The 278553-nt window shown below is 47.6% G+C and overlaps 63 protein-coding genes across 63 annotated transcripts; 39 read left to right on the top strand and 24 right to left on the bottom strand.

Annotated features, from left to right (window-relative positions):
* Positions 1-6054: 6054 nt before the first annotated feature.
* Positions 6055-7387, bottom strand: H6S33_008798 (uncharacterized protein; the record flags this gene model as incomplete). Its single annotated transcript, XM_044840259.1, has 6 exons — positions 6055-6116; positions 6196-6254; positions 6369-6392; positions 6447-6466; positions 7114-7303; positions 7377-7387. 6 exons carry the CDS (start codon positions 7385-7387, stop codon positions 6055-6057), a joined length of 366 nt encoding a protein of 121 aa, XP_044687654.1.
* Positions 7388-8647: 1260 nt separating this feature from the next.
* On the top strand, positions 8648-10613 carry H6S33_008797 (uncharacterized protein; the record flags this gene model as incomplete). The annotated part of the gene is made up of 3 exons (XM_044840258.1): positions 8648-8762; positions 8863-8900; positions 8988-10613. 3 exons carry the CDS (start codon positions 8648-8650, stop codon positions 10611-10613), a joined length of 1779 nt encoding a protein of 592 aa, XP_044687653.1.
* A 694-nt stretch (positions 10614-11307) lies between these two features.
* On the bottom strand, positions 11308-11672 carry H6S33_008796 (uncharacterized protein; the record flags this gene model as incomplete). The annotated part of the gene is made up of 2 exons (XM_044840257.1): positions 11308-11542; positions 11638-11672. 2 exons carry the CDS (start codon positions 11670-11672, stop codon positions 11308-11310), a joined length of 270 nt encoding a protein of 89 aa, XP_044687652.1.
* A 2256-nt stretch (positions 11673-13928) lies between these two features.
* Positions 13929-15691, top strand: H6S33_008795 (uncharacterized protein; the record flags this gene model as incomplete). Its single annotated transcript, XM_044840256.1, has 2 exons — positions 13929-14058; positions 14127-15691. The coding sequence occupies 2 exons, from the start codon at positions 13929-13931 to the stop codon at positions 15689-15691; spliced, it is 1695 nt and encodes a 564-aa protein (XP_044687651.1).
* A 2832-nt stretch (positions 15692-18523) lies between these two features.
* H6S33_008794 (uncharacterized protein) lies at positions 18524-20313 on the top strand (the record flags this gene model as incomplete). Its single annotated transcript, XM_044840255.1, has 6 exons — positions 18524-18526; positions 18596-18655; positions 18719-18997; positions 19068-19309; positions 19451-19967; positions 20023-20313. 6 exons carry the CDS (start codon positions 18524-18526, stop codon positions 20311-20313), a joined length of 1392 nt encoding a protein of 463 aa, XP_044687650.1.
* Positions 20314-21128: 815 nt separating this feature from the next.
* H6S33_008793 (uncharacterized protein) lies at positions 21129-23368 on the top strand (the record flags this gene model as incomplete). Its single annotated transcript, XM_044840254.1, has 7 exons — positions 21129-21371; positions 21661-21918; positions 21979-22284; positions 22338-22459; positions 22512-22643; positions 22705-22985; positions 23046-23368. The coding sequence occupies 7 exons, from the start codon at positions 21129-21131 to the stop codon at positions 23366-23368; spliced, it is 1665 nt and encodes a 554-aa protein (XP_044687649.1).
* A 2297-nt stretch (positions 23369-25665) lies between these two features.
* Positions 25666-26748, bottom strand: H6S33_008792 (uncharacterized protein; the record flags this gene model as incomplete). The annotated part of the gene is made up of 1 exon (XM_044840253.1): positions 25666-26748. The coding sequence occupies one exon, from the start codon at positions 26746-26748 to the stop codon at positions 25666-25668; it is 1083 nt and encodes a 360-aa protein (XP_044687648.1).
* Positions 26749-27397: 649 nt separating this feature from the next.
* H6S33_008791 (uncharacterized protein) lies at positions 27398-28321 on the top strand (the record flags this gene model as incomplete). The annotated part of the gene is made up of 1 exon (XM_044840252.1): positions 27398-28321. The coding sequence occupies one exon, from the start codon at positions 27398-27400 to the stop codon at positions 28319-28321; it is 924 nt and encodes a 307-aa protein (XP_044687647.1).
* Positions 28322-30350: 2029 nt separating this feature from the next.
* Positions 30351-31794, top strand: H6S33_008790 (uncharacterized protein; the record flags this gene model as incomplete). The annotated part of the gene is made up of 3 exons (XM_044840251.1): positions 30351-30479; positions 30561-30813; positions 30884-31794. The coding sequence occupies 3 exons, from the start codon at positions 30351-30353 to the stop codon at positions 31792-31794; spliced, it is 1293 nt and encodes a 430-aa protein (XP_044687646.1).
* A 1229-nt stretch (positions 31795-33023) lies between these two features.
* Positions 33024-34250, bottom strand: H6S33_008789 (uncharacterized protein; the record flags this gene model as incomplete). Its single annotated transcript, XM_044840249.1, has 3 exons — positions 33024-33792; positions 33870-34125; positions 34184-34250. 3 exons carry the CDS (start codon positions 34248-34250, stop codon positions 33024-33026), a joined length of 1092 nt encoding a protein of 363 aa, XP_044687645.1.
* A 951-nt stretch (positions 34251-35201) lies between these two features.
* On the bottom strand, positions 35202-36855 carry H6S33_008788 (uncharacterized protein; the record flags this gene model as incomplete). Its single annotated transcript, XM_044840248.1, has 5 exons — positions 35202-35845; positions 35901-35924; positions 35984-36043; positions 36105-36255; positions 36310-36855. The coding sequence occupies 5 exons, from the start codon at positions 36853-36855 to the stop codon at positions 35202-35204; spliced, it is 1425 nt and encodes a 474-aa protein (XP_044687644.1).
* An 884-nt stretch (positions 36856-37739) lies between these two features.
* On the top strand, positions 37740-39283 carry H6S33_008787 (uncharacterized protein; the record flags this gene model as incomplete). Its single annotated transcript, XM_044840247.1, has 4 exons — positions 37740-37816; positions 37924-37999; positions 38060-38858; positions 38919-39283. The coding sequence occupies 4 exons, from the start codon at positions 37740-37742 to the stop codon at positions 39281-39283; spliced, it is 1317 nt and encodes a 438-aa protein (XP_044687643.1).
* A 1066-nt stretch (positions 39284-40349) lies between these two features.
* On the top strand, positions 40350-41554 carry H6S33_008786 (uncharacterized protein; the record flags this gene model as incomplete). The annotated part of the gene is made up of 4 exons (XM_044840246.1): positions 40350-40436; positions 40503-41227; positions 41287-41392; positions 41450-41554. 4 exons carry the CDS (start codon positions 40350-40352, stop codon positions 41552-41554), a joined length of 1023 nt encoding a protein of 340 aa, XP_044687642.1.
* Positions 41555-43413: 1859 nt separating this feature from the next.
* On the top strand, positions 43414-45117 carry H6S33_008785 (uncharacterized protein; the record flags this gene model as incomplete). Its single annotated transcript, XM_044840245.1, has 8 exons — positions 43414-43440; positions 43517-43639; positions 43693-43777; positions 43829-44002; positions 44052-44225; positions 44281-44305; positions 44364-44937; positions 45010-45117. The coding sequence occupies 8 exons, from the start codon at positions 43414-43416 to the stop codon at positions 45115-45117; spliced, it is 1290 nt and encodes a 429-aa protein (XP_044687641.1).
* A 712-nt stretch (positions 45118-45829) lies between these two features.
* H6S33_008784 (uncharacterized protein) lies at positions 45830-47497 on the top strand (the record flags this gene model as incomplete). Its single annotated transcript, XM_044840244.1, has 1 exon — positions 45830-47497. The coding sequence occupies one exon, from the start codon at positions 45830-45832 to the stop codon at positions 47495-47497; it is 1668 nt and encodes a 555-aa protein (XP_044687640.1).
* Positions 47498-48555: 1058 nt separating this feature from the next.
* On the bottom strand, positions 48556-50056 carry H6S33_008783 (uncharacterized protein; the record flags this gene model as incomplete). Its single annotated transcript, XM_044840243.1, has 6 exons — positions 48556-48610; positions 48703-48836; positions 48910-49401; positions 49645-49758; positions 49845-49867; positions 50017-50056. The coding sequence occupies 6 exons, from the start codon at positions 50054-50056 to the stop codon at positions 48556-48558; spliced, it is 858 nt and encodes a 285-aa protein (XP_044687639.1).
* An 800-nt stretch (positions 50057-50856) lies between these two features.
* Positions 50857-51779, top strand: H6S33_008782 (uncharacterized protein; the record flags this gene model as incomplete). The annotated part of the gene is made up of 4 exons (XM_044840242.1): positions 50857-50868; positions 50924-51012; positions 51066-51085; positions 51157-51779. The coding sequence occupies 4 exons, from the start codon at positions 50857-50859 to the stop codon at positions 51777-51779; spliced, it is 744 nt and encodes a 247-aa protein (XP_044687638.1).
* Positions 51780-54197: 2418 nt separating this feature from the next.
* On the top strand, positions 54198-55917 carry H6S33_008781 (uncharacterized protein; the record flags this gene model as incomplete). The annotated part of the gene is made up of 2 exons (XM_044840241.1): positions 54198-54792; positions 54941-55917. 2 exons carry the CDS (start codon positions 54198-54200, stop codon positions 55915-55917), a joined length of 1572 nt encoding a protein of 523 aa, XP_044687637.1.
* Positions 55918-59181: 3264 nt separating this feature from the next.
* On the top strand, positions 59182-60204 carry H6S33_008780 (uncharacterized protein; the record flags this gene model as incomplete). Its single annotated transcript, XM_044840240.1, has 6 exons — positions 59182-59227; positions 59289-59585; positions 59718-59735; positions 59795-59905; positions 59976-60094; positions 60148-60204. 6 exons carry the CDS (start codon positions 59182-59184, stop codon positions 60202-60204), a joined length of 648 nt encoding a protein of 215 aa, XP_044687636.1.
* Positions 60205-69365: 9161 nt separating this feature from the next.
* H6S33_008779 (uncharacterized protein) lies at positions 69366-71013 on the top strand (the record flags this gene model as incomplete). Its single annotated transcript, XM_044840238.1, has 2 exons — positions 69366-69912; positions 69998-71013. 2 exons carry the CDS (start codon positions 69366-69368, stop codon positions 71011-71013), a joined length of 1563 nt encoding a protein of 520 aa, XP_044687635.1.
* Positions 71014-75216: 4203 nt separating this feature from the next.
* H6S33_008778 (uncharacterized protein) lies at positions 75217-77689 on the bottom strand (the record flags this gene model as incomplete). The annotated part of the gene is made up of 3 exons (XM_044840237.1): positions 75217-75679; positions 75735-77000; positions 77316-77689. The coding sequence occupies 3 exons, from the start codon at positions 77687-77689 to the stop codon at positions 75217-75219; spliced, it is 2103 nt and encodes a 700-aa protein (XP_044687634.1).
* Positions 77690-81663: 3974 nt separating this feature from the next.
* On the top strand, positions 81664-82547 carry H6S33_008777 (uncharacterized protein; the record flags this gene model as incomplete). The annotated part of the gene is made up of 4 exons (XM_044840236.1): positions 81664-81707; positions 81807-82028; positions 82105-82457; positions 82537-82547. The coding sequence occupies 4 exons, from the start codon at positions 81664-81666 to the stop codon at positions 82545-82547; spliced, it is 630 nt and encodes a 209-aa protein (XP_044687633.1).
* Positions 82548-91339: 8792 nt separating this feature from the next.
* H6S33_008776 (uncharacterized protein) lies at positions 91340-92352 on the bottom strand (the record flags this gene model as incomplete). Its single annotated transcript, XM_044840235.1, has 2 exons — positions 91340-92258; positions 92309-92352. The coding sequence occupies 2 exons, from the start codon at positions 92350-92352 to the stop codon at positions 91340-91342; spliced, it is 963 nt and encodes a 320-aa protein (XP_044687632.1).
* Positions 92353-95657: 3305 nt separating this feature from the next.
* On the bottom strand, positions 95658-97033 carry H6S33_008775 (uncharacterized protein; the record flags this gene model as incomplete). Its single annotated transcript, XM_044840234.1, has 3 exons — positions 95658-95934; positions 95999-96833; positions 96976-97033. 3 exons carry the CDS (start codon positions 97031-97033, stop codon positions 95658-95660), a joined length of 1170 nt encoding a protein of 389 aa, XP_044687631.1.
* A 3826-nt stretch (positions 97034-100859) lies between these two features.
* On the top strand, positions 100860-102580 carry H6S33_008774 (uncharacterized protein; the record flags this gene model as incomplete). The annotated part of the gene is made up of 4 exons (XM_044840233.1): positions 100860-101625; positions 101839-102039; positions 102434-102468; positions 102524-102580. 4 exons carry the CDS (start codon positions 100860-100862, stop codon positions 102578-102580), a joined length of 1059 nt encoding a protein of 352 aa, XP_044687630.1.
* Positions 102581-108848: 6268 nt separating this feature from the next.
* H6S33_008773 (uncharacterized protein) lies at positions 108849-110929 on the bottom strand (the record flags this gene model as incomplete). The annotated part of the gene is made up of 4 exons (XM_044840232.1): positions 108849-108981; positions 109057-110055; positions 110163-110646; positions 110722-110929. The coding sequence occupies 4 exons, from the start codon at positions 110927-110929 to the stop codon at positions 108849-108851; spliced, it is 1824 nt and encodes a 607-aa protein (XP_044687629.1).
* Positions 110930-112240: 1311 nt separating this feature from the next.
* On the bottom strand, positions 112241-113139 carry H6S33_008772 (uncharacterized protein; the record flags this gene model as incomplete). Its single annotated transcript, XM_044840231.1, has 3 exons — positions 112241-112891; positions 112956-113016; positions 113084-113139. 3 exons carry the CDS (start codon positions 113137-113139, stop codon positions 112241-112243), a joined length of 768 nt encoding a protein of 255 aa, XP_044687628.1.
* A 1224-nt stretch (positions 113140-114363) lies between these two features.
* On the top strand, positions 114364-116185 carry H6S33_008771 (uncharacterized protein; the record flags this gene model as incomplete). Its single annotated transcript, XM_044840230.1, has 3 exons — positions 114364-114397; positions 114488-115071; positions 115145-116185. 3 exons carry the CDS (start codon positions 114364-114366, stop codon positions 116183-116185), a joined length of 1659 nt encoding a protein of 552 aa, XP_044687627.1.
* A 5407-nt stretch (positions 116186-121592) lies between these two features.
* On the bottom strand, positions 121593-123701 carry H6S33_008770 (uncharacterized protein; the record flags this gene model as incomplete). Its single annotated transcript, XM_044840229.1, has 4 exons — positions 121593-121868; positions 121961-122343; positions 122431-122877; positions 123401-123701. 4 exons carry the CDS (start codon positions 123699-123701, stop codon positions 121593-121595), a joined length of 1407 nt encoding a protein of 468 aa, XP_044687626.1.
* Positions 123702-126589: 2888 nt separating this feature from the next.
* H6S33_008769 (uncharacterized protein) lies at positions 126590-128164 on the top strand (the record flags this gene model as incomplete). Its single annotated transcript, XM_044840227.1, has 1 exon — positions 126590-128164. The coding sequence occupies one exon, from the start codon at positions 126590-126592 to the stop codon at positions 128162-128164; it is 1575 nt and encodes a 524-aa protein (XP_044687625.1).
* Positions 128165-131554: 3390 nt separating this feature from the next.
* H6S33_008768 (uncharacterized protein) lies at positions 131555-133374 on the bottom strand (the record flags this gene model as incomplete). Its single annotated transcript, XM_044840226.1, has 3 exons — positions 131555-131650; positions 131725-133052; positions 133167-133374. The coding sequence occupies 3 exons, from the start codon at positions 133372-133374 to the stop codon at positions 131555-131557; spliced, it is 1632 nt and encodes a 543-aa protein (XP_044687624.1).
* Positions 133375-133678: 304 nt separating this feature from the next.
* H6S33_008767 (uncharacterized protein) lies at positions 133679-134395 on the top strand (the record flags this gene model as incomplete). The annotated part of the gene is made up of 4 exons (XM_044840225.1): positions 133679-133833; positions 133944-133999; positions 134080-134243; positions 134360-134395. 4 exons carry the CDS (start codon positions 133679-133681, stop codon positions 134393-134395), a joined length of 411 nt encoding a protein of 136 aa, XP_044687623.1.
* A 1191-nt stretch (positions 134396-135586) lies between these two features.
* Positions 135587-137291, bottom strand: H6S33_008766 (uncharacterized protein; the record flags this gene model as incomplete). Its single annotated transcript, XM_044840224.1, has 6 exons — positions 135587-135750; positions 135808-135942; positions 136005-136085; positions 136159-136206; positions 136272-136903; positions 137116-137291. 6 exons carry the CDS (start codon positions 137289-137291, stop codon positions 135587-135589), a joined length of 1236 nt encoding a protein of 411 aa, XP_044687622.1.
* A 1259-nt stretch (positions 137292-138550) lies between these two features.
* H6S33_008765 (uncharacterized protein) lies at positions 138551-139833 on the bottom strand (the record flags this gene model as incomplete). Its single annotated transcript, XM_044840223.1, has 4 exons — positions 138551-138835; positions 138981-139012; positions 139075-139700; positions 139766-139833. The coding sequence occupies 4 exons, from the start codon at positions 139831-139833 to the stop codon at positions 138551-138553; spliced, it is 1011 nt and encodes a 336-aa protein (XP_044687621.1).
* A 5392-nt stretch (positions 139834-145225) lies between these two features.
* H6S33_008764 (uncharacterized protein) lies at positions 145226-145645 on the bottom strand (the record flags this gene model as incomplete). Its single annotated transcript, XM_044840222.1, has 1 exon — positions 145226-145645. The coding sequence occupies one exon, from the start codon at positions 145643-145645 to the stop codon at positions 145226-145228; it is 420 nt and encodes a 139-aa protein (XP_044687620.1).
* Positions 145646-146560: 915 nt separating this feature from the next.
* H6S33_008763 (uncharacterized protein) lies at positions 146561-147947 on the bottom strand (the record flags this gene model as incomplete). Its single annotated transcript, XM_044840221.1, has 2 exons — positions 146561-147613; positions 147684-147947. The coding sequence occupies 2 exons, from the start codon at positions 147945-147947 to the stop codon at positions 146561-146563; spliced, it is 1317 nt and encodes a 438-aa protein (XP_044687619.1).
* An 8453-nt stretch (positions 147948-156400) lies between these two features.
* On the top strand, positions 156401-156803 carry H6S33_008762 (uncharacterized protein; the record flags this gene model as incomplete). The annotated part of the gene is made up of 2 exons (XM_044840220.1): positions 156401-156482; positions 156550-156803. The coding sequence occupies 2 exons, from the start codon at positions 156401-156403 to the stop codon at positions 156801-156803; spliced, it is 336 nt and encodes a 111-aa protein (XP_044687618.1).
* A 1574-nt stretch (positions 156804-158377) lies between these two features.
* Positions 158378-161947, top strand: H6S33_008761 (uncharacterized protein; the record flags this gene model as incomplete). The annotated part of the gene is made up of 9 exons (XM_044840219.1): positions 158378-158518; positions 158887-158978; positions 159464-159476; positions 159638-159701; positions 159773-159785; positions 159990-160039; positions 160250-160527; positions 160638-160679; positions 161054-161947. 9 exons carry the CDS (start codon positions 158378-158380, stop codon positions 161945-161947), a joined length of 1587 nt encoding a protein of 528 aa, XP_044687617.1.
* Positions 161948-166047: 4100 nt separating this feature from the next.
* Positions 166048-167154, top strand: H6S33_008760 (uncharacterized protein; the record flags this gene model as incomplete). The annotated part of the gene is made up of 1 exon (XM_044840218.1): positions 166048-167154. The coding sequence occupies one exon, from the start codon at positions 166048-166050 to the stop codon at positions 167152-167154; it is 1107 nt and encodes a 368-aa protein (XP_044687616.1).
* Positions 167155-173054: 5900 nt separating this feature from the next.
* On the bottom strand, positions 173055-173963 carry H6S33_008759 (uncharacterized protein; the record flags this gene model as incomplete). The annotated part of the gene is made up of 2 exons (XM_044840216.1): positions 173055-173470; positions 173585-173963. 2 exons carry the CDS (start codon positions 173961-173963, stop codon positions 173055-173057), a joined length of 795 nt encoding a protein of 264 aa, XP_044687615.1.
* A 3051-nt stretch (positions 173964-177014) lies between these two features.
* H6S33_008758 (uncharacterized protein) lies at positions 177015-178015 on the top strand (the record flags this gene model as incomplete). The annotated part of the gene is made up of 5 exons (XM_044840215.1): positions 177015-177021; positions 177083-177139; positions 177188-177288; positions 177353-177565; positions 177626-178015. 5 exons carry the CDS (start codon positions 177015-177017, stop codon positions 178013-178015), a joined length of 768 nt encoding a protein of 255 aa, XP_044687614.1.
* A 3114-nt stretch (positions 178016-181129) lies between these two features.
* Positions 181130-182876, bottom strand: H6S33_008757 (uncharacterized protein; the record flags this gene model as incomplete). Its single annotated transcript, XM_044840214.1, has 3 exons — positions 181130-182545; positions 182613-182798; positions 182850-182876. 3 exons carry the CDS (start codon positions 182874-182876, stop codon positions 181130-181132), a joined length of 1629 nt encoding a protein of 542 aa, XP_044687613.1.
* A 9556-nt stretch (positions 182877-192432) lies between these two features.
* H6S33_008756 (uncharacterized protein) lies at positions 192433-194486 on the bottom strand (the record flags this gene model as incomplete). Its single annotated transcript, XM_044840213.1, has 4 exons — positions 192433-193773; positions 193835-193903; positions 193955-194246; positions 194326-194486. 4 exons carry the CDS (start codon positions 194484-194486, stop codon positions 192433-192435), a joined length of 1863 nt encoding a protein of 620 aa, XP_044687612.1.
* A 1092-nt stretch (positions 194487-195578) lies between these two features.
* On the bottom strand, positions 195579-196253 carry H6S33_008755 (uncharacterized protein; the record flags this gene model as incomplete). Its single annotated transcript, XM_044840212.1, has 1 exon — positions 195579-196253. One exon carries the CDS (start codon positions 196251-196253, stop codon positions 195579-195581), a length of 675 nt encoding a protein of 224 aa, XP_044687611.1.
* Positions 196254-197709: 1456 nt separating this feature from the next.
* Positions 197710-198982, top strand: H6S33_008754 (uncharacterized protein; the record flags this gene model as incomplete). The annotated part of the gene is made up of 5 exons (XM_044840211.1): positions 197710-197993; positions 198056-198132; positions 198184-198204; positions 198255-198313; positions 198383-198982. 5 exons carry the CDS (start codon positions 197710-197712, stop codon positions 198980-198982), a joined length of 1041 nt encoding a protein of 346 aa, XP_044687610.1.
* Positions 198983-199799: 817 nt separating this feature from the next.
* On the top strand, positions 199800-201093 carry H6S33_008753 (uncharacterized protein; the record flags this gene model as incomplete). Its single annotated transcript, XM_044840210.1, has 2 exons — positions 199800-200040; positions 200507-201093. The coding sequence occupies 2 exons, from the start codon at positions 199800-199802 to the stop codon at positions 201091-201093; spliced, it is 828 nt and encodes a 275-aa protein (XP_044687609.1).
* Positions 201094-204117: 3024 nt separating this feature from the next.
* On the top strand, positions 204118-204672 carry H6S33_008752 (uncharacterized protein; the record flags this gene model as incomplete). Its single annotated transcript, XM_044840209.1, has 1 exon — positions 204118-204672. One exon carries the CDS (start codon positions 204118-204120, stop codon positions 204670-204672), a length of 555 nt encoding a protein of 184 aa, XP_044687608.1.
* Positions 204673-206243: 1571 nt separating this feature from the next.
* H6S33_008751 (uncharacterized protein) lies at positions 206244-206894 on the bottom strand (the record flags this gene model as incomplete). Its single annotated transcript, XM_044840208.1, has 2 exons — positions 206244-206706; positions 206821-206894. The coding sequence occupies 2 exons, from the start codon at positions 206892-206894 to the stop codon at positions 206244-206246; spliced, it is 537 nt and encodes a 178-aa protein (XP_044687607.1).
* Positions 206895-208308: 1414 nt separating this feature from the next.
* On the top strand, positions 208309-211168 carry H6S33_008750 (uncharacterized protein; the record flags this gene model as incomplete). The annotated part of the gene is made up of 2 exons (XM_044840207.1): positions 208309-209268; positions 209333-211168. The coding sequence occupies 2 exons, from the start codon at positions 208309-208311 to the stop codon at positions 211166-211168; spliced, it is 2796 nt and encodes a 931-aa protein (XP_044687606.1).
* Positions 211169-212418: 1250 nt separating this feature from the next.
* H6S33_008749 (uncharacterized protein) lies at positions 212419-214461 on the bottom strand (the record flags this gene model as incomplete). The annotated part of the gene is made up of 6 exons (XM_044840205.1): positions 212419-212486; positions 212557-213280; positions 213351-213626; positions 213682-214037; positions 214098-214372; positions 214439-214461. 6 exons carry the CDS (start codon positions 214459-214461, stop codon positions 212419-212421), a joined length of 1722 nt encoding a protein of 573 aa, XP_044687605.1.
* A 5866-nt stretch (positions 214462-220327) lies between these two features.
* On the top strand, positions 220328-221471 carry H6S33_008748 (uncharacterized protein; the record flags this gene model as incomplete). The annotated part of the gene is made up of 4 exons (XM_044840204.1): positions 220328-220362; positions 220487-220604; positions 220666-220992; positions 221043-221471. 4 exons carry the CDS (start codon positions 220328-220330, stop codon positions 221469-221471), a joined length of 909 nt encoding a protein of 302 aa, XP_044687604.1.
* Positions 221472-223353: 1882 nt separating this feature from the next.
* Positions 223354-223581, top strand: H6S33_008747 (uncharacterized protein; the record flags this gene model as incomplete). Its single annotated transcript, XM_044840203.1, has 1 exon — positions 223354-223581. One exon carries the CDS (start codon positions 223354-223356, stop codon positions 223579-223581), a length of 228 nt encoding a protein of 75 aa, XP_044687603.1.
* A 312-nt stretch (positions 223582-223893) lies between these two features.
* On the bottom strand, positions 223894-227151 carry H6S33_008746 (uncharacterized protein; the record flags this gene model as incomplete). Its single annotated transcript, XM_044840202.1, has 4 exons — positions 223894-225215; positions 225264-226035; positions 226119-226922; positions 226987-227151. The coding sequence occupies 4 exons, from the start codon at positions 227149-227151 to the stop codon at positions 223894-223896; spliced, it is 3063 nt and encodes a 1020-aa protein (XP_044687602.1).
* Positions 227152-236399: 9248 nt separating this feature from the next.
* On the top strand, positions 236400-237230 carry H6S33_008745 (uncharacterized protein; the record flags this gene model as incomplete). Its single annotated transcript, XM_044840201.1, has 1 exon — positions 236400-237230. One exon carries the CDS (start codon positions 236400-236402, stop codon positions 237228-237230), a length of 831 nt encoding a protein of 276 aa, XP_044687601.1.
* Positions 237231-238232: 1002 nt separating this feature from the next.
* Positions 238233-238394, top strand: H6S33_008744 (uncharacterized protein; the record flags this gene model as incomplete). Its single annotated transcript, XM_044840200.1, has 1 exon — positions 238233-238394. One exon carries the CDS (start codon positions 238233-238235, stop codon positions 238392-238394), a length of 162 nt encoding a protein of 53 aa, XP_044687600.1.
* Positions 238395-248058: 9664 nt separating this feature from the next.
* H6S33_008743 (uncharacterized protein) lies at positions 248059-249957 on the top strand (the record flags this gene model as incomplete). Its single annotated transcript, XM_044840199.1, has 8 exons — positions 248059-248248; positions 248349-248371; positions 248629-248854; positions 248936-249010; positions 249070-249121; positions 249484-249509; positions 249599-249800; positions 249897-249957. 8 exons carry the CDS (start codon positions 248059-248061, stop codon positions 249955-249957), a joined length of 855 nt encoding a protein of 284 aa, XP_044687599.1.
* Positions 249958-250052: 95 nt separating this feature from the next.
* On the top strand, positions 250053-253911 carry H6S33_008742 (uncharacterized protein; the record flags this gene model as incomplete). Its single annotated transcript, XM_044840198.1, has 3 exons — positions 250053-250652; positions 250778-253456; positions 253513-253911. 3 exons carry the CDS (start codon positions 250053-250055, stop codon positions 253909-253911), a joined length of 3678 nt encoding a protein of 1225 aa, XP_044687598.1.
* A 2057-nt stretch (positions 253912-255968) lies between these two features.
* Positions 255969-257087, top strand: H6S33_008741 (uncharacterized protein; the record flags this gene model as incomplete). The annotated part of the gene is made up of 5 exons (XM_044840197.1): positions 255969-256001; positions 256064-256453; positions 256546-256632; positions 256687-256963; positions 257062-257087. 5 exons carry the CDS (start codon positions 255969-255971, stop codon positions 257085-257087), a joined length of 813 nt encoding a protein of 270 aa, XP_044687597.1.
* Positions 257088-257415: 328 nt separating this feature from the next.
* On the top strand, positions 257416-257810 carry H6S33_008740 (uncharacterized protein; the record flags this gene model as incomplete). Its single annotated transcript, XM_044840196.1, has 2 exons — positions 257416-257669; positions 257750-257810. 2 exons carry the CDS (start codon positions 257416-257418, stop codon positions 257808-257810), a joined length of 315 nt encoding a protein of 104 aa, XP_044687596.1.
* A 1327-nt stretch (positions 257811-259137) lies between these two features.
* Positions 259138-262015, top strand: H6S33_008739 (uncharacterized protein; the record flags this gene model as incomplete). The annotated part of the gene is made up of 3 exons (XM_044840194.1): positions 259138-259899; positions 259981-260107; positions 260190-262015. 3 exons carry the CDS (start codon positions 259138-259140, stop codon positions 262013-262015), a joined length of 2715 nt encoding a protein of 904 aa, XP_044687595.1.
* Positions 262016-266834: 4819 nt separating this feature from the next.
* Positions 266835-268379, top strand: H6S33_008738 (uncharacterized protein; the record flags this gene model as incomplete). The annotated part of the gene is made up of 2 exons (XM_044840193.1): positions 266835-266957; positions 267051-268379. The coding sequence occupies 2 exons, from the start codon at positions 266835-266837 to the stop codon at positions 268377-268379; spliced, it is 1452 nt and encodes a 483-aa protein (XP_044687594.1).
* A 4686-nt stretch (positions 268380-273065) lies between these two features.
* H6S33_008737 (uncharacterized protein) lies at positions 273066-274567 on the top strand (the record flags this gene model as incomplete). The annotated part of the gene is made up of 3 exons (XM_044840192.1): positions 273066-273111; positions 273168-273443; positions 273513-274567. The coding sequence occupies 3 exons, from the start codon at positions 273066-273068 to the stop codon at positions 274565-274567; spliced, it is 1377 nt and encodes a 458-aa protein (XP_044687593.1).
* A 1970-nt stretch (positions 274568-276537) lies between these two features.
* On the top strand, positions 276538-277260 carry H6S33_008736 (uncharacterized protein; the record flags this gene model as incomplete). The annotated part of the gene is made up of 1 exon (XM_044840191.1): positions 276538-277260. The coding sequence occupies one exon, from the start codon at positions 276538-276540 to the stop codon at positions 277258-277260; it is 723 nt and encodes a 240-aa protein (XP_044687592.1).
* Between the last annotated feature and the right edge of the window lie 1293 nt (positions 277261-278553).

The raw sequence follows: 278553 nt of genomic DNA, 5'->3' as shown, positions 1-278553 counted from the left end.
ACAAAACTTTGTCGCTACTTATTTAGTCCCAACAGATCCAATATTGGTCCAAAGCTCTCATTTGATAGATCACATGAACATAAATCTGTCTAAATTCAAATATCCGTTCCCTTCTCTCCTTGTGAATCCATCTCAACCTTTGAGAGGTCTCTCATCTTCATCAGCCAGTGCCGCCAGCAATATCAACACGTGCTTATAAGTGATCGTGGATGCCGGCTCTATTACGCTGACGTCCCCTGGGGATCTTTATCGACATACAATGGCCAAGCTCTCACTTTTATCGTATAATCGATATATGTTCCTCGCTGTGAGTATGCTCCCACGGTGTGTGATCTACGTCCTCCTTGAGCTCTCCTCTCATGACTGTTCCCCCTGCCTCTTATGTGGCTTACCTCTAACCCAATACCCCGCTTACGCTCCATCCCTAGCAAGCCGTTTCTTAAAGCCAGAAAGAACAGCCACCATCGATCCTCAGGTGTTGTGAGAAACGGTTAGTGATCAGTTCCGGCCACGAATCCCATATCTTCATATCCGTCTTTTGCAACCGGCCTATCATAACCACTGTTCAGTCGACTAACAACATACTCTGCGGGTTATTCTCTCATCAGAAGTCACATCTTGCCGCATCCAGCCGCTCCAACTGAACCCTCGAAATATAACTACCCAGGCATGGATTCGCAACGAGAACCGCCTGTTCGACGTAACCCGAACCCTAATTGACGAATACGCATCCGCTAGACGCAATTAAAGCGTTTGACACATATCGCGAAACCGGCAATCCTATTGCAAAGGCTCAACTGTATCGCGATGTTGATCCAATTTTCCACACGATGAACAGAAGGTCCAGGCACTAAACTATGTCGTTTGGCACGACCCCTACCAGAAGCGATTCATTTCAGAAATGAGAGGCTGGGAATTCCTGTTGGTGGCTCTTCCATTATTCCTGACCTCTTTTTTTGTTGAGGTCTTCGTCTGTTACCCAGGGAATATCAACAAACCCAAAGCTGTAATTGCAATTACTGTGCTTTGCGAGACCCTGGAGTTCATTCTTCACCTTGTACTTTGTTGGATCCGTCTCCATAAAGGGCCAGCGTCTTACCGAAAGTGGAACCGGGCAATCAAGTCACTATCCGGAGTTGCTGTAGTTGGATTTAAGGTGGCAGAACTTATTCCAAACTCGGAACTAAGTAGTGCACTTGATCATTGGGGTATGCTTGGGCTAATCATACAGAAAATGATGAAATCGTTTCTTGTCATCATATTCTTGAATTCAGCCGAGTTGTTTTCCAAGGCAACGAGGATGAAATCTTCGAGAGGTATAATGGAAGAGAAACCGGCCCTCTCATCGATCTAACCGAGAGGAATCATGCCTTGAAGCTGGTCGCGCAAATGCGTAATTGAGCGGCCATGGGGAATAAGAATAACACCTATTGCGATACATTCGTACTTTACGAGGGAAAACGGTAGAAAAGGGGGAAATATCGAAGGTTAGACTCCTATTGGACGAGAAAAGAAGTCATGATGCAAAGTATTGAAGGCGCGTAACTGACCAGAGACAGATAAACCATTATTACACGATGTTAGGGCTTGGAAGACAAGATTAAAGGGAGAAATATGAGGATCCAGTCGCCGATGAGAGTTGAGGATGTCCCCTTCTTCCACACATTAGTCACTTCTCGAGGTAAGAATATTCAAGAGACCATAGCCTCATTATTCTTAGCTTAACAGAAAATTTAGGTTATACAAACACCTCAAAATAAACGCACTCCATCATATAAACCTGTATTAATCTCGGTGGTCCAACTAGAGACTGAATATTATTGTCTGAGTTTTACGTGGGTTTATCTATCGTGAACTATGCCTAACCTGAGTTTCGTGAAAATTAAATCAAAGGTGAGATATAATCTAGACACTAGTATAGTCAAATTTGGTGTTTTCTAATTTCGGTCCGTGCAGTGACGACCCCTAACCCTGATATTGTGAGTCATGATGAATCACTCGAGCCTCTTGCAGGGAGTGATCGACTGCGATTGCCAGATTGATAATTCACGAACTGCGATTCCCTGCGAGCTGTTGATTGATTGATTTGTATCTCATTGATTGTTTGCAGACCTGGGAGCTGTTGCTTTTAAAAATTTTGCCATCAAACTCTTCACGCCATTTCCTTCATATAACCACCGCTGTGTTTGAAAAACAGAAACAAAGGTCTTCCAGGACCCCTTTGAAGCCCCATCGCCTACGTAATTATGCCAATGCCTCAAGCCCCCAGCTCAGGAAATGCCAAGAATAAGTGTGCAAAAAAACTACACCCAGCCAGATCTGGAGAGAGAAGTACACGATTTGTGTGTGTATTAAGTTGCATGTCCCGGCCGATATAGTACGTACCCATGTCCGAGCTGCCTGCGTATGTATGTCGACCCTCAAGACTTTATGTCGGTAAATGTAAGTACAAAAATGATATAATGAATGTACTCTTCCTGCTCCTCTATCCAACTCCAACTACGTGTATGCGCACCGTAACACCGTACCGAATGTCTACGAGAGAGGTATATACATCATGAAAAGTGCAGAGAACGTCTGTGGTCTTCGCTAGCGCTTGTAATCATGGTTTGCTGCTGATCCCTGATCTTTAATTAAGCCTCTTGGTTCCTCCCGCCAGTTTATCTAGCCTCATGCCCGAGCGGACACCTCCCCACAGCCGAGTCTCCCCTTCTCGAGAGAGACCTGCTTCGTCTCTGAGTCCAGGCCCAGCTCTTCAACGGGTAGCGGGCTCTGGTATCAAGTGGTGATGGACACGTGCACGGGATGTATATGTAGGTCCATTGAGCTCAGTCAGGATCAATCCCCCCCCCCCCGGGGCTGCCTTTCGCTTCATTCTTTATTAACCTCCTGCTCTATCACCCCCACTGTTCTCATCGCTTATCTCTCCAAGTGGGAAGTCAGTGTTGCCCTTATCGTCAATGAATGAATACTGTCGAGACTTGTTCGGTATCGGTATCGAGACCCCGAAAGGCCACCCTGGACCGCGGTAATGGGCAAGGGCCACAAATAGCAGGGAGTACTGCTCATTAGTAAATGCAGAAAAGAACCTATAGCATATTACAGGAAGATAGTAGCCCAATGCTCGCCGATTATAGAACCAGCAGCCGGTTTCGAACACTTGATCTGACTCCCCTCCCCTCCTCCTCGTCCTCCTCCGGGAATGAAGATGTTCAGGAGATTCTGCAGTATGTGTACCTCCGCCTCATTCTCGCTCATGGGAAGTAATTCTTTCACCCACACTCACTATCTCTAGTAAAGCGTACCTTTCGGCAGCGGCTCCTTACTGCTTTTAACGGCGTGTGCAGTGGTGGCGATGGTGATGGTAGATCTTTGGTGTTGAGGCGAGATAACTTCTTCGCTACGCCCCTTATGGTCCTCCGGAGTCGCATTTTCCGCGCATGTGTATGATGTGGAATACTTTTCTCCCCTCCCCACTCACCAAAGATAGTCAGCCCTCGTTTTGGGATGTTCAGTTATTTCTCGCCACAGTGTATGATTTGCCGGGAGCTGAGGGACACGACATACAGTTCTATGTTCTCTGCTAAACTCCGAATGAAGGTTTTACAATCGCTACTCTCTGTATCGATACTGCCATTTCGGTGAGGCTTCATGTGAGGCACCTCTATTCCTCCTCCTCTGAACTGTTCGCTTCTCTCTGGTGATATCGACTGATCGGAGAGCCTGAATGCCTAGGACGCGGTATTTGTTAGTGAGGGCAGCTTGAACATTATAATAAAGAAGTAGTCTTCGAAGTACCTATAGATATACATCATCCTCGAGAAGCCCGAATGGTGCAAGATACGGTGATCATTATAAGTCTAAGATGGGATGAAATGTCAACTGGTGAGGTTGCCATAACTGGCCACTTATATGGGCTTCTACGATATTTATGCCTGGGAATATTTTTCAGGCCAAAAAGGGTTTCAAAATGATGGATATAGCTACACAACTTATGACTGAAAGGATTTCTCTTTTCTTTTTCCTTTTGGACTACCGGTACCGTTAATACCCCACAATCTTGAGTTATCTAATATCGTTGCTAGAACGCAACATATACTAGACTCTCTAGGACTTTAGGATTGATGATATAGCCGTCTCAATAGCGAATAACCTCCCGAAGCGATGAGAAACGGCTATCTTAAAGGTATTGTGAGTTTGCAAAATCAAGCGGACACAGTGCTGTAACCAAACCCCATATGGGATAGCGTCTCCTTACAACAGAACCACGCCAGAAAAACTCAGGATATAATCTCTCTGATTCCCAATACTTGCATTATCCCAGATTCTAATATGGACTCAAATAATTCCGGGTAGTTCAACTTTTGGTAATTGTGGCCAATTTGGTTTGGGTAGTTGTAGCAGGGCGCCCGGTCAATTGGTTTTGAAATGTTGCAATAGAACTGCTGTTTTGCAATCTCTCTTGGCCACTAATCCCATGTTCGCCGTTAATCTAAAGAGTACTGAACCATGATGATGGCACCCTCTTTCTCTTCTTTTGACGACTGGGTTTTGTCCCTAAGGTATGCTGAAACTACTCACATAAAGACCTGCTTTGATTAGTCGACTGTAGAAGAGATATATATATAGCCACGTGTCTCAGCTGGGTTGGGTGTGGAATACTCTACCATCTGGTTTTTACGCGTGAAACCTGCTGATTGCTCATCAAGTAGTGAGCGATTGATTTTTTTTCGGGAATACCAATTTGCAGAATCCAGCCTATAGACAAATTGTGATGATGGGTTCTACGGTCTGCTGTATTCGAGCAGATCTACCGTTTGGGGGTATCTTTGAGTTCCTAGAATGGACAAAGCATTAACTCTCGCATATTCTTACTTCGCTGTCGATCCCACTCTATCGCTGGGCGCGGACTGGTTCTCCCTACGAAGATGTGCCAAAGTCAACTACATCTGCCGGTACCCCAAGCAATGAAGGGTTGCCGCGAGCTATAGCTGGCCGTTCAAGCGGGCTGGCAGAGATGCTGTACATCCAGTGTGTTTCAGGGAGGTTTGACACACCATGTCTACAAGTGTCAATAAAGGAAAGAGATCGTACAGATGAAGCAGAAGGGATGATGGAGGGGGAGGAAAAGAAAGCAATTTACTGCTTGCTCTTGTCCATAATGCAAGTCACTCAATTTCCCGGAAAATAAGAAGGCCAATCTGAGATGCCATTGAACTTGAAGAGATTCAAGGTCGATTATACGAATCAGCCTGTGCACAAAGGATCATGTAGCAAGTCATGAAAAAGGTGACCCTTAGTTGGAGAGAATTATCTTTACAGATTTGTGTGGTAAAGGTTGGAAATGGAAAAAATCTCAAGTATGAGCGCTGTGATTATGATTTGTTTCTTCTTCCCACATTGGCCAGTAGTTATTATACCCTCTTCCCGCTCTCCCTCTCTAATTCGGTCTTATCAATGTGGCTCTGGCCTCAGACACGTAGAAGGGAGCGTAAATCTTCGCTGCCGCGGCCTTTCAGACCCATTTGTATTAAAAGGTTCTCGGTGGATGTACCTCAGCTGATCAGCATCGCCCACAAAGCTACCACAGCAATCTATCACAGTGTCAGACAGCGGCGGGGAAACGAAGTTCACCCGATTTCCTATTTTCAACCTCCTTACAATGCCCCTCGCCCCCCATCACCAGAAAGACAAAGTCACCGTGTTTTGTAACGGTCAGTTTAGGGGGTGAAAGCAAAGGCTCTGAGGCTTTCCGCATCGTAGAATGAGAGTGAATTCCTGAGATGTTAGTATAGCAAGGAAGAAGGATCAAGGCTGTATTTCTATTCATCCGTTTGAGTAAACTGGGAAGGAGGCATAGTATGTTACTCTGGCAAGCAGGCGGAGAGATCGAGTGTACTTCTATTCATCCCTTCCAGTGAACTGGAAATCGGGTATCCTATACACATAGCCCACAGATGCACCCAGGCAACAGCATTTGTAGAATTAGAAATAGACTTTCCGATTACGGTTTGGACGAGAGTATGGAAACTACATGTAGTAGGACTCAGTCGGTTATTCATCCGTTTGCTTGCCAGTGAGAATCGGGCTTAGTATTCGCATTGATCTTCGATTAGCTGTAGGAAGCAACTTGTGGAATCAGAAATTATTGTTCAACCAACTGGGAGCGACGTCAGCAGGACAACTCACACCTACCACTACGTTTCAAAGTTGGAGATGAAGCTGGCGGGAGGAAGAGGGTCTCTATTCTCCATCTATTTCTTAGATGTTCAATTAGTAGGACGCCAGTACTAGTGTATGGGGAACCTAGCCCCATGTACTTGTACATGTGTCGAGGAGCAAGCTACATGTTATTAGGAAAAACTTACTTGTAGACGGATTTGAACGTCAATCTGCGGCAGCTGGCCATCAACTACAAGAATGCGCAAAACATTTGGGGAGCATACCTTTGCTCAACACGTGAACACTTCAATACTCTTGCTGGTTGTCGTAAGTTGCCGGAAGGATATATTTGGCTCAATGTAATCGACCAGCTTTATCCTGTTGTGCGGATATCGGTGGTAGTTGGTTGCCGGACATGTGATGAGAGGACCTTGGGCGACAGTCACGATCGAAGAAGAAGGGAAAAATCGAACAGGAAGGCATAAGAACCGGCGACAAGAGAACGAAAAAACAAGAGCAACCATGGCGAGAAACGTTGAAAGAAGGAAAAATATAGGAAGAATGAATACATCATATTAACTCCAAGAAAAGACTACAAGAAGGGTTTACACCCCAAGCAATACCAGAGATCGAGAAGAAACATGACGAAGATGAAGAAAAAGTAAGAGCCAAAAACAAGAAGAAAGTAAAGTAAAGACTGGTTAGAATTCAGAAGTTTTTAACTCCCCCCAGATAATAAAACGGTACAAAAGAAGATAAAGACATGAAATGAAATAAAAATGAAAGCTAAAAAAGTTGATAAGATCCTCAACTCCTCTCTTTGGCCCCCCATCCCTATCCTTTATTCCCAGGTTTCGATCCTTCTATTTGCCTGTGACCTCGGACGATACCTACACCCTCGCAGGTAATAGGCGCATATCTTCTCAGGGATGATCAGGCAATTTAGGTAACCTTTTTCTTCTTATCTTTCTTCTCTTTCTTCGTTTGCTCCTTCGCCTCACGATCCTCCGCTTGACGAATAACCTTGCAGGTTGCGCATTCGTTGCCGGGGGCGCTATAAACTTCTGGATGTATAGGACACTGGACGGCATGACCCTTTTTCGGGCAGCGGGACCTATCGAAGGCTTTATGGCAGGTAGGACTAGTGAGAATGTGTAAGTAGTGGGACCATATATATGCCTAGACAAACATCAATATTAGAGAGAAATACTTACCAATGGTGCATTGTCAATGGCTAAAGCTATTTGTACTTTGAAGGTTGTTGGGGAAAAGTAAACTTTTTTAACTTGTTACTGCTGAAATCTTTTTGTTGTTGTGGATAGAGAGTGAGAGAAGTCATGCGTGTAGAACGCTTTTTATAAACGCGGTCTAAAATTAAAAGGCGTGAGTCCCATTGAATGATTTGGACAGGTGCAAAATGTTCGATGCCAGCCGTTTTTAATTTTGCGCTCAACACGTTAACGTCATGGGAGTAAATGTAAATACGAGTATCTATAGCTAGGCAGCATAGGCAACTCTGGGCGTTCCGAGACCAATAGTAACTATCACTAAAATTAAAATTGTACAATGCAGGACATATATTACATTAGACTATACACTTCACGCCTTTTGTAAAGCATAGTAAGTTCAAACTAAGATTTAAGTATTTCATCATCTATAAATATCCATAAACGGCCAGGAGCTTAATGTAATTCCCCAAGACACTCATGCGATTCCTGGTCAAAACCCATCCCCCAAGGAAAACAAACTTTTTTAGAGAAGCATCCTAGGGCCAGGGTTCTATAAGAGGACGTCCGGACAGTAGCATATCGTGGTGATTTTGCGGTATTTATCTTCTTGCGGCAGTAAGATTAGCTTTTGCACCTTCACGCACCTATACCAGCTACAGCAATTTTCTGGCAGTGATATTAGCTTTTGCACTCTCACTCTGCATGATTATATATACCACTGAGCTTGCAGCAGTGAGATTACCTTTCACTCACTTTCACACAACAATATCGGCCAAGGGCAAACCTACGGAAAATTAAAAACAACCAGCACTGCAGCCTACTCTTCGCCTTTACTTCCTTCTATATACTCCGATTCTACCTCAATCTTCACTCATATCTTTGAGACTCTTCTTCCTCCCTCCCCTATTCTCAATCAGGTTAGTTCTTTTCCAACTTTCGTTTTTATATATATTTTGCCAAGCCGCAGCGTGCAACAAAGTTTGCAGCTTATATGTGTGTGTACATACGTGCAGTACAAAGTACATGTACATGTACATGCTTAAATACCACACCACACCACACCCTCGCCCTACTGAACTTACTTCTCTTCTCTGTAACTACAAACACCACAAAAGCTAACTATCTACTCCCACGCACCTTAGCATTTATTTTTCTTAAAGAAGTTCACTACCGCCCCGCGAAGGAACGAAGAGATAAACTTAAATATAGACCTCGGTTCTACAGACATCAATTAAACAGAAAGATATCTCCTTCTAATGTGTTCCTCGTCCATAAACGAGAGCACCCCCCTCATGGCCGATATGTCACATGACGCGGCCATGTACACCTTGCCTCCCCCTTCCGCTCTCTCTCGTTCTATTCCACAAGAAAGTAGGTTATTCGTCTCTCGCTTGCCTGCCTTTGTTTGCTCTCCTTTCTATCTCTTCCCCTTGTATCGTTCTTATCTCAACTAATCAAATCACTCTTATAGACTTAGATGTTGAAGTAAATGCATTTACTGCTGCTCCGGTAATCTCGCGTGCTTCATCTTCCACCAGCACTGGTTCCTCCGAGTCTGAGGATCCTTTGGCTCATTTTGCGTCACTACTTGCTAAGATCAAACCTGAATCCATCATCTCCATGGGAGTTCGCATTTATCATGAACGTTCTGCATCACCTTCATACGACCGGGTTACTTGTGATCTTGTTTCTCCACCTCTCTGTGGATCCTTCAACTTGCTTCATGTCTTGAAGTTTTCGGACGGAACCAAATGGATCCTTCGAATTCCTATGGAAGGCCCGGAAGGATTCCCTACCGATGGGCGTCAACTGGAATCGGAGGTGAAGACGATGCGTTTCATCCGCCAAAACACCACTATTCCCATTCCTGACATTATTAGCTTTGATGGCACAACCGAAAATGAGATTGGATGGCCTTATTTCATGATGGAATTTGTTGAGGGCACTCCTGTTTCTAGAATATGGTTCGATGAGACTGGAAAAACTCCGCTCGAGGAGCGACGTCACAGGATCTTGGACACACTCGCTGGTGCCATGTCCCAGCTGAAGGATTTTAGCTTCAACAGAATTGGATCTCTTCAATTTGATGATGACCCACGATCAGATTTATTCCTCACCCCAAATACAGGCCCGATAAGCACAATCGACGAACAGAACGAAATGGCCCAGCGCAGAGAAGGAGTGGATACTGGCCCTCTATTCAAAATGATTGGCCCGTTTACCAATTCGCAAGAATACCTTACCGCTTTGTTGGACGGACAGGGTTCTCCAGAAAGTCCTTACTCAATTGGAATGCACAAATTACTTAGAATGATGATCAAATGTCTCCCGCTTTCACAGCCTGATAAAGGCGAAGAATCATTCGAGATCGCTCACCCAGACTTTGGTGGCCAGAATTTTCTTGTATCTGAGGACGGAACCCTGACCGCTGTTATTGATTGGGATAACGTCCACACTTCCCCTTTATGGATCGGATGTCGTTCGTATCCAGCATGGCTCACCCGAGACTGGGACCCCATAATGTACGGCTATGGCAATCCGAATTGCGTATCCGAAGATTCTCCAGAAAAGCTCGAAGCATATCGCAAATACTACGCGGAAAAGATGGCCTCTTTGGGTAGTGCCAGGTTTACTACCAAATCTCATCTCTACGAGTCTATCGCCATTGCTGCATCTAGTCCACTTTGTATCTATGAGATTGTAGACAAGTTCTTTCACCACATGTTTCCGGAGGAGGCTCAAGAATCTTCCGATGACGAAAGTGAGGATGATACCGATGAGGATGATAGTCAAGACGGCGATGATGCGAACGACGATGACGAAAACGATTCCAAAAAAGACAAGAACGAGGAGGTTGAGGATGATTCCGAGGAGGAGGACGACAACGAAGAAGAGGACGACGATGAGGTTCCAGGTTTGTGGAAGGTTACTCAAGCGCTGGCTGGCGACGGTCTGAGCAAAAAGGTCGAGCAAAAAATAATCTCTAAAATGCAAGATTTGCTCTCGCTTCCAGAAGACATCTCAACCATCTCGGTGATTCACACAATTTCCAAGGCTGCAAAGATCCGGCAGTTCATTGGAAAGTGGACCGGAGCCACACTACTCTTCTCTTACTGCGCATCTATTCTTCCTGCCGGTGTGTCCTCAGCAATCAAGAAATGGCCTGGCTTCTTCAACTTTCTGCGGGGGCCTCGTGTCAAAACAAACGTGTCTATGGTTTAATTGAGGTTTCAAAAAAAGAAGGCGGGTTATGGTCAGAATCATGCGGAAGGTTTTCTGTTATTTAAACTTCAAGATTACCAAGTAGTATAGATGTGATATGATATACACAATTAACCATTCATTTGTGTCTACTTTTTTCTTTTCTTCTTCGTTACATCCACATTTTCTGCAGCAATCTCATCCTGTAAATCTTCAGATGTCCGCAATAAAGTGAGATTTCGTATGTTTTCCTGACGGTTTGATCAACACTAAAAGTATGTTTCTTCATTAGGTCACTACGTGTATGTACCCCAAGCATTCATCCCACACAAACGTTACGTGGTAAAAACGATTCGTTACCCGATTCGTTACCCAGCGCTAGTAGGTTGATAACTCCAAGAAAGGACTACGAGAAGGGTTTGATTTATACCCCAAGAAATATCAGAGATCGAGAAGAAAGATGACGAACATGAAAAAGGTTTAAAAACTTAAAACAAGAATTTAAAGTAAAGACTGTACAGCTGTGTATAATTCTTAAAGTTATAATTATAGCCTCTATCTCGAATGGGAGGATGGTACAACAAAGATCAAGACATGAAATAAAACCAAAAAATGGCAGCTGGAAGGTTGATACGACTCATTGCCCTCGTTTTCGGCCTCCCTTTCTCCTCATCTATTTCCTTTCTCCCGTCCAATCGAACCTAAGGCATCGTCTCTACCATTTTCCGTACTTCCTGGCCGCTAGTTTTGCCTTCTTGACCTCCACTGTTACTCCATTTGCCTCGTCGATCCTTTGCTGCCTCTCCTTCCTTTCGGCGGTTTCGCGGATGACTTTGCATTTCGGGCATTCGGTGCCTGGTTTGAGGTATTTTGTAGGGTGAAATGGGCATCTGACGACATGGCCCTTCCTCTCACAAACTGTGAGATTTATTGTTTTGCTGCATCCAGGGCTAGATAAAGGAGAGTGATGTTAATAGTAATCCTAAATAATAATGCTAGAACTCCTATAATTATACTCTAAAAGATAGTGGGTGGATGTAGTTACCAGTGATGGAGCCTCTTGTTAGGGGAGCCCGGCATTGTAAATGAAGTGTTTGTGTATTTGTTTTAGTTGTATAATTGTTATTCGTCCAGTATATGTAGTGTGACGTTCGTAGGTTAATGTGGAACAGAAAGCGATTAGGAAGGTTAAGCTTAAATAGCTCCCAGTACCGATTTCGAAGTACAATTCATAGAATATTACTACAGGTCTAACTTCCAGGTTCAATAGGATACACGCCGTTTCATTACGCATCTATTCCACTTGCAGGACCTTGAGCTCGCCAGCTTTAGGTTTGCACCCAACTGACTAGCTAACCGGATTGAGATCCGTAATATTGGTTTTTGACGAAATAGAGCTTTCGAGTACGTGGAATCGCCACCTTTGATTTTGCACCCAGAATACCTCTTTGCGCAACTACGCTGGTCTATACCTTTTGATTTGTTCTGCTAGCAACATAGTTTGTTCTTTGGGCATACATGACCCTTAGAGCCCGAATCAATTGCTAAGACAGCTACTGCAGGTAATTTTTTCTCTAGCTTCATTACCTGCACTCAAGCTCTCTACGGAACGAGGATAAGATTTGAAGACAAAATATCTTTTTTTTTCTTCTCCCTCAGATATGGACCATAGAGGTAGAGTCACGCGGAAGCACGACAATAAAGTCAACTGCAGATAAATTCAAACCCAAGTACAATACCATAGATTTATATGTAATTGCTGTTCTCCAGCATACCATGTATATACATGTAATCTTGCTACCAATTCTAACGTCAATGAGCATACGTTTTGTTGACCCCGCGGGCCCGTAATACCCACAAGTGACTAACATGCATGTATATATAGTAATAATTTAACCCGACTAAAACCACTCTATATCCCGACCAAAACATATGAATACTGCACGCGACACAAAACTACATGTATGTACACCCGCAGGAAAAAAGTGAGGAAACAACGAGTGCAACCAATCCGAACCCCAATGAAAAAGTGAAAATGGAAATTAATAGAAGTAATATGACTACACAATGAGATACAGAATAGATACTATGGCCTCTGAACTATATTTACCACTTTTTATGACTTCCCTTGTTCTTTACTACTGCTGCAATTCTCTTTGGTATGCTGTCAATGATTTTATATACATTTTCCCAATCTAGCCTTTCCCACTCTTCCCTAGCTTGGGCTTCAATAACTTTTATGTTTTCATTCAGAGTAGCCTCCCTTCGCTTTCCGGACTTGTCAAAAGGCATGGCTAGGGAATACTCGCGGGGCTGTATTGCGGGTGCGGGGATGTCAAGTTAGACGCACTCATTGTCACGCTACTCGTTGTTTCCTCACTTTTTTCCTGCGGGTGTACATGTATGTACACGTATGAACCAAATTAAAAGCGCTTATAACTATAGCGACAGAAACGTGGATAATTAAGTAAGGTCTCCATTCCCGTCTTTAAAGCTTTGGCAATGCCGTAAGACTACGGTTACACTACATACAAATATATGTATTTCATACCTACATGTACTTTATTAAAATATGAGCATAAAGGGGCATAGTCTATAGATCTTACATGAGTACTGTACTACTGCGGTATCAGTTTTATCCTCATTTCCTGTACCGGTGTATGTACGTGTATTACGTGTATATACATACATACATGTAGTGCTCATTTATTCATGTGCCCTTTTCTCATTGGATTGTATGGGGAATACATGTACTCAAATGTAAACAAATCGTGCTAAATACAGTGCTGATATCCTTTTTCAAATACACGCAACTACATACACATAATTACATATGAGCTTAAGGTTGGGGTCTAGTCTGTTCGTACGTAGGTTTTGGTTTTGCATCCAACGCTAACATGTACCTACATGCACTGGTGTGTGTGCATTTGAATGCCTGGGGCGCCCTCCGCAAGAATCTTTGTATTTTGAATTTTATTGGCGTCTGCAGCTTTTAATTTGCACTCAACCCTACAGGATATAGCTACACACACACGTCTAACCATTTGGTGTATCCTCTTCCTGCTCTCGACTTCTGCTCTCTTGATTTTTGCCAAGCTTGCGTGCGAACATTGAAGTTGGCTTTATACATATACCACACCACACTACATCCCACCTCTCGTTCTCTTCTTCCTTTACCATCCTCATCAAAGCCATCACAACCACCACTAAGACTTTAAAATCCCACAACCATTTTTTCCACAACTACCTCTCCCAGTGTCCTTCTGCATAAAAAATACAATAAAAACCTATATACATCCCCGTTCTTCTTTAAGAGCAGGACCAATATATCCTTCAATGTCTTCCGCGTGCACGGCGACAGAGATCACCCCTCTCTTTGGTCATAGGAATGGGAAGGGTGATTTGGTCACTTATAATTCCTCTCTCATTCCCATTCGTCCTCCACCGGCTCCTGTCTCGCCCCCTTGTGAGTTTCCTTGTCTTATTTCCCCTCTTCATTCTTTCTCAAATGGGCTAACAAAGTCACAATTAAAGCTTCCGTCATTGAACTGAATGAAACCCCCCCATTGTCATCCCCGTCATCCTCATCCTCCTCTTCTTCTGGATCTAGCGAATCCGCCGGACCTGATTGTGCTCTCGCCAAGTTTGATTCTCTACTTACCAGAATCCAGCCAGAATCCATCATTGCCTTGGCCCTTCGTACTCATCGGGAATGGTCCACAGCACCTTCTGCCGGTACAGTCTGCACTCTAGTCTCTCCTCCCCTATGCGGATCTTACAATTTGATTCACGTTCTGGACTTTAACGATGGCATCAAGTGGGTTTTGCGGCTCCCCTTGAAAGACCCTGGGAGTCGTCGACTACAGTCTGAGATCATGACCATGCATTTCATTCGCAAATACACCACGATCCCCATCCCAGATATCATTAGCTTTGACTCCACAACCGAAAATGAGATCGCGTCCCCTTACACCATCATGCAGTTCAATGATGGAACCCCCGTGTGTCAGACCTGGTGGGATGAGAGTGGCCCAACCCCGCTGGAAGAGCGCAGGCATAGAATTTTGGACACCGTTGCCAGCGCAATGTCACAGCTCACACAGTTTAAATTCAACAAAATTGGATGCCTGGAATTTGAAGGAGATACTCGATCACATTTGGTTTCTTCGCCTAAAATCGGCCCACTCAATATCGAGCAAGAGGAAGAGATTAGGCAGCAAGAGGCAGATCACAATGGTGCTATCTTCAAAAGCGTTGGACCATTCGATAGCTCACGTGAATACTTAACCTCTTTACTTGACGCCCAAATCATTGAGGACGATTCATTCGCAATTGGTATGAACCGGTTGCTCAGAATGATGGTTGAAAGTCTTCCTCTTTCACGTTCAATGACGGAAAATGAATCCTTCGTGCTTACCCACCCCGACTTTGGCGGCCAAAATTTTCTCGTAGCTGAGGATGGGACTCTTACCGCAATAATCGACTGGGACAATGTTCAAACCGTCCCTCAATGGATCGGGTGTCGCTCATATCCTGCATGGCTTACACGCGATTGGGACCCCCTCATGTACGGCTACCCCGAGGCCGAGCGTGAAAACTCCCCAGAGGAACTTGATGCTTATCGCAAGTACTACGCTGGAAGAATGGCTTCCCTGGGCAGTGCCCAATTTACCACCAAGTCTCACATTTATGAGGCCATCTATAATGCCTCATCCAGTCCCGCCTGCGCCGACTCAATTATCGACAAAATCTTCCATCACCTATTCCCAGTGGAGGACAACGATGATAATTATAATCCAGATACACCTGATCTAGGAGAGGTCGTTGAAGCCCTTGCCGAAGAAAGTCTAGAGGAACATATGGAGAACAAAGTCTTGAGCAGCATCCAGGAACTGTTGTCACTTCCAGAAGAAACGCCAACCACCACCGTGACTCGTCATCTGTCCACAGGCAAGAAGCTTTGGAGGTTCCTTAGAAAGTGGACTGGAGCGACTTTGATATTTGCTCTCTCACTAATTCCAAAATGGTCCGGCATCCTTAACTTCTTCAGGAACGCTAGACCTCGTACGGACGTGTCCATAGCTCGACGGAGGGTTTAAATGTGTGAGGATATACTGTCAGAATTATACAGGGATTTTTCTTTTGTTTCAATTTTAGAATTAGATAATGGTTTGAATGTGATATGGTAGACTGGCTTGTTCTATCCGAGTTATTTTCTGCCTTAGGGCCGCATTATCTGGAGGAAATCATCCTGTGAATCTTAAGATAGTCGAAAATAAAAGCAAAGCTGTTTGTCGTCTTTACTAAAGCTGGGTCAATATCAAGGATGTTTATGCGTCAAAAAGTCAAAATGAATCTGAAACAGCCGTTTTATTATTTCTTTTAATATTCCGATATTGGTATAAATAAAATCTTGCTAGATATTCCGCAATTATATTCATAGATTGTCACTCGTCCAGTGTAGTGAATAAAGACCCGGTTGATTATTACAGCACCTGGTTCCATAAGAAACCCTATCTATGAGCTACCCTGTTTATTTAGGTACATGTACACACATGGTCTGCAGTCAATACTAACATTATTTTGTTGTAATACTCGAAACCAGAACTCAATACCTCTAGTCCAAATATGACACTCCTCCGGAGCCAATTGCATGTCCAAAGAGTAGATATTTTCTATCTTGCTAGAAACAAGTACTATGTATGTAGCCACAAAAAACCGACGCACATTTACATAATAAGATAAACCTTCAGGCATTTACTTATTAAATATACTACATTGCAAATGTCATACTTCGTTTCGATCAATCATGCAGGCTCTAACTACTAGCTTTACCAGTGATTACCGGGGGTTCCCAGGGGCTTGTGATTATTGACTCTTCCTCCAGCACGTCTACTTTCTCTAGCTCCGTCTCTTGACTCTGTTCTAATAGACCTACCTCTCTTTCTTGTGCTTTTAGGTTTACTATGCGCGCTAGCTCTAGCTAGCTCGCCCCAGAAGGAATTGACTCTACTCTACTTTTCTTTGATCTTTATTCCAGTCATTATATTACATGTATTTTAGGAAGTATCGCATCTACTTCAGCCCCTTCCAGCAACCAGTAATTTACATAAAAGTACATGTGTAATTAATAGTTTTTGCTTAATCCAAGCTACTTGTAACTCCTCGCAACAGCTACTCGACACACCCGACGTTGACCTTAGTATTTTGTCGTTGCTGTGCCAAGAGAAACCCACGTGACTGCCAAGAAGACTGGAGGTGAGAACTCAACCCATGGCCAACATCAACGTCTACAAGTCTACATGACATTGTTGTGTTTGAAAAACGTCTCTAGGTCTTAATAGACCTTTTGTCTCTTCAATCGAATTTACAGTGCTATTTCGATACGCAGGTATCTGTATCGGGGGCGCGAAATTAAAATCTCTTCACCTTGATGCGTTCATACATAGATCTATAGAATGGTCCATGATCCACAAACCCGCGCCGCATGACCGAAACCCCTCGGAAAAAAGTAGGACTGGATGCAATTCTTTCCAATCCGCTGGGTGTCATATTCAGAGAAATCGTCGGAGTAGTACATCACCCCATTATCCGTGCTCGCGTAGTAAAATATATATTTACTATTCAATACACAATTGTATTTGAGAGAAGCTTCTCCATGTCATTCAGCCTGTAAAAAAAAAATGGGAGAAATAAGAATAGAAGTGAAAACAGGATTAATCTCTTACACTTCCGGTTTCATGATTCAGTCTGTTTCGATAATCTAGATACCTACCCAGCGCCCCCCACCCCCACATGCAAACACTGGTTTCCCTTTTTTTTCCCGTAGCTCCAATGTCGCAGTGCACTGATCATACAGGCCTCTAGAAGCTCACCCAGCTTCTTGCCTTACACGCACAACTTGTGCGCTTGCTGGCAGAGAAACTATGAGTCGGGCTTCAGCCAGCGCCGGTGGCGGAAAATCGGCAGTGTCATTTTTCTGGAGGTAGCTCGCGCGCGCGTCTGTAGCCGTAGATTGAATACTGCTTCTAATCTCTATAGCGAGGGTACCGGTACGCAACTACATATAATCACATATACGATAGCCTAGATAGGGCTATTTAGCAGATCCTTACAAATACCGATAATAATATCTATATAGCTATAACCTCGCGCGCCGGGAACGATGGTGGTACGTTATTGAACGGCCCTATACTAGTTGCGTCTGCATGTATCCATCACTAACGTGTACGGCAACACCACCCCGCTTGGATTCCACCACCAAAATAAGGAAAAGATCACTACAGGGAAAGGTTAGCCTATTGGGATTATCTCTTTCCTACATCTCGAAAGGCGCAGGATGGTAAAAATTTCGTGCATCGCGAGTGATATCCTATGATGCTATGAGAAAGGACTTCTATCGACTAGACTACATGTAGTTCTGACGCCCGGAGTTATGTACCCTGGTATCCACAAAGCCTCATGAAATGCGGTTATCTATTGATATATGCGCACGTGGCTAAACCTTCAAGTAGTTGCCTGGCACCCACACGGACTTATAATTATCGTTTGCTGCTGACTCGAGCTCGAGGTCTAAATCATGTGCTCGGATGACTCTTGGCTTTGAAAGAATGTATGTGCAAACATACATGTATATGTATGCACACCATGAAGCAGAAGGCACACAAATCAAAGATCATGCAAACTATTTCTGGAATGATCTGTATACCCTATCCCCTCGTCCACGCCTGATGTATCCAGCTATCCGACTCGATTGTTTACTACCAAGGATCGTGTACGAGTGCATCTTCATGGGCAGCCAATCACGTCAACTAGACCATGTAGCTTAGAAGGTTGGAAATTCGCAGGATCTGCAGCGTAAAGCAACCCATACGGTGCTCGATTTTTCGCGAGGTTTGCTCGAAGAACTGGCGAAGGTTAGAGAATCGGAGATGGTATGTTTTTCTAACCGTATTGAGAGGTTCTTAGATATGGAGTTAATGTCAAGATCGCTATCAACGTAGGAGATGAAAAGACCTATTATCTTCATCGGGCATAGCTTTGGTGGAATTGTCATTGTCCAGGTACAACAGCATGAGCCATTAAATTCACGGCGACATGAAGGATGCTGACACGTCGTACTTCAGTCCCTTATTCGAGCTCGGGAGAGAAATAATGACCTATTTTCCAGTTCCCTTCTCCCAGAAACCTATGCCACCATATTCCTCGGTACCACTCATCGTGGCTTGATCATAGATGACATCAAATCTATGCTGGATGAAGACTCGCCACGGAGAGAGCTTCTTGACTCGATCGACAGGAATTCTGATGAACTCAAGGAGGAGCTTAGTAGGTTCATAGAGTACTGTAATAGGATCAAGATTGTGTCTTTCTATGACACTAAGCAGACAAGGAAGTTGAAAAAGGTAAGTTAGAAGACACTAGTCCTATAGGCTTAGCGTTAATTTCGGTTCCTAATGTAAATTGGGTATGTAGGAGGATGGGCGATGGTCGAGAAATGGCGAGTACTTTAAGGCGGTCAATGATGAATCAGCTATGCTGCAGCTTCCAGACCAGATGGAAAAACCATTACCTACAGAGGGAGATCATTCAGACATGGTGAAGCTGTGTCACCGTGGTCATTCCGTATACACCAGTATTGTGAGTCACTTGAAGAGGTTTAGCCGATCCGATAAAGACATGTCGAAAGGTGAACTTAAGATGAAAGGCCTGAGAACGTAACCTCCGCGGAACCCACTAATCGCACGTGATAGATGGCTCTACCGCAACATACTCGATTCCCTAGGCCTCTATGCCCCGACAAGACACATTTACCCTGCGCCAACTTCTTGAAAGTGGGTTACTAGGTGTAAATGAAGCGGCTCCATGTTTGCACCAGGCTATCGTTCAAGAGGATCAACAGTGTCAATCCTCCTTCAACACAAGGTCGATCCTGAGGCATGCTACACTAAAACTGGGCGGGCACTAGAAATTGCCGCTGCAACTGGAAATACGGTTATCTTCGAGCTCTTATTGAAGAATGGTGCGGTGGTCAATACTAAGGTTCTACACTCCGCAGTTGTCCAAGGCTACGCTCAACTAGTAGAGTTGCTGTTTCGAAACGGAGCAGAGCTGCTAGAGACAGATCCTGGTAAAGGAGCTTTGTTACACATTGCAGCAAGCGGTGGACACCACAACGTGATTGAATCTTTGTTGAGACACGGAGCTGATATCGATTACATCTCGCCTGATATGAGTTCAGTTTTGCATTGTGCCGCGGCCAACGGACACTATAAGGCCGTGCAAGTGCTACTCGAAAACGATGCAGACACGTTTGTTTTAGGTCCAGAGAAAAGAACTGCATTAGAGGCTGCCGCTGAGGCTGGACATGTTCAGGTTTTCCAGTTAGTTTTAGAGAAGACTCTGAGAACAAATAACACTCCTTTTTCAGGTCGGCCCTAAATATTGCCGCTGCGCTGCGAGTGGACATGTTCAAGCCGTCGAATGCTTGCTTGAGAGTTGGCCGGGGGTTTTACAACTACCGAGAATTGGCGGTATGACGGTTCTTCAGATTGCGGCCAAGCGGGGCCATGCAAAAGTGGTAAAATCGCTACTTGATGCAGGTGCGGATACTGAGGAGGAGATGTATGAAACAGGACAGACTGCGTTGTACCTCACACATACCCCCGGGATTGTCGAGCTCCTAATAGAAAGGGGGGCAATAATTCCAGCGGAAGATTGATCGAAGACAAACCGGCGTGGACCGAATGTAAAGGGCTATACAGCGATTCACAGGCATTTGGCGAATACACCCATTTGACGAACAGGGGTCACGGCCAATAAGAATCAGGATATCTTAGTCAAACTCGCAGTTTGACTGGTTGCTGGCTGGTTGCTACATACAAATTCGCCAAATGGGTGTATTCGCCAAATGCCTGTGAATCGCTGTACCAAATTGTATGAAGCGGCTTCCTGGGGGCAGATTGAGATGGTCAAGGTTTTATTGAAGTATGGAGGCGATATAATCAACATCAGGGATAGTGATGGCCATACCCCGGCCTACTACGCAAATGTTACCAGTCATTGGCACACACTCGATTATCTCCAGAGGCATGGTTGAGTAACCACTCTAGCAACCTCGGACTCGAGATGTACCGTTCATCGAGAAGCTTAAACGTTAAGCGTTCTATCAAGGAGCCTTGGATTATCATTGTTAATTGATGAAGTATATATATAGATTTCTTTGGAAGAACCTATTGTGGTGCGCAGTATGTAGATCGAGCTGAACTACCTACTGCGTTAATCGAGTTCTGAGAAATCTAAAGACACTTCTTATATAAATCTAGCTACATGTAATTTATGTTGTCGTTCATGAGGGTGCTTGAGAGTTTATGTTCAGAAGTGTCTTGGTCATGTGATCTGCTTCCAAGGTTGATGTCTTGGCATTATGTTCGCTTAGCAATCGCGCCCAGCCACCTCCATCGACCAACCTCACCTCAACACCAATCTCACCCATCACCACCCCTGCTGGCAGTGCATCGCATCATCCACAGCACAATGGCTACTCCACCATCACCGCCTCCTCCTTCCGAAAATATCAAATACTTCTCGCAGCATCCGCAAAACACCTGGGACCTGATCGAGTACCTCGAGTGGTGTCGAAAGCTAGGCGATTACGAGCACGACGTCGCGTTGTCCAGATGGGTACGGTCGCTGGAATCGATCGCCAACGACCCGGCCGAAAGCGAGGACCGCCGTGCCAAGGCACAGATCCTCCGCGAGAAATACAAGCGACGCAGCGTATGTATCATTCTCCCCACTATTCCCCCGCTGCCAGCTCTGGAGACACAGGCACGGTTACTAGCCGTGCTTAGTGCGCAAGTTGTTTGCTTGTGGATCCAACGGTGCAAGTTACTAGCTTGTGATTGAAAACCGACTGTGCGATTACAAGTTGAAACCGACGGACAGGCTACTAGCTTGAAAAACTCCAAACGCTGGTGGAACTGGGCTGCAGATCGGGCGGCTTTCTAGGTCGTCCATCTCGGCCCCGGCTTGGGGGTTGCTAACGTGACTTTGTTCTGTGCGATAGGAAAAGGATCGTGCCCGGCAATGGCTCGCTCCCGAAAACTCGGGCACCGGAGGGAAAGATGGGAAAAAACCGAAAATTACCATTTTCAAAAACAAAGGGTCGTTCATCAATGCCATCAATGCTGGCAATGATGTCCATATCGGTCATATTGAAACTAGTAAGACGCCGAAGAGGCCACTTGATAATGCCGTTGGAGATGGTAGATCTGGAGGCTCTGCTGACACTAAACGTCCAAAGAGCAAAAATTCCCCGGACGATGTAAGTTGTATCGATCAGCAGTCAATGTGTCAATCACTCTTTAGCTAACCGGTGGAACAGGTCATGGATGAAAGTTCACTCGATGGGGCATTTAAACTTTTTGAGTCTACCTACAAGCAGCATCCATCGTCCGATCAGGATGAGTTGGTAAAAACCATAATTCATAACGCCGTGACCGATCACTACCAGAATGGGTCTGCCTGGTTGACTAAAGACAGTCCTATTCTTTCGTGGATAATTGATCTTAACGATCCTGAGGTGACTGGGTGGTTTTTGGACAAAGAGTTTGCAGAGCTGCGGGACCGGATGAAAGCCTTACCATCACCTGATGGGCACTTTGCCTACTCAGTCAATCGGTTTGCCAAGGCAAGTGAACGAAATTCCAATCAAGCTTGACAGGACTGACCCCCCAAATGCAGGCAAAGACAGCTGAAGAGTACCAAACAATTCTCGAAATGGTTCCCTGCAGGCTACCGGACGTGGCGTATGACCGTACAAGACATTTCGATGCTACATGGGTTAACTTTGTTATCCAAGCAATGTATGTTAATTCCGCGCTCTGTTTTCCGCCCACTCTTACTAATTGAGCACAGGCTCGCGCTCTTTGGCTGCTACGGCAACTTGGATTCATGCTGCAACTTTCGGGAAGGCTGGTTCGACTCCAACATTTGGGCTCCTCTCATTGATCACTGCCTCCTTGGCCTCGATGGTGTGGTCGTGCAACGGTATGTAAACCGATCCAAATCGGCTTGCATGCCTAACTATGAAACTTATGCCGCCTTTTAGAAAGGAAATCAAATGCTTTGCCCTCAAACTCATTGGCAACAACAACTTGCGCTACGATGCCATCATTCACACGGCCAGAGACTTTGCCCCGATCGAGTACGCTGCGATAGAGGTGTCGAGGAGTATCGAGAACGAGGAGAGTCTGCCAGCGAAGAAATACGTGTCTGATAGCACTAAATTGGTCACTGGAATGCATTCCATGCTACGACGTCTCCACATGCTCGTTGATCGCGACGAGGAAGCGATCAAGGATTTGCAAGTTGTTGGAATGCTGAACGAAGGTAAACGCCAAGAAATCTTATCTATTGTATACATTCACTGACCCGTGTCTGCTCACACAGGCCTCAATATGCAAATCCTGCGCATGACTGGGCTCCCTGGCGGCTTATTTCTTTTATCACGGGGCGCAGTGCGAAGCGTCCCCACCAATATCGGGGATCTAGGGTCTATCTTCCCATTGATGAACAGTATCGGCATGTTCAAGGTTGGCGCTCTCCCCGGCTCTTGTCAATCCTTGCATAACCATCCTTCTCACACTATCCGTCTCCAGGCCATTATCCGGGAGTCCATCGCTGTTGTCCAGCAGTACAAGGCGAAGAAAGCAGCCAAGAAAGACGATGCTGGCGACCTATACCAGCAGCTGATGGGGCAGAATGAGCTCTAGTGCATCGGGGCGTTTTGACATGAAGCGGCGGCCGGCTGGCACGGCCATGAACTACTAATATGACTGATGTGATGTCTTTTAGGAACTACTATTCATATTGAATTGATTCTTTTCTACTGCGCTTTTGCTCCTGAGAGGCACTGTACAGTCCACTTTGGCTTTTGAAGTTATCGTTCATTGGTGGTGGGGATGTAGAGTTGCGGTTCCAAAATTTGTAATCCATATGAAGAATATTTCTCAAGCTCTGTACTTTTTTCAATTTAAACAAGCCCACGTATCTCGCATTGAAATTGTTAAATGTTTACCTCTATTGGTATATATTACTCGACTCAATCCTTACGGTCTATCCTTATGTCTATCCTCCCAACCCTTGAACTCGAAAATCCTACTCTCGCCCCCACCCAACCGACCCCCCAGAACTCGACCAAACCCATCCCACTACACACAACACCCCAGAAGAAAGACGCATCTTCATCCCCCACCCAACTCCACCCCCGGATACCCATGACGGATTCGCGCCCCACAACACTAGCCACCTCTGGAAGCAGAAATGATCACTCGGCAGGTTCGTGCGCATTAGTAGTGTTACGAAAGTGGTTAGCTCTGGTGCTCCGATCTAACAGACTACATGTATTCAATACGCTCAACCGTCCAGTCTCGGGCTAGACGGGACTGAATCGTGCAGTCTACTTACCTTGCACTAGTCCACAGTCTGCCTGCGGTCTGACTATGGATTGCATGATTGACCCTCAGGGCTGGATTGGGGCGTTACCTAAGTCGCGTTCTTGCTAGGTTGAGGCGGCCTCAACCTGGAGCTCATAGACAATATGTATCATCACAGTCAAAGAGAACTAAATTAATACCAGAATAGTTCTATATTATATTCTTTCACCTTCATGAGGATGGAAATCTATTTAATTACCATAAACATCATAATAAACAATACCACTAAACTATTTTGGGACATTATGCAGTCCATAGTCCGACAGTCCGTCCCCTGTTGGGACGGACTGGCTTGGCTGAAAAACTGCAGTCGACTGCAGTCCATGCAGTCCGTCCAAGTACAGACCAGACTGGCTTGGCACAGGCGGACTGTGGTTGACTGCAGGCGGATTGGACTATTGGCGGCGTTGCATGTATTTGGGCGCTACTATTTCGGTGTTGCCTGCTACAGCGGACCCCCCCCCCCAGTGTAGGTATTGCTCCTTACCACAAGTAGGCGAGCATGGAGAGAGTAACCATACAAACCGTCCAACAACAACACCAAAATTGCAAAGTCGGACTCTCGAAATGACATTTTAGCCGTAGATGCCATCACTACGACCGGGGAATCCATGTCTAAGATTCTCTTTTTGCTTTTATATCCTTGCACATATGTTGTTGTGGAGAAACAAATGTTCGAAGTTGCACCAGGTGCCATACAAACCTTGGTTGTTCGCTTACTTGTGGCAACCCGCAATACGTACCTGCAGAGTGAGTGCTCCGTTGAGTACGTGCGACGCCTATACATACAGCCACTCTGCAACAGTGTTTGTGATTCCGATTCCAGAGTGAGACATTTCTCTATATGTAACCGTCAAGAACCCCCCCCCCCCCCCAAGAGAAAACTTTCCCAGTGACCAGTGGAGCCCGGAATCAGTGAAGAATAAGATCAATGACATATCTTCTTTTGATATGTAGTCGCAAACTACATTGCATATTTTTTCGTTAGCTTGAAGCTCTCCATTAATAACATCAACGCCACGGGTGCGCCACACTGCGCACTGACATTACGAACACTTTTGCTGAGTGGCTGTACCTGTAAGTACCGACAGACATCTTTAACACGCGCAAGAGGTGTATCAGATATTAGGAGATCGAGGGTGGTGGAAATATAGGAGGAGGCCTACGTCCAGCTAGACAAACCCTGTTTTTAGATCCCTCTCGCTGTGCTGCTCGGCGTGCATCATTGGTGCTCACTCGCGCGGGCTATATGGGTGGGAGCGGACCAGGGGGGCTTTGTCCACTGTTGGGGGGGGCTGGATCGATAGAGAGGCTTGGGGGGTAATGATCACGGCGAGTTCGGGTTTATAGCACTTGCGAGTATCGAGTCATGAAAAGCGCATTCATACCACTGAAATAAATAACTAATAAATAAACAACTAAATAAATAAATAAAAGATGCCTAGCTACAAGCCTACTACATGATGCACGCCGAAATAATTAAATTACCACCCAACGGAAAAACACCCCCACCTACAGCCCAGTACCACATAAAAGAAAAGAAAAAGAAAAAAGAAAAACAAAAGAACGCCCATCTAGATGAGCCCCTCATGGTAATACTCATTCCCCCAACTATCCGTCCTCCACCCGCCCACACACGCCTCCTGCCCGCGCTGCTCAATCGCGGCCCTCGCCTGCGCCGCCGCCTCGGCCTCCACCTCCGCCTGCCTCCTCTTCAACTCCTTCACCGCCGGCGTCTCCCCCGCCTCCCTCTCCCTCTCCCCCTCCCGCTCCTCCCGCTCCCTCTCCAGCCGCTCAAACATGACCCTTGACCGCTCCACCAGCACCCCACTAATCCGATCCCCCCTCGCCCTCGCCCCCGCATCCTCCCTCTCCGGGAAGCACCCGCGCGGAATCGGCCCACTACCCACCCCCACCGCCGCCCCCACGGCAGCCAGCAGCGTGTTGAACCCCACCCACGCGTTCTCGGGCGCCTCCAGGATCTCGTCCAGCAGCATGCGCCGGAACCCCTCGAGCAGCAGCAGCGGCATGCCGTTCACGACACTGGACCCCGCCCGTGTCGCGGTCAGAAACGGGTACGCGTACTCCTGGAAGACGAACGCGATCTGCGTGTCGCTGGGGTCGAGCGTGGCCCCGTAGTGTGCCATGAGCGTGTGGAAGAGGGAGGGGAAGTTTGTGGAGCCGGAGCGCCCCATGGCCGTGTAGAACGTTGCGAGCTGCTCGGGGGTCAGTGTGCGTGTGGGGGCGGGGGTGGAGAAGTGCGTGAATGCTGCGTCGGCGAGGCGGAGCAGGTGCGTGGTGGGGGTGTGCTGGGGCGTTGTGAGGGGTCCCCAGGGGTGCGGGGAGTGCGGGGAGGAGGTCGCCGGCGAGTGCGGGGTGTGGTGGGACGAGGAGGTTGACGAGAGCTGGCGCGGGGGGAGGGGGGGCGGCTGCGGGGGCGCGATGGCGAGCGTTGTGAGTGCGGCGGTGGGCGGCGGGGAGGTTGTCGGGTCGTAGATCACGTGGAAGGGGTGGGCGCCTTCGTGCGGCGCGGTGAAGCGGGCGGAGAGGTGGCAGGCCTGGCAGGTGTCGTGGTCGGTGCAGACGAGGCAGTGGAAGCGCGCGCTGACGGGGAAGATGCGCTTGTGGCAGCTGTTGCAGATGTAGTGGATCGCCATCGGTCTGGTCTGCTGCTCTGCGCGTGGTGGTGGGTGGAGAGTCAGTTCAAGTTGCTCAAGCTGGGTTGGTGCGATGAGTGGAGAGCGAGGGAGGGAGGGAGGGAGGGAGGGAGGGAGGAGGGGCCGTGGGTGTAACATGCACCGTGCGCTATTATTTTCTTTTTTGCGCAGTCACGGGCGATCACTCGTGCCGATCACTGCCGGGCGCGGTAGTCGGGAGGGGCAGGGAGCATCGTGAGTGGATCCAAGGCGTGCAGAGCGGTGGGTTGGAGGGGGGCTGGTTGGGGGAGGGGGGGCTGGTTGGGGGACTCGGGGAGGAGGATGGACTGAGGGTGGACTGAGGGGAGATGATGGCCGTGTGTGCAAGTAAAGCGAGCCAAAACCTCACCCGTATCCTTTGTTCTGGATGCAGTATTAAGCTCTGCAAGGACCTGCTACTCCATGTTCACACACTGCATAGAGGATATGTGTAGGACTGCTGTTTACATGTATATGCGCCATCTATGGTCTATCCATCTACCCACTGCCCACGTACACGCCCACGTACACGCCCACGTACACGCCGCCACCAAGCACACAGACGCAAACACAAAACACAACCCCCAAAGTCACACTTCCCCCCCAGCACAGGTCCCGTCCCAATGCGGCCATGTCGGGTGTTGCGGGCTGGATGGAGCGACTTTACCCTGCGTCTCAAAGCAGCCCGGGCATCCATCCACACCTCCACCGGAATTGTCAGCATCGCACCACACCGCACCTCGTCTCAACATCACAATCACCGCAAATGGCACTCACCCTCCCGCCCCCGACCAGCATCTTCTGCGCCGCCCGCCTCCCCGCCCTCCAGAAGGCCGTCTCCCTCCTCCTTGCCGCCGGCGAAGTCTCACCCCCACCACCACCAACAGACTTCACCACCCTCGCCCCCCTCTCCACCCTCCCCGTTACCATCACGCTCCACACCCCCTCAACCTCAACCACAACAACCACCCCCACAACACTAACGGTCCACCGCCTCCTCGCCTCCCAAAGCTCGAGCCTGATCCTCCTCGCCTCCCTCCCACCCCCCCACCCCCCAACCCTCCTCATCGCAAAACTGCGCCCCACAACCACCGCCGCCGCTACCGCCGCCCACGCCCACGAGCTCTCCATGCTGCACCTCCTCACCGACCACGCCCTCTTCCCCACGCTCATGGCCCACGGCACAGCGGGCACACAGGCCGTGCCGCTGCTCCTGATGCAGTATCTCCCGCACCCGAGTCTCGCGGAGCTGCTGTGGGACGGGGGGAGCGCGCTGTGGGCGGGCGAGTGGCGGGTGGGGGATAAGCGGGCGCTGCAGCGGGACGGGGTGCTGTGGGGTGGCTTGGTGGCGGTGGTGGAGGTGCTGAAGGCGAGGGGGCTGAGGCAGGGCGATTTGCGGGGGGCGAACGTGTTGTATGATGTTGGGGGTGGGAGGGTGTGGGGGGTGGACTTGGAGGGGGTTGTGAGCGTGGAGGGGAAGGGGGTGGATGTGCAGGGGGTTGTGGAGGAGTTTTGGAGGTTTGAGCTGTGTGCGCCGGGGGGGAGGGTTTGGTAGTGGTGGTGGGGGAGGGCTTGAGAGCTGGGAGATCTTGGGGGATAGCTGTGGTCTTTAGCGGGCTCAGCGGTATGACATAGGCCATTGAGCTGTGGTTCCTGGGTAGCTAGAATAGTATTAATACCATTTCGCTTTCGCTTCACGTCCATGCTCATTTCGGTCACTGTCAAGTCATTAATTGTAGGAGCTTCCAGTGATTCCTCGTTGCGTGAGCTTTCGGTGATTGTTGTTGCTAATGATTGTATGAGCTCTCGGGATTATTGCAATTCGTTAACTGCACGATCGCATAAGCTGCAAGTCCCTAGAAACCAAACAAAGACAAACACCTCGGAGGAGCTCCAACCCAACCCGTAGTCAGTACGTCAACCCATCAAACACAAGTCTGCAGTAACCTTTCTTCTTAACCCGCGACCGCCTCCAAGACCCCGACGATCCTCGCCACCACCCGGAACTTGCCGCCAACGCCTTCTTATCGATAAGCAGGGCCCTGCCTTGAAGACCGACAACCAGCGCGACCGGGGTGGAGGCGGCGGAACAGTCTTTTCCCGTGCGCGTAAAGTGCGTGCCGCCGTGACGGGCGTGACGGTGCTAGTAGTAACACTCAGATCTGCGGTGGTAGGTAAGCTGGGTAAAGAAGACCCCTGGCGACGTCATCGGTCGCGTACCTGTGCCTACTCTGTAGGTATGTAAAGTATGTATCTACCCATCCACAGCCGTTCACGAACACTGGGTGAAGACGAACCAGGGTTCTTAATATGGCAAGCTACCAAAGCGATCTTTCCCGTCGTTTCCTATTTGTCCAAAAACCCCTGTTCGTCTACACCCGGTGTTTGTCCTCACCCTGTGAACGACTGTAAGGGCCTTCTATCTACCTGTCAGAATGTCTCTAGACGGCGAGATGGCAGGGCAATACTATAGGATAATCACTTACGCCGGCCGGAACAACGAACGGAACAAGCGAAGCGCCAGAATGTAGAATCAAATTCAGATCACTGAACAAGTCGTGCGTGGTGGGTGCATGGACGATGTGCCGTCTCTTGGTGTTGCGCTGGTGATGATGGGGGATAAAGAGAGAGGTGAACAAAAAAAAAAAAATATTCATCGACAGATGGGAAACTCGTTTCGAGGCGGGGTTTGGTAGCTGGGTTTTATTAGCATGTAGCGTGGTAGTGTCTGTAACAGTAGCTGTATGTAGCTCTCCAGCACGGAAGGAATGCCGTGCAGGGGTGGCAGTCCGGAGAAGAGCCTCTAGAGTACCTCCATGCTATACTCCCTACCAGTGTTTCGAGAAGCGTGTAAAAGACTCCCTCGACCCCAATTCTACCGAAGCAGCTACCGAGCCCTTCACCCGGTGCATGCCCTCTGTTCCGTGATCACGGGCCATGCAGCCTATTCGCTCGCTTGCATCTCCAGCGCCGGGGAAGGCACCCCTGCCGAATCCGGGGTTGTTCTTCAGTGGCGCACTGACTGCGGGGAGAAGGAGCCTCACCCCCCCACCCCTCTCAGCCTCAAGGGTAATGGCTCAGCCGCGGGTAAATGTTTAACCGCACACACATCTCTCTCTCTCTCTCTCTCTCCCCCACCTCCCACTCGCTCGCTGTTTACTCTGCCGATGGCTGGTGCCGGGGTTTCCGGGGGTGCATCGCTGCATTACACTCTCTGAATGGATGTGGATGTATGCAGGACATGCAGATGGATGATGATGGATGGATTAGTGTGCAGTGGCGATGGATGATGTCTCCAACAGTCTGGCTGTCTACAGGCTTGTATTCCAAGCCCCGCCATTGAGGACCAGCACCAGTGCTCTTCGATAGATATATATTGCCCTCCCGCCCTCCCCCCTCGACCGACCATGCTCTCACCATCACTCCGCTTCTCCACCAGACTCATCCTCCACTGCAAGAGATCCTCCAGTGTTTCTGTTCCCCTCTTTGCCAGAAGCCATCTCCACTACCAGGCAGCAGCAGCAGCAACAGTTACTACCTCTAGTACTATTATACCCCACAGATACTACTCAACACCCGCAACAATGCCCGCAAAAGTCCAGCTCAACGTCATCATCGTCGGCGCCGGCCTCGGTGGTCTCGCCGCCGCAATCGCCCTCCGCCGCGGCGGCCACAACGTCACCATCCTAGAGCAAGCCGTTGCCCTCGGCGAGGTAACTTCCCCCCCCCCCCCCCCCCCCCAAAACACACATAACCCTAACCCACAATACTAACACATCTCGAATCATGGATAGGTCGGCGCAGGCATCCAGATCCCGCCAAACTCGTCCAGGATCCTGATGAAGTGGGGCCTGAAGGAGAAGATGGAGAACCACGCCGTGATCCCCAAGGCGCTGATGCTGCGCGGCTACAAGGACGGCAAGATCCTGTCGACGCAGAACTTGGTGCCGTACACGCAGGAGGTGTATAACGGGCCCTACTGGCACGTGCACAGGGCGGACTTCCACAACACCATGGTGCAGGCGGCGCGCGATTTGGGGGTGAAGAGTGAGTTTCCCCTTTCAATTCTAAGGTGCAGTATTGGTGAAGTAGTGGCTAATGCGGATGCCTGTGACAGTCCAACTCAACTCCTGCGTCACCACAATCGACTTCTCCGCGCCCTCCGTCACGCTCAAGACCGGCGCCACCATCGCCGCAGACCTGATCGTCGGCGCCGACGGCCTCAAGTCGCGCTGCCGCGAAGAAATGATGGGGCGCGCCGACCCGCCCCACCTCACGGGCGACCTGGCCTACCGCATCATCGTCAAGGCCGACGAGATGCGCAAGGACCCCGATCTCCGCGAGCTCACCGAGGACCCCGCCATCAACTTCTGGCTGGGCCCCGACGCGCACGCCGCCTGCTACCTCCTCAAGGGCGGCGGGCTGTACAACATTGTGCTCCTCTGCCCGGACAACATGCCCGCCGACGTCAATGTCGTGACTACTGGCCCCGAGGAGGTGCGCGACTTCTTCAAGACGTGGGACCCGCGGCTGGGGAAGCTGCTCAACATGGTCCACGAGGTGAGCAAATGGCGGCTGCAGAACTCGCGCGAGATGGAGACGTGGTTGCACCCTGAGGGGAAGTTTGTGCTTCTTGGTGACGCTTGCCACGCCACGCTGCCGTATCTCGCGCAGGGCGCGGCGATGGCCGTGGAGGATGGCGCGGTGCTGGGTGGGCTGTTGGAGAGGCTCGAGGACCGCGCGCAGCTGAAGGGGTTGTTGGCCGCGTACGAGAGTCTGAGGAAGAAGAGGACCACCAGGATCGTGCTGGAGAGCACGCATCAGAGGGATGTGTTCCATCTTCCCGATGGGCCCGTGCAGGTGGCGAGGGACGAGGAGCTGTTGAGGGATGAGTTGAAGCCCGGGTTCCCGAACAAGTGGAGGGATCCGGAGTTTCAGAAGTTTTTGTTTGGGTATGATGCGTTTGCGGAGGTGGAGACGGCGTGGGCGAGGTTTAAGAATGAGGGGAATGTGAACAGTATGTTGTAGAAGGGTTGGTAATGGGTTGATGGCTTTTTTTTTTCTTTTTGGTTTCTGTTTTTTGAGGTGTTGGGTCTTTTATTTTGTGTTTTTGTTTATAGTCTGAAAAAAATATCATGTGGGCGTTTCTAGCAATATCTTTTGGAACGGTGAAAACGTGATTGTGATCATTGACCGCCGGGTTTGTCCTCACTTGGGAAAAAAAATGTCTCAACTAGATTGTGCTGAATGTCGGGTTGGACAAGATTATCCCAGCCAGCCCTAGCCCTACCGCTAAATGCAGCCTTAGCCAGACTCGACTCGCAATAAGAGGAACCATGTGCAGATCATATACTTGCATACTATTACCTCAGCCGATCGAGGACGACACTACCCAGATTTCGAAAGTACCAATCCATGTAGTGCTCACGCTCTTCTCCTGCTAGTGGTGTTGTTCCTGTTGTCCCCCACAACTCTGTTCGAGGCAAAGAAAAACAAATCCAGGCCCCCGTCTCGTGAAGGTGGCCAGTCTCGCCCGGGAATTGGGGGCCGAGTGAGTGGCTGTGAGCCAAGACCCCACGCAAGGTTTGTACAGCCCTGTTCCTTGCGATTGATACTGCTATGCAGATGTTGCTTGGTTAGAGTCTTTTTAGCTGCGCGAGTTGGACAGAAAGTCGAGCAGGTTGGACAGAAAGTCTAGCTGTTTTAGGAAGAGACTTGTAGCCGTTCAACCAATAAGATGTGCAAGACTTTTTGTCGAAGTGCTCGACTTTCTGTCCAACTCTTGCAGCTAAAAGACTCTATTCGGTATTTGAGTTGGAGCCGCTGACGGATGCATGGATGAGGATTAGGTTCTGGGGGTTGGTGGTGAAAATGTGTCTCTACTGCAGCTGGCTTTAATCTTGAGTTTGGTACGGGCTAACAATGTCACATATGGACAACACTCCCCGCGGGCTCTAGCGATATTGTTCTCACTCAAGGCAAGTGACAAAACACCAGAACTCAATCTATCTACCCTAAATTTCATAAAGAGAAGATTTATTGCATTATTACAGCTTAATCATACAATATCACTCGCCTCACACGACTGATGTAAAGAACCTACACCTCGTTTTACTCTTGCCGCTGACAGGGTTAGATATCGTAAGGACCACCGAATATTACAGTGGTTGTTCCCTGCTGGTACTGTTAGTAAGGGACGAAATACTCGAGAATCCTCAGCCACCCTCTAATCTTGGTTTATGGGTGGATTACCTCTACTACCCCTCATCTTCATACTCCTCATACTCCTCCTCATCCTCCTCATCTTCCTCATTCTCCTCATACCCCTCATCCTCTTCATTCTCAGAGTCCAACTCGGAGATATCACGGGACCACTCATAGCTCCTATACAACGCCGCCTCCACCATCAACTCCCTCCCCCCCGGCATCCGCAAAATCATCGCGATGCACCTCGTCAGGCTCGCATCATGCGACCCAGGCCCACGGCTCATAAAATCCCCTATAAGCAGGGCATTAAACCCCATGCGGTCCTGCATACACTCCGCAAGCCTACCACGCGGCGCAAAAACACCCCTGCACGGAGTCAGCCACAGGAGAAGGCCCTCCTCGACGGCGCGCCTGCGCCGAAGAAGTCGCATCCATTCGATGAGACTGTGGTAGATGGCGATCTCGGTTGCGTACTTGTAGTACTGCATCAGCACGGAGAGGAGGAAGAGCGTATGTCTGACTGCGATGGGGTCTTCTTGGCCCTCGTAGAGGGTGCTTAGGAGGGTGTTCACGAGGGACTTGACTACGGCCTCCAGAACGTAGGCGTCGCGGAGGGACTCGAGGACGAGAGGCGACCAGTACCGGTCGAAGCGGGCGACCCCACAACTAGGATCTATGGGAGGGGCGTGGGGGACAATCATAAATCGCAAGTCCATCAGGGACGTTATTCTGTCAAATCCGCGCCTGGATTCGATGCACCGGGCGAGATAGAACATATAGGAACGGCTGGCGACTTTCTGACGGACAATGACTGCCACCCTATTTGTTCCCCACCATTGTTAGCTGAAGCTCAATTGATCGAATTTTATGATGGATGGATTAAGGTGTCGGCTCACAGGTCTCTGATTACTGGATTGTTGCTTCGCGACAACGCTGTCAATACCTCGATGCTGACAGCTGCTTCCAGGCTGCGGCTTAATCTTTGCCTGGCTTCTGGTGAGTACATGATGGCTTTCAGAGTGATGAAATTGTTGCCGCTCGGCACATATGCCGCCTCATCCTGTGGAGCGTCCTTAGTTGCAGCGCGAGTGCGGGCTTTGAGAGCCTGGAATTGGCATTGTGTTTTGTAGGCTACACAGGAAGCTAAAATGCCTGGGTTGGTTTAGTAAGATGCTGGAAGATGATAAGAGTGGGAAACTTGGAAGCGCACCAATGGCAATCCAGAGGCATCTGTCAGGATTCAGGAGGTTGAGTATCTGGGAAGATGCGGATGGCATTGTGGGCTACTTTGATGCTCTTGAGGAGGGATTGATTTGGTGATGGAGAGAAAGATGGAGCGGCAGCATACTACGCATATTTATAGATGGGGGCGGCTCCACCGAATCACAATCCATATAGACGGGAGAGATCACACAGAATATTAGAGAATGGCACTAGCTCTGTTTAGAGTTGCAAGGACGCTACTAAGCTACAAACTTCGTGTAGTGTGCGCGCCTCTCCAGTGGCAATTAAGAAGAACAATTTTGAACGAATAAGTTGAGATGATGAAGAGAATATACGTTCTCTAATCATCGACTATGATGATATAAAGCAGATAAACAAGAGATTCCAGCTAATCTTGCATGAATGGAACCGACACATGTGTGGCGAATGACAGCGTCTTGTACTGTGCATACTTTATTGTTGGTGAGATTACCCCTAAACCTGGTGCGAGTCATAATCCATGAGCCAACAAGATTTGCGGAGCAATTTGATCCCCTAACCCTAACATCGGGGGCGCGTAAGCCATCCAAACTACATTTACATGTATGGTCGCTCTCGGGGCGTTACAGCTGTTTATTAACAAAGAATTGAGCATACGTACATGCAGTCCAAGCTAGCGTCATCCTAGAGAGACAATTACTGTCGTCTTCGCTCCAATAATGATCCACGGCTTCATCATCTCTATCCAGTCTCCTACATACAAGCGTTTAACAATCAGATGGAGGAATGGACCAGCTTTTTATCGGAAGTGATCAATCAATTCCACCTATATTTTTTTGTTTCTTCTGAGATTACTCACAAAGACTCCCGCACACAATGAGGCTAATATACCACAGCCATATATTGCATGGTCCTCAATTCACATCTTGATGATCAAACTGCATGTGTGTCCGAAGCTTTACCGCCCCCCCCATTTGAATGTATAATTTATGACCAAGCACTCTTAAAGACGCCCAGCCGCAGCCTTACCACACATTAATAAGAAAAGAGTCTACGTCCGCCGTGTTATTCACATTAACACTCTCCAACCCCTCAAACGTCAAGCTCTGCACACGGTCCGGGAACTTGAACCCATGAATGACTGAAATATTCACCGTCGGCGAATTCCACGGATCCTGGGGATGCGTTGGGTTGAAAGCCACCCGTACTGGCTTCTGGTTTCCGACCTTCAACTTCCCATATGCAGTTACGTTCTGGTCGTTCTTATACCTGATCAGGATACTAGTAAGACCCTTCTTTACGCTCTTGGTGATGCCCTCGATTGTCAACTTTCCATTCTCTGGGCCGCCAAGATCCACGACGCCGCTGCCTTTCTGGTAGAAGCCATCTGCTTGAACTGCAGTCGCGCCGTTCTCGAGTTCTGCTGTCTCGGCTTCATAAACCTTGTGACTTGGGAATGATAGGTCGCCTGTGCGTGGGTCGATGGACCAGGAGTCGTACCAGGTGAGGTTAAGGGTCCTGGTTTCGGTATTGAGTTCGAGTGGAAGCCAGATGTAGGTGGAGGCGCCTAGGCCAGCGCGGTTTCCAGGTGACCAGCGGTCCCCCATATACACAAATGTCTTTCCGACACGTTGTACGTAGGAGCTTTGTGACTGATAGGTCTTGGAGCCTGTGGATATGTCAGTCATGATCGCTATCGTGAATAGTCACTAGCCGAAACTTACCGGCTGGTGTAAAAAGAGTCAAATCTGGATAAAAGGTTAGTCAACTACTACTTCAACAAAGGGTACTGGAGAGTGGCACATACTTGACCAAGGACCAGCTATATTCTCTGCAGTAGAATAATAATTATCATTTGCAGCCCAACCTTTGATTGCGGTTCTGTTAGTTATCTCCGATACTCTTTTTGTCGAACTCAAAACGCATACCCGTCAATTGTGATCCCAGAACATAGTATACGCCATTATCATCCTTCAGAATTGCCGGACTTTCAATGTGTTCGTTGAAGTTATAAACCTCCGAATCAATTGTCAAAAAGTCATCCGACAACTTGAAGATAACCAGCCCCGTAGGGCGATCCTAAATCTAATCAACATCACCAATTTCCTCTGGATATGGATTATATTTACTCACCTCTCCAAATAGATAACCCGTCCCGTCGTCATCCACCCACGCTGTCAGATCTCTCGACACATATTTGTCCAGTGGTCTATAGCTAGCCACATATGTGTAATCTCCACATACTGAATCTGACCATGCTACACCCGCTCTCGCGTACCCGTACCCCGGCTTATCCACATGCATCCACATCACATACTTGTTTGTCTTTTCATTGTAGATGATCTTTGGTCGCTCAATTATACCCTCTGGAGATAGGTCCGAATTGCCCTCTGTTGTTGCTTTCAGAATATCATTTACGAATTCCCACTGCACAAGGTCTTTGGATTTGTAGCAGGCCACTGTTTGGAAGAGGTTGTCACCGGGTTTTGCGGTCTTGTTCTCGCCAACGATATAGAACGTGTCGTCGACCTTTAAGATCCCGCCGCCGTGCGCTTGAAGGTGATTTCCAGTGTTGGGGACGGTCCAGGTTGCGCCTGGTACGATTTCCAGGCCGTCGGCCTTCACGAGCACAAAGCTCACGAGAGAGACAAAGAGCAATACAAGAAAAGAAGCCTTCATCGTGTGCGAAAAATTGATCAATAATTGCACGATGTGTAGCTCTGCATGAAAGGCTTGTCTATTTTGCCATTATCTGCAGTTTCTGGATGTTTATATTACCGGATTGGACAACCCGGAGGGGCCCGAGAGATACGAAGACGCCCTGTATGCTCTCTAACTCTAAGAGAATTTGCCGTTTTCTGTTAAATTAATACGGCCAAAAAAGTTGTTCTGGATCTTTGAATAAGGCCGCAGATAATCCCGGCTGCGCCGCGCTGGGCAGGTATCACTCCCGGCGCTTCGACCGGGGATATCTTAGCAGAGCTCAGCACATAACCACATGTGAATTTCAACCCCTAGCTTAGGTACCAATACTAATTTGCAATTCATATATGTTCCAGATACGATTGCCGCTAAATTGTGAGTGTGATATACCTGGATTCACGTTATATCACTCGGGTTGCTTATGTAAGACAAACAGCATAACCAGGTTCACCTTTCGATGCAGCTTCAAGCTTTTTCTATCCCAAATCGCGGTTGGTATTTATGGTGAGACTAATCACTGGTATAACCTTTAGATTCCTTTTTGACCCGTGGAAAACCCGAAATGTTCCCCCCCCTCCTATTCATTACACCAATCGTCTCATAATTATAATTTTTTTTTTTTTGAATAGTTAGTTATATTTTATCAAAAGCTTGACTCTAGCTCATGTGGATATATAGAGAGCTTTCGAGGCCTCAGCTCTGAATGGATATTCTGTCATTCTCGTTAGGACCAGCTTCAATAGCCGTACTGCAGTACCGTATCCTTGTATTTTGTGTAAACAAGATTTTCCTACCCCTGGAAGTCAACGTCTTCGGGATGATCGACACCGAACAGCCTAGATTTGTTGCTCTCCCCCACAATGATCGACGAATATGAAATGCGGAGGATCTACCGGTGTTTCCCCGGGCTTAATATTGACCGCGTAGTTGTATCCCTGTAGGGCAAGACAAGAGTAAAGCGGTAGATGTTTTTTTTTTTTTTTTTTTTTTACGAAGTTGACCTCAATTCGCTATTGAGAGATGTTAGATATAAAAGCATTAAAGTCCAAAGAGATTTAATAAACCAACCGACGAATTCTTCCAAGTTGTTGGCCGAGCAGAAGTGATTTTGAGGATGAAGGCAAGTCTAGATTAGTGCGGCGAATGTCTTGCATAGGTACAATCAGCTAACACTTCACAGATCTCAGCGCTATCGGTAATCTTAGCGGCGGCCCTTGCCGGTCTTTCAACAGCACAAATCGGACCTCTCATCCCAATCACCGCCTCCGGAGCCGCCGCTGTGAAATTCACAAAGACCAACAACTACGATTTCCAGCACCCGGGGATCCTCCACTCCCATGACGACCTCGAGCGCATGCGTGAGAAGGTAGTTTCCAACACCGAGCCATGGAAATCCTACTTCACAATCTTCTCCAATCTGACCTCCGCGAGCTATAACTATGTCATGACCACGCCCCGACAAAACGTGTCCCGAAATAGCATCACGCAAGGAACCACAAACAGCGGGTTTGAGCGGGATGCGACTGCTGCGTACCATAATGCCCTTATGTGGTACATTACCCGTGACGAGCGACATGCGAATAAGTCTGCCGAGATCCTTAATCTTTGGGGTACCACCCTCAAGATATATGATGGCTTGGATGCAAATCTGGGCGTTGCGGAGGGCGGTATGAGGATGGTGAACGCGGCCGAGATCCTCCGTCATGAGTATGGCTGGGTTGAAACGGGGATGAAATGGCAGGGGACATCAGGCTTCTCTGGTATGGTTTATCGCGCCCTTGCACCAGCGGTGACGGCGCCCGGGCAGGCTAATTATGGAATGGCGAGCATTTTGGCGTTACTCGGTATTGCTGTATATCTTGAGGATGTGGTGATGTATAATTATGCCCTAAACGAGTACCAGAACGGTGTATGTGGTGGACTTGTTGGCACAGTCAACCCCAGCACTGGACAGAACTCGGAGAGTGGTCGTGATCAAGGTAGGTCATGCTACATCGATCTTCAGTAGAGGCGGATTATTACTGACATTTAAACTATAGGCCATGCATGGGGAGGTATTGGTAACCTTGCAATCGCTAGTCAGACTGTGCTCAATCAAGGCAGCGACCTTTATGGACTTCAGGACGACCTCATGCTCAAAGGTACAGAGTATCTTGCCAAATTCAACCTCAATGGAACGGTCCCGTACGACCCTAAGTATGCGCGATGCGAAAGCATTCTCGTTGGTGGCCCTTGGCCAGAAAATGCCCGTATTAACCAGAGGGTTGAGGCCTGGGTTTTGACAATGGTGTATAATCATTTTATAAAGCTCAAAAGAAGAACGGCGAGATGGACGGAAAAGGCCTTTAATTCCGTCAGCGTGAGCGCTGACACTGCTGTATACTATTTAGCGTTTACTAGGTAGAAGGGGTACTGGGATTAACCAAGTTAGAGCATATTAATTTCCATCTGGCCCTGACATTCTTCTGCTTGAATGGACTCTCGTGCTTTCAAATGGATCGAGTGATATTCAATGAAGGTTGAACAGGGAGACGCACGAACGCGTCGATAGTAGATACTGAAATTCCCTAGACCTGACCTCAAACCGTTGGGTTAACGCACATGTAGCCCCTTTAACGGGAGTAGAGAACTAAGAGTCGAAGGAGCCTCACCATTGCTGCCATGTCCATCCTTTCGTCTGTTTTCAGGACTTGTGGCAATCTGTGGCTCACCACACAAAATCCACAGACTAGCTGGAAGCGGCTGTCAGCGGTGCAGAATTGTCTCCACTCGTCACGTAAAAATCCTCAATCGAGTAGCGCTTTAAACAATCGTCGTTAGATTTGGGTTTATCACGACGCCGTTTGGGAACAGACGAAGGGATAGCCGCGGTTGCTTTCGCCAGGGGCGCTTGGCGACAGGGATTATGCGTATGTGCTTCCCAGGAATTCGGAATCTACTATTTCGCAACTTATTACATCACGAGAATAATGCGCCAAGGTTTTGGAGAAGAGAGAGCGATTTAGATGAAGCAAACTATCTGAAGTTTCTGAATACGCGTGACGATTATTATATTTCTTCCGATAGGGTTACCCGGTTAGTGACGGTAAATCCAGAATTACATAGACTCGAGCCTGCACCTGAGCTATGTTGATCCCTTATATTAGACGTCATTAGCACCCTCAATCTTAACTCTGATAAGAGAATTGGATATGAAAGCTTAAGCTTAAGAAACAGGCGATTAATGGGCAACTTGAATTTCTTCCCTCAGAAGGTTGGGTTGCAATTGAGGCCTCCGCAAGTCTCCGCGCGCCGTCTCCATCCATCCCGAAATATACACCATCACTGGCCAATTCTATGTTTCCGTCACGCTAGCTTAATTCACCCTACACTTAAAAAAACATTCCAACCCACCTTCAACGTCTAATTAACCTCGAAATCCATCTCTTACCCCATTTCAGAGAGCTTAGGTAATTATCATATTTTAAGTAATGGCAGCCCCAAGCACTACGCATTCTAGATTCCTTCCTTCGGAAAATCAACTCGGGGTCGTTGCTGTAGGCTTCTCTGGCGGTCAGGTAATTTTTTAGCTTTAAACCTTCTCTTTGAGTCTTATTGATGTCCCAGAGTACTAACGTTTGAAGCCCAAACCTGGTGTTGAAGCAGCACCTCTAGCTCTCATCAAATCTGGCCTCCTCGATTCATTGCGCAATGACCTCGAGTTTGTTGTACACCACGATAACCAAGTCCATGACTTTGCGGGGCATTTTCCTGCTTCAGACCCTCCTCTCACGATCTCCAATGCCCGTGTACCTATGCTCAATTCCCTCACGGTATCCAATGTGACACGTGCCATTTCTGCCCAGGTTTATGAACATGCTTCGAAGGGCCGCCTCGTACTCACCCTTGGAGGGGACCATTCCATCGCTGTTGGATCTATTGCAGGCACCGCAAAGGCTATTCGTGAGCGCCATGACGGAAGGGAAATTGCTGTAGTCTGGGTTGATGCTCACACTGATATCAATACGCCCGAGACTTCGGGGTCAGGAAATATCCACGGAATGCCTGTTGCGTTTATTTCAGGCCTTGCAAAACCTCCGAGGGAAAACCCTGACGTCTTTGGATGGATAAAGAAGCATCATATGATCAATATTTCAAGACTCGTATACATTGGTTTGAGGGATGTTGATCCGGGCGAGAAAGTCATCCTGCATGAGAATGGTATTCGTGCATTCAGTATGCATGATGTTGATAAGTACGGTATTGGTAAGGTTATGGACATGGCACTGGATTATCTGAACTGTGGTCCAGGGCAGGAAGGAATGCCGATACACCTGAGTTTCGATGTTGATGCTTTGGATCCTGTCTTGTGAGTTTATTTAGACCTCACAAACCCTATATCTGAATCAAAATGCTCATTTCATATAGCGCCCCGAGTACAGGGACACCCGTCCGTGGTGGCCTGACACTGAGAGAAGGCGATTTTATCTGCGAAAGTATCCATGAGACTGGTTGTCTTGTTGCAATGGATTTGGTAGGAATCCCGGGATTGCATAACCTCAAGGAGTGGAATACAACTAACAGTTTACAGGTTGAGGTCAATCCCCTATTGGGTGAGAGCGATCTCGCCAGAAAGGAGACTATCCGCTCAGGGTGTAGCTTAGTACGCTGTGCCTTGGGCGAAAGCTTACTTTGATTTCCTGTTTTCCTTGCAAGCATGCGGCATTCGCTCGGTTATCTAGATTCCCTTGGAGTTTTCGAGGAGATGTATACTCCTCCTCGAGGCCTCGCAGGGCTGTATGGGCTGTTCAAAGCTTATTAATGATTATTAAACCCCTTTCTCTAGGACCTTGAGATTGGTATTGTCCCAAAACCGTGAGCTTTTCGTCCAAGGATCTTTCGTGTTCTAACACCATTTACGCACTCCCGGGTTCCTTGATGCTCGATGCTTTACATGGTATTCAACTGTGAACTATTTCCTTCAATGTATACTCGCGCGTTAATTAAAAGGTCGGAATTTTGTGTGGGGATTTGGTTGCAAAGACTTCCGACCTTTTAATTAACGCGCGAGTATATATAGGGTTATTTTGATTCGATGTGATTTTGTTGCTCTCTCAATGCCAGTGATAGGATGGATAATCCTTTAGTGCTATATACTTGAAGTCCTCTCTGCCTTTCTTTTCTCAATCTGTCCATGAGCTTAACTGAAGTTCAAAATATCAAAGACAGAAAGCCACTATTCTAAAGGCCGTAAAATCTACTATATAGAGCATATTATAAATAGATATCCAGAATAATCTAAGCTTTTTTCCTTCTCTTTCTGTTAACTATACAGATAGGTACATGTACTTGTTACTAACGATACGGTGCTCTACTCTCTACTATCATGCTTCTAGCGCATGAGTACTCTACATCCTGGCAGAAAAAAGGATAATCAGAAGACGTCCAACATTCCATATCCGGGTTTAGCTGTGTTCTTGGCTGCATATCCTTATGTTGGTACCGGGGTTGCCGTTTCTCACATGTAGGTACTGTCGATCACAACGTGACCCATCGGATATCGACCATTGAACTCATCATCTACACATGACGTATATATATGACTCAAAATACGTATCGATACTGCCCCTTTTTAGCATATGATAGCCAAAGGCCATAGAATCTGTTATCATTAATTAGCTATCCATACCCATGCATGGCCACTGGGAGATCTTCGTAGGCAGTTCATGCAAGTGGTCAAGTGGTCAATTCAAACGCCGGTACTTTACCTTTCCGTTTAATTATTCCGATGAGGCCGGATTTCCGATGTGTGCATCTTCATACTACTGGAATTCTACGCACATCATATTGCCCGACCCTGCGCTGCGCACATGATCTCTTCCGGCCGCGGCCTAACCTTCGATAAGTAATGACCCTTCTCTCTCTCGATAGCTACATATCAATCTTAGTTCAAATTGAATCTCAGAGAAAATTTTTGGAAAAAAGGGGCACGTATAAGTAGGACAACATCTTCATTATCTTCCCGTGCGAGCGGCCATCCAAAGACCTCGACTCCGGACATCACCAAAAGAAAGGTATTTATAACTTGGTTTCATATATATATCGCGATGAAAGTCATATACTAATCCCATATACCACAGTCTACTATTTATCATCAGATACAAGTTCCCAACGGAAATCATTATCGACCTGTTCCAAAATCACAAGAATGTATATACTTCCTGTGAAAATTATTAGATCTAGTCCATTAGATTCCCAAACTAATATTATATATATAGGGTACCTCTTAGAGTCGTCCCGAACCCTACTTTCCAGCTAGCCTTAGATTATTATATTGAACAACTTTCTACGAAAGAGCATCGAGCATTCAATGATGCAAACAACATGTCAATGGATTTACTCATGCGTCAAGTCCGAGCATGCGATGAAGCCCACCAGCAGGCTAGTGTCTGTTGTACGGAAAAGATCGAAGGGTTTATGACTTCTTTATGTGGGTACCTCGAACATTTGTCGTCTTTGATTCTTCGCCAGGAACCTCAGATAAAATCGCTTATTATGGGAGGGATAAGCCTGGCCATCGATGTACGTACATAACTTTTATCTCTTTCACCTTAAATGTCGTTTTAGGCTTCTTTCCCCAACTGAATTACATTTACAGCTCGGGTTGAGGTTCACGGCCGTTTTTATAAAAGTTACCAATATGCTCAAAATTTTAGGTGGACATTTAGATTATTTATCTAAACACATCTTAGAGGTTACCGATTCTCCAGAAGTTCAAAAGGCTAGTATTACAAAAATAATATAAAATGTAATTTTAGCTAACTCCATGAAAAGATCTTGTCTCACGTTTACGGTGACCTACTTGAATTTTGTAGGGGTGTTCGGGGTGTCTTTACAGACAATGATGGAAATCCATACAGTAAACAATAATTTATCTACGATGTACTCCTTTTCAGCTAATCTTTTCAAGGCTGTACATCGTTCAGAGTGTTTCTTAGGACCAAATGGGAACCATTCGAGGCAATATTTGATTGTATAAATCATCGATTCCTGGAAAATCTCGAGATTGTTACTCCAGCAGACTGCATTATTGATCCTGAGAGGTTACATCTGAGGAAAACACTGGAAGCCCAAAAGAATGAAGGTTGTTACCCAAAGCTCTAAAGAAACTATTTTCTAAGATGTGTTTTTAGAGAAGAAGAAAGAGAAGTTGCAGCACTGGTTATCGAAGCTGGAATTTGAAAATGACCACGATATATTATATTCAAAGAGGCACGGAAACACTGGGGATTGGCTTGTTGAATCAGATTCTTTCAAAAATTGGCTTGAAAACCAAGGATCTTGTATTTTGTGGTGCTTCGGGAATCGTTAGTACCTCCCTCAACGGAATGTCGTGTTCAGAATGACTAATAATAAAAGTAGATGGTATAGGGAAATCTGTTCTAGCGTTAGCTCTACACTCTTACTGGCCGTTCTATGCGACTTCTTACTAATAAGAATATTAGGTCACTGGTTGTAGAGAAGCTTTCCGTCAAATATTCTCTAGACGACCGCATCGGTCTGGCATTTTTTTACTACAAACACCAAAACAGTGCCGGACAAAGTTCCAAAACGATTCTTGCGACACTTATTAAGCAACTTATTCAACGGAAGAAGATTTTGCCTGCTCCATTAAAGAAATTTCATGGTCGATATTCTTCGGAAGATGGATTACCAAGTAATGCAAAGCTTCAGGCTCAACTTGTCGAGGTCTCCAAAACTTTCGACAAAGTTATTATTGTTATAGATGCTCTCGACGAATTCCAAGATCAAGATCAAGATCCATTCATCCCACTTATTAAAAGCCTTTGCCTGAATCTAGGTCTTAATATCAAGGTTTTTGTCACCAGCACGAGGGAGAAGTCTATTGAAGAATCATTTCAGGCACTCATTTGTCCAGTAGTTAAAATTAACATCGAAAGAATAAGGCCTGATCTTGATATTGCGGATTTCGTTGCTTCGGAGGTAGACCGCCGAAGTGAAGGCTACGTCCACGGTGTGATCGATCAGAAGATTAAGGAAAGAATCAAGGCTTCCTTGGTATCTAGATCATGTGGAAGATTAGTTAGCTCTCATAAATAATATCTGAAATCAATCTCTAACATTTAATAGGTTTCTATGGGTCAATTTCCAGTTGATGTACCTATACAGTCAGCCGTCACTCAAAGACATCGAAAGTGCCTTGTGTTCACTCCCTTCCGATATGGGTCCAACCTATGATTGTTGTTTCAAGAAGATCGAGGCGGAGATTCCAGCCCTAAGTAAGCTGGCAAAGCGAGCTTTGACGTGGGTACTTTTTGCAGCAAGGCCCTTAAGCCTCGAGTTAGTCCATGTGATTACCATTGAGGAATCAATAAAAAGCAAAACTCAGACGGTACCGTATCGTTATGGTGGGTATACCATCCTTGAATCCTGTGCCAATCTTATTACAATCGAAGGCGGCGTCGTAAGGCCAGTTCACCACACTATTCAATATCTTACTTTACCCACAGCTTGTATTGAAGAAGTACGTAGCGAAGCCCTGCAAAGCTACAGAGTTCTCGGGCATAACGCACATGCTGAGCTAGCTCAAGCTTGTCTTCAATACTTACTCCTCGATGAGTTCCAACAACTCTTCAGGCCATTTACTTGGAAAAATGCCATATCTCCTCATCCGAACTGGTTTCGGGAAGATAAACTTCTCCAATACGCAGTTCACTATTGGGACTACCACATTCGTAAGGTTGTCGAGTGGCCTGAATTTCTCGTTCATAGTTTCAAACGCTTCCTCTCGACCCAGTCAATTATTGCGTTTGTCTATAAAATACGCACCGCCAAAAGCACTAGACTTAAACTAGGCCTTTTACATGACCTAGCCGGCCGTGATAGAATCGATGGGTTTACACTCTGTTTGTGGTTAGGACTCCTCAAAGTCTATGAGAAGTTTAATAAAATGAACGTTTCCATGGAGGAATATACATCTTTAATGCATCAAGCTGCACTTAGTGGCTCTTTGGATTCCATTGAGATGCTCTTGGGTATGGGTCTCTCCGCAAATTCACAAAACCCCAACGAGATACAGCCATTGTATTGTGCTTGCGAAATCGATGATGAGGCAGTAGTAAAGCTTCTGCTGGAAAGAGGCGCCGAGCCCGATGCCCGAGGTGGATTCCATGAAACCGCGCTACAAGCAGCATCCTACAACGGGAACATGGGCGCGGTGAAGGCCCTACTTGAGAAAGGCGCAGAGGTCAACATCCAGGGCGGGTACTATGGCAACTCTCTTCAGGCAGCAGCTTTTGATGGAGACGAGATGGTGGTAAAGACCCTCATAGAGAAAGGCGCTGAGGTCAACGCCCAAGGCGGTTTCTATGGCAATGCTCTCCAAGCAGCAGCCTACAACGGGGATGAAACTATTGTCAACATCCTCCTGGAAAGAGGTGCCGAGGTTAATGCCCAGGGTGGGCATTACGGCAATGCCTTACAGGCTGCGGCCAACCACGGGAGCGATATAGTGGTGAGAACTCTCCTCGATAGAGGTGCCGAGATCAACGTCCAGGGTGGATTGAGGGGTAACGCTCTCCAAGCAGCAAGCTTGAGTGGAAAAGAGGGGGTGGTAATGCTTCTACTAGACAGAGGCGCCGAGGTCAATGCTCACGGTGGAAACTTTGGGAGCGCTCTCCAAGCCGCGTCTTACAGCGGTAATAATGCATTAGTCAATATCCTCCTCAAGAAAGGTGCAAACATAAATGCTCAGGGTGGACTAAGAGGCAACGCTCTGCAGGCAGCAGCATTCGTCGGGCATGAAATGATTTTGAAGACACTTCTAGAGAAGGGCGCGGAGGTCAATACTCGAAGCGGAGAGTATGGCAATGCCCTGCAAGCAGCGGCCTATAATGGAAACAAGACGGTGGCGAATATCCTCCTTGAGAAAGGCGCCAAGGTTAATTTCCAGGGTGGAGATTATGGGAATGCTCTACAAGCAGCGGCCTGGGGCGGAAACGAGACATTGGTAGATTTTCTCCTCGAGAGAGGCGCCGATGTCAACGCCCAAGGTGGTCGTTATAGAAGCGCCCTTCAAGCAGCAGCATTTAGTGGGAACGAGACGATAGTAAAGACCCTCCTTGAGCGGGGAGCCGAGATCAATTCCTCAGGCGGAGAGTTTGGCGCCCCACTGCAAGCGGCAGTCTTCAGCAGAAACGAGTCCCTGGTAGACATGCTCTTAGAGAAAGGCGCCGATGTAAATATCACGGGTGGATTCGGTGGTAGCGCCCTTCAAGCAGCAGCAATTAACGGGAATGAGACGATGGTAAAGAAACTCCTGGAGAAAGGCGCCGATGTCAATGCCGAAGGGGGCACATTCGGCAGTGCCCTACAGGCCGCGGCCGCCTACGGGCACGAGATGGTAGTAAAAGCCCTAATCGATAAAGGAGCAAATATCAATGCGCAAGGTGGGTTAAGAGGAACCGCCCTCCAAGCAGCAGCCATCGCCGGGGACGAGATAGTGGTAAAGTTACTGCTCGAGAAGGGCGCCGATAGTTCTTTGGGTACAGAACAGGCCACCACGCAGAGTAAAAAGTTTATAGAATCGACCAAGAAGAGGATAGCGGCAGACTTATGACGAGGGCCGAAACATAGCGGAGGGGCGGGGTACTGTTGTAGACTTGCATGTTGTTGAAAGAGCACAGTCTTCGGCAATTCGAATCTATATCCGCGTAGTTATCTTGACTGTCATACTATTTTCTTACTTATATTTCCATCCAGCTCTTCTTATCGTATCAGATGAGGTTGTTCCCATTCCTTGTTGCTTATGTTTTACTTCCATCCCGCAGGTTGGGCTTTGAGGTTCATGCATGTTATGTATTCAGTTTTTATAGAATGCTGGGGAAATATACGAACCCAGAAAGTAGCGCTGAACACAAAGGCCCTCCTCCTTCCAAGCAGTCCAGACCGTACGAGGCTCCAGTTAGTTGAGAGGTTAGCCTGGAACAAGATGAAGCAGCAGCTGTGACATTAGAATTATTTGCCAAGACACGGCAGTGCTAAGTACCAAACGCTAGTGATCACATACTATCACTCGTGCACATATCCGCCTCACCGCACGCACCTCCATGAATGACCGTAACCAACCCGACCACCAAAACATCAACTCCGCTCCACATATTCCAAGTCCAAGCCCCAGGTTCCAAGTTTCACTCCATTCCATTCCATTTCGACTAACGCACAATCACACACACACAGAGAGAGAGACACACACGTACTACAGAGACTGATCTGCTCAACCATCGTACCGACCGACACACCGGCACACACAAATTTAAACGCACTAGACACAATTTACCTCCTCCTCCTCCTCCTCCTCCTCCACCACCACCCATCCACCACCCCGAGATACCCCAGGGCACCAACACCAACACCAACACCAAATGTAGCAACGAAAAACAAAACTACAAGTAGTCCACAAATTTGAAATTGTCCCCTTCAATCCCTGCCTTCTTCTTCCTACCGAAGGCCACGACCGGAAATAGAGTAATGAGGAAAAAAAAAAAAGGGAAACAAAGGAAAAAGCATTGGAGCGCCCTAATAACACACAGATAATAAAAAAAAAGAAAAAAGAAAAAAGTCGAAAATAAAAAAAAACACGGGGATCAAATTAACAGGGCGGAGCGGGGCGGGGGGTTAGAACTTTTCGCCGGGCTTGGACATGTATTGCGATAGAACTTTGTTCATCGTGCTACGCGCAACGCAGGTGCCAAGTCAGCTAGACAATTCAAAAGCAGAGAAAGAGTGGTACAAGGAGCGAAAGGGCGAGAGGGGGAAACGTACAACATGTGGATCTTGTCGCCGAATATGGGCTTCATCGAGTCGTCACATAGGATGTAGCGGCGGTCGTCGGGGTCTTGTAATCCGCGCTCCCTCACGTACTGCCATATCCTCTTAACCGTCTCGGGGCGCGACAACTACACAGACAACACACACATCAGCACCCCCAACCACAGGATCAACCGCCAGCGCGCGCATAAAGTCCCTTACCTGCGACTCCCCCAAAAAGCCCGCCAGAGGCTCCGACAGCACCATGGGCATATTGAACGGGCTGTTTGGGTTGACCTTCCTCTTCCTCTTCTTTGTCTTTCCCGCGGCATCGCCGCCCTCTTCTTCCCCATCCGAGTGCACCAGCTCCTCACTCTTCTTGCCCCTCTTCTTTGCAGCGGCCGTGCCGCCCGCCGCGCCCTTCTTGGTCGCGCGGCTGGGGCGCCCGCTGTTCCATTGCGCGTGGAGCTCCGCGGCGAGCCGGGCGTCCTCGTCGACAGAGGTTTTGAGCTTCTTGGGCTTGGGCGGGCGGACGGGGGCGTCGTCTTCGGCTTTGACGCTGTGCGCGATCGCGTCGGATGAGGAGGTGGGAGTCGGGGCTGCGTCGGAAGAGGAGGAGGGGGTGCGGCTGCCGGCTTCTTGTTCGGCGAGGACGGCGTTTTGTTCGGCGAGGACGGCGTCGAAGCGTTTGGCGATTGCGATGTCAATGGCTTTCTGATGGGGGGGTCAGTCCCTTGTTCATCACGGGCATGAGGTAAGGGGGCAGCGTCTGTGCAGAGGATAAAGAGACATAATAAGAAATCGAGGAGGGTGGAAGAATCGCGGCGCGCGCGCAATAGAGATAGAAGGAAGAAAGAAAGAAACCAATAACAATATGCATAGATGTATATGTTATATTCCTTATCCGTGGCATATATGTAGTAGCAGATAGTAGATATTCTGCAATCAGTTACTCACCTTCTGCGGGGTTATATCGTATCCCAGCCTTGCCTGCAGCGCATTCCGGGCCTGCTTGACCGACACTGTCGCCAAATCCGACGCCCTCAAGATCTCATCAATAACCGGGACAAACTACTTTCGTCAGCCCAAGCCCCAGCAGCAGTGACGACACTTGTCCTCCCTCCCCCTAGATACACACGGCGGTAATATTCTCCCACCTTTAACTTGATCTCATCGGACACTATCTTTCGTCAGCGTCGTCGCAGTACAACGGTAGGAGGAGTATGAGGATGAGGATGAGGAGGAGGAGGAGGAGGAGTAGGAGTAGGAGTAGGAGTAGGAGCAATTATGACGAATAGTAGGAGGAAGAGAGGAGGAAGAGAGAGGTACATGCGGCCGAAGGAGAAGAAGTAGTAGTAGAATTAGCCATTTCGTTGTTAGGTTGGCGGGTGGTTCCGGGAGGTTGGATTGGGAGTTGAGGGGTGGTTCGCGGGAGTATGGCGCATCAAGGAGCGGGTTGTTTCGCGGCGGGCCCTTGATGGAGCGTTGTTGACGTACGGTACGGGAACAGAAGATGGTCTGGCTGGCGGTGGTTGTGTCCGATCGATGGATGATGGATGGATGGGACAGGTGGAGTGGCTGGGGGGAGGCCAGGTAGAGGGCGGGGTTAGGGGTGTGTGTGTGTGTGTGTGGCTGAGGGGGTGAGCTGTGGCGCTTAGAGGGATAATATTGATATTGGGGGCGGTCTGGGCAGAGGTGGTGAGGGATCGCACGGGGAGAGGTTTGCGGGAGTGCCAACTGTTGGCTTGCTCTCTGTTTGCTCTCTGGGCTGTTTTGTCTCTCTTTAGTCGTGTCTGTCCTCAATGTCTGAGCACACGGCTCCTCTCATCTCATCAGCTAGCTGCATGATGCCGCCCAACAACACCAACATCAGATAAGATTAGATCAGAGACAACTTGATCATTGACCTCTGTCCAATCCAATATTACAGTGCTGTTGGAGTCGCGATTTTAATAACTGGAGGCAACAGCCGTAGTGATATGTTTAAAGAGAAAAACTAAATACCCTAGTGGGTACATCGTGGACAATTGGCATGCCCACAACCAACACCAGAGCCAGAGTTACACAGCACTATAAATATCTGGCCAGGAATGATGTCACCAAACCTCAACACTACAGAAAAGCATCACGACATTAGCATAACTCTCAATTCGAAAATCTACATCTACAATGGCTCTCAGGGTATTTCCCCTGCCTCGATTCAATACATAGACAGGGATATGGCTAACATCAGTAGACACTGACCGCAAAGCGTGCTGCTGCACTTGATAAAGAGCTCATGTCGACTGGCGGCTTCTCGCTCGACCAGCTTATGGAGCTCGCAGGGTAAGAACACTCACCTCTATAGAATATATCATCCCATAGCTAACACCTCGTAGCCTCGCCGTTGCCCAAGCCAGTAAATAAGCCCTTTCTACACCTATCAGTCGGATCCTACAATTATTAGCTCTACAACTAACCCAAACCCAGTCTACAAAACGCACCCCCCCAGCACCCACCCCCGCCTCCTCATCGCCTGCGGCCCCGGCAACAACGGCGGCGACGGCCTCGTCGCCGCCCGCCACCTCCACCTCTTCTCCTACAAGCCCACCGTCTACTACCCCAAGCCCTCCAAAGGCGAGCACTTCACCCGCCTCACCACGCAGCTCCACTCCCTCCACATCCCGTTCACCACCGACTTCCGCGCAGCGCTCAAAGACACGGACCACGTCGTCGACGCCCTCTTCGGCTTCTCGTTCGACCCCTCCGGCGGGATACGTGCGCCGTTCGACGATACGATTAAGGCAATGAGTGAGGCGGAGGTGGGGGTGACGAGCGTGGATGTGCCGAGTGGGTGGGGGGTTGATGAGGGGGAGGGGGAGCTGAGGCCGGATGTGTTGGTGAGTTTGACGGCGCCGAAGGGGGTGGTGAGGGGGTTTCGGGGGAGGCATTTTATTGGGGGGAGGTTTGTGGGGGAAGAGTTGGCGAGGAGGTGGGGGGTGGCTGTGCCACCGTATGAGGGGACGGATCAGGTTGTGGAGGTGCCGGTGGTGGAGGTGGTGGTTGTGGATGGATCGGAGGCGGGGGAGGGGAGAGAAGTTGTAGATATTTAGTTGTGGATGGGGTGCCCATTGGTTAGGAAATCGTGATATCAAATAAAAACGTCTCAATCATTCTAATACAGCAGCCTAATGGTAAAGGGATTCACTGAATTCATGAACGCAACTGGAAGACTTATCAGACTCATAAGTCACACTTAAATATACTTTACCGCCCGAGCGGGTATTTTTATAAACCCTCATATAAACCTTAGTACACCATAGGATTATAAGAGCCTTACTCACTATAATAAGTGTGATTTAAGCGTCTTTTAAGTATTAAGTAAGCCTTAAAAAAGAGCTTATATACCAAAGAGGTCCTTATAAACCTATGGTCTGTATAAGGGTTAAATAAGGTTTGATATGTGCTTATAAAAAACTCCAAACCGCTGCTAAGTATTGTTTAAGAAAAATCCATTGGAATCTAAATAATCTAAATACAAGAAATATAAAAATATATAAAAGCATTAATCTAGGAGTTTCAATCAGATCGACAATATAAAGTATCAACATCAACAATAAGTGTTATCTGTGCTTGACTCTATAAAAATTCTTCATCACCTTGAAACTCCCTTTTGCATGCTAAGGTCCAGCCCACACGACCGAGCATCTCACCCAAACCTCAAACCAACCAACCAACCAGCCCACCAGTCCCCAAAAAGAGGCCAGGCAGACCGATCAATCAATCAATGGTCAGTATTCACAGGGTGCGCTTTACCTTAAGCTACAGACCTTTCAAAAAAGAGGATTGTTGAACCCCCTCGCACCAAGAATGAGCCCCGTTGAGTTACAACCCTCAAAGAGGGAAGCAATCGCATGACTATATCAACGCGACGAAAAGTTTCTGCACCCTCCAGGCTCCACCTGGGATGGACTCATATCTTCGTCCCGCGCAAGGCGGATGGAGCCGGCGGTGGGTGAGAAGGAACTTCTATGTTCCTGTGCGTTTCCGCTGCCGTGCCAGAGAGGCAGGTTCGTCCGGGGACTTTCTCCCAAAGCATGAGGATGAGAAGGCGCAAGCGCCCGCTCCGTATGTGAGCTTCGATAAGCGATTCTTTGGGCGAGGGGGTTAGGGAGAAGGTCGGGTGTGGGTAGAAAATTTGTTTTATAGGCCCGGGGGGTTACCCGGCTGGGGCGGGAAATTTTTTTTTTCTTGGCCTGTCCTTGGCCTTGCGAGCGTTGCCGAGAATTGCATCATAGGAAGGAATATCGGTACTCATCAGCTCTTTTTTATTTATTTATTCAAACGCCCTCTAGACTTGCAGGAACCCCAATATGGACCTGGTGGGATTATTGAATCACCTCTCTAGATTGAGAGATCTAGATCTATAGAGCAGCCTTGGAACGGACAAAAAAGCATCACCATCTCTATCACGGGAGTCACTAACATCCCTTACCAGCTTTTACTATCCAGGCTTCGTCGCCAGCGCCTACCCCCTCAACTACGAACGGAGAGTTGCCCCTAGCAAGTTATGACTGCTGGCAAGAAGTTCCACCGCGCTGATACCGACCAGGATAATCAAATTTAGTGACACGAAGATCATCAAATAAGCTACAATCCCGCCAGTCCAAAGCTCTCATAATTGTCCTCTACTTCTCGTCAGACTCGTGGGGAATGGTAGGGCCAAATGAGCTTTGCTCCACATTAGTTTTATCGTCTATGATGATGTCTGTTCCGGCGTGTGGATAGAATTACACCTGTTTAAAACACTTAGACGTGGTGCATTCTTCCATCCAATGGGTAATCAGAGAGAGCGATGGTGTTGTCCAAACCAGCACTCTACAAGATGAAGTCGCTCCCAAAACTGCCCTTCGATGAGTCATCGCATCACGTGTACTGTACCACGATGTCAGATCTCTCAGGTCCGTCCGATAAGGCCACAGCATGATCATACCGGTGATGGCGATAGACTCATGTTTAGCTTACCTCGAGTCCCGGGGATCTAGCGGGGAACTCAAAACTGTGCATTTAGAGCTTCCTGATTGGTGGCATGTTATGTAAAGCGAAATCTGCATGGGGTGGCACTCTCCAACACTTCAGGCTGGTTGTAGAGTTGCCTAGGTAAAGTAATAGTTAGAGTGCAAAGCGCAACCCCCACATCAGTATTCGCAACATAGCTACATTACCTACATACAAGCACTCTAGAGCTCCGATAACGACTCACAAATCATAAAATATCTGCAATATACCTGTGAACCCACCCCAGAGAGTTATCCCGAGGCTATATCTGCACAGGGTTAGGGCTGGCACTGCATCGCGTCATCCGGCTATCACTTTCTGAAATCCCGTCGTCTCCCCGCGACACTTCCATCTGTCCAGACACGAATTGTACAAATTATACCAAACTTTCCTTCTCCCTCCTTCTCTGTCCTGATACCTCATCGTAGCTCTGCCTCTATCACACCTGTCAGCAGCATAATAATACCTCCAAAATGGTCCACCCCACAATCACCACCTCAGCAACTACGCTGTCCACCTCCTTCTGCCCGGCCTCGACAACACCAGCAGTCATAATCCCCGGACGCTCTCCACTAACCCTCTCCTTTGCGCAGCTATACCAGCAGACCAGTGCCTTCCAGCGCACCCTCGCGTCAATCGGTATCGCCCCACACTCTGCCGTCTCAATCGCGCTGCCAAATAACCTCGAATTCATCGTCTCCTTCCTTGCCATTGCGGCCCAGCGCGCCATCGCGGCGCCGTTGAACCCAAACTACAAACAGTCCGAGTTTGAGTTCTATATCGATGACCTCAAGAGCGCGCTGATCATTGTTCCTGCTGGCGCTGTGGCTACAGATGCGCCTGCTGTCAAAGCTGCTAGAAAGTTTGGCGCTGCGGTGGCGGAGGTTGCGTGGGACGCCGGGAAGGGCGAGGTTGTGTTGGTGGTGAAGGAGAAGGGTTCATTGAAGGGTGCAGTCCCGGTAGCCAAGGCGGAGGAGGAGGATGTGGCGTTGGTTTTGCATACCAGCGGTACTACGGGGAGACCCAAAGCTGTACCGTTGACGCACAGGAACTTGACAAGAACAATGAGTATGTTCGCCCCTCATTCTCCTAATAATTGGCTGGCCTTTTGCGGTTAGCATGTCTCGTAGCGCTACTTGAATCCCTACCAAATAATCATTTCCTCCTTAATTCCTACCACATGATCATTACCCCCCACTAACACAGCTCTCCACAGGCAACATCAAGGCCACCTACCAGCTGTCGCCCGCAGACCGCACCTACCTCGTGATGCCTCTCTTCCACGTTCACGGTCTCCTCGCTGGCTTCCTCGCCCCCCTCCTCTCCGGGGGAACCGTCATCGTCCCACCAAAGTTCTCTGCCAAAGAGTTCTGGCACGACTTCATCACGCACGGCGCAACATGGTACACTGCCGTGCCAACAATTCACCAAATTCTCCTCAAGTCCCCGCTTCCAAACCCAATCCCCAAAATCCGCTTCATCCGCTCCTGCTCCTCCCCACTCTCTCCTACTACATTCCACGCGCTCGAGGCAGCCCTCAAGGCTCCCGTGCTCGAGGCCTACGCAATGACTGAAGCAGCCCACCAAATGACTTCGAACCCTCTTCCTCCAGCCGCGCGCAAGCCTGGCACTGTTGGTCTCGGCCAGGGCGTCGACGTTGCTATCCTCGACGACAACGGTAACAAGGTCCCGCAGGGTAAGGAGGGCGAGATCTCTATCCGCGGTGTCAACGTCACAAAGGGGTACATCAACAACCCGAAGGCCAACGCTGAATCCTTCACGGCATCAGGCTACTTCCGTACCGGTGACCAAGGTCGCAAGGACGAGGATGGCTATGTACAGATCACAGGGCGCATTAAGGAGCTCATCAACCGCGGAGGTGAGAAGATCTCGCCGATTGAGGTCGATAACGCGCTTGCGGCACATTCTTCTGTCGGCGAAGCGGTCTCCTTCGCCATGGAGAGTGAGATGTATGGGCAGGAGGTTGGTGCGGCGATTGTGTTGAAGGAGGGCAAGAAGGTTACCGAGGAGGAGTTGAAGAAGTTCGTGGGTGAGAAGTTGAGTAAATTCAAGGTCCCGGTGAAGATATGGTTTGTGGATAACATGCCCAAGACGGCGACGGGGAAGATCCAGAGGAGAGTGGTGGCAGCGGAGATGGCCAAGAAGGAGGCACCAGTAAAAGCGAAGTTGTAGATAGGTAGTAAGTATACTTTGTGCGTTTTGTTTTTCTGGTTGTTTTGCCGTTCTTTTTCTCTCTTTTGTAGGATACATAGGTTGCTTGAAAATTCGAAGTTTTCCTTTTATCGTTAACGTAGACAATAACTCTTCAGTGGGCGTTATGCGCTGTTGAAGTAATAGTTCCCTTATACAAATTCTAAATACACGCTACGTAGCCCAAGATGCTATGCTCGCTAGGGTCAAATTGGTCCATAGTACTAATTGAGAAGAAATAAAGAGGTAAAACTCGCGGTCCTCGTTGCTAATCGTAATAAATGTTCTTCTGTGCCTACACACTCCTCAACCTTCTTCGATCCCCAGAGCCAAGAGATACGTATTTTTCTTGCTCTCAGCGTCATTAGAGGGGAGAAATTCCGTATCCACACCCGCCTATACGTCCATTAACTAACCTATATTTCTAATTCCCATTCCCGCAATCCAATACCTCTGTCGACCATGAGCATGAGAGTACTGAAAATAACGCCGAAAGCCAATTGCACAAGTCGGTACTGCAAGTTATTCCGTTGGTATACATAGTTTAGAATACAAAAGCGAAGAAAGGAGGTAGTAAGGTAATTCAAAAATGTCTCAAGCCGTCCTTATATAGACAGAAGCAGTATACGTATCCACATCGTAAACCGAGCTAATTGAGCCACCTTCCTGGGGCCGGCAGATATACATACAGCTTCGACGAGGACGGGCAGAGACAACAATAAACGGAAAATACCGTCTATCGATACACAAAGCTTGATATATCCACGCCACATCAATACTGTCGGCTGACACGGAAAGGGCCGAAGGGTTCGAACCGTTGTTTCCATATGCCGAGATATCTTTCTGAAGTTTGGAAACAGATAGTGAGTGATAACTTGTGCTTAAGCATTGGTGGATGATTTTTTCTGTACCCAGAGGGCTAGGCCAGGTTATTTGATGGTGTGTATGGGATAATAGGCACATCGTATGCTAAACGTGATTCCCTCCGATGTAGTACAGACTATTATCGAGTAGTCTATGTCAGATTTAACATTGTCTACATGTACACAAATGCAGACGAAGCCTTGACTGGTTCATTCATGGATTCTCACTCGGTTCACAAATGCTATACCTAGGTTGATTTGATTGATTTGATTGATTGATTCGACAGTAGCAACATAAGTACATGTAGCTTCACATATAAATTTACATATGAAATAATAGAAATCATGGCTGTAAGTATAAGTCTAGAGATTCACGCGTTGTTTGGTTTTGTATAAACTGAGAAGATCGCAGGTTAGATTTGTGAACAAATCAATGTTTCTTGTAGCAATATCACATCAACTCTCCTTCAACTTAATTCACACTACTATGGCTTGTTTTACCCTTACGTCCATCGGCTTCTGGTTATGTGGCTCGTTCCTGAACCATTAACCTGGCCGGTCGATACCGCTAACCTTTATTTGCTCTACTTGGTGTATTCGATCTGAATTTGAGAAAAAATTAATATACATATATATATTACACACTATATTCACAATCTCATAGATACAATTGAACGGAGAGCTGGGGCTTTGAAGATTTCCTATTAGTTCTGTAGTATTGCATTTTCTCATTCCTAGTATTACTATCGGAGAGATTCTTCTGATTTCATGAATACCATAAATCATCTTTCCATCAAAAAAAGATCTTTTGGTGGGTTCTCGGGGTATTAGGAGCCGAGTGATATATTATGATTCTCGTGACCTCCATGACATAGACCCAACATCACTATGACCTGACTCTCATACGAGCTTAAGGGTCTACGGAAATATCTCAAGTAGGTTTCCGATGAGTCTACATGATACAACGGTAATGTCGGATCACCAGTACTAGCATGTTCGTAGCCTGACACTCGTACGAGCATAGATAGATCCTGTTATAACTTAAGTAAGTTACTCTAACTACCCATCGGGAATAGGTAGATGTCTCAACTGCTGTTCTTAATGACTACAGTTAATGCCTTTCTTGATGTTGGAGTGCTACAGTCTATAAGCATGTTAGCACCCACGCCCTTCCGAATGATGGCGCAGCAAATCCACCCACTTTCAATGTCAAGACAAAGTAGCATCATGTATGATATACCGGTCTCAGGCATACTTACAATGTATCGATCCTATTGATACACGAATGGTAGTAACCATCGCTTTATACTCATCATCACCACCAACTAGAGAGACATAGCGTAGAATTAAGGTTTTCCTCATTCCATGCCGAATCCCATGTGCAAGTCTACGGATTGTTACCCGTTCAAGTTTCATCCCCTTGAGACCCTCAACCACGGTAGATCCAGAGTTATTTTGATGTGCGTTCCCGAGAAAGGAAAAAAGTGTTTCGGGATCAGATGAGCGTTCGTTCCACACATCACGTGATACGGTCGATGGGATGAGGTCTTTCTTTCCTTTTTTTGGCATTAGAAACTTCCGGTCCAGGTTTGTTTTACAGTAATTGGCAGAATCGGAACGAGAACCACACGTGGGTATTAGGGAAGATGTTGATGTCGGTAGAATAAGTACGTATAATATTTGAGTGCATACATTGGCGGCCGGGGATAGTAAAGTAGGTTCAAGTGGCCAATCAACACCGAACGGACCCGGAATATTTATAGCTATTGCACCAGAGTCAAATTTTCCGTTGTTCCAGAAAAATCATTGGTCCTGACGTGCTAGCTTTTTTTGTTTTGCTCGTATGTACTACGAAATGTAGTCCTTCCGGCGGCGGGTCACTTGACAGCCACGCTAACTTGAGTTACCCCTCCAAACATCACACTTGTTGCCCCACCATCGTCGCACTGTCGTCAAAATTCTTCCTTCTGAGTACTACGGGGTTTAACGTTAATTCTCTCAATCAAAGTAAGTAAGCAAACCGTGCTCCCTCTATGCATCATCTTATCGTGCCCTCTTCCTGCTGCTGTCGCAGTGTTCCCGCTATCGGTCTGTCGGCCTTTTTCCCGCATTCTGCACTGGCGTTATGACCAGCTTGCAGGCACCTTTTGGAAGAATTCACTCAATAAGTGGCGACTCTAAGAATGAATTTCCCTCGCTCTCATTTATGTAGTTAGCTACCATGAGGGGGCAGTGCTATTATTCTTGCGTTACAGTTCCATGAAGCGAATGATAGGTACAAGGAGATCGAAAAAGAGTTGTACTTACCTTCTCCCCCGCGCACCAGATAAGATCCTCCAAATTCTCCGGCGGTAACACCTAGCTCGCCTGTACATAGCTCACCATGTCCCCATCAACAGCCGGTAAAAAGAAAACTTATGTCGTAGAACGTAACCCCCCCCCCCCCCCGCCCCAGCTAGCCTACCCGTCAAGCGCTGACGTACCTGACAGATATGGAACCCGAGATGGGAGCTTGGTCCACCCTCGAGTATGCCATCATCTCCCGCGAGTCTGCCGCGTCCGGTAGTGACTTCTACCTCACCTCTGTTCCAGCATCCCTTGTTTCGAACCTCCCAGAGGCGCTGAAGCCGTACGTGGGTGCGCCGCTGAAGGTGACGGAGGAGGAGGTTACCAAGGTGTCAAGCGGGGAGAGAGACAGAGTGTGTTTGTTGGATCCGCGCGCGGAGAAGGAGTTGTCACCGGGAGATGCTGAGGTGTTTGATTGGTTTGTCTTCGGGGGAATTTTGGGTCGGTAGATTTTCTATGTCATGGGAGTGTTTGGGGGGGGGGGGGGGGGGTGATGGGAATCTTGGGGAATGAAGTTGTTGGATGTGCCGTGATGAACTGCGAGTAAGCTAACAAACCACTTCTACGGATTAGGCGACGATCCACCAAGAGGTACCGTATCCCCCCCCCCCCCTTTTCCCATTATCGATGCTAAAACAAATCTCTCCCAGATCGCACCGGAGAACTTCGTAAGCTTGGATACGAAGGTCGGCGCCTCGGAAGTCTGCAAATGACTACCGACACCGCAGTGCGTGTTACTCGCATAGTTATCGAGAATCAAAGTAACCCCCAATCCCCGACCTCCGACCTCCGTTCCCTTCCATTTCCCATATACATACTTACGCAACACAGTCCCTCTTGACGAAATCCCATATTCGGACTACCCCGAGCTGAAACTCAACAAGAATGAGGCTACGCAGATGCCATTTAGATATGTCAGGGGCGAGGATGGGGAGCCGGTTATGCCTGAGGTATGTATATGTGAATACGGGCTCTGCTTGGGTTGAGCTAATTGGGTGGATAGGGGATGTTAGAGCTCATCGAGAAAGATGCAGATAAGAGCTTTGATGACTTTTTCTAATGGTTCTCACCAATGGCGCTGTAGAAACATATTTGCGTAAATTGATGTCTGATAGAAAGTGATTGGTTGTGGTTAAACCCGCGGTATATTACCGAGTGATAATCTGTGAATATGGGCAAGTAAGGATTGGGGGTATGAGATGATCACCTCAGGTCTATATTAATAGGCATTATCTCGCTTTATCGATTTATAGATAAATCTCGAAATGAGGTGTGGCTGAAAATGTCACTCATGAGACCTCCGGGTACATACTGTAAGCGTTTGCGTCTTCAAATCGAACTTGGAGTTTGACTGGGATACTCAATATGGATGAAAAAGGCTTCATATACTTGTGTGTATCTTATATACTAAGACCCTACAGTTGCTTCTACAGTGTACCCCAGAGGACGTTCTAGTGAGAGATTGTGTGTGTTACTTCCTAATGTTCCGCATGTGGCCCCTAGGAGGCGCTAGAAATTAAAGGGTGGCTAGTGACAAACCAATCAGGTTTACGTTCTCTTCAGCTGAAGGTCAGATCAATCTAGCTATCAGCCCATCTCACCCCATCACGGATCCTTTCACAGTACGACCCCAAGTTCATGACTATATCAAGGCCCATTACTATCTTACACAAACCCCTTTCTACAGACCTAAAAATATGTCAGGCAGATCTTAATCAATCATCACAACTTGTGAGTCTACTCTCCTCCAGGAGCGAGATCTTGGATTTTCTCTCGCAATATAGGTCAGCAAGATGCTGCTGGGTCGAATATTCTCAGGCCACAATTGCCACCCTTTACCCTATCCCCAGCTGAAACGTGAAGGTATGTATATCCACAGTGTTCTTTTTCCTCTATATTAAAGATTTACGGGAGTTGAGGCTCATGCCATCCGATGTACAGACAAAGGGTTTGCGAGCACCTCTTTCAAACTCAAGACCGGAAGCGGCCAAACCCCGCGCTGAAATGGATCGAATTTACACAACACCAGCCCTTGACCAATGTTTAAATTGAATTTTCACCTGCTTTTGGAAGCTCTGGTGTCTCAATATCAACGGATCAGGCTGAGAACAGACCCATAAACCCAAAATCTAAGCCACGAGGATTCTAGATGTTTTGATAAACCCGCATAAGATTCATGCATTGACGGCACGCAATGAGGAGATAGTTTATCACTTTTCAGCAGCCAGATGAGAACAGTGCAGATTGAAACTTAACTATGTCTAGAGTTCCGCGGGGTGAGGGCGATCATTTTGATTAAGGTGGTCTGCTGGTGGACCCCGCGCGATCTTTGTGGCCTTAATTTCTTTTTGATGATTTTGACTTTGACGCCTGCGATGCAGCTCAAGCGAAATGTGGGGGACCGTTTCCTTTCAAAGGTCACTGCACAGCATGTAAACCCGCCCCTAATGGACGGAAGGTGTTTTCAATTGATCTCCGAATTCTGAGATGTATATCGGACTCAATACCCCCGAGGAGTCAACACAATCATTATCTCTGAGTATCATGTCTCAATTGATCCGACAGTTTACTTATCTAAGCTCCGCTGGTCCGTTCGTCGCGGCTGGTATCAGTAGGTAGAGTATGTGCCTGCGGGTATTTATTGAACCGGGATTATGTTAAGATGAGGCGCAATTTATTTCGCGAAGGATTCACCAAATCCGACTACCAGGAGAGATGGCTTTTTCTTGCCCGTCTTGTCGGAGATGCAGGGAAGAATAGCATTTTCTATCAACAGCATATTCGTTTACCTTTTGGGATATATGCACATGTTTATAAACCAGGATACCAGAAAAACAAAAGAAAGGTGCCTCATTGAAAACCGGGAAGAACTTTTTCAACTGAGCGACTTTCTGCTCCAATTAATCCGGATGAAACAATCCCTCTCTTCCCGTCTTTGCATTTTTACGTACCTGCATGCAGTGCATCAATGACTTCGACCTCTCACGTACAGCTGATCTTAGCGAATGCACTTGACTTAAGTGTTCTTTCGCGTGGAATCCCGAATATTTGGACGACTCAATCCAACTGACGGCATACCGACTAGTTTCAATATGGTCACTCGAGCCTATTCAATGGATATCATTGGCGGGAACCTCCAATTCCTCTTTGGAGAAAAAAATATAGCCGTCCAGTGGAAATTTGGTTCCACGTACGAATGACTTCTGGTTGTTTCTTTTCCAGAATTCTGAACCCCAATACTTGCATATACATACCTTCCTGGCCCTTGTCGAACACGGAGCAACGGATTAATCCATGAGAGAGAGAAAGAGAAACTATTATTTGGTCACGATTATAGAAAATGCCCGGACAGCCGAAATTTTCTTCAAGCCACGGCGGCGAGGAGTGATATAGATAGATTTTCGGGTTAGACAAGTAGTACATACTCGACATCAACCCCCTCTTTACCCCCCTCGTACTCGCTAATTCCCAATGGTTGTATTTGCAATGAGAATTAGATCCGGAAACGCTTATAGGAATCTACTGAGCGAAGGCTGATCAAAATTTCCCAACGTTCGGCGAGGGCGATCATAATTTTTCGCACTGTGCCCTGGTGGTACATGCGTTCACTGATATGTTGTAGGTACACAACATAAGCACGTAATGTAAGCATGCCTTTCCTCGTCCATATCCATTGCTTATTTCAACGGCTGGATGCGGGCTCAATTCGATGTCGCCGCAAGGTTTTCGATGTAGCCATCAAAATGCGTCTACTTATCAGGACATAGACATCTACCAGTTATAAATATAACTGTCTGCAGAATGCACGTGTTTCCAAACAAGATATCTACATAAGGGGTCAAATTCACAGTATTCCGGCAATGCGGTTTCCTAGAGTGGATAATGTTTTTTCCGGCGCATGTGGTTTAAAGTATGATAGATGATAAGGCAGGAATAAAGCATATTGAGCATGAGCAGCTGCCAAGTAATCTATGGGTATGTACAGTACAGTACCGTGATAGTGCATACATATCCTCCCAGCAGATAAGCATGTAAACCCTGACGACGTGTTTGCAAAGAACTTCGAATTTCTTCTATACATACATTGAATGTTTCTGCTAACTACTATCTAGCTCACCATTTCAAAAACAACGCGTGCGTTGGCCGAGAAAACATACCCTATGCCTGCTCAGAAGCTGAAAATTTACCTCATCCCAATGCAAGCTCAAGCCACTATTGTTTAAATCGTAACTACTAAAGTATAGTTTCAGATGCCGGTACTTATCAGTCTGGTTCCTGACAATTTATCACTCAGCCGGGCCCGCATACCTGGGCTGGGTCTCGATGGTCTGGATTACTACTCCGTAGCTATAGATCTACCTACTATAGCTATGGGTAGGCACTCGTAGCTAGGTGCTTTGGTCGGGAGCTGATCTATGCAGTGGTCTGGACGATGAAAGATTAGATTATCTATTTATCAATCATCAAATCAATTAATTGTACTATGCGTGATATTACACAACAGACGCCTCTCTGTATAACATCTCTTAGTTTAACGCTGCCACAGCCTCCAATACAGTAACCCATTGGATGGAAAACAGAATCCGAATGTGCGCCCTAAAAGCACAATCGTAGTATACCTCGATGATCATAATTATTAGGAAAAAACTGCGGGCTACGAGCGGGGTACATAGAAAGAGTAGTGATTTTTTGTAGTGATCGTGACAATTAAACGCAATATCTACGTCAATCAATTGCTTTTATTTTGGAGACTAACTACTCTAACCTCCAGCCCTGGTGCACGATGATTACTGAGTTTTACGAAAAACGGTGATTTCGAGTACCGAGTGACAAAAGAAAAGAAAAGAAAAAGCCAATACGTCAGTCAAGAACAATTGCTTTTGAGGACAGGTATCGATTGAACAATTGCGAGTAGCTAGAGTGCCTATTCTAGAGTGGATAGCCCTAACCTAGGAAGTGAACGATGGGATTCGGCCATTCCCGAGTAACCATTGCAATTGGGTAATCTACGACGTATTTTTTTTCGAAAAAAACAGGTTCCTTTTTCCTCTCATTAACGTCGAACATCACAGAATTTGCTTTTTTCCGGTCGCATTCAGGATACATACCCGAAAGCTCACCTCTTCTCAGCACTCGGTACGTACCTCTTCTTCCACGGAAAAATAACCATCCAGTCACATACCGTTTCAACGGTCACACACATCAAACTTCCTCTCGTACCTGGTCTAATTCGTCGTGGAGGAGGAGAAGGAAGTGATTGAGTGGGGGGGACCCTTAACATTTTCCCCGCAAAAACAAAGGACGCCACGCCAGCCACGGTTGCAGACTTGCAGTTGTTACAGCTTACGACTCCACGTGATATCACCGCCGCGACCTGGTGCCCCACGCGAATGAGTGAGTGGCCGATGAGGACACTGACTTTCACGATGCTGTGAGGTTTCCTTGTATGTAATTCCAAATTTCCCCCTGTGACCTGAGCTGTAGTGAAAAAGAAACGTTTCAAGATTTTCGCTTCGAAGCTTCAATTCCCCCCACTCGGTCACTCGAAACTCTGGTGGACGGACGCAGGTGGATCTCAACAGCGGGTTTTCATCGAGTTAAGCTTCCCCCGATTAAATTGCATTATTGTTTATAGCTTCCTTTTTCCTACCCCACGATCAATCAATTGGATCATACGACTCCTCTAATATGGCACTATAGGGGCAAGATCTGGAAATCTTTATTTGAGTTTTCCCCAGGCCTAACCTCTCTGGACTCGTTGAACGATCGCGACCCGCCATTTTCATGGGGAACGAAACCACGGGGTACCCCGTGATGGATATCGGCTATCGTCGTCGATATTCGGCCGACAATTGCTTGTTTTTTTTTAGATCCGTACATCTAGCCTCCTGGTCACGAAGAGACTTCTTCCCACTGACCAGCAGAAGCAAGAGAGCGGGCTCCGGCACTTTTTGATACCGAAGCCCTAACTACCGGCCGGTACTCTACATACACAGTCAGCTGGGGTGGCCTCTTGAGAAGATATTCTTAGAAGTTAGGACTACCAAAAGCCACTATCATCTACTCTAGCTATTAGGGTTTTTACTCAAAGTCTAGATTATCGATCAACACTATCACCGTCAGATAGGGCAGATCATGGGCCCTTTTTCCGAGAAGTTCCGTTCTTTAGCGATATAAAGAGAGCAGGCCACTCCACCGTGGCCGCTTATGAATGATTTGAAAACTGGTGCCCTTGTGGCGGGTAGATATAGATTCCTAGATACGAGAGGTGGTACTTGCGTTGTAAGGCTGAAGTCGCAGAAGAAGAAGCTGTAAGACGTTGCCATGTGTGTACCACTACACAACGCTACTTACTAAGTAGGCCAAAGTAGTTCCGGCCGAGCGCCAGCCAACTAACACGAGCGGTTTTTTTTTCTTCCCCTTCCCCACCACCACCGCCGCCGCCGCACTTCGGAAATTGGCGTTTCAACGGGTCAGGAGAGCCTCAATAGGCAGTGAATAAGAAGAGCAGGGGTTGTAAAGGAAGCGGTTCCCGGGTGATGAAAGAATGATTGTTTACGAATACACACCTCACTACAGACAAAGTTACATACCAGCTTCCTCAAATGCAGAGGTAGGTTCCGTTTCTCACGAACTCTTTCTTCTCTGGCATCTGCTCTGCGCGTTGACCCTGGCACCATCACAGTATCCCAGGGTCTTAACTACATGTAGTTGGGGGCACGGGAGTTTAGCCTCCCTTTCCCTCCCTCCCTTCCCTGACCCTGGTTCCTGGATTGGCTCTTTTCAGCCGCTTCCGGAACCGGAGAAGGAGAGTTAGGAGTGAGGATGAGTATGGATGGAGTTAGGAGGGAGGGAGATGATGAGGGGCGCAACTTCTTGTCTCGAGGGAGGCCACCCCGGAAGACGGACGTCGTCGGGGAGATGGCGCTGTTGTGTTGGTTGTTTCTGTGCTGCGCTCTTTTTGTTTCAATTGTTGTCGTGCTGCGCTGCTTGCCAGTGCTGGGCGCACACAAAGAAAAATGCCTAACCTACAATGTACCTACACATTGCATTGTTTGCTTGCTTGCTTGCTGCTTGCTTGACCGACTGCAGGCTACGTAGGCGTGCATTCGGTTTCGTTCGTATGTACATGTACTTAGCTAGGTGGTATGTACAGCCTTACGAGCTGCGCGCTGCTGGGTGCCGATGTTGGGGACTACATGTATCTCCCGGCCGCATGTATGTACTCCTAGAGTAGGCACTCTATGTATGTATTCTGGAGGTACCCAGCGTGTTCATCTAATTGATAGAGTGAAGATTAAGCTACATAGGGTGCCTGTGTAGAGTACAATACATGTACTATGCTTCTACATACCCTCCACACGTGGTCGATAATTGAGATAAACTGTAACTGGAAGGGTAAACTCTAACTCGAGAGGTGTTTAGAGTTAGAGTTAGCATTCATGGCGGTGCAACGGTGGTACGGTCTGGAGTAGAGTACTTGTGGTAGCATCGACGACCTGGACATCCCACCTGCTTGCTTGATGGGACAATACACAATAGCTAAATGACTACTGGCACTACTAGAACTTACAGTACCGCAGTAAACTTGCTACTACTACTACCTCTACATACTACGTGACTACCACTACTGATCTGCTCTAGAGTACATAAGTAGCTACATGTATGCAGATAGCTTATATGTAGCTGTACCAACTCTATATTTATCTTTTTGGCTTCGACTATCATACACACTTTGGTTATCTCCATCTGTCCATCTGTCCTGTCCTGTCCTGTCCGTCCTGTCATCCTAGGTAGATAGACAGATTAGACAGGTCAGGCAGCACTAGGGCGACCCGACCAATGTATATTCAGCGGCGGGGAAAGAATTGGGTTTGCTTTTCTTTTCTACTTTATCTACTCGCAAAGAAGAAATTTCTCGGGTTTCATGAATCACTCACTCGACTCACTCACGGGGTGCAATTAACTACAGTAACCATCGTTCGTTTCTTGCACTCTCCCCCCCATGTCCACCCCGCAAACGCGCCTCAAAACTTGTTTTAGTTTTTGTTTATGCTGCGGGAGAAGACTAACTACATACATCAAATCGCATCCTCAATGTGCTTCTAGATTATGTAGAGTAGCTACTTTCGAATTTCTATATGTATGTATCTAGGTACGTTTGCTTCCTTCCCGACGTAGAGTAGACAGAAGCATGTATGTATGTCGAAGAAAGAACAAAGTGCCGGTGGAGGAGAGAGAGAGAGGTAGGACACACAGACCCACGCACGTCCCAGCGCCGCGTCCCCCGACCTTCTTTGTACGCTGCTGCAGCGCATGCTTCTTTACGCTGCGCTACTCTACAGGCAGGCAGACAACAGCCATCCGAGGTGGATGGATGGCCATGGATGGTGGAGGAGAACAGAACCACGTTTTGTGTCTAGCTGGAGGTATGGAGAGGCCATGTTGTAACTGCTGTTTAGAGGAACTGTAAGGTGAAAGTACGTGAGGTGAAGTGAAATGAACGGGTGCATAGCATAGCATAGCATAGGTAGGCATAATCTCCAAACCAGTGCACCACCACCACTACCGTATAATCTCTCAGACAGAAGATTGCTTTCCTTGCTCGGAGTCAACAGAATCGCCATAGCAGAACATAGAGCAATCCTATCCATCCATTCCCGTGACGTGCTCACCACCCAGTAAGGAAGGGAGAGAAAAAAACACCACTGATGTTTTTCTGTTCCACTCCAGATCTGAGGTGCAGCTCAGAGCGCAGTGCGGTGCGGTGCGGAGGTGCGGTGCAAACTTACTCAGTCACTCACACTCACTCACGACTCACTGTCCTCCTCCTACCCTACCTAGATGATGGTAATTTGCGCTTCTACATGAAATAAAAATAATAAACGTGAACTCTTCTCTCATTAACACTGTGCCTATCACAATCACCACCAACCCACTGCTTTGGGTCATTACCCTCCGAGCAAGCCCATCATCCATCCCTCCAACCAGCCATCCAACCAGCCATCCATCCAGCCATCCATCCAGCCCGCATTATTCTTCTGCTGCTTCTTCTGCTTCTTCCTGATCTCTAACTACTAGCTTTCTCCTTCACACCCCTCTCCCCTCCCTTCCCGTTCAGCCATAAAATAGGGTTTTTTTTTTAAAAAAAAAAAAGTATCCCCCACGCACCCCGGCACCACCACACACCGGGCTGGGAATTAAAATACAATACATATACATTCACGCCCCCACCGCTAAAGAGAGAGTGAAAATCAACTCATCGGTCCCAAGTCAAGTCAAGTCCAGTCCAGTCCAGTCCAGTCCGTAGTGGACACCTTAACTTAAACCTAAGGCAAACTCCACTTCCTCACTGACCAAGTGGTACTTACTTGACTATCTACTGCCTAATACCTTACTATACATACTCAAACCCACTCCCTCACTCATCCCTATCCTATCGCAAACCCGGAAAGAGTTCCGGCCCCGGATTTTCGTCTATCTATACTATCCACTCTACAATCAAGAAAGGGAAGAAAAAAAACTCAAATTCGGGTTTTGGTTGGTCCATCTACGCGACAGACAGAGACGGGTCTAAAACGTTCAAGCCGCAGTAAATAGAGTGGGAAGTACTTAACTTAGCCCACCACCACCACTAGCATCACCCCCCCAACCTTGATTGTGCCACGCAAGTCTGCAGCAAAAGCAAGCAAAGCAACGAAAATCCACCACTACTACTACATTACTACTACTACTACTACTACTACTACTACTACTACTACTACTACTACTACTACTACTACTACTTACTGCCTACCGCTGCTGCTGCTTCTGCTTCTGCTTCTGCTTCTGCTTCTGCTTCTGCTTCTGCTTCTGCTTCTGCTTCTGCTTCTGCTTCTGCTTCTGCTAGATAGCACCACGGCAACAGCATCCACAGCTACTACCACCATAACTACTTAGGAAGAGGAAGAAATCGAAGGAAAAAAAGGAAATAAGAAGAAGCAAGAAAGAAGGCAGACCCACCACCGCCGTCATTCCCCTCTCCGCTGTCCATATCCCTCCGAGGCATAAATCACATCGGGCCCGCTCTGTAGTTTTCCAATTGAGCAACAGTCAGCCCAGCCATCCATAACAAACCAAACCCTCAGCACAGTTCAGCTTTCTACAGAAAAGGCCAACAAGCATAGATAGCAAAGCAAACTCGACCTAAAAATAAAAAAATATACCAACAACAATCAATCAATGGCATACTACACAAACTACAACCCCATCATATCACCCCGCCGTCTCGCCGACCGGCGTGGGATACCGCAGCTGCAGCCTCTCGAGCCCGCCTATGAAGCCATGCTTCTGCACAAGCAGAAGTCGCCGCCCAGCACTGTCATGATCGCCGAGATCAGGCAGCACTACTCACCACTAGACTCAACGCACACGGAGGTGCTCCCGTTCCGGTCTGTGGAGACCTTGAAAGAGGAGGACGAGGAAGACGAGCAGGACGAGGTGGAGCAACACAAGCAGCACGAGGACGAGGGATGTGACTGCGATCACGACGAGAACGACGGGCTGGAGGTTGTGTTTGGGTTGGGCGTGAGTGTCAATGGTGGTGACGATGCGGAGGTGGAGGGCATCAGCAGGCAAACGTCGGCTATGCGTCTGACTAAGAAGTTGCACGTTGCGACTGGCGGCGGCGGAGACAGTTATAACTATGAGTACCATCAGTCCCGCTATCACTCTGGCAGTCATCACCACAATGGACAGACACCAATGCCTCTCACGCCTCCATCTAATGGTTTGTTTGCCCCAGGAAAATCTTGTTTTTTTCTTTGATCAATTTTGCTTGTTTGTACAACCAACTAACGAACGAGTGCTCACAGATGACGAAAGACCGTATCCCGGGTCAGACGACCTTATAATCGACCCGGACTGCTTCACTTCCTCCCCTACATCAGCGCCTCAATCCCCCGCCAGTGAGGCCTCCCGTTCCCGCGCAGCAACAATCCTCAACAAGGTCGTGCCGTACAAACTGCGCGCCTCGTTCAAGCGCCGCCTCTCCGGCCCCAACACCAGTGCGCCCCCAGTGCCAGCACTCTCGACGCTGCCCAATTACTACGCTGGCACACCCCCACCAGACGAGCACGATACCTTCGACGACTTCTTCCGCCCATCCTCAAACTCACCGGCCTCCCCACACCCCCCAGCCGCCACCAGCATAACCAGCTATCCCGCCTCCCCCGTCTACTCCCCACTTACAGTGGCGACAGACGTCTTCCCCGAGATGTACAACAGTCATATCTCCTCCTCCGAGCTTGTCTCTTCGCCCCTCCATCCCCCCACAATCTCACCCCTCATGTCCCCCACCGCCGCTTCCGCATCCCAGACCTCACTCCATCTCGTCACTTCCCACCCAACCCACACCCACAAAAAGGTCCCCAGCATTGATCCAGCCACTCCACTAGCCCCCCGCCGCCCTTCTGCACCTGTCACAGCTGTCACGGCAGACTCCCTCGCAGACATGATTGAGGAGATGAATGCCGACCTTGCCGCGTACGACACTGCCTACTCGTGCATGATCGCGAGTGGGTGGAGCAGCCCACAGGAGCTGCGCAATGTCGAGCTGCAGAGAAAGGACAAGGAGGCGGAATGGCGGGTGAGGATTGCAGAGTCAAAGAAGGTGCTGGAGTATGCCAGACGGGTAGAGGTCATGGGACTTGCGGGCCTGGAGAGACTCGAGTCCAATGCATCAGGCGCCTCGGGAGTTAGTGTTGGGAGTGCAGGCGGTGAGAGCATGGGCATGCAGACACTTATTCCGGTGACGGTGTTGCCAGTGGGCGCGAGCGAGACAGGGAGCTTGAGGAGTTTGAGGGGCTCAGAGAGGACTATGTCCAGATGAGCTTCTCTGTTTTATTTTGGATATTTTGTACAGGTTTTTTTCTTATGTTTTGGTTTTCCTTCTGGTCCGGATAATGTTTATGACATGACTGACACGACATTCCTTACGACTCTTGTTTGTGTTTTCTCTTTGTTTTTCCTTATTTGTCTGGAAACGATTTTCCTATCACCATTGGGGGGCTTTTCTCTCTATCTATCTATGGGCGCACTATAATGTTTAAGGTGGTGTTTTGTTTTATCTTTATCTTTACTGTTTGTATAAACTTGGAGCTACTTACTAGAAACGGGCAAAAAAGGTGGTTTTTTTATCTTTTATTATCTATTTACGAATCTTTTTTTTATCTTATCACAAACTACTCATACTACTATTTTACAGAGGAAACGGAAATGGAAAATGGAAATATTGGCTGGTTGATTGAATTGGAATCATTGGCGGCGATCTTTGAAGGAAAAAATGCATCTTGTTCTTATTGTTTAGTTTTACCAATTACGGCGAGCGAATGGTCTTTCTCTTGTATCTTATTCAAGCGCTTACTACTGAGCTGAAAGAGAGCGAGTGTTTTGGGAAGAGGTTCCTTTTTTTTTTTTTTTTGGCTTTTATTATATATGCCTCGTGCTTTATTGAGCTCTTTTTGTTTTTTCTGGGGGGGGTCTCTCTTTTACCCCGCTGCTAGATACGGTAGCCTTATTTCCCCCATTTGTTCTCTGTAGAGTAGAGAAATGGGAATCACAAAATAAATATATAAAAAAGAAAAATAAATATTGAAAATTCATTATTATCGGTACCTGAACTGTCCAAAGCAAAAAGAAAGCAAAAGCGAAAAGAAAGCCTCTTCCCGCAACGGACGGCAAAGAGAGAGAGGGGTGATGTTTTCTTGCGCATCATACCTACATGGCACACACCCACTTCCTAGAATGTAACGCCGAGGTTTATAAATATCTCTCTTTCTGGCCTGTCTGGTGCTGCCCTTCTTCGTCGGCCAAGTGTTTTGAAACGTTGAAACCTGGGGAATGACCATTTCGTCGGTCTTGCCTTGTAAAAGTCAAGTCACGTCCCAAACTTGTTCCCCATTCCTATCGTCCTATCCCATCCTCGTCTAGCACCTCCTTCTACAATATTCCAGAAGAACGGCTAGCCAGTACGGAAGCGTCACACGCCTTTTCCCATCCAGTTAGGTGGCCATTTCTGCGCGCGGGGGGAAACGTCGGGATTGCCCCGATGATGAAACACGGGATTCCCCTACACAAGTGCAGATTATGTAGAGTGTAGCTGTAGTTAGCTACATGTAGTTGAAAACCGTCCGAAAATGTAATGGTGTTTTTGGTAGGTTAGGTTAGGTTTGCGCTGAGGCACTGCGCCAGACAAGAGTGCCAGTAAACTTCTCAACCGTCCCAGGGGAGGGGGTTTGTCGTGCCTACAAAGCCATGCTTTGATTCGCGGGGTTTTCCTTTATGACGTCAGCGGTAGACCGCCAATCGTTATCAACGGACGACAACAAACCAGGGGCAGCGAAGGGGTTAGAGCACATACATACTTTTCGATAGGGAATAGGGAAAGTATGTAGCAGGAGGTCCACAGGCAGGGGACTCGGCGTGCATCTCTTAATGGCTTCACGGCCCCGTCGGTATGTATCCCGATGTAACTCCACAGGTCTCACCGGCCGGCCGGTCCGGGTTAAACCCTATTACCGGTACCGTGGCAAGGTGACTGCTCCTGTCGACGTTTTTCGCTGTGGTTAGGTTAGGCTTGGAAACCAGGGTGCTGAGGTCAATGATCAAGGCAGGGACTAACCAGGTGAGGGTGTGCTTGATGTATGGATTCAGTTAGTTTGGGGATGATCGGATATTTCTGTCTCAGTCGGACAAACAAAAATGCTTGACCACAGTGTTTGCAGCCAAGCCTGCACGTGAGTGTCAATAGTGACTAACCCTAAACAGCTCGGTTCATAGGATATGATTCGACTCGAGGGGAGTAAAGGGATCGGTCAGATCTTTCTCAAGTAGAACATTGTCTCGGGTGTAAAAAGACCTCCTTTGGTTTGGCTTCATCTGGAACATATTGACCTTCATCTTAGACATCCACATGCCCATCCATGATCTCTAAGTGCTCAAGTGAGGCTTCAGTCCCATGGCTCTGGTAAATACCTAGATCACTCCATCATCTCCGCGAGGGGGGTAATCACGGCTGATAGGTGTATGTATGTATGTGTCGTATAATCAAAATTAGCAAATCATGTTATTCCTCAACTGAATATATCGATCACGAAACATCACTCGTCCCCAGGCCACTTGCAACGTGGCGGCTGTATTTGTTTAATCGGTTAATGTCCAGAAGGTAGGTTACATGCAGCTTGACTTCTGTTATTCCCGATGGACATCGTGTATCTTGCAGTATATATATATGTGCCGATATAGTCTATGGGTTGTTTAATGTTTAGGGCGAGCATATATGGTTGCTTTGTTACGTTGTTAACTCATTAATTTTATGATACATGATTGTTTCGGGGCGCTGTTACCTTTCGAAAGCGATTAGTCTATTGATTGAAGACGAGTGTGAACTGGAGGACTCATGATGAACTAAAATATCATGACCTAGGGCGCCAATTACATACAGTTGGTTATACACATCTTCCCCCTAAGAGTTCCAGACGAAGATAAGTAGGATAAAGGCCTCAGTTGATCAAGATGTCGTAATCTTCACCGTGTATACTCCCTCCCTACCAGTTGGGCTGTCTCTCTGTCGAGGTCTCGAGTTCTGGTTTAGAAAGTGCTGCCACCTGAGGCACAGTATCTAGTGTTAATAATGAGGATGATGACGGTGGTGACAAGCTGACGCAGAATAAAGGGCATATAGTGTCCTGTGGTTCTAGAGTCGAGCCGAGGATATGAACTGTATTGGGATGAAACAGAAATTTGTATATGTGGCGTTGCATATATAAAAAAAGAATTTTGAGTAATTTGGGGTGTGGGGTATAGTTAATATTGTAGTTATACCTAAGTGAAGGTTGCAATTAGATAGCATTTCCAAATTATTAACTTATATATATTTGCTACGAGCGAATTACGTCTGGGAATCTCCTGAAGGTTTTTAACTTCTTGGGTCCTACAGTTTCTCGCATGATAGGTGACATTATACATACAATCAAGAGAGTTCAAACAAATACACCTGGGGGCCCGGATTCAATAAAGGCGGGAATAATTCTAGACATTAACTTTTACATTATATACCATAAAGACTGAATGGTAGACATGAAGCTGACTGATCACTGGAGCCTCTCATTAACGGTAGGCATGACAAGAATATGAAAGTAGATACAACCCTGTTTTAATTTGGTACCACGCCAGGAACCACCGAAATATGAATGCAATTTCACTTGTATCTAACATAATCATAAACATAACCTCTGAACCGTCTCTCTAACTTATAGTAATATCTTGCAGATAATAGCACACCATTGTTTCTATTGTGAAATTATTGCTGAGCTGAATCTCATCACACTGAAATAAAATTTTAATACATGCGGTGCAAATGCTTCGGGATAAGTCTGAACCTTCCGCCGGAAAACCGTTAAACTCCGAGTAAAGTGAACCACATGAACATGGGGGGAGGGGGAAAAAGGGAGATATAAATTCCAAATTAGCAAGAAAAGGAGAAAACAAGACCCCTCCCCAACATAAATAAAAGATCCCAAAATGCGTTTAAAAAGCGACAATAATAACCGAAAGAAATTTAAGAATATTGATAGGAAGAAAAGACGCAAAGACAGTATCAACGCCAATAACCGTCCTTGCCGGAAAATCCAGTGGCAAAATATTCCTCATGAAATCGTGACGTCGTGTGAAAGTGTTATTGAGTCCTCTCAATTGCAGTTGGCCGCCTTGTACCGAAACCGAAAGTATCCCGTCCTCCCTTATACCCTTGCCTAAAAAAGCCCTCCGAAATATAAAAACAACTTTTTCCAACCTGACTTGCGTCTAATCGTTTGTATAAAAAAAAAAGGCCCACAAAAACAAACAGGGGCATTCACTATCCGTCAAGGTGTAGATCAACGCACAGTCAGCGCTGCTAGGGCTGACTTCCAGCTGAAACCTCGGGTCCAGTTTCCAATTTTGAATATTCCCCCAAAGAAGGAAATGCCTTGGAAATAAAATAAAAAAATAAAAAAAAACGCCGCCACAAACAAAAAACCACCACTATCGAGATCTAGTCCGAACCCTCTTCGGATATGGCCGAGGTCGCGCAAGGTCCTAAACCAAGACTCCCTGTAGCCGGTGGAATCTCATCCCTCATACAAGCATTCTCTAGGACATTTGTCCATTTCCCGCTTGTTCCACTGTGACTATGCTTTAAGTGTTGTCTAAAGTGGTCGGCACGATAGAATTTCTTAGATTGATTGCACTCTCCAAACTTATGCTCCGTCGTCAAATGTTCAACTCGGGCATCCCATTGTGGAGGCGATGGGAATTCTTTTCCACAGTAACCACAAATTTCTGCATTCGATCTTTGTGGTGACTGGTGAAAGGCAGCTTCATAGCCGCAAAGCGCTGCACAGGACCAAGAGTGTTTCCTCAAATGAAGGGAGTTTTGATGTCGCTCTGCCTCATTTTTGTTTTTAAAGCGGTTGCTGCAGTATTGGCAGCTATACTGTTTCTCTGTTTCGTGCAACCTGCATTTATTCGGTCAGCTTGTGCGAGTAAATAACATTTAGCAAGTGAACTTACTGCAGATCCTCGTATGTCTCGAATTTTTTAGGCTTTTTGGGACAACATTCGCAGATGAACGCGCCAGCCATTTTAGGTGCCGAGAGATGTTTCACAGTAACAGTATCCCTCTCAGCCCCTGTAGCCGTAATTATTGTTTCAGGTCCAGTGCGCTGCCTATTATTTGGTCTATTTGCAGCCAGTGTTATCTGAGATTGACGGAATGGTGCGTCTATAATCTCCATGTCAATCGAGGGTGTATAAGAGGTGGCTGGTGTTCCCCTGTCTACAGTAGTAATACTGCTGGCCAGTGAAGATAGACCGACTGATGAGGACCACTGAGTCGTTAGAGAAGATGCGGATGCGGAAGCAAAAGATCCGGATGCAGATCTAGGAACTTGCGAACTAAAAATCCCAGAAGAAGCACGACACTTAGAAGGTCCACCAGGGGAATTCCGTGCTCCACCTTGATGTATTGGTGATGTTCTTCGACTACGATCGTAGATTTCACTCCCAACACTTTCCAATAGAGGCCCTTTCCTCGTCGGCTCCGAATTCATGGTATCCTCATTCGGGGGAGATGAAGCTCTTCGTTTTGAGCCAACTCGCTGGTGACTAACTTGGCTGGGGTATGAGTTAGACTTTGGAGGTGTACGTGCATCTTGGATCGTAAGCCGCTTCATTTGATACACATGATGATATGGCGCCTCATCCATCTGGTAATCACTATCTTCGTACGGGTCGCAGCTATTTCTGGACTGCATCGAACTAGCGATCCCTGAATCATCAAAACCTGGCCCCAACAATGATGCACTCATTGATCGACGCATTCGGGCGTCTCCATTGGAATGTGCATCATTATCTGTGACATACGATGAAACGCTTGCGTTATCCCCGGAATTACGGATTTCAGTAAACGCCGGCGAAAAAGACGACTGCCCTGGTACCGGTTCTGCCAGTCCCAACGGTGGCGGGATGCCGTCTGCTTGAGCCCATCTTTCAATTGGGGTTTGAGATCCCGGACTAGGTATCGGTATTGGGTTCGAGGTTCGGCTCTTAATAAATTCTTTGGGTGAACGCCAGAGACCTAGGGGTGATGGCGGAAACTCTTCGGGGGTGGGCGTAGTATATGATAACGGTCGATAGTTTTGTGGCTGAGTAAAGTAATTTCGATTTGAAGGTTCTGATTTAGCTCCGCCATTGAGCTTTGCGACAAGACCCATGTCGTAGGCTTTGACCGATTTCTCCATAGCCCCACGTACGGAAGCGTCACCCTGCAATCTGCCACTGAATTCACAAGATTGCAAAAGTTAATAATTGTTCCTCTTTATGTAATTAAACATCGAAACGACAAAGGGCAATAACAAGCAGATTATAACGATGGGTATAGGATCGAGTGGGGAAATGTGCGAGATATTATTATCGGAGCATATCAATGCATATATTAAATAAATGCTACAAGAAGTATTGATATTGGCAATATGGGTACTCAACTCCTTGGTATTCTTTAGAGGTTTCCTGGGAAAGTCACTGTTCCAATATTTCGGAAAAGAGTTTTCATTCCTGGTTCTGGTGTCTTCAAGGTTACCGGGGGGGTCATACTGTGATTCTCCATTTTTTCGAGATACTCTCGAAGGCCAATCATTAGAGGACAGTCGATTTCCTCGACCATCCCGGTCCCTCGTTTCCTCTCTTCTTCGCCGTCGCGCGATTTCTTTTCCTTCACTATCGTCACAATCCTCAGCCATTGAGTCATCGTCATGATGATGATATCGATGAGATGGCAGCGAAGGAGGGTCTAAAGACAATATCGGCGGCGGATTAAGTGAAGGCACTGGTGGGACCTGAGAGCTCTGTGAAGCAAAAGATACCCCCCGGCTAGAAGTGGGGGAGCTTTTGGATAGAGGTATTGGAAGAGGCATAGATCTTTGAGCGATGCGTTGTGGTGAAGATGGGAAGTCGTTGCCTGTGTCCATGGTGTGATTGCCGTCAGGGCTACGGATGGCTGGAAGGCTGAAGTTGTTGTTCAATCGAGGGAAACCCATGAAGAACTGGGGGGGAGGAATACAAGATCGGGCGACGGGTATCTAGTGCTGTGCCTTAATAATAACAATGATTAGATTCATGGGATGATCTTGAAGCAAGATTACCGGGTCCAATTGAATACCTTTAACGATAGCTATGCGACTAGTGCGTGGTGGGAGGGGGTTGGAAACAAGGATTTCTCCGAGAGGATGGTTTCCTTAACTCTCTCGATATATTTGGGTCGTGATCTCTCGTCTAATCAGAGGTTACGGGTCAGCTATTCAACAACACCAGCTGAAGGAGCTGAAACGTTGGCGGCGGATTTTACCAACTAGGAAATAAAATACCCGAGCAAGTACAAAGGTTGCTATTTCATCTCAAAACCCCAATTATTTTTTTCGCCACCTCTACTTGTGCTCGTCGCCTCCTTATCCAAGCTAAATGCTGTCCGGGTCGTTGTGTTCGCTCTCCCTGCCTGAGATAAATTCACCTCGTGGTTGTCGTTCTGTCTCTATCTTTCTACCTTTGTGACTTTCCCCCCCTCTCTCTCTCTCTGTGTGTGTTTCTTTCTTTCGGGATGGTTTCACACCAGCCGCAACTCGATCGCCCGCCGCTAGATCTTGAAGACCCTTCCTGCTGCTAAATCGAATGTGATCCCAACCGGGTCCTGCAACATGCAGCCACAGAACGATTCCCTCAAAAACAACGACTAATTGACGTTGGTTATAAAGCTGTTTTGGACGAATAGCTCAAGTGATCGTGATGGTGAAGAATAAAAATGAGTCGACGAAGTGTGGTGGTTGTGGTGAATGGATAGGGCGAAGTCTAGCTGCACAAGACGGTAGCTACGTAGATGGGATAACTATGTGAACGGTGCCAAAAGAAGGACGTTGTAAGGCGAGAGAAAAATCGAAGGATAAATGGAAGCCGACTAGTAGGTATGTATGACGGACCAAGCAGAGGCGGAGACGTGGGGAAGAGGGGGGTGGAACAAAAAACTGACCTTATGTATGTACGAGGATAGAGAGGTAGGTATATGTATGTACGTGCTAGGTATGTGAGTGCGCCTGTAAGTTATTGAGGGACGCTGTGGTTAGTATGGATATAGCAAATAACAGCTAGATCATATATATCCAAGGGTGCAAGGGGGAGAGGAGACTTCTTCCCTACCCCGTCGGGAGCAGTGAGCAGAGAAGCAGCAGCGATGCAGATTCAGCCTCACAGGGAAACGATGTGAACGCCCTTTCCCTACATTGGGGCGTCCTAGCCTTGCTTTCATGCTACGTAGAGTACTTATTGACCTGACCATACTGGCAGGGCGTTGATTGACCGTTTCCTTACCAGCGAGTACCTAGTGCTCACTTCACTCCACTAGAGCACTACTCTACCTCACCACCATCACCTACATCCACAACCACGACCACAACCATAATCGCCGACTTCTCCGCTAGTACTGCTAACTTATCACTTTTCGTCACAAATGTCTCCGAATCGTGTTCTGCTGGTCTCAAAGCAGCGGCACATAAAACCAGCCCTACCTAGAACCCGCTGCTAAAAATCGACACCGGATTGACAGGGTCGAGAATTACGATTTGAATCATGCTCACACTGTCCGTGCTCGGCCAAGGGAATCTACCATCGGTAGCTAGGGCGAACGCGGTTGTTCCATGAAAGCCTGGCCCCGGGTTCACTCATCCGCCACCGCTGACAGCACTCTCTGGCACTCGTTACAGATAATATTTACAGGGAACATTCAAAGGCAGAGAGTGGGCGAAAAAGAAGGGGGGTAAGGAAAGTTGAAAGGGGGAACAGAGAAACGGAAAAGAAAAGAAAAAACCGAAGGAATGGAGTCAATGAGGTAAGGACATCGAGCTAGCTGTGGGATTGGCCTATTTCCCCTCTGTAACCCTGCCTCGATCCACCAGCTTGGATTGCACACTCACCACTACATGATGACCTCTAAAACTCATTATTAGACGAATATAATGGCTTTCACGGCTAATCTGATCCTCTATATACTCCATCCTTGTGAAAGCCAACGAAATCAATTAGATCAGATAAATTTCTTCATGTTGACTTTTTCTTAAATGAAAAATAAAAATTTAAAAAAGAATTTAAGAACTCTCCATCCTTTAGAAAGATCAATGTAGTGTTGCACAGCTAACTTGACAAGCATCATGTTGCAGCTCCCTCTTAACTTCTCAATCTGGCTTGAAGCCACGACCCTAGTGCATGGTGCGTATAGGTACTGTATCTGCTTGCCTGACCGTGTCTGTGCCTATGCCACTTAGATGCTCCCGAGGGTAGAAACAGTCAGACGTACCTATCATATTGTAAAATCAGATGGAAAGGACATCATGGGAGTCAGGAACGCGAGGTTTGGAAAATCGAAGAATGAGCATGTTTGAGAAGGACAACGGAGTCGAAGACAACTCATACGGTGTAAATACGATAAAAATCTACCGATAGATGGATTTTGATTTGATTCCACATCTCAGGTCTCAAGAGCAGGCTGAAGTATCGGGGCCGCTGAGATCCTGCGCAAATAGATACGGTTTTATGTATGATCACGCGCTTGCCGTTTTATCTTAGCTCACCAACCCCTCTTCTCTAATTTTCCCTCTATCTTTCTAGTGTTCGCACCCAAATGCCTACTTCTCGAGTAGAGTCGTGCGGGCATGTCAGTCGATAATTCTAGTGCAGAAAGCAACACTGCTTTTTCCTACACACCACCACCACCACCACCACCACCACCACCACCACTACCACCACCAACCGAAGAATAGTGGGTGAGTATTGGGTAGGTAGATAGCTATGCATGTAGGTACTTTCACCAGCTATTCGCAGATGTTAATTGGCCGTTGGGTCGAAATACCTGGGAAACAAGAAAATGGAGTATGGGGATGCACGCGCTCTTTAGAGAAGCTATTTCGTCAGCGGCTCCCACACCTTTCCTCATGGCGTGCCTGCCTCGGACTTCGGGACCCTGTGGTATTATTCCTGTGGTAGTGACTAGTGGCTTGTAAGGCTGAAGAATGATAGGGCGGCAACCCACAGGACGGGACTGGGCTGAAGTGAAACCGGAAGGGGTTGAAGCAGACGTCTGACGCCTGCGAAAAACAAAGGTGAGCTGGGGTAACGACACCAAAGGTTGGGCATAACACGTGCAGCCAAGACATGCGTAGAGGCAAATGTGGTCAAGAGAGTGGTCGAACAAAAATACACACAACAGCCTTGCTGTAGGGCCTGTAGGGCCTGTAGGGCAGCCTGGCTTGTAGGGCAGTCTCGGTTTGTCCGTTGCCCCCAACTCCAGAGCACATATGTGTATGAGTGATTCTGTGTGTAACGTCTATCGGTCTGCCCAACAGTGATTCGATGTTTGAGTCCTCTTTCTGCCTGCATAAACATCCGGGATCGTGTCCAACCCAGCTCACGAACATGCCGTAAATTGTAAGAAGAGAAAAACCAGCAACAACATGCAACAACCTGCCCTAAATAAATTAGTACCACATGATGTAGATGTAAAGTACTTTACCTACTTTATATCTTTATTATAATACCTATATCCTTAGATGTGCCTTTATTCGTGGAAGACTCAAAGGAGATGACTAAACTACATCGAGCCTGATGCTCACCGCATGCGCCTCTAGCCCTAAGCCGGTTGGAAAACAATAGGTGTTTAGTGCCCCGCATTCTTGCACACCGTTTTTATCTGCGATCGTCTTTGAGGCTCTGATAGCTAAACCACCTCACCCATTTTTACTTCTAGAAATCATCTCGAGAAAAATTACAGCCCACCACTTGTCTGTCTGTCCGTCTGTCTGTCTGTGCGCGTGTGTGTGTGTGTGCGTGTGATTGTCTCCCTCCCATCGGCGCCATCGTGCCGGTTATCAACCACTGTTATCATAAGCGATATCTCGACGAGATGGCCATGAACAAAGTTGCGGGGGAGAACCTCTACATTGGAGGGTAAGCAGTGGGGCACTTTTCTTTCTTTTTCTACTGCCTCTCAACGCCGATCTGTCGCTGACCTCGTGGGGAACCATGGTTCCCTAATTAAACCGGCAGAATGTTCGCCCTTCGTGGACGGGAAGCTCTAAAAGAAGCCGGAATAACCCATGTGGTGTCCGTATTACGATTACCTCTCGATAAAGCTCTGTTTGAGAATTATGAGCACAAAGTTATCGAGGTGGACGATGTTGAGGATGAAAACCTGCTTGAACATTTCACTTCCAGCAATAAGTTCATTTCTGAAGCCTTAAAGGCTGGGGGTGCGGTCTTAATCCATTGGTTCGTAGTTCAATTTTTTTTTAGCCTCTACCAAGCCTTCACACAGCCATTGGCCTCTTTATTGACCGTACATTAGTGCCATGGGGAAATCCCGTTCAGCAACTATACTCGCTGCATATCTGATGGCTACACGCCGTATCGCACCAAATCTTGCCTTAGGACTCATAGAGCGTGCCCGCCCAATCGTGGAACCAAATCCTGGGTTTATGAAACAACTTGAACTATATCATGAAATGAACTATACCGACGTTGTTGAAGATCACCCCTTATATCAGCGGTGGATTTACTTACAGGATGTCGAGATGAGTAATGCCGCTGGAAGGGCACCGGAGCGAGTACATTTCAGAGATGCAGAGGCCGCGATAGGGAAAATCACTCAAGTGAAAGAGGGTGAAACCCCTGCGGAAAAGGGTGAAATAGAGCTACGGTGTAAGAAATGCCGGTGCGCACATATATTCATCTTTTATTTCCCCTCTATGCTTGGCTGACCGAACACTGGGTGGATCAGACGCACACTAGCGACCTCTGCTTCCTTAACACCCCATATTCCAAAACCGGCCCAAAACGTACCGCCAAAGCAGCAATGCTCTCACCATTTCTTAGAACCCCTTTTATGGATGAAGGATGAGCTCTCCAAAGGTGAAATTTCTGGAAAATTAGAATGTCCCAAATGCCAGTCAAAGGTGGGATCCTACGCATGGCAAGGTCTGAGGTGTTCCTGTGGAGATTGGGTCGTTCCCGGGATTAGTGTTGCCAGAGGAAAGGTGGATGAAGTCAGAGTAAAGCTATGAAACGCTGGGTGGGTTATGTACCAAAACCCTCCCAAGATCATGGGGGCTATCATTTATCACAACCGTTGTATCGCATGTTATCATATCTTACAACCTTTGCTTTTTGATTTGTTATCAGTTAGTTGGGGGGAGTGATCCAAACTCACATCTAGATACCGGAGGGCTCTTTAGGATAATCATCCAGTGCTGGGACGTTCTAAAATGTGAATGCACCCACATTACCTAATGGTGTTCTCAGGATTCCTAAGAGAAAAGCTTGTTTCTGCGACTTTAAGGTCGGAGGGTTTGTAAGCGTTCAATTCGCGAAAGTGGATCAACAAGGCTGACGACCAACTCATATGTGCTGCACCCACGTTCTTCCCTAGAAGCACACCGATAGGGCTCAGACGTGACTTGTTGTCATGGAGATCATGCCTTACGATAGGGCTGATCAGTGCCTCCTGTATGACATCAAGGGTCTAGGCGACTGTGAGATTCAACTTTAGGCTTGGGCGTTACCGTCATAAGGCAACTTTATATGTACCGTTCCGGTAGGGTATCCCTGATTTGGTGATTCCCAATTTGTCTTGTTGTTCTCGTGAAGAACACAAATGTGAGGAATGTGAAACATACAGGGAGGGACTTTTAGACGACCTTTCGATCATACCTGGATCCTCAAGATCGCTACGAATGAAGACTGCTGCGTGTTCTCAGTATGATCCCACGAACCCTATGGGAAGGTTTATGAGTTACGCTGGAGTATATTACATGTGTCGGTGGAGTAGTCTAGCGCATTGCATTTATCAGACACGCAGATGATACAACATATGTACCTTACGCACTGCATGCCGCCACGCTTTCTTTCAGCTAACTTTCAAACCACACCCTGAGATCTGAAAACATATGTACATGGGGAATGTGAGTAGCCCGACAGGGCTGGCTTGAGGCTCTTGGCATCGATATGTGAGGAGATCTCGAGAATTGATCCATAGTACACCCGTATATTTATCAATCAAATCGGACATCAAACCGCACTCGATCCTTCCTGTTTGAGACGGATAGTTGAGAATTCCTCAAGTTCTATTTATGAATAGTATTCCGGTATTGAAGGCGGTCCCAAGAGCCTGGTCTCGAATGGGGGGTTGACATCTTCTTCGAACACATAGATCGGTGCGCGAAGTGATCTAGTTTGTTTCACCTTGGCTTAAATAAGGGTAGGGCGGTTACACCATACCGAAATATATATTGCATGTTGCATGTATTCTTAATCTTTGGTCCTTTTCTTTACAGCCAGTTTAACAATTTCCTTCCTATTCGAGGCTAATATATTTAGGGCATTAACACGGGACGTACCGTTTTAGTTTATTTTTTGTTTTTTGTCCTGTTGTTCTTACATAGGCGCTTTTTCAGGGCTGGGATTGTATACAAGATGTGGTAAGGAGTCAGGGGGGTTGAGAAATGATGGTGTAGTTGTAAAGTTACATATAGCGCTACCTTACACTCTTACTCTGCCATAAGCATAAGCTACATGTACCTACAGCGCACACCACATAGCACAGTTGGCTTGGCCATGGGTTTATTGAGGGTGAACCCTACCGCATCATTCTGTATCACTCGCGCTCGCTCACCGGTGCCCTCCTTCACCGTAACCGAGCCAGCCAGCCAGCATTACTTGTATCACTCTGTCTCAAAAGCGATCTTACGCGGGTACGTAGGTAGGGGAAAGCCCTGAAATCCCATCGTATAATTATTTGTCAGGGAAAAGCGCGTATAGAGTCAGCCTTATACATACGGCAGGGCACGGGTTACAAATTGTAGGTTGGTATGGAGCTAGTCTTAGGGATGTAGAGTACAGTCCTTGGTTGAGTAAATATTTCTTAAATGGCAGGGATTTATTAGGCAATGGGGGGCTATATGTAGGCCAATGTTTTGACGATCGACCGCGCGCTTAAGGGGAATGCAAACAGCTTGTACTGACAGCTAGCGCGTCTATAAACAACGAAGAAGTAAAAAAGACAGGAGAAGGAAGTGCAGGGGAAGTACCAAATCAGTAGAAGGAGGGTTGCAAAAATAAACTTGTGTCTAGGATTGAGGGAAGGAAAATAGACGAGAACGGAATGAGACGCGAGGTGGAAAGGGTTTGGATTACTATTCTAGCTGTCCATTGATCCATGTTCGTCTCCTGATATTTCTGATCCCCGCTTTTCACATATGTAATCAACCTAGACTAGTCCGATTATGGGCAAAAAAGAGAGCATACAGCAAATAGCTACTGCTCTACTTCACAGCTGTGGCGCTCTGATTGGACGGTCCTGTCTAAGATTCGAAATCATACTTTGTCACTCGCGCGTTCCCGTCACGTGCCAGCCGAAGAGGTTCTGTGGCCGTAGATAGCTACTAAGTAGTACCAAAGGTACGGTATGACTTCCTTATAGATATATTCATATTGTATTCATATTAACTCTTTACTACTGATCTCCTAAGAAAATTGCTGTCTACTCCAAAATTATTAGATACCAAGATTTTTACCGATATATCCCGGAACTATTAGGCCAACTTTTATCACAAAGTAGCTATGCGATACTGTAGATATTGAGATCGCATAAGTCTTTTACCAAGACTCTTAGAACTGGTCGGGATGAGACTCTGATTCTATATATAACGAAGGGTTAATTGCTCCTGGTATTACCACCCACTGAGAGAGATAGTCGGCCTAGGTATATCAGACCTTTGATCTTGTCTCAATGATATATCGGTAGCAGTGATGAACTAATAGCTTCGGAGGGTAAATATCAATGTTCCGGGTCTAAATAGAGAGCAACAACATATATATGATTTCATGAGCTCGTGGAGTTCTAGATCACAGTTCACATCATGTAATCAATTGATTCAGGTTCCCCCCCCCCCCCACTTTTATAGCTGTCCCCACCTATCACTAACTAGCCATTTCCATACACAATGTGTTGAGAGTTCGTTTGTTGGATACTTCCCCTAGATACTTTTTCTTTATTTATTCATCCTGTATGTGTGAGCCGCCCGGGACCTTAACTCTCACAATTACCTATGAGACCGCCACCTTTTCTGTTATATATAGAAGATTGTCGAATTCCTGTATTGCACATAATGTATGTACCAGTAGCTATAGGCTTAAGTCCTACAGTGCATACATGACACATTTGAGTACAATACAATGTACCTATAATATAGCGCTATAGCAGCTACACAAGGGAACCCTCCTCCCCGAAATTAGCTATTGGAGCTTGTGACTTATGCGAGGTAGAGTCTACTCCAGATTTCGCGCGAGACTGTGTGGAGGGCCGCGGTAAATCTTTTGCTTTTGCCGACGTACATGCGGCGTAGAGGGTGAAGGAGGGTCCCCGGATGAAATTTGCCGCCCTGACGCGCAGCGGTTAGGGGATGTGCAATCGGAAGTCACCAGATTTCTTTTCTTCACTATGCAGCGCGCGCAGACAGTAGGCGACGGTTGCCGATGCATGTGCAGTGCCTATCCGCTGCCTGTTAATATGCAATGTTTAATCATTTATGTATGTGTGTGTAAGAGCAACCCTTCTTACTGGTTGGATAATAACGGGCTAGTCCAGTATTCGGGAATCCCATATTTGTGGACAACAAGGCCATGGATTAATTCTTATTCCCCACCTGCCTATACATGCACATTTATCCTCAGGACAAAGCCGTTGATTATTGCGTGATGGTATTGCGAATAAACTAGGCCATAGATAGGAGCTGCGAGATACGTAAAGTACTCTCAGACGCCACTAAAAAGGAGAGGCAAGGGCGGAGTGAAGAGAATACCTTGCGATTTTTATCATGACCAGGGATCCCTTTCTTAGAAGTCGGCCGACCCTGGCTTTCTCAGTCTTTGAAAATAGAAGAATGATCTAGAATAGCAGGTATCCCTCCTATATCATAACAATTCCCTGCCCGGGGGGCCTCCGGAAGTGTTCGGCCCTTATTTATACGTGCCCCATGTTTCTGTCGAGGAAGATCCTTGAACCTTGAAATTCGCCTTATAGAAGTTGCAAGTAACGGTCATGTCAAGAACAGGTATTCAACAGCCTAGAATCCTAAACAGGTTTTACAAACACATCCACTGATATACCCGGCCGTCGTGAACTTCCACCCTGCCATACCCTTGGTTTAATCCTTATAGAAGCGTTTCATCGTCTCGAAAGTTTCTCTGAAACATTACTGTTGGTACCTGCATAGGCAACTAGGCATCTATCCGTCAAGCACATGTAGTTAAAGCTTTTTTGATCGGGCGTTCATCCAATAGGCTGCGCGATTTACATAATATGTACTTGAAAAGTGTTTATGTCATTTGTGCCGGAATCGGATCTTTCGGCACACAAACGGACCAATTAATCATGAAATATCACTCGGAGATATTTACACAAAGAAACTTTGTGATCATAATCTTTTCGGATTTATTGGTATTAGAGTACGGTATCGCTAAATGTGTTATAGAATAGGAGACTCGTAACGATTTCAAAACTAATATCGCGAAGTTATGAAATAGTGAAAGTACCTGGATTTATCGCGACCTCTTGGCATATCTCAAGGGTCTATATGTACGAAGTTACCACCAAAATTATCGGTCTCGTTCAGATACCGTACTCCTTCATACGCCTAGTCTTCTGAGGACTAAAAACCACATCTCCACCAGCCTTGTAAAAAGGGTAAAAGTTATTTCAGGATCGACAACGGCAGGGTTTGAACCTACGCTCCCGAAGGAATCAGATAACCGAATAGATGATTCAAGTCTGACGCCTTAACCACTCGGCCACGTTGTCATGGTATGGATTTAATGGTTTTTCAATCATATTCAAGCTTTTGAAGAAACGTGGTTTGGACTCATGTACTTGGTGTGTACGGCTCATCTCCTAATATATAAAAGGTCAGGACAGAAAGAAATTTCGCAAATGGCGGGTAATAACTGACCCCTAAGATCAGAGAGCCTAACCCTGCACCCAGGCACCCTACATAGAACGTTAATGGTATACTAGAATATGCCAGAATTAACAGGCCTTCAATAAGATGATTGTTCTGTTTACTCCGCCCAGGAAAGGACTTCCAATATATAGCAAAAAGGTCCCAGGCCGGAGTTACAGGGAAAAGAGGAACGTAAGGCTTTATTTCATTCACCAACCTAGTTTAAATTAATAATAAAATACTTCTGGTTAGTAACAAACGGGAAAACCTCTAGTCAAAGTATACTAACACACAGCTCCATCTCAGACATACCATCAACTTCATCAAAATCCCCAATCGCTATCTCAATTCCAGCCAGCTCTACAAGTCTTCAACGTTCGGAGAATCGCCCACGGGTGCCACTCTGCTGGCCAACACCCTTCACAAGTGAATCATCCTAGAATTAAAGCTAGCAATAAGACAAATCAGTTCTATAAACCGAGCTCGAGACATAAAGGCACGGTGCAAACTTTAGCACATTCTAAATCTATTTCTAAATAATATAATCTTCCTCGTTGTGGTCAGTAAGCATTATCATTGGTTAATTTTCTTCTACCAAGACTGCTATGTGTACTGGACAAAGAGCCACTCCAGCGGCCGAGTTTGGAAGGGATGTAACATGTATGTAGCATCCATTTTCATACTTGTAGGTTTATAGTTTGCAGTGGCTGTTGATATATATCTATAGATGTCATGGATAATTGACTTCGTAGATAGATTGGACATTGCAATATCCACTCAGAGGTCGTAAATAGATTGGAATCATTTCACTCTTTTAGGCTTTTGCGAATTTGCGGCCGGAGGCTGCATTCCAGTTGTACGAAATACTAAGGAAGACGATAAAAAGCACCAATGATAACAACAAGTCTAAAGACGCAAATCACATATAGTATCCCAATTGCAACTCGAACATTTTACATATGATTGGCTCTGATAAAACGTTTTTGGTAAGATTATCTCCTTGCAAATGATTGTCCTGATATACAGAATATAGAAGCGCTGTCTTGGATAGTTCGAGTGATACACCATGTAGACTCATAGGACTTTGGTCCCCCCTTGCAGGCTCACTTGGTACTATCAAATCTAAATTTAGGCGAATCTTGCGCATATCCATCCATGTTTCCTAACAATTGTCTTTCCTGGCTAATCAACTCACTCTACCTCCCTTTAATAGCAACCGACTACAGTACGATGTTTGGACCAATTCTCCCGAAATTTCACAGCCAATCATAATATCCGGGAGGGGTGCGTTTTCGAGTAGCTAAGGAAGTCTAGACATCTCTTATTCGCTCATACATTATATTGTGCCCTAAGTGACCTACTGATTGGCCGTTCGCAATGCTTTAATCTACTAGCGCAGCTTCAACCAAGACCTACCTCATGACTTGGATCCTACCACGCCTATCCTCACCTACTACATCATAGCTAGAGTACCTACATTTTCAGACATTAATGTCGACATCTGGGTAGAACATATACAAGCTTCATCTTGGCAGGTTCGTATACAGGCATTCGTGGGGTAAAGACAAAAAATGGCTTTATCGAGCTGCCAAACCGTCTATTTGACTTGCAATGGCCGAAAACCCTTATTCGTCAAAGCCCCTTTATTCGTGAACAAATATATGCATTCGAATGAGCCTCGAACTTTGTTTCACAACGTGAAACCGATCAGTCACTCCTATGCCTGCCACTAGGAAGGGTTCGGAAAAAGGCCCCTACTCAAACCTTATCAACTTGACTAATAGTGACGGTATTAAAAACGATGCTCGGCTCAGATCGTCCTAGAGTTTTCACTTAATTTGACCGAGATCTCGTATTGCGAGTTTCCGGGCGCATCACCAAAAATCACCCATCCCCAGCAACGAAAGAGTTTTGCCTCGTACCTACATACATACATGTACCTGTGTACTTATCATACTTGAAGCAGCACCGAGAGCTACCTAGGCGAGCTTGAACGGCGATATGGAATCCGCGGGTTCATCGCTCCGCACTCCGAGTCAGTCACCCCCTTACCTCAGGGCACAGCAGGTAAGCTCGATTTTTAAGGCAGAAAATAGACTCGAGCCGGAGCCGAGCTTTTATGCACCGTACCTCGCCTAGATGCGAGTTTCTATGCGCCTTCCCCCACGACGACAGAAGGTAAGTACGCTATGCCTATCTCGCATATCGACTACTAACTGTTTGCTGGAAATCGCGCGTATTCGATCTGTTTGGATCCCAGGAGAGGTTCGCGTGCATTGGTAACGGCGTCTAGACCTACAACCCACCACTCAATTGAGTGGCTAGATCCCATACCTTGGCTACATATACGTGACGCAGAAAAACAGAGAAACATGAAGTGCGATTACCTATCATACCAAAGCTAGCGAGATTCTGTACACACATACACAGACCAACTGCAGGTAATTTCAAATTATGCCTATCTTCCCAAGTCGCCGACCGCTCTGATACTACCACCACGAGCTTAGCATGCAAACAAGAATGCGGAGAAAAAAAAAAGAGGACAGGAGAGGTAACTGGTGTTCTGCACCTTCTCCCTCGTGGGAATAAAAATAAAATCTTGCATAGGCCAGCTGTAGATCTTATTCCCACCTCGAAGATCAATTAACGCCACCATAACGCCTCTCCTCCGCCACGTGTTTTATATACGCACTAGAGGTCGATTTTACTTGGAAGGTACATTGTCTTACTCAAAAACGTGAGGGCTATGCTCCTGCATATCTGGCCATGCCGCTAAAGAAATTATTCCCTGGACAAGTTCACTTTTATGCCAGGATAGGGAGGAAAAATTGTAGGGATGAACCGTCACATTGATAGGCCAGTCAAGCTTTAATGGCGGTTAGTGCTCATATACACCAATGGGACTAACAGACGCTGTCACTTGTTCATTGTTTTTGTGGGCACAGTCATCATGGATTATCACTCGCCCCTGAGACTGGCCCCCCTGCATTGGGAGGTCAGTCTAGATTGTTCTTTAGACCTCAATTCGGAAAGGTAATATTGATATAAATTTTTACAGGAAATAAAATTTATCTACCGTACCGCCCTGCAATAGGTAAACTACACCCGATCCAAGTCCGACAAAAGACAACGAGAGAAACAAAAATAGATAGACCCGTGAACCCCCCTAGCTTGTGAAAAAAAAAGAAGACGCAAAGTAAAGGATCAGGCTATAGCTAGCAGGCAAAGCGATATCGAATTTTGGGCCCCTTGTTGAATACACGGGTAAATAGTGAAGAAGGTGCTCACACTAGGGAAGGGAAAGTCGGTACGTTGAGGTTTGCGTGTGCAGAGGATTAAAGAGAAAAAAGAATGAACCAGAATAATAATTAATCCCTCTCAGGATAAAAGAGGAAAAAAAAGTGGGGAAAAATGGAAGAACAAAATACAGCAAAAAGGGAGAAGACCTCAGGCGGTCGAAAATAAAGAAAGAAAGTAAGAAGCAAGAAAATCAATCCCAAAACTATGGCACTACAAACAAGAGAAAAACTCCACAGATAACAATGATTCGCCAACATGAATAATATGAAGATTCAAAAAGAAAAACGATTATAGGCGACAAGTATACTTTCGAGGCTCCTGTTGCTGTTTTATATACCGACGCATATCCTCGTTCTCCTTTCCAAGTCGTCTAATCTCCATCTGCAAGCTTGTGGTTCCCTCATGGAGCTCTACGATGAACTCCTTGGTCATTTTCAGTATGTTCGCCTTGGACGTGCCCTTGTCTGTGCATTCAGGTACCAGCTTGAATAGAGCCTCCATACCATCTTTAATGGTCTCTCGACGCTTTTTCTCGGAGTTGAGATGTTTGATGCGTCGTATCTCATGCTTACTCTTCTTATGTTCTGAATTTCCGGGTAGAGATGACCTCATAGGCAGAGAGTGTGGAGAAATGCTGCCGTGGATCCGGACGGAGGATGATTGGTATGACTTTGAAATTCGGTGCTGCTGATGGTGGTGGTGAGTTTGTTGGTAGCGATGGTTATTACGCTGGACATGTTGATAAGATGAGCCGGTGGCATTACCCCTTCCATCGCCATAGGCCGGTGCGCCTCGCTCCGAAACTGGTGTTGTTGGACTGTGGCTTCCCGGGGACGTGCAGCCAGTCGATGATAGGATCGATTCCGATAGGGAAGGACAACGGGTTCGCGGAGATATCGGGCTGATCTGCATTGCGTATCTGATGCCCTCCATCTCAGGGACATTGGGGTAGTGTGATTCCGCATGGGGAAGATGGACCGGGGCCATTGCGTTGTGAGTTGGTAAAAGTAAATGGCTACTATGCTGCTGTTGCTGCTGCTGTAGCAGATGTTGAGGATATCTTCCTTGAAAGCCTTCAAGACGAGAAGGCTCAATCAAAGTTGGTTGGCCTTCTCTAAATGAATGATATTCATGTTCGATTTCGCTACCAATCTCCATTCTCCCAGGGCGTGGGTGTACACAATCCCGCATCAGAGAGCTGAGTGGTCTATATGTGCGTTAGTTATGCATATGCAAAGGAATCGCCGAATAACTTACGGAAGTGCCTGGTTAGATGAAGACTTGGAAGTAATCATACTCATTTTTACTGGTGGAATGAAAGGAGGGTATAGCTCAAAGGTTGGGAGAAGCAAAGATACAAGTGGGAAGTACGACAAAGAACTTAAATAATACTAAATATCGAGCTGGTAGTATTGTATGATAAAGTAATAGAAACAGATCACAGAGAGGGAAAGCTTAATGAACGTATTTCACTGGGTGAAGGCTAGCTATAGGAAGAACTGGAGTGAGAACTGATGGGTAAAAATGGTAGAAGTTATATGGGCAAGTCTCCCTTGATATACACTCTCACGAATACCTTAGAATTCCCACTGAGTCTGCGGATGATCAACTGGATCTATGGGCCCCTTCACACCCAAAAAGAAAAAAGAAATAAACTACCATAGCCCCTCCCATCCTCAAAGAAGCGGGGCCGAAGGAGGAGGATCATCCGTTAAACACGAGAAATTGACCGTGCCCCACACCTTGATACCAACACCCGCGAAAGCTCACCATGTCTCACGATTTCTCTCCTAAGAATGCCATATTTTGCTAGTTTTGTAAGCACAATGTATCTAGTGGGGGAAAAAAACAAAACCTTTAGTTGCCCGAAGACATCAAAGACACCCATGTCTGATACCCATTGCACCACAAGAAAACTCCGGCTAATAATCTTAAACGAATCCATATGTTGGACAATGCGTGTGGGTATACCTGCAGGAATAAGCTTCCAGGGGGTCAGGCGAAAAGCAGATTGACCACAAGGAAACCTCATTCTCCTGCTTTCCGGATACACGCAAAGAGGATAAGTCCCGACTCGACGATCTTATAAACCAGAAAGATCTTTCTCTCGTAGGTCTTTGGATTTAATACCATAGACTTCGGACCCCCTTACCTGGAGCGGTCGAGCTCAATACCAACACGCTCGATCTCGTGGTTACAATGCCCTGTAATGCCCTGCGTGCGACTCGGCCCGGCCGTTCGTCTCAACTTGAACTTGGACAAGCTGATTATGGTGGTGATAAATAAGACTGTCAGCTTTTTTTTTTCCCTCCTTCGACGGCGTCCAGCAAGGGGGATGTGACAAATCCATTCGGTTCTTCGGCGAGGGTTCATGTTTTTAAACTACCAAAAGGTGGTCTGTCAGTTTGGTAGGATCTGTGGCAGGGACTTCGGAGATTTTTCTTCTTTCCTAGACATTGAGACATGAGTACGGAGGGCCCGATCGACCAGTATCCAGTACCACCTTCCCGACTTTTTGAAAAGCCAAATCCTCCTAGTGATCAAAACTCATGCCGTCAAAGCGGTCAAACGTCCAAAAGGTCTCGCTGGCTAGCTGAATTTCTGGGAGGAACATATTTGAATCATTAATGACATACGAACTTATCAACACTATCGTAGGCACATCACCCAATTCTGGATTTTCTGTCCTGAAATGGATGAGATTATTTATGATGATGACTGCGTAAACGATTGAGAAATCGATATTGGACGCCGGTACAGAGATCGGGACCTCAGCCCTCCCTCCACAATTGTAGAATGGTTGAAACAACGGTAGTTAGACCATAGAGTAGCGAGGGGGTATAACGAGTGTATTAGCCCTGGGAGAAACCAAATCTGGAAGTAATTCTCGTTATACCCCTCATTCTCACACCGTTGAGGCCTAGACATGGATTCAGGATCAACTCCATAACGAATCAAAGGCCCCGAAGACCACAAGCAGCCATCATTATCACTATCATCTACGGGAGGAGGTCCCCCTTCGCCACCGATGACAGAACGAGGAATATGTCGCTGCCCATAACATCCTTCATATTACGGATCATGAGCCTCTAGAAATTGATGGTGAGCCAATAATGTCAAGGACGGCAATAAGAAACTCCGTCCGAGAGTAATGTAAACCTCGGACGTGGGACAAAGATTTGAGGGAAACGGAGATCTCGTTTATGGGATATCATACAAGAAGTTGCAAGACGGGAGGCACAAAGCAAGAGTACCCCATATGGGCATGTGGAGGCAGTAAGAAAACAACCCACTTCCGTCCCTTAGAGTTTTTTCTTCTCATGTACTAGGCCGTAAGAGGGCGAACTTGGTTCGGTGTAATGCTGCATATGTGCTCTTTGACAGCGATAGTTCAAAGAAGGTTGGAAGTTAGAGCACAGGCCGTAATGTGCCAATGGTGGGCGAGGTCGAGTAGGTATGCGAGTGGGTGTGGGGGGTGGGATGAAGAGAGCTGGGAACCTTTCTCTACCAGTTTTCAGCATTACTCCAAGATACATACCCCTTGGGGTAACCTGGTTTGAGCTCTCCTCAAATCAAAAGCCGTACCAACCAGCTTCCGATCGCCGGTGCGTACTATGTATGTATGTATGTATGCACGATGTCCTGCATGAAATAATTTGGCGAGCCAAGATGGGTTGTTGCTTACAGCTTCATGCATCACTATCCAGCCAACACTGGTTGTGCTTAATAGAATCCCAAGGTCAACTGTGTCTGCCCCAATGTTTCCTCTGACCTGGTCTTGGTCCCGAATGAAAAGAGAGTCCAAAGTCTCGCGAAATGGTTATCGAAGGGAAGGAAATCTCCGGGCTGCTAAACCTGAGATCAGATCTGTCAGCTTCGGTGGGATATGTTGCCGATTGTATTGCACATGCAAACATGGTGCTTGCATGGGCCAACCGTGCCAGTGTAGGCAGCAGTTGATTATAACAATCTACAAAAAGGCACACTTGGATGAATATCGTGTCATAACCACTTGATTTCAATCAGATCAAAGTCCTCATTGAGTAAATTGGCCTGGGCACAAGAACATATATGCTTGACAAGGACTGTGAACACTGATATTACTGGATTGTTTTGGGACTCAAATTACAGCATTCAATGACCGAACAATCAGAAAGGGTAACATGAGTCAAATAAGCATTGTGAAAAGCTAAACTATAAGGTATGTAAAGAGAAACGATGAAGAAAGAAATCAAAGCGGGCTATGCGTGACAGACAAAAACAATAGAAGTAGTTACCATAAAAAGACCCAATTACCATATATTTGTGTAAGAGAACGACGTACCATCCCACACACTATTTACCTTCCGAGCATCGACTTAAAATACCGGAAGAACGCTAAAAAAAAAAAAAAAAAAAACGTAAAAATGCAAAAAAAAAACCGAAAGAAAACAACCTTTTAGCAAGCAAACCCCAACCTCATTGCCTCATCATCTTCCCAAACATCCGCCCTATCCTTTCGAAGCAGAAAAAAAGGTGGTATAATTAGCCTGACATCCTCAATGCCAGGAAACAAGCGTAGTAAATTGACAAGACACTAAACCGCAACAAAATTCCAGTTATAAATTTACAAGACCAGCATGGCGGCGCATGCAGCGAACAGAGAAACGATGCTGACACCGGCGCGGGCAGCAGAGTTGGTCGTATCGCTTGAGTTACCGGAACCTGAAGTTGAAGAACCACCGCTGGAAGACTTGGCCTCATCGAGCTTTCCCTCGCAAGTGTATCCGTTACCCTTGATAACACCACTGTCCTTGTACCCCTTGAACTCAGTGCAGTCGAATTCCTCAGTGGTCTGTACGTTCAATCCTCCACGGACGTCGTCAAGAGAAGGAAGAGTGGCACTGTTAATTAGTTAATATTGACTGTTTCTAGGAGTAATAAGAAAAGATGATTTGAAGGACTTACTTGGTGAAGCTTCCAGAGAAATCGACGGATCCGTCAACAGTGGTCAAAGCAGGGAAACCGTCAATGTCCTTAAGCTTGGTGTTGTTGGCCAACTGGAAAGTACCTCCGATGGTCTCGAGGTTTACGGCGGAAACATTTGACAACTGAGAGTTGCTGTTGAAGGCGAAAGAACCACCAACCTCAGTCAATTCAGGGAAGGCGGCATCGGTAAATGTGTTGTTGATGAAAGCAATGGTTCCGTTGACTGACTCGAGCTTAGGGAAGGACACGACTCCAGCGTCACGAATGGTGATGTTCTTTGCCCAGACAAGGTCGGGGAACGCAACATTAACACCCTTGCTGTTGAATTCGATGTTGAGTGCATTAGAAACGTTTCCAAGGGCAACATTGACCTCCTTCAAGTACTTGTTGTTATTGATGTTGAAGTTCGTGGCAGTTTGCAATTGGATTCCATCAAGGGAAGTGAGGATGGTGTCAGTGATCAAGACTTCGTCGCAGTTGGTGACTCCTGAGGTGAAATCCAGAGCCTTGAGAGCAGGAAGAGTCACCCAGTTGATGTTTCCAACCGAGGTAAGAGAAGCAAGGCTGACAGAGGATAGGATAGTCAACTCCTGCATCGTCCAGGTCCCGCTGATTGAGCGGAGCATGGGAGCACTGATTGAGGTGAGGCCAGTGGCTCCAGTGATGGTAAGGTCCCCGTTGAGGGTCTGGAGAGAAGCTATTGAGAGAGCAACAACTCCTGTCCCAACAGCAACATTTCCCTTCCAGCTGTTACAGTTGTCAAGCTTGCTAACATCGCCATCGCTGTCAATAGAGACATCACCACTACAATCGGCTATAGTTGAGATGTTAGTCAAAGTTGCACAGTGTTTTGCATTTTTCTCTTTTTTTCTGTTCATAGAACGGGAATTTCACGTGTGATGTGAATCGAGATGAGCATAACGATGCGGGTGCATCAGAAAACGAGGATAACATACCACTTAGAGCACCAGCTACGGCAAATGAGGCCAAGAGGAAGGATCTGAGAGAAGGCATTGTGTATTATTAAAAGTTTAATGTTTGTTGATGATCTTGATGATGGTGCTGGTGTAATGGGGTGGTGTTGAAATGACAAGCAAACTCTACTGATCAACGAAGGTGAGAAGCTTGAATGAATGAACGAGAGACTGGTTAAAGAAGAGGCGTGATGAAGAACGAAGAAGAAAAGGAAGAGAACGAAGGGTGGGAGAGGAGAGAAGAAGACTACGACGACGTGAGTGGATAGCCGTGGTGCGTTGACTGAAAGAGGGTGGCGGAAACGGGGATAGAAAGGAGGGAAAGGGGACCGTGAGAGAAAAAAAGGAGCACACGGGAAGCAAAACCACTTAGAACGACAAGACACGCAGCACGCTTGCTAGAATTGGATGTAGCGGCGGAAATAGCAGGTGGTCTGGCCGCGAAAGTTAGATTTGTTGGCAAGGAATAGAGCGTGGTGGGTAGAGAGAGGTGGTGCCTGCCTGTGGCTCCGCCGGAATGCGAGCAAGCCCGGCATATGCCAGGGGTCTTTGATTGGAAGGACCGTGATATCCACCTGCTCCCCCACCCATTGCCTCTCTAAACTGGAAACAAGAACTATCTTCAAGTGCATCTGTATCAAATATCCTCTTTTATTCTGCTATTGGCACTATTTACTGCTGCCTACTACGATTGGACATCAAGCCAAGATTCAATCAACTTGCTTGAACTATTCGAGGTACATGCCTCGAAAATAAAAACAAAAAATTCTTTAGCGAAATTTCTCCATCCTGATTTATCGATCCTTCGCATTACCCGCGGGTTCAATACTTAGGCTAGTTGAAGGGTCTCTCATTGAGATAGCCCAATTGCATATTCACTTGGCTTGGGGTAACGTTTCTCTATGTCGCTACAAATAGTCCTTCTATATCTACCTATGGGGTGTTTCGACAATTCACTGTGTAAGAAGTGTGTATGATACGGTATCGGCATACAATGCAGAAATAGTAATTGCGAAACAGACGTCAGCGGCCAGAAGGGTGGCCTGCCACAGCTCTGTCTCCACAGCCGCTGGATCTGGATTCCTAGAGCACCTTTCCACGGAAGTCGCTTTGTAGGCGGTAGATCACCGCCATATCTGTCAAATATTCCATTTCTGTATAGATGATTGGTTCATATTGGTGCCGCATGCTTGCATTCATAGTGGTGCCCACTCCTTCGATCTTGCGGGCAAACCTTTTGAAGGATCCTGTTCAGTCAGAGATATGTTCGTCTAGAGTATGTACATACTTTCTCTACCTACATACTTCGAAAGAGCAACCTCCCCTGCAATAGCTTCCATCTGTCTGCGGCCGCTGTTTTCCTTCACTTAGTAGCTCGGTTGCCGTCAAGTCCAAACCCGAAAAAATGCAATTCGATGCCCTGCCAAGATTCGGGCTGGAGAACCCGAAGTGGCCATCCTATAATTTATTTGCCCGCCAGTCCGCTCCAATTCCCCTCAAACAGCCGGAATTTGACTGAGAGCGGAATTGGTCTTGGCGACCTTGATTCTACTCTACCCCTAGAGGGTTGTCAATTCCAGGTTTCTTGGGCCCTTCCCCTGCTTGTTGGCTCCGAATTTTTGCGTGTCCACTGTCGACGTTGCTTGCATCCAGGCGAAATGCACATGGGTGCCTGTCCAGCTCCAAGTGTCCTTGGCATTGAGGCCCCTGGAGGGTGACGCTCGAAACGTTGATCTGTGGCTAGTGCAATAACCTCGGAACCTACAAAACTAGAAATTAATGATGGTGTTTGCAAAGTACCAGGAAAACCTACTTTCAAGTTTACATACTCTAACTACTCTACCTCTTAGTACTTCAGTGTAAGAGACCCCAAGGGCTCGTCAGAATTGGCCCAGTGTCTATCTCTGGGAGAGAATACATACTTTTCGAACGAGATCAACAAATGTCGATTTCTGTGGAAATTGTTTTGGTATGGTATCGCCACGATCTGGAACATTTCGGCTTGCTGTCTTTGCCAGCGTCAATGTTTTAAAGCCTGGCTCTTGGCTGGTAGTGGTTGCCGCCATAGAGTAAGTGGCATTGCGAACCCCAGCGCATCGGTCGAATATCACCATAGGCTGGGCTTTCCCAACTTACAACGCAAGATTTGTCGATTTGTTTAAGGGCGGTTCCGGAGGGGTTAGAATTACAAAGCTTTGCGAGCCAGTAACTATTTAAAGTTTATGGTTCTCAGAACCTTGTGTTTCTCTCACGGCTCGGCTCGCTGGAAAAAACGGAGCTCCTAGGCTTGTTTTTGAAATGGTAATATGCCCCTTAATTGATAATGCACCGAAAAGCATACTTTACGTAGGGCTTACGGTCAGTACTCCACGGGAAATCTTCAATCTCGCTCGAACCGCGAGAAAGCCTCTAAACCCCAAGTCCTTGTGGGTGGACGCATTCATGGTTGGGAAAGTCCTGACTTTGACGCACGTCATTTGCGGTGCTCTACTCTAAAGCAGCACATAGGAGGTAGGTACATGCAACACGGAGAATTATTTGACAGAAGTTATCTTGTTCGCGAAATTATACACGTGAACACAGTATACCCTAGGTAACGAGGTGGAGTAGATCAAGCAGGTACAAGCAAAAAAGCGCAATTAAGGAATACCTATCTTGATTGCTGATATCAATTAACATCTAATCTCGCATCTGACACTGTAAGACGTTTACATAAGAACACATACATGGTTAGAGCTAGGTTTCCATCATGACATTCTGGAATCCGATATTACGGGAAATCCGTGGGGGCTATGTCGAAAATCCCCGGCTCCTCTAATCAGATCTTTCAAGGCTTGTAATCTAAAGGCACAACGGAGGAATCTAGGGTTTGCTCACAAATCAATCCGATACAAAAAATACAGATACCTACAAACACAACTCCCGGTTTTTATAGAGGGATATCGTCTGCATATAACTAATTAGAAAGTCTGGCAGACAAATTTATTGTTTACAAACATTTCGGGAAGCATGCTAGCCTTCCAGGAACAGTAGATACCACCTGATATCTTGGATCAGCCTGTCTAGGTTTTAACAATCCTATTGCTTTTTTGCACCACCACGAGATACGCGAGCGCCGACATAATTCACTGAATGCAATGCTCAAGGTCTGATGGGAATGGGGCCTGCATAACGTTCTACAACATTTACAGAATAGGATTGAAGACACGAGATTATGCACAGCGTATCCGTGAAAGCTTGCCTATCCTATCACGAGAACAGCAAGTCGTACAGGAACTACCTACGTATGTACCAAGCACTTTCTCTAGATCTTTTTACTTACCAAGTAAAGTTCCCTTTCTCTTTTACTCTTTCTTTCTTCCTCTCCTCTACGTCAAGTTATTCCGACAACTCAGGGTCTCAGACCATAATCCCTTACTAATAATAGTAGTTGGTTAGTCCAACAAAGCACACGGAAACACCTTTGACGAAATTTAAGTTTTTATCCTCGAGTCTTGACGCTCCGCTCTGGCACTTTGGATGTTCTTGGAGTTGTCCCGTGATGTTTCATTAACAGTTATGGAAAGGCATGACCGGCCAATGGTTTTCTTTCCGGGGGACCGGGGGCAATGAGTTTGTCATACCCTTTGTGGGGGATTGTCCATCCATCTTGGCGGTGTCATAGGACCCAGTCACCCAGTCTGTGGGAAACAACGCGAGCTCCAGGCATCCGGGCAACACCAACTCCACTTGCGCATAGCTACAGTAGCTAGCTCACGACTTCCTAAGCGCTGCTACATACATACATACATACTATTATCATTACCTACCATAGACAAATTTCTCATACATCCATAGGAGCAGAAGAAAGAAGAGGAAGGTTCATTATGGTCGCAACCACCCGTTCCAAGGGTGACCTTACACTGCTCCTCAAAGCCTCCAAAGCTGGGATCACAAAACGTTCCAAATCAACGTCCGCCAATGCCTTGAGTTCAAGCTCAAGGCTGGCTCACGATGGATCGACCACCCCGACTCCGGCGGTTGCAAAGGCCATGGCCACCCAAGGCTCCCAGACCCCAAACGTTGCAGTCCCAATAGCTCGCCCTGCGTCTCCGACAGCTACAAACGCCCTACTAGTCTCACCTCCCCTAGCCCCGACACCAGTTTCGCCACACGCATCCGCCGCCTCCCCCTCCTCCTCCCCGTCAACGACAACGACGAGTGATATTCTCAAGGCCGGGATAGCTCATCTTCTCAGCGTCGAACCCAAACTTGCCCCGCTAATCACATCACACCCATGCGCCCTCTTCTCCCCCGCCGGCCTCGTGGAGCCGGTAGATCCATTCTACTCCCTCATGTGCGGTATCATCTCGCAGCAGATCTCCTCCGCCGCGGCGCGCTCCGTCAAATTGAAATTCATACATCTCTTCCAACCAGCACTTGAAAATGCTAGGTTAACATTCCCGACACCTGCGATGGTGCTGGGGTTTTCGCAGGAGTTCCTACGTACCGGCGGGCTGAGCACCAGGAAGGCCGAGTATGCGCACTCATTAGCAGAGAAGTTTGTGAGCGGGGATTTGTCGGCGGAGATACTCTCTAGCGCTAGCGATGAGGAGGTCATCCGGCGGCTAGTTGCGGTGAGGGGCATTGGAGGTGAGAGTCCCGCTTCTTTGTGATAAGCTCATGCCGCTGGATGTGGAATGCGAGGGGTAACCCGCACTCATTCAAAACCAATTATATAATGCCGATCTGGCGGCGTGAGATCTCGGCTTTCAATCAATAGAGCTCCCTAAAATGATGCCCGCTCGCATGCCCGCAGTTGGCGGATAGGCATATATTTGTTCATCTTTCTAACGGTAATTCTAGCTTGGTCCGCCGAAATGTTTCTCTTGTTCGGTTTGAAACGAATGGACGTCTTCTCCCTTGGCGACCTCGGAATCCAGCGCGGCCAGGCCGTCATCGCAGGGCGTGACGTGGGGAAATTAAAGAGCGGCGGTAAGGGCAAGTGGAAGTACATGTCTGAAGCAGACATGATCAAGCACTCGGAGCCGTTTAGACCTTACAGAAGTACGTTCCTCCTACTGTACCTTTCAGCGCGCTTGGCCCCTTGCTTGAAATTCTGTTTGTCATTTCTGGAAGGGAATAAAACCCTTCATTATTGGGCACGTTCCTACTGTTCGTCTGATTTATATATGTTTTCATTTTGAGTGCGGTCACGTTCCGGTGGTATTCACATGTCTGCTTATCGTTTCTTGGTGCATCACGTTCCAACATACCGAACAATCTTGACACCCCCCACCCTGCGCGCTCCAACCCACAGCTCTCTACCTACCCTTTCATATCTTAATTTGGACGAGTTGTTGATTCTACATACTCATATTACCTGCCTACTACTTACCCTACCTCTGTGCGCCCTGCAATCATGTTCCTCTATAACTAATACTCGCCCGCACACGCATAGGTCTCTACATGTGGTACCTCTGGAAAGCAAGCGACGTGAGCGTGGAATCGCTCAAGAACACCACAACCACCTCATCCTCCTCCGGAGCAGCAGCAAGCAAAAAAAAAGAAGAAGGCTCCTGCGAAGAAGGCATCCGGCCCGGAGTAACATTTAGAGTATGGAGAGACGGGTAATTATTTACAATCGAACCGCATCGTAATAGAAAAAAGAAGAAAACAATTATTGCGTCAATCGGGACCAATAATCTAGAATAGAGATGGGCTGGTACTCTAGAGTATGTAGAGGTAGAGTTGGTTGAGTAGAGTAGAGTACGTACCCCCTAGGCTTTTTCCATATATAAATCGACGCGTGCGATCGTCGTTTATCGCATCGTATCGGATCGTTGCTAGCAAGAAGAGCTGGTTTGCTGGAATGTTTGGTTATCTATACACATGTATGTATACATAGAGATGATAGAGTGCCCACATACTCTGGAGTACATACATGGCATGACTAGCACGGCATACACTGGTAGAACAGAAAGAAGAGATAACATGTGCACCACATACAAGACAAGACAAAACACCAGACCAGAGTACTCTACCTACGCACACTAGCACTGTAGGCACTGTATGCACTCTACGCGCGCAGCCACCTATCACCACCTACCCCATCGAAGATAGATGTATCCACATGGTGTTCGGTCTAGTCTGGTTCCTGCCCGAACCCGGCGCATACATATCACAAGTGCACTTTACCCATCATCATACCGCACTCAATACCGTCATTGTCTTAAGCTGTCTGTCTGTCTCTGTACCTATCACGTAGAGCACAGTAGACTACATTCAATACCGATATTATACATACCGACCCAGAGTGGCACTTTACAAATAGAAATCCCCATTTCCCCCCTCTCTCTCGCGATCGCTTTTTCTCCCGCAATTGAAGGATCAATGGCCCGCCCTATCGGTCATCAAGCCATCAAGCCATTAATCAATCAATCCAGCAATCAAGACTCACAGCACCTTCTCCACCCCTCCCATGATCATGATCCCAGTCCGAAGAGTAAACATGCCCATCTGCAGCTCACCCAAAGTACCTCCATAGATACACACACTGCTACGCGCCAAGCACCCATGGGAATCGAATCGCAGAAATCCCGTCTAAAGCTGATCCTTGCCCCAGTGGCCAGCAAGGGCCGTCTCCGTTCGCCTCCGTGCTTGGCGGGGGAGGGAGGATAGCCATTATTGTGTTGTGGGTATCATATGCACACTTTCTAGTTCTACATACGGGCTGCTGTCCACCTATCCCTCCCCTACCCACCATCCTCTGCTCCTCCAGCCAAAACACGGCCGAAACAAATATGATGCACAGCCAGGGGTTACCGCTGCAACACAGTGCCAATGGATGATGCGGTGTACTTGGTTCCATCATGTTGACGTAGATAGAGACTTGCTGTGTGCATGTGAGTACGTGTATGTTGTTTTTGCGGAGCTGAGCTGACCTGACACGCCTTCCTGTCCGACCAAAACACACCTGAAAAAATACCATCCTCGCTAAAATCCAAGAAAAAGATAACGTGAAAAAAGAAAAAAGGGAAAAAAAAAATAGAAAAGCTTGCCTTGCCTCGCCTCGCCTCCTCGGAATCCAAAAAATCGATCCGCCATTCTCGCCGCTTTCCTACATACCCGCAAACCCGGTTTCTCGGGTGATGAAGGGCCAGTCAACTGTCATTTGGCGGCGGGCGGTATGGCAGAGTATGGGGGGTATCCCCGGTTCGATGTTATTTGTAACTTGTGCCCATGCCATGTAATATATGTAGCTAGGGTTAGGGGATTGGAGGGGGGTGATTGATTGTGGTACCATCATCAGAGACTCATGGGACATCACTCGGCGTGATGTGTTGTTCTCTGCGGATCTGGATACCGAGGTCCAGCGCTACTTCCGCCCTAGCATACATTGGGCTGGCTGTGGCGGTGCTGCAATTTAACAGAGTGACCATTTATGATGCAACCGCATCGGGGGGGGCGGGCATGGGCATCCTGGATAAAGTTTAAGCTACCACTTTACGGCTGGTGGGGCTTTTAGCAGAGAGGAGATTAAACTCGGCATCTTCCGCTTGCAGTTAATTTCCTGAATCTAGAGTCGATATGGTACATCTCTAGTAGCTGGGCACTGCACTGGGAAAGAGAGAAAGTACTTCTAGCCCAATCATCAAGAGTCTTGGAAATCCACTTTATCTCCTCTGTAGCCTTCCAGAAGCGGTGCCACAAAGGGGTCATGTACGCTATTCCGATTCGATTCGTTTAGATAAACTTTCTGTTCCTGGTCACCACAGCAACCGAGTGACCACTGATGAGTGGCCTTCTGCCCGCGGCCAATATAAAAATTAACTAAGCCTAAATACAAGAAACCACAGGTGCCACAAAGGGGAGAAAGAGGGGGGGGGGGCGATTGGCACATACAATAAATCGCAGAATTGGTAAAGAACGCCAGATTGGACAATCTACAATTCTAGCCAAGACAACCAACCCCCCATGCCCAGGAGCATCTACTTACATATAATAGGCACAACTACTGCAGTCTGACGGAACTTTGTCAAACACGGTCAGTTCTTGGTACTGCAATTTGGTCCGAGAAGTAGAGTGGACTTCATCGGCCTGAGCCTTTCGGACCGGGGCAAACGTCGCGCGTACAAGTCGGGGTTTCGTTGCAATTAGCTGCATCCTCCTTAATATCCGGGCTATTTTGTGTAAGCCCAAATTAATTGCAAAAGGGTGGAGATGAGATGGAAGGGCGTGCAGGGATTGGTTTAACCGCGGCAGCTGCCAACGCTGCTGCAGCAGGTCTCATATTAGACGGCCTCCTTGAAGCTTATCTCGACATCGCACCGGTCGTCCATGTGCTTATTAATTTCAAGAGTGGGGTGCATATTGAAACACATAGGTACTTCCAGAATGTCTGTGTTGTGAGAGAGCGAGCCTCAAGTACTCCTTTATAAACAAATAGTTCAAAAGTGGTTAAGGGTGTGAGGTCTGACCTTTTTCTATTTGAGCGGAGATGCACGATGCCTTAGAACCTCTCGGTATGTAGCCATTTTTAAACAAATCAAGATGATTCATGAGGATTATCCGAGGGATAAACAAGTGCCAACTCGGTATTATGGGGAAACACACGTGTTGTTTGCCTTGCACGTTTCCAGGTGGGTAAAACTGCATGTTTATGATAATAGTTAAGCGTCTGCTGTTTGGTGAGGTCTTTCCGAGGACACGAATCCAAGTACCTGTAGCTGGCCTTTATCAGTTACTATATAGTCTTCCCTAGGCATAAGTTCATAGCGTTTCCGAACACGACCGATATTGCATGACATACAAAAAGGTGGATTTGGCGCTTTTTTATATGGTATGCAATAGCAGTCGTGTTCGGAAAAATCATGAATTTACGAGTAGATCTGACTTATCACGACCATCACGGCCATCTGGGTGCAGATCTCCCGAGTCTTTAATTAGGCGGTGTGGGGATCAAGAGCGTTGATTCTATACGTTGCAATGAGTGCCGCGACCCGTGGCCTCAAGTACACCGTTGCCCTGTACGTGTCCAGTCCCGTTACAGTACATGTCAGTAGGTACATGGCGGTACAGATACATCGCCGGTACCTATATGACATACATCCCCGCATGCACATATAAAACCACTCTAGCTCTTTGACGTCACATGCAACCATCAACCATCAACCTCATCTTGCAGCCAACACTCCCATTTGCCGGCCGCCGCTGCCTACCCACCAACCATTGGATAGTCAGGGATAACCACCGAATACGCCCAGAAGCGTCGCAAATCACCACCCTCTTCTTTTATGAACAGGCAGAGCCAGGCACGATTGTGGGTCCATGTACATAGGTATGGGGTGGAGGTGGAAATGATTGGGATTTTTTTTGTTTTTGTTTAATTCATGGAAATGATTGGGACGGGTAGGTTGGCCTAGGAGAAACAGCGAAGAGGGTAGGCGAGGATTTGAGATCTGGTTTTATTCGTTGTGTGGTTGTGTGGAAGAGGGCATAGGTAGGGTCAGTGATTTAGGTGGGGTAAATTGGCCGGCGGAAGGGTTAGGGTAGCTACTTCCTATAGAGATGGTTTTTTTTATTCCCAACCCGCCCCAATATCGAACTTATTAAGTGGGAGTTGACCACTATAAGAAACCGGGAGTACGTAGCCGTGCAATCAACCAACAAATAAGCACATAATCCGAGTGATAGCCTATGATTGGCCATCCGTAAGACATACATACAGCAGCCTCAGACAATTATTTGTCTAAAGTCGAGCTCTATAATAGTGAAATATTTCTTTTGGGGGTGTCTGGGGCTTGGCTGCTGCTCTTCGCCGTTCATTACCTATATCGTGGGGGTTAATCATGTTTCATCACTCGTGGTAAATAACCCTAACCCTCGTTTGTGGAGATCAGGGAAATATGCTATTGCCCGCGGGTGAGTGAGCAACGCAGTCTCCATCCCCTAGGTGATCTGGTCTCTTAAATTAAAAGTAGTCACTATAGCTATATTAGACTTAAGATAGACGGTTTCTAATTTAGACTCGTAGGCCGTTTATTGTTTATTAAGCCATAGTTCTTTTGGCTTAAAAAAAACCTAGCCCTAGATTGAGGTGGATAAGTCCGTACTGACTTCCACTAGGATTCAGCAGTCCTCGCCACAACCGGTGTGCTATGGTTCCTTCTCTTACTTACTTCCTACCGTGGATCGAGCTAGTATTTGCGTAGTATTATATCACCACCTGATCACCGGCGAGCAGAATTACAAGTCCCATGACCACACCTATTACCTGGTTTGAAACATCTCATACTATTGCTATTCATCCTCCTCTGCGCCTACCGTAATCTCCAGCAACTACTCAGACTACATGGAGAAAGCTCCATATAGTAGTCCACAGCCGGCCCTGTCTTTCAGCCCGAATCTCAGGTACGTCCCCTCTAGAGCTAGTGTTTCTGTACACCGCCCCTCTCCCCCCCCCAAACCCCAAACTAGGTTCCATCAGTTCAGAGGGCAATATTATAGCTGTAAGTTACGAGGCTGAGATACACACCGTACTAGCCCGCGGTCGTAGGGCCCTTGGGAAGTAAGCAACACGGCCAACTGCATGTCTCATGAATTAAACAAACAAAAAAACTGCATGTCTTGATCATAGACTCTCACTCGATCTACATAAGCTGCGGAAATGATTTATTTTTTTATTTATTTATTGAAGTAGCTCTAGAAGCAATAGATATATATGCAAGAGATGTCAGAATCTTTCACACAACGCATTATAATTTTAAAAACCGTCGTTTTGTTGGATGGGGTTCGGATTTGGCCCTAAAAACCAGGCCTAAAGGTTTGACGCAGCACCGTACGCGCAACCAACAACTACCACCAGTTCTTCGACCGCACCACACAACTATGTAACGCACCATGTACGGTCAGACGTACCCCCATGAGCAGTCACTGGCAGCGACTATTTCGATGAGCTCTGAACCGCCGATGGAGAAGACCCACTGGCCATATGCACTTACTACTCCTAGTTGCCTCGAGAGGAAGCCCTCCCGGGTGTATCGAAGGCCTTTCAGAGATTGCACTAGCTAGCACTTCCACCTCTTCTCTAAACAACGCTGCTGATAGATGTGACGGCCATCCAGGTACGAGAGGAGATTACGGTTCGACATTACCTTGAAGCTCTCACGTACCAATATCTCCCACAATTCATTCACTGCTCATTGCCTGGATTAAGCTTCCAAGAGATGTAGATTAGCTGGATACTCACCCCGCTTCTACAAAAGGAGGGCCGCTATTGAGTCATGTTTCTTACTGTATATATGCGAAGAGTCATCGAAGGACAATCTTGAGGTTGGTTTCGATACCACTTTTACAGCTCGGTATGGCCTGGGTTTGAAGCTTGGGTGGCGGGAAAAATATAGGTGTATTCGGGGTGTGGAGATATGGAGGTTTATGACAGTCTGGTAGGAGTTTCATTTTGGGAGAAGTGCCCTCCCCTTGATGATTGCTCGGGCGATATATAACCTACCGCTGGTAGTGAGTTGCGGATTTTCACGTTTTCGGAGTTTGAATGCTCCCTATTTATGTATTACCTCCCGAGGCGTGGGTATAATGTACTTACGGTTCACGACCCACAACAGCGTGAGTGATACCCCATGATCACACAGAAACACACTCACCACATAAAACTGAGGTCATTACTCCAATTCCGCTTCTGAATTACGTTACTGCATGACATCTCCAACCAAAAACAGAAACAAGGGCGAGAAGAAGACACAACTATTCTGGATGGAAAAGAGGGAGGGGGATCAAGAAAGAGAGAAAGAACAGAAGCAAATCCTTCTATACATGGTCTCGTCAAGCGCTACAATTTTAATTTTTTTTCTACGAAATCAAAGCTTTGCCTTGACATCTCCGGCCTTCTCTCCCTTGCTCTTGGTTGCGGTGGCTTCCTCGTTTATGGTGACTTTGCCGCTCTTGTCGGTGCCGTTGCCGAAGAAGATGACTTCGACAGTCAGGTCGTCCCTATTGTAAAACATTAGCTTACCTGTCTCAACTTCATTTCAACCTAAGATAACATGCCTGTATCTTCTCGAGTACGGGCTCGGAAGTGTCAACAAAGCCGACAACTGGTCCTTGTTCTTGCCACCCATGGCGTTTCTGACCACATGTGTAGCCGCGTTGCGGTCCTCCCACACGAACCTCTCGCTCTCCTTCGCCGTTACTCCCCACTGCCTTATCCTGATGGGCTGTCTCTGACCGGTCGCATCGGTGGCTTCGCCCTCAACGGGCAGCGCACCCTGATCCTTTCCACCAAACAATCCACCGAACCATGGTTTCCCACTCTTGGTAGCACCTTCCTGCTGCTCCTCAATCCAGCGACCAACAAGGCCAACGACCTCCTCGTTCGTCAACATCTCCCAGAGACCGTCAGTAGCAAGGACAAGGAAATCGCCCTTATCCGGCTCGATCTGTGTGGTTGTGACAACCGGCTCCGCAGTAACGTAGGGTGGAGTCTTGAGCAGGGCAGATGGGGTACGACCGAAGAATTCCTTCTTGATTTTGAGCTGTGTATCGATGCTCCACTTGTAGAATGCATCACCGAATGCACGTGTTGGCTCCAAACCTCCCAATACACGTCCGTTTCTGATCACGTGCTCTTCACCTGGGTGCTCAGCACGCATGCGCGCCTCCTCTTCACGGTTCGAGCCTGTCTGGTCTTCACTCAACGCGGTAGCAGTCCACTTTCCATTCGCGCCTCGGCGTCCAAGGACTGCGCGAGAGTCGCCTGTAACAGCGATTTTAAGCTGCTTGCTGTGGGACTCGTAGAACGCGAGGAGACCGCAGGAGCCCGAGAGTGCGGGGGCGAGAGTCTCAGCAGCGACGAGCTTGCTGGGATTCTTGAAGACCTTCTCGACGGATTCGTTAACGATCTCGTTGTCGAGGCGGAGGAACCCCTTTTTGATGGCGGCATCGACAGCCTCGGAGGTGGGCGCGGTGTCACTGGGGTCGGTGAGGGCAGCTTTGTAGGTTTCGTTTAGTTCGCGGGCAACCATAACGATAAGGGCCTGGCGGAGCTTCGCTGAGGTTGTCCAGCCGCTGTGATGGAGAAATTGTTAGCATTGTCATAATTCGTGTAGGGTAGAGTATGTCTCGTGACCGAGCCGGTGGCTATCTTGATGTATGTGAAAAATGTTTCTACAAACCTATGCCCATCAAACACGCCCCAAAACATCCAATCGCTGCTTGGCTCCCCCTCAACTGGGACAACCGTCTGCGGGACCTCGATAATCTTCTCATCGTGGTCATCCTCGATGGGATCGTTACTGGGGACCTGGACGACATCGTATCTCCAAACACCGCGTCCCCGGCCGACGATGTAGCTCTCCTCGTTCCTCCTCAGCTTCTCCGTAGCCTGCTCCGGTGACAACATCTCCACAATCTTCCTACCGCTGTTATCGACCTCCTTCGAGACCTTTTCGCCGGCAGGTAGGGTACCAGTGTAGAGGCTCTCGTTATCGATCAGGATGACCTTCTTGGGCTCCTCCGATTCTTTCGAGGCTGCTGCCGCGGGTGTTACGGCGGAGGTTGAGAAGGACTGGTGCTGAGGCTGCTGCGAGACAACAGGACGAGGGGAGGATGACGGAGGAGAAGGACTGCTACTAGTACCCAAACTGGCCGAGATGCTGTCTTTGTAGTACCACGCACCGGCCAAGACCAGACCGCTTAGTAGTGCTATCGTGAATTGTTTTGGTTTCATGTTACCTGAGGGGGTAGGAGCTGCTGAGCTGCTGCTGCTGCTGCTGCTATTGCTGCTGCTGCTAATGCTGTTGGTGCTGCTGGAGGTGGAGAGGCTTGATGATCTTAGGGCACTGACAACATTACGGGGGAGGATGGTTGTGCGGCGTGGAGAGAGGATAGCACCCCGGCGGGCCGTTGTAAGGGCTGATGATCTGAGGGCCACTCTCTGCATGGTTCAGATGTGGGGCGATGGGCGGGGGGGGGTGGGAGAGGTAATATGGGGAAGAGAGCAGGCAGGTAGATGAAAGAGAGGTAGGGGATCGATTGAAGGTGATAAGGGAGATGAAGGAGTGAGGGGCGGGATGAAGAAGAGGTAATTCGTTTTTTTTTTTTGGGGGGGGGGGGGGGGCTCTAGAGGTGAGGTTCGAAGGATTATGGCGATGATGGCGCAAGATTAATTTTTTCGGACCCTTAGGATACACAAAGGGAATGGGGGGATGGAGGGGGGACGTTGCGGTCTTGTGCCTTAGTTACGCATCTGCTCTATCTACTCTACTCCAGCTACTCTACTCTACTCCAGCTGCTCTGCTCTACTCCAGCTGCTCTGCTCTACTCCAGCTGCTCTGCTCTACTCAATTTCTATATTATAGCCTCCCTAAGCTATCTTATCACCACCAGCACACCATCATCAAGCACAGGTACAGAAAGAGGGTGATGGGACCCTATGATGCCATCTGTCTTGTCCTGACCGTGCAGAAGTGGATCATGCCCCTGCTCCAACTCTAATCTGGGGTGCCTGTTATCTTATCGCGCTTCGCCCACTACACCACAACTTAAGCGTGCCCTCTAAAGGACTGTACAGAGTTAACAAAACAATCAATTGAGCGCCCAAACGCTAAATACACCATCTTCTGTATATCGTAGTATCTCCTCTGGAACGAATTGAGAACGGTGGAAGCGAAGTTGGTTGGTGATGGCATCAAAGTGTCAGCTCGGCGTCAGGGTCCTGTTCCGTCATCGAGTGCGAACCTGTGAACGCAACATATACTGTACATGAATTCGAATCGAGCCCCATTTCACGGAGTAATGGATGGCATTCACATAGCAAGATGATTTATAAGTTAAGGAATTTTAAAGAAAAAAAGAAAAAAAGAACATGAACAAGAACAAGAAGAAGGAGGAGTACATAAATAGGTAGATATGCTCTACCGCGGGTCCGGGGGCCATTGCCCTCAATTAGAAACTGGGATGCAGGTGCACGTGCCTTGGCCATGAGAGCGCGACCCTTGGAGAAATCTAGCGGCGTAATCATTGACAGCAGGGCTTTCTGATTACAAGGGTAATGATTTTCTAATTTCCTAGGAATTAGGTGTTATTTCTCCAACCTGTACCACTTAAAGAAAGAAAAAACCCAATGACCCCCTAACCCATAGCAAGAATCACTTACATTTCACTGAATGAAAAAAAAAGAAAATTAAAAGAAAAGAAAAGAAAAGAAAAAGAAAACTAAAACTAAAACTAAGCATCTAACTTCCCCTCCACTCTACATAACCCTACACCCCCACCAACCCGCCGGCCTCTCACTCTCCCCATTCCCCACCTCCCTCCTCTCCACACCATCATCCCCATCCTCATCCCCATCAAACATATCATACTCATCCACAAACCCCGCCTTCTCCCTCCTCCCGGTCCCCTTCACCGCCGTCACCGACACCAACCCCAGCTGAAACGGCCCCGACTGATTATCAAAAAAGCTCCTCGCCATCACCGAGAACCTTCTAATCCCACCCAAATCCAGCTCCCTCTCACCATCCCTCTCCCGCCCCCTATACGTCGCCTTAAAGTTCGACCACGGCAAAAAGATAATCTGCTCATCACCGTTCGCGGCCCCATCAGTGGCCTTGAAAGTCGCCTCATACGACAGCGTCGACTCCTCGCGCGCCCGGCCCGTGGCCCGGTCGGTGTACGCCGACGGGACAACGTCCTTGAGCACCAGCGTGAAGGTCTTGACGGTTGTGGAGTCATTCTGCGGCGGCGCGGAGACGACGAGCTCGATGCCGGCGTAGGGGGCGAGGTCCCAGATTGCCTCTTCGGTGGTCCGCTGCGAGGCGAAGCCGGCGCCGCCGAGAGTGGTTGTGTCGAGGGTTCCGGAGAAGAGCGCGGAGGTGCCTGCGGGGGAGGGAATCATGTAGGACTATATTCACACCGAGGGGGTGGACAGTTAGTTAATGGCCATCAACGGGATACTAGAGACGTACGACGGAGCTCCCGCCGCGGACTCGGTCGTCTTGCACGGTCCATTCAGAGGCGGTCCATGGTCTGGTTTGATATTATATCAGTGCCAATTATAATGCCCGGAAGAATGATATATGGTAGGGGGACTTACTTAGTGCCTCCAAAGAGGGGGCGACGGTCAGCACAATCATAAATTGGGATCGGCATTGTGAGGGTTAACGCTGTGTAGAGGAGGGAGAGGAAGTTGCAAAGGAAGATGAGGAGTGTTTGCAGTTGTTGCATCCTAACAAGCCAAACTGGCTATGATGTAAGGATCGTGGGTAATTCGGGAAATTCCGCATGTGCGTGACCACGTGACGACGGGTATTTGACGAGGATAAAGGTAAGATTCAGAGGTAAAATGCTTTGTATCTCTGCAGCTGCGCATACTTTGAAGCATTCTGATAGGGGCATCGAGTTGCCATAGCTTTTAAATTTTGTGAGGTGATGACCTCAGTAGCTCGCTGGCATATTAGACCGTAGAACGCGGGAGGATATTCCGAGGACATTGGGCTGCCCTATCCCAGAGTATTTCTAGTCACCCTTGGATTCGAACAAGCTCTCTGGTTGGCAATGATAGATGCAACAGCTTTTGATACCGGGATTGGGAGTGACAAATATGGGAGAGATTTATATTAGAGGACCCAACCTACTAAAGTACTTCTATCAATTCTATCTTATCACAACCTAGGAATAACTAGATGCGGGAAGTCTAAGATTTGAGCAATTGGAGATAAAACCCGTCGATCTAGGAGGAAGAATTGACTATTTACACGCAGAATAGAATTTCTAAATGGAAGCTTCTGGCTTAGTTTACCGGGTCAATTAATTTCAGCTCTGTTTGAACAAGAGTCTTTAAAAATGACCAGCGCTCTGCCGAGTCCCGCCATATTGCTCCGTCTATGCCAGGTGGAATTGTACCTCGGTATGATGCTACATAGACCAAGCTGGGGCCCATAATATACTGTTCATTAACTGGCTTGAGCCGCCTACTGCCTGGGTAATATCTACCGCGCGCAGGGTAAAGTCCGAAAAGAACGATACCGGAGTTTTCCAGATCTTCAAACTGCAAACATCGAGGTGCATCGCTGAACGAGCGGGCAGCAGTCCGACGACCCAAGCCTCACCTTCCCAAAGCGCACTCCACTTCCCCGGATTCTCTCCTACACCCTAAAACCCCCAAAGCAGCCTAACGCACTCTGTAGTTCCCGCCCCCTCACTCTCGGTTATTGATTGGTCTCAGAGCCAATGATTGGCTCTACCACAACATCTACATGTGAGTTTCCGAGGCTGACGAGAGCTGAGGTCGATAAATAGCTTCAGGAGAGCTCTCCTCATGTAACTGTAATCATTATATCACTAGCTCAATTGAAAACAAAAAGACCACTCGAAATGCCTTACGAATCGCCACTCCCTCCGATTGACGGTACTGCTTCCCTGCGATATCTGTGATATCTGTGAAACTGTAGCGTTTAGTATCAATTAATCAATTAGTAGCTGACGCGAAAGCCCGCAGTCCCCCCAACGTCCACAATCTACAATTTCCTCTTCGGCCCTACTTCAACAATAGCAACCACTCCCGCATCTTCCACGCGTTCCTTCATCGATGCAGCCACCGACGCGCGCATCAGCTTCCCAGAGCTCAAACAGCTCACTACGCATCTCTCCACGGCGCTGACTCGACACTACGGACTACGCCCCGGCGAAACCGTTGCCCTGTTCTCCACAAACACAATATGGTACCCGGTCGCTATGTACGGAGTACTGCGCGCCGGTGGTGTAGTCAGCGGCGCGAGTCCCGCATATACGGTGGATGAAATGGCCTATGCTCTGGAGAAGAGCAAGGCACGCTCCCTGTTTACGTTGCCGGGGTCGCTGAAAGTTGCGTTGGCGGCAGCGGAGAGGGTAGGGATGGAGAAGAAGCGGGTATTCCTACTGGAAGGTAGGGCAGAGGGGATTATGGGGTTGAGGCAGCTGGTAGAGATGGGAAGGAGGGTTGCAAAGCAGACGCCGGAGTGGGTAGTTCCTGAGGGGAAAGGTAATGGAGAAGCGGTGGCATTCTTGAGCTTTAGTAGCGGGACGACAGGGCTACCCAAAGCTGTAAGCCTCCCCTCCCACTCTTCCTTAAGTTGTCGTGATTTCGTAAGAGGAGATGATTAATCAGGTATCATAGGTAATGATATCCCACCGAAATGTAATTGCCCAATGCCTCCAGCTCCAAAAAGTGACCACTCCGGACCTAAACCGTGTGTTGGCGGCTCTCCCTCTATTCCACATCACAGGCCTCGTGCATATCCTACACCTCCCTCTTCTTGTCAATGCCGACGTAGTCATGCTCCCACAGTTCACGCTCCCCAAGATGCTCACCGCCGTGGCCGACTACAAGATTCCGGAGATGCTCCTCGTGCCACCAATCCTCATCCGGTTGATCCGTGACCCCATAGTCGCTAACTACGACCTCAAGCACGTGAAGCGTCTCTCCTCTGGCGCAGCTCCGCTCTCCCGTGAGGTCATCAAGGAGCTTGAGAATAAGTTTCCATGGATGGGGTTGAAGCATGGATATGGCATGACGGAGTCATGCTCGTGTATCACGGCCACATTGCCGGGGGACACGCAATTCAAGCACGGGCACAAAGTTGGGAAGTTGTGTGCCAGCACGCAGGTAAAGATCGTTGACGAGAATGGAGCGGAGGTACCGCGTGGGCAGCCTGGAGAGCTCCTGGCGAAGGGGCCGCAGGTCACAATGGGATATCTGGAGAATGAAAAGGCAACGAGGGAGACGTATGATAATGAGGGGTGGCTCCATACAGGCGATGTGGCAGTTATTGATGAGGACGGCCATATAGAGATTGTGGAGAGGATCAAGGAGATGATCAAGGTGAATGGGGTGCAAGTTGCGCCGGCGGAGCTGGAAGATCTGTTGCTCGGGCATCCGAAGGTCGAGGATGTGGCAGTACTTGGAGTGCCCCATGAGACGATGGGAGAAGTGCCAAGGGCGTACGTGGTACTTAAGGCGGGAGTGAAGCAGGATGGAGCAGAGGAAGAATTGGTAGATTATGTGAAGAAGAGTAGAGGCGCGAAGGACAAGTGGTTGAGAGGTGGTGTGCGGTTTATAGAGAGTGTCCCGAAGAGTCCCAGTGGTAAGATCCTAAGGAGGGTATTGAGGGACAAAGCGAAGATGGAGGATAAAGTAGTCGAGAAAGCAAAGCTGTAAGGAATATTAATTAGAGGCGGCCTCGATCCTGTACGTTTCTACATATGTAACGTTATCGGTGATTTTTATGAATTGAGGATATAAAATGTCAATTGTTCATGAGGAGTCGTGCTTCATAAATACCAGTCCATATCGAGCCTTTCTTGTCACTCACTGTAATCACAGTGGCTACAATAAAAATCAAAGTGAGTACTATAAATTGCAAAGATAGCCTAAGCTTAATTCGTGTTTATGAGACTACATCAAATCGTTATTAGAGTTTTTATATACATGTAGTTAAAGCTAACCCACAATAATAAGTTTAAATTGATGCTTTGCTTCTACTACCAGAAAAAGCGACCCACTGTGGTTGTTCGGGCATTTAAGCCCAGGCTTGGCTTACATAAGGTTCAATGATCATATTACCGGTTTTTGAATCGACGAAAAGACTTATGGTATTTCGTGCTCATCCGCATAATGGCAGTAAGCTGCTCATGAGTTTAGAGTTCTTATAATGTATGGCTCCACTAAAGGCCGAACAAGCGCCCATCCTAATGAGGGCAACCTCGCCACCAAGAAAATTTAGCCATAAAAGCACATCAATGAACAGCTCGCGTAGATAGGCCCAATCGTAAAAAGATTTCGATTCAAGTGTTCGCATCCAAAATCTAGTCCGAGAGTGAATGAAAGATTCAAACTCAAAGCTCGAATACTCGGAAAATCAGGCAAGAAAAATAGCTCTCTAGCCTTGTTCCAGCCCAATATAAGTGCCTAAGTCGAACATTGTGTATATCTTCCTAGCCAGGGGCCAAGCTAGCTCGAGCTAGAAGCGAAGTCCGACATACCCAAACCTCTTAGACACTAGTGATCTAGATCTCCTCTGCACAAATAATCTCGGATCAACCACACCAGAGGGGTTGGATATTCATATCGCAGCGTACACTACCCACAAAGAAGGCTGAATAGGCTTCGCTTACGCCTAAAATCTTCGACCAAGCCCACCAAGTAGTCTGAGTACTGTGATTGTGATGGCACCTCCGGTAAGTTTAGAGATGACGATGCACACATCCACTCTGAATAGACAGGGCCCTGAGACCTAGAGGGGTATGCATAGCTCAAAATGGCCTGGCGTTTCTGTCTCTATCTGGTGGTTAGCCATAGCTGGTATGTCAAAGCAAGGGCCAAGCGTTTCGTTACTCATAGGATGTAGGTGAGATGGCGACTCATCATCGAGGAGTTTATACACCAGAAGATAAGATGTACATGTAGTTGATGAACATTTTAACATCATGTTCATTTAACGGCAGTGGCAGGGTGAGAATTAAGGTTGCGTGGTCATTCGTGCCACTGCACTCGGTATTCAACACGTAATACAGCTATATATACCTATCAGAAGTACGTGTACCCGTAGATCTCTCTTGGCTAGGATCCTACCCAGGTATCTACAATACATAAGCACTAAACTGCCCACCCTCCCCCCTCTTCTCCTCATAGTGCATGTTAATCAACTCAGCATGTCTAGAGAAAGACACCTGGTGCCCGATCTAGACGACGTGCACACTATGCAATAAAGCAGTCCCTATGACTCTTTTGGATAGGGAGTTTATGTCTTTTTTATTCTATCACCTTCTGGCTGTGGACAGAGGAATGTGATGAAAGATGTATTGCGTTGTGGAATTACTTACTTAGATGGGAGTTCAGCTTCTTGTGGTGGATTGCGCATGTTGGTATGCGAGGTAGGCATTGGCTGTGCTTTTGTTAGCTCACTAGCAGCTCATACGCCTTCATCTGCGCTATTGAGTATTATATTCCACCCTTCAATCCTTTAATTCGTTGTAGATGGAAATACCGAGTCAAACCTCGACCAGATCACCAAAAGCAGCTGCGCTAATGGCTTTTCTGCTTACTCATGAGTCGTCACTCGCTTTATTGATGTCTGCTATCTATATCATGCATTTTTGGATGCTGTATAGCTCACTGGATTCCTTCTCGTACATATAGCCGCCCGATAGAGAGACTTCCCTGCCAGACAGGAGGAAGATCATGTGGTTTAAGGGTTCGGTTCCCAGCTGCAGCCCTCTTAGGAAGCGACATTGTTAGCCTGCGGAACTCGTAGAGCGGTGCACATGAGGGGGGGGTGCAAATCAGGGGACCCAAGTCAAACTCGCTTGCACCTGTCGCGATGTCTGCGCTTCTCTAACCAATCCATCAAAACCTTGGTCTTGGAAATGAGGTGAGCTTAAGAGAGTAGAGGTCACAGGCTATCACTCGGTGATCAAGGGATCTTTTCGGTGGAGATACGAGGAAGTTGTAGCTGTCAGTAGAATAAACACACGGAAGATTTGGAATCGATTCCTCCCTTCTTACTCCTACAGGCGCAATGTGTGCACCTCGGGTATAGGGGAGACATGCAGGTCTGTCCCAATGGCATTGGAGCTGGAGCTACAGAAAACGCCGTCTTGGCGGGAAGCCATTCTTCCAGTACCCCCTGGAGTGTATAGATTTATAATTTCGCGAAACGTATGGCGTATGCAAACAAAATCCATTCTCCATATCAGATTTCATGCTATGTGTCGAGTGTGCTCTAATTGGCGATTAATTGGTGACCAAAAATCTGGCTTTAAAAGGCTTCGCAATCCAGAGAACACGGCTCGGTGACATCGAAGGTGTTCTTTTGACTGGCATGCACTCATGTCTGAATCGCGGCACAACCTTCTGTCGGAAGCACCACCCATCCCCTCATCACGCTTTCTTCGCGTGTGAGTAGCTTAAGATCGCCTGAACTTTGAGCCAGGTATTGAGTAGCCTTCTCCTCGGTAAACCAAAAATTGCCACCTGCAGATGATTACTACGTCTGGAGATCTGAGCCAATTCTCAATAGGCCCATAGGATTTCGTCGACGCCGAGAACTACATGTAAGTGTCCATCCACAGCCTTGTCCTCTACACCATCGTCGATATGTGTATGAGCTTCAAAAATCTTAGTTTACTGACTGACGTCAAGATAGGACATAGCCAGCCTTCTATTATCCGATACCCCTGTCCTCTATCCCCTAGGAATAACGTTTTGGAAGCCATGCCGCGAGTCTGCTTCACAAGGCGTCTGTTACCGTAACTACCACCAAGAGCACGGCCACGAATTCAAGTACTACTACAAGGATGTGTATCCTGAGGCATGGTATGGACATACCTAGGAAGATATAGCGGCTGTAAGGCTGAACCTGGTAAGGCCTTCTTCAATCGATACTAGGGCCTCTATTGAACCCTGAGGACTGCATTCTCCAAGATACAACATGCGTGTAAAGAACCCGTGTTACCACATGTGCATGCTCACTTATCGATAATAGTGCCCAATGCATATTCTCATAGAGTTCTCTAGACATTGAAAGAACACGAAAATGCGTTGATTCGTTTCTCAGTTCACGGATATTGTCTCAAATCCAGAAATGTAGCTTTATTCTGGGTATCGATATCTCATCTTTTTTACTCGGAGGGATCTCAAACATATCTAGTTGGTTGATTGGTAAAACCCATTTCAATTTCCTCGTGCATCGTAAACTTTGAACACATCCCTGTTTTTCAGGTTACATCTACCTTTCTTCTCAATCTCTGACACATACCTATCTATATTCTAGAGACAAATCAATAATCAAAATATTGAAGGTGTAATATCTCAATCAACCGCCTATCGGCCAACCAATCTACTTGCTTTAACCAAGCCCCCACCCACCCCTTGTTCAAGAACCCGTATCCACGAGACCTGCCTGACTCTACCGACTCTAGGCACTCCACATTGATATCCTACATCAACTCGACCATAGATGGGAGAGTTCCCATAATTTCCCACCGCGTTTCTCTACGTAAAAACAAAAAAAACGTAAAACAAATCTGATTACTTCCCCAGGCGCAATCACCGATCCCGTCCCTCGATAACTATGCATGTCTCACCCCCCCTTGGATCGAGCCTCCTATCAAGCTTTTGGACGAGGCATGCACCAGACACTAGAGTAGAAACTCGTACCTAGTTGGTATCAATGGTCAAAAGAAGCCTTCTTACACGCTCTATCTAAGAGTCCTCGTAACAGCATGCAGGAGGAATTTGGAATGAATTATGCAGGCGTGTGTATGTACCTACATGCGTGACTGAATTTGAGTTTTTTAACAGGAGCTTAACTATAGATCTGTACTTTAGAGTATGCAGATCATATGCAATATGCACACTGCAGGCTTTTGACTTTTACAGGGGAAGGGAATGGAGGGCTATATGAGGGGGGTGTTATAGGCAGCAGGTATGTGTAAGACTCTTCCCAACCTATCGGGAAACTCCGCTGCCAAAGGTCGATGTTCTTCCCTATTTAGGATATCTGGACTCGGGGGATTCCAGGTTACCAGTGATCTAGAAGGAGAAGAAGCGGAAATATCCGCCTCATCCTCCGCCGTCCGGACCTTTGACTTTTGATTTTAGTGCATTTGTGTATATCACCGTTAAAGCAAGGAGGATGGATTATATCGGGCACTACAACAACTGGATCAATTTTATACATACAGACAGCTAAGCCTTCATATTTTATTTATTCAAGCGCTGGAAAAAGGAAAGAAAATAATTAATATACATGCCTACTCACTTCTCGCTTCTCTCCCTCCACTGCTAACCCCTAACGAGTATCCAAATATCCGTTTTTATACGCAGCCTTCTTCAGCGTCATGCACAACGAGAGTCTCAGTTGCTTTTCTCTGTCCAATTGGACCATTCTCACCTATTACTTTCTTTTTCTTCTTGATTGGCCAAGAATCTCTCAAAGCTCAACCAAAAAGTGCACAAAAAACCCGAGAGAAATGCACCCACTCACTCCGAATTTAGGTATTTACAGTAGCCACAGTAAAGTCCCATATTAAACTCCCACCAACTCCCAATATCACAGTTTTGCGTTTTTCTCTTTCTTGCTTTCTTTCTCTCTCTCTTCTTTGTTTGTTGCAGCAACTGCCCCCCCCTTCCTCTTCCTCCTCAAGTAGAGTACAATAGCATATTCGCTCCCCATGTCCGCCAGTTTGAGTGCAGTATCCTGCCCGCCTAGTTGCACGCACTAGTGCTGTGCCGTATCGTAGTAATCGTTGTAGGTTATACAAAACTCGAATCGAATATAAACATCCACTACCACCACCGCCAACCACCAGCCCAGTGACAAGAAGAATATTTATAAGAAAATAAGATCCCAGGACAAAATTAACGCCCCGTAAGATGATGATATACGAAAGAAGTTGTAGTAGCAGTAGTAACAAACTTGTTGATGAATGGTAAAAAAAAAAAGACGAGGGAAGAAAAAAAAAACATCCTCAATCAATCAATTAAGCCACCCATGTCCGAAAAAACAAAAAAAGTAAAACTGTCCCGATATTTTCGTCCCCAACGTCCCATTGATTGCCCATTGTTATTGCCCCGCAGAATCCTCGTCCACAACTGCTGTTCCTCCAACAAATTGTCCCTCCAAACTCGACTCCACCGCCGGCCCCGCTCCCTCCCCCGAAGACGAAGACTCCGCCGGCGACGCCGCCGCCAACGTCGTGTTCTGCCGGGCGTGCTGCTGCTGTATATGCTGAAAAAGCACGCACTCCCCAAAGATGTAACTATACTCACCGCCGCCACCCTCGCCATCGCTCCACTCCTCCTCGTCCCCGTCGCCATTATCGTGACTCCAGTCGCTTTCCTATTCAGTCCCATAGCGCCCCCCGGTCAGTCCCTCCTAAATTCCTGATATCCTCAAGATCCTAATGATAGAGGAAAGGGTAACAGACCTACCTCCTCGTTGGCCGCCGCCGCCGCCGCCGCCGATCCGCTGCCGTTGACCACGCCGTCGAGCTCTGGCAGCTCAGCGTTGCTGTAGCCGCCGCCGCTGGTGCTGCTGTTGCGTTCGCTCCGTAGTAGGTGTAGCGTCTTGAGCCGGTCGCTGAAGCCCTTCTTCCGGTTCTCGAGCACGGCGTCGTTGGCCTCCTGTAGCGTCTTTATGCGTGCGTCCCGCTGCGCTTCTGGGAGGTTCGAGGCGTTGAGGATGGAGGTGTTGAGGTGTACCAGGTTCTCCAGGAGGTCCGGGGAGTCTGTTAGCATGAGCACTGAGACGTGCTGCATTATCCTACACCACGTGAATGGGTCGCGCGAGGGGACGTTGGGTGGGTAACAGGGGACTACACCAGCGCCGCCAGTCAGCTACTACTGCACCTCCGGGGGTGGGGGTTATGTGTGTGGTGCGGATGAAGAGGGTGGGGACAAACATCTCAAGCTCGGCCTCCCGTCTACATACCAGCTCGAGCTATTCAGCGGCTGCCCCTCCAGCGGGATCGATGTGCAGTCCGCCCGCATCTCTATGAGTGTGTGGTAGTTTGGGTCGTCGCTGCGCGCACCCCCCTCTTTCAGGAAGGCCTTGAACAGAACCATCCATAGCGTGCCCTTGAGGTCTTGGTCGCTGTGTAGCCAGTCCTCGCGCGCTGTCCGTACCAGTGTCGTGTAGGCGCGGAAGTAGCCGTCGGGGACGTGCGCGAACGACCAGGCGCTTGGCGGGATGGCGGCGACATCGAGCAGCGCGGCGTGGGCGGGGAGGAGGTTTGTGAAGTGGTGGCGCCAGTGGGGGTTCGCTGTTGCGGAGGAGCAGAGGGGGCGGGAGGTGAGGCGGAGAGAGGTGAGGTCGGTGAGCGTCAGGAGGGAGAAGATTTGGTGGATCACTAGTGAGTGGGGATTGTCAGCGAATGTCTTTCTTTTGTTTCTTTCTCTTCTCCTATGGTGATATTGAAGCCAATTGCGATATTGAGGGCTGCTATCGTCGCGGTCTGAGGACGTGGGATTGGAGGTATCTCAGGGAGACGCGGCACGCTTCCCAGTCGTGTCGTTGAACCTCGCTCGACACTCAAACTCGACTGACATGACATGACATGACAAGCCAAAATGACTAGCATACAAACCACAGACAGGCAGGCAGGCAGGTTACATTAAGGCTGAATAGGAAACAGGAAGGGGCTATGAACAGCAGCAGCAGCAAGCAATCAAGCAAGCAGTAGCAGCAGCAATCAAGCAACCAAGAACGAAAAGGCAAAATAGAAAAAACGTGGGAATTGATTTGTATGTAGCAGTAGGTAATGTAGTAGTAGGACAAGCAAGATCTGTGTATCCATCCCCAGCATCACCACTATTTCTCTCTCTCACTCAGATCTCTCTCTCTCTCTCACACACCTTTCTCGCTCCCCTTACCTTCAAGTGGAAGACTCTCCAGTGATAACCCGTTCCTGCTCGCCATTGCTGTTGCAGTTGCAGTCGTGATCTCGGCCCTGGGGCTTTTTCGAGGCGGGCTGCTGCTGCTGTCAGTCTGTTGGCGGGAAGAGGGAGAGCAGCAATCGTTTGATGTTGCTGCTGCGTCTGCCACTGCTGCTGCTGATGATGATGCTGGTGCTGAGGTTGTTGATGGTTGTGGTGTGGACGACATTGATGATATAAGAATAGTCCCCGTAGTCCCAGTAGTAGTATCGGACAGACCCATGGTTGTCTTCTCCATTTATGTAGAGTATCGGGAGGTGGGTGGGTGGGTGGAAGAGGGGGGGGGAGGGAAGGATGGGGAAAATCTCCTTTGGGGGGGGGGGGGGGGGGGGGGGGGGAGGTGTCTCTGGTCTGTCTGTCCAGTCCTGTCTCCCTCTGTTAAGACTGGATCTGTCGTCCGTATGTCTGGCTGTCTGTTCTACTCTGCCGGCAGCGGGAAGTAACTACCAGCATTAAAGTACATAACTGCGCGCGCTATGCTACTACTAACCTCACCTCACCGTCTCTCTTCATGTAAAATCGCGATGCAACATGCGGGCTAGTGTAGGCCCCGTTTCTGTTCTCAGAGGGAGCTTTTATGCTTTTTATTTGCTTTTTTTTCCCTACTGGCTGACTTTGTGGTGGTGGTACATATGGTAAGTGGTTTTGTTTGCTTTTCTTTTCTTGCTTCCTCCTAAGTTCTGAGGTTTACCGACTTTCTTTTTTATTTTTTTATTTCCTTTTTTTCTCGAGGTAAGAGTAAAACAACCTTTTCTGCGACTGAGGTCCGTGTCTGGCTTCTCTTATTTTTCTTTCTTTTCTTTTTTGGGGCTGTTTCTGTTTCTGGTCTGGGGGGGGGAGGCGGGGGGAGGGAGTGAGGGAGGTTTTACAATGCTTTCTTTTTGGCTGGCTGGTGCTGGTGAGGTGAGCGTTAAAGAAGAAAAAAGAAGGGACGACGACCAAAGCCGCAGTTGCTTTTCAATCAAATCTGTATCGTACCCAGGTAGATAGAAGATGGTAGCACCCTCCCTACTGCCTTCCCCCCTCCCAGTAAAAAAAAAAGAAAGAAGGGCGATAATCCCCGTAGAGACGTAGAGCGACTGGCAGGGATGCGTCGCACAAAGACAGCACGAGAAGGGGCAAGCGAGAGGAAATGGACTACATACAGGAACCTTAGACTACAGTACCTACGAGTCCTCTACCACCTACCTTACCACCTCCTCCACAGACAGATAGACAGACAGACGAGACGAGTAGGTAGGCAAAAAAGTTAGGCGGGGGCTTGAGACCTGCGTCGTCGCGTTGGTAAACTAAACGTGGGAAAAAGAAGGTTTCCCTGCTCCTGCATGACAAGACAGACACTGGTTGAAGCTTTTGTAGCAGGAAGGGAAGAGGAGGAAGGGGGAAGTATCAAGCGATCAGCACTTGACGAGCGGAGGCTTATGCACACAAGAGCTTGTTGAAACGCCTCTACATGCGTAAGGCAAGTATGGAGTAACAAGCCGTAACAGGCGCCGCTGGACTTGACCCCAATTAATTAACTGTGAGGAAATCTTCTCCTCTAGCCCCCAAGCTAGCTGGTTAGGCGCGTGTTTGTGGTGGTTGTGGTTATGGTGGTTGGTTCATCTTGGTTTTGTGGTGGTCGTGGTGGTGGGTGGTTTCGGGATGGATGTAGGTACGGTCTACTGGGCTCCGTAGGCGGACTTAGGAACGAGAAACTTCTGCCGGCCGGAGGGGAGGAAGAGAGGGGGGGGGGGGGGGGATGGCAGCGGTTACGATAACGGTTGTATGTATGTAGATATGTAGAAGTACGTATGCGTTTGTGATCTTGACGGGTTCTTCCATTTTTTTATTATCGTGGAATTTTTCCAGACGATTTCTGCCCCGAACCAACATGAAGCATTTGGCGTGTTGAATAAGTAGAGGGGAGGTGGAAGTCCCTTCGAGAGCTTGGAGAAACTCGGAATTGATTGCTAGTCTGGGGGAACCACCATCCCAGCAGCTTGGGACGTTGATGATTGATGATGATCAATCAAGATAGCTCTAGAACCAAACAGGGTTAGCGGAGTGATTGGTGCCAAGGATATTTATGGGAATCTTGAAGGAAACGATGGAAGATGTGATTGATTGATTTGATTTGATTTGATTGATTACTCTACTCCAGCGAAGATCACAAAATAGGGTTTATGCTTTGCCTAGGTGCGGCGTTGAAGATCCATGGATGGAGCACTGTAGCTGTCTGTACCCTACGGTGATACCTACAGCATGCCTGGGGAGGGGCGGGGGGGAAACGAACATGACAGCTGCTGTAGATTTGTATGGGTCGCTGGTGACTGTCACTGATGAGCTCACTGGGGCGTCCATTCAACGCGTGAGGAGATCACGTGCCTCAGGCGGGCTGTGCTGCGGGAATGTTTACTTGTTTAAAGTCCTGGGGCGGGCTTGGTGAGGTCGCCGGGCACACACACACACTCACACTCACCAGTTGCGCACCTAGGAACGATATCTAGGCGCCCTGTTCCTGCGAACATTACGAACACCGAGCACTATATAGTCCCTGAAGCTGAGGTACGCCGTGCGTAGTAGTATGAATCGGGTACATAGCCTTTGTAACACGCGCGCATATAGCCTTTGTAACCACAGATGCGTCATAGATTCTTTCAACATCACCCTCATCATCTGCCCGGCCGTGATCCCAACAGCTGAGAACTGAGAACTTCGCCCATATCCGTTATCGCCGCCGCCGCCTTCGCCGCCTGCGTCCTCGGGCCAATCTTTATAAGGGACGCGTTATAGCCATTTCTTGCCTACATAGCTCTCGGCATACTCGATTCACTTGCAAAGAGAAAGGAAAAAAAAAGAGGACAACACGGTCCCTCTCATTTCTCCACTTACCCCACATCTGTCAAGCAGTCAATCAATCAGCCACCAGTGCAGCAGCAGCGCAGTGTTACCATCGCTCGTTTCCTGTACGAGACTCTACATATGTATGTCAGCCAATAATATCAAAATCTATTGGTCCCCCCCCCCCCTTCCCTTCCCTTCCCTTCCTTCACCATCCACTGCAGACCACATATATCTTGCTAATACCTATTCCCGGATCTGCAGCTACCACCAGTACTACTAGTTCCCTACTGCAGCAGTACCATGGCCTACTACCAGCAACCTCCCCCAGGGAACTATCCCCCACCACAGCAGCAACAGCCACCCCCAGGGGGTTACCCACCGTACGGCCAGCAGCCACCATACGGGGCTCCCCCGCAGTCGCCATACCCGCCACGGCAGCAGCAATGGGGCCAGCAGCTCCAACCACCCCCTGGAGGATACCAACAACCCCCACCGCCGCACAGTCCCGGCTTCCAACCCCCACCGCACAGTCCTGGGTTCCAAGCACCACCCACCCAAGGGTACCCACCGCCTCAGGGCCCAGGCTACGGCCCTCCTCCGCAGCAGTTCCAGCCTCCCCCGCACCAGGGATATCCTCCTCCACAGCAAGGATATCCTCCCCCACAGCAAGGCTATCCTCCCCCACAGCAGCAAGGCTATCCCCCACCACAGCAAGGATACCCACCTCCACAGCAGCAAGGATATCCTCCTCCACAAGAGTACCCGCCACAAGGCTACGCCCCAGCACCACTCGTGCACCGCGACTCTAATGGCTACCATCCTCCCGCGCCGCCTCCTAGCCAATTCCCACCACAGGGCTTCCCGCCCCCGCAGCAGGCCTCATACCTCAACCCCCTAGGCGTCGGCGGCGCCCCCCCACCACCAATCGCACACTCCTTCCCACCCGTCGCTCCACGCATCATACCTACCGCCGACATCGATACAATCTACAAAGCCTGCAAAGGCTTCGGCACCGACGAGAAGGCCCTCATCAGCGTCTTTGGCTACCGCGAGGGCGACGTCATCGAGGCCATCCGCGCGCAGTACTCATCACACACCAAGCGCGACCTCATCACAACGCTCGAGAAGGAGACAAGCGGGAACTTCCGCACCGCGCTCAAGGCCGTCGCATTCGGCCCCAGCGAGTGCGATGTCTTCTTCGCGAACCTGGCCATCGCGGGCTTCGGCACAAACGAGAGCATGCTGACGGAGTCAATCATGGGCAAGACAAACGCAGAGGTCAACAGAATGAAGAGCATCTACCCCCAGCGCTACAAGGAGTCGCTGGAGTCCGCCGTGCGCGGCGACCTCTCGATGAAGACGGAGAAGCTGTTCATGATGGCGCTGTCGGGCCAGCGCATCGAGGACTGGGAGCCCATAAACCCGACGGTGGTGGCGGGTGACGTCGCGGCGATTCATAATGCGTGCGCTGGGCTCGGCACGGACGAGATCACGGTGTGTTCGTTGCTGACGCGCGCGAGCGAGCCGTATCTGAGGGCGCTGGCGACGGAGTATAAGAACAGGCACAAGATCGACCTGGTGAAGCTCATCAAGAAGGAGTTCTCGGGACACATGCAGGATGCGCTGGTGTATATTGTCGAGGGTGCGCTGAATAAGCCGACGCGGGATGCAATACTACTGGAGGCGAGTATGAAGGGGATTGGGACCAGGGATGAGCTGCTGATCTCGAGGCTGGTGAGGATGCATTGGGATAAACACCATTTTGAGCTCGTCAAGAGGGAGTTTAAGAGGTTGTATGGCAGGGATCTGCAGTCGAGGGTCAAGGGTGAGACCAGCGGGGACTATGGGAGGTTAATGGTTGCGCTGTGTTCTTGAGGCGTTTTTTCTTCTTCTTGCTGTTTCGCTTTTTGGTTGGCCGCTGATGATAAATGTCATGTGTTTATTTATCCAAGAGAGATAAAGAGAGCCTAATCTGTATTTGTGTTTTTTTATGGGGTAGCTATGTCTGCGGTGGGGGGTGGTTTGCTCTTATGTCTGCTCTTATATCTTGCTTGGTTAGTACTCGGGAGGTTGGTATGTAAGGTAGTACATTAGTGCTATCGTTTGGTTCGCTGCGCGTGGGTTGGGATATCTGTTAGTGGCCTAAAAAAGTAGAAATTGTTCCTTTTATATTCATCTAGTTTTTAATGCTTGCTCTTGCTCTTTGTAGGCTAACTATATCTACGAATCTTTTTATATTTAGTGGTGCGTAGGATTGGGACCCGTGAATCTTGATTTCATAGAAGTCCCTTCCCGAGGGCCTGGGCTTGAGGTGGTGAAGTTGAGCAGATAGCCCCCGGTTCAAGCGCCACAGATGTGGCGCTGTGGCAGTGCGGTCGAGTGATTGTTTGTGACTGCCGTGCGCAAACGTCGTTGGTCGAGAAAGGACGAGCTCTTTTTTGTGCTTTTTATGGAGCTAGTTAATGGTTATAGTGAAAGGACTCGTGTATAGTATCTCTGGGGCGGTGAGGACGCTTATGGCTTGAAAAGAGGTGTGTTCGATTGATCCAGGGTTGTAGACTCAACAAGCCGTCCGTTGGTCTTCCTTTCTGGCGTATATACAATGTATCTGTTGACGGGGGGCGTACATACATGTACATAGACAGAACAGACATAGGTTGGCATTTGCGGCGCATCGGTACGTTGGCCCTTTCTTTCCCCCTTCCCCCCCGAATCCCGGCAGGTGTACGAGATGGATATATCAGAGAGCTTCCCTATTTCAACAAGAATAGAACTGAGGTAAAAGAGAAAGAAGAAAAAAAAAACAATTGTTTGTATAGTGGATCTAAGCGGGATTCGAACCCGGTATCCGCTGTCGTCATAAGTTTCCTAAACCGGAGGCATATACCACTATACAAACAGAACTTGTTGGAGGAACTGCGTGCTGGGGAGGATGGTAAACGTACGTATACGTATACGTAGTCTCGTATAATACATGTACCCATCCCGTACTTGCAGTAAGCTAGCGTCCCAACAAGCCGTCCGTCGGTCTTCCTTTCTGGCGTATATACAATGTATCTGTTGGCGGGGGGCGTACATACATGTAGTACATACTTGACAGAACAGACATATGTTGGCATTCGCGGCGCATTGGTACGTTGGCCCTTTCTTCCCCCCCCCCGAATCCCCGGCGCCCACTACACAGGTGTACGGGATGGATATATCAGAGAGCTTCCCTATTTCAACAAGAATAGAACTGAGGTAAAAGAAAGAAGATAAAAAAAAACAATTGTTTGTATAGTGGATCTAAGCGGGATTCGAACCCGGTATCCGCTGTCGTCATAAGTTTCCTAAACCGGAGGCATATACCACTATACAAACAGAACTTGTTGGAGGAACTGCGTGCTGGGGAAGATGGTAAACGCACACACGTATACGTACGTAGTCTCGTAACCCATCCCGTACTTGCAGCAAGCTAGCTGCCCACCAGTCCCAACAAGCCGTCCGTCCATATACCCCACTACCTAGGCTCGCCCCCAACCAACCCATCTGCTTCACAAGGGCATAGTGGACCTCGGTGATCAGCGGGGAAGTCTTGGAGTAAGTGAGATGGAATGATGGAGAGTGGGTGGAGCGCCTCTGGCTATGGCGAGGCTTGGGGAGGGGAGTGGGTTCTTTTTATACTGCGGTTGGTTGGGATGTGTTGAGATGATGATGTGACTGCTGTGATCGAGGGTGGTGGGTAGAGGTGTGGGCGGGTGTTAGTGGGATGTCTCTAGCTCTCTCGCGACTTCTTACTTCCTCTCTCACTCATGATACAGATTGGAACTCGACTGGCAGATACGGTAGGTAACAATGAGTTCTAACTGTCCTTCTGCTCCCCCTTCCTACACGTTCAGATGGAGCATCGGCATTAGGCCGGAGAACTAGGAGAGGAGGTTGGGCTCTATTTCGTTGACTCTGATACTAAGAGGAAGCATTAGGCCTTAACCATGGGGAGAGGGGGCGAGAGGAGAGTGATCAACCTGAACATTGCGGGTAACGCCAACCAGCCACACTACCTAATATCAGTAGCTGGGGTTATTTATGGTAAGTCATTGTGGTTGTTGTTATTGACAACTAAATTGTTGCCAATGTTTTATGATGTACTCCGGACATTGTTCCAAACTATCTGTACTTTTGTCGTTGAGCCATCTGTTCTTTAAACTGTACCTATAAAGATGGCGCCTTCTCTCCCTCTTCCTTGTTTTAATAATCAGTGCATACAATCAACTTCATCGGTTCTCTACTGCTCCAAAGACTACATGTATCTCTGAAAGCAGCAGGCAGACACCCGCATTTAGCGATTACAATGAGCGAGTGATATGCCATGACTACACTACATCCACACCACGCAACGTTCCTACTCCACTAGCGAAACACATGGCTAAAAAAAGGTGCCTGTCATACTTAAAGACGCGCGTAGACTGCCTCTTCCAAGAGAGATCATGACTACAGGCTCAAATGTTTAATAGCAGGTGAACGAAACCCGCGCCCACACCGGCACCCACCAAATATAGAATGAATGGGTACGTTCGCCCCTACCATTTAGAGTCGAACCGAGCTGTCGTGGGTAACGGAATGAAACAAAGCCTATAAGCTATTAGTTCTACTCTACCTGGGGAGCTGGGTGCTGTCTATCGAAAGCCCCCTCTCTCTCTTCCTGTACAATGTAGAGAGACCAACCAGCCAGTCTGTATGGATATCTGGTAATGTACTCTATCGATCCAAGAAGTACTATATGGCATTATGCTACTTCTTTCCTTTTGGCATTACCCCAACAAAAGGGAAGGGAAGGAAAGAATACCGCGACCCCTTGTACTATGGTCATAAGATGTCACTCGGTCTATTTACACTAGCTGACTGGCTAGCTGTCTCTATTACCCACCTGCCAATTACAACTACTGTGACTTGAACTACGTATTGGGACAGCTATTATAACGCCGAGTCTAGCAAATGCTGAAGAGCATATGGAGGGACCGTATCGCTCATCATCATCACTCGAAACCTACCTGCTCTCCGCTCAACCCCACTGCTCTACAACCCCAACCCCACTACAGCTCCAACTCCAACTCCGCCACAGCCCCAACTACTCACCTATCCGCCCCAAACACCCCGAAACAAAAACCAAACCAAACCACACAGCAGCAACAATCCGCCCTGAATTAGCAGCACCCTACCTAAGAAAGCCTATTATACATGCAGATAAAAAGAAGCAAAAAAGGAGCAAAAAGAAAACCCACTCCACTAGTCGAAGTCCCGATTCTCAAACCTATCCCTATCGAAATACTTAGCGCCGATGGTATTTCCATTAAATAGCCGTCCCTCGAGCGCTTGTACTGCCTGTTTATATGTGGTCAGTTAGTATATATCCCTACTACCTCCTTATATCTTATCAAAAAAGAGGAAAAACCTACCCTTAACGCGCTCAACTGACTGGTAAACACCACAAATACCCTACTCTTCGTGCGCCCCTCCCTCCAGTGCACGAGCACTCTCTCCACCTTACCATACTTCCCCTCACACTCCTCACCAATCTCCTGCACCAGCACGGCCTCATCCTCGTCCTGAAGCCCGTCCACCATGCTCTCCAGCACCACCACCTCACTGATCTTCCCCTCGTCGGGGTTCGCGCGCTTGTTACGGTCAATGATCTTGCCGCGGCCGGCGAGATCTTTAGACTTTGAGGCGGCGACCATGCGCAGTGGTTGCACGATACCGCTGGAGTCGGCGCCGAGCCCAGTGCCCGATTTCCAGCCGTATTTGGACATGAGGCGCTGGGCGAAGCCGGCTTGGCCAGGGAGGGTGGAGCGGTCGTCTTCGGCCGGGGGTTGGGGTGGTGGTGAAGAGGTGGAGCGTGCTGGTGGGGGAGAGGTGGGAGGGGCGGGGGCGGGGGCGGAGTTGTTGTAGAGGACGGGGGCGCGGGAGATTGTTGCTTCTGGTTGTACTGGGGGCGGTGGTGGAGGTGGAGGGGGAGGCGGGGGGTGGAATGATGGTGCTGGTGGAGGGGGAGTCGGTGTTGCGGTAGCAGCAGCAGCACTGTACCCGGCTTGTCCCATCTGCGACATGCGGATACGACGCGCATATGCATCCTCTCCTGACGCATCATCCGGCACCTCCGCTGGCGGGGGCGGCGGTGGAGGCGTCGGCTGTGACCTTACTACCCCGCTACCACCCAGCGACGGCGGCGGCGCAAACGAGTACCCCTTCGGCGGCGCAAACCTCCCTGCCGCCGCCGCCTTATACGCGCCGTCCCTCCCCCCGTCCTCCTCGTCACTGTCCCCGCCCCAGCTGTCGTCCCTCTGGCGGTGGCGGCGGCCATAGACCCTCTCGCGCCAGTCCTGCATCTCCCTGACCTTCTCGTCGCCCTCACGGTACTCCTCGTAGCTGTTGGGCCGGCTGGGGTCGTAGACGTCGTCCCAGTTTGTGGGCGGCGGTGGGGTGTCGCGCGCCTTTTTGCGGCGCTTTTTGCTGCTGCTTGTGGTATTGCTGCTGCGGTGGTGTTGCTTGGAGGAGCTGGCGTAGAAGCCGTTGACATCGTCATCGCCGGTCCAGTCCTCGAGGGTGGTTTTTGTGATGGGGCGCGGGGCGGCAGAGGGGGTGGGGTCGGCGTTGTTTGTGGCGGTGTTATTGGTGGTAGAAGTGCTGCTGAGGGCACCGGTGATGGGTTTCATGGAGATTTTGGGCTTCGTGGGTTTTGTGGGTTGTGGGCGTTTTGTGATTGTTGGTTGGAAGCGGAGGGATGCTGCGGCAGCCAGTCAGTCAGTAAGTATCCTGTCTATGAGTTCTCTTCTCTCCTCCTCCTCGATATATCACCCTCTTCATATGTTTGCTATATAGTTATGAAATCCACACTTACCAGCGTTCAACTTCTTCTGCCCCGATCCCCCAGTTCCCGCACCACCTACTCCCATCCCAGCTGCTGCTCCTGCTGCAGAATCTCCATCCTTCGAGCTGTTGGCGCCCGCAGCAGCAAACACAACTGGCGCACGGGAGATTGAAGCCGTGTTTGCGGGCTCGAGGAGGTTTGCGTATAGCCCTGAGCGAGCTGGCGGAGGGTCTGGCATTTCTGTGGGGTGAATTGGGTCTCTGGCAGACAGACGGACAGATAGTCGCGGTTTGTGGTATTGTAATTGCTGGATTGACGCATGCCGGTCATGATGGCTGTTACCCTGCCTAGCGCCTGCGTAGTTGCCAGGGCCCACCCACCAGGCACCCAACACAGCTCCGTCCTCGGCCCGGGTGTGTGTTTCCCCACCATTTGCGTGTGCGGGGAGCTCTCGTGTAATCATTGGTAGCTAGCTAAATATAAACATATGGACCCCTCCATACAACATCCCCCCCACTCCCCTCCTCCATCCCACCCCATCAATGCTCCTCAAACCCCGCCTCTTCACACCCATTCTCCGTTCAACGCTCACAAGAACCACTATCCGCACAATGTCTGCCGCACCACAGAAGATTGAGTGGCTCTGCATCATGCCTGACCAGCCGGATGCGCTGGCGAGGAGGGTGGAGATTAGGCCGTAGGTCTCCCTGTGTACTTGTATTTGTGTTGCAAATTGTAGTTATGGTATAATTGTGATTATGATTGGGTTGTGATTGTAATTGGTGTTAATATATATCTAAAATACAGAAAACACTTTGCCGGCCTCCAGGCACTAATCGACAGCGGGTTCATCAACTTTGGCGGTCTGCCCCCTTCCCCCCCCCCCCCCCCCCAAATCCCACCTGTCCACCCTCACCACAACTGCTAACATAACGAACCACAGGCGCATACCTAAACGAACCCGAACAGCCCGACACGCCACTCGCCTTCCGTGGCAGCGTCCTCACCTGCCTGGCTGCCACGCGCGAGGAGGTCGAGGAGACGCTCAGGAAGGATCCGTATACGACGGGCGAGGTGTGGGATTGGACGAAGGCGCAGATTTATCCCGTGAGTATTGCCCTGAGATGTTGCGTTGTGCTGTGTGGGGGAGAAATGGGGAAGGGATGGAGAGGGAGAGGAAGGGGTGTAAAGGATTTGGCTAATGCGTGTGTTGTGGGGGATAGTTCAAGTGTGCGGTTAGGCTGCCGTTGGTGAAATAGGTGGCTAGATAGCTAGGTATCTAGCTGGCTACATCTATGGAGGTAATGGGATGGTAGTAATGATAGCAGGCAGTATTGTTCCTTTTCGGCCTGTGGGGTTTGGTACAATATTTAACTACTCAGCTAGAGCTAGAGCTATGATACTACTGCATACTTTACTACTGACGTTCCGTTCCTTTGGATTTATGTGCCGTTTGGGATGTAGCTGTGACTATTGAGTCTTGAACATGGATACGGTGATCGATGCTGCTGCTTCAGCCCCCTTATTGGTCCCTCATGGCAGCTCTACATTCGTACGAGTGATCATCCATGATTCTATCGCTGCCCAGCTAGCTATGCTACTGTAGTGGCTACAAGTAATGGGGTTAACTGCACCGACATTTCGATGAAATAAAGCACAGAGCCATAACCATTCCCCTAGATCCTTTCCCCTCGACCCTTTTCCCTTTCCTTTCCTTTCCTTTCCTTTCCTTTTTTTTTTTTTACCATTTCCTACCACCGTCCCACCATCCCACAGTCCCATCCGCCATCCAGACCACACTACAAAAACATAAAAAAAGGTCATTCACTACAGCACTCACACGCATTCACTACAGCACGATATTTTTCCCCCCCCGGGGGGGGGGGGGGGGGGTCTTCACCGCGCTCGCTCGCTACAAGAGGAAATAAAAAGAAGAAATGACATGAAAATTTAAAACATGAATATTGAATATAAATAAAAAGAAGCCGAATTCCCACACACCCCTCCACCCTACTTCCCACAATCCACTGTTGAAAGAAAAAAAGACCAGCATACCCTATCCATAGATACTAATACGAATAAATAATACCTCGCCGCCAGTCAACTCCCCTATCATCATCGCTCAGCAACAGAGAAAAAAAATAAGAAAACACTAAACAAGCAACAACAAATCTAGTTTGCGCATCCGTCATTAAAAAGAAAAAAAGAATGAACATAAAAACAGAGCCTATCGGATAAGCCAGCTAAAGTGAGGATAGATATAAATCTACCCTCTTCGCAATGCTTCTTCCCCTTCCGCTACTGGGGTGTGGATGCTTCCGATACTCCGTCCAGTCCCACCCTTTCGCCCTGTATATAGCCGTCCGACGTCCTTGCATACATATCTATATTATATTTTTACCCCAATCCCTTCCGCCTTTTCTCCCCGTCTTTTTGCTTCAGCTTTGTGCTTATGCCGGTCGTCTGCCCAAGTTTCCGGGCTTCTCCTCCGTGTCAATGTGCCAGACGACATAGTTTGGCAGACCAATCACTTGGTATCCAGCACGCTTAGCCATCTTTGCGAATCCTTCCGTTTCGGCTTGATTCTCAAAAGCGTAGGCAGGGAAATTGACTCCTAGGAACTTGTTAGCCTGAAATTCATTAGGCAAGCATTAAAAGTGCCACTACTAACCTGAACGATGAACATCGGCCTTTACAACAATGTTGACACCACCAATACCATCGAGCTCTATCTCCTCATCCTTGTTGTTGCGCCAATCACCCATCTTGGCCATGTACTTGCGCCCAGTGTCGTATTGCTTGTAACCTATTAAACAAAGTTTGAGTCACGTGATTCCGGATATCATGGGGTGCGCTCCGGATGCAAACCTTCGGCGAGGACGGTGTCCTTGGGTAACGTGGCAGCCAAAGCAAGGCCCTTCTCGGATTCTTGCCATGAGTTGTAATCGACTGCGCGTGAATTGGGATATTAGCTCAATGTAACAAAGAAACTAAAGAAAAAAAGAAAAAGTGGGGTACGCACAGCGTCCTTCAATGTCACGGCCGTTCTCATATCTGTGGAACCAAACGTCTATAAATACCGTTCCGTCAGCGCTTCTCTCTTTTTTTACTTTTAGGATGGAAGCTTGAACGCACTGGGCACCAAAATATCCTTATCGTGGGCGATAAAGTCCTGCAGGATTGTCTTTGGAGAGTCCTTGATGTCCACATCTCTCCAGTACACCCAGCTGTGATCGGGCTTCAGGGCGGCTGAGAGCAAGTAGTTCCTTGCCTTGCCCATTGCCTTTCTCCTGGGTCCTTGGAACTCAAAGCTGTGCCTCTGCTCGACGCTCTGTGCAACCACAACGCCGAAATCCTTCTCAACGATCATGACACTTCTGAACGGGATTGCTGCGTCTGGGTTGGTCTGAATCCGCTGGAGCTCCGAGCTCAGGATCGCCACGGTGTCATCAGTGGTATCGCTGACCAAGAACGCAAGGTCGATAAGGTCGTGAGGGTACGTCAGTTGAGAGAGGAGGTCAAAGTGCCTAGTGATGTAGAATGAGGCGTCGCGAAGCGGGGTGAGAATCAACACTCGCTCTTTATTCTTGACGGCATCGCGAGTGGACTTGATTGGGTTCAAATCAATGTGACTGATGGTCGTAGCGTTAACTTCAAAGGGCTCGTGATGGTTAAACAACACCGGGGTCTGGTGGTGTGCGTGCCAGTTCGCATGCTCATTTTGGGAGATTTCCATAGGTGACCTAGCAGGACCAAAGCAGTAAAATCTATAGGGAGACATTTTGTTAGTTTCAGGTTTGTTTTCCCATCTCCCCATCCCACTACCGCGATGCTGTTTCGTTTATCAATTCATCCATCAAGCCTCGTTGTCATCCTATCATTCCCCGCGCAGGTAGTGTGACATTCATCCCACCGTAGCGAATTGCTACCCCTTGATTCTTCCGAAGCTCTCTGGCACACATTCGAGGAGATTCCTTACTTTTGCATATTCGCGGCGGAGGAGCTGAACCCCCGCCATAGTATTATAATGAACGCCGAAAGAAAGACGAAAAATAGGAATCGCGTTCTGAAGACCACCTGTCCGATTGCCCGCAGCGGTGGCAGTTTGTTCCGGATCGTCTTGACCGTCATCCCCTTGGGTATCATGGTCACCATCTTCGCTTCAAACGAAGCAAACGCAGGCTAAAATTTTGTTGAAATGAAATAAAGGTCTCTCCGGATAAGGAAGAGAGAATGTCGTTTTTTCAAAGAGTGGGTTTTTTTTCTTCTTCTTTTCCGGAGGGCGAAAAGGAAAGAAGGAATTCACCAGAAACGAAGGACTGGGTGTGTGTGAATGGGCAGATAAGATATGGGGGGAGAAAATAATGGTGCCAGATCAATGGGATTGGGATGGGAGGGACGGGGATGGGGGCGAGGATAGGGATGCGATTTCTCCCTCTGGTGTGTCGAAGTCGCTAGGGCCCGGCGGAGGAGCGAGGATGTAGGGAGTGGTGATGATGTTCTAACGTTACTGTGAAGGAGGACGACGCGGCAGAAGATTAAGGAATGGGGCAAAAAAAAAAAAAGGAGTGTCGTTGCAACGGAAGCTGGTCTCCCCACCGTCCAAAGCTATTTTTGGCGAAGTTCACAACTTGTCCACAGAAGAGTTATTAACAACCAACTCGACCCAACGAGGTATATGCGGGGAAGAATGAGGAAAGAGGACTGAGATCATGTTCTAGAAAGGCCTCTAGATACTGATTTGCATCTTTTTTATCCTTTTCATTCTGCATTTCCATCTCCTCGCATGCCCAGACACTGGACAGCTAAGCTACATGTCTACCGTGGTTTATCAGAATGCTAAGATCGTAGTACTTCAAGCTCACCCCTGAGCGAGCCAATACCTGCTTTGTGAAAACCTACTTGCTAGCTTCAATCCGAACGCATGCCCTTTACCATCTTTACTAATCCAAACATTTCAATCAGAGGATTTTCACAATCCCGAAACTCTCAATCGCAAAGAAGATGTTATCGTCCTTATCCCTCCATCTTGAAACATGACGCGTCATCCGTGCTCTTCTGCACTTCCGTGGCTGCCGTACGCACATACAGCACCTTGTGGACTTGTGTTACTTGCTTCAAAGCTCAAAGCATACATGTACTATACCCAGCATAACTACAGGTATTAGCACCATCACTATCCCTTGGAGTAAAAGTACATAACAGTACGCATCCCATCCTGCCAACTCCGTGGAGTCAAAGAGAAAAGGAAAAAAGGAAACAAAAAAAGAAATAAGAGAACCCTTCCCGCTCCTACCAACCCTAGATATGATGAAAATCCCGAAGTAAAAAAAAAAAAAAAAGAAATTTGAAATTTGAAATTTGAAAAATCAAAAACGAAAACACCAAGTCCCGTACTCCCAGCCCAATTGAACTCATCTCTGTAGCGCCTCTCTAAGAGCGGTTTCGCTGTAGTTCCAGAGCTTCTCATGGTCTCCTCTTTTGAGCGCCTTGCTGATGTCGTACTCCGTGGAATAATGGTACCTCATAGACCAAGTCATGACAGGTACATAAAATTTTCCTCTTATGTCCTTCTCGACTACGGCCTTTGATGTTGACAGGTAGATCTGGGTCATGGCGCCCTCCAGGGGAGTGAAGCTGACAGCCCCGACGGCTTTATGGACCATTCCGTTGAACCATTGAGGAATTCCTAAGGCGTCCTGTGAGGTGGAAAAATGTTAGCAATCTGACACTTCACTGATGGAGGGTTTTTTTTTTGTTTTTGTTTTTGAGACGTCATGAAAGAAAAGTAAAAAAAAGCCACGACTTCATGAATGCCTGAATATAAAGAATGTGGATACTGACATTTGCGCCTAATCCCGTATCCCCAATTGAACCTACGCCCCAAAGGTCAGTAATCCAATCTCGGCATGCACCAGACAAGATAAAGTCAATTTACCTGGATGACAAGCATTCACCCTTATCCCACTAATCCCTCTTGCTTCCAAGCGCTTGCTGAGTTCCTGGGTGAACAAAATATTGGCCATTTTGCTCCTTCCGTACCTCCTACCCGCCGCTTTCATATCTAATATGCTTTTTCCTTCGCTTTTCACTCGAATTGAATCAAAGTCGATCCCATTATTCCCCGCAAATTGATAGGCCATGCTGCTAGTCACGACAACCCTAACATCCCCACCATTAATCCCTGACGTTCTCTCGAGCAATGGTAGTAATGTGGTGATGAATGCAAAGTGTCCCAGATGGTTTGTCGCGAATGACCTATCATAACCGTCCACGGAAAGCTGATCGATCGACTCAAACGCGGTCCCGGCATTCGCGACCAATATGTCTAGTCGGTCATGATCTCGGAGGAATCGATGCGCAGATTCATATACGCCTTTGAGATCTAGAAGATCGAGATGGTGATATATAATTTCGCCGACTCCTTGGGTGGCGGGAAATAGGCGCCGTTGAATATCGGCTATTGCCCTGTCTGCTTTCTCAGGATTGCGTGCAGCGATGTAGACGGTACAGTTTCGACGGGCAAGGAGATAAGCTGTTTCGAGACCGATACCAGAGGTTCCACTGGATCGAGGAGAGTGTCATGTTAGCCTCGCTGTATGTGTTACTTAAAAAAGGAATATTAATACCCGGTCACGATGGCTACCTTACCACTAAGGTCAGGAATATCATTTACTTTGAAGGCTCTGGCAGTCATCTTGTTGTTATTTAGTGTTTGCTTATCGATAGTCGGGAAACACAAGGGAAGGGATAAAGACGGGTGAAAGAAAGAAGAAACTCGGTGCTGACAGCGATCTTAAGAAGGGTGGGAAGGAAGGAGATATTGCAAGGGTAATAGATAAAGTTACTATGAAGTTGGAATTTATACCTAGCAAGTAAGCTCTCAAGCTTCTTCTTCTACCCGGGGGTGTTTCAGGGTTTTGTTTTTTTTGTGGTTACATATGGCTATCCTGTGGTGATAATACAATGTCCTTCCGTCATGAGCGAGGCGCAGCGACTGAAGCGTAGTGCAAAGACACGATACTGCCGCTGCGGCTGATTATTTGAAATGGGGGAAAGCTCTGAACTCGAACCCGTGGAGGCTCGGATCGGCAGAAGCAAACAAACGCGCTTTGATAGGCTACATGTAGTAATCGGCTTCTCTGCAAGTTCTTTTTTTGCCTTTTCGCCATGGGCCGTTTATTCTGCCCCTCCTTCACCCAGGTACAGAGTCCCTGTGATTGGGTGCCGTTTCCACGAGGCTGAGAACAAACAAAACTCATGATCATATGTCAGGAGAATCCCTCTCCAATCAGAAGATAAGGGGATGACATCGGGTGCTGATAAAAGGTTCTACGGCACTGGTAGGCATTCCAGTCGTACCGAAGCTTAAACCCAAGGTATATATCAGACATCTAAGGACCACTTTACCTAGATGACCGCTTTGGTCAAATGTCCCAGAGTTCAACCCACCCTATCCATCTCATCAGTGAATGAGCTCCAAAGGAAAAGGAACGATGCAATACTGTGTTACCATCATCATCACTCATCACCATTACCATCTACTGTATCCAACTCGAAACACTTCTTCTCTTGCCTTGTCAAGATTAAGGCATCTTCACGCTAAGACGTTGAGATAAACGTTTCGTATCAGACCAGCTCTGGCTTCGACAGTGGAAATTAGCTAGGGAATCGGACAAGCTTCTCCTAAAGTTAGCTCCGGGACTCGGAATCCGGCCTGTTCTAGACATACATACGATCTTCGAGGATGTCCGTGCGGGGGACTTTAGCGGCAAAGGAACTCTGATATATTTCCCGAGAATGGTTCCGAATGATGAAGGTAGATTATCGATACAGCCCATCTTATGTTATAATCGCATGTGTCACTGCAGAGAAAGTGCTGTAATGGCACGGTGCAAAATAATCAACACCGCTACCACCAATATCACACCATATATACTTTCCCAACTCGGACCATAGACTCAACAACGCGATATCGAATATATAAACGCCCTGTGGCTCGTTGAACTTCAATATTATTGTTTTCAAATGCAGGTATAAATCTACCATACCCGCAATCTACCCTAGCCCGGATGTCCTGTTACGAAATAACACCATGAGATATCACTCGGAACATTGTCTTAACGACATTTAGGTTTAATTAATTGACTCATTGATTTGAGAGCATCTAAACGCCCTCGCAATACTTCAAAGGTTTGAAACAGAGATGATTGATGAAAATTAAATTCGAAAGAGGGAAGTGAACTCGTTCATTGATGTGGAATAATGCCTTCTACCGCACCTAACAAAGAATGGATGTTTCATAAAACACTATAACATCTAATATTATAACCCCGGGTCTTATGCGAATCCACGCCCTCGGAGTAGCACACTGTAGGTCCAAGCAGTCATCTACGGAAGGGATTTTACCACGGCCGCACCAAGTACCAGAACAGCACTTGTCTCAAGAATCGTAGTCAGTTGTTACTGATCAATATTGTTAGATGGAGACCATGAATAAACGTTCCGAAGGTTTGCGGGAATTCGCTCTTACTTCGCTCAACATGGTACTATTACGACATTAGATGATTATAGCTTCCATTTACTGGCCTTGACTATCTTCTTTAAGAACTCCTGGATTCTCAAACCACGATTTAACAACCCGGTACATTGGTCGATAAATCTCAAAAATACGTCAATGAGTCACCGTCATCGACTTCGAGATTTCTTGCACTGGAAAACTAGCTGGGCAATTTGGAATTTTGTCTCGAAACTTTGACCAAGTCAGTTTGGTTTAACCTGTATCACGGATTTGCCCTACGATTGCCAATCCACATGAAATATTCTAACCTCTAGGCTACAAATATGTAGCTATAACCCTATAATGATAACACAAAAATTAAATGAAAGCACCCTAACCGTAACTCCAGGTAATAATCCTCGACACGCATTCCAACCATATGGATCCAGCCACATCAAGTTCAAACTCTGCGACCGCCAAAAGCATGAGGCAGGCATGCGCAAACACCCCGCCAGAACTCCCCCCATCCTGCTCCGTCTTTTCCCTCCCTATTCCCTCCCCTCAAATTACCCAGACAGTTTATAGGCCTAAGCTCTATATCGACGTAAAATTCATCAGCACAGGGCTGGGGGTTCTGGACGTATGCCATAGCAGCGTTGTTCGTGTATTCTGAAGACATGACAAGTCAAGATTTGGTAACTGAATCGCGGTGTGTTGAAGCGGCAATATAACTCGGGTTTTTATGACTTTATTGACGGACAGATATGATTTGCAAAAGAGCTATATATGCTGAGCGGGCGAAATGGCCTTTAAAGCTTTGTTATAACCGTATCGAGTGACAACTTGAAAACAAAATAGCCTGCCTCTCACCAGTATATAGTGCGTTTTATCTTGTCCATATATAAGGCCCCCCACCCCACCAATACTGTATGAAACAAGGCCAGTTTTTTTCAGTTATCACGTGGTTAATTGCGAGTCTAAAAACTGAAACCGAACCACTTTGTGACCATGCAGACAACAGATTCAGAAGTCATGTTTTTATTCAGTTCAGTTGGTTACTATTTGTCTAAATTCCCAGCAAGCCCTCGATGCCGACCCCTTGTGTGGGTGCTAAAAACCAACAAATCCCGACGAGTTATTAGCCAGAGATTTATTTAAATCGGGTACCTTACTAGCACTAGCCGCAAACTTTATCTTATAGAGTTATATCGACACATCTTAATAGTTAAAAGAACAGGTAGGGTTATAGCAGTAAAACTTATATTTCCAGGAGCGGCGCCAGTGATATGCGGTGATTCAATACTTCTTAGACCGATTGGCCAACCCATTCATATGCAACACCTGGAGATGAATAGTTAATTAAAATATATCAGGACTACATGTACATACGTATATACATACAATTACATATATATATATATATGGAATGCAGTAATATCTTTGAATGCGGAAAAGCAGGCTGCAAATATAATTGCGATTGAGCTTGCTATGTGTAAGATCTATAGCTAGATAAGAGGGAATTCAACATCACTATAGTATCACCCATGGATTCAAAGTATTGGTATTAATGATCTTATGTGCCATCAATACACATAATAAACTTTGTAAGTTGGGGGGGGGGGGGGGGGGGAACATCCGCGATAGATATGGATATCGTTTTTCCATCGTGAGTTTGAATTAACTTAGAGCCAAGGGGAATGTACATGTTAGGATATGAAATCAAACACTTGAAGTAGTACTAAAGGTGAATTATAACTGGTAAAGCTGCACATATACATGCAGTACATTAAAAAAACGTGATTGATAAGACCAAGCTAAGCAGTACTACATGCAGTGATGATGTACAAAATTCTCAGCTCCAAGTCTCCAGATCAATCAAGCACACTGCTTTCTAGCAATCGCCGCTGCAGCAGCAGAAACAATACACACAAGCGTTCCCACAAGAACCTCCGCCTCCAGAATCATTGCTATGACGACCAGAAGTACCGTAGCTGTTAAGTAAGCAGAAATACCATTCCAACAAAAACTCTCCAAACCCCCCTCCTTCGCCTCTCGCATTCACTGGGTCAGACAGGTCAACGTCTTCGAGAGCCGTACCTCCAGTACCAGGCTGATAGGATGTGTCTTGAGCGTATAGCATAGATTGGGTCTCTGTGTATCCTTGACGAGCGGTGGTTGATGATGCCATATGTGTAGCTTCTTTTGTTGTTGTTTGGCTTGTCGATCGGTCGTGAAAGGAAGTTAATTATTATCGCAGAGTTGTTTATGGGTTGTGGAATATATCTACCAGGAGGGATCCTAGGGCTTTTATGTTGTGTCTAGACTTAGGAGCAGCGCAGAGACTGGTCGGATCTCAAAGGATGTTGTTAGCCCATGGCGCTCTATTCTATAGAAGGTGCGACTTTAAGTTCCAAGCTTTTCATTGGTCATGATAAATAACCAGCATTAAGAGTGAAATACAACTTGAATGCAATTGTAGCAGAATTGATTATGAGTAAATGTCTATGAATAAGTTCGAAATACATATAGAGACCCTATGACTCTACCACAAACAGCATCCAAACATTCGAACCTTCAAATTCGGGGCTAGCTAGTACAACAAGAACCGTACTACATACATGTAAGTAACGGCGTGAATTTGTGCCAGTACTTTTGTCGACAGCTCCAAATCAACTAAGTTAAGATACAAAATCTCTAAGGAGACCTAACAAATCAAAAAGAAACCAACGGTACAACTTGTAACTAAGGCTCCTTAATAAACCAGCAGTCAACCCCCCTACAAGTCTTCGAAATTCTCTCCTCAAGTCAGCATTATGGGAGACGAGTAGCCTGTGGTGGGATACACGAAAGACCAAAAGACCAACGAGGTAGCTTCAACGTCACTTCACGCATCCCAACGTAACTAACCCGGAATCTTGCGGATCGTATACAATCGTATGAACAAATACTACAACAGCCAAGACATGGATTCGATTTCCAGTACCAGAGTGACTTCAAACATCCACTATTGCATATTCCCTCGCTCTTTATGGACCCCGGATTCGGGATGCCCATCTCTTCAAAAGTTCTCGCCCTGTGCATGTGGCCATGGTAGCCGGTGTCTTCACGAGCGTATTCCATGATGGGGTGAAGTGTGTACCCTGGAGGCTCCATGGTTTGTATTGGATATGAGTATGAGAGGTGTTGGCTTGTTGGCAGTGGAGATATGCTATCATGAAACGGTCAAAGTTGTGGAGCAAATCTCCAGAGGTTAATAATTTGATACTCATTTATCTATGAGAGTCATAGCTCGAGATCGAGCAGAGAATGAGTATTACTTGCAAACAGAGCATGGTAGTGTATTCTATGAGACCATTGTAAAGAGAATATTTTAAGATTGGGAGGTCATTCGTATTTGAAAATCAATTAAGACAAGTCGTATACTGATGAGAAATTCGAGATACTACAAACATGCAGTAGATAATTAATTAGATTCTGCCCGCCTAATGCGAACAGCTCTACATAAGATTTAGAACTCAAAAAACACACATCAGACCCAGACATCATCATCAAACAACCACTCATAGTCCTCTTTATCACGCCAACTCAATCAAAGATTAACAGCCTTGAACTTGAAATACCAGAGCAAAATATTAATGACCAGACTCAGCAAAAAGCTTATCAACAGATAATCTGTTATAACCTTCAGAATCTCATTTTCCTCCCGGTTTCTGTCCTTGTTCACATTGACCTCCCTATGCTTTTGTCCGCTTTCCTCCACGCCCCCCTCTCTACCCCCTCCCCGTACTCGCCCCCTCCCTCCCTCCCTCCCGCTCCCCTCTCTACTCTTCCCCATATCCCTACCGCTATCCTCTCCATGCCTACCGCTATTCTCATTCCCAAGCGGAACCTCTGAAGCTTGATAGTATTCAAGGTCGGCAAATCCCGAGAACCTGAGCCTAGTAAGGAGCTGGACTTCATTGTGGCTGTCGTTGAGGGACGCCAACTCTTCCTGCTTTGGGGCACACATCTTATGATGGTGAGTTTAATTTTTCTGTGTTGGATTTTTTGATATGGGGTATCTAATGTGGTTGGATGCGAGGGTAGTGTAGTGGGCTTTTATATATCTGTAGGCAGTTAACCAAAGGATTCAAAATTGAGTTTTAGCCCTTACAATTAACAATCTTTAGAACTTAGAGGTCTACAGCTCGATATCTGGTCACAATGATACGGGATCTGGGAGTTCGTTCTATGGTATGCGCATGCAGAAAAGATACCAGCCACGGGAAAAGGAGACGTCGATGTTGCAATTGTGCAAGGGAACTTAAGGTTACCTGCATGCCGATACAGAGTGCTACAAACTCTGGTCCTCTATCTGTTTGGCTGTTGGAAATACAGTTTCCGTGGTTTCGGCATAATTGCGTTCATGGAATATCACTCGATGGCAAACATCCTGCCATCTGATTCTTTTTTCTCTGTGGATGTCGGTTTGTAGGAAGTCAATAGGCCGGTTATGACGGGAGAACTCTTTGGCCAGATCAGAGTCACCAGATTTTGTGTTAGGGTCCATTAATTCAATGGTATCTCGTGGGTTGGTTTAAGTATAACTATTTGAGTTTCCACAATTAAAGTACAGATTCATGAATTCAGCTGTAGCTATGTAGGTAATGATTCTGGGGACACACATGGTTCATGGAGGGCATTGTGTGGTTATGGGACTACCACTGTATCGAAAAAATCATTTCCTTTCTGGATATTGTCCCACATCCCAAAGTCAATTCGTAGAACACCGTCTTGTTCACGTTTCATCACTCGAGACGACACATTGGATCAAGACGTGCTACAGGTATCGATACTCAAAGCCAATTGATTACTCCATTCCCTTACAAAATAAAATACGTCTAACCAGTGGTATACAAGACTACAAAGAAACACACCACTCCCTCTACTCCATCACCCTAGTCTTAGCCGCATCGATATCAGAGGTATCAGGCAGAAGCTCATTCTGCTTCGCTCTTCTCCTCGCATCGACGTACATCACAAACTCGCCATATGTCCTTGGCATAACCTTCAAATCACCCTCCACAAAGAAGGAGTAATTGAACACGCCCGTCTCGACAACACTCCCATGCTCCACATCTCTCACCTTACTTCCAACTCTAACCTGCACCCTACTCCCACCCTTGTACGGCTCGGTATAGGCCACCGTCGCCGTCAAGTACAAGATACTCCCCACCGGCACCGGCGCATCAAACGTGCTCGGGTCAAGACTCAAGAACGTCGGCCGCGAGTGCGCGAATGCAGAGGTACAGCAGAATGCAAGCTCCATAGTGCTCTTCAGAAGATACCCGCCAAATATCATGAACGAGTGGCGGTTCCGATACTGCGGTTGCATGATCGACGTAGATGCCATGGTGGTGGTAGACATGTAGCTTGTGTTCTCGGGCTTTGAGAGCTTAGACTGCGGGTCCTCGTACTGGAGCTGCTCCATCCACATCTGATGGATCAAGTCCGACTCCTCGTCGTTCGGCGTCTGCTTGGCCAGCGATACATCTCGCAGCGCCTTCTTTGCCTTCTGGTACTCCTCTCCCTTGTTAAATATCGCCTTCTCTTCTGGCGTCTCAATGACTAGTGGAGGCACTGGAGTTGCGCGCTTGGTCTGTGGGTTCAGCGCAACCATCGTGAAGGCGCAAGTCAAGATAAGGCCCTCCTCGCCCTCGACGCCGTTGCGCCGGGCTTCCAGAGAGATCTCCATTGACGACTTCCCGACATATGAGACAAACCCACTGAGCTCAAGGTCACAGAACTCTTCGAGCGGGTGGATGATGGAGATACGATCTACTGCCGCAGTGACAGTAGTTGGTCCGGGCCCGGTATGCTTGTATGCCACTACGCCCGCCAGGGCATCGAGGTCCTGGAATAGGGTTCCAAGACGCAGCTGGCCAGATGCATTGACATATCCATCCACAAGCCACTTATCCTTTGCCAGTGGGAGGACCTATCAATTGCGTTCCATCAGCTCTAGCTCATATGCATGTACCTAATTCCAGCTATTCTGGGATACTTACAAGCTTGTGGAAGCTATCCTTCATCCTCTTCGGCTCCAGGCCGCCAGCCGGGAGCGGGGGCGGAGTATTGATGATTCCAGCATTTCGTTCCGAGAGAGCTTGCAGCCAGGGCTTTTGGAGCTTCATCGCCGAGAGCTCTTTGTAGACCCCATCGTACCTAGCTACAGGCGAGACGGAGAATTTGCGGGGGTGCTGCTGGGACAGGCCCTGGCGGAGAGATCTCGCGCAGGTACGCAGCAAGTGGGCTGACAGCGGGCGCGACATTATATTAATTGCGGGAAAGATCTAGAGCAATTAAAGGGAGCGGAGTGGGAAATGATTGAAACGGAAGGGAAGCTGGGGACGTTGGCCGGCGAAACGATTTTCCGTGTGGGTTAGGTGCGGTGTGGTGCTAAGCGAGACGAATGCAGGATGCCAAAGCGATGATCCGGGCTGTAAACGAGGAGACGTAACACGCTCAGTAGCGGAGATTTACATGTAATTAATCAACTCTCTTTACAGTGCGATCGTACGAGTATTGACTGACTGGAGGACTGAATTGATTGAATTCGCTTCTTCTTCCGTGAGATCGAGAAGGGGAAATAATCAACCCTTGCAATTGATTGCAAATGGCCCTGAAGACCTTCATGAAGGAGCATCGCGTGCGTTCGGGATGCGTGGGCTGTGTTCTGTGTGTTTCGGGTACAGTTCGGCCCGGCTTCGGTATTCTATTACCTAGACCGTCTTAATTGCTGCTGCTCTACATTCTCCGCATCCTATGGAGATACTCTAGACGAGGCGCCCCCCAAACTGATCGAGACGGATATAGAAGGCAGTGAATACTGATTATTATATACACACTAGTCAAGTCTTGAACCTCCCCTCCCCCTGCAGTGACTCGACTCTCCATCTCAATATTAATGTGACCCATATGTATCAAGGAGTACGTTGAGTGTTGAATGCTCCAGATCTCACTCGATGCCTTGCTGCCGCAATGGCCACGGTGAGATCATGACTGCATATATGCATCTCCTGTATCCTGTGGCTTTTTAATTCTGCGTGTGAGTGTTTCTCCTCCAAGGCCTTCCTTCATGCAATCACTGACCACAGAACGGTCTTTTGGTGGTGCATATCCCGTCATCCCTCTTTTTCGGGATCCCACTCTTGTAAGTATCCGTGATGACGGCCCTTGCCTTTTATACTTGGTGCCTTGTATCGGGCCATAGGTGCCCACTCTTCCGACCACCCCCTCCTCAGTTTATATACGTGGTCTGGCGGCGATGAAACATAAAAGTTGCACTTTAGAAGACACTGCATGGCGCGGGTTTGTGCACTTCCAAAAGACCCGTGATTGAAATAGTTAGGTATGACTAGAGGCCGTAGAGCATGTAGAGAGGCGGAAGCAGAGTACCACACACCTACCTACGTACTTACATAGATCTTATATGCTGTATCACCGCCCCGCTTTCGTGGGCAGAAAATATCTACCATATGCCCTACTCCACCGCCAGTGGCCAGTGCACCAGTCGAACAGTGCACGATAAATAATGTGCATCGAACAGTTAATTCGAAGTGGGTGGTGGGTAGGTGGGTAGGTATGCAGAGAGGCGCGCAGTCAGACAACCCTTCGAATTTGTTTCCCCAGTTTTATGCTATGCTATGCTATGCAGTCGGCGGCGATCGATAAAATCATGATTTGAATTCCCAGTGGTTTTGGAGGGCCGAGGAGTTTGTTGATCTTGCTTGCGACGACGACGGCGTTGCAGTTCTCGTGCAGTGCAGAAGAACACTCTAAGGCGTGGTGTTGCTGCTTTCTTGTTATCTATCAGCTTGCTCTAATCCACGGCGGCGAGCTTGATCATGGCTGGAGTGGTTCGCCGGTATGTACGGCCGGTACATATCGGGGGTTTTTTTTTTTCTCTGTGGGCTGTTCTTCAATTGTCAAATATCAGTTCGGAGGAGAGGGAGAGACCGGGCAGAATGTGAGTGATAGCTCATGCAGCTGGATTATACGTCAAATTATAATATTACGGTAGAACGTATTTAGCTGCATGTCATTACCGGCCCCGAAACAACACCAGAATTTACCGGTACGGTAGCTGGGCGACTTTTTAGTTTTCTGTGTCATATTATAGTGCTTACCGTGCCGATTAGTAGTAGATGGAGTAGTATTTAGACGTATCAGAAAATTTTTACCGGGAGAGTCGAATGGAAGTTTCCACTTAGCCCTAACTCGATATTTCAACCCAACCCAAGCAGATCCCACACCACCACAACCCAACAACTGCGATTGCAACCACAACGAACCACTACACCACAACGACGAACCATAATAGACAGTGCTATTACTCTTACGCCCCATCCCTGAGATTCGGACTTGTCACATTTCTGTTTCTCCATTTCATTTCTGGCTGCATACGTGCATACTCTATATTGCTTCTAGCTAGAACCGGGAGGGAGTTGAGAGGGCGGTGTGTGATACATCTCTTACAATTTTTCCTTGAGCTTGTGACAGAAGCACTCGAATGGAACCAAGGAACAGCACAGGGTGGTGAGACGCTGGTAAGTTGGAACTGATATATGGTATGGGAAGGGTAAAAAAAAGCAAGGTGATGGTGAGGGATTTTAGGCAGTTGTGGATTGGACGAAAGGAATAGACTGGTAAGTACTCTAAATGGGAGAAACTTTGTGTAAGGTGGGATGTTATCTGTTTAGCCTTTTGATCTTTTTCTTTTCTTTTCTTTACGTTCCAGGATTGATGAATTATTAACGTACGGTATCTAGAGTCTGTAGAGTATGTGGAGTAGAGTAGGTAAGTCTTTCATGGATTGCATACTTAGCTTACAGCTATATTGTGAAATGCTATTATATCCAGATCAATGTCAGCAAAGTGGCTAGATGATTAGAATGCCCTACATATATCATACATGGTCGAGTTCGAGAGGATAAAAAAACTTTAAAATATATCATGGTTCCCTGCAGGTCGTTTGAGATATTCTGATATTGGAGGTGGCGAGATTAATAGTTGCGTTTGCTATAGATGGATATTGCGTTGACAGTAGTACTACACGGAGATTAAATGTCCGACTTGGACAGTGCGAAGTGCCAGTGCGTTTTTTCGTTTGATGATGTTTGGAAAAATGGTTCTGCGCATGAGAAAAGATGGTTCAAGGTCTGGTTTGAGAAGTTGGTTTGTGGTTGAAACAAAACAACACTGAACACTGAACACTGAACACTATTTTTTGAAACGTCGCCACTACTAGCTCAGTCACGATCAGTATGTAAATGTACCTGTACGTATACGTACTGTACATGTAGCGACATGACTTCTTGCAACGTCAACAAAAACATTCAGCCTTAAATTCGAACCTCATCTTTAGCTTGCGATGTTTATCATCCTCGCTCCATGGATCCATTCACAAATTGTCACTGCAAACATGAAACGAGATGGGTTCATCTATAACCTGAGGATGTTCATCCAGTGTCGTGTTTTTTCTTTCTCGGCCAGGTCACAAACAAAAACCTCAACTCAATTAAGGTCAGAGACATGTGAATTATGTACCTGATTCGCTGCTAATTTCAGTTAGGATTACTGCACCAATTGAGTACGAACCAAATCCACAACCACAAAACAATGGTTCCCCCGGCCCCTGCAAGATGCGTTAATCAAACAAGTCATCTTCATAATCGATTTGTCTCCCAAAAGAAATAAACCACACCACACCCACACGCCAAACGCCATACGATACCATGTTTTCCTCTCAACATGCATGGCATGGCACGCGTTTTATACGGGCCGTGCTGCATTGAATAAATATAATATGCAGCAGCCAAAACCGCTGTTTCATGTGCTAACTCTTCGCTCGAAATATCCACATTGGTCAATGATCCTCCGTGTGTGATATGTAACGTAATATATATCACTCGAAGAAGAAGGATATATACTAACAGGGCCTGGGGTAATATGCCCATGCTGAAGAGAGGGAAGGTCCCTTACTTTTTTTAGAACGGAAGATCTACAGATTATCCCCCAGTCCTCCGAAGTGGTCTGGGGGCCTAGATGCTGCGCTGGGCTGAAGAGTATTGGAGCATGCATAGAGGCACTTACTGGATGGACCAATGAGCTCAAACCCACCTGCACGGAGATGTTGGAATCACCAACCAGAGGTCAGGTTTAAACTGCTCACCAACAAACCAACCTGTTGATAGCAAGCAAAAGAAAACATACTCTGGGGCTTGAGCTTATTTTCCATGTGCACGCACTCACGTATCGTAACTTTGTGGATTAAGCCACACAATTGCAACTCAGGAAAGGTACCACCGTACTGCCCCCTAAGATCGACAATACAGCGGGAGTTTCCATACCGTAGCTACTCTAGATGTGGTTAAGGGCCATGTAGCGACATTTATGTGCGCACATCTCAAAAGGACTCAGTGAGGTACGAAATTTAAAGTTATCGAACGTAACGGGTTTGAAATTAAGATACTTAGATCGTTGCCTGGACGACTCCGATGAACTATGTCCAAAATGGAGCCTATTCTTGCAAACCGATTGGAGGTACTGGATCCAGATCTTGAAGCTCGAGCCTCAATGGCTTTCAGCAATATACATAGCCGACATATATCAGACGATAATGATATGCATGGGTGACATTTTCCCTTAATAGACTAAGGGAGCGAGCCCTGGGGAAATTGAATATTGATAGATATGATATCTACGCGTCCTTAGCCGACAATATGTCTCGACTCCATGACAAACTAGCTCGTTATTCAATTGGGGCTCTTCAGAACCCTAGCCCTATTCAGGCAACGCCCCATGTGTCAGTCATCATGTTGAATCACTCGGCTGTCCGGCCCGCGCACCGTCTGTGCACACCAGCGCGCAAAAAAAAACGTAAAATATTGTCTAGCGAGATTAGGCGCCTGAGAGTCTGGACAGGAGGGGGGTAGAGGGTCCGGGGGGAGGGGGAAAAACGAAATTATTCGACGGATAACGCGCTTCACATATTGCTGACTGGTCATGGCTCCCGCAGGAAGCCGAAGAATGTACTGTGTGGGTGCTGAGGCGGTATTCCGAGACACGGTCCGCACGGACATGATCTGATCTTGTTTTGTTTTGTTTTGTCTTGTGTCTGGCCCTCAGCCCTTTCGGCTCGGAAACAAAAAGGATACGCGCCTGCTCAAGACGAACATATTAGATGCGGATGTGGTTGCGCAGAGGCCTCGAAATAGCTACTCTATGGCCGTTGTTCTGTCTGAATACACGTGATTTAATAGCGCCGAGTGATATATTATGATTACTCGGTATTGATGCCACTCTAACCGGCGGAATCGGTGGATCCCGCTTTGGACAGCCGTTACAAACCGGTATTGAAGACAGAAAAGATGAATAATACAATAAGTACTGTATCATTTCCACTACAAACCAGGTAACCACCGTTTCAATTTGGACTGGCTCTCGTAACGTGATCCTCTCCATTTGCGGGGGAAGAGGGAGATCCACTCTGGACGGACATACGCAGGAGATCCTACCACACAGACCTGCTCTCTCTCATACTCAATCTACTTAAGTTATGCGGTCTCGACCTATCTTGAAAGACTGTGCGTCCACCTACCTAGATTACACTGGCACAGAGCTAGGGTAAGGTACAAGTACCCACCATGGAAATTGAAATTAAAGGCATATTTATGGAGAAAACACGAAAAATGTCCAATCAAATATAGACAAGACTATCTGAGCTTCCATGATGAGCTCCATTAACGGGTAGTATGTACAGAAAATCTCCCAGCCCTAAATATCCGCAATAAAATAAGATAATATAATCTTGGATCGAAGAATTTAAGGGTGATTATTGCTTCCCACGTGCTGTCTCACTATTAATTCACCTATTATGGTCATTACCGACTAATCAGGCGTTGCAGAACTCTAGACCTTCTACCTTCAAGATCGGATGAAAGAGAGTCTGATCGCTCAAAGTTTCCCTCTGCTTGAGCAGAGCATATGGATCGTCGTTGACGTATGCACCATAAATGACGCAAAAAGGGCATGGCGTTCAACGTACTTTACCTCGAACCTCGGGATCGATGGTAACGATGTAGGTCTGAACCTCATGTAGGCAGAGCACTTATGTAGGTGCTCTAGAGTACCATCCTCTACCTATATTACGGGTTTATATAGGTAGGGCTTCAGATAGGATAGGATAGGATAGGTAGGTAGGGCATGCGGGTCAAAGGTAGAGGTACTCTATATAGGTACTCTACCTAGGCATAGGCAATCTAACGATCTTGGTTTCTGACAGCTGCACATAATGAATCGCAGTCTCACAGATCTATAATTATCCGCCTCTGCTCTGAGTAGCGGTACGTACCGATATGCAGGTGCTTACTGAGTGTAGAGCACTAGATACAGAGGAACAAATCTACCCCTAAGTTCCCGTTTCCCCCAACTGGCATATCCTAGATACATGGTATCGGCGTATCTTCGGTGAGAGGTTCAAGTCCTGTCGTACAACAGCATGGAAGTCGGTTTTGAAAAGCTTGGTTCTCGGGAGAATGGGTGGTTCGTCCAATAATTGCGGCGCTGGTTGATACTCTACATATGTGACCCTACCCTGCTTCCCACGAACCCTGTGTTCAAGGGTTCAAGGCAGAAGGGATACATACTTGTCCGTATGTAACAGGAACCGACTCACATCGATTCTTCACTTCGCAGTGGGAGTGAGATCCAGCAAGGTTCAAGGTAGCTAGCGAGAGAAATAATTCCCTTTCTCAGAGCTCTACATATTTGACCTTTGTTCCATCCAATTTCCAGGGGGTGCGAACAAACAGAAATTCCTCGCTAATTATCTCGCTATTGAGCCAGGCTGTCCAGGCCATGGCAAGGGCTCACCACTCTGATTCCCACTCACCGCCGTTTTAAAACGACAGAAACTTGACTGTGGGGGAAGAAGTGGCCAGCGTGGAGGTTTTACCTTACTACAACCTGGCTTGAGAAATGAACAAACCCGGTAGGAAGGGGAAGGGGAGGGGTTTGTGCAGGTGGGGCTGGAAGTGCATAAGCTTCCAACGTGCGCAGATAAGGTATCGTGTTGCCCAGCGGGGCGAAAGGAAGTTTCTCTCAACTGTAGAGTACTAGTAGGTACAGGCTAGCTATCGATAGCTTGGAGGAGTAGGGAGGAGGAGGAGGAGGAGGAGGAGGAGGAGGAGATTGTGGTGGCCTCCGCGGGTTGGCTGCGTCATTCGTACGTAGACGAAGCTAGAGTTGGAGGCGCCATGAATATGACGAAGTATCCCGTCCGGGTGTAAATATTTTGGGGGGACCAGGGGCGTCTGGCTAAAGGAAATGACAACTGCGATTTCTCATGATGGTTCAGCCATGGTGGTTTGGTTTGGTTTCTCGCCCAGAGAAAAGTGAAGGGAAAAAATAAATTGTTTTTTCTTTCACCACCTCTCCCTCCTCACGTCTCACGTCGCACGATGCGATCCGTACCCCGCAAAGGAAGGAAGGAGCAAAAAAATGAGGTTCCCCTGCCGGAGCTGGGTAGATTATTCCTGCCTTTACCCAATCGCGCAGGCTGCAGCCAATCAGAGGCGGATGATCCTTATCTTTGGCTCGCGTCGGTAGGGTAGCGAGGAGGGAGGGAGTGACCGAATGTTTGCCATGGCGGGAGCATGGCGAGGGATCAGCGGTGGGCCCTAGCATCGAGAGCTAAAACGTGGTTGCAACGAACAGAGTTGGGAAGGCAAACAGGAACTGGGTTGACTCGTGCTCTAGAGTAGAGATGTCGGCCATCTGGGTTGGATGTGTGCATACATAGGGTTTTAGCTTTTTCAGGTGATAATTTCTCGAGTTTCGATTTCGGCTTTTGGTGGGGTAGTTAGATACGGTACCTCGTGGCGGGGTTGGGCACGATGTTTCTGAAACAAAAAAAGCGGCCGAGTTTTTCGATGGATCGCGATTTCTTTTTCCCTTTCCCCACGATGCAATGCGCAGCTAGCTGGGCCGGCCGCGGGATATGGGTTGTCTACCTGGGTTTTTAACGGACTCGACACAATGAAATGTGTACAAGTTTCGATAATCGTGGAATAATTCGATTTTTTGGTGTTTGTCAAGGATTTTTTCTGTTCGATTTGGAACCATGTTGACGGTGGGCTTGGCACTAGGTAAGCACCCACCTTCCCCGGACCCGTTATCTTTCACGATGCTCTTTGTACTAATTTGATGGTTGAGGTGTCGTCCCACCACTGAGAAGACTCACTCACTGGGAGAGTAGAGTACCAGCCCACCACCACCATCCATCCCACCTGCAAGAGTAGAGTAACTACAGCTACCCGGGTTCCTCCGTCGCAAGAGTAAAAGAAAGTACCTCGTCACCCAGGATTTACTAGCAAACTTTGTTTACGATTTCCAATCCAGTCCCAGCGCTCTCTACTAGCTTTACTATTCCTAAATACATCTCTCCCATTCTACCCCCGATATCTACTTCTAGAGTACGATTGCAAATCACCCCACCACCACCATCAAAAAACCCCCATACATACGTCTTCCCCGCCTCGATTCGCGCCATTAACTCTTGTCCCGGTTCCGTTCCGAACACTTAGGTTCTTTCACAAGCTTTAAAAAGGATCCCGAGTTCCTCTCCCCTCGAGTTCCCCAAGTCTCCCAACTCATAACACTCACTACACACCTAAAAAACTACATTCACCACCGATCGCTCATCCCCCACCAAACCACAAAAATGAACGCAACCCGTCTTCTCCGTGCCAGCCCCGTCGGCCGTACTCCCATGATTCAGTTCCTCGGAAAGCGCACCGCCCCCCGTATGTTTCCCTCCTCCCTCTACCAAACAAAACAAGCAAAAAATAAATACTGACTTTGGAAATCCAGAAAGCATTGACCACACCCCGCGCCCGCACCCGCAAGCACCAACCAACAAGCTCCCCACCTCCTTCGCCGAGTACCGCCAGAAGGCACAGCAGCACGGGCCATTAGCCTACAAGACCAACACCTCCGCGCACTCGTCCATCCAGCCCTCCGAGGGCCAGGCATTTGACCGCAGCGACCTGCCAGTGCGCTTCTGGAGGCTGGCGCTGAGCAAGGAGGAGATGGATGTGGTTGAGAGCGGGGGTGCGTTTGCTTAGATATGCCCTCGCGCTTTTTTTCTCTCTCTCTCTCTCTCGATCTTGATTTCGGCACGGATGTGAAAATGGGTAATCGGAACGGTGTCGGCGGCGCGCGGACAGGGAATTAAAAAATGTATAATACGGCCATCTCCTTCCTGCGCGCAGCCGATCGGTCGGTAGCGGGTCAAAAAGTTTCTTTTACGGTGCCGGGGGTTACAAAAAATTTTCCTTTTCTCTTTTTACGACCGGGGTATCTACGACACAACGGTTCTGCAGGGATTCATGCATAATCAATCAACCCTCTTTTTGTTGTCCCTACACACCTTTTTCATCTGTCAACCAAAAAACAAAAGCTCGGGTATCGGGTATCGGGTTTCGGGTTCTCTGTCTGGCGCGGGTCATCATTTACGGATTTACGGATCTATCGATCATTACCACACGTTATCTACTATTACTACTACTATACTACTATTTTTCTTTCCTTTACCTGTTTCACCGGTGTTAGCGTTTTGTTCTCTTTTCCTTTTTTTGCTTATCGCGGGGATTGGCGGGGTTCATTGGAAAATGGGGGGTTTCTAAATAACTGGTCATGGGCTGGTCTGGTCTGATCTGAAGGATATGGGGGATACGGTTCTATTCGTGTAACTACATTGTACCTATCTATCTATCTAACTATCTATCTATCTGCTGTCTATCTTTCTGTCCGAGTTCGGTCTGTGCACTGTTTGGCTGTCCAACTAACTACAGTAGCTAGCTATTCTTTAATCTTTGTAAAGCACACATGCGTACGTGGGGGAAGCTACCGAGTCGAGGCCAGGCAATTGCTAGACAAATCAGTTAACCCACTATTGCAAACCAAACCCCACTGCCCGGCCCTGCGCAGGCGCTTCCTTATCTCTCCATGAGCATGAGCATGAGCCCGCAGCTATCTCCAGCTAGTAACACAGCTCGCTGCTAGTAGATCTACTCTAGCTATCTGCTCTAGCTAGCTTAGCTATCGCCTATCGTTGCTTCTTTTCTTTGTTCGATACGTGATGGACTGACGTCTTTGCGCGCGCGCACGCTCCCGCAAGCAAGCCTTCTGCACATGTGTTTGGCATGTGCGAGGCGATGATGAAGGGAAAGGAAGGGTTCGCTGGTCCGTGCGCTGCAGCAGTGCAGATAGAGATACTGCACAGAGACAGAGGCAGCCATACAGACACACGCGCAGGCGGAGGCAGGTTGGTGGATTGGGTTGGGTTGGGTTGGGTTGGGTTGGGTGCAGTGGGCAGTGGGCAGTGGGCAGTGGGCAGATGGATGGATGGGGTGGGCAGAGGGCCCGCAAGGAACCGGCTAAACCGACGGAGGGAAACTACACGTTGATTTGATTTGATTTGGTTTGCTGCAGCTGCACACCACCCACCCACCCATCTGCCCAACCCTCCACCACGCCGCCGTCCACCACACCGTCCACAGCTACAGACAGACATACCTACTCGATCTACATACGGCGCGACGTAGAGGTATTCAGACTCCTCCCAACGTCACTGCTACCTGGAAGCCTTGTCTACTCAACCTCAACCTACACCCACACAGCCACCGCGCGACTGACCATGGACGACGTCCTTGCACCACCACCAGCCACCACCACCACCACCACCACCGCGGGCTTAGAGCTCACAGAGCGCGACGAGGCCGGAAACATCACTGCGGTCTTCACCGAGCTGGCTGACGGGGGACCTTTCACTGTCGTCGTAAGTACCCCCATGTCAGCTAGCTAGTAGCTTAGTTGTAGTAAACTTTCCCTCCCTCCCTCCCTCCACGCGCCCAACCCCCCCATGTTTTCAATTCCGGTCCGTTCTCGTGCGCGCGCGCGAGAGAGAGGCCGGAGGTAGGCATGACTACTGTTCTTCTGGTTTGGTTGCGCAATTGGGCGGAGGGGGAGGGGGGAGGGGGGGATCGTGTTGTAGTGTACCTAGTGGGTGGCTATGACTTCTGAGTCTGAGTCTACAATCTACCTACTAGCTAGCTGTCTAGCTGTCTAGCTGTCTAGCTAGCTACGTACCTAGTAGCTATGGCCTTGCTGATCGAGGCATTGGGGTTGGGGGCGATGGAATGACAGGTACCGGAGGATACAGTGTCATACGCCCAGCGACTCCTCAACGTTTTCCTACCGGCCGGGTTTCCTGCGAGCGTGTCGGGCGACTATGTTGGGTATGTGTCCTGTCGGTTTCTTTTCTTATTGTTGCTGTTGTGTGTTCTGTGGTGTGTTCTCTCCTTTACCTTACCTTCGTGCGTACTCGGTGGGGGGGGCGCGAACAGTCATATAGGTACGCAATTGCGTTCCTGCTCCTGTTCCATTCCTTCTGGAAGCTTTTTCTAGAGAGAGTACGTATCGGGAGGGAAGCTCCTTGCTACCGCCTTGGGCGCAGTTCCGTATTCATGTCTTTTAAGCCCCAGCCCAATGCCCCCAAACCAAAGCACTAAGCCAAGCCAAGCGCTTTCGAGAAGAAGGTCCTTTGATAACCAAGACACCTTGTTCATTCCTGGTGACGACATTTGAATTTCATATGGTGCGGCGGGCGGACCCTTGTACATATTTTTTGTTCGAGCACGTTTTTTTTTCTGTTTTGGAGGGGAAACCAAACTCGTATTGGCATTGTTCATAGCTGACTTATCATGCGCATGTTTTGGTTTAGATATCAAATCTATGTGAGACATCTACTACCTACATACCTACTGGGGGGGGGGGGGGATAGCTCTTTGGACCTCCCCGCCCCCCCTTCGAGCTTCCCCCTTCCCCGGTCCCCTCCCCAGGTCAGGGAAAGTTGAAGTCTAACCGAAGGTTTGATATCGCGTTTACCGCCCTTTAGGACTCGCTGCAAGCATTTTCCTCGTCCATTGCCGGCCTCCTGACATCTCGGGCAGTTCTTCAGGGTTCGAAACGAATTCCCAGTGTTTTAGGAAACCGTCTGGAACAGTGATATTGACCTTGAGTTCTCTTTTAGGATTCGGCGTCGGGTAGCTATCCTATCCCTAACCCCACGCGCGCTATGATTATTTGAATGCCTTATTATTATTATTATTATTAGTAGCTGCTGCTGCTTTCAAAGCTAGCTTAAACCCACAGGGCTACAAGGCTTATTTTTGATTATTACTGTTATTACTGAGATTTGAAAGGGTTTTGTAACTGATTTGATATCCCCCTTCTGTGCCCCCAAAAAGTGATGCAAATGCTTCCGCAACAGGCGCCTTGCTGCTCACTATTGTCCAAGGTAAGATTCGTACTTCGCTTTCTTTGTGTTTGATTCGTTCCTGGTCAATCATCAGATAGACACGAGTTTTTTTTTCTTTCTGCCCTCGTTTGCCCTTTCTTCACCGGGTCATCATATATGGGCGGTTGGGGGGAACTAAACAGAACTGACTGACGACGACTACTACTACCCGGCTATCGGGGTTTGGTATTGTTCACAACCCCCAAACAGACAGTGTAAGCCGCCTCGCTACCATCCTATTCGCGTACCGATTCGGCGTTGCCTTGGAGGCGGAATGTAAGAAGTACCGCCTGGCAGCAGACGTATTCAACGACTCAGCCATGATCTTGGACTGTTTGTCACCCGCGTTTCCAGGGCCTGTCAAGATCGTATTGCTGTGCCTGTCGGGGTCCCTGCGTGCGGCGTGTGGTGTGGCGGGAGGCGGCTCCAAGGCGAGCTTATCAGTTCACTTTGCCAGGGCGGGAAACGTTGGGGAGTTGAACGCAAAGGCAAGTCCTTGCGAACGAGGGGAAGAGAGAGGGATGGAGTATGTACAGGCGTACATAGTTGTTGCTTGTAATTTGAAAGTGCTGAGATTTGAATTTTGTTCCCCGTTTAGGACTCGAGTCAGGAAACCGTGATTGGGTTGATGGGTATGTTGGTGAGTCGGCTCGTTTCAGCTTGAAATTTTATTTTTTTATTTTTTTTTCCCCCCTTCCCCTTCTGTGTTCCCTTTTCCCTTTCCCGTCCCCCGTCCCCCCTCCACCCCTTGGCTTGGTGCCCTGAGGTTTTCCGCCCTTGTCCGGCGCCATATGAGTGGTCCACAGGAAGGTTATTCCCAGAGCCGAGCATGGGATAGGATGAGATGGGATGAGATGGGGAGATGGGGAGAGGGTGGGGGGTTGGATGGGGATATGGGGTGAGATTTCGTGAACCAAGATCCGCAATCTGTCAATGTGAGACGTGATCGAGAAAGAGTCGCATGCATGATGGCTGACTTCCCCCCCTTCTTCCTTCGCGCGGCTCTGTATGTAGGCAGGAAGTTTCGTGGTCAGGCACATCACCACGACATGGGCGACATGGGTGTCGCTAACGCTCCTTCTGGCGCTACACCTGGGGACGAATTACATGGCGGTCACCTCGGTAGCGCTGCGCACCCTGAACCGTCAGCGGGCCAATATCGTCTTCTCCAGGCTTAGCGACGACACCAGTGGCACCACCGGAGCCAATATGGTGACGCCTGCCCGGGCGGCCAGACTCGAGCGGATATTTGAGCGAGATGGCGTGTTGCGGTGGAGGGAGTCGGAAGTGCTCGGGTTTGCGAGGATCGGGGCAACATTCTGCGAGTTGGCCGCCGCTATTGCCTCCGGTGGAGATGGGGGTGGTGGTGGTGGCTTCCCAACAGTGGGAGGAGGCGGACATTCTAGAGCTCGAGGCGGGCTTTTTCCATCCTCTCGACCGGCACCGGCAATCAGCATCCACGATATCGCCAAAGTGTTCCGAAATGAGAAGCATCTATTGTGGTATGATGCGCGGAAGCGAGAAGTCACAATTTGTCTTAAAAATGACATTACGTCGGAAGAGCAGCTAAAGGCCTGGGTGCACGCCCTGTTTGTGGCTAAAAAGATTCGCCACCACCACCACCACCACCACCACAACGACAACAATAGCGAGAAGAAGTCGTCGTCGTCGTCGTTGTCGCCGCCGCTCACAAACGAGGAGATACTCGGTGTGATTGAAACCACATTATTCGATTTGGGCACGTCGTTTGCGACGACTGTTGGGCAGCTGAGGGCGGTGGGATGGGACCTGGGTACGGCAGCTCTCGAAACAAAGCCCGGATATCGGGTTGGCATATGCTCCATAGACGCAGGGAAGGACAAGGATGAGATCAGATCTGGGGGGGACGAGGCAAAGAAGGATATATGATGAGCGCTTGAAAGATACTGTTTTTGACAATTTTATGGTAGTGCTTACTCTGGAGGGTAAATTGAAGTTAAATTGGGATGAGGCACAGAAAAATGTCCTTTTTGGTTTTATTATTATTTTTATTATTTATTTTCTGAACCCTAGAATTTCTGAAAGTGTGATTGATCTGTCTGAAAGAGAAGTAAGGTGAGAGGGGCAAGAAAACATGTTTGTGTGTTTACCCTTTTTTCCCCCTTCTGCCCCTGCCACGCGACCACAGCTGGATGTTTATTTAGTGTTTAGTGTTTAGTGTTTCCGTGCTGAACAGAGAAATGACAATATTGGACTTTCCAGAAAGTTTCACGATGCACGTGTGATGATTGGTGGGCTGTTAATTATAGTGTTGATGTACATATGTAGAGGGTATGACGAACTTCCTAATCAAACCGAGGACGGACAGTCAGGACCAGGACAAGACGGGTCCAGAGCTAAGCGGGGAAGGGATACCTTACCTACTCTAGTCCAGTTCAGTTGGGGGCGGAATTCGAATAACTAGATTTTAGTACCTGCCAAGCTTTTGCAGACAATCATCGCGCGCTCCGGACAGGGAAGTTGGAATTGGACGAATGATCGACGGCTTCTGGAAGGATTCATGGAAGAATGAGGGCAGAAAGACGACTGACCAGTTGCGTAATGGGTGGAATCATCCCTAACGTCGATTGGAAGTTTCACCCGAACACGGCAAGGTGCCAAAAGTGACACTGCACCCCGAGCCTATCAGGGACTGGCTCAGGGACTGGGGGGTGGGGAACGACTTCTCGAACCGGAGGGTTCGCCGAGGCAATGATTCGCTACAGGAACAGGAGCTTCCACACCGGCATCATCCATCATCATGATGGATATCTACTTCTTTTCTACGGGGATAGATACCTAGAGATTCTCAAGAGAGAGCGTGAAAGAGAGGGTCCAGAGGGAGAGAATGTGGAACCAACAACCAACTTAACTGACGTCGCCTGCGTTTTGAGTGGTCGCCCGATGGCAATTAAAGGCTTGGCGCAGTCAGCTCACACGTTGTTTGGTCCCTTGTCAGGGCTTTTCCTGCGGGTGTAAAGAAATAGAGTCCTGACTGATGCTGAGTGGTGGTTCTGTTCTGCTGCTAAGTATCTATCTGTTGACTGATCCCCTGTGAATTGTCGTGAGCGGTTAGGTGAATGCCTGAAAGAGATTTTAGCCTTTCATGGGGCTCCTATCAGAGCGTCCTTCCATACCGGCTTCTCACATCTTCTTCTTCAGTTTTAAGTTCAAATATCACATTTCACATTTTCCCTTCCCTCTTTTATTTTTCGTCTCTTGTTGCGGCAGCACAGAATTACAGGGGAGACGATGGCCTTGCGACACGTGCATGGTGGATACTGTGAGGTGAGACCCCTACAAGCACCATAGAGTAATCATGGCTCGCAGCAAAGTAGCAGCGACCAAAAATGTTGTTCCTTGGCCTGGCCAGCAACCTGTCTGGAAGGAAGAGGAGGAGGCTCACCAGCCACTATGTGAAACCATGGTAAGACGCTGACCACTCTCGTGATGATCTTCTCACCGGAGTTGGATTTCCTGGACTTCGCTGAGTGTTCTTTCGCAGCAGCTCCGTGTGTATCGTTTTTTTCTTCTTTCTCCCCTTTGCTTATTGTTAGAACGTCGTTACTGCCCTTTCCCCCTCCCTCCTTCTCCAGGCCGAAAGGGAAGCGGGTTCTCCCATCGAACTCTCATTCAGGAAGTTGCCGTAGAAGGGGATTCGGGCTGGCCCGATTTGTGTCTCGGACTTGGGGTATTCTGGGACCTTGTCAGCAAAACCAAGCAAAAAGCGGGCAGGCATGCCAAAGTGCATTCATCCTACCTACTCCACCACGACCTAGAGTGGTAACTGTCTCCACTCTACTGCTTCTGCCCCTTCAGAGCTTGATGATGAGGATCCACTTTTTTGCTCCCCTTGTGTCTTGCGAATTTACTTTACGGGGCTATTATTCATCTCACAGGACCTCACTCATTTTTCTTATTTTTCCCTCTATTTTTTATTTTTTTCCTGCGCCCATCCCTTTACTTCCCAGTCGGTCTTCTCTCCTTTGTAGTGGTATCCACGTAGGCGTATGGGCGGTCCCAAGAAAACTACTTTTAATGCAGGTATCCTTCAAGAGTCGTGACTTAGGGTATTGGATCATGGACCTCAGTTCTCACTTTTTCTCTCTTTTCGACCAGGAATGTTTTCCCTCTACCCCCTCCCCCATTTATCAGTATGTAGATATGTAAACGAATTTTCCATGATCCCTTGCAGAGAAAGAAAAAAACGGGTATTTTTCCCGGCGTGATTTGATTTCTCCCATCCAAGGCACACCATAGTCTCGCGATTCTCAACAGCAGCTTCTGTCAAGATCAGACAACTTTGTGGAACGGCGCTTGTATGCTGTTTTGGATTAGAGCCAATTGACGGGCAACGGCCAGCCCCCGTCAGCAAATCCCCCTCCCTCGAACCCCAGCCCTTACCCAAACCCAAAACAAACAGGTCAATCCAGGTTTACTACCACTATCTCACCGCGACAGCCTTTCTTTTCTGCCTTCACCGTAGTGTACCGTAACTAGCGGCGTGAGTTACCGTACCTAAGAATTCATCACCCAGTCCCTTGCCTCGAATCACGGACAAGGGTTTGTGGTGGTCAAGGTTCGTGTCGAATTCTGTACCAAGATCATTTACATGCGTCTAGACCCCTCCCCAATCTGCACATTTACAGCATTTACAGACAGAAGACAAGCAACCCCTCCTGGGCTGCTGCTCAGCCAGTCATAGTAAACAAGCAACACCATACCATACCAGACGGGTCTCACACATCCCCCCATACCCATACCAATCCATACCTCCACTCACACACACCTCTCGAATTGCCTAGTAGTTTCTGTAACCCATTTTTCTGTTCGCCTGCTCTTCTGTATTCTATCTTCGCATTGCCACCGTTCAGTTCGTTCCTCGGGAAAACTGTATAGGGCAACTTGAAGCCCACCAGCCAATTTGTTTTTTTGGCTTTGCTTGCTTAATCTGTTACTATGTACTATTCTCCTTAATTCTTTAGAAGAAGACTTGGAAGTCTTTTTGTATTTTTTGTCGTATCAGTTACTGCCCAATTATCCTTTATTTAACGCTTGTTTCCGAAGAGAGAGAATTTTTTTTTTTTTGCAGCCTGCCGAAAAATTAGTTGCAGCAAGCAAGCATTCTAGAGTAGGAGTCTAGGACCTCTTTTTTATTTTTATCATACTCAGTGATCAAGTCACCGTCACCATCCATCATCATCGAGGGCAGGGGCGGGAGCTAAAGTAGTTTTTCGAGAAGATAAGACCAGATCTAAGGGAAGAAGGCAGGCCACAAAAAACCATTTTTTGTTAGACCCCGGAAGATTATCGGACTGGCTCGTCAACTGCAGAGATTATTGTTTTTGCCTACCTGGAACAGGTAACGAGAAGGGGGGTGGGTGAGGAAGCGTAGTCTGAAGGAAACAGGCGCCTCAACTTGCTGGGTAGTTGAATTATTATTCATTACCTCCGCTCCACTTCCCAGTCAGTGTCGGTTGTCGGCCGGTGGAGTGAGTGTCTGTAGAGTAGACCGACGTACATGGGCTACAGCTAGGGACCCACGGACTCTCTACTCTCACACACACCCACCACACTCACTCACTCACACCTCCCTCTTCCTTCTTAACCCTTCCCCCCCCCAGTCACTACGGTCCCTACCCTCCCTCGTACATAACATCCTGCCCACCCCCCCTTTATCTATTCAACAACGCCCGCAGTACAAGGTGGGCTTCCGAATGATATACAAACTCACAGCCCAATGCCATTCTCTAACACTGTTATTTAGCGCTCTCCCCACGCTTCTAAACTGTCTTCCATTCAGTCCACCCACGCCTTGACTCGATCCGTCAAACACATACATCATACACATACATCATAACAGCCACTCATCCACACCTACTTCAATAACCTCCTCCCCCCCATCCCATCAACTGTCTCTCGTTACAACTCGGTGGTGGATTTCTAAATAGTTTCATTCTTTTTTTTTTTTTATAAAAAAAATATCAAATATGTCTGGCCGCAGATCACGCCGTCCGCCTTCATTGAACCTTTCCCTTTCGTCCCGCGAAACTTCACCTGCAAACCGAACAACCCCTTCACCTGAACCAGACACAGACGACGAGAGAATGTCGAGTAGCTGCAGCAGCCGGCCCTTGAGCTCGGGATATTCATCAGGACCTTACTGCGTAAAGAGACCTTCATTATCGGAGGTGTTGAATGGAAATGCACCAGCTCCTTACACATTGAGTGCCTTTACAGCGTACCTTTCACAGAATCACTGCTTGGAGACTTTGGAGTTTACAATGGATGCTGGACGCTACAAGGACCACTGGAAAGCGATCACTGGCGACGACACTCCACCAACACCCGAGAGCAAAGGATGTGAATACGTGCGGATGCTTTGGCAGAGGTTGATGGCTACTTACATTGTGCCCAATGGGCCAAAGGAGGTGAACTTGCCGTGCACAGTCAGGAACCACATCTTGTCGATCCCAACAAACCAGATCCCCCCTCCACCAGAATCACTCGACTCAGCAGTTCACATTGTCTACGAGCTTATGCAGGAGAGCGTGTTGATGCCATTCATCAGCGATTGCCAGCAACAGGCGAATTGTGGGAGCTCGTGCGGTTGGGGTGTTCAGGGCTCGGATGAGAACTTGTACATGCGCGGGAGCCTCGACGAGCGGATGTTGCAGAGGAAAAGGAACTCGAACTCGCCTCCGCCAATGTTGGGATTCGTGTCGAACTCGTATCCTACTGGGTCTGGGTCATCGCGTCACAACAGCCAGAGGGCAGCTTCACCCTTCAGTGTGAGCTTGGGATGGCATAGACACTCGTCACACATGGGACCGGGTTCGTGGTCTACCAGTGGTGACAGCTTTGAGGAATCTTACACTTCTTCACCAACACTTTCATCGTGCCCCATGACTCCTCCCACTACTCCCCCGACATCCGAGGCCATGCTTCATGGATCAATCACTAGCTCGCCAAAGCACAGCAAGACCGTTGACAAGGCTGAAAAGAGCTGGAAGAAGATGACTGGGAACTTTGGGAAGCAGTTTGGATTCGGAAAGAAGAAGACTCCTCAGATCTGGGGAGAGCACGGCACATATTGACTCCATCACCACTAAACATCCCTCGACATGCCGTTGATGTGACCACGAATTCCTTACACCACTCATGCATTTAAACTCAACGTTGCGTCTTACCGTTCATACGACACGAGAATTACGCAGCTTTGCCATCATCATCCAACATAATCATTCACACATCCTCCTCATCCTCATCCTCCTCTTCATCCTCCTCATACCTTACTCTCGCGAAGCTTCTTCGCATGTTAATAGACCTCTAAGAGAACGGAAATAGTATCTCTTGTACTTTTACAAAAAGCGGATTGGGTTTTTCTTTTTTTTCCATTTCTTTTTTACACTTGCATCACTATTACGGGGATTTCCTTTTTGTTTATTCATTGCATTGTACTTTGGCGCATGCGGGGTGTGCTTTGTTTTTTTTATGGGAGACTAGGGCGAACAGTAAGATGGAAACATTTGGGATTTGTCAGACGAAGAAGGGGCGGAAGGGAACGGTATGGGATTGGGAGTATTTTTTTGGAACTTTTTTGGGTTGGCGGCTACGGACTGGAAACTATCCGATTGACGCCGCGATACTACTGCTCTCCTGGCGCTTTGGGATAAGTAATGGGTTGATGGGACTGGGGGGAGGAGGATTTGTTTTCTTTTCCCAACAAGCTCCAGCTTACTATATAGGTCCATATTTGAAAAAAGACCTTTGTATTACTTACACTTCCTTTTGTCTGGTTTCGATTCTTTTTCTTATGTTACATTTTGGTATCAGGTTTTTTGTTTCGTTTGTTTACTTTGAGACTCTTCATCACCATTTGCATGTAGCGGCGTCTGGATTTGGAGCTGGCGTTCGTGCGGTCTTTTTGTTTCTGTTTATTATTCTTCGGTTGGGGCTTTTTAAAAAAAAAATTATTTCATCTCTACCATACCACTACAAAAAAAAGAATCAAAAAGGATTACACTATGAGCTCACTACTATATTTGTGAGCAATCAAAAAAAAAAAAAAAAACATGGGCACTTCATTTTCATCATTTTCATTTATTTCCCACATCCGTGATCTTCACCAATTCATCCATGCGAAGGCCTCTACTGCCTACTTCCCTACTACCCTGCCCTACCCTACTACCTTACTCTACAAAACCTACTGTATGTATCCATGTAGTCATGCACACTGAGTTTTGACCTGTTCGCCTAGCTAACCAGCTACCCCCCAAAGTGCATCTTTTTTTTTTTTTGCTCTTTCCCATACCATGCTCTCGATGATTACTGATAGTGTAGCTACGTTAGCTACGTTACCCACATTCCAACCAACCCCCCTCCCTCCCTCCGCCCCCCATCCTCGCGTGCGGGGGGGCCGTTTTGGGGGGGGGGGGGGGAGGGAAGCTAGGTGGTTTGTTCTCTGGGGCTTCTGGATCTGCTGGCAGGGCGCGCGGGGGAAGGTTTCTAACTGGGTTTTTTTTTATTTTGGGCGTTGGTGATGGTAGGAGGAGAGGAAGGAGGAGGTGGAGGAAGGTTTGGGGATCTGCGGAGGCAGCGCGGGTGTGGGCGTCATGAGTGGAGGGATCGGGGGTTCGCTTTGATGCGGGTGCTGATGCGGATGGGGGAGCTCGAGAGAGGTAGAGGTAGAGTAGGTAGGGGCGGGGTTTGCCGGGGGGGGGTGGTGATTGGGTGGCAGTGGATGTAGTGGCTGTAGGAAGAGGAGCAGGACTTGACTTCGGAGATGGACGACTGAAACTAATTGTAATAAACAGTGTACTGATCGGGGTTAGTGGGCTGGCAGAGTAGAGAGAGTAGAAGAGCTACTCTGCTAGACTGACTGAATCAGGAGCAGTAATTAATCACAGCTAACTGAACTGAACTCATGAACTGATCCGTTTAGGCTAGCTAGGAGGATTAGTTAGATGGCCTGGGGAATTGCAAGTCAAAAGAAGCCAAACTAGCCAACCAACCAAACCAACCAACCATTCGATTCGATTCACACTACTAGCTCAATATCAATATCAACCTCCCCACTCACTCGATATTTCCAATTAATCACAGCCAGCTAGCTAACTACCAACCAACTCACCAACTAAACATCCACTACCAAGTCTCACTCTGCCTAAGTAAACAATTACACCCACCTACCGCAGTACTCCACCCAAATCTCCGAAATCACAAACACCCACCCACATAGCCAACCCGTCCTGCTGCCCTGTCTTCCTGTCTTGTGCTACAGAACATTCCATAACGGCGCAGATAACCGATCTCAACTTACCGGTCCACAGCACAGCTGAAGATTCGCATAAAAGCTGGTAGAGCCGTGTTGTGTAGTTAGGGTTAATTAATCAAACTTACCGGGCCCGCCCATTAAGGATAGGGTAGTAAGGGGGGGGCGGTTGCGTGTATGCTGTATACGTATACTCTACCTCTATTGTAGAAAAACTGCCCTTTAATGCTGTGAGGGGTTTGGGAGTTTCGTTTGCACTGCCGTCTGCACTGGGCTTGGTTTGCCTGGGTTGTGCTGGGTACGTTTGGCTGTAACGGATTGGGTTGATACTGCCTACTGTACTTTACCTGTCTGCTCTAATCTACGCTAGTATTCCGGCCGCCGCGGCGTCGTTTCGTTTGCTTGTACGTTTGCCACTGGCATGAGATGAATGCTGCGAAGAAAGAAAAAAAAAATCCCTTCTCCCTCTAATTCCCCCTGAGAGCGGGCAGATAGGCAGGAGGAAATTTTCACTCTTTTTTTTTTTGTCTCCTTCCTGGAGAGTGCAGTGTGCGTCGACGCCGGGGCGCTTAAAGTCCCATGGGCCGGAAATATCGATATCCTCCGAATTAAGGCGTATATACAGGATGGCAATTAACAAACCGACGAACGAACGGCAAGTCTATTGGGCCCGAATCGAATTGCCATGTTTTTTTGCACTCGCTTTTGATGTTTAATTATATCGTAGCTAACGGAAGGGAAGAGGTGCCGGTCCGCCACCGCCGGCTGTATGTAGTAAAGTGGCAGAGAGGATGGGGAAGTTGGTAATCGCCATGGAGAAGAGCAGCTGAGCAGCGTATCCTGGTATCGGGATTTGGGGATTCATCATGCTATGCTGTGCTGGCCATGTAAACCAGAGTAATTATTAGCTAGATGCTAACAATTACTGCTATTCTACCGCCACTGCTACTATACTACCCGTCCTACTACTACCTACTACGCCGCTCCTATTACTATTACTATCAACCTGGATGGCTAAGGACTCCAGACAGTCCGTGGATGATGTAAGAACGCTGATTGGGGGGGGAGGCACGCGTCCATGCAATTACGACAGCAAGATCTATATATCGGGGAGGCGTAACTTTGTTTAAGCGATCCCCATCGATTACTTTCTCTCTCCATCACAGACAGCTACCGAAAGGGAGATGCATCGTTTCCGCCTCTTATTATTTTTTGCATCATAGATACTTACCTTACCTCATCGATCAACCATCTTTATCTCTAATCCCTATCCCTTCCGGTCACTTCCCACGTTTTTTCCGTTGCTGCTCTTTTTTTCTTTTTTCTCCCGTTTGTTCCCTGAACGATAATGAGCGGTTGACTGATCGTCGTCGGTGGGAGGAGGGGTGGGTGAATGGGTGGTGTGACAAAACAGGAAAGTTTCCAGAACGCATCCTGGAATTCAGGGTTTGGGTCCCTTCTTTGTTGATCGCTGCTGATCAGCGGGGCGAGGGAAAGAGAAGGGGGGGAGTTGAGACATGGGACGTCACTCGCGTTGTTTCGAAACGTCACGTCACGTGCTGGGTGAACTGACGCGTGTGCGTTCGGGCAGTGTAATTCATTAATGGAAATGGATCATGTCCCAGCTAGCTGCCCAGCTACATCCCACGGCGGTCCAGAGTGGGTAGAGGACCTGCTCTACCGGGGCAGTTCATCCCTCTAGAGAGAGAAGAGGTGCGCTGCCCGGTTTCAAACAATGGCCTTGGCGGCGTGAGGGTGGTTTATGCCTTAACCTACATCCATGCATGCACCATTACCAACTACCCAATCAAGCGTCCTGGTGGGCCGGTGTTTGTATCTGGCTCTCTCTACCACTCTACCAGCTAAGTACTCACTCTACCAAAGTAATCGCAGCAGCGAAACGAGTGAAACCAGCCACGAATAAAGCTAAAGACCAGATTTGGCATCTCTAGCCCCAGCGTCAGCCTGATTGATGCTACACTGACTGGACCATGCCTCCTTTTGCCTGTGTCCGTGTCGTATGTTGGAACGAGTGATAAACAACGACTAAGTTCCAAACAACCCCCAGGGGGCCAAAATAGAGTAGCAGAGGTACTTTCGAGAAATTTTTTTAGGTTTGCCCATGCTTTGTTTTTCCACCGCAGCGGGTAACGTACCCGTGGTGTGGTGGGGTGAAAAGGGGCGGGACAGGACAGAACAGAACAGGACCGGGTGAGCGAGTGAGGTATTTTGTTTGGTTTTTTATTTTTTATTTTTTCTTTTTGGTCAGTGATGGGATGGGACATAGTTCAGTTAGTTAGAGTTACCTAGTTAGTTTGGTTTAGACAGATCGTGATCATATCACGTTTTTTTTTTGCGGAGAGGTTTCTTTTTTGATGAAGTCGTGCTCGTGCTAACTAGACATAGATGCGTTCCCCATGGCCATCATCATGATCACCATGACCACGGAGCGAAGAAGAAAAAGAAAAGAAAGGGAAAAATCGTGAATCGGGCTTTTACACATACATTGACAACTGCTACTCTACCTACAATACCTACACGGTTTCCAATATATCCATCAGGACAACTAGCTATGTAGGTAGATGGCCATGGAGGGTATGGTAATTTAGAGTAGGGCATCAATATCGCCCGACTGGCACAGCAGCAGCAGCAGCGTGAGATTTATAACACGGTCAACTTAACCTTGTTCTCGTGCTACACCGTCATGTGAGGAAATTAATTTACAACCCCAATTGCAATTGGCCGGGCAGGCTAGCTAGAGTAGCTAGGAGACACTACTCTAGCTAGCCCTCTACTCTATCTACATCTGGCACCGTACTGGTACACTGCCATATGGGTGAATGCACCCTAGGTATGTAGGTACATGTACTTTGTTATTCACCCATCAAGGTATCTACATACCACAAGTTCACCCTACTAGTCCAAAGCAAACCTCTGTACCTACGTACCAGCAGCCATCACGAGAAGCACCACAAGGCAAAGCAAAAAAACAAAAACAATAAAACCCTCATCTCCACATGCGTCCCCGCCAACAATAACAAGCCTTCCAATCGCTTTACCCCCGCTCCCCAAAACCATAAACCATAAACCCGGATCTTCTTGGAAATCCCGAGGGGTCCGTGAGTTTGACTTCCCGACGGTTGCGGGTGCGGGGTGGACGGAAGGACGGAAGGACGGGTACTTGGTTGGTTGGTTGGTGGAGAGTATATGTGGTATGTTGGGGTTTGTCTCACGGGGTCCGGTGGCTGTGTTGTGCTGTGGTTGTGGTGGTTGTGGTTGTGGTTGTGGTACGGGTATCCTGAGGGAGAGAGAGAAATGATCGGTAGGACAGGTATGTGTCGACCCCCAGTAACTAACACTAAAGTCTTAAAGACACCCAACAACAAAAGACAACGCGAGAGAGTTAAGCACAAAGACAACATTTAGGATAAGATTTATTTTACAATAAAAACCGGAAAACGCGGTTGATGATAGCCTTACTCAAAAACTGATGTTCCGGATCCCGCTCTTTTTCTTTCTCCCCCCAAACCCAACCCCCCCAAAGTTACCGCAGCTGAAAAGACACAGAGAAAGAAGAGAGAAAAAGTAGTAGTAAAAGAGGAAGGAGATGAAGAAAAAGTAGTAGTAGAAAAAGGGAAAGGAGGAAGTAGTAGTAGCAGAGGTAAGAAACAAACTATTTAGGTACTTTAATTGGGAATCGAAAAAACGAAAAACGCCCCAATTCTAAGCATCTGAGATCGTTGCAGCCTCTACCAACTTGACGGCCTCATCATAGGCCTCCCTGAAGCCATCATCGGTCTCCTCCTCAACAACATCCATTTTGTCCTCGCCATCCTTGCTCTTCTTGCTCTTCTTCTTCTTATCCTTGCCTCCGCCAACACCGGGCACGATCATGACAACGCTGGTAGGCCTCTTGGTGGAGCTTGCTGCACCGAGCTCGGCCCTGGAGGTGACAAAGATGTACGGAATGTTGTGGTCCTCGCACAGAACAGGGATGTGTGAGATGACATCCATGGGGGAGATGTCAGCGGCGAGGACAACGAGTCCGGTCGAGGCGGCCGCATTGGTGCCGGTGGGGGCTTTTCGGAGCGCCTTCACGACCTCCTTAACACCACGCTTGAGAGACTTGTTCTTGGATGCTGCATGTCTCAATCAGCACTACTGCATTGACCAGGAAGGAAGGAAAGGAAGAATATGAAAAAGTGGGGAGGGGAAAAATTGCAATTGGATTATAGCGGGGTATGAGAACGAACCCTTCTTGACGGTCTTCAACACCTTCTTGCTCAGCTTCTCATCCGCGAGTGGCTTCGCGAATGGTACCAGCAGGTCGCTCAATGGTCCCTGGGCCTTTGTAACCTCAGAGATGATAGCGCTTGCGACGGTGCCGCGGCTGGTACCCTCACCAGACTTTGTCTCCTCGTCGTTCTTGACCAATGCCTCGAGGAGAGCCTCGGCGGCATCGCCCTCAGTTTTTGGGGCCTTCTTGTCCTTCTTTTCCTTCTTCGAGGATTTTGAGACTTTAGTTGTGTCGTCCTCGACCGGGGAGATTATGTCTTTGGACTTCTTCTCTTTCTTGTCCTTTTTGTCCTTCTTCTCCTTCTTGTCCTTGGACACAGATCTGTCTTTGGCCATTGTGAATTGAGGTGGGATTGGACGGGTGGGGAGAGCGTTGCTGGTTGGGTTGGGTTGTTGGTGGTGGCTAGAGAGGGCGCGGTGAGGTTGGTTGTTGGAGGTTGAAGAAAAAAGTTCAACCATGCCCGTGCTAAACGAATTGGGATAGGATGGGAAGAGCCGCAACTAGTAACCCTAGCCCATAATTTTAAAGCCTAACCCTTGAAATTGTAACTTCAACTTCCAACTTCACATGTGCACTACTCATGATCATGAGATTTGGAGTGTGGTTTCGAGTTGAGGTATGAAAATTTTTACAGCTCCAGTCAGGCTGTGTTTATGCCACGCTAAGAGCCGCCTGGTTCTGTTCTCACTTTTTTTTTCAAGAGCATGATACTCAGGGTGAAACGGACTGAATGGCTACGCTGCATGCGCATTGGGGAGCTGGTAGGCGCACAGAGGGCCACCAGGCATTCGTATATTTGATATCCATATTCCAAGTCTTCGCTTCCGGGAAGGAGTGCATAGAACAACCGTTTCATGGAAGTGAAATTTGGTAAGTTGATGAGCATCGCGTTCGCATCTCCTTGAGCTCCAACTAAGACAATTTCCTTTCAGAAGATCTATCTACCGACAAGACAACGGTTACTTCCTGTGGATTCCTGCACTCAGCACTGCAGACAGCCTATCTTCAGCTATTCTGGGGCACTGCTAGCCGACGACATCCGACCTTTGACTCTCTTTGGAGAGGTTACCTATGTACCTCTCTCTGTATGTACAGGTCCAGTTCGTGAGAAGGTTTATGTGTCGCGGCACCACGAATATTGTTGTCCAGATCATACATACCATGCATATGTCGTCGAGTCCTCGTGATGGTCAACAACTCTCACTGCGTTGTCCACTTGCCTAGCTCCCTTCCCCTTTAAACCCTGGCTCCCCTTGTTGCCTGCAGAGCCCCAGTTGGGAGTAACTATTTATTGTATCTCCGAAACCCTTCCAATACACCCCCACAATATTCCCGAGTCTCCTCAATAACAGCACAAGCATTCTGAACCCAACGGCCCGCATGACTCGGAGTCGGATTATGTGGTTAACCTCCCTCCCTCCCTCCCTCCTGTGCCCACGGCTCGCTTGTTGCCTTCCCTATCTCCGAAAGAAGTCGTATCTGGTAGAATATGTGGATGTCCATGTCAATAGTGTTCCATCCAACGCATAGGCTCACGCGATGGCTATCCTCTCTGCCAATTATCCCAGCACGACATGTGTGGCCGTATTAGAGCCAGTTCCTGACAGCATGGCGGAATTGCGCACGTTACTACGTCTTTGCGGCTTGCATTGATAAGCAAAGTCAGCCGAAATTCGCACTTCAGGCGTTGGATCCAGATCCGACCATGGGTCAGAATTAGAGTACTTTTGCCAACATGTTAACAGCCACTAATTGATGGCCAGAGTTCTTTTTTGGAGGCTCTATAAAGTTGGTTTGCTGACGTTGCCAGTGTTATATCTTTGTTATGTATGTAAGTATAGCACGGGCTTAGTCCTGGGTTCCGCTGGGCGTTGATGTGTTCAGATGAGGTGAGACGTGGTAGGCAAATAGGGGACGAATTCGAGGTACACATAGGTACTCTATGCACAATGTGCGGGTATTAATGATTAAACCCTAACCCCGGGACACTGCATGGAGCCCCAAGAAACCCTCTCTCGGAATCTGGGAAACCTCCCGATGTTCCAAAGAATCTTCCAGTACGGAGCTTTGGCCAGTAGAAATGCGGCATATTTACGATGACGGCTTCTAGCCTCGTTGGGGATTTATTGGCACCATTTCAGGTGAGGCTGCCCCCAGCGGGGTTGGGCGGTTTTCCCAGGCCAGCGATCTCGATATCTTTTCGATAACTTGCATCAACAAGGATGTATTCTGGTTGTTGATATCGAGAAAAAAACGCTCAAATGCTAGCTGGCTCGTACCTGCACACATCCCCCGTTCCGTACTAGACTTTTTCGTGATGTGTCAATTTCTTACCCCACAATATATCACGTAGGGTTAAGGTTCCAACAGTTGTGCCCTAACTGAATTAACACGCCTCCCTCCCTCCCTCCTCCTACATGCCTATTACATGCTCTCCTCCAAAGGCAAGTGTTGGTAACGGACCGGCAGATGTGTGGAAATCTCCGTGCGATAGAGAAGTTTCCAGGTCGGCGATGATGCGTGCACGCGGTCCGCATCAGCATCATACCTACTTTACGCTCACAATACTTTACCTACTCAGGTGCGTGGCTTAATTAAACCTGTCAATATGAGGAAAAAAGAAATGTGGTTCTCTTTTTCTCAGATCTTGATGATGCTGTGCGTGTTTCTTCCAACGCTGTTCGGTTTGTGGTTTTAAATCGTGAAACGTGATATCATTTTGTGTTGTGATCGTCTCCGTTATCGTGGAATTTCTGGGGGCATGGGGCTGGGTTATAAGTTGTGGGAATGAATGTTCTCTATCTTTCGGGAGGTATCGTTTAGAGTCTTGACCTACTGAACTTGCTGTGGGCTGGTTGAGAATCTGTAGGTCCTCTGGGTCAGACAGACGGAGAGATATTCTAAAGTACATACCTACTCTACACGTACATGGCCCAGAAGTCTCGCTCCAGCCTTATCAAACCTATAAATAATCCAATCAAGGATACTTTATCGTGCATCCGCTTCAAGCTGGAGAGATGGTCGTCATTTGTTGTAGATTTGCATCATCACCGCGCGTGATAACGGGAGTCAAGGGAAATGAACTGATTTCAAACATATGCGAGTGAATAAAGCTTTGACTGCGATAGAGAATAATTCCTGCGATACGATGGTACAGGACATGTCGTGAAAGGTGGTCATGCATTTGAGGATACTTTCCAGGTTGTGTGCGGTGGCGGCGATTTCAATTGCGCCACCTGTTCATATCGAGTGACACGCCATGAATTTAAAACTTAAACTACAACGTTCTCATAACATAAACATTCTTCTCAACATATATAATCCCCCAACACCCTCAACGATTGAATATCATCTAATCTTCGGGATTTTAGTCTAAGAAGATCAAAATGTCAGGTTTGTTGAATTATGAAGCTTCATTTTTTAAGACAAAATTGAGAGCTGAAAACAAGGCAAGACTACACAGACAGGTACATCACTGTATTCTCACCCGAGGGAAGGCTTTTTCAAGTTGGTAAGTTCAATATTTCCACTGCTGTCGAGTTTGCTGATGACTCCTCAGAGTATGCATCGAAGGCAATTACAGGATCAAACACACATGTCAATTCCATTGGTGTTCGCAGCAAAGATTATGCAATTGTTATCGCGTATAAACGTTTACCAGTGAGTATAACATTCTCGCCTCGTTTGAGTAAAAGGAATATTAATGTCAATTATTGCATCTCAGGAAAAACTCGTTGATCCCATCTCTATAACCCACATATTCCAGATCTCCCCCTCAATTGGCTGTGTGATGGCAGGCAGCGTGCCCGATGCTCGTGCCCTTGTTACCCGAGCTCGAAGCGAAGCTGCAGAGTTTCATAGAACAAACGGCTACGAGATGCCGTGTAATGCCCTCTCCCAGAGGCTGGCAAACATCAATCAAGTTTATACCCAACGTGTAAGGATTTTTTCCCCTCCCCGGCTTGACCAGCCGAGATATTGCTAAAGTAAAGCCAAGGCTCACATGCGCCCACTTGGGGTGGCAATGACACTCATATCCGTAGACGACGAGCTTGGTCCGCGGATCTTCAAGGTCAACCCAGCTGCTGAATGTGTTGAATACAATGCTGTTGCTTCAGGCCCAAAAGAGCATCAGCTTCTTACGTATCTTGAAAGAAAGCTTGGAGACCGAAGATATGCCTTCGGTAATTGGCGGCGGCTTGCTAATATGGGAGTGAAAGCCTTGAACGCGGCTTTGGTCACTACATTGGAGAGTGATGAGGTTGAGGTTGGGGTTGTAGACCGAAACGGGTTTAGGAAATTGACTCTTAGAGAAGTCAAGAATGTCCTTAGAGACGTCAAGTGGGATATTTTGATAGAGAGAGAATCTCGCCCTCGTGTAGTTTGATAGGGGCTGTTAATGCAACAGGGGATCAGTGTTGCTCTTGATTCGGGAGACCACAAGAATCACGCATGGTTCTAGAAGGTTGGCAGATCTTTGATACTGGTTGGAATCTTGTGTTTCATAGACCACAGTACTCTAAAAAGAGGGAGGGGTATGCAATTCGTTTCGTGGTTTTGTTGCACTGTGTAAAAACGCCGAATGAGACATGAATTATATCTTATTACCGTATACCAAAGTTTGATGGTATGCTAAAATTACTGATTTTTCAAAATACAGCTTCTGCCTTACCAAAACAGCGTCCCTCGGCACCCAAAAATTCAGCATTGTTCCCCAGTATATAAACCAAACCACATTTTCCACAACTTTGAAGGATTATCCCACCTGGATGCAGGGTGTATTCCCCCTTCTACATACATATCCCGGTGGGAGCATGAGACATTATAAATTGACGGTCCAAAAGTCATTACCGCGCCTCCGGGGGTCGATCAATTATCCTAGTGTTTTGTTTGGGCTATTCACATATATTTAATGGATTTCTAGCATGGCATAGAAATGAGTACCTCTGGCCCAGCTAGTCTCGAAGGTTTTAATTTTCTGATATCTCAAAAGAGCAAGGATTAGTAAGGAGTGTAATACTACGTTCTCAGAAAGACACTACCGAGAGATAATAACGATGTTTCAATCATTGACCTCAAACCCAACTGATTGTAGTATAATGAGAATGTGATTGTAGTATATTCATACTAAATACAAGTGGTTTCCGGCCTTCGGCCGGTACTACATGTATATCAATCAGTCCATATACAGGCAGGCCGCCTTGCGGCTTATTTTCTCTATTTACCTGTCAGTCGGGGCTCTCAGGCCGCTGCGCGGCCCTCGACTCCTCCTGGTAGGCAAAGTCCATCACTATATCTGCTCTGGTCGATATGTGCCTTTCTGATCAGTGATACCCCCCATATATCAGTGGATAGGTCACAGTTCAAGCGCCTGCAAGTATCCCTTTAACAACCACCAAGCCGCTAAAATCGAACTACTAATCGATTCCCAGAACCAGTTGAAAACTTATTAACAATCTAACACCACTCAGCACAATACCCTATGTTCATATCCAACACAACATGTTTCAAGTGAAACAAAAACCTCTCTCAATGAGCCAATCAAAAGCTTTTAAATGTACATCGCATATGCAGGTTATAATTATATACTTATTAGATAAGGTTTGTATCTATGAACCCTAATGGTATATAACGCTTACAAATCGCTCAAGCTAAAATTCTCCGGGGTCAAAAAGAGTTTAATTATTGGAGACTGTTTGATAAGATGATGTATAAGATCCATACATGTGCATTGTCAATCTAGGACGGACTAGAGGGCTACTAAGTCGGACCAGTCAAGCCTATCAAAACCTGAGGCTAGCCCGGTTTACTTATAGATCCTGGTTCAGACAGCTCCATGTATCCGCTAGTCTATCAAAATCTCCGTTGACAATATATTAATACAGAATGCTAGCTCAGAGGTAAAACTTTCTCGCTGAACGGCGACCTAGTTACGGACCTTTAATTTTAATTGGTGAGTGCCTTGACTGGTACGCAAACGTATGGGCAGAAATTTGAAGGAAGCACCTGTAATTGTTCGAGGATCCGGAGAATGACGATATCTTAGAATGTCTATCCGTCAATACATTGACCCAGAAATTATATATGTTGACTGAGATGTGCAGTGGGCTTAAGATGTGTTAAATACCAATATCTGAGCTCGCATATCTACTTTCTTTGATTCTAACAGCTGGTAGGAACACTACTACCCCCACTCACAGAATGAACCGTAGTTCAGCTGGCGCTCCTTTTGACTTCTTTGCGTACTACTAATTGATTGATTGATTGATTGATAGTTAATTCGTGTATTAATGTACTACTAGTGTTTAATAGGAAAAATCATTATTGGACTGACTTTTTATAACACTAGTCTATTCAGAAAGGGCTTGGTCCATTCATAAAACTTCTCTATCGGTCCTTGTTTATCATAAGCCTTCACAGGCCGGGCAGGCAGGACAAAGACCACAAATAGGGCACAGATTGTCATTACGGTGTTTGTCATAATGTGTCCTATATATCGTTGTATAATTGGTGCATATGTACATAATATTAGAAGATACTGTTATTTAGTAAGTGCCATTATTCTAGAATACAGAGCTTTATTTCAAGAAGCAGATGATGCTCCTATATCATCTTTGTTGACCTAATCAATCAACCAATCAACCAAATCCTATATATTGAAATGCAGTTGTGGAATCAAATAAAAGGTTGCGAAGTATACAAGACTTTGTATATTATTATGAGAACTATAGAATTGGTGTGTCTTATATACCCATATAAGACTTGGCATAGCCTACATTAAACCTCCTACTATGACTACATAGTGATAAACATGTATAATACATTTATAACCCCGGGCTCAAAAGCCTATTTCAACACGATATCGTGTTGGATCGACGAGTGATATCTCATGATTATGAATTCATTGTATCGCAAAAGCACGCAATTAATGAGCTAATAACGGCTCCAGGTCACCTGCTCGCACAATATAGATGAGATATATTAAGATAATCAGTCAAACTAAGTTCTACCTAGTAAAAATACTCTTACTAGTAAGTATCTTCTGCAGAAGATGTATCTCACATCAAATTTCATTTTGAATACATACACTCGTACGTAAATACATGTATTTACTCCTACTTACCTTGAGCGTGTGGTCTCATGGGTTAAGTAATAGTGTTCACCGTTAGCTCATCACGTACTAAGTATTAACTTGAAACAAAAGGTGTTTTCTATTCCAGGTATTCAACATTATATACGTTGACTTACAGCCATGGCCGTGTACTAACATATCCAAGATTCAATATAATAATCATAACCCAAACGTCAAATTATAAAAAGAGACCGTGGGCCCTAACTAAAGACATTATAAAAGAAATAGTTTTAAACGCCCATTTTATCCCGCATCCCGTATCCCGTATCCAATTCATTTACCATTGATCCCATTAACGCCCTCCTCGATATTATTACACATAGTTCCAGCCCATATGTGCTGAAATAATGCAAAAGTGATAGATTCTAACTAGGACCTCCTTGCATTTCCAGTGGCGATTGCTTCCCTAAATAATGTATCCGCCCAGGTAGGTTGCTCAACGTCTTCCTCTTTTACCACAGCAGTACTGGGTCCCATTGCGCGCATCTCAATATTACCCTCTCCCTTGGCCTCATCGTGTTCAACAGAGACTGATTGAGAAACCATGATTCCCCCATTAAGAAAAGGATTGCCTGTTGGGTACTCGAGAACCAAATTCTTCTCCGAGGATGAAGATGCACGGCTCGAAAGGGTAGTCGTTGTAATAGTCGGCCCTTTTTGCCACGGAATCAACGTGTTGGCAAACTTTGCGCGCATTGGCTGGGCGATTTTGGGAACATGGGTGATCCTTGCTGAGAATTCTCTATGTGTTCGTCTTGCGTGGATTGCATGATCCGGAGAGAAGGGGTAACACCGTTGCTGTAAGGAGAAAAAGGGCAATGATACAAACTCGAATGCGGTGTTGTTAGTGATTGTCCGAGAGTGGATAGGCACCATAGTCTTAAAAGTTATTATGTGAGCAGTGCCTGTTTCATTTTTGTTGAGATCCAAGTATGGTATGGGAATGGGAGTAAGAACAAGTGTAGCATCGGCAAAGAATGGATCTTGGATCTCGTTAATGAGTTCTCGGAGAGCATCATGGAACATGATGACAAATGGGGAGACATCAAGTGTTCCACCTGATTCAGGGCGTCGTAACGCCTGTGAACCGCTAATGATTTGCATAGCGGTTTTGTTTTCTTGTTCTTGTAAGTAGTGGAGTTGGGTCTGTTCAAGTGTGGCTATCGGAAGCTTTATGGTGGGTAGCTGGTTACGGGCATTTGCACGAACTAGAACGTCAAAACTACCTTTTACGTTCGCTCGAACCGCAAAGCAACCGATATAGACGCCCGGGTGAAGCTCATACTCTGCGGAAGCACAGTGTTTCATTGTGTTCATGTGTGTTGTGATAGTTTCCTTAGTGACTTGCATAGATCTGGCGATGTTTTCCGCTACATTACTGGGACTGGTGAACCTGAAGCCATGTGCGGCTAGACGTACAGCATCCAATTTGGTGACTTCATTCACGAGGAAAAGAAACTTTCCCTTGCCATGACTGGCTTCGAGGTCGGTATGCTTTTTGGCAAGGGATGTTCCTCCAGTGACGATTATCTCGTCATAGAGGAACCCCATCTTGTCTAGTGACCGATGAGTGCCATCGGCCAGATCTTGGGCAGCGACACAAAATTGTCCCCGAAAAATAAAGCCGTAGTCTTCAACATAATCTGTCGAACGTGTTTGAGAATTGTACTGTTGGACGTGTGCTTTCATCCCCTCGAGAAGGCCGTTTAAGGAGTTCCAATGCCTTGTTGTTCGGTAGATCCATTGAAATATAGCGTGCGATTTATCGAAACCTTCTTCAAATGACTGAAATACGTCAATAATTAGTTAAATTCTGGTTGGATAGAATGTCATGTCTGTACAGTGAACTTACCTTCTCGCGGAAAGCATCGGTAATCTCCTTGGTCGGAAGCATCCCATCTGGTAGTACCATCAGCCTACCCAGAGGGTCAAAGGTTGCCGATGCAAGAACAATTTTTTGAGCACGATTGTATTTTTGTGCTCTCGCCCTTTTGACTCCAATGGCAAAGAATAGCATGAGAAAGCACGAGACTACAGACTTCATTGGTTGTTAGAATCAGTACGATAAAGGTTCATCTCAATAACTTACCATCACAATTGTAATAATCACGGTCATATGTCGAGTGTCATGCCCAAACCTATTGTCGGCTTCTGTATTTACTTGATATACGGTCCCAAGGGCTGCAGTCCAATGCATCCCACTCACCGCCCCGCTGAGAATAATCGCACACAGGACTCTTTTATACCAAGAATTGGTAAAATTCTTCCGCAATATAAAGAAGAGAGTTAAGGCGATCGTGGTGGCCACAACTGCGATCAAAACAGATCCAACCACATGCCCTGGGAGGTAAGTAGGCTTATAGTTGTAAATGCCGGCTTGTCCCTTCAGATAATCAGTAATAATTCCCACAATTAAAACTCCCACTGGATGACATACAAGGTAATGCATGCCGCAGATGCTTAGTCCCGCAAATATTCCACCTGTGCCCAGTCGAATCCACGACACGGACTCACTTGCGCCCATCAACAGATATGAGAAAAAAACAAAAACAACTGGTAAAAAGAAGGACACAGTAGTGTATCCAGGGCTGTAGATGAGCTGTAGTTTATTCTGCCCATCAAAACCGGGATAGAGTATAATAGCACAATTTCCTATATAGTGCATTGCCCAGATAGCCACGCCCCCCATGGTCAATGATGAACCTGCCAGGAGATACCTTTATCATGGCGCTACGTTAGCAAAATAGCTGGCGTTTACTTGTTGATAGCTCTAAAGAAGAAGAAGCAGGAATAAGAATTCCATACCAATTGTACATTCCCCTCCTCGAAGTTCGTCTTTGCAGTAATTCAACTGTAGATAGTGATCCAATGAAAGAAATGATATATGATAGGGCAATATAACCAGCCGAAAATGCCTGCGGGGCATACTCTATAGCCATGGTGATGATGGTGAGGTCCAAGAATCGGGTTGGTTTTGATAAAACCTAGATGATCTAGGTCGAGCGACGTCCGGAAGAATGGATTGACGTCTGCGAGCTCTGTCCGTGGCTACTCGCTCAATAGTAAGCTGACTGTTCAGTGCCAGCAAACGACGAATAAAAATTGTCGGACACGTAGGGTAGCCAGTGATTCGTGAAAGACTCAAAAACAAGTATTAAGGGCGAATCTTATGCTTTTGAAGCAGCCCCAGTTGGGGTCGTACGGCGTCGGGTTCTATTAACGATGGAGCACCGGGTCTATCCATTCAACTTGACCCTGATTGGTGTTAAGCGATTACATTGAAAGTGAGGAAAAAGCAATTGCTTGAAAAAAGAAAGAAAAAGAAACACCGGCAGTGGGAAAGCGGAGCCATTCCCGGGTGCATGTCGCCGAACTTAGTACCCTTGGTTCTGTTATTTATTTCTCCAAGGGTGAGGATTTCAGCTGTATTTTGGAGATCCATTAGCAGGGATTCACAGAGGAAGATTTTGGCCGTGGTTTGGGATCTTGGGCCGTCCGCCTGCCTTTGCATCCGCCTCTCGCCTCTACCCCAGGGATACAGCTGATTCTCATTAATGGTTAAAATGAGCCACTGAGGCGCTGATATTGTGATAGCTGAGATTGTTCTTGTGCATCACTATTGCCCCCCCGGGGGGGGGGAGGGGTGGGCAAATCATCCATCTTGTTCCCGGGGAAAAAAAATGCTTATGATCTACGTTTTGATAGTGATGTTGGCCAATCAATAAACGTGGTAGAAGATGTTACGCAGGAACGCTAGTGGCGCCCTTGATGCCTGTTTCTCTGCACTCCCACCCCGATAATCTTCAAAATAGTACGGTACTGTAGTATGCTACATTTTAGAATGATTGTTATCTCCAATACTACCAACAAACTTCTCAAAGGAATATTTACGACAATCGGAATGGCTGCGAATTTTTCAGCCTGAGATAAGTGCTCGAACGTACGTTTTGCCTCCTTTTGTTCTTCGTAAGGTACCCTGATATATATATCTGCTGGAAGTCACTACACGATAGTCAATAAATCATAGAATAAAACAGTTCTCTATAGAGGTTAAGATGGCATGCTGCTAACTCTTTGTGAGACACTTCGTTTCTAGCTGTGTTCTTTCTATGTTCGATATGTCGAACTCACGGCCTAAATGCTGCAGTAAAGCTAATTGGGACAAGTGTTTGGTGCATTTAAATCTCCTTGCTAAATTCACATCTACTCCAGTCATCTGAATCAAACTGCAAAATATAGCTATTGATCCCATATATACAGAAGGAACCCTTCGGCGATTCGCATCAACACCCTATGACAAAGGCCCCGCACTACTCAGACGCAATCGCAATTTACGTCCTGAGACAGCCAAGTATATATAGTGGTATGCGATGCATGCATACATGTGTAGAACATACCGTCACTTTCTGTACGACATTAGGGGTTCTCCAGTGTAGGTGCATCAAAACTCGACTAAGTGCACTGTAGCCTAATTAAATTCCAACGCGAGATAGGCACTTCGGGAATCGATTTACTCTTCAAGAGGCTTGCTAGATTGGATAAAGGCACCTGCTTCGTATTCGGCTCGCCCCTAAATTTCTGCCAAAGGGCCGATTGATTAATCTAGGAAAGTTGCCTATGCAATTAAGGAAGCTTGCAATTGTGATACATATCCAAAATCAAAGCTCGAGCACGATGTTTTCTTTAAACCACAACATCGATGCTTTTATGTGGTGGTAAATAGTTCTAGCAAGGTTTATTTTCCGCCACGAGCGTTGGATACATGATCTTGCGAGAATGTACAAGACATTTTCAAACGTTCCAGGAGTTTTATAGCGCTGTTACTCAAGATCACTTGACGTGACTATCTGCGGATAAAATCTCCTCTGTTCCGATGATATGGAACTCAAACGGACGTTAGTCATGTCAGCTGTCAATGTCAAAAGATGGACTGTCTCACTTAGCTCATCAGTTGCCAGTTTGGTTCTTCAACAAACAACCACACTTGAGGTCTGTCCGGTTTGGGTATCTACTTGATACAGCATTGTTACTAGCGCCAGCAACGACGCCAAGATTTCTGGTACTGATGCAACCGATACTGATGCAACCGGAAATGGGCAAAAAAAAAAAGGAGGTCAATATCAAACCAATAACCTTTTTCTATGAAAGGCTTCACGCTGGGCATGCTGTATTATCGAATGTAAACACATAGAACAATACCCCCCCACAATTTTAGAGGAAGTTATTCTGTGGTGGGAACTGTAACTTCCACCGCGTTGCCAAGACAGCGGTATAACTTAGGCTGATGTGGATGCATGGACCTGGGAATTTTGTCCTAGTACCCCCAGCCGCAGACATGCGTTTCTACACCCATTCACCTCAAACGCTTAACCACGATACCCAGGGTGCAGTCAGAAGCAGGTTAGGGTTTAACTTGGATCATAGGAAGAGCTATACTATTACAGTAGCTATGCACTCTCCTGATATACTCGGATTCCAAATCATTTTATGGGAAAACACCGAAAGGAAAAAAGATTCACCGACGTTGATTATCATTTGAAGATAAACAAATCTTCCTTTGATCTGGCGGATAAACGTTTCGAGTTAATGTTGATTACGGGAAACCAGCGCGTATAATTATTAAATCCAATGAAGGGAACAAAACTTATTAAAACAGCACATAACAACAGTTTATCTTTGCTCTTTGTGGCGGGTTACTTTTAGAAATACAAGTACTTTTATAATATTGGATTGGAAAAGGCACATCATGATAGCTTACTGTGGGACAGGGTTTTCCTGTACAACATTGTCCCAAGGTCCCAGGCATTCATGGTCTAGATCGCCCAGGCCTGCATATGGTAGTTCGTCTCGTTAACCCCCCTGTAGGTACCAACCCTACTTTAGTTCAATCTTCATGATAATCGGGCACGATACATAACCGAGGGTTTTTGGTAGCGCTAACCCTGCCAATATCTTCTCTAAACAAAGGTTTGCGAGTACCCCCGCTTGAGGCGTCTTCCCTACATACGGATCGCCTGGGGATCCTCTTTCAAGGCAGACTATCAACGAATAATGGGCGTTACGCTGCTTTATCATGGTACAAGCTCATAATCAGGAACTAGGCTGCCGATTAGTATTGAGGTTTGGGAAAAGGAGATCGAGATAAAAGTTTTGAAGTGCTGGATTTGAACCATTCGAACAGACACCACTATGTATGTGCCCTCTCCAGACAACCGCGGCTAAGGTTCATATATGTGTAGGTACATTCAGTTGACTCTGCAGTTGTAGGAACTCTTCTAATATCAGTATTAAGGGATCCAAATCAACCCAGCTGCCTGGCAACAGGGAAACGTGATACCCTACCTGCATTTGAGACATTCCCAGAGTGTAGGTAGGTGCAAATCGCTTATACCGTACGCGCGGATTCCGTGCAGCAATTATTAGAGACTTTAGAAGGACCAAGAGATTAATAATGTGCTTGGGTTAATAGTTCTAGCTAGAAGTGAGATTTCAGCTAGTGAATACATGTGTATGTGTGTACTACATGATATCACTGTTCAGACAACTTCGTTTCCAAATACACGTACGCAATTATTGTCTCCAAAAGCCGCAGGTAAGGAGAGGAGTATCAATCTATCCGGAGCTCCTTTACACGTGCTGCCGAAGCCCTAGGTGTATTATAGGTACGTAATCCGTTTCTTGCTCAGTCGGGCCGATAGGCTTCTCGGGCAAGCCCGAACTGCTATCCTCGCCTAATAGCCTTCGCCTATCTACCTGTAGTTAGTCTTTCAAGTCTAGTATGTCTCACTCACTCGTTTCAGATCTCAGACATCTACATTTACCACGGTATAATTCAACAAGTAGCTTTCTCCCCTTTCCAGAGAGAGTATCGAATTGTCGGTCGGTGAGAGGATAAATCCTTTGGATACAATTAACTTGTATAGTTCAACTTCTAGTGGCCGACATTTGAAAACTCCGATTTATGGTAGCTACGACGGACGCGTAGTGCACAGATGAATTAGTAGGATTCACTGGTCCGGTTGGTTCTCTTTCCGTTTGTTTAGCGACGCTTTCTTACGTAGGTAGTACTGTATACTAGCTAGCTTATGTTCCGAATAACCACAGTTCACCAGAAGAACAGCATAGAACTATAAGATAGATATTATCTAAAAGAAGCGAGGTAATTACTCCTTGATAACCGCCCGGTACTTCCTCTTGAGTACAGAATATCAATGCAAGTTTAGTACCGCCTTATCAATTCTAAAATCTGAGTCATGATCTATCACTCGTCACACACAATCGTCGACCAGTTCAACACTTCCTGCATCCAAACCCAGGATTTGGGGAACATTAAACTAAAAAAGAGTGGAGATATCAGCCTCTTATATAGAGTTATAGTTGCCGGTTTAGTTCATTGCTTGCATGCATCTATCCGATTAAACACTCAGATATTTATTCTTGGTATGTACTTCATACATACATCATATCAAGTTGGCACATAGTAGAATACATACTCGAAGGCCAGAAATACCCACCTTCGAAAGAATGATGCCGATTGTATGAGGACAACAATTGTAAGACCAGTTTACCTTCCCCGTGGCATCTCATTTTTGAGGTTAATATATAATTTGACCTATATGCATAGCTAGTACCGCCATTTACCTCGAATATAGCACTTGTAGCCATCTAATCTGTAGCTAAGTATATCTTTCTTTCTAATTGATAATAACGGCATTAGAGATGATTAATTAAAAAGTTAGCATATGATTAGTAATCTCACTCATATCGACAGTCCTCAAGAGTATACAAAAAAAGCAAAAAGCTTGATCCATAATTTAGCTATCCCTTGGACGGATGAAAGTTGTCAAATTCGCGACCTGGACCGTGCACCAATTAGTAAGGGAATTATCTTGCTTTTTACGGTTGGCAATAACAACAGAGCCAATCAAGAATTTCGAACAATTGCCATATTAAGCTAGTGATAGCTGAAAGAGAGTGGTCGCGAATTTGACAACTTTCATCCGTCCAAGGGATAGACGAACAGCCAATATTTTCTTGGCCATGTTGCTTAGGGAAGGATAGAGTTTTGCCCACACTTGAGTATTCAATGGCTTTCACTTCTCAAAGATTTAAGAATATTGTACACAAATTAATTATAGAAAGAAAAAAATGCTGTGAAATAAACGACCGATACTATCCCGAGCGGCCAAATGTCTCAGGACCCTGAGACAAATTGAATTGTATCGATATCGATCCGGTGTTACCTGAAAATTTAGATGGGTATATCGGAAGTCTTTTTGTATTGAAATCTACTAGGGGTTGGCCCCCCGGGGGGGGGGGGGGGGGGCGGAGCTTTTCGGGCTCACCAGATTTACTGGACTTCATCACAAGTTGAAAAATGGCAGTGGCATAACGACTGATTTGGATCTCTGTAGTATCCCGTAACATGCATGTACATACATATGTACATATGGTAACCTACATCATATATCCTGCATATATATATATTAAATTTCCGTCGAGGTACATACCCGCTCGGGTTATGAGTACTGCAGATCATAATCGAGTTCTCGATATGGACTTCCAGAAAAATCCGTGAGCATGCATACGCACATCTGAGGAATATATATTTTAAATAACAATTTAGGGCTCTCTCGGATATGTTTGTAATTTCAGTAGCCGGCGGTCAAGATTTGACAAGTTCAAGGACGATTACATATATATGCAGAATTACGGTTCCGCTTAGGCACATCGATCAATCTCCTGATCTACTCCTGTGTCTCCCTGCTACGCTACCGTTACGCGCACGATTTCTCGCATCGAAACTACTTTCGAGGCGTTTCATTCGGAATCTGAATACCTAGCGGTTAACTTGTGTTATTGTTACTCATTTGCGCAACCATCAACTGGGGTTACCTTTCCAATCAAGGAAAAACTAACCGTTTTTATTAAATCCTGTTTTAGTTATATGGTAAAATTTATCGATGATATCAATACCAAAGGCCAGTAGTACCGGATTAGATAGATAGCGCGCGTCGGTGAGTACAGTAGACATCCCGAGTCATTTAGTTCGACTGATTAATTGTGCATGCCTGTAGTTATTAAGTTTAGATCCTTTAACGTTTTTAGGAAGTTTCAACAGTGTATAATTAAGGGTTCCTAATATTGACCTTATTGGAAATTCGAGTGATTCACAGTACATCACTCGGACTCATTTTAGTATCTCGGCTCTCGTAAACCAAAAGCATTCGGATATCGTCTTAGAATACTAAATCCAGAACTTCTCTCATTTACGTTACAAATTAATCTGTGACTAACTTCATTTAACCAAGAAAGTTACTCTTAATATTTATTGATTCTATTCTGGGCAAAGAATAGGTACTAAAATTTTATGGATGATATGGATATGGTCCGTGGGTGAATTGACCTATAAAGATCGATGATAGTTTGATTATAATGACTAATCATAACCGCTTCTAATGCTTCAGCGAGCCAATATCATACCCGCTTGGCACGTATATTCATTGGGGAAATAAACGTGATGATATGGCAATTAAATGAGCCGAGTCTAGTCGAGCCATAGCAAAGCTCGTGTTTTGATAGGTTGATGGTATAGCTTGAATAGATGGGTCAATGATCAGAGGTCCTCTTATCTCACTCTAAGGCTCAGGTCAAAGCTGGTTTTGGGTTAAAAAGAAGAAAAAGCTAGAGCCACAAATCTCGAGCTTATGGTAAAACTCTAGCCATCTGGATTCATGGACTACTTTACATACCTACTAAGGTAGAAGGCTGTACTAAATCGATAATTTTGCACGGCGAATGGGAACTGAAGGTATTTTGTTCGTACGCGGCATTCAAGGGAATGAGTAACTTGAACGTTGTTCACAAAATATAGAATTGAGGTGGCAACGTAGGAGAAGCTTTAGGCCAGGCGGCCTAGCTCTGATAACACTTACACGGTGGGATGATATGACGTTGCCTGATGTATGTTAGTATGGCGGGCATAAGTCAATACTCGTATTTGGCTCAAATAATTTTTACGGCTGCTGAATACCGATTCCGCTCATGGCCTAACGGTAGTGAGGTACGGTGCCAGATTTATTTAACGGGGAAACCCCGTTCGATTCCCCTCCCCGGCAAGATAGAAAAATCTTGGGCCACGGGGTTACAGAAGGATGTAGTTTCCTTTTTCATATTTCTCGGCCAGAATTTTACTTAGCGATAGTTATCTGTGCACGTGAGTTTGATGACTTATTTATACACTTTGCACCACTTCCGCTACGAAGGCTATCAGGTGCATGGATTCAGCAAATCCCCTAGCCCGGACCACGCATTGGGTGTTTGTCCACCTATCCCCCCCCCCCAAAGCTGACTAAGAGCTCAACACCTTCACCAAGACCTTATCGAAGAGGGTACATTCTCTGGTATTTACTGAACCAAAGTCAGTGGCACACCGCCTCGTGACTCGCACATGATATTTCATCATCCCTTCCTCTGTTTCCATGCAATACAACGGGTGGGTAGCCGTGGCTCCCTATGAAGGATAACATTTTTTGGCCATTCGATCAGAAGTTCTTCGGGAGACGGAGAATTTGTAGCGAGTGCTTTTTACCCCAACTTCTGTATCCTCCTTCTGCTCTGGAAGTGGATCTAACGCGCGTGGGACAGACGAAGTGATAGGAGTTCAAATCATCGAAGCCTCCCCACCCCTAGTTATTGACGTTACGAGACCCATCCAGTCCATGGTAAGACCATAGAGATGCTTGTAAAAGTTTTGAGGGCATGAGATACCATTGGAAACAGCTCTGATACCAGGCCGCTCTGTCGAGCAATTAAATATTGGAAACCAACGATTGTATTTTAGAGAGAATATATCTTGGCACAATAACCAGGGTAGCAGGAAGAAAGCTTTTAGAATGAGCCTAGTATCTAGATCTCTATCCCTTCATCATTTTTCTCAATCTATTGACCTTTTTCGTTCTGTAATATCGATAGTCCTTTGATATCTGACCAATTTTGGTAGATTCTAGATAAACGAGTGATATTCTATGAAGGGAATATTTGCCCTGAGCAACCACTACATATATATTGCTATATCTCGCAATTTCAAATAACTATTTAGCAGCTGTCGTTTTAAATTTTGCAATAACTGATCGGACTAGCTGCTAGGGCTGAGAGGGACAAATCTATGCAGGTAGGGGATTCAAAAAAGATCTATCATAGAATAAAACTACTGTTACAATCTGACCATATCAGGAGCAGAGCTAAGGAAAAGAATGACAATGATATATAGTCAGAAGCGTTTGTGGGTCCCCGCCCTCTTCCTTTCCGTGCGCCGCCGCCAACACGGATACAAAAAGAAGAAGTAAGGAGAAAAAAGATGTAAGAAATAAGAAATAAACCCGCCCTGAACATCATATTACACTCATAAACAAAGAAAACGAGATAGAAAGAAAAGAAAACAGAACAAGACATAGTTATATACACGCCCAATTCGCCGACAATTCAGAAAGAGGATAGACACGACTGGCGTCTCCTCCTTAAGTGTTGTTTCTTCTCTTCCGCCCTCGTAGACCTGCATGTAACTACTACCTACTTTCAGATACAAGTACTAAACACCAGCATAACTCAAAAAAGGGAAGAAAAGAAAAGATCAGCCACCAAGTCCTATAACTATTCCTCTACTTATATGATCATTTTCGCTCCTTTGCTGCACTCCCCTCTCCGTCACTCTCATCACTCCCCACACTGTACCTCGATTGCCTCGCTGCACCACCACTTTCGGGGTCTCTCTCAAACATTGGCGTTTCGACTGTCAGATCCTTCAATTCATCCTCGTCAAAGCTCTCCTCACTCCTCATGTTCCTCCTCTTCATACCAATCCCTACACCCCTATAAGCGCCTTTCCCATCATTTCTGGAATTCCTGTAACTGCGCCTTTGGCGGTATACAAAAATACCCCAAATAATAGCGGAAATAGCAACAAACACGAGGGCAATTTCACCAGAGCGGTAATATGCGTCCCAGCGTGCTTTATCAACTTTCGACTTCTCCTTCTCAATGGCGGTGGTGGAATTAGGAGTGCCGCCAACAGATGTAACCGGACCTTTCTCACCACCGATAATGGAATCTGTAGGGATACCGCCGATTTTCCCGATGTCAACGCCCATGAAACGATCAAGCATATCGCGCGTACGGCGAGGGAAATCGAAGGGAACCATATGTGATGAATTGTAGAAGAGAACGTATGTAAGGTTGCGTGCACTTTGGTAGTATCCAGCTGGTTCACCTTCGAAAACCCAGTCTTCCCGAGGAGCCCAAGTGCCAGGAGCATCAAGCTCAAATCCTTTCCCACCGTTGAATTCCATAGCATGAATCAATTCCTCCGTTCCTATGTGGTTGCAAATCAAATCTTTGTCGCCAGAGAATAGTAACACGGGCATATTAGCCAATAGATTTGGCATAAGCTCGATTGAAGGTTTGGAATTCCTCGCGCGGAACGCTGAGCTAACACCACCAGCACATTCAGTCCATCCGGATTTCTTGCCTGGGTTAACGTGCAGAGCCTTTACAACATCCGGTTTCCTCAGATATGGAGTCAAATCTTTCAAATCTGGAGGCCAGTTCATTCCACAAGAGGGGTAAGTGTCGTCAAGGCGAACATCGTACATGTTCACACATCTTTCCTCTCCATTCTTCATCTTTTTCGTCTTTTCAAGGAGATCTGTGAGGACTCTCTCGCAGATAGGAACATCAACATGATTGGCTCCCTTTTCAGAAAGTGTCTTTGCGCAGATTGAGACCTGTTTTTCGAGTGATTTTGCAACATCGGTGCCAGACTCAACGATCCCTTCCTTGTACGCAAATGTCAGATAGGAAAGATATTGTGGTGCAGGATCAATCCAGCCGTTTCCAATAAGAAGACCCTCAATTTTCCATTTTGTGGCCGAGGAGGATTTAGCATTTCGGTCAAGAATTGCCTGAGCGATGTAGGGGATATGTTGTCCGGCGTATGATTCTCCAGCTATGTAAAGCTAAATTTTTTGTAAGTTCCAGTCTAATTTTAAGCTGGGGACGCAGAGTTCATAAGCTTACATCATCGGCTTCATATTCTGGAAACAACGCAAACCACTTCTCCAAGAACCTGATGAAATGATCCGCCATCTGAAATGTAGTTAGCTTTAATTCCTACTTCAAGATAGGAATCTATCGTACCTGGTCCAAATCTGTCAAGTAGTGGTTGCTATCAACATAGCTAAACCCGGTACCGACAGGTTGATCCACAAATAGTAGGTTGGCAAACTCGTGCCAACTTCCGGGGTTCTCTTCGAGCGTCTGATCTTCTTTTACTCTGTAAGGACCAATTTCCATCAAAGTGCCATCCATGCTGCTACATCCCGGACCCCCGTTGAGCCATATTACGGTACGTTGCCGGTTCGCGATGTGTTTATTTTGGAAATGCCAGAAGAAGAGGTTCCCGTTCGTAGCGGCGTCGACTTCAATGTGTCTATTTCGTGGTTGTTAGAGCCGAGTTGGTGATAATGGAGAAAACACGAGATAGGAAGGGATAAAGGGGAGCAACGTACCCAGCATGCATCTTGATCAGTGGCCCCTTCGGCTGCCCGGGAAGGGACTTCACGAAATACTGTGCAGAAGAAGCGGGCGCATCTGTAGGAGCTGTAAGAACTCCTCCTATAGCTGATAATGCAATAGCTCCGAAGAGGAGTGATGACGCTGTTAAGCGCATCTTGACTGGCCGGCTCGCAAGGTGTTTAGACAAGGGATGAAAGAAATTCCGTTGGAATAGTGGAAGGAAGTTCTGTAGAATAGTAATTTAGAAGTATATCAATCTGATCCAGCCCGACGATGAAGATCAGAAGATCGTGGGGGAAAGGAATGGCTGAAGTGGGGGAGAGTTTGGGAGGGTCGTCGTCAGCTCTAGTATGCTGACCCTTGACTTTAAGATGAAGATGTTTGAACCTCGAGAAAGCGTTCGTGGCCTGGACCGGAGTCTTGGCGTGTTCGGGCGGTGTTAATACGCCCCCTGGACCTCAACGTCGCGTTTAAGGAATCCGTATTCCCCACGGCCCGATAATCTTATGCACATCTCGAGGAGGTAGGTGCTCTATTTAGATGGCCCTATCCTCCAATCATCAGATCCAACTTGCTGCGCCTTTCTATCAATAATTACTCCGTGCCACCTTGGGACTAGCAGTATGTACCTACATCCCGGTGTGGCGTCTATATCAGCCCTGATATACTTTATTCGAATTGCATAAAGTTCGGGTTTTAGTTCGAGTGGAATGCAGTAGTTGCATCTCCTATCCGAAGATCTGAGGTAGGAACTGTAACATGATCTCATAACTGCGATACACAATACCAAGAGTTTGATAACGTGTTACATAAATATCTTAAGTGCGTTCAACAGAGCACAGTTACCATATCAGGTTCGGGATTCCGACTAACGGCCTATGGGACAAATTGCAAAAATAAGAAGGAAATAGTAGAATGGCTGCATTTAGTTGTCAGGCTTCGAATGTTCCTGCCAATGGGACAATACTATTTAACCGAGTCATACCCTATGATCTTGCACCATTTGCCTTGACTGGTTTGGTTGGTCCTTTCTATAAGTACATCACGTACATCGTGAACTACTTTACACGATGGAAAGATATATTATGTAAGTTGCATGTATAGGTAAATGTATAAAGAAAGTCTGAATGGACATCATTATATTAATAAGGTCCGCGCCAAATGGGCATCTAACCTATATGGTCCTGACCTATCAATAATTGACTTCAGTATGTTTCTCGTGATCGTTGCGTAGTAGCTAAATAAGTTAAATCCATATCATATCCTCGTCCCCCACATTCTCGGTGGATGTTTCGGGTGCAAACAAAGATTCAGACTCATGATTTTCAAGGGAAGGGAGCTCATTTTCGTTTGCAAAGAGTCCCAGGCCCATAAGTGGGCTTCTGGGGGTCTCAAACAACGAAGACTCATCCTCGTCTTCCCAACCAAACAAACTGTCACTTTTGCCTCCCTCGCCGCATTCGCTTTTTTCATCCCATGAGAAAAGGCTATTTTCGTCCGCAGAGATATCATCAAAAAATAGTTCCTCCTTTTGATCCTCCTCAAAATCTTCCTCGGGTAGAAATAAGACGTCCTGTTCCTCGCCATCACACGTAGTCTTGCTGGCTATTAGATCCCCTTCAATGTTCATCAAGCTCTTCAAGATACCTCCCGCCCTTCCTTTGTTCTCATCCGAAATCCTCAATAAACACCCCCATAGTTTTCTTTCTATCCCACCATTACCGCCCAGCTCTTCAATGGACCTTCCTAGCGACTTATTCTGACTTCTTGCGCCGACATTTGTCATTGCGTCGCTGATAACAGTAATGTACTCGGAGTTCTGACTAACACTTTCCAAGTACCCAATCTTTCCTAGAATTGGTGCTAACTGTGCTATCTTATCATTCCAGAGACCACGAATTGCCGTATCGATCTGTGGCATTAGTTCCATAGAACTTGGTGTTCCATAGGGGCAGTAGGGTTCATTTGAATTGAAGAGGAAGTTGAGAGATATATCTGAAAGGAAAGCAGTAGGTATGATTTTTGGTAGGAAAAGTTCAGTAGCGGCCGATAACTGACATGTGCGGATCAGGACAACTGAGAGAAAACTTAGAAGTGAATTAAACTGATAGGCGGTGTGTTTTAGTTTTCGTGGGTATTTGGGCCTTACTTATCACATCTGGCCCAGGCTCCTCGCTATCAATTCCACTACTTGCATCAATCCCAACTTGCACCCGCTCTGGAATCTCCAACGATGCGGAAAGTAGCAACTGAGACCACATTTCTGCTCCTGATATCCATCTTCCTAATTCTTCTATCGAGGTTTCTTCCATACGCTGTCCATGCCATTGAAACTTGATTTTCAACTGGAGAGTACATTTAGCACTGGGACCCGAGGGTGGGGGTGGGGGGGGGGGGGGAGTAGGAGGAGCATACACAAAACCCCGATCCCCTAATGATTTCCAAATCTCTCCATTTAAAATCTACCAGCCAACTGGAATCAGGGAGCGAGAGGTTAAGGGAAGATGTGAAATTCAAGCGAAATTTGCTGGCACTGCAATCTAACAGGAGCGGGAGAACCTCGATGGATAACGGGACGGGTGCCTTGGAAGTCATTTTCAGGTATAAAACGTCTTGGGCCTCCAAACCTCGTGGCAAAGTAAAAGACAATTCTTCAAGGCATTAGTCTGATATGGAAAGTGTTGGTATTGGGCCGAATTTAAGATTTCAGACACGTATCGCTTGCTCAACCACAACTCCTAAGATACACGCATCCAAATAAACAGTGAAAAGGTCATATGAACGCTTAATTACTGATCTGTCACGAAATAACAATTTTAGGCGAATAATTTAATGTCAATTGCAAATATGAAAAGGATGTACATACTCCAAGAATTCAATGCTGACAGAACTTGCAAACATCAAAGTTCATGGCCGATCCCTAAACAAATTGCCTAACGGGAGCAAACATCCTCTTATGTCCCTGTCTCTCAAATGGGATTGAGTAATATGCATGACCGCTCATATCATGTATCAATAGGCCAACAGTTAATATAAGCATAAACTTCTGGAAACATATTGGCCGGTTCCCAGCACCACAGTATGCAGGCAAAATCGACCAGCCCGATCCCAATGTTTAGGCCAGCCAAAAGATATTTTCAGGGTCCTCTTGGCCTCAACGGGATCCTAGGATCAATCCCGACTCCCAAGAACCTCACACACCCCGCACCTCCAAGCGTTGATCGACAGCTAACCCTCCCCCACCCCAAACTCCGACAAAGCTTGGCTCTCGCGTAGTACTACTACTAGTGGTGACCTGGCCCCGCTACTCATATACTTATGTAGTTAGTCCCATACCTCTAAAGACCTTTAGCATGTTCACCATCAAAAAAGCAATTATGTCCTCATCCAAACTCTCCGCTTCCTACCTCCTCAAGAATAGTCTAGGCTATCTATCGATCCCTTCAATTGGCTTCGGTACCTTCGATCCAAACCTCTTCATCAATCCCACTGCGTCGAAAGACCCGGTGCGAATTGCAACGCTAGAGGCACTAGAGGCCGGGTATCGCCATATCGATACTGCATTCTCGTATGGGAGTGAAAAAGAGGTAGGGAAAGCGATTGCTCAGTGGATCGCAGAGGGAAAGGGTAAGAGGGAGGATCTATGGGTTACGAGTAAATTGTATGTTTGTGTGAGGCGATAAATAATATCGAATGCTGATTGGTGGGGCTGGGAATATTTAGGTATAATACCTTTCACAAGCCGGAGGATGTTAAGGTTGGGATCGAGATCAGTTTGAAAGACCTGGGTCTTGATTACGGTTAGGACTGTACCTCGATATATATAGGAATTTAACTGATGTTATGAGTAGTTGATTTGTATCTTATGCACTGTATGATGCCATACTTGCCAAAACCCCGATATGGAGCTTACAAATGATAGTTCCAACTGCTTATGTTCCGGGAGAAAATTATGCCACCAAGAAGCGGCCTGACGGAGGCGTATGTCTCCCATTGATCGAAACCACAGAATCATTTCTTCCGGGAATATATTAACATTCTTGTGTGTAGCCTGAGGTAGACATCGCCGGATCCAGAGACTTCATGTCTACTTGGCGCGCAATGGAGGATCTTGTGGATACTGGTCACACCAAAGCAATCGGGATCTCTAACTTCTCCCTCCTCAAAACCAAACGTCTCCTTTCCTCAAATCCACGCATTCTCCCCGCAATAAACCAGATCGAACTACACCCCTACCTACCCCAACATGACCTCATTACCTTCCTCACCGCAAATGGTATTCACGCCACTGCGCATTCGCCCCTCGGCGGACGTCCAGTTCCGGCAGTAGCCTTGAATGCCCACCTTTCTGGCCCGCTGACCGATCCTACGATCCTGAGTATTGCGGGTAAATATGACAAGTCCCCAGCACAAGTCTTGCTGTCATGGGGTGTGCAGAGAGGGACTAGTATTGTTCCGAAATCTGCATCGAGGGAGCGAATCAGGGAGAACAGAGAGCTGTTCATGTTGGAGGAAAGTGACATGGTGAGGATAAATGAAATTTGGAAGGGTCTGCCGGAGGTCAAGGATGGAAAGCAGGGGAGGAGGGCGAATGATCCGAGTGAACACACGGGTTTTGATATCTACTCTGAAGAGAGAGAGGAACCGTAAGTCGGATTTGGCCGCATTAGTTGGGGCGGTGAGCATGCACCCTTCCAAGATTTCCCAGCTATACAAGGCTATTCACTTTTCAGAAGGTAGCAGTTTTAGAAGAATGAGATAAACTGTAGAGTTTAAGACTAGAAAAGGAAGAAATTGATAAGTCTTTCCTCATCCAGGGTGTAACAATCCGCCCTACTATTCCTGCTCCACAAACGGAAAGGTTGTAAACCTGCATGCGCAGCTTCCCAGCTAGCACAGACACTATCCAATTAGAATCGCTTCCAAAACGATGATCCCTGCATCTAGATATTTCGACAGAATCCACCACGATGGCGTCTTCGAAGTCGACGTACAGTATTGACACGCACTCCTGCGATCGCAATGAACAGATGTATGTACCTCCATACCTGGATATATACTGCTTCCCCCCCATGTAGATTATAACCAAAAACATACCAAATTTATCATAAGCCTAAAGTAGAGATCGGAGAGTGAAGGAAAGACCTTCTACGTTAGAGATGGTATATCATTTGCCATCTCGATTCAGCTGCGATCAGATAGATCAGTTATCACAGCTTGGCACCGGCTGTGTGAAGTACGATACATGCTCTATCGAGGGAGAGGGGATACGGGAAGGTAGAAAGGTGGGTCGGTTTGGGGGGGGGGGGGGGGGGGGGCAGTTGTGAGAATATTAGGCACGAGAGCAACATCATTTTTCTCTCTTTCTTTCCTTCTTTCCTTCCTTCTTTTTCGACAAAAAACTCTACACCTGCGTTAATATTCTGGAAACAATCTTCGTAACTTCTTCTTTCACACACTCAAAGCCATGTCAGCTCCAGGCGGTGGTCTTCAGGACCTAAACGCCCTACCATTGCCATCAACTGACATCGATGACACTGACGTCGCCTTCAATCCGGATGACTTGGCCATCTTTACGAATACACGATTCTTTGACTTCGATATTGGTCCTGATGACAGGCGCAACCATAATAGGGAGGGTGGGGAGACTGGAAGGGCGGATTTGATTGATCCGGAGCTGAAAAATGGGGGTATGGATTTCCTTAATGGTAAGAAATGGATTTCTTTATTCATGAACGTGAAGTCGTCGATGAGCTTGTTTGGTCCCGGGCCTTTTGGCATGGGCAGCCGTTCTCGACCCTCATATCCCTCTCCCAAATATGCAGGAAGTGGTTGGTGAGCACACCCTCATTCCGAGCCACCACCCTTCGGTTCTGCACGCGTCTTGTTCTGTACGAATCACCACGGCTTTGATATCTACCAATTAAGCATGAAGCCTCCCGTACCCCATACCCATGGGTTTTCGGGGGGAGCTCCTCACAAAGAAGGAGGATACTCGCTACCGGCTATTTTTTTCTTAAATATCTTTTGATTACCTTATAGTAATCAATATCTATCTCCATCCATGTATTCACCTATTGATTACTTACATCAGCAGGAGCATACCCCAGGGTACCCATAACAGTTATTTGTGTTGATCTTGACAGCTAACCACACACCTCTCTGGATATGTAGACTTTGACCCCTACGGTTATGATACGTACCCTTTTGGTCCTACCCAGCCCACCCCATCTTCTCCAAATATCGATAGAAGCTTCACGCCGTCCACGATTTCCCCCAGTACTCGCAACCGTCCTGTCAAGCCATTAGCTCCACTACCTCCACCCCCTCCTGCACCAGCATCAGAGGCATCGTCTCCCGGCCAGTCGCCTTATCCATCCCGCAGTAACATGCGAGCCCGAAAAGCATCAACCGCAAGCTCTTCCGACCATATTCAGTCCCCATCCTCCGAGCAATTCGGGGACGAACCTGTGTCCCGGGCGGGCGCGGCAGTTGATGAAGACAAGCGTCGACGAAACACCGCGGCGTCAGCTAGGTTCCGGGTCAAGAAAAAGGAAAAGGAAGCACAGCTGGCAAAAGACGCAAAAGACGCTGCGGAGAAGGTCAGATTGATGGAGGCACGGATTAAGAAGCTGGAGGAGCAGAATGAATGGCTGAAGAGCCTGTTGTTGGAGAAGAAGAGGGCTGTGTCGGCAGTTACAAAAGATGGTGTTGGTGGAAGCACGCCTTCTGGGAACGATAAGGGGGATGTATTGAAGTAGTGCCAGAGGTTTTGGTTATTTCTTTTTTTGTGTACGGGAATTTGTTTTGCTTTTGAGGTTTTGTTTCCCTTTTGGAGCATGGCGCGATTCAAAAGATCAATCGTAAGAGAATAGTGAGCTAAATAGTTAGTATAAGCTTTGTTTATTTGCTTTATTTGATTATGAGCTCGAGTATGATCTATGTTGTTTTGTGATAGTCAATACTAAGCATATCTCGTTTCTACAAGCTTGAACAAAAAAGCCCTAGTCATCCACATACCTCCATCCAAAACCAAATCCAAAAACACACCGGAAGCCTAATCATCCGAAGCTGTGTAGATAATAGAGCACAATCCACATCACCATGAATTACCTCACCGAAGCGCGAAGAGCTCTGTACCCCATACCTACCTTCGATTGCGCCATCGCCCCAAATTCTTGCGAAATTGGTTAAACGGTTATGCAAGCTCATGTACTGGCGCGGCGGTGGGGATGCATGCCGCGGGGAATTTCAATTGGCTTGGCCAGAAGTTCGCTACGACCTGGAAGCTTGTTTTCTGTGGGTGCGGATACGGGCGGTATCGGAGTTACAGGGGTCCACTAGGCAGCTGCGCGATGCCAAGAACCTATGAGGATGGAATTGCTAGGGAAACAACTCATCGGTGTAGGGGCGTATGATAAAGCTCTGGTGCTGCGTAAATTATTCTACCTACATATGTATTTTAGATATTTTTTCTTTCTCTGCATGTATTATCACTCGATATATGCCAAGCTGCTTAGCGGTCAAAATCTATCATATGGAATGGGTCTAGTACATTTACCGTTATTTCGAAAAAATCTGTGACCTTCTTTTTTCCAATCGAGTGTGAATCGTGTAATCTAACCCCTAGATCTGTTTTGAAGGTCTAGACTCGTGACACGTACTTCTGCTCGGTATATGGTGCCGAACTTGAGCTAAGAACTGACAATAAATATGATCTAATCCACAAGGCCGAAGAGCTATTTTTCTCGCCCCGTGGCTTAGAATATTCAGAGGTCTCTCACGAGGCTAATGCACGTGCTCCAACATAGCACATCCTTGAGGTGTCGGCAAAAGAAGGCCTTAATATTCGATTCGGCTTCCGATAGAGCTATATATGTTGTAGGTAACAGTCGTTAGAGGAATCGTGATGAGCAGAAACACATAAGATGGTAAGAAATAGTTAAGATGTTAATGGGTTGAATATATAAAAAGGCGTGGGGGTTGAGTAATAAAAAAACCTCATGAATCTAAAAACATCGCTACCACGCGGGGCATCACATCGCTGCTCTCGCTTCCCAAGTTTAACCACTGACCCTGCAGCTCAAGATATCATTAATGACATAGGCGCTAAACGACCACCCGATTAATTGGCTGAGTGGTCTATGACAAGTGACCTTGTCACTGGAATGCCCTGCTGGTGTAGACCGGCCGCTTCATCACTCACTCGAACACTGACTTTCAGTCGGACAGTGGTGGTGATTAGTTGAGAAGAGGTGTAGAAGCCGGTAACAACGTAGATTTTCTTATTGTTGTGTCAGCTGTCTATGTGGGCGGAGTTTGGTGGCAGGTGAAGGTGACGTCTATGTAGCTAGAACTCCTAGAATCCGCACGTTTCACTAGCTAGAAAATCCTAAGATGTCGATCTCGTGGACGATCAGAATTTAGAGCAGGTTCGACCGGTATATACCTGAATTATACGATTTGGAAAAAAGCCCACTTCCTCAAGATGGAGATGGATGTGCTGCAGCACTACGCGTAAGTTGTGTGTTATAAGACGTTGTAGACGTAGCACAGGAGGTGTGTTCTTGGCGCACGAGTGATTTCCTGTGATGACACAAGCTTGATTGATTGATTGATTACTTCAGTGATCACACAAGCCATGCTGCGGCGTACCTACAGTACCGCGCAGAAGCTAGCGGAAAGGGTTAAAAAGTACATGTAACCCGACAGGAAGCGGCTTGCACACTCGATCCCACCTTCCTCCACCTTAACTTCGCATCGACATGAGTTCTGCAATCACCGCCCCGCTGTCAACCAGGGCTCTATCACTACTTGCTGCTCCTTCCTTATCTTATTACTGGAGCTAATAACTACCTCCACCCTCGCCAGACGCTGAACAGTGGTCATGAATAGGTCCCGCCCTAGCTGGGGCTTGAGTGTTTCCCCGGGCCTAGGCGTTTTGGGTAAAACTTGGAATACAAGGCTGAGGCTCTTTGTGTGGAGTTCTGAGGCTCTTTAAATTGACCAATTGGAGTATGCCTTGGGAATGGAAGGGTATGAACTAACTTCTTATATGACAGTGCGGTATGTATCCCCTTTGGGATGACGAGATACGGCTATGGCCGCACATCTGGATAGCGAGACTCGCTTGGGTCTCATAGGACCGAGTTTTCTCAAAATGCGATTTTGAACCATGTGCGGGCTTGGGTACTACCGTTTGACAAGTACAGGGCTAGCTCGATGTCTAGGTACTGGAGTATATCGAACTCAGGGTCATACTTTCAATAACTGTATCAAGCCACGGGTTTAGATATTGTCGCTTCCCAACTAATTATCACGTTGGATACAGATTACTGCTACTCGAAATATTGGGCAACTGGACATGAGCTGGAGCCCAAAGAGTCTTGCGATCTAGCTAAAGCTTCTGGGCCTCTCTCTCTACTACCCGAGCTTGCCCAGGCCAAAGACCAACAAGCTCATGCCTAACGTTCAACTTACTCAAAATTCAACTTGAAAGTTGCTGACAGTATGATGTTCATGATCACATCTGGTTATAGCTTTTACATTCGTTTACGTGGGTAGCTACGCAGAAAACTTGAATCCATTTTGCGGTTCATGCGGAGGTTATGATATCTTGATATCTCAATGCCCCATTGACGTCTATATATGTTAAGCAGATTCTCCCCAGTGTCTTAAAACTCATTACAATCGCATCAATCACATCACAGCTAAATTACAAGGAGCACTAGCTTACAACTCATATTATTAGCATTAACACCTTGAAAGGCACACTAAAAAAAATCATGAATAATTGTATTAACACTAGCAACAGCGCCAACCCAGGGCAGCCTGCCCGGGACAACACATCAGGCTCCAGCCGTGACGACAGAGACTTCATCGACCGACTCCTCGACTTCTTCCACGCACCCCCCAACCCCCGCCCCGAAGCACCCCGCAGCGTCTCTCCAGGCTCATCCGCATCCTCCGCCTCAGACCACGAAACCGCCGACAACTTCCTCTGCGCCATCTGCAGCCGCCGTGCAAACAAAGTCCTCTTCATAGTATGCGGGCACAGCGCCTGCACTAGCTGCACTAAGCGGCTGTGGAATTCGATGAGGCAGTTACCGGGGAAGCCCTACAACCCGCGGCCTGTTTTTTTCCCGTGTCCGTTTTGTAGAGAGTTGGTTACGCGTGTTAAGGATGATTTGGTGGTAGACCCCGAGACTAGTGAGTGCCCGGCGGTGGATAGTGCGGGTGGCTGGGGGGAGGGAGTAAGGGTGGTGGAGTGGATGTTGAGGGTCTCGAGGAAGACGAGGGAGAGACTAGAGGTGGAGATGATTAGGCGTACTACGGAATGAGTTCTCCGATGACAACTTTGTTCAGTGCTTGCTAATGACCGTAGGTTTGGCCGAATTGAGGATAAATGTTAGTTATGGGGGTGAGTGAGAGCAATATTTGGAATTTAGTATGATTAGATGGCATAGGTACATGTAGTCTAGCACAGCCTGTGTCCCGACATTATCTACTGTAACCGCAGTCCTACGCTACGGGGCGTGGAGTACCATTGGATACATTTATGGAAGATACTTAGAGATAAAGAACTTTAACCCCATTGAAGTACGGACCCATATCTCCAATTCACGGGGCGAGCCGATCTGAGAATCCAAACATTCAAGCTTGAACTAAGATAGAGCCAAATCTTATCTACTAGTGCCATAGTTGGTATTAAACCATACATAGCCAGTCTAGTAACAATATTGTGTGGAGAAAACCACGTTCATGAAATATCACTCGCTCAATAACGTTGGGATATGTTGGATATTTGGCTTTCAAGAGATGTTGGACCCGTACAGGTGAGCTGTCCGAACATGTCATGTTGACAATTGTCCTACCCGTGACTACATACCATCTCGTCCTATGTTTTCAACAGGATAGATGAGTTTACCACTCACTACCTATGTACTACTCACCACCTACTACTTACCACTCGACTAATCATGAGGGGGGCCGGGGGGGGGGGGGGGGTATACATATCCTATTCAAGTGTCTAGGTATCTAGATAAGTAGGGGAATCGAAGTCATCCAAGCTACAAGCATGCACCGCAGGAACACCAGAGCTCGAGAGCTTGCGCTACTACTGATACCGGGTGATTGTGGCCTCCCCGGTCGACTCTGTCGCCTCTCGGCTTCTGTCCGACAACCTGGCCTGTGGAGGGGGGGGGGGGGGGGGCAACAGCCAGGGAGGGTCGCTTGGGCTAGGAGCATGGGAAACTGCTCTGCGCATATATATATAGCCGCCGTCGTCAAAATACTGAGCGGCGGATATGCGTATTGTGCGGATTTTGGGATTAGAATTTGGAATTTGTGCTGCCGGTGCGCGGGTGCTTACGGCGGACGTGATGTCGCATATTATTATTATTATTATTACCTAGAAGTGCAGGTGCCATCTATGTGGCTATATTGCCCCCCTAGTTGTTGAAAGGAAAGGCTAGATGTCCCAATATATCAAGAGGACTGGGGGGGCGACTGACTTATGCTATATCATCGCCTTGGATGGCTAGCCCTGTATTATTATTATTATTATGCACAGAGCGACCGAAAGGATGTTTTTTTACTTGTTAATTTATTACGAGGACATTGATAAAGACAGTAAGACTGGCTTTATATGCCTGGCACCTGTCTAGGGTATAGGTGACCACTACCATCTTCAACGCGTTGGTCTTTGCACGACGCCGGACGGAAATTACATTGAGCAGACAGCGCTGGCTGCATTTTGCTGCCATGTTGTTTATGTTACCGGCAAGAAACAGCAGCAAAGGGAAGAGAGAGGAAAGCAAAAGAAAAGAAAGAAAAAAAAAAGGGCCCTAATGCTATTAATAAAACACTATAAAACACCCCCACCGCCGCAAAAACAAATAAAGGGGCCCCATCACTGAATCTCGGCCACCCTCGCCTTCTTCTTCCTCCTGACCGTCCTCACCGGCCCTACCCCACTTCCTGCCGCCGTCCCCGTCCCCGTCCCCGTCCCCGTCCCCGTCCCCGTCCCCGTCCCCGTCCCCGTCCCCGTCCCCGCCGCATCCCCGCCCTCAACCGCACCCTCCCCCTCCCCCTCCCCCTCGCCCTCGCCCTCACCCTCACCCTCCCGCTCATCCATCACCCTCGCCCTCAGCACCGTTCTATCCCTCTCCCTCTCGCCCCTGCGCGCCTCCTCGATCCTGCGCAGGTTCGCGCGCCGCCGCGCCCCGGCCTCCAGCGCCCGCCGCTTCAGCTCCGCCACGTCCCGCTGCTGCTGCGCCATCGCCGCCTTGAGGCGCGCGAGCTTGTGCTCGTAGTGCGGGATCTGCGAGAGTGTCGGTGCGATGGCGGTGTAGTTGGGGAGTGTGGAGAGCGTGCTGCACGTTAGGTGCAGTGAGGTGAGGAGTGTGGTTTGTTCGTGCCTTTTTTTTTTTGGGGGGGGGGGGGTGTTAGTGTGGGAGTGTGGGAGGGGGGGGGGGGAGGGGGCCTACTCGAGGTGGTGGAGTTGCGCGGTGAGGGTGTCGACGGCGGCGCGGGCTTGGGTTGCGAGGAGGTCGGCTTCCATGTTTGTAGGGATGGGTGGAAGGGGGGGGGGGGGGGAAATGGAGGTCTGTTGTAGAGATGTCGTTGAGGATGAGATGAGATGAGATGGGGTTTTCACGATGTTCGTTGTGCACTGTGTAGTCTGTACCGACGATGATCATCACCACTTGTATTTTTTTTTTAAAGGCACCCCGGCCGGATATATTGCTGTCACACTAATCTGCTTCACTTCTAAAGTCTATTGTGTGTGTGTACCTACACATGGTTTCCCGGGGGGGGGGCCGCACTTGCAAATGCGCGGAAAGCCAACTCTACTCTCTACCCTACTTTCTAGATGGATAACGCCCCGTTTTCCAGAAGTCATGGAGCCAGTCTCCTGCCGAGGATAAGGGTGGGGTTGGGGGGGGGATGTGATGGATGTGTTTTATCGATAGCAACACTGACACTGACACTGCAACCCCTGCCTTGCCTTGCATTGTGTTGTGTGCCAGCCAGCCACGAGACGATCAGCCACGGGCTGCAACCACAGACTTGCGAGTTGGAGCAACATGGACGGGGACGGGGGCGGGGACGGGCTGGGTACAAAGGTGCAGGTGGAGCAGGGAGTGGCATGCGCGCGAAGGTTCCAGAATGGAGTGTCAGCAGGAGTTGTGTACGTACGTTGGGGAAGGGATGGAGTGGGATGGGCTGGGCTGGGATGGGATGGGCTGGGATGGGGTGGGATGGGCTGGGCTGGGATGGGATGGGATGGGTGCAGCAGGGCTTGAGATGAGTCTTGTCCTGAGGCAACTGGGCTGTAACTAGCGAGGCACGGGGAACTAACTGGGTGTGGAGCAGAGCAGACAGAGACAGCAGACAGGGAATCTCCATACCTGCTCTGCTTGCCTGTTGTCTCGTATCAAGCAAGAAGGGGAAGGCACAGCACGTGTCACAACTGGCCCTGTGTGTTCTGTTTCTGCTTCTGTTTCACGAACCCGGCCTGGGACCCGGAGCTGTCGTGCATCCTGTTTTGTCTGTCTGTCGAACTGAAGCTGGCTGGCAAGGAAGTGCAAGTTGAAGCAGCATCACGCCCAGCTGTCTGTGGCTAGAGCTGGTTGGTTGGTTGGTTGGTTGGTTGGTTGGTGCCCAGATACTCGGGCCGGCGGTAGAGTGCAGCACCCAGCCTCCCTTTGACTGACTGGCTGGCTACTTCCACGGCTCTCTTTCTCTTGCTCTCCTCATCTTCTACCTCATCTCATCTCACTCATCTCACTCATCTCACGCATCCTTTCTTGTTTCTTTATTTTGTGCACAGCTTCACCGACTGCTGCTCTGCTCTGCTCACTAAGAATACATAGCGATCGATACACACCGAGGATATACTTATACCCACATACATACATACCCACATACATACCCACATACCTACAGCTAGATACACCACCACCACCACCACAATGCTCCACACCCCCGACGACCCCCCCACCCCCACCACCTGGAACCCCCCACCCCACCTCGAAGCCCGCTTCTCGCGCAAGCGCCGCCGCACCCCCACCGGCACGCACTCCCCCTGCACCGCGCCGCTCACGGCCTCCAGTCTGGCCACCACGCGGCGCCAGCTGCTCCTCGACAGCCGCAAGTCGCTGCTGCGCCAGCGCGCGCAGCACGTCGAGAAGGTGCGCCGCGCGCGGGCCAGCAGCCACGAGGCCGTCGGCGCAAGGCTCCTCGCGCTGCAGCAGGCGCTGAGCCAGGCACAGGAGAGCCGCAACGCCATCCTGGCGCGCATCGCGGGCAGCTGTGCCAGCGAGGTGGCGAAGGCGAAGCGGCTGGCGGGGGAGACGAGGGAGCGGCGGGAGAGGGAGGCGAGGGCGCTGCGGTGTGGGGTTGAGGAGCGGATGATGGAGGCGGAGAGGAGGAGGATGGAGGTGTTGAGGGAGCGGAGGGGGAGGAGGAGGACTACTGGTGGTGGTGGTAGCGTTGGGGGGGCGGTGAGGGTGGATGGGGGGAGTGATGTGGAGGAGGAGGAGGAGGGGGCCGCGGCGGCGGCGCTGCAGAGGGTGAGGTTGGAGGGGGGGAGGGTGAAGAGTGTGGAGGAGGTGAGGGGGGAGGCGGCGAGGTGCATACAGAGGGTGTGGAGGGGGCATGTCAGGAGGGAGATTGTGAAGCGCTTCTTGGGGCTGGGACTGACGATCGAGAGCGTTAGAGATACGAGCTTTGAGGATATCTCGAATAAGTTCCAGGAGGAGGGCGTCCAGAAGGCGACGGCCCGGCTGTTGAAGCTCTGCGGGCTGCTGGGGAGCTCCGCGGCCGCCGAGGGCGAGGTCGACGTCGAGGTTGCCTGTAGGACGTTCCTGAGTGCGTATCTGATCCTGGGACACCCAGCTGAAGTCCTGAGCAATGACGGCGAGAATGAAAAGGTACGTTTTGTGTTTTTATATTGTGACTGTGCGGATCATGGATACTGACTCGGTCATGGAATAGGCGTTAATCACCAAGTCCAAAGATCTCCTAATCGCCTTCGAGTCCTTCTTGTCTGCGCCGACGTTCCCGCCCGCGAAGCATCTGGCCGAGACCTGGGAGTCCTTCAGCACGGCGTTCACCTCGTGGAAAGCCCGCGACTCGGAGATCCTGATCAATACCATGGTCGCGCAGTATGCCGAGCTGGACCTGATCTGGCAGAAGGTCAAAGACGACACCGAGGAGCATGTGGCGGCAGACTTCAAGGAGGGCATCAGGGAGAACCAGTTGATACTGCTTGTCCGCATCCGACGGCTTGCCGGCGAGAAGACGAGAGGCCTCATCAGACAGGCTGTCAAGGAGGCCAGGAGGACCAGGCTTCCGAAGAAGGAGAAGGGCGATACAAGGCCCCGCGAGACTCCGAGCTCGTCGGAGAGCAACACTGTCTCCACCGCGGTCACCGCAGCTTCTAGGGTTGCAAATACACCTGCGTCTCCTATCACCGACCAGGCTTCTGTCCCAATAGCTGCCCCACCCACCGCAGACCCCACCCACGACGCCTTCTCCCAATTCTCCACCAGCGGCACCCTCAGCAACCGCCAAATCGTGCACGAGCTCGCCCTCAACCGCGACTTCAAACTAACGCAACGCCAAAAGCCGCCCCTCGAGCAGCTTGTCGAGCGCGAAGCCAAACGCGCCTTCTGGGACCTCATGCGCGACGACGTCCTGCACAACCGCAACCTCACAAAATGGCTCCCGCCCATGGCCCACTCCGTCAAATCCAAGCTGCTCCACCTCCTCGACCCCGCCGGCGCCCTCCACCGCACCATCGCCGACGCAATCGACATGGACCTCATCGCGCAGCAGTGCGAGCACGGCACATACGACCACGAGCGCTTCTTCGCCTTTGTCCTGGGTCTCCTGCCGCGCATATGCTCGCCGGCAAGAGACGCCGAGGTCCAGGCCCTCTTGAGCCACAATGGCGACTATATCGACCGTCTGCAGCGCCTCTTCGACGTCTTGGAGCTCCTGCAGCTCGACCATGCGAACTTCCTCCTCATGATGTCCGCCCAGTATGTCATCCCCGAGGCGGCGCCCTACGAGCGCCGCCTCTTCGCCGCCGACATCGAAGCCGGGCGCACATCGCTCACGCGCACCACCGCCTGGCTGCTCGCAGCCAAGGCGGCGAAAATGGCAGAAGCGGCGGCGCGAGACACCGAGGGCGCCAACCACCCGAAGAGTCGGCCCGCGCCGATCCAGATCTGGAACCACGCATACCTGGCGCTCATCGCGACGCTGGACACCACGCCGCTGACGGCCGAGACGGCGCCAGAGACGCTGCACCTCGACATTGACCGCCTCAACGGCTTCCGCGCCGCGTTCCGCGCCATCGTGCTCGGGGCGGCCATCACGATCACGACCAAGAACCTGCTGCGGCGCGACGTGCGGTCGGCGTGGAAGGCGCTGAAGGAGCGGGTTGCGGCGCTGCTCGCCGAGAACGAGAGGGAGGGTGCGCTGGCGGAGGGCATCTGCGCGTTCTTGACGGAGACGGTGGCGACGCCGAAGAGTGTGCTGGGGCATGTGGCGGGGGCGGTGGGGAGGATTGTGGCGAGGGGGGGCGGGGACCCGGTGGTGAGGGTTGTGGCGGGGAGGGTGAGGGGGTTTGTGGGTGAGCGGTTGGGGGCCGAGGGGAGCAGGGAGAGGGTTAGATTGGCGACGGGCGGGGGGGAGACGTTGGCGGGCTTTGGGGTCGCCGAGTGGATTGGGGAGGTGGGGGGGTTGGTGGAGGGGGTGGTGGGGTGTGGGGGCGTGAATAGGGACGTGTATAGGGAGTGGTATGATGCGGTTTTGGTGGAGTAGTGGGGTGGGGAGGGGGAGGGGGTGCTTTTTTTTTTGTGCTTTTTGCTGTCTCTGTTTGTTTTTTGTTTGTTTGTTTTTTTTTTTTTGCTCTGTGTGTTTTTCTTCTTGCTTCTTGTTGATTGTTGCTATTGGCCTGGTAGTTGCTTCTGGATGGTAGCTTAGTTAGTCAGTCGGGCCAGTTTCCCGGGCTGGTGGTGGAAATTGATTTGTATCCGCTGCTTATGAGTCGTTTTTTGTGCTTGATTTTTCTGCTTGCTTGCTTGTCGTGCTTTTGTCGTGTGGCTATCTGCGTGCCTTGTGTACGTACAATCGTCCTTCTCGTGGCCATCGTGCTCCTGCCTTTCCTCCTTGCGTTGGGTTGGGTTGGGTTGGGTTGGTGGGACATCTGCTCCTCCTCCTCCTCCTCCTCCTCTGCTCCTTCTCCGTTTCTATGTACATGTGCACATGGTATCATTGACCCGGTCTCTCTCCGGTACGGTTCTCTACGCTAGAGGTTTTTCTGTAGTCTTGGCTTTCGATGGCTAGACTGTAGGTTGGATGCTGCTGTGGCGTAGGGTTAGAAGTGGAGTGGATCTTTTTTTGTTCTTTCTCTGAGTGTTGATGTTATGGCCATGTGGGTATTTGTAGTGGGGGGGGGGGGGGGGGGGGTTAGTGGTGGTTGTGGTTGTGGTGGATAAATATCAGTATCAGTATATCGGTCAATCTACACATGGCAATGGTGGGTTTGGGTCGAGTGAGAGTGTATGATCGCGCTAGTTGGTCAATGTGTGTGTGTGAGGTGCGGTTGCAGGCCTATTTGGGACATAATAGTAGTAGTATCTATTATTGGGTGGTGGGTGTAGCTTGATGTTTAGCTATCAGGGTAATGTTTGGATGGATGGCTTCCGGAATCCCGCACAGTTGCCATGTAATGTTTGCGCGAGTGTACGTTTGACCAATGGATGAAGTTGCAAATCGAGTACATTACTTTTTATCATCTCGTAAACCGTACATACATGGGCCACGCGTAAAGTACACGTAGAGTACCGTTCTAAAGAACTAAGAGGAGGAAAAAAGAAAATTCGTGACAGAAAAAAAAAGACATCATTGCTGGAGGGAGTACAACTCGTATGCAGATCTACATGAAACTCTTTACCGGACGAAAAAAAGATTCGTAGAAGGGAAAAAATTAACGGGATGAACTATGCAGCAGGAAAAAATTATAGTGGAAAAAAATTTAAAAGAAAAGAAAGAAAAAAAAAAGGCGGAATCTACGCCTTGGTGCGGCTGCGGATACGCTGGAGGGCGAAGTAAGCCATGGTTTTGTCGACAATCAGGACTGTGGGTGGGTGGGTGGCTCTGTTAGTTTATTTGTGCTAGGTTTGAAGACAAGGGAGTAGATGACTTACCGAAGATCATGATGAAGCAAACTGTGGGAATTGGCCACGGTCCACCCCACATGTAGTTGATATAGCTATCAGGCTTGATGGGGCGGAAATACAAGCCCAACATCGAAAAGAATGTCAAGCTCGCCGCGAACCTCAGACCAATGGAAACGTAATCAAAGACATCCATATGTCTCCTGACAATGATTGCAAACACTGCGTACAGGAGGAACACAAAACCCAGGGCAATGAAGAAGTACTGGAACACAAGGTCGAAGACCTTCAACATTGCGATCAGTTGTTGGGTGCTATCGGTCTTTGCCGGTGCCTTGATTCCGTAGTACTCGCCAAGGCCAGTGTACGCGTCAAAGAGGATAGTATGGAGGTATGACTCGTACTCGACAGAGGGATTTGGTGCTGCTTCCATGGCGTCAATTGTGGACAGGATCTTTGAGTAGCCCTTCAGGACCGACTTCGAAGTGCCGTCTTCGTAAATTATTTCGAAGATATCGCGGAAATATTCGGCAAGACCTTCGGAAGTCAAGGGTTCGAGTAAAGTTACGGTGGCACCGATGTCACTTGCGAGCAGGTTAAAGGATTGCATGGTCGTAAGCTGACGCAGACCTTCGACGACGAGAACAATGGAAAGATGGAAGGGGAAGTGCAGCATGGCCCAAATCTGTTGCCTGATGGTACCATAGTGAATATCGCGAGGAGTGTAGTCGAAATAGAACATCCAGAAAAGATACTAGTTATTCGTTTAGCCATATGCAAAAAAAAAAAAAAATAACACTTGATATGGAAAAGTGAAAACTTACGATGATACAAAGCGCAGCAGCGACGACTCCAAAGGTCGACTTTGTCCATCCAAACCCTTTAACGACGGCATTGATAGCTTTCAGCATGACAATAATACCCTCTCCAAGAATAATGAGTGTCAACAGTCCCATGCGCTCTACCAAATGTGTTTTCTTAAAGCTCACGGACTTCCAAATGCTCGATGTTACGATAACTGCACCAATCTCGAAAATGGCCATCGCATACCAGCCCAGGTACGACTTCTTCTTCGTGGCCTCCTTAAAGCCCCAAAACATCTAGACGTTCTACAGTCAGCGTCCGTCCAACTCGACATGAAAGAAGATAACTCACTCCCAAGTATACCCCAGCCGAAATGAACATCACAATCGCATGGATCCCAGTTGGTACTACTGCCTTCCTCCTAGAACGCCCATAGACCATGATCACGATATACTGAATCCCAATGACGATTCTCGAAAACATGAGTGTCAGTGTCATCGTCTTCAGTGCTCTCACACTGTCGATGTCATCAGGACTAAAAGGATCCCAATCAGTCGAGACAGAAGAGAATGCAGCCATGACAGCGAAATGCATGGCTTTGCAGACGCGCTCATAGACCGAATCAACAGAGAAGCGGACATCCAGAAGAGTAACATGCAACCAGGTAAACCAGAGAATGATGAAAAACAGAATGTAAGATGACAAGTCTGCTCTATAATTAGTGTCTATTACAGCGAAAAAAAAAAAGAGAGAATGGGGGAACATACTCCTCCATTCAGTGATATACTGAACACCAGTGACAGTAGTCAAATTGGCCACGAAGAAGAGATCATAGAACAGCTCAATCGGAGTAGCTTCTTCAACCTCAATGTGCTCCTCAAGAGTCTCAATTGCGGACTCTACTGCATGAGCCTCCTCGGGATGCTTGGGGGTTAGTGCGTAATCCGCTCCCTCACCATGATGCCCATGAGGATGCTCATATTTGGTGAAAGGGTCAGCAATCCAAGAGAGGAGCTGCGACTCCCTCATGTGGATGATGCCCCTAAATTCTTTTTAGTTATTTATTCGATGATTGAGATAAAAATAGAGATGGGGATAGAAAACTTACTCTTTACTTAGTGGAGGCAACATGATTCTAGCTTTTCAGTGCTTTGCGCCACCTAATTCTAGAAAATATACTGGTTGCGTAGATGTACTTCACAAAAGAAATCCCACACAGAGATTCAATCCCGTGGTGTATGAGATTCAATGATGATGATGTTGTTGATGTTGTTGTTGATGAAGTGAGGTGAGGTGTACCGGAGAGAGAGAGGGTTGGTCGACTTATATATGTGGGAAGCTAAGCTTTCGCCCGCACAACCAAGTCACAGTTTTTGTTGTTCCGAAACCCCACTAATCTTATCTGGGCCGCACTGCTTGGCCGTCTCCTCCCTTCCCTTCCCGTCCTTTCTTCCCTTCTTCCCTATATTCAAGCTACACGGATCAGCCCTATTCCCTTCGTTTTGGAGTTCGAATAACTGTGTAGATGAGCGTTATAGCTCCCACGTGTTGATTGATGGTGGGAGAGAGTAATCGTAAATGGAATAGCAGATGTCAGGGTTATGAGCTTGGGCTAAAGCTTGTTTCGAGGTTTCAGCCCCTTTTTGCTGGCATTTATAGAACTACGTTACGGATGTTTGAAGGCTCATGTAAGGGTTATACAATGCGTGAACTAGAAAAACCGAGATCTGGTGGTGGTGGGTGGTGTATGCTGTGCCTACTTTGTCCAGGGTCTTTTTGTAAACGCCAGCACCGTGCATAGAGGCGAGCATTGGCAAACAGACACAAGCATTGCGCGTATCGGACACCAAGTGTGGACTGGGTACATCATCCCTCCAAGTCCCGATAATAACATCAGCATCCTTGCACCTACCTGTATGTAGGTACATCCACCGGTGCAACGTCGACCATGAAGACCACTAATGTCAAGTAAATAAACAAAATTGACGTTATGGGTGTATGAATGAACGTATTAGATCCTTTCACACCTTTGTACCAAGCTATTGCACTCCCGATGTACATATTCACCCATCCAATGCTACTGTTGTTGCAAGGGTCAAACCGGTAAGTTACGGCAGGTTCTGACCACACCTACTGGGCGCATACGTACTCTACCGTTGCCGGTGCACTTTTGTGTCTAGGAAATTTAAGTGTACTTCTGTGGCCAATTGATAACATGTACCAGCCCCACGGTAACCATGGCAGACAAGCTTTTCGAGGAAGCGATGTGCTCACTTCAGCCTCACCGGCAGGTATGTGTTGGCAGGCACCGAGACGGTGTACCATCTGATGATAGATGAGGGCCTTCAATAAGGGCATATGTACCTACATGGTGGTTTCTCTCACTAAGATACTTGATGTATGTAGAAAGGTACACACATATTCACATAGGGTAAAAGTAAGTATATGATGTAGTTTAAAAACGCCGTGCAGGGACATACATCAACAATATTGCGAAATGGTTCACGCAGCCGCAGATGCTTGGACAAAAAGGATTGTCTCAGGTTGCGGGTGGCAAGTATCTGGACAGTCCTACCGAGCCCGATTTGGGGGACTGGGCAAGCTACACCAACGCGAAACGACTCACCAGATCATCAGCTCTCACTCGATTAGCTAATCAACTCCTTAACCCGTTGGGGAGGTATGGGCTTGGCGACTTCATAGATCATGTCTCTACATACATAGAACGCGAGATACCTCCTCCCTCTCAATTGAATCCCACAAGTCTAAACATAAGAGCCGATTACTCCGCACCGATGCAACCACACACTAGAGCTGACTCACCGAGTTTACCTCTGCTCAATAGATTAGTAACCACGGGATAATCGGGTAATTATGTCCGTCCGGCGGCTGTCCAATCAGTCCGTATGCAGCACACAACGTTCAATCTAGTTCTGCACGTGGCTGAGCCCCATCCTCCTTTACCTCTGTGCATATCTCCATACACGTTTTCTTCAGGAGGACATGGGGTAAGCCGTGGATATATAGAATATGTATATATGCATATTCTATACAACGGACAGCGGGCAGGGGATGGCTCATGCTCAAACCAATAAAACACAGCTAGCGGCTGCAGACAATCAAAGTGTATTTTAGGTTCTTACTGGTGTCCTGGTTCTTGGTGATACCTAGACGTTTGACTTTCCCAGCAGTCAGCCAAAACATATGCGAACCTCCAATACCCACAGCCTTCAAGTGCCGCACTACCCGAAGAGAGCGCCGGCGAATCGAGCCAGTGTTCTTCCTGCAAAGAATGGTGCAGAGAAATCTAGAGCATATGTGCGTGTGTGGCTGAGTCTGATCCTAGCATATGCTTTCAAGCTCAGATGGTTACATGATCAACCTGATACACCTCTACTCTAAAAACCACCGAGTCGAGGGTTATCGCAGTGACGCAAGCGCGTACTTAGCAGGTAACTACGCGGTTACAGAAACTACTCTACCTTGCTGCAACGAACTTCATTAAAGAAGACGGAGTACGGAGTTTTGGCACCTCACCGAGTGTCGTCGGGCTCTCTATCGGATATCACGGAATCAAAGGCTTGGCTATTTTTGGCGTGGATTTTGCGCCCCTGGCCGGTCGATTGGTCGGCACCGCGTTGTATATCGGGATCTGCTCTGTTGCATAATTGCGGGGTTTATTATTTTGTCTCTACTTTGACTAATAGTGGGACCCCATTTTTGATCGGTAAGGTAGATCTAAACCTTGCGGATCTTTTAACTAGTGGCTCATGATGGCTTCAGGACCTAGCTGAGTGCTCGAATGCAGGGCAGGGTTTTCATTTACCAAAATGTATGACCCCCAGAGCTAGGAGATTGGGTCTCGGTCCTGGGGAAGACAAAGTCGCTAAATCTGAGCCTCTTGATACGGGACCACAGCCAGCGTGCAACACCACATATACCCTCAGCTTCCCCACGCAACCGTGTCTAGGTACATGAAATCTTGCGGTAGGCAATGAATCAGCCTGTGAAATCTCCCCCTGGCATTAGAATTATACTCCTCGCATCGGTTCGGATATACATTCGGCCTATTTTGTCTTCCGCGGGAAAGGGACAGATACTCTAACTCGAGTGCTAGATCGTGACACAACACTTTTATCCTCTCCCTTTCATATCCCGTGGGAGGTGCGGTCAATCTATGCAAGCTGGTGCCTAGGGCTGGTTCCAAGTTCCGACGTTGAGGGTAGGATGAGTAAATGACTACATGTAGTTGTTGCCAGAAATCTTCAGCTTCATGGTGGGGGCCAAAAGCTGGGGGTCCGTGATATTGAGTTAGAGACATTAGGCTTGATATTGCCGTTCGATATGAGACTGGTTTGGGTAACCGCATGTAGTTTTGAAAGTTACAATCCCATGATCACAGCAGTGATGGGTATGGACGGGGATGCTACATGTATTCGTTGATAGTAGTATCAGCACTGCCCTACCGTCATATTTAAGGTACGCTTAACCATAATAACCACACAATCGCCATAACTGCGGCTAATATAAATCTTAAAATTTTCGGAATACTTCCTAAGCCTTAGTACGGTACTGATTCAATTTCACAAAGCTGAAGATCGTATTCGATATGTTGATCGCTATAATAAGCTTCCTATCCTCAGCACCTGACATGATAGCTAACTGGGTGGGGTATCTCGTGGGGTTAAGCATGTTTGTAGCTTTAATTCACGAGAGAGTCAGATCGATTTGTTGTATTCCACATGTACTCTTTACATATTTTGCTTGGATTCAAGCTTGAGGATTGGCTCGCACACGAAATTACGGGTAAGTACCTGTAACTCCCACCGTCAATACCATAACCTAAGCTAAAGAGCAGAGTCGATAAATCATGTCATATCTGTACAACTTAACAACCGTCCCCACGCGCCAGAAATATTTAGGCTCAGCCTCGGAGACTATTACCAGGGATCTCGTGTACACTTCTAATTCAACCAGCAATCACACGAACCTCATGAGTCAAGAAGCTTGTTTCAGAAATATTAGAGGGTCGGGGAGTTGGGGATTGGTCGGGTTCCGTGTTCTCGGCTTGATGCATGATATGATATGTGGCTCGATAATAATAATCGTTCCAATTCCCTCACTGACTGTGCTTCTAGCTTTGAACGATAATGGCTGTTAGGCATGATATGTAAATGGAGTACTCTTAGAACCTACGACTATCTTTACCCTGAGGTAGTACCCTTGCTAAGATGATAACAAATTTGGTGTATAGAAATCTGTGATGTAGGTACATATCAGCCCCCACGGCCGATAGTCCTGGGATGTTACCTCCTATAGCACAGCATAACGTATATCACCAACAAGCTGCAATGCACTCCTTTCAGAGAAATGGCTCGTAGGGCTGTATGTGTAATTAACCATAACTCAACCCCACTGCAGCCCATACCAAAATTAAACGAGCTTATTTGCAATATATAGCTGGTCGATCGTAGCAAGTATATCGACATTACAACATATCAAGTCTAGTGAATTTACGGGGCTGAAGAAAACTTCAATTGATCAATACTCTATTTAGAGGATTCAGCACTTTCAGCTTTAGCTGGCGAACTATTTCGGGTAGAAGCGGTAAATATATAATATTATTGCACTTAAGTCTAGGCAGAAGCGCCAGGCATTGATTGTAAGTATTTGTCAATCACAGTATGGTGCGCACACTCTTAAAGGTGACACGGCAGGATTTGGAAGTGGAACAATTGTGGCTGCAAGGTGAGTTTTAGGCCAATCAGAAGGCCTATTTCTAGCATTCCTGCTTTATTCCTGCCACAATTCGCTTTTGGGGGGTATAAATGGGTATAATACTGTTCCACTTTGCTCAGTCTTGGCGCTTTTTACATACAAAAATGCGGAATTTCAAACTCCTAAGGCTTCACAACTAGAATAGATATCAAAAATCTGGTCATATAAGTTAAAGTTTATCACTAGTACTACAATCAGTATGACCCGATTTTTTTTTTAACTTTTTTTGTTGAAAAGCCTTAGGCAATCGACTTTGCCTCATTTTTCGGTTACCTTTAAGAGCGGGCGCACCATACTTGCGGTGAAATTAAGTATTGTCCCAATTGCGCTGGCAACCATTCAACCCCACCAAACTTGAGACCCTATAAAACCACAACCAATAGCTAAAACCAAGTGTGTTAAAGTCGTAGTCATTTTTATGCTCAAAGGTAATTATCTCCTGCGTTAATTATCATGGTTATGGTGGTGGTTGGTCGGCCTAAGGAAATGGTGAGGTCAATGGTTGCTATCGCGAGAGACAATACTTAATTTCACCGCGTTGAAACGCCGAGTAATCAATATAAGGCCGAATGATTAGTTAATAGTTAGATTTATCATGATCAACTGGCTCTATAGACTGTAACCGGCCAACAACTTTTGGCAAGTAAGTCGGGATATGCATGTAGATACAACTCCAAATCCTAAAGTCGAACTTTAGAATACCCGATATTTTTACCGCGGAATTTTAGAAGCTCTGGTAAGTAGTACTAGTAAATGGGCTGCTAGTACGTACTACATGTACATGTACATGTATTTACCTATGAATGTAAACACGCCACAACTTGCAACGACGCGCATGTTGAATATCATTCCACTGAGTCACGTCGTCAATGCATCTATGAAAAGTATTAGTACCCATAAAACTCAAATGCTTGAAATTCGTAACATAGATGTACTCAAGTGCGCTAAGACCGTCTCCTCACGGTCTAAAGCACTGGTTTAGCGGATTTTCGCTGCCAAGGATCTCTGTAATGTAGTGATTACTAAGTACGCAATATTATCGATTCCAAATCAAAAGAATATGGGAGAAAGAAAGGGGCGGTAGAGCATCAAGAGATACTTTCTAGTAGAATAAGAGAAGAACATAAGTAGTTAAAGAAATCAGAAAGAGAAAGATATATTAAATCTCAAAATCAAAATAACATCACTCAAAACTCAAACACCCCTTCTCAATCCAAAAATGAAGACTATCGTAGTTCTTGGAGCTACTGGCGAGTAGGTAAGATCGTAAAATCTGCCTTCTCAATACCAATGGGTTTGAGTAAATACCATAAAAAAAATCTCACAATAAACAGGGCACAGCTATAATAAACACCCTCCTTACCCACCGCACCTACAGAATACGTGCTGTAACTCGAAATCTTACATCCCCCAAAGTACTAGCTCTATTCCAGCAGGGCATCGAAGTTGTTCCAGGTGACTTCAACGATAAAGCTTCTCTCATCAGTGCTTTCCAAGTATGAATATCCCCAACATTGCTAGAGAGAAAAAAGAAGACCACCATTAACTGATCAATAGGATGCGAGTGCCATATATGCTGTCACTGACTTCTGGGCCCCCTTCCTCGGCGGTCTCAGTGCTTCGGAAGCCCAAGCTCTCGAAACTAGACACGGCAAGAACATCGTGGACGCAGCGCTGGAGATTCCGAATTTGGAGCACTTCATCTGGTCGACATTGCAATCGGCGAAGCACAAAGGTGGTGACATTGCGGTCAATTTCGTTGATGGGAAGGATGATGTAGACGAGTACATCAAGAACTCGCCCCTGTTGCCGAGGACAACCTTTTTGTGGATTGGGTTTTATGCGCAGAATTTCCACTGGGCACCGATGATGGTTACCAAGCTTGTGAGTGCTATTCATTCCTTTGGTTAGGACGTCCGACTAATGGTAAATAGATTCAAGCAGGGAAAACGACCTATGCTCACCTCTTCCCAACACCTCCTGATATCCCAATCCCGTTCATCGAGCACAAGAGCGATCTGGGGCCAATCGTTTATGCGATTCTGGCACAGCCAGAAAAGATTTTGAACGGGAGATACGTTTTGGCCACGAACGGCGAGGACCTCACTGTTGGACAGATGTTCAAACTGTGGGCAGAGTCTGCGGGTGTAAAGGATGTAAAGTATATCCAAATAACCGAGGAAGCATACGGGGCGCTACATGGAAAGACGGGGCTGGAGATCAGTAGTGAGTTACAGGTATGGAGCAAGTATGGTGCAGGCTCAGGCAACGTAAAGGCTTTGTCACCAAGTGATTTGGGCCTAAGTAGGGGGAAGAGTATTAGAGAATATTTAGAGTCGCAGGATTGGAGTGGATACTTGTAGGCTTAATTTGAAGAGGATAAACTAGATGTATTATAGGTAGCGCTAGCATGTGCACTACCTGCAGCGCAGCTAGGCAACCGTGTAGAAAGAAAATGATGAAATCCATATGCATATGGTACCTAAATATTCAGGTGATACGGCAGCATGAGGATTCTATAACTGATAACTGGACACCTTTATGAGATAAGTAGCAAGTAATCAGATATTATCCGGGTAATGATTTATAGTAATATCTGTACTATGCCTCGAATCACGCTCGTGATCGTAATTTGCCGTCAAGATTCAATAATCGATTATTTTGGTATCCTATAAATGTGAAGAATTCTAGAAGATTACACGAGAGATTGAATTGATACATAGTGCTGAAACTGACTTTTGTCCTAGATTCAAAATCCATACCTGAAAAGGGGAGAACTCATTTGACCCGAGTGATGTATTGTGATTAAAACTTATATAAAGAGCCTATGTGCACAAAAATGTAGTACTTACATGTAATCATGGTTTAATGGGCGGTGGATTTTCCCTGCAATGTATACATGTAGTAAGTACGAGTCTTTGAATGTGAATATCGAGTGCGATAAACAAAAGGATTCCTGTACGGCTTCTATGGTGATTGTTTTTTCTTAATGGATACCCGCCACTCAGTTTGTGCATGCAAATTCAGTCTTTTCTAAATAGTATAATCTTCCTCGTTGTGGCCAGGAAGCAATATGCAATTATCATTAGTTAATTTTCTTCTACCAGGACTGCTATGTGTACTGGACAAAGAGCCACTCCCGAGTTCGGAAGGGATGCAACATATATGGCATCCACTCTCATAGGTTGGTAGTTTCCACAGGCTGTTGATATATAAATATCTATAGATATCATGGGTAATTAATTGACTTCGTAGATATATTGGACATTGCAATACATGTATCCACTCTCTTAGGCTTTAGCGAATTTGCAGCCGGAGGCTGCATTTCACTTGTAAATATATACTACAGTGCTATGTAGTAGTGAATGTAAGTATCGTATATCGTACATGCTACCTAACTCCGTCCTCCTAACCAAATTCTATAGTTCAACACACTTGCACTAGTGAATGGCACTGTATTTATTCAACCATGTATATAATAGATACGGCGCCCTTCGTAAACCTATTTTACTCACCAGTTTCTCTCACTCTCTCCTATGAACATAACTATTTTTACTCGAAATGGCGATTCTAAACATCCACCTCTACGTCCTCCTCCTTATCTTCACGAATAGCCTCTCACTAGCAGTCTTACGCATCTTTTATACTGACCCTGCTGGTATAGTTCTCGGCTTCCGTTGCCAAAAGGCCTTACTGAACACCCTCTGGTTGATAGTGTCAGTTCTAATCGTTGTGTATAGTTGCGGGGGCCTGGGCGTTTCTGCCTGGAGGTTAAGATACAGATATAAACTGGTAGGCGTAGAGAAGTATCAGTTTCCCCCGCAGCGGTCAAACACAACTTTCGGATCCATAACATCTACATGCCCGAGCATATGCCCTGCTCATAGAGGTCTTTCCCCTAATTCTGTTTGGAGCTCTTCGGACACATGTGTGAATGGATTTGGACCTACAACGCCAGGATTTTCCCCTTCGATTTCGCCAGTAGTATCGCAGAGAGGACATAGGCCTACATGTAACGTCCAGACAACACCAGGAGTACCGATTCCTCTCATTTCCCCAAACTCAGAGGGAAGATATTCTTTAAACAGTACAGATTCTAAACCACGAAATACAACCTCCGGGCCTACAACACCCTCCAGCTGTAGGTTTACACCTACAACGGTACAGATTCCAGAATCTTGCCACTTCCCGTCAAACGATCGGCTGTCGACTGGTGTATACCGAACCTCTAAAGTGCCATTTTATATGTCAGCCTCTGACGTTTGCCCATTACCGGAACCCAGGAGACCAGAACAGGCTTGGTCCGAATCTTCACATGAGTGGTTGCAGGGGAATGCTGATAATTCACGGCAAAGTGAGGAAGACGATAGCAACGGGCATTTTGACCAGGACACTATCAACAGTGAGCCAGAGTTTAGGGAAGAATGTATTTATGATGCAGATGGCAAAAAGATTACACTTTATGGGGTGTGATGTGCTTTTGCCACGCATATGCGGCTTTCATTGGTTGGATAAATTTGCAGGGGACGAATATACATTTATTGGGATTTGTATGCAAATAGTTTACAGAACCTGGGGAGATTTTATAGCAGTATCAGGAGAAGAAGAGATAGACATATTGAAAGTATTATCATGAAATATATTCCATGGCTGCACCACCGCTTTTGCAACATCAATATAGAACCAATTCATTATATATAATTAACTCCACATATTGATAAGCAAACCAGGTATTATAACTAAAAACGCAAATAGATCTCGAATTCTCATCAACTAAAAGTCTCATCAACTCAAATCCATCCCACTAACATCACCTAAAAGCTCATGACCAGCCATCAAGTCTCCATCACCCAGCATACCCATATCATCTCCCATTCCCAAATCAACACCTCCAAGGTCAACCTCGACGTCCCCAACTCCTCCGTCACCCACGTCTCCGTTTCCTGGGGCCCCGCCAACATTTGCGTGGTGATGTTGTACCGGGCTAAATGGTGACATTTGCCTCTCTACTCTTCTCAGTACGCCCCTCACAGCCTCGGCTCTGATGTTATCGCTCCCTCGCTCTTCAGCTTCCTCGGCTCGTAGTGATTCAAGAAGCCCCATTCGCCCGTTACCGCTATCCTCACCGGAGTTCGCCCCGACGGAAAGAATGAAGGACACTGCGACGTCCTCCGCGTATCCGGGTGCGGTACCCTGCATTCGACATTTGACAACCTCGCCGATAATTCCCTGGACTACGGTCTTTGCCCCAAGAACTCTCCATGCCGAAAGGATGAGGCGATGGGTGTACGTCGTTGCTGGGCGAGCAATGTTGATATCGCCCTGGCTTACGCTCCAGGTGACAAGATTCTGAAAGGCGATTCCAAGACTCTGGATCAAGCCCCCGCCACCTGCATGGTGTGTCCAGTTCTCCAGTTCCTCTCTTGTCGCGGTGCCAGCTCGTTTGAATGACGTGTATGGTTGAAGATTAGATACAATCTGCTCCACAACCTTGTGCTGAGATCCCGTGGTCCCACGGCGGATAAGTTCCCGGAGGACACGATCTATTTGTCGGGCAGATATCGAAACGACTGTGCGGTGGACCTCTGCTGCCTCGGGGGAGATATTTGGGACAATCAGAAGAGAGTGGAGTATCTGTAGGGGAGTTGTGATATCCTCATGATGTTCCCAGAGATGATTACCCAACCAACCTAATCCACAAACTAGGGATGGGAGTAGAAAGGGCTCAAGAAGAAACGCAAAACCTTCTTTTAGTGTATCTAACTCGAGTACACCCTTTTCACATGCTAACACACTTTGCATGAATAATGTGGGGACAAGCCTGTAAAAGTCTTGCGGTCTACAAGAGCTCATAAGACCATCAGAAATGCCTTCACCCTCAAAGATCTCACGGATCCATCCTCCAAGCTGTGCATGCTTGTCTGAGCTTCCTAGATTCTCGATGCGTTGAGAGGTTGCCTCTCTAGGTAATAATTGCGGAATAAAAGAATCATTATTCGGAGTTCCAGAGGCGGAGAGATCAGAGAGAGAAAGGTCGTAACGATGTATTATTGTTAGGACAAGAAGTAAGATGTAGCCGAACTCCTCATATATTGGTTGATATTCACCTAGGCACGATTAGACAGACTTTTAGGCAATACCATGGGGGTTCCTACTTTGATCCTCCTCATATCGCCATGTATCCAATAACTCACATAGCGGCTCGAGAAGATACTCTGGTTTGACAAAAAGCAACATAACATCCAAGCTACTAGTCTTCCTTGTTAAAAAGGAGCATACATTCCTCAGGGGCATTGTTTCCTTTTGTTCACACATGCCTCTCATTATCTCTACTACAGTTCTCACCACTGCTCCAGAGTTTCCTTCAACCCCTTCGATCTCCTCTAGTAATCTCTCGACTCGATCTGGGTCTTGAGTACACGAATTTACTAGATCGCTAAGCTCGTATCTTCCTGCCACCGGCAAAGCCCCGAGTGGTAGCTCCCCGAGTATACCCTGAATGTCTTCTTCGCCAACTACCCCGTGAAGCGCACACGCAAATAAAAGCTCTTGGCGGAGGTCAACCGGAAGATCGCCATTGAAGAGCATGTCTGGATTTGTGGTAGTGTTATGGGCATACGGATCGAAAGAAGAAGGAGTCAGGTTGGTAAGGGTGGATTGGTCAGTCCGAAGAAGCGCTTGGCTGAGTGCGAACGATGCAGTAAGAGTTGATGGAGAGAGACGGGCAAGTATGATGGGGACCTTATTCGTAAGGAAGGAACGATGAAGAAACAAAGTGCTCGCAGGTTCGTTACGGAGGATTGCATTGGAGATGGTATCAAGGACGGCAGTAACAAAGTCTGTAAGGAGAGTGCTTGTATCCTCCCTGTATCTGCTGTACAGATATCCAATTACTGCCTCATCATCTACCTGTGGCCTTCCAACTAACTATAGGCCTCATAAGATGTTAGATAAGGCATCCTCCTCAATTGGAAAGCTCAAAGGATCCAATAAGGAAATGTTGAACGCACCAGCGCATTGAGCCACACGAATAGGCCTCCTCTCGACCATACAACTGGTCCTCCTGCGCCATCTCCGCCGTCTCCCATACCCATCATCATCCCATCAATTTCGTTCCCAGCGGCATTCTTACCGGCCCGCCCGCTGGACCGGTTCTGTCTGGGGGACTGGTTTTGCCTGAACAAACTCTCCATTCTTTGCGCGAGGCTCGGATTTTGCGCCTGAATATATTGCGTAAACAGACTCAAACTAGTTTGGAACATCAGCCTTCTCTCCTTTCTACCTCCCTCTCCCAGTATTCTTCCAGCGTCCACGTTCCCGCCAAGCGCAATCACCAGCTCTGCTAATGCCTCTCTCCGACCTTTGCCCTCACTTCCAGAGCCCGGCATCCCTTCCACGTTATCCCCTGTTCCGGCATCATCCAACATCATTCCTGTTCCTGATACGGCCATAACAGCCTCCATCCAGTCGCTCAGCACTTGGACCGCGCTCCATACCGAGTCAGAGGATTTCGGCTTTTTGGTTCCCAGCACGGTTGCCAGGACAAGAAATAAATCCGTTTCCAGAACTTCTCTATTTCCTCCACTGTTAGTAGCATCAGGCGATGTAGACGCTGTGGACCTGGCGGGAGAGGTCCGTAGTAGAGCGAGGAGGATATCCGCGAGGCTGACTATGTCCTTTTCAACAAGGCGCTGGACATATTGTAGGTGCAATGGGTCAACGATTGCAGTGAGCTGGGGTGATAGTATTTCTGCACATATCGCGGGAGGTTGCAGAGGTGCTTTAAGGAGGAGCTGGGTGGTATATTTCTCGAACTGGTAGAAGAGCAAAGTATCAGCTTGACCGCTAATGCGGAGAATCGAGTGGGGGTATACAGACGTGCTCCACATCCGATCGCTTCAGCAAACATTTTTGAAAGAGCTTCTGAAATGTTTGAGAATGGGGATTCGTGTTGAATGAGGAAGAGCTTGCCATGGCGCGTTGGTTGAGCTGTTCAAGGCTTCGGTTTAAGACCTCGTCTTTCTCTGAGGTACGGTATTTCATATTCTAATGCTACGGTATATTCTGTCCCACCGGGATTCTGATCCGGAGATCATGCAAATCTTGTGTAACAACGTACGTAACTAGACTAGATGTACCGCGAGAACCAGTTAACTACGGGTTGGCCCGGTGTTACCATCGCGAAGAGTACATGTAGGTATTGACGGCCTAGAGTAGAGTATGATATAAGGTTTTTAACCTAGTGCCGTGTCAAATTGGAAAATGGGTTATTGGCACACAAATTGGGTTGTAATTATTGCCGAGCCTTTTCGCCTCCAAAGTTTATGTGTAGGTTTTTAGTGATGCCATTCAAATACTTACGTACAATATACTGGTATTAACCTTGAAGGATCCATAACTTTAGATTGTAGATCTATCATAGGAGATTGTGGTAAAGTCATGGGACTGGAAATATCAGAATCGAGCCTCTCCAAGCTTGCCACAAAACATGTCTCTCAAAAAGTGCAGTTTTGTACACTATGCACAGGCAGCTACATGTAGAGTAACAACCAAGCATAGCACTCTACATGTACATGTACATGTAGCCAACGCAAGATCGATATGTGCATGTAATGTATACCTACAAGGGTTTGGTCAATTGACTGTGAAAACATATTATTACAATCAAGAAAACCCCTCTAACCTTTTGCATACAATGTACGTATCTCCACCCATCTGTTAATCCATCCAGCATTTGTCTACATATCCTTTATAACAGAATCTAGATATCCGCATACACTTCGAAGCTTCACTTGTACCTGCCTACTGTATACGTCTGCAAATCTATGCTGGCTCCTTCGATAAACATTTTCTTCATGTTCACCTCTTTTCCTTTCAGTTTATCATCCTTCACCCTTCAGTTATTCATACTTGTTGGGATCGGCACCATCCTCTCCCTCTAACAGCCGGATTTCCCGATCGCTCATCATATTCTATCCATAAGAGCCTGAGGGGTTGATATCCTTCCATTCAATGGCCACCACGAAATCTAGGAATGCGTGTCCCAACATCGGAACGACAAGAGTGGCTATGTATCCTCCAGCAGCTACAGTTCATCTCTCAACTACAAGCAACTTGTAGAAGCCATCCCACACGGTACTACTCCGCCCTGAATCTCGTACTGGCGACCTGTGGAATATCTTCTATGTGGGCCTTTTGCTGAAACGGATTTCCCTCCTAAAGAAAGGTCTTCTCGAAAGGCTCGCATAGCCAATAGGCTGTACAATGCCCATTGGAAGCTCGAACTAAAGGAGTGGCCTGTACGAAAGAAACAAACCCCAATAGTGTTCTCAACGCAAAACCCAACCGAAAATGTGAGGGGCATTGGAAGAGGTAGAGTTACTGAGGAAGGAGCTCGAGGCGAGATTGAGATTCAGGGGCGACGTTTAAGGGATTCCTTTCATCGAAGAGAACAGCGCATAGCAGCAAACGGTTGTGGAGAGTGCTGTGGAAGTGTTTATCGACCATAGGGATACACAATCGACTTTACTACAATGGGGGCCATGGATGCATGAACAGTTCAAACGAGTATATCCTATAAAAATACAACAACGGAAGACCTCGTGAAGTAAAGCCCGAGCCAATCCGAGAGCGTCTCAGAGTGTGTGATCCGAAGCCCATGTTGGAATGGTCCTCGATGCCTTTTATTTAGAAGTTGGTGTGCATGTGTTTTGTGATTTCAAATCACACAAGTTGGAAATACTGGCAGCATGTTCAGCGGAGTGCAAAACAGCAGGTGTAAGCATATATACCAGAAATGTTGAGATTGAGATAGTACTACCTTACAGAATTATTTGAATAAAAACAGTTCATGGGGTTCGAACATATTGAAACATGTGAGAAAGTTGTATGGGCAAGATTTATAGGGGAACCATGAGGATCTAAATCTCTATTCTCAAGGCCTTACAACTTACTCAATTTCTATTTCGAGGATTTACGCTAGCTACCAAGGGTGACGAGTGATTACTCATGATCCAATTTACCCTTGTAATAGATTTTGTCCCTCCTAATCTGGCTCCCTCCCGATACGACTCTAGTTCTCTCAATCCTACTCTGTCAATCCATAAATACTATGAGTTACAGGTATCTTTATATACTATGGTCAACAGAGTAACGTTAACTGTATGTGCTATATATAGTATATTAATTAAGCCAACCACTTACACATGCACCTCATAATTAACTTAGTACTTCCAGAGCCCAGAGTGAACTTCAGAATAAATTAATTCCAAAGCTATATACATTGCATGAGGCGTGTTGTCATAACGAGGTAGACTTGCGCTGCTAAGTCTCAGAGAACCTCATTAGATCTGATATATTGGCATCAAAACGACTCAGCCTCGCGTCTACTGACTCTTGGCCTTGTGCAAATTCATTGGCGGAGCTTAACAATACCACAAGCTCTGCCACCGGATTTAATGCATCAAGGAAATGCATCAAAAAAAAGCACCTATTGGGAAAGTCGTTTGAAAAGCGTCGCGAAAGTCGTCGGGAAATGCAGCAAATCAACCTGTCGGGAAATAAATCAGGAAATGAATCAGGAAATGAATCAGGAAATGGATCGGGAAATGGATCGGGAAATGGATCCTGGGCCCAAACTAGGCTAAAAATTTATTTTTCGAAAAAAATGACTTGAGTTGGGATTGAACTCAGGTCATGAAGGGTTCCAACCACCTAGTAACCACTAAGCTTTTGTTTTGTTATAGATAACAGATTATTAAGTCTTGAAAATCTATAGTTTTAGTTATTTTAACATTGGAAAGTCATCACAATTAAAGTCATCAGAAAGGTATCAAAAAAGGCATCCACGAATCCCCGAAAGGCATCAAAAAAGGCATCAAAAAAGGCGTCCGTTGATGCTTTTCCAGTGGAAAGGCATCCCTTGATACATTTCCACTGTACTGGAAAAGCATCGAAACGATGCCTTTCCAAGAGACGCTTGCTGGAAAGGCATCACCTTGACGCCTTTCCCAAAAATATTACTATGGCAGGATGCATTTCCTGATGCATCTACTCCCATGGTAGAGAAGGCTACTAAGTCAGATCTCACACTCGCGAGTGAATATTTACCAATTATCGATTATTAACTTGGGCACACAAACCTAGTGCAGAGATCTAGATAGAAACGGACAATCATTCAAGACATTGGCTAGCTAATGACTGGTCGTGGCGTTGCGATCTTCATTGCCGTCTTCTAGTTAGACCCCCTATATAGGATCCTGTAGCGTCTGCCAGAAAAGAGGATATTGCCTAAATATTCTTGAGTTGGTTGTTTTTCACAAAACCAAGCGAGTGGGTATGTTCAGGATATTACGATATTGGTATATGGTCTTTCCAACGGCTGATAATTTGGGTTATATACAGCCACTCAGCAAAAGTGTTCGTGATTTAGTTTTAATGTCTGGCAATTATTTGGTCTCTGTATATACAGCTTTAGGCCAGCTACAGATATTGTTGGGTGAATACACCAAAGTCAACCTTGGCCTAATACATAAACGCGAGAGCACTACAGCAGTGAACTACAGTCTCGGAAATGAGGGTAAAATTGCTACCGTAGGGCTACGGTATTAAGTCAAGAATACTGGTTTAAACCAGCATCGTAAGTAGAATACCATATCGATACCATATCAATACCGTATTCTTACAGCATCACTAGCGTATTGACTAGAATACGGTAGTGAATTTCTACCCCTTTCCGGTACTATAGTACACGTCACGAAGCAAAAGTTTGAAGGTTTAAACATATATAACTAGCGAAAAATAGCTGCATATGAAGCATATACACACTACATGTAGCCAGCGGGGCACTAATGAAAGGATCCGTGTTATGGTGTTAACTACATGCTAGGCTGAGAGCTACAGTCGAAGTGACCCGAGAACCTGTTCAACGTTTCGTAATTCCCACGACATTCATCCACTAAAGAATCTACAACGCTCCCCTAGACCTCTATTAATCATCGATACGCAATTTTGGACAAGATAGTCTGCTATATTGCCCTCCCAAAACACTCAGTTGAATCCATCTCGACGTTAGTGAAGTATCGCGAATATTCGCGTTTGGACAATAATGCCATCAAAAGAGACACGATGGACTTCATAAGTATCCCCTCCAAGATCACAACGGTCCGAAAGTCACCGGCGTTTTTATTCTAATCAGCCCATCTGCAACACTTTGTGAGAACAGAAATATACATTCTTTAAGACGAGGACACCCGCCGCGCGTACTACGAGAGTCAGATTTTCCTCGCCTGCCTCATCATTTATGCCCCAAAAAATCAGCTCTTCATGATTGGTTTTTTTTTTTTTTTTTCATCGAGAAAAAACAACAGGAATCTCTAGGATACTGAGAAATCGCCATTTGTCTCATGAGACATTCGGAGACCTGTGTGGTAGGTATTAATATTTTTCTACAAACACCGTTCCCATAGCACTTATGCACGCATCACTCACTCTAGATAGTCACAGTACATGTGAGTAGTAGTCGCTGTGCATCGGCCTCGATCTAAGCTATTGAAGGTGCAAGTGAGCTAGTTAAGTTGGCCGGCTGCGTCGAATACGGGCGTGTGTAGGGGTTTTGGTCATAGTAAGAAACAGCCCGATGGACAGCTAACACTACATGCGTATGCCCCCGACCCCGTTCGAGTTCATCAGTTATTTCTCTTAGTCCAACCCCCATGGCCACAGCTAGTCAACTGACGGTGCAATTGCATGATCATGTTGCCAGGACGACCGCAGGTTATCAGTAGGCACAGAATAACGCCGAGGTTTTACCCATAACGGATTCGTAGGAAAGATGTGTCGTGTCATCAATCTACTACGTATTCATCAATAGCCAAAGGAACCCAAAAACAGGGGCATCATGTTAATCTGTAAAACATGTAGAGTATCTGTGCACACCGCTAGGAACCCACACATATTCTGAAAATTCCTTGCGGTAGTGAGTTAATTCCTATTTTCTAGTGCTTTTACTGATATATGAGTATGAGATTTCCGCAGAAGCTACATGTAGTATTTCCGAATATAGTTCCTCTCAATCCCTCCAATCCTCCAGAGTTGACAGGGTTAAATTTGGCGGGCGCCACGATATTTGCCACCACCACAACATATCTGTCAAAGCTTCTTTTTCAGCTGAACGTCGTACGGCTGTGCTGAAATATGCTTCCAAATCTTTTTTGACAGGGTCTAGGTGTGCCGAAAACATGGTGATCGAACGTTCAAAAAGGTTCATGATGAAATATGTTTGCGTCTTAAACACTGGCATTGATCAGACCGCAGTTTTTCCTTAATTGCTCGATACCTACGCTAGCTTGATATCAGGAAAAGAGCTATGTTCTCTCTTTGGCCTGTCTCAGCTTTTGCTTTCTCAAGATCCCTGGTTATAAGGCACATAGTTAACTTTCTAGGTCCAGCTTGCTACCTAACTGCCGCAGTACGTATAGAGGGTTTTACATACTCTGCCTCATTTCTTCTCTTCCTATCATCGGGCTCCTCGGCTTCACGCGTGAAACGATACCCTGTAAACAGGACCGTACCAGGATATGTTTGGTGATCCAAAGAAGATATCAAGGTGTGTGAAGGAAAAGGAAAATAAGCTTCCGAGCGTCCGAATATCCAATGGTGATCACCGGTAACCCTTGGGAGATTCAGCGGCCTAACCCCATGGTCCAACGGATCGGGGTACTAACAAATATGTGTTGCATCTATTTACTATTTAGCACAGTACAGCCGTGGATGAGATCGAATCTTCCCATCATAGAAGTTAAAGTTGGCGGCACTGGTACCAGGATTCAAAAGGCGGAGAGATCGAGACTCGTATGGGGGGCGAGCCTCGATACCTATGAAGAAAAGAATATCTGCATTTTAGATGCAGGGAAATACGTATAGGGTTTTTGAATCTTCACCCTTATGCAGGTCTGGACACCCCTCCGAATAACAACTGCCTACCACCCTCCTCAAAGGAAGAGAAGCCTAATAGCAACCGCTGCAGGCGCGTGTATGCACGGTAATCGCTATCGTTTATCGTTCCCGGTTTGAGCAAAGAGAAAGAGACGTTGAGACAGGCGTTAAAGATGTAATCATACTCACTCGGGAACGAGATCTAACTATGTAGGTTCACACGTCCTGACTACATGTAGCTCTACCCCGGACATATATACCTTCATTTATGATTCCGATGGCCGGGACGGTTTTTTATTCTTTTTTATTTTTCGACCATCGAGGCAGGTTAAGATTACGCACGTGCCCAAGCTAACTTACTTTACTTTTAGATCTACCTGTTTTATTTACCTACATGTAGATGTAATTGATTACTTATATTTAGTAGCTGCTCTGCCCCTTCAGTTTACTACATGTAGTAACCAACCGTTTAAATGCAGAGTACAAGCAGTAGAGCTAAGAGTACATGTATGCATGTACACAATAGGACGAACACCCCATCCCATCCCTCATCTAGAGCACGTACATGTATGTACATATATATACGTAGTTAAGCCTTCCTTCAACCAGGTTAACCTTACTCCTGGTCTCTATTTATTTTATTTCCTTGCGTTACCCCCTTACCCCATGGTCCAGGACCCAAGGGCAGGTATATTATTTGATATCGGATAGATATTCCGGGAGTCTGTGGTACAGGCTGGTGAACTCAATTTCTTTTTCCTCTGCACACATGGCCGGCCAGACGTTCGGGAGCCTTAGAGCCGGGGCGGGCCGGAGATACAGGGATCGAGGAGGGCTTGGTAAGAGATATATCTAGTTATCTGGATCGAATGTTCGATTTGATGTTCTGTGCGTACTCAAGTTACGTCCTATTGTTAGGTATATCCGGAGTTCTGGTGGAGGCTGTGTAAGTGAAAGCGTCGACAAGCTTCAAAGTAGGCATGACGTTGAAAAGCAAAGGGAAAGCTAGTACAAGTAGGCTGTGCCTGTCACGCAAGATATTGTCTTCGATAATGGAGACTTTGCTACGCGTGTAGTTAGCAGGAGAAACCAACAGGTCGCCGATTCTCCCCGCCATTCCGTGTGTATACATGTAGTTTTGGGGGGTGGGCCCCTCGCGATCTCAAGATTGACGGCTCCCCCGCCAGGCCATAAGTATCGATATCTGCTGTAGATAGCTTGCTATCCCGGACGGCCTGGCCATGGTATCAAACATAAAAATAAAAAATAAAAAAATAAAAAATAAAAGCTCTGATATACTTTCAACTCCCGCATGTACGGGTCTTAAAGTTAGGTACTATAGTTAGTTAGGCAACCCCTCTTACGTCCCGATAATATATTCCACTCTACATTCCCATCCATCGAGGGCGGTTTCGTCGGCGAAACCTTTGAATTTGCCCGCGGCTGGTAACCAAAAACGAGGATATGAAAAAAGCCGAGAGCCTGTTTCGGTATTATGTACTGTAAGTCTACCTCCAGGTACCTGGAGATGCTTATTTGCTTTTGAGTTTGATTGTTTTATGCGCCCCCGTTCGGTTAACTCATGTCCATACCCGTTTCGATCGTGTCAAAGACTCTTGATCTGTCAATCGGGTGGCTTTTATGCCCAATCCTCTTTCTTTCATTTTTTTCGTTTAGGTCGGAGATTGCCATTCTTCTCCACAACGTAGATGCGATCTCGCAGTTGGGTAACTGTTTAGCAGATTGACTTCATCGGGGGGCTACAGTACATGTACTGCCATGTACAATAGATGTATGTAGCTGTGTGCACTGTATACATTTCAACTCATCTTGAGTATATTTACCTACATACCCCCTAAGTAACTGATAGGTGGAAAGATGTTCCTATTCCTCCTTCAATTTCACGGTCCTCCCCAGCCATTCATGAGCTACTTCCCCACGTGATGGAACCAACTCCACGATGAGAGTCTAGCTAGCTGTGTGGATGAGAGAAGATCATCTGTTAATGCGCGATGGACAGGCTAGACACGGGCGCAATGCAATCACCACTCAGCATGAGGGTACGGGTTCGAGATGATATCTACTACTCTTTTCTTCCTCTTTTCTTTTTTGCAATCCGCCATATCGAATCGAAATATCTGGGGCATGTGCACTCTACACGGTACTAGATTATGTATCCACCTACATACGCACATACGCCATAAAGAAAGTAGCCGTGCACTTGTGTCTGTATTCCCCACCACACCGGCACCGGCGGGAGCACCCGTACCCCCCTAACCCACCCCCTCCCTCCTCAACATCAACCTTATCCTCCTACGTCTCTCCCCAAGCTTCCCCCTCGATTGCCTTTTCCTCCCGTCGCTCGCCACTTGCCTACCAGAGGTGACTGAAACCGATAGCCGTGCTGCGCTGAGATGATCAGCGCGTACGTCTGTTGTCTAAGCTAGCTTTTTCTTTCCTTTCTTTCTTTTTTTTTCCCTTTCGTTCTTTTTTTTCTTCCTTCTCTCTTCTTTCTCCACTGCCCTTCCGAACGCCGTGTGCACGTGGGAACACTTAGTTTAGTAGCGGGAGCTCGATCTTGGTCTTGACGTATGGGATGGATGGGTAGGGGGACTGAGCTGCTGCCGAACGGATCGAAGGGTCCAACAACTTATTTGGAAGGGAGGTGAGTGAGTGAGTGGGTACTCGTGCTTGACCTGCCTCCTCCTCCTCCTACTCTACTCTACTACATATCTCTATAAGTAGTCCGGGAAAGGGTCACTCAGGCTGCATGATCTTGAGATTGATTTGCAAGCTACTTAGAATACCATCGACCTTGCCCTATCAAAGTTTCTTTCCTGCTACTGTTTTGATTGCCTTTATTAGTTGAGTATTCAACGATTACGGGTCTACGTTACTACAATTTGCTACTATCACTACGATACTACCACTACTACCGCTTCCGCTGCCAGTGCTACTACCACAGCTATTGCTACTAGTACTACTATAAGCACTACTTGGTGAATACTATAGTAGATACATATATATTTATATATCCATCCCTCTTTCGTCCGAGTTGGCTGTTATTGCTTTCTTCCGACAAACCCGAAGCCCTCCCGGATCCCGTGGATACCTGGTACCTCCTGCCCTACCTAGTCCTACTGTACAGCGCCTACACCACCTGCAGCTCCCCCGAAAAAGCAAAAACACATAGCGGCTCTGCGGAACGCAGGGTGTGCGGAGATCCCCGAACTACAAACGGCATCGCGACATATTAACGGCCACCAGATACAATTCAGTCAAATTCATTGCACTCCTCACATCTCAATTGCGAAGTACAAGCTTCGCATATCAATTGACAGTAAATAAATCCCAAAATGGCCGATAACTACAACGCGCGCACAACTTCCTTCGCGTTCAACGACGGCCCTTCATCTTCGAATGGGAATGGGGGAGACCAGTATTTCCACTCCTCTTCCACCCCCGCAGACACCAATAGCAGCGGCTCCTCCGCGAACTCTTTCGCAAACGCTGGTAACAACTCTAGCTCTAGCTTCTCTACTGCTGGAAGCGGCGGCAGCGGGGGAGGAGGATCAGGAGGAAAAGAGGAGGCATTCCACTTCGACGTCATGAGCTGGTACCCGAAATACCAATCGTGCCAGCGGTACTTTCTTGAAGTTGCGCAGCACAGTTACCCCTGCCAGGCCCTCGCGGCGTTCATAAATATCAAGCTTCCCTTTCAGCGGACTCCCGTGATGCAGGGCGCCGTGCCAATCCAACCACACATGCCGTCGTCGTCGCGGCCGCCGCAGTACCGTAACACGGGCGGCTTTCCGATCCACCCGACGATTTCACAGTTTGGGTGGGTGTCGTTGCACCCGTATATGCGCCGGCTGGTCGCGACGGGCTTCGACGTCGCTGCGATCCTGCATGGGTGGTTTGGCGACGATTGGGAGGACGGTGTGGGGCCATTACATGAGCAAGAGAGGAGAAACTACATGTTCGCGGCAAAGAGCGGCGGGTGGAAGAGCGTGAAGAAGCAGTACGATGAGGTCATTGATGAGGCCGTGCCGTATCTGATCCCTCTGAGTAAGGTGCAGAATGCGGAGATTGAGGGCGCAGAGAGTCTCTGGAGTAGGTGGTTGGCGATGGAGGATTGGATGCTTGGTGCGAGAGCGCCGGCAGGAGATATGGGGGATGAGCATTAAGACGGCAGGGCGTTGTGTGATTGTGTAGTTGTGGGCTTTTTGGTGTTTGGTTTGGCTGCGTTTGCCCGAGCTTGCAGTTGCAACTGGGAGGCTGAGGATTTTGTTTCCTTTTTTTATTATTAGTTGTTCCTTTGTAGTACCATATTGGTTTGGCATTTTCTTTTTTTGTTCCTCTCGCTTTTGCAGTGCTGGGTCTTATGCGATATTATTGTTATCTTTTATTGTTTTAGTTTCATTGTCTTTTTTTCTTCCTTTCCTTCACTGAGGACTTGGAATTGTAATTAATTGCGGGTACCGATGACTTTTTATTCGATTTATTTGGGGTTTAGTTGGCAACTTTTTTCGTTTATAATTAAGTAATTATTATTGAGTTCTTTTTCCATTATTCCTTGTTTTTTTTTTTTTGGTTGGGAGTATGGAAAAATAACAGCATTTCAGATATATTTGATTTGTCCCTCAGTTGAGTGCCATGTGTGTATGTTTTATTACTAATTGAGAGTAATTAAGCCTACTAGTACTGGATCGGCTTAGTACTAGTCTAGTCACTTGGCTAAATGTAGCCTTGGTAGTGGTAGTAGTAGTGGTGGGCACGTGGAGGCTAAAGAAACGTACCACTGCACACCAATGATTGAAAGGATGGTTCATCAAATAAAAGTCTATATAATTCTCTCCTTTTTAGATATCTAGCCTTCCTCTTGCGGTCATACATATATGCTGCTGTTATAATAAATGGACTGTATGACTGATTATGAGCTTATAATATTGGTCACTTGACCAGCGAACGGTGGATCATCGGCTCTCACTCGGCACAACTGCTGATCGCTGGTGAAGATAGGTATTTTTTTTTTTTTTGTTTAATTCATACTCGCATGCAGACCGTAGTCTATGGCGGCGCACCTATCCTCTCCAAGCAACCAGTGCAGGGCTTCACGTTAGCCTCAGGTGTGGAATACCCCAACCGACATCTAAGGCCAGCACCTTCGCTTAGTCACACCCCTCCACATGTCCGCATGCCCCATTTGGGCGCCGGGTGCTCTCCACAGAGCAGAAACCCACCCACATGCCAAGCCAGGAAAGGAAACCACGATTAATATCCCCTGGGTCACCGCCCCCGCAGGATTCGAACCTACCCTCGGAAAATTTCCTCATCGGGAGAACTGGTAAAGATAGGTATAAGATAATTATAGATTTAACTAATAGATTATATCACCTAACTAGTATCTCGTAAGTTAGAAATTGCTCTTCGGCCTTTTCATTTAATTATTTGCCACTTATAATCGATTTCTTTTTTCTTTTTTCGCATGATGATACTGGCAGGATGGAGGATGTGATATTGAAAATAGGTGAATGATCGGAATGCACCAATAGCTAGTGCCAACGTGTGTTAAAACTTTGACCATAGGCTGTCCCTTTTTTTGTGGGGAGCGTACAGTTTCCGGTAGAATTATTGCGAAAGTCAGAGCTAAAAGAGTGGGTTTTGTTGGTCTGTGCTCGTAGCAAAAATCTTTTAAGGGCCAATAGGACTATCGGGTCACGGGGAACCCACTTTCGCAATAATTCTACCGGAAACTGTAAAGCCACAGGGGCGGTTGGTGGAGGTTGACTCAGATTAAAAACATCAGGAAAAAGCCACAATCTCGACCGGCCTCACGAAAAAGGGTTAGTATTTTGGATGACAGCGTAAAGGATAGGTAATCGAATCTCTCTAGCCTTGCCTGTCAATAGATGTTGCACTCCCCCTTATGTAGGCTAAGGTCGTGGCTGACGCTAGTAACAAATCTTTATCAATTATTCTGTCTGAATCAATCTCTAGCCAATCTTTCATTCGGATTTGCTGTTCCCGCATGAGAGCGTGCAACAGTGGTTAAGGATACATGTTTACCCCGCAGATTTTATTTGATTTTAGTGACATCATTACAGCAGAATGTTCTACTTTCACGCCACAACCCTAACCCTATACATACAGGTGACCATACTAATCATTGCTGCTGCCAACTGCATATCCCTAACTAAATCTCAATTTGGGAAGACCATACGATCTATCTACATCTCAGCCCCCGTGTCTAAGATCGATCTCTCTTGGGGGAGGAGGACATAAGACAAAACCTTTTCCACTCCTGGGAGAGGTAAGTAGGTAAAACCCACACAACGCTCATGCAGCTACCACCAATTGAGGGCTGAGCTGGCTGATAAAGATGTATTCCCGGGAGGACGGACTTCCTTCTTTTTTTTACGGGGGGGCGGATCTCTCGTCTTGGATTACAGCGATGAGCACAAGACCAGCACTTAGAACAGTCTCTCCATGGTCTGGATTCACTGTCTCGTGGAAGTCGAGAGCTTTGCCAAAAAGAAAAGATGAGTTGGCTGATTAGGTCGATGAATATTTTGACCTTGGTCCCCGCATGATATTTTAACTAGCACGGCAGTGAAAGATGGAAATCTGAAAGTTGCGTCTTGCAATTGGAGTGTCTTGTCTCACTAACCCCCTGGTTCTCCCCTTGTCTGGCCTTAAGTTTTGAGACAAAGTTGTCTTGTGCCCATCATTACATGTTACTCCCCGGTAATAATCCTTCTTGGTTCTCGGTACTATGTGATTATTCACATACGATGTTTTACAATGAGCCGGTGATAATGATAAGGCCTTAATAGTTAAGACCGGTATTCCTTGGGCTGCTTCGAGGCATATACCCCGGCGCAAGATATGATGCACTTCTACGGGGTTATGAAGTAGGCCTGTGGAGCCAAAGCTTTCATTTCAACCTTGACTCGTGATCTTGTAATCGCCGGATCCGGAGCTTGTGCCAGTCACGGTGTACGGATGACCCTGAGAACTAGAAGAGCAAGTTTGAAGAACAATGAGTGTAAACAATCATAGGATTAGATCTAAGCGGGGAGGGGGGTGGGGATAATTTGCTTATGCACACTCCCCTCTCTAAGATATATATACAACGAGTTGATTGTGGCTAGCTCTATTGACGAACAGGAGGTACTCCCGTGACCAACTGGCCTTCCATAAACAACAAACCTCGGGGGTTATATTCTCTATTTTCTTCAGTGCACCAGTCTATTCACTGTAGAACACCCTTTCAATCATGAAATATCACTCGGTTCCTTCAGATCACTCTTGTTGGATATAGTTATTGAAGTTTCAAGGTAAATGAAATTTGTTGCTTGATTAACTACAATATAATAAACTGCTCAATATCAGGCGGCACTTCTACGGCCACGTATATCCTCCTAGACTCAGAAGCCGCACCCCAGCAACGTTGTTTGATGTGTGGCTTTTAAAGCGATGGCGAAATCGTATTCAAACACGACATATCTGCGTGTTGTCCTGTTCAATCCGTGGCTATATATCCAGCTAATATCCTCCCATGTCTATTAATCATTCAACTCACTTCTCGATCTTGTTCTAACCAAACTACGAGGGGGGGAATTTCCACCGGACCGGGAAACCCAAAGGAAAAGTTCGCTCTCAATTGAAGCCCAAAGCTCGGTTCAGACTGACTCATGTCTCCTCATAACCTGTTTTATGAAGCTAGCAACCTGTCTCACCAAATAATTCACTTAACCGTGACATCTTTCTATTTTAAACTCAGGAACCCGAGACTCGCACAATCAAAGTAAACTCGAACTCTAGCTCCAGATTCGTTATACTCAGATTTATTCAATGAAGAATTTTCCCAACAGACCTTACGTATACCATCTGTAAGTTTCCTAACATCGATCCTACTTTGCTGAAATTTTAATAAGCTCTACATATCTACAAGTTCTAGAATTTGGTTTCTTAGTTATCCTTTCCTCCATGAGTTCTTTCTCGGATTTAACTTCTGGATACCACATGAAGAGTTCGTCTCATTTACATGCAGAGTATCCAGGACTCCATAAACCAGTCAAGCCATAACTCAGAATCGATGTCAGATAGTGAGTGATATCTGGTGCATCCAGGATACATATGCGGGCTCGAAAGAAATACATGTATGTATACCCATTGCGCATACAAACACTCAATATCACAGCTAATCCATATCCGCCTGACAAAAGTATTTAAATCTTATATTTCATTCTGGGTTTACAAGCAGATATCCCTACTCAGCGAGCTCCACGCTCCACCAATATTGGTAGTAGATTGGGCATAGTAATAGCATGAGACAGTCTACCTCGAGACTTGGGGCAAGACAAGATGATGCTGGGAGGTGAGCGATGCAAGACACTTTAAGACCCAGGAGTCTTGAGACACTTTTGGCTCTCACCACATAAATATATTTTCAACATCATTTCCAAATTGAGGTTAATATTTCGGGTGTACGCGTCTGCTCCAACCATACTCCCAACACAAAACCATCAAGAATCATATTCTCTTTACAGATTCTCGAGACTATGAGGACTTTTCGCTTGTCTCAGGTTTTCCGGGCTCGATCTGGGGGGTGCAAGACGAGTGGACGGTCTTATCACGCTCCGTCTCGTCTCATATCCATCACTAGTCGGGCGGAATTGAGTGATACTCGGTGCTAGTACAAGCCTAAGATAGGATGCAGCGCGCTGATAACCTCCACGGGCCAATATTACTAAAGGGTTCCCGGGCTCTTATCCGGGAGGGAAGGTATTGAAATATGTTTATATGCAGCCAACTTACCGGAGGTTAGTGTATAGAAAAGACCCTTGCAGTATCCTGTTCCAGTTAAATGCTCTATAACCTTTAGGTGAGGCTTATAATTTATATTATCGACGCTAATGTATTATGCAATACCATTCATTAGAATGCCCCCACATCTATACTCACATCGTTCTGCACCGAGTGATAACTGATGTCAGGCTTCATTACGTCTTTCAAATTCGAAAATACACGCCCGTCGCGCGATATCAACGTCAATACCAGAAGACGGATATCCGGCCCATGGTGCCGCCTTTCTGAACCCGCAGCGACGATCTTAAAGACCCTGAGCTACTTATTTTACGATAGGCGACCGCGAGTGATACGCGGTGTCGCTGAAAATTAGTCACCCGGCGTGCCATATCAAAAAAAAACTCGGTGCTTTTTCAGCCATCCACATGTACTATTACTGTACAGAGCTTTCACCCCGATTTTGTGCGCACTCTACCATAACAGGGCCGATCGGGCGACCACCACCAACAAAGCAAATCCCTCAACATAGGCACACTGCAACAGGACCGACCGACCGGCCCACGGTCCCCACATGCACCAAAATCTCTGCCCACCTGTCACTGGCTGTCATCCCTTTGCTTTTTCTGCCCATATTACCTTTACTGTCGATCTATCCGCCCTGCAGATGGTGATCTCTTCACTACCACGGTGCGGCTACTTCCGCTGCGCTCTTTTCTTTTCTTTTCAGATCGGGAAAGTGCTCGTACTGGGAGAGGGGGGAAAAAAGAAATTCTGGCGCGGGATGAAACCTGGGTGCGTAGCCATCAGATGGACTTTTCTAGAGTAGGGCAGTGGACGGAGTGATGTTGTGGGGGAGAGTGAGTAAGATGGCGGGTGAGAGTGAGTAAGATGCGAGAGGTGAGGTGTGGTGCAGTGGGTTAGGGGTGGCGCGGCCGAGTGATGGGCTATGCAGACGGGTTGAAACGATCACATAGATATGAGATGAAACGTAGCAGAGAAGATTGCATGTAGCTATTCTCGGTTTCTTTTGCGAGATGGCTACTTGGGGGAGAGGGCTCTCTAGGGAAATTACTACTCGGGGGGTGGAGCTAGCCACGTTCGCAAGTTCTTTGTCGCAGCTCCAGCGCCGAAAACGCACAGTCTAGGTAGAGTACGAGAAAATTGCTACCCAGGGAATATAGACGATGAAACAGAATAAGCTAGCTGGGCAACTGCTTTCTTGCGGATCTACCTCTACCGTCAACATCACCGACCACGTTGCACGGTGCAGGGGACGAATAGTTTGAACATGAGACATATCGAGGTACGGCATCCTCATGGTAAGAGCAATGATCGCGCCAGAAAAAACACCATGTTACGCTATCCGCATCCAGTGCGAGACTTATGTAGAGTACTCTATCATTGATTCTGGTGTTCCCGCTATATGGTACTTGGTAAATCATAGCTATATCTCAACTAATAGAATCGTACCCAGCTTCTTGGGTTCGCTACGCTGTAAATGAGACTACCCAATTAGCCAACTCTAAGCTTCGAAAGAACATTGCCACTTCCCTTCATGAAGCCCCGGTCCGATCAGGTTGCCACCGCACGTACGTCTATACGCATTTATAAGTCAATATCAGGTCACCCTGAATCGTGAAATGCCACCAACGCGCGCACGCACGCGTATAGTTACGCACAAGCCACCTAAACCTGCCACTCACCTGATACTCAACCCGAAACCCGTTATTCCGGACACCTCTAATCTCTTCTCCATCTTTCCCAGCCAGCAGCGAAGCTAGCAACGGAGAATTGTGCGCCGCTAAAGTAAACACAATACGATCCACGGCATGCATTATTACACCGTCGTTCCGGAAAAGCTACCGTACCATATCCCCCTCCCCTCCCTCCCCCCAGATGTACCTATCTGCCCATGATATTAGGTTACCGTACCGTCAATACAGTACCTCCCTCTCACTATATACGAACCCCCAATAACGCGATACGGTATAGTGTATTGCCGACTTCCCGCGCGGTGTGTTTTTGGTGCAAGAGCTCATTTACCGCATCATCCAATCCAACCTTCCCGAAAGATTCCCCATCTAACAAAGCGCAATTTCCCCATATGAGGGGCTCGGCCGCCGGCGGCGGGAGGACTCTATCTATCTCCCACCCCACCTAGGTATCTCTGCTAGTTCCTCGTCAAGTGGCAAGAGTGAGATAATTTTGTCTACTAAGAGTGAATGTATATATAGCAGCATCAGCACGTTACTACTGGTGGCCCCGGGGTGATACATGTAGAAATCAGCTGTCATGCTCATCCTCGGCCGTGGTGTGCGGTTTCCGATATTGCTGATGGCGCCACATCCGCGCGGCAGGGTCAGGATAAGCAGGGCAGTAGGGCAGGGTCAGGGATGCTTTGGCCAATTGGGGGGGGCGGCCGTTACCTGTCATTTCAAGTGCGGACGCTCCCCGCAACTTCTTTTCGAGATTGTTTGTTGTTTGTTTTGTTTCCTCAGGTATATTAGCCTATCATCTATCATCTCACATAATCTGCTGGCCTCGGCCCAGTCAGTAGAGTATTCGCAACGCCGCTTCACGAAATTCGCTGTACGTACCGGGTTTGCGCTCTTATTGGTCAGTTGTAGCCGTACCGAGCTGAATAAACGGCCCATTCGCCTTCACTCCCCCCTCCCCAGCCCGCCCTTGCTTCTCGAGCATAAGGTATTGGATTTCAATTTGAACTTCCGAGCCTCAAAGTAAGGGATGGGGTTCAAGAGGCATATTTCTTGGACTGTTGAAAGTGCAATACTATATCAATACGAGCCGCGAGTGGTGGGTGGTGATGTAGTATGTAGGATCCATGACCCATGGATCAACCTGCATATGATGCCGCTCCAATATCCATGAGCTAATATATGCAACCCTATCTACTCGCCCTAGATAGTACATATACCGAAAGAAGATTATAACCTGGGGTGCGTTAACAATCAATGTTCCCTTGCAAGGAAGCGGTGGACTTACTGGGTAGCGGTGGTAGTGGGTTCCAATCCAATTAGCTCTTCGGTCACCACGGGTTCCTTTACCCAAGCGAAGGAAGATGTAGAAGCACAGGCCTACGTCATGCATACTAGTATGTGTGTGTGGTATGTACTTGGTACATACAGGATGTCTCTCCACATTTGATGGAATTTGGGTGTGGAAATAGCCAAAAATCTGCATGTGATGTGTGGTTGTCAGCAACTTCCAGAGACGGCCAATTCCAGATCTTTTGACAAGCTTTACACGCCAGAAAACATACCTGCACAAATTGTGCTTTTCAACCAAATGCAGCCCGGCCGCAGGTGTTTTCCAGTTGATTGTACCAGGAACAGTGAATATGCAATGCAGGACTTATCCCTTCGAAAAACCAGGTCGACAAGTTAAAGGCGCACATGCGCTCTTCAAACAAGAGTGATATTTCATGTCCGAACCACACCACTATCGCGCAACATTATATCGCAAGATCTATCCCAAACCTACCCTATTTTTAACTCGCCGAGGGCGGTTTAGGATTCTTCATTACGGGCCCGCATCCGCTTCTTCTCCTTTTCCAGAAGGACTTTAAAGTGACGTTGTATGTACGGTAATTGCCAGTGCGCGCGCGCCGAGTTTCAAGTAAATAGTAGGGATATAAAAAGAAAGTAGCCCTATAGCATTGTAAGTATCGCGCACACGGATAACCACCGAAGTAAGGGGGTTTGGAGAAGTATCTGTATGTACTGTTGATCAGTTCAGTTCAGTTCACTACTCGTATATTCATGACCTTTCCGAACACGACCGCTATTGCATGCCATACAAAAAAGCACCAAATCCACTTTTTTGTATGTCATGCAATATTGGTCGTGTTCGGAAACGTTATGAAATTACGAGTATTAATTTTTCCTGTATGACATTGTGCATGTATTAACCCTTACACGTGCGCGCCAAATACTACCGATAGTCGTCAAAGTGAGCCCAAGATATGTAGTTGGGACTCTCTCTTCTCTACATAGTCAACGTGTAGCTAGTGCCGTTTCATGTTACCCAGGAACATTCCGGAGCTTAACTTCTCAAGTGCGGATCTCGAGCCCAAAAGGGTGCTCAACGCACCACCGAGGTAAACGGCGACTATAAAGATCTGAAGAGCTAATTTAGGGAGCCGATATCAATTATCAATAGAATCTGTAGAGTGTGGAGATAATAGTTGAAATTTATTAGACCGTGCACAAAATAGCAGTGGGTTTTCAATTGACCAGTAGTTTAATAGGGTTTACAGTTTCTAACGCGCGAAACATACGTTCTGTTGGTCGATTTGTGATCATACAATTGCAAATGGCTGGTCGGTCACCAGACGACCTATGCTTCACCAGTAGAGGAACTTCACAAACCAGTGGGTAAAGCGTGTGCGAGTCTTTGTTTCGGAGCTTTGAAGTTTGGACGAGTGCCTACCACTCATGTGTACGTATGAGAAGCTCCGGAGTGATGAGACTTCTTCAAAATCGTCATAGGGAACCATGTGCTCCATAGGCATCATTATTGCAGATCCTACGTATTCCTTTGTCCCGTGTCGACGTTAAAAAAATCACGCAATATTTCCCACACAGGGTCCGGAACGTTTTTTGCGTGCGACATAGACACCTGGATGTTGTGTCTTTGCATTTGCATCGATATACCAAATCTTCATCAAGCTCAAGGCTCCGATGTCAATCGTCTGTGTTCAATTCGATTGCCGAAGATTTGTTTCTCGGAGCGGTATGATGCTTTGTCTCTGCACTGCCATAGGTAGACCCTTAATTAATTCTTCAGTCCAATCTTCACCTCTAGACCAAGGCTCGCCAGACCGTTGAGCTTAGCTAATTAGTTCTCTCCTCGTGAAACACACTAAGTCAAACAAATTCGGCCCCTAACGGTCACAGTAAAATAGTTCTGGATTCGCATCCCCACACCTTCCATCTTGGTGGCCTTGCTCCGGGAAACGTAAGCAGACAGGGCAGGAGGAACGAGCCCCTTTGTTGCTCGCTCGATTCCCCACGCCCAGGTCGAGAAGGTGAGCCCAACTCCTTCAGTGTGCAGCGCAGTGCGTAGTGAACCGAGCCTTTCCTTTTCGGCCCGATGGGTGATTGGATATGATACGATCCTGGTTCCTGGAACAGTGGCTATCGAAAAACCTTCTACCTACCTACTAACTTAGCAGCGCGAGATTCTTTCGGCCCGACGAAGAGCGTTGCATGAATGGTAATTTCATCTGCTCAAGAAAGCATTTTCTCATTCTTAAGATCATCACGAACTATACCATCCTCGAATATCTCTGGGGTCGAAGTAGGAAGGAAGTTTAGCAAAAAGTGTTGTCGTGAGACCCGGTGTTCGCCCCGACAGATCTCATTGGTCAAGAGATGAGGCGTGTACTAGTAGGCCCAGTATTATGGTGCTGGTTCAAGACATCAATCAATCTTTATCCAGTGGTAGCTTCGCCGGAAATACCCTTTCGGTCCGTCCCAGTGCCGAAAAAGAAAAAGGAAAGATGAAAGGGGTATTGCTAATTCGGGCGACAGCGAGAGGGTTGGCTTGAAAGGAGATTATGCTTGCGAGATAGACTAGCCTTGGCCTCGATATGGACTGTCTAAAAGTTTGCATATGGCATATGGTTCTAGACTTTGAGGCAGTAATGAGGTTGACGATGAGAAGAGAAGGACAGTTGATGGAGAGCAGCCTTGTGGTGGGGATGGGCGGGGAGTATACGCCTAACATATGTAGAAGAGATCACGGAGCTACTGGCACCGCAAGTAGGAAGTCAGATTAAAGTATTTCGGTTTGCTTTTTTAGTTTGGCTGCAGTTTTCGATACGAGAGGCGACATTGATCCTAACCGCTAATACTACACGCTCTACAGTCTACTTGTTGCTCTAATCACCCATGATGACGATTATCGCCGATTGCAATCCTTCAGGGCTGCTGTAAAGTATGCTATACTGACATTCAGCAGCTATATTCAGTAGCACCTTGGCAAGTCAAGACAGATGTTTTGAAGGATTCTTTTAGATTAATCCCCGTCGGTGCAGAATTAGACTCTGGCTTTAACTACCTAGCGTGAGGTCGGAGGTGGAGATGCCTCTAAGTTGCCGAAGCATAAGTGTCAAGGGAAGAGCAACCGTCTCAGAAACGTGACCTGACTTGCACCACCACAACCACCTTCGCCGCCGCCATGAGCCGGGACGTAGCGAAGAGAAGGAAAAGAGGCAGGGAAAAACAAACGAAAGGTGAGAAGCTTAAACTAAACAGGACTCGCTTCAGTGAGCTGGCTGTAGCTCTCCCCCAAGAAACAACAGTTACAGGGGTTGTCGTCGAGTTTGGACAGTTGTGTTGGATCAAGCCCAACACCGTTCACAAATGTGGTGCGCTTTTTCTTCTTCAAACCTCGATACAAGATAACCATTCGTCGTTGAAGTTCCTCCCAGGATGCATGAGTGATATTAACTTACCTCATATGCTAAGAACTACTTTTCCGGTCGGAGAATGTAAGCCATTATGCTCTAGAGTACATGTAGAGTACCTACATGATACCTCATTCGCCATCAGATCAGAGAGACGGTACAGACAGAGCATCTCGTCGTCACGCGGGAATCCATTGTATCAGCTCCAAATCGCGTTCTAAATCAGGGTCCAATGGCATGTTAAAGAGGGCTCTTTTAGGCCGTTGGTTACCCGTCTGAACTCTTGGTAGTCTACTTATTTCAGAATCGCATGATGATGGAGGAAGGCTTCTCTCCTCTAGGGCCAACTCGCCGAACACCTGTTGGATAGGTTCGAGTCAAGCGCCCTGAGATCTTCAGGTTCCCTCAACGAAGCTCCTGATGCATGTAGTTTAGCTCGCCCCCACACATGCCGCCCCTTGCTCATTTACCGGCACGAAATAGAGAGGTCAACAACAACAACTCCTACTACTCTAGGTACCGTAGGTACCTGGTCAACTCACTGCCAGGGCTTCGGCAGGCACTGGGGTAGTAATAACCCATGAACACTCACTTGAGATGATTCTTCTTTGAGTCGGTGCGTGGAGTAATCGGGTGGTAAAGGAACAGATTTGGATATGAAGCCTTCACAGGTTAGTTCCGAGCAACCTCAGCACGGGCAGCAGAGAAGTTCGACCCAACCTGGCAAGGGATCTCCAACCAACTTCTCCCCTTGAGGAAATATCTAACCCTTCTAAGGATAGAGCCAAGATGCTACCTTCAATTGAGGCGAGTTACTCTACCATACAATAATGCGTGAATCTCCATCTCTCATCTCCATCCTGGGCTTTGGTGATTTGCGTAGACACCGCTCTGGCCATCCCGCGAATCTGTTTTATTATTGAACAGTGGGAGAAAAAGTGGGCGAGGTCCTTCCATTCATTCGTTCATCTTATCACTCTTGCCCTTGCCTCCACCTTTTTTCTCGAAGTCTTGAACGCACAAGCCTCGGCGAACCCTTCTATGCTTCCCTTCTTGTTTTGGGTTTATATCGATTTCCAGTGGTTCTCGTTATTGTTAATCTAATCGCCTACCTGCCCCCCGTTCTTTTGCGATCATCGGTAGTTCTTCCGAGTCTTCTTCCTCTTTTCTAATATCCCGTGCATACGAGTACATAGCAAAGTTCGTCCCTCAGATCCAGGAGGTCTTCTACCCCATTCCACTGATTTCCCCGACAGTGACAGCATTCCTATTCATTCTTCCATTCCCTTGATTTACATTCTCGAGGAGTAGAGAAACGAGAAAGAGATAAACTACTCACAATCGTGAGGATTTGGGGAGTGTTGTATGTTACGGCCGCGAGGACTGCAGGTTTCCGTGTCTGTTCGGCTACTTTTCTGCCCACTGCATGTGTAGAGAGCCTGGCAGCTATCACTACAGCACCATTCGGTTACCGGCTTCTGTCTTTTACTGGTTATCAAGAGCTTGTAAAAGGGTTCGTCTCCTGCATCCCCGCTGCTTTGGGCCTTTTTTTTTTTTTTTTTTGAGGGGCTCGTACTTGATAGCAAGTTACTTACTCTTCGGCGCCCAGGTTACTTGCTGAGCGACGTTACCTCTCATATACATCGACGCGTGACGGATTTTGTCCCTGACTTGGATTTACAATTGGACTTATTACTAGCCATCAATCCAATTTGGGATGAGCAGCAACGATTTATAACATCATCATCGAAACGAAAAAAAAATAATGACCATGGCAGAAAACCGTTATTCAGGACACGAAAGTGTTTATGTGGCACCTTTACGTATACAAAAACCTAAGAGGACATCTAGCAATGCATCACGAAAGTCTCGCCCTCGAAGCCATCACTCGAGAAATCAGTCTCAAGGAACTCAATCTCAATCATCACATCAACAGATGACGCCACCCCCAACACCTAGTACATCCCAAAACTCTCTTGCTACATCAGAAACAGAAACAAAAATAACAAACATTCGCTCCTCAACTTCCACTCCAGCATTTAAACCTTTCGTCAGAGCATTTTTCCCATTTCATCCAACATTTTCAGCAGACTCTTCAACAGTAACACTCCCACTCAACGCTGGTGATTTAATATTAGTTCATTCGATACACACGAATGGTTGGGCAGATGGGACAATGTTAAGTTCGGGGGCTCGGGGATGGTTACCAACAAATTACTGTGAAGAGTACGATTTAGACCAGATTCAATTGGCTTTAAAGGCCTGTATGAACTTATTTGATCAATTCAAGACGGGAAATGCAGGAGGTCCTAGACTTAGTCAAAGTTTGGTGGGGGATGTGGTGGCTGGAGTTAGATATTTACTGGTAGGTTCTTTCTAGAAGCTACGAAGCTTAACACGAATAGGCTTCGATTTATTCCAAAGTGAACATTGTAGAGATTATGCAATATAGAGGAATTTGAACGAACCATTCTAATAGCTTTCATTTAGGAGAGCACTCAATGTCTTACACGAGAAGCAACAACTGTCAAAAATAGCAATATCATCCGCAAATCACGAAAGGTACTATTGACCGAAGTCTCCCACCTAATCAAGGCCGGTAAACGACTACCTGGGCACTCTGAATACCACCTGAATGAAGGCTCTCTGGAGGATTTGTTGGACGAAATAATCTTGCGAACATTCAAGATTGTTCTTCGTGGTGTTAAATTCTTGGATAATTGGATTGCTCTATTTGGTTTCGATAATGAGATTGACGAAGAAGACGACGCAGAAACCGAAGATGCTGTTCCACCTACTCCACCGGCAGATACAACCACACACAATTTAGCGAGTAGATCGTTACACACAACTTCGGAAACAAACCCTGGAACCGACAGCGATGAGGGTAGACCGCCATTCTCGGCCCGTGATCAGCAAAATAGATCGACACCCCATGATGTGACCGGCGGAAGGCAAGATTCGCATCCTCTCCCTTCAACGCCTTGTTCACAGACGCCACGCGCTGGAAGCCCATGCTCACAAGGCGATCGCAGCACTGGTAGCCAGTCAAAACCTGTCTATGCGTTGGCTCGTTTAAACACCACCCACGACATCCTTCTGTCCTGGCTTGGATCATATATGGGTGGACTATGCAGCGAAGCTCGACTTACACCTGGACTCCAACGTTATCAGCTACATTCACTTACTGCAGCACGTGATCTTCTGGAAGTTGTTGAAGCAATCTACGCGCGAGATACAAAGGCAGCAGCCCTGGCGTCAGCTAAAGACGCTATGTACGGACGCATGACAGCATTGGTATCGGCTGCCAAAGAAGTTGTTGCTGGGAGGATAGAAGAATATGAAGAAGAAGGAATCATAATACCTGATAATGGAAAGAAGTTGATGGATGCAGCAACAGGCTGCGTTCGTGGAGCTGGTGAATGTGTAGCAAAGTCAAAGTTTGTTATTGAGAGGATAGGCGATTTTGAATTAGATTTGGGTTCATTCGGAGTTGGACTTGGGATATCGACTGCTCCGGCGTCTCCGGCAATCAATGGTTCATTTGGACTTGCGCAAACGGCAAAAGCAGAGGTTAAGCGGGAATCGATACTTCCGCCACCTACTGTGCCAGAGAAAATTCCTCCACCAGTTCCAACAAAAGAGGATATTAATGATCAAAAACCTCTTCCGACACTCCCGACAGAGGCCACTTCGACTGACAGCGACAAGACTATCTCTGCAGAAGGCTATCCCTTTCCCGTTGTTCCAGAAACTAAGGCAACTCCACCTGTTAAGCCAGAATCCCGGCGATCTTCCACCACATCACTCTTGCCTCCATTGCCTCAATTGACTCCTTTATTAACACAAGGTGAATACATACGAGAAGCCGATGAGAAGGCCGCTCAAAAGTCTGCCAGAGCTGATAGCATTGGCGCTGCTTCATGCACTGCTACCGACTGCACTGGCTCAAGCAGCATGCGATGCTCTGAATTCAGTCTGTTATCGCAAACCTCGACTCGTGCAACAACTCCAGAGCCTGCCTCATCTACTAGTATTGCGACACCACTTCTCAATCCTGAGCTACCTATGATTGAAAGACAGATATCTGTTGAGAGCAGTGTGGCGAGCTTGTCCTCCATGGAGAAGTGTCACTCGGAAGATTTGGCATTTAACAAAGATGGCCAGATCATTGGCGGAACTCTTCCGTCGCTCGTAGAGCGATTGACAATTCATGATTCAACGCCTGACGCGGTTTTCGTCGCCACTTTCTATCTGACATTCCGACAATTTACGACTCCTCAAGATTTTGCTGCTGCTTTGGTAGAACGTTTCGAGGAGGCAGATGAGGGAACTGGTCTTGCATCCCCAGTACATCTCAGAGTATACAATGTCTTCAAGGGGTGGTTGGAATCCCACTGGAGGCATGGTATTGATGATGCAGCGTTGGATATTATTAACAATTTTGCTTCTGACGACTTGAAATTAGTTTTGCCTGCTGCAGGAAAGCGATTGGAGGATCTAGCAAAGAAGGTTACTAAGGTGGACGGGCCCCTTGTTCCCAGACTAGTATCTGGGATTGGAAAGGCTACAGCCCAAGCACAGTACAGTCTCCCCGAGACTCCTGTCCCGACACCAAACGTCACGAGACATCAGCTCCAACTTCTTCGAAATGGATTTAGCGGCCTTGGTACACAGCCCACGATACTAGATTTTGACCCATTAGAACTTGCAAGGCAATTCACTGTGAAGGAGTCAAAGATGTTTTGCTCTATCAAACCAGAGGAGCTTGTTGCACTTGAGTGGACCAAAAAGAATAACTCAACAGCTCCTAATGTGTTGGCAATGTCTTCTTTGTCTACCGATCTTGCCCATCTCGTTGCGGAAACCATTCTAGATGTTCCGGATATAAAACGCAGAGCTGTCGTTATCAAGCACTGGATTAAGATTGCGGACCGTTGTCTGGAATTGAACAACTATGATTCACTCATGGCCATCATGTGCACACTAAATGCGTCAACAATCAGTCGTTTGAAGAAGACGTGGGAGTTGGTTTCTCAAAAGACAAAGTTGGTACTTGAGAATTTGAGATCAATAATTGATGTGTCAAAGAACCACGCTGTTCTTCGCGCCAGGCTACGTAACCACGTTCCTCCGTGCTTGCCTTTTTTGGGAACATTCTTGACAGATGTATGATTATCCTATCCTTTCTAGCTTGGTTCTCGCACACTAACAAGATTATCTAGCTTACTTTTATCGATGTTGGAAACCCCTCAAAGAGGCCTGTATCAATTGACGGCTCTACAAGACAGCTCATCAACTTTGACAAGCATGTTAAAACTGCGCGAGTAATTTCAGATCTTCAGAGGTTTCAAATTCCTTACCGCATTGCCGAGGTCCCAGAAATGCAGGATTGGATCGATGGCCAAATCTCCAGAGTTCACAACTCGAACTCCAGTGATGTGCAGCAACTCTACAGGCGCTCACTCCTCCTTGAACCCCGTGAGTCACGACAAGGGTCTATTACTACCGAATCTACCCCAGCTCCACCTCCACCTCAACCTTCAGTTGCCCAAAGAATCGATTTGTTCGCGTGGGCGCATGCCTTCAAGCAACAGTCATCGCAGCCACCAACGCCTAGCTAAGGCCAGGGAACTAAGAGCAACACCTATAATTATTCATGGGATCTCCCAGTTGGACTTTTCAGTATATTTCTACTGGAGTTAGCTATTGTTTTTTTTCAAAAGCTTCCTCTCTATTCTTTTCTTCGGGGACATGTTTCCCTCGTTATATTGAGCCACTCAAAAGGTGGCTTTAAATGGACATTCTTGACATTTTCTTCTTGTTTTATAGTCTATTGGTTTCTTTTCTTTTCTTTTCCCTTTTGATTTACCTTCTATTTCTATCTCCTTTTATTTTTTGACGGCGTTTTATGTGTACTTTTGGGTTTTTTTTTTCGAGCAGGTTATTTCTGGAAAGCTGAACAGCGCAAAAATGGCGAGGGGTTTATTTTTTTTCCTTGTCATTGGTGCGGTATTTTCTTTTGGAGTTATGTTGTGTGGTTTTCTGTTTTGTTTTTTTTCCCCTCTCCTTCACTTGAGGTTTATTTATTCCAACCTCGTTGAGATTCCCACTAGTCCGTCCTCCAAGCTGATTTCTTTTCCTTTCTACTCATCTATCCTTGGTTGACTGATACCGCTACTCTGCCACTCCTTATTATCAGGGTTAGTCAGAGCGGCGGCCTGTGGGCTGTATATAATCTTTAGTCTTGAGCAGTATGTATAGTATACTGCCTTATCATCCGGCCTTCCTGGCCGGGCGATATATGTTACGGTTGTTCATTCCGGAGCAGACTCCATCCATCTCATGAGATTTTGAGAAGTCGATATCTCTTCCTGTTATGTCATGTTTCCCCTTTTTTCTTATTGTTCTTTTTTTTTTCTTTGTCATTACGACGCAAGGATGCATGCAGGTCCCGGGAAAAGGTTCTTCTTTGATGATGATGGCTTTGGTAGATTGTGGATTGTAAAGGGTGTAGATATCATGGACAGCCGCGCCCCCGGTGGAGGATATTTTCTTTTTTTTCTTTTTTTATTTCTTTTTTCTTTTTTTTTTTTATTTATTTATTTATTTTGCTGGTTGGGTGGATTGGATTGGCTATGGATGGATGGATGGATGGATTGCATTGGGGGGTGGGCTGGTGGGAGAAGGTAGAGGTAGACGGAGTAGGGTAGATACTCTATTGAAATATGAATTGATTTGGAATGAGAAAGTTGTGGTTCCGTGCTGTGTTTGTGATTGGTTATTGTATGTTGGGTGAATTCCTTACGAGTCTCTGAGCATATATATAGTCTGTGACTGAGATATTGAATGTCGTAAATAAACAGGTACAATACTCGCGCGTTAATTCAGTCCTGAGAAATTTTATGAGGTCGTTGCTACCAAGAATTCTCAGGACTTAATTAATGGGTGAGTATATATATATATAATAAAATGAAACAGTGGCAAGATGCAGTGCTGGAAGCAGTCACTATCCACCGCGGCGGAGGTTTCGAGTAAATAAACAAGAACAAAGAACAATGATTATCCCAGGCTATTAGAGTCTTCTAGCTGCGCGAGTTGAACAGAAGGTCGAGCAGGTTGGACAGAAACGTTAGCTGTTTTAGGAAGGGATTTGCAATCATTCACCCAATAAGACGTGCAGGGCTTTTATGTCGAAGTGCTCGACTTTCTGTTCAACTCGTGCCTCTATTACGAGGGAGTCGGCCATAAATACCAAAAAAAAAAAAAAAAAAAAAAACAGCATCGAAAATACTCGACCGGCCGCTCCCAAAGCTCTATAAACCTCTCCTGTGCAACCCGGCGATCCACCCTGCATCGCCAGAAATTCTGCACTTTAGATCAGCGTTAGATGTACCCCTCTAGCTACTAGTTGCAAATAGCTGATTGGATCGCGGCAATTAGTCGATTAGTTGGAGTATTAGTAATTAGTAATGCAGGCCATGTCCATCTTCTTGGCAACTGCGCCGCGGGGGGGGGGGGGGGGGGGGGTGTAATGATATCATCCGCCGGATAAGTCGCTCGGTGGAGAAAGGCACATAGATAAAACCGATATATAAAACCGATATATAGAACCTCCACAATCTCTCACACCGACTCACCCACACCGCACACAGCACACCGCACCGCGCACCCAAAGACCATGGCCACCCCCGCCCTCGCCAGCACCATCACCGTTAGTCCGCCCCTCCACCTCTACCAGGAAAAGCTGCCCTAACCACCACCACCCCCTCCTAGCTCCCCAACGGCCACCCCATCCCGCGCCTCCACCTCGGCGTCTACCAGACCTCGGGCGCCCCCTGCACCAACGCCGTCACCCACGCCCTCACCGCCGGCTACCGCGCCATCGATTCCGCAGCATGGTACTACAACGAGCGCGAGGTCGGCGCGGCCATCACCACGCACCCCAGCGTCACCCGCGAGGACGTCTTCTTCACGACGAAGCTGCAGAACAACGAGTCGTTTGCTGCGACGAAGCGCGCGGTGGATGACTCGTTGAGGAAGAGCGGGCTGGGGTGGATTGATTTGTATTTGCTGCATAGCCCGTATGGTGGGAGGGCGAAGAGGAGTGAGTGCTGGAGGGCCGTGGTGGAGTGTGTCAAGGAGGGGAAGGTGAGGAGCGCCGGGGTTAGTAATTTTGGTGTTAGGCATGTAGGTCTTTTGTCCCCCGCCCCGCGGAGGAGTGGATGGGTGGGTGCTGGTTGACGGCGGTGGTGTAGTTGCAGCAGCTGCTGGAGGACTGTCCGGAGGATAGGCCCGTGGTGAACCAAGTCGAGGTGCACCCGTTCAACACGCAGACCGCAATCGTAAACCCCGCCCCTTCTTCTCTTCGGTCTCCAAGCTAGCTGACCCGCGAGCAGGTGGAATTCTGCCAACAGAACAACATCCAGATCCAAGCCTACGCGCCGCTCGCGCGGGCGATGCGGTTCCGCAACCCGACGATCCAGGCGCTGTCGCGCAAGTACGGGTGCACGCCGGCGCAGCTGATGGTGAAGTGGAGCCTGCAGAAGGGCTATGTGGCGCTGCCAAAGAGCGTCAAGAGGGAGCGCATTGTCGAGAATGCGGGCGTGGATGGGTTTGTGATTGAGCAGGCGGATGTGGAGAAGATGGATGCGCTGGATGAGGGGCTGGTTACTGGTGAGTTTTCTGTTTTTTTTATTTTTGTGGTGGTGGGGGTGCGGTGGGGTGGGGTGGGGTGAGTGATAGGTGGTGATTGGGGGCTGACTGGGGTGTAGATTGGGATCCGACGGATTGTGATTAGTGAGGATTAATGAAGTAAGCATTGCGGGCAGGTACATAGCTGTAGAGAAGATTTATTCTGGCTTTCATGCTTTATCACCCGGATATTCCCATTCTGTAGCGTTCATGGTGAAGCATTCGACCCAGATCAGGTGCTGTGGGTTAGGGTTGTCCCGATGCAACGAAGTGGAATGCTTCTGAGGAGTGTCGTCATTTCTCTCCAAACGAGGAATTGCGTCAAAGGCCCGCGTAGATAAGCTTCTGCAATTGACGACCTCTCCTGAAAAAAAATTGATCTCTGCTTAACAAACCTCATCGCAAGACCAAGAACCATCAGCAAAAACAACAAAATGCACATTACCCCAGACCTCGCTGTTTTCGCCCTCCTCCTCCTCCAAACGGCCGCAGCCCTTCCCCAGCTGTTAGTGCCCGCCATCCAGGACGACCCCTCGAGCAGATCGCCAAAGTGCCAGGAGATGGTGGCAGCCATGAGCGACTGCTTCAAAGACACGCCCTACCTGCTCAACGATCTAGAGGTTGACCAAAGCGCTATGAGGAAATGCGTCTGTGCCAAAGAGAGCTTCACGCCCGGAATTGTCACCTTGTGAGTGACTCGGGGGGGTGTCCAATTCCCGAGCTGCTACTACTGCTACCGCCGATCTGGCTAACGGGTGGTGTCATTAGGTGTACCGGTGATCCTAAAACTTACTCGGACCTTTGCGGTGATGGCGATGGGAGGGTGTAGGTGGAGTGGGGGATGTTGTGGCCGTGGGGGAGAGTTGATATGCAGCTAGCTACTGCTGCCCAGCAGACTTTCTTATGTATCCCCCGGATTTTTGCTCCGCGGTGTTTTATTGGAGCTTTGGATATGCAGCTCATGTACCCCAGATATGTGTACTCAAATATCCGTCCATGCCAGATTAAAGTGCAGTGGGTGCAGTTGCAGAGCGGGACTCTTTGGTTACTAGCTCTATCTAGAGCTTTATTTGGAGACTTGGCGGACGTTTGATTCCACTTTCGTGCAGGTCCGAACCGAGTGATTACCCGTCGACCAAACCTTCCACACTTCCACAGACCACCAACCCAACCCAACCCAACAACCCACCTTCCCCCACAGACAAGACAGCTTCGATCGCAATCAAGGCGCAGCAGCTCTCGGAGGTTGTCTTTCGTTTCGGCACCCCATTGTTCTTCGTAAATGAGGTACCGAAATACCCCAATCTTTTCGGGTTGGGGAGGCTTTCCATAATGGCTCGTAGCGTGTGTCTGTGTGCGGACATCACTCCCTATTTATTCCTACTCTGTGGTGGTGGTGGGTTTATCTTGCAACAACGTAGAGCTGGAGATAGCTAGAGAGCTAGGTAGAGTATCCATGATGATTTCGAGAAATTGGGAGAGCCAGGGCCCTTCTTCAAAATCGCTCGCTCCAATCATGTCATTGAAAGCTAGCATTGAAGCTCGATAACCGATATTGCCAATGCTCACCCCATGCAGGCCATTCACCGCACGAGGTTGAGGGCATTCCGAGCATTCCACTCTAGGTGCTTCCATGGGAATGTCTTTGATGTCTGACGTTGCGCATTCCGGATCACGTGAGCAGTTCTATTTTCTGCATACATAGAAACGATCCGCGTTCTCTCGCTTCTGCTGCTGCTGCTTGCTTCTGCTTCTGCTTCTGCTTCTGCTTCTGCTTCTTCTATATTTCTCTCCTGTTGTTTGTTGTGCACGTGTTTTCATAGTTAGTAGTGGACCCTCGACCTTGACGAACGGCAAGCTTAAGCTGCACACAGCATACAGCACAGCACGTTTGGCAGTTTCGTTTCCCCCCTCCATCTTACCCTCACCACCACCCCTTCTTCTTCTTCTCCTTCATCCATTCTGTCTATCCTGTCAGTCAGTTACTCTGTCCGTCAGGTGCCAGCACCCGTCTGCTCACACAAGTACACACACACACACACACACACATCACACCACACACCACACACGCATAATTCGGCAGGAATCGCTGTTGCCCACCACCACCAACAACAACCCACCACAACCCCCCTCCCGCCAAAGCAGCAGCAGCAACCATGGATCCTCGCTACTCCCAGGATGGCGAACGTTACACTCCCCCTGGATCTTCGTCATCCTCCTCCACCACCTCATCAGCCCGCCAATCCTTCAACCGCTTCCGCGAGTCCGTCCCGGGCCGCGTCTCCACGCTGCGAGGCCAAATCCAAGCACTGCCAGACCGCTTCCCCCAGGTAGCCGAAACAATCCAAGCCCTCCCCGACAAGCTCCAGTCCGTCCCCTCCCGCCTCCAAACGCTCCCGGACAAGCTGCAAACCGTCGGCGGCTACGCCCAGGAACAGTTCGCCAAGCTCCCCGACCGCCTGCCGAACCGCCCGTCATCGCGCAGCGTTTCGTCCTCGGCCCCAACGTCCCCGGTGTCGGACTACTCGACGACGTCGACATCCTCCACGTCAGCCATGGCCATGAGGGCCCCCGAGCCGGATGACCCGGCGTATGACCCCGCGCTGGCGGCGCTGGCGGGCAGCATCTTGTATCGGTCCGGGTACGACCACGAGTCTGGTGGGCCCCTGTTGATCCTTTGCGCGGCGAGCTTTCCGGATGCGAAGCAGGTCGATTATAATAAGCTTCTTCCCTATGTTTTGAGCATTATCCCGTCCGATGACGAGCTGGGTCCCGAGGAGCAGGGAGGGAGCTACTCGGTCGTCTTTTTCTCCGGCGGGGGTGGGATGCCGGGGACGGGGGGTACTAATAATGGGGGTGCTAGTGTATCTCAGGGAAATAGGCCGTCATGGGCATGGACACTGCAAGCCTACAATTTGGTTCGTTGTTCTTTTTTTTTTTTATTATTATATACAATTTACAGCTTATGGTACTCAGATGGAAGCTAATTATATCTACAGCTAGGAAGAGCGGTGCGGAAGAGGATTCGCAGGCTGTGGGTTGTCCATGAGAAAGCTTGGGTCCGTATTCTTTTTGAGATGATGGCCGGTGTAGTTTCTGTCAAGTTCAGGAAGAAGGTGGTCCACTGTATGCATTCCCTCTGCCCATTGATTTTTTCTTGGACAACTTCCTTGGCAATTGGAGCTAACAGAGCCCCTCTTTATCACAGTGAATAGCTTATCTGATCTCGCAAACCATCTCAACATCACCAATCTCAACATCCCTCCGGTCGTGTACTTCCACGACCGTAAACTCTCTCAGACAATCACCATCCCTACTCCACCCCCGCCTCTTTTCGGCGCCCCGCCATTCCACAATGCTGCCAACCCACCTCGTATTGGTGAGGGTATGCCGCTCCCGCAATTTCTCATTGACACATCACGCTATGTACGCTCAAAGTGTTTACATATTGAGGGAATTTTCCGCGTGCCCCCGAACTCTACTCTTCTCGACATTCTTCGTGAGGCTGTGGACCGTAAGCAGTATCTCAAATTGGATGAGTGGGGGCCTCACACAAACGCCGCCTTGATAAAGCTTTACTACCGTTCTCTCCCGGAACCCATATTTCCGGCGGAATGCTATGAGACTCTCATGTCCTTCACACCCGCGACAGCTGGCGCTGATGATGGAGATAGGCTAGAGGAAGAGTACATCTTCCCCAAGGTTAAAGATCTTCTTGAAGGAGAAAAGGGACTTCCAATGGCAAGTCGAGCTTTGTTGTTGAAACACCTCCTTCCACTCCTCGCGCTAGTATCTCAATATGCGGCGATCAACAAGATGACGCCCAAGAACTTGGCCGTGTGTATAGCACCTAGTCTTATTAGGTCAGATGACATGGTAGCAGATGCGAAGGCTTCCTCTGGTGTGCGCAAGTTCCTCGAAGTGGCCATTGAGCGAATTGAGGAGCTCGCCCCAAGACTTCCGGAGAGGCGCAGTGTGGGACACGGGAGGCACAGCTCTAACGGTAGCTCGATAGAGTTCGGGATTAATCCCCCAACACCCACAGCCTCTCCGCCGCCTTATGCATCTAGGAATGTGCAAAGAAAGAAGCTCCCTAGCCCAGAGAGAAAAGGGGGTGACGGTGGGGTCGGTCCTTCCAGGAAATCAGTTGGCGAGAGCGCCCGTCCATCCCTTGATGGGCAAACACTGGTCGACAGAGAAGATTCACCATCGCCCTTATCGTCTCCGCTACAAGCACCGATACAACCCCAACCTGTCTTGACGCCGCCCCCTCCCGTAGTCTATAGACGTGGCTCAACCCCCAGTACCTCTACCTTCACTCCCGGCGCCACGATGCAGCCGCCACCACCACCACTACCACAACCACAACCACAGGATCCGGACGCTGGCCCCCCTGGCGGAATAGTGTTGCGCCGCAAAGCGAGTCTCCAGGCGCTCGCAGGTGGCAGTAGCGGTAGGGACGAAGGGACACTGTCAAGAGGTCCGTCATCATACTCATCATCCTCAAACCTAAGCCCCCACAATGCACAACACCCATTCCTTACCCGATCCCTCTCCGTCTCTTCCTCCGCCCCGCCCAGGGTCGTGAGAAGAGCGGTTTCGTCCTCATTCCTGCCCTCCACTACCTCGTTCTCCCCTTCTCCCCCCTCCACTGCCTCTGCCACCCCCATCTCCTCTTCAAGCGTTGCTGCGATCGCAAACTCTCTAAATCGCGCTAAATTCAATCCCAACCAGAATCTCCCCGCGACGAGCCTGCAGCGGGACAGCATGATCCCCACGGCGGCGGTACCGATGGTCAGGGCAAAGACGGTAGAGCTTACAGCTGGGAGTAACAGGAGCCGCTCGGGCACGCTCGTGAGCCTCGGCGGCGGCGAGAGCCGGAGAGGCTCGGTTGTGGAGCGCAATGTGCCGGTCGTGGGCAGCGCGGCCGTCAGGGATTTGAAGGCGCTGTATGAGGAGCGGGGTAAGACGGCGGAGGTACTGGTTAGGACGGGGGCGAGGGGGAGTGTGAAGGGGAGGTGGAAGGAGAAGTAGGGGTGATATCATCTTCTGCTTCTTATTCTTTCTTCCTGGATGTCGTTGGCCATTTTTTTCCCGTCTTTTTTTTCGTTTTTTTGTTATTCTTTTCTTACTATTACTGGAACGAGGTTTGTTCTTGCTTTGTGAAACCTTTTTTTCTTTTTCTTTCTGGCTGTTTTTTATATATCTTTTTACCTGGGAAACTTTGGCATCTGGAAGCGTGACTTTTTCTTTTCCTTTTCGTCGCTATTCGTGGGGATCTTGTCTTATTCATTCACTGGTTTGTTCCCTTTTTTTTTTTTTTTTTTCTCCCCTCCTCCACCAAAGGCATGTTTCAAGAACCCCCCAGGCACAAAACTGGGGGAAAATTTAGGCTTTAATCAACATGAAATTTTTCTGGACCCCCGACGGCCGGGTTACCTTCTTTCTGTTCATTTCAATCATCCCATCTGCACACATACAACTAACCTACATACACTATACCTACCCACAACCCAACCCCAACCTACCCCTCCCAGAGAGCAACAGACACAGTTACTAGCTGTGTCGTTGCTCGAGTTACTTGCTCGCGCTCTCTCCAACGGTTCAAGTTGCTAGCTTGTTATTGAAAACCGACGGGTCCCCTTGTGGGGGCTTGTTGATAAACCATGGACAGGTTGGTAGCCTGGTGAGCGTTCGGGGGCGTAGGTTGCGGTTGGGTGATTGTTAGTGGGGTTTGCCCCGGGGGGGGGGGGGGGGGGGGGGGGTTCAAGGGTAGGGTTGTGGTGAGGCTGGGAGGTGATTGGTGGGGAGTTTGGGGTGTAGAGATTAAGGTATGGACAGTACTGGGGCTTTTGGCCGAGGAAGATTGTAGAGGATTTTTTTGGGGGGGGAAGAGGGGGGGGGGGGGGGCAAATAGGTGGGGTTGCTGGCCGAAACTCAGAGCCCTCGTTATAATTTTTCATAATTCGTGATTTCATGGAAGGAATGTAGATTTATCCAATCATATCCTGTCATAGACGAAAAAGTTAAATTCTCGCTACGAAACACCCGCCGTGATAGGGTAATGTGCTGAAGTGAAGGATAAGGACTTAGATGCGCTGGCCTATGTACTGTGTGAATTAGTGATTGTCTACCCAATGTCGTCAAAGAATGTTACAGTCCTCTCTCTGGAATCGAGGGGAGAAGAAGGTGGTAATCGGTAGAGTCTGTGTTGAGTAATTGCAATATCTTGAGGGTTTGGTTTGGCGGAGGTGCGTCAAGATTATGGTGACGGTCTGCAATTGGGTGTTGCCATGTTGCCTGGTTCTGGTTGGTGGAGCATAGAGTACCTAGGTGACGATGTGGTGTGATGATTTCTTGAATGGGTGGGTTGTAATGATGAGGTGAAGAGTAGAGGGAGGTGATAGGTGCCAGATCGTTGGGATATCCAGCCCGCTCGGTAATCTGGCGATCCGGTTTTCGGTAGCTGGGTGATAAGAAGCCGGACCATGCGCGATCACTCGACTTTCTGGATCCGAGAGACGAGGGGGGAGCACCGCCTACCACCTCGTATTCGTACAGTAAAGAGCGAAAAGACAGGTAAATGTAGTTGCTATAAGTATTCTGTGTGGTCAAAATACGAGAAATTGGGGGCTGTGAAACTGTTTATTTTTGTTTTAATTTGATATTATTCTAGTACTGAATTATTGAAATATACCGCACCGGCAAAATATTTTACAGCATCTGGCTGGCAAAAATGGGCATATAGCTGCAAACCTGTATCATTTCTTGTCGTTCTTGTCATGCGTCTAGGTGATGAATACACACAAGAAAAAAAAGAAAAAAAAGTATCGTCACCGGCTGGGCGGGGGTTGAGAGTCAATTTCTTTAGGGACGCAGATCCCCCCAATCAAATCCTCCGCTGCGGATTAAGATTGTTCCATGAGTGGTCAATGGAACCGGAGATTCAAATTTGCTGGACTGTACTTGCTTACCAGCAAAAGAACCACAAAATGCAAGTGACGGAAACAGGGATTATTTGTATGAGAGAACGGCGCCACACCATACAAATTATCCTTGCCCTGAGCAACTGTATTTTCTGGTTCTTTTCTGGTAAGCAAGTATATTTGAAGGGCCCGGTAGTGACATGTGAAAGGTAGTTAGGATGTTTTGCGTCGTAGAGTAGACCATTGATCTCGAGAAGAACGCCGGACCATGGGTGATCACTCGGCCCTTTTTGGCTCCGCCTACCTCGTATTACCATTGGTCCGGGAAAGCTAAAATGCTAGGTAAAGGCATAGTACGAAAACTTGGGGTCTACTGAATACGGTGGTAGTAGTAGTACCTATTACGATAAGCATCGTGTTTTCTTTGAGATATTTTCGGGATTCTCTATTGAATTCTGGTGATTTCATTGCGTCTTGCTGTAGCGAGACTATGATGGTCACCGCTGTATGGCAAAACACTCTGCATCGTCAATGGCAAAACAAACCACCCACGTCTATGCACGACTGCCAATCCACATCTTAAAAAACCCTACCATATCATGGAAGTTGACCGCCTGTACTTTATTTCTTGTCCTTCTTGTTCTGCTTCAGGATGACGAGTACACACAAGACACCGACTGCATCGGCGGCTCGTGCGTGGGGGGTGGGAAGGGAAATCTCCAAACCGTATCGATTGGCGTTCCTACTTTCTTAACCAGAATCCTCTAGCTCCTTATGCGATATCGATGCGGATATGAGATGCGAAGCGGTAAATTTGTGCATGTAACGGGCCCTGTTTCGTGGCTGTGTGGGATACAGATAGCCATTTTCTTGGAAGTGGTTCAGGGTTCAGCGCTGGCTGGCTGCAGGAAGGGAAGGTGTCGTGACCGCCGCCCTCTTCGGAGAATTATGGGATGGAGGCGTGATAAAAAAAAATTATTCCAGAACCGCCATCATTACCACGTTTTGATCTTGATCGCGACCGGCCGACGTGTTTGTGAGGTAGGCAGGAGGTCGGAAAGAAAAAGATGGTGTGCCCTATCTCTACCTACGTCAGTTCAGCCCGTCAGTCAGTCAGTCAGTCTTGTCTGTCTGTGATCTATTTTCAATAATTCCAATTTCATATCTGCGCCTGCGCAAGCCATTTCGAGATCAATTTTACATAACCCTCCCCCCTCTATCCCTCCACCTCTTGGCAGGATAAACGATCTGCCTGCACTAGTTTAGCAAGGTTAGCGCTTGTTTCATGTTCATCTCTCTGCTTTCCCCTGAAACCTCTCTCACGCTTCTCTCGACTCAAACCCAAGGTTCCAACTTGAAGGAAAAAAAAGCGATGCAGATGATGATGGGCGGCAATAACATAAAGACCAAGACTTCCTCTCCCCCAACCAAACCAACAACTCTGTCACTGACTCGCCGAGACGAAACGCGTGTCTCTTTCTCTTGGCCCATACTTTCCCCCTCCCCCCTCCCCCCACCCCCCGCCCCGGATCGGACTCCGTCCGGCATTGATGGGTTAGGGTTCCGAGTATGGTTATGGGGCCAGCCGGGGTCGGGGGTGTTTGTGGCGATCAGATGTCGGATTATGCTTACCCATCGCACTGGCCTCAGCTTGCCTGGGGGGGCGGTGCAGGTATCTAAAGCAGAGCAGTTAGAGTAGCTAGCGCCGTGAACGTTTGGGGGGGTATTCGGGAGGAGCCGAAGCGAGCTGTTGGAGGTAGTTACGGAGAGGTACCTTATTCTCAGCTAATTGCTGGTACCTGGAGAGGTTGTTTATGGCATGCTGGAAGCTCGAGGTGGAAATGATAGGTACAAGCAGCTTTGGAGATTTGAGCGGCGGGTGTGGCATTTTGAGGGCTGCACGTGTGGAGATGGAGGTGAAGTGCATGCTAGCTCTTGGTTAGAGAGACCCACGACATCTGGGTACATATGTGGTTTCTTGGCCTTCGTTTCGTATACACGACGCCAAGGCGGAATATAATTATGGCCCATAAGGAAGCTGGGGAGAGCAAGCAGGTCGTTGTCGCTCGTTAATTAGCCGCTTTAAACTATCATTCCCCAGGGGGTGGTATGTAAAGCAGAGCAGAGCAGAGTCCCTTCTGGGTTTACTTGGGGAGCGTTCTCGCTTCGAAATGAGCAAGCTACATCTTGTAGATCTACTGGTGTTTTCTAGATGGAGTTTATTTCCTCGTAGAATTGATGGCGTAGGGAAATTTAGAAACGATCAGGAAGAGAGGGAGGTTTATTAGAATTAGAATTAGAGGTGCAGTACCGCTTGGTTTGCAGGCGCTGGGGAAGAAGAAGGAGCCTGTAGATTTCGGTACCTGAACGCTTTGATATTGCACATGCAGCGCCCGCGTGAGTGTGAGGATGCAGCCAACCACAGTCCATCCTCCCCTTACAGCAAACATGCTGCTGGTGCGCGCGGGAAAGTGCAATTTTGGGGTGAGAGCGAACGGGTGAACCGATCACCTCCGCCCATCCCCCGTTTGGCATACATATCGCGAAACAGGTCAAAATAAAAAAGAATCTCTGGGCGGAATCTGGGCAAATAATAAACTCTGGGCACTCTCCCCTTTTTGAAGTGTGCCAACCCCCATCCCATCCCACCCACCCATCGACGGTTTCTTGTATTTCTACTCTTCTCTCTTCTTTCTTCTTCTCTCTTGATTTCTCCTCCCATTCACGACACTCGCTATACCTAGGTCTTTTTACCTTTCTTTTTCCTCTTTAATTTTCGAAACTTAATTGAGGCGACATACTGTCCTCGTCCATCCGCTAGATACCAAACCTCGTTTAACAGACACCCCCCACAGCCCTTCGGCAAACCAACCCAGAGCATTTTTTTCAAAGCTCCTTATTCAAACAAATCATCATCATCATTCAATATGCGTTTCTCTACAGCTGCCCTTGGTGCTATGACCGTCCTTAGCGGACTGGCTGCTGCTATCGATATCATTGAGATCCAGGATAGGCACTTTGTTAACTCCAAGACCGGAAAGCCTTTCTTTGTAAGTTCTACAATTTTCATCAATACTATTATTGGTATTATTACTACTATTTGCTATTTCCAGATTGCTAATGGTTATTTTTGATGATTACAGCTTAAGGGAGTAGATTACCAGCCTGGTGGTTCCGCTGATGTTGAGAAGGGGGGAGACCCCCTCTCTAACGTCGAGTCCTGTACTCGTGACATCTTCCTTTTCCAGAAGCTCGGAATCAACACAATCCGTGTTTACTCGGTCGACCCCACCGCCGACCACGATGAATGCATGACCCTTTTGGCCGCGGCCGGAATCTACTTGGTGCTCGATGTCAACTCCCCCTTGGAGCACCAGCACTTGAACAACCAGGAGCCATGGACTACCTACACCCCCATGTACCTTGAGCACGTGTTCGGTGTCATTGAGGTCTTCTCTGGATACGACAACATGCTCGCCTTCTTGGCCGGTAACGAGGTTATCTTCGACTCTGGCTCTGCTGAGGCCTCACCAAACTATGTCAAGGCCGTCGTCCGTGACATGAAGGCGTACATCACCAACCACGTCCACCGTATTATCCCCGTTGGATACTCCAACGCTGATGACTTGAAGTTCCGTACCTCGCTCGCCCACTACCTTGAGTGCGGTGACACTGGTTACATTGATTTCTTCGGTGTCAACTCTTACCAGTGGTGCGGTGACAACACCTTTAAGGGCTCCGGATACGACAAGCTCGTCGAGGACTACTCCGACTACTCTCTCCCCGTTTTCTTCACCGAGTATGGTTGCAACGAGGTCCGTCCCCGTGTCTGGCAGGAAGTTGGCGCCCTCTACTCCGAGGACATGACTGGTGTCTTCTCTGGTGGTCTCGTCTACGAGTTCTCCGAGGAGCCCAACAAGTATGGTATCGTTGAGATTGACGGTGACACTGCCAACATCATGGGTGAATACGACACTCTTGTCACCGCCTTCGACAAGGTCCCCAAGGACGTCTCCGTCCCCAGCAACGTGAACATTGTTGACCGCCCCGTCGACTGCCCGGCCGAGTCCTCGTTCAAGAACATCAACGGAAACCTTACCCTTCCTTTCACCCTTGGCCAGGAGTACATTGATGACGGTGTCGACAAGAAGACCTTCGTCAAGGGCAAGTTCGTCTCTCTCGACAGCCTGACCCTTGATGTCAAGCTCGACATCAACGACTCTAAGGGCAAAGCCATCACCGATAAGACCATTGAGGCTACCAGCTCCGTCACCCAGTCTGCGATCGCCGAGGGTGGTCACGGAACCAACACTGGTGGTGGTGTCGGAACCGGTGGTGTCAAGTCCTCCTCTACCTCCTCCAGCTCTGGCTCTTCTGAGACCGGCCTTTCCAACAGCGCCTCATCTGTCAGCCGCGGTGTCGTTGGCTGGTCAGTGGCTGCTGTCATGGTTGGGTTCGCTGCTTTCTTGTAAATGACTGAGCTTTAATTGGAGCGGCGCGATTGTGAATTTTTTTTTTCCTTTCTGTATAAGTCTTGTTTGGTTGGCTGGTTGGGATTGAAGGAGGAGGGGTTTCTTTTGTTCCTGGAGCGCTTCTTTTTTGCTTTTTTTTTACAAAGTCTTCCTTCCCTGTATTTTGTGTGGGTAGATAAAGTTTCTTCTTGTTACTTTTTTTTTTATAAATAATCTGGTTGGATGTGAAAAAATCATTGCATTGTATCCTTCTGTGTCCCGCCGGCCCATTGTGATATGAGTGCTTCGTTGTTGTAGTGTGTGTGTTGTGCGTTGTGTAGTCGTCGTCGTGTGTGGTTGGTTAATGTAGAGGAACAAACGATCGTGCGATCCAATTCATTCCATCACATCCCATCAATCGAGGGGTACTCTGCTGTACTGTCTGTTAACAAAAAAAATCTATCTTATTCTTTCAAGATCTTGCGGGGGGTTAGCAGAGTAATGGTATTCCAATCGCATCCAGTTGTGTTTGTGTTTTTCTAACCGGCTGTTGAATGTGGGGTAGCTCTGTGTCGAGCGGAAGTTTTTTCTTTCTCTGCAGCTGTCGGTGGTTGGGTTCTGAATACACGATCTCTCTGCTGTCTGTAGGTAGAGTACATGGTAGGGTGAGTGGGTGTTTGTCTTGACGTTGAATAATTGACGCTGAATAAAAAACCTTTCCCCCTCTATGATTAGCCAGTCAGCACTGTCAGTCAGTGAGTGAGCGCCCATGATTAGAATGAGCTGTCGTTGTTCGCCCAGATCGTAGCTCGTAGGTAATGATCGAATATCCATCTCAGAACACAAATCCTTTTTCTCTTGGCTACGGTACAGCACGCCCTTTTGTATGTTTTCTCTCTGCCCCTACCCTACGTACTCCCCCTTAGGTGCTGTCCGGGACGCGTAATGCTGGTTGGTGCCGACGCAACCGGAGACCGCGTAGGCCCTGGTCTGGGGCCCTGGGTGTTTCGGGTTTTTGATGGGCTGAGATAGGCCTTTGGGGGAGGGAGTGTAACATAACGTACCTAGAGGGATAGAGATAGGGTGAAGGGGTGAGGGCTTTGGGGGATGGGGGAATGAGTGATTGGGGTTTGAGATTTTTTTGTTTCGTTTGTGCGGTAGGTATTGGTGATAGTAAGTGCTGTTTGTGGTGAACGAACGCACGGACGGCCCTGATGCAGGAAAGGAAAGCTTGGTGAAGCTTCGTGCTGTGGCTGTTGGTGAGGCTAGCTGTGGTGAGATGGGCTGCTCTGTGCGACTGTTCTGCTGCCGACAATGAATTGTCTTTGTCCTCCCACCAGCCACCAGCCGTCTGGGTTGGACGTTGTGTCCGGTTCGGATTTGGTTGGGTTGCGTTCGAGTTCTATTAGGGGCCGGGTTGGAGTGGGTTGCGTCGGCATCCCGACTTGGCGCGGTAGGAGGTGGTGCTGCATGAGATCGCACTCGGTTTTTCTTTTTTTGTTTTTTATTCTCTTCTTTCCTTTCTCGCTAGTGACGATCTTGATATTCTATTCTACGAGAGTGAGAATTTGAGTTCTGATCGCGATGTTCCTCACAAAAATTTTAGGCTCGATCTGTATGAAGGCCTTTTTGGTAGTACCTACATAAAGAGTTCTTTTCTGTAGGGAGGATGTTTTCGAAGCCAATTAATGGAAGGGCTCGCCTGTAGGGCTAGGGCTTATCACCCCTCGGCCAACCAAAGTCTCCAGACAAACCGTAGTACTACTCGCCCAGGTACCCAAATAATTCTTATTTCACGATTCGATGCGATGGGGGGGTACTCTCTACTGTGCATATCTTCACCGGCTGAATTACATACTCCACAACTAAAGATCGTCGAGGAGGGAGAACATTCAGCCTGCGTTACGTTACGAGATTTAAAATGCCAAACACCAGATCAAAGATCAAAGTGCTGCTTGTGTTAGAGTAGATGTCTCACACTCACTCGCGCACAAGCGCGCGACTGGAGTAGAGTGGTCGCTTATTCTCCGGCCGGCGAGGGATGTGATATCATCGCGCATCTCCATAATTTCAGAATTCAGAATCTCAGAGACAGAAAGCTAGAGTCGGCACTGTAACCCCGAGACATGATCTCCTTCTTCCCCTCCCCTCCCCACGGGCATGAGGGCGAATGGGAGGTCTACAACGACGCGACCGCATACCTAACAGCCACCCCATCCAGCCTGTTCATGTTCCTTCACCGCCGCTTGTGAGAATACCCGCAAGACATCCCCAGGGCCGCAGCGGTGAAGCGCGGAATATCCGGTGGTAGTGGTGGTTGGGTACCTACAGGCTTATGTAGACATGGTGGTTGGGTAGAGTAGAAATATGAAATCATTTCCCCTAACCTTACCCTTGCCCTGACTGCAAACTCTTTTTACGATGTTGCTTTACATAACTGCCTACACAGGCACCCTGAGGGTGTGCATTCTCGATGGGGGAATTTCGCAGGTACGGAGCAGCGAGCGAGCGGGAGGAAGGCAGAGGAGGCTAGAGAGGGCCCTAGGGAAAAGAGAAGACACGATGGGAGTTTTCCCTAGCTCCCGGGTGCACCCGCGGGTGAGATAGGGGAGGAGGAAGAGAAGGGTTTTCGAGAAGGTTGGAAAAAGTGGCAGTGGTTAGTTTAGTTTGAGTTTTTGTGGCAGTGAAGTCTAAGGTAAGGTGAAGAAGAAGGGTGGCGAGGGAAGGGAGGCGAGAAGGAGGAACTCTAACTAAAGTTGGAGTAATAGTTCAGGGTCCACAACGGCATGGCTGTTCGGAGAAACACAGACTGCAACCAGCCCAGCCCCAACGACGTCGTCGGCAAAGTAGAAGGGAGCGAGGAGGAGTGCGCTTGCTCCCCCGGTTCCCCGCAGTACGATGCGTGGTGGATCGTGGAGAAGTTGACACGGTCTTTTTTGTCTTATCTGGAGTAGATATGAAAATAGATTCTTGATACTCATCCTCAACTGTGCTTGCAAGTCTAAGGAGGGAGCTCAAGGTTTGAGTTTTTCGCCACAGGTGGTGATGGAGTCTAGTACTAGCATGTCCGTTCAGGTCTCTCGAGATACATACGCGGGGGCAAAAAAAAGGCTGTGATGGAGGTTTCCTTTTCGCGAAATCTCGGAGTCTAACTTTCTCCTCGGAGGGCAGGGGGGAAGGTTAGGGTTTTGGTCGAGGAGAGGCCCTGACTAACGCTTTACAGTTTACGGAGAGGTGAAAAGGTTATGAAGCACGTGTGTCTAGGGTGAATTCCCTGCGTCTCTGCCTGTGGTGGTTATATGGTATGCTAGGTATGCTTGGTATGTAGACCATGTCCCTCTGTGCTCTGGCCGGCTGTCCTTCCCCGGCAATTGGGAAGAATCCGATCACCATCGTAAACATCCCATCTCCATCTTGCAGCAGAGGTTGCATGTGGGTTTTTTTTTTTTTTGGGGGGGGGGGGGGGGGGGGAGGGATGGAGGGGTAAATCACTGCCTTACATGAAGAGCAGACAGACAGACAAAGCTTTGTTGTGTCCAGGTGTGGCCGTCCGCTGGTAGAGAGGTGTCGCTACTGCTGCCGGGAATTGCTTTTTTGCTGCCTGCCTGTTCTCCCGACTCCCCATCATCCCAGCGACCTGGGGAAAACCAAAGTGGTGATAGTTCTCTTTTTTTAGTCGTAAGCGTTACATCAGTGCAACTTCTTCCCTCTTCCCTTGAACTCTCCCTTATCAGAGCTCTGTGAGTGGTCAGCTTATCTTCGCTCGCCGCCTACGGAATCAAAACACCAAACTTTTTGGTTCGCGCGCAAATCTCCGTAGCGAGAAAGATTTTGGGATGGAGTGCTTTCCCCGTTTGGGGTTTATTTTACGTTTCTGTAATGTACCTTGACGCCGAGTTCCTCCGTACGGGGCGTGGGAACGAGACGACACCCCATCCCACGTCCTGTCGTGTGTGTGGTTGGCGGTGGTGCGACATGTTCGATATCTGATTTTTGGAAGTCCTACCCTGATGTAGCGATGCAGAGGGGGGGGAATCCATGCAAGGTGAAACTTTTTTTACTATTTCGTTTTACGGATCTCTTATTCTTTTTGCTTTACCCGCATACAAATCTGGCCGCGATCCAGGTCTTCGGGAGGGTACAATCTACCGACAAGGTCCCGTTGCTATTGCAGCCTGGCGCTAGACCTCTCTGGGCGGAAAAAAGCCCCACCACAGCACCGTATCTCGACTTCTTGATGATGTATTTCAGTGGGCTAAGCAATCGATAAGGAACTGAAAGAGGGTAGCACCACGATCAACCTTGATGCGGGGTTCGGAATATAGCTGACTGTAGTGAATTACGCCAGAGAAAATCTTTTCCGCGTTCCTTTTTCTCTCTCTGCTGCTGCTCGTCTCCCTCCTCCCCACGATTAGCGTGATGTGGCTAGCCAGCGGATGGGATGGCTTGTCCTTCGGGGGCGATAGGGATAGGGATAGGGTAGAGTTGTAGTGATTGCAGAGTGCGAAACCTTGACATCGGGAAGGCTTTAAAGAGGGACCTGTCGCCCCGCCATCTGGAGTTGAAATTTCCTAGCACCACAGTTGTTTGGATAAGCCAGTCTTAGATACCCCTTCCAACAAAAGTCGAAGAACTCTCATCCTCTCCCACATCAACCACAATTACTAGAATCTCTTGAATTCTTCTTCATACCACCCATCAGTCAACATGTCCAACATTGCTTACGAACCCGAGTTCCAGCAGGCTTACCACGGTATGTTCATATCGATCATTGACCCCGAGTTTTGTACTGACTTTCACCCTCTTCAGAGCTTGAGTCTTCCCTCTCCGGCTCCAAGCTCTTCACGGTCTCCCCCGAGCTCAAGGCTGCTCTCCCCGTCGTCTCCGTTCCCGAGCGCGTGATTCAGTTCCGTGTTACCTGGGAGGACGACAAGGGCCAGCTCCAGGTCAACCGTGGATACCGTGTCCAGTTCAACTCCGCTCTCGGACCATACAAGGGCGGTCTCCGTTTCCACCCCACTGTCAACCTTTCCATCCTCAAGTTCCTCGGATTCGAGCAGACCTTCAAGAATGCCTTGACTGGACGTGAGTAGTCCAATTTGACTCTTATGACTTTTTTGGGACCATTTTTACTGACATGTTTCTTTTTGATAGTCAACATGGGTGGTGGCAAGGGAGGATCTGACTTCGACCCCAAGGGCAAGTCTGACAACGAGATCCGCCGCTTCTGCTACTCTTTCATGCGCGAGCTCTCCCGCCACATTGGCCAGTTCACTGACGTCCCAGCTGGTGACATCGGTGTCGGTGGTCGTGAGGTCGGTTACATGTTTGGTGCCTACAAGGCCTACAAGAACCAGTGGGAGGGTGTCATCACCGGTAAGGGAACCACCTGGGGTGGATCCCTCATCCGCCCTGAGGCCACTGGTTACGGTCTCGTCTACTACGTCTCCCACATGTTGTCCTACGCCTCTGGCGGAAAGGAGACCTTCGCCGGCAAGCGCGTCGCCATCTCTGGATCTGGAAACGTTGCCCAGTACGCTGCCCTCAAGGTCCTTGAGCTCGGCGGAAAGGTCATCACCCTCTCTGACTCCAAGGGTGCCTTGATTGCCACCTCTGAGGAGGGCTTCAACGAGAGTGATATTGAGCAGATTGCCCAGCTCAAGCTCGACCGCAAGTACCTCACCGAGCTCCACTCCACCCAGGACTCATTCAAGTCCCGCTTCAAGTACCTCCCCGGTGCCCGCCCCTGGTCCAACGTTGAGCGTGTCGACATTGCCCTCCCCTCAGCGACCCAGAACGAGGTTTCCGAGCAGGAGGCCAAGGACTTGATCGCCGCCGGATGCAAGTTCATTGCTGAGGGATCCAACATGGGTTCTACCCAGGAGGCCATCAACGTCTACGAGGAGGACCGCCGCACCCGCAAGGCTGAGGGTATCTGGTACGGACCCGCCAAGGCTGCCAACTGTGGTGGTGTCGCCGTCTCTGGTCTCGAGATGGCCCAGAACTCCCAGCGTGTCTCATGGACCTCTGAGCAGGTTGACAAGGAGCTTGCTGGAATCATGGAGAGGTGCTTCTGGAACTGCCTTAACACTGCTAAGGAGTACTACGACATTGCCGAGGGCGAGCTTCCTTCGCTCGTTGCTGGTGCCAACATTGCCGGATACGTCAAGGTTGTCACTGCCATGAAGGCCCAGGGTGACTGGTGGTAAATGCTTTAGTTTGGCGCGAGTAAAAAAAATCAAAAATTAATGGAGTTTACGTCTTTTTTTTCTATCTTTTTTTTCTTTCTACTTTTTAACTTACTAGGGTCACTGTTTATTGGTTATGGGATTCTGGAGCTGGGAAATGTACAGTGCAACTTATTTTTTCTTTTTTTATTATTATTTTTTTTTTACCCGACTTTTGGATTGAGCGGGCTTACACTACATCTACAAATCTTGTTTCTTTTGTCATGTCGAGCAGGCTAGGCAGGCTTCGGGGGAACTGGGGATTGGTTCGGTGTTGTGGATTTTGTTTAAGGTCCTTGGACTGGTTGATGAATTCGGTATTCAGAAAACAATGAAATGGATTGGTTTAAACATCACATAATTATTCGTTCATTCTCGCGTGTGAAAGTGAAAGTGAAATTCGCAAAGTGAAGTGTGCTTGGTGATTAGTGAGCTACTAATTAGTGCGCCCCCTCCGGGGATAACCCGGAGGTTGGTTGGCTGGTTGGTCTTGGTCTTGCTTGGGGGTGGCGGTGGAGGAGGTGGTGGAGGCGGTGGAAGTAGTGGGGTGCCAAGATGGTCGCGTGCGCCAATCAGTGACAGGGGTGTGTGGTGGGGTGGGTGGGTGCTGATACGCGGTGGTGGGGGTTTGGAAACTGGGAAGATAGAGATAGAGCTTGGAACTGGAGACTGGAAACTGGAAATGGACGCCGCGGAGCTGTTGCTGGTCGGGGTGCGTTTGGAGGTGGGGGTTCGAAAAAGATAGGAGAATCAGGATTTGGGTTTTGAGTGATAGCGAGCTGGAGATGGTGTCCTTGGAACTCCTCGCGCAATGAGACGAGACGAAAGAGTCCTGGGTCCTCGACGGCTGGTCCATCTCGACTCTACCACGTCCACTCCAGCTGGCCATACCAGGACTTGAGGGCGAGGTCTTTGGTTGCTAGCTCTATCTTCATGATAGCTGTTCGTAGCCCGTATCAACATCGATACTTGCTGCGAGGTACTGGCTTCAAAGATAGGACTGACATCTGGATCTACCGAACCGGTGTTGAGAAGGTGGTCCGTCTGGGGCTGTGCTCTCTTCTCGCCGCGCCTTTTGTCCGTGGATACTGGGTTTTGCGTAGGTGATGGGTGGTTGATGTTCGACGGACATTCGACGTTCAACGATCAACGTTGGGCCGGCGGGTCGTTCACGGTTAGAAATGCTCCCAGATGGAACACTCCTCGATAGAACACTTCAAGATAGAACACTCCCAGACGGGTCATTCCCAGACGGAATGATTAATGGCGGTTTGGGTATGTGCTATGGCGCCGGTTTTTAGAGGTAGGGGAGATTGGGTTTGAGATGTAGGTGTAGGTATAAGTTGGGTAAGGATGCTTGCACATGAGTAGGTTGCTGCTACTGGAGAGAGTTGAGTTAGAAACAGTGTTTCTCCGAATAGTTGTGCTGGTACTCTTGTGAAGAAGGATTGTCTCTACCTCAACTAATCCTATCTTACGCTGCATCCATCACACCTTTACGTTGAACCCTTCTTTTAACTAAGCTGACCATAACACAACAGTGAAGGTTGGCTACATGTATTGTCGTTAACTCATTCAAAGTACAGGTTTGTCATTAGAGAATGCAGTAAAGTTGGAATGAACAGTAGCGGCCGTACAATTTTTGAGTTTAGAAAATTCATACGATACCGACGTCAAGCTTCGGCAACTACTAATTCTACAAGAGAACAATACTATGGGACAGCTAATTATCCGTCGCCATAGTCAGCTGCAACATCGTAGATACAATACCTGAACGACTTACCTTTTCTATGAAGGTGTCAAAATATGCCGAGGGGGGGCACATCCACCCATCGAATATAAGATCACGATGGCTCTAACGCAATCTAGACGTGATTTCAGAATCGGATGATGGTATCGATATAGAACATAAATCCATCCATAGTATAACAGGCCTGGGACCGCTAGTTTATATGTCCGTCTTCTGCGCGTTTAGAAAACCAAAACCAAAACCTCGAGCAGCAATGTCTATACAGTCAGCTCGAGATATGCCCTCCAGCACCGTCTCACACCGAAAGATGCGCCCGCAATTAAGCATCCAAATCCCGCCGCCGCCGCCGCCGCCGCGTCTGCAGAAACCTATGCCCCCGATTCCGGCGTCACAGACTATCCGAATAGTTCCCCCTACCAGGGCCAATAACAAGGAGCCCCACTGCAAGGATACTAAGAATAACAATGCCCCTAAAAACCCCAGGGACATCATTGATATCAACAATCTCAGTAGCAATGAACGTATCAAGGCTGCGCTTGAGCCCCTACTCGCGCGGTGGAGCACGAACCTCAGCTTCCGCGAAGTCACGGCGATTGCGCGCCTCCCTGCAGAGGAGGCGGGGGCTATCTTCGTCGTGCAGCTTATCGACTCGCTTGAGGCCGAGAAACGGAGACGGCGGGCTGCGGAGAGTTGTGTTAAGATGCTGGAGGAGACGCATACGGAGCTCCTCCGGAAGAAGAAGGAGGTATATGAGGAGACGCAGGGGCTACTGAGAAAGAGGTCGATGGAGATGAGGGAGGAGGAGGAGTGGGTTTGCATAAGGGAGAGGGAGCTGAGAGGCGAGAATGCGGTGTTGAAGGAGAGGGTTAGGCGTTTGGAGATTGACTTGTGGAATGCGAGGAAGAGGGATGGGTCGATGATTTAGCTAGACGGTTGGGTATATATTTATTGATGTAGCTGGCTGAGATATGCGGGCTACTAATTATGCTCAACAGTTTGCAATTGGTGTTCTAGATGTGTTGTTTTTGATGTATGGACACAATCTCAGGAGTTTTCCTAACACGAAACTGTTACTTAGCATACTATACTCGCGCGTTAATTAAGTCTTGAGAAATTTTGTGAGGTCGTGCTACTAAGAATTCTCAGGGCTTAATTAATACGTGATTAGATACATGTATTTATATGTTATTAACACATTTTATCGTGAATGTTTCTCATCGAGTGATATCCGGTGATGTAACTTGTATCCTACGTAACCACCAGTGGCAACGCATATATTCAGCTTTCTCCTTCTAAAAAGATAGTGGATCGTCCTCTTGAGATACTAAAGATGATTTCTAGATCGTGAATGGGATATCCAGCTCGAAGTCTCAGGGGAGATACTTATTCGGCCTATGTATAAGGATATTTCTCCGGGTTCCGGCAGAGATTATTTTGGCCAAATTAGTCATCTATTATCAGGATAAAAATCCTATAATTATAGGGATATTTCTGGATATGAAACTATCCCCTTTTCATACCCTTATAGCGGGACTGTACTATAGTACGAAGCCTGATAAGTAGAATTGTCTCAAAGGGCTACTATTGGAAAGGCATGTTACGCTCTAGATCAGGCAACTATCATACCTATAGGTTGCTCTGAGATGATAAATATAGCGAGGAGCGAGCTATATGCTCGCTAGAGAGTTGAGCATATCCCTAATCTGGGAAATGGCCACCTGTTTAACTGTAATTGGCGAAATAGGAAAACATAGGAATCTATATGAGAATGGTTGAATGCGGTGGTTGGAAGGTGGGGTTAGATAAAGTCAATAACGGAGCATAACCTGTGCAGGGTGAGTAATTTACGGCGGGTGGCAGCGAAAGTGGCGCAAAATAACACAGCTCGTTATGATCCAAAAAATAAAGTCTACTCGACCTCAGAGAGCATAAAGACACCAAGCAAAGCCAGTAATAAGGGTCAATTCCCAGCCCCACCACTCGCCCCTTCCTCGTATAGAGAAATCAAAAACCAAAAAGCCTTTTAATTTATTTCACTACAAAAAAAAAGAACAAAGGTTGTACAAAAGGCACTGCAGCGACTTATTTATTAATGTGCGCTACTACCCCCCCGGGTAAACGCTCGGTGTCTAACCCGACGAGCAGTCTAACCACTAGACCACTCGCCCATGGTAGGTGCTGAGCTGGAAGTGATACTTGACCTTGGCGGTGTGCCAAG

This window comes from Morchella sextelata (assembly GCF_020137385.1).
Source record: "Morchella sextelata strain SCLS chromosome Unknown scls_28, whole genome shotgun sequence".
Lineage (NCBI taxonomy): Eukaryota > Fungi > Ascomycota > Pezizomycetes > Pezizales > Morchellaceae > Morchella > Morchella sextelata.
This window is presented reverse-complemented; position numbering and strand designations above follow the sequence as displayed.